At 42.8% G+C, this 258,063-nt stretch overlaps 2 protein-coding genes across 3 annotated transcripts; one reads left to right on the top strand and one right to left on the bottom strand.

Moving 5' to 3' along the window:
* Positions 1–50,840: 50,840 nt before the first annotated feature.
* LOC137341171 (monocarboxylate transporter 4-like) lies at positions 50,841–109,239 on the bottom strand. The gene is made up of 5 exons (XM_068004165.1): positions 109,140–109,239; positions 65,815–66,052; positions 61,060–61,203; positions 54,979–55,758; positions 50,841–54,223 (listed from the first exon to the last, which is right to left on the bottom strand). Exons 2-5 carry the CDS (start codon positions 66,035–66,037, stop codon positions 53,952–53,954), a joined length of 1,419 nt encoding a protein of 472 aa, XP_067860266.1. The 5' UTR covers positions 66,038–66,052; positions 109,140–109,239; the 3' UTR covers positions 50,841–53,951.
* A 5,771-nt stretch (positions 109,240–115,010) lies between these two features.
* ccdc57 (coiled-coil domain containing 57) lies at positions 115,011–256,259 on the top strand. Of its 2 annotated transcripts, none has more exons than XM_068004164.1 (20): positions 115,011–115,092; positions 127,247–127,662; positions 129,112–129,220; positions 151,193–151,294; positions 153,747–153,904; positions 159,254–159,328; positions 180,673–180,873; positions 194,541–194,699; positions 197,241–197,403; positions 200,438–200,572; positions 208,255–208,492; positions 210,151–210,333; positions 210,811–210,911; positions 214,094–214,294; positions 215,446–215,502; positions 218,883–219,111; positions 219,342–219,466; positions 219,873–220,004; positions 229,457–229,709; positions 252,467–256,259. In XM_068004164.1, exons 2-20 carry the CDS (start codon positions 127,262–127,264, stop codon positions 252,688–252,690), a joined length of 3,246 nt encoding a protein of 1,081 aa, XP_067860265.1. In that variant the 5' UTR covers positions 115,011–115,092; positions 127,247–127,261; the 3' UTR covers positions 252,691–256,259. The 2 variants fall into 2 exon arrangements, with proteins under 2 accessions (XP_067860265.1, XP_067860264.1); XM_068004163.1 differs by lacking the exon at positions 115,011–115,092 and adding an exon at positions 115,100–115,175.
* Positions 256,260–258,063: the final 1,804 nt, after the last annotated feature.

Here is a 258,063-nt window from a genome sequence, read left to right as displayed (position 1 = left end):
GATGCCGGTGATGGACTGGGGTTGACAATTGTAAACAATTTTACAACACCAAGTTATAGTCCAGCAATTTTATTTTAAATTCACAAGCTTTCGGAGGCTTCCTCCTTCGTCAGGTGAACGATGTGAAAATGAAATCCTCGAAATGAAATCGCATTTATAATTCACAGAACAATGCTTGGTGAGTACAGACAGTTTTTTCAACTGCCCGTTGCCAAGGCAATCAGTGTGCAGACAGACAGGGGTTACCTGCCAGGTCTCACAGAATATACAAATCACCAAAAAAAAACAACAAACAAAAAAAAGAGATAGAGAGGTAGAAACATAGAAAAGACAGCAACTGACCCGTTATATTAAAAACAGATAACATTTGTTCGCTGGTGGGGTAACGTGTAGCGTGACATGAACCCAAGATCCCGGTTGAGGCCGTCCTCATGGGTGCGGAACTTGGCTATCAATTTCTGCTCGACGATTTTGCGTTGTGTGTCTCGAAGGCCGCCTTGGAGTACGCTTACCCGAAGGTCGGTGGATGTATGTCCATGACTGCTGAAGTGTTCCCCGACTGGGAGGGAATCCTCCTGTTTGGCGATTGTTGCGTGGTGTCTGTTCATCCGTTGTCGCAGCGTCTGCATAGTCTCGCCAATGTACCATGCTCTGGGGCATCCTTTCCTGCAACGTATGAGGTAGACAACGTTGGCCGAGTCACAGGAGTATGAACCATGCACCTGGTGGGTGGTGTCCTCTCGTGTGATGGTGGTATCTGTGTCGATGATCTGGCATGTCTTGCAGAGGTTACCGTGGCAGGGTTGTGTGGTGTCGTGGACACTGTTCTCTTGAAAGCTAGGTAATTTGCTGCGAACGATGGTCTGTTTGAGGTTGGGTGGCTGTTTAAAGGCGAGTAGTGGAGGTGTGGGGATGGCCATAGCGAGGTGTTTGTCCTCATTGATGACATGTTGAAGGCTGCGGAGAACATGGCGTAGTTTCTCCGCTCCGGGGAAGTACTGGACGACAAAGGGTACTCTGTTGGTTGCGTCCCGTGTTAGTCTCCTGAGGAGGTCTATGCGATTTTTTGCTGTGGCCCGTCGGAACTGTCGATCGATGAGTCGAGCGTCATATCCCGTTCTTACTAGGGCGTCTTTCAGCGTCTGTAGGTGTCCATCGCGTTCCTCCTCGTCTGAGCAGACCCTGTGTATTCGCAGGGCCTGTCCATAGGGGATGGCCTCTTTGACGTGGTTAGGGTGGAAGCTGGAAAAGTGGAGCATCGTGAGGTTGTCCGTGGGCTTGCGGTAGAGTGAGGTGCTGAGGTGCCCGTCTTTGATGGAGATTCGTGTGTCCAAGAAAGAAACTGATTCTGAGGAGTAGTCCATGGTGAGCTTGATGGTGGGATGGAACTTGTGGATGTTATCGTGTAGTCTCTTTCGTGATTCCTTGCCGTGGGTCCATAGAAAGAAAATGTCGTCGATGTATCTGGTGTATAGTGTTGGAGGTCTTGTGCAGTGAAGAAGTCCTGCTCGAACTTGTGCATGAAAATGTTGGCGTATTGGGGTGCGAATTTGGTCCCCATGGCTGTTCCGTGTGTTTGGGTAAAGAACTGGTTATCGAAGGTGAAGACATTGTGATCCAGGATGAAGCGGATGAGTTGTAGGATGGCGTCCAGAGATTGGCTGTTGTTGGTGTTGAGTATTGATGCTGTCGCAGCGATGCCGTCATCGTGGGGGATACTGGTGTATAGTGCCGAGACGTCCATCGTGGTGAGAAGTGTTCCTGGTTCAACTGGTCCGTGGGTACTGAGTTTTTGTAGGAAGTCTGTAGTGTCGCGACAGAAGCTGGGGGTTCCCTGTACGATGGGTTTCAGGATGCCCTCGATGTATCCAGAGAGGTTCTCACACAGGGTTCCGTTGCCTGATACGATAGGACGTCCGGGTGTGTTGGCTTTGTGTATCTTTGGGAGGCAGTAGAAGTCTCCCACGCGGGGAGTACGTGGGATGAGAGCGCGTAGGATGTTTTGAAGGTCTGGATCGAAGGTCTTGATCAGTTTGTTGAGCTGGTGGGTGTGTTCTTTGGTCGGATCTGCGGGTAACCGTCTGTAGTGTTCCTGGTTGTCCAGTTGTCGGTATGCTTCTTTGCAATAGTCCGTTCTGTTCTGTATGACTATGGCTCCTCCTTTGTCCGCTGGTTTGATGACGATGTTGCGGTTGGTCTTGAGAGCGTTGATGGCGTTGCGTTGTGCTCGGGTGACATTCTGGACTGTCTTCTGAGTGCAGCTGATGAATCTGACATTGACGCATTTCCTGACAACTTGAGCATACATGTCCAGCTGAGGGCAGCGACCCTCCGGAGGAGTCCAGTTTGACTCTTTCCTCTTCGGTTGCTGTACCGCGGATCCCTCTGTCTGCTGTTCCGGATCGTCGATTGTCTCATTGGGTTCGCTGCTGAAATCTTGGGGTTTGTGGTAGAATTCCCGGAGCCTCATTCTCCTGATGAATTCCTCTGTGTCCGCCGCGAGACTAGTGGGGTCCATTTTGGTAGTGGGGCAGAAATTGAGCCCTCGGCTGAGAACTTCGATTTCGTCTGGTTGAAGGGTGTGGTCGGACAAATTGACAATGGACTTCCCTGTGGTTGCAACCGTGGTACCAGGGGAAGCTTGGTCGATGCTGGTGGTGATGCCGAGTTTCTCAAGCTTCCTGCTCTTGGTTTTCATGTAGGCAGCGTAGTTCCGTTGCCTCGTCTGTTTGGCGGTATAACGTAGCTGGTCTGCTGTGTCCTGAGTACAGGTTGAGAGTATGGACTCTATCTTGGTTTCGAGGTTGTGGCGTCTGCTGTAGAGTTGGTGTATGATATGGTTGCGGAGTGTGCGAGAGGTACGGCGGCAGAGTCTCTCAGCGTAATCATAGAGAACAGAACGGACTATTGCAAAGAAGCATACCGACAACTGGACAACCAGGAACACTACAGACGGTTACCCGCAGATCCGACCAAAGAACACACCCACCAGCTCAAACTGATCAAGACCTTCGATCCAGACCTTCAAAACATCCTACGCACTCTCATCCCACGTACTCCCCGCGTGGGAGACTTCTACTGCCTCCCAAAGATACACAAAGCCAACACACCCGGACGTCCTATTGTATCAGGCAACGGAACCCTGTGTGAGAACCTCTCTGGATACATCGAGGGCATCCTGAAACCCATCGTACAGGGAACCCCCAGCTTCTGTCGCGACACTACAGACTTCCTACAAAAACTCAGTACCCACGGACCAGTTGAACCAGGAACACTTCTCACCACGATGGACGTCTCGGCACTATACACGAGTATCCCCCACGATGAAGGCATCGCTGCGACAGCATCAATACTCAACACCAACAACAGCCAATCTCCGGACGCCATCCTACAACTCATCCGCTTCATCCTGGATCACAATGTCTTCACCTTCGATAACCAGTTCTTTACCCAAACACACGGAACAGCCATGGGGACCAAATTCGCACCCCAATACGCCAACATTTTCATGCACAAGTTCGAGCAGGACTTCTTCACTGCACAAGACCTCCAACCAACACTATACACCAGATACATAGACGACATTTTCTTTCTATGGACCCACGGCAAGGAATCACTAAAGAGACTACACGATAACATCAACAAGTTCCATCCCACCATCAAGCTCACCATGGACTACTCCTCAGAATCAGTTTCTTTCTTGGACACACGAATCTCCATCAAAGACGGGCACCTCAGCACCTCACTCTACCGCAAGCCCACGGACAACCTCACGATGCTCCACTTTTCCAGCTTCCACCCTAACCACGTCAGAGGCCATCCCCTATGGACAGGCCCTGCGAATACACAGGGTCTGCTCAGACGAGGAGGAACGCGATGGACACCTACAGACGCTGAAAGACGCCCTAGTAAGAACGGGATATGACGCTCGACTCATCGATCAACAGTTCCGACGGGCCACAGCAAAAAATCGCATAGACCTCCTCAGGAGACTAACACGGGAAGCAACCAACAGAGTACCCTTTGTCGTCCAGTACTTCCCCGGAGCGGAGAAACTACGCCATGTTCTCCGCAGCCTTCAACATGTCATCAATGAGGACAAACACCTCGCTATGGCCATCCCCACACCTCCACTACTCGCCTTTAAACAGCCACCCAACCTCAAACAGACCATCGTTCGCAGCAAATTACCTAGCTTTCAAGAGAACAGTGTCCACGACACCACACAACCCTGCCACGGTAACCTCTGCAAGACATGCCAGATCATCGACACAGATACCACCATCACACGAGAGGACACCACCCACCAGGTGCATGGTTCATACTCCTGTGACTCGGCCAACGTTGTCTACCTCATACGTTGCAGGAAAGGATGCCCCAGAGCATGGTACATTGGCGAGACCATGCAGACGCTGCGACAACGGATGAATGGACACCACGCAACAATCGCCAAACAGGAGGGTTCCCTCCCAGTCGGGGAACACTTCAGCAGTCATGGACATACATCCACCAACCTTCGGGTAAGCGTACTCCAAGGCGGCCTTCGAGACACACGACAACGCAAAATCGTCGAGCAGAAATTGATAGCCAAGTTCCGCACCCATGAGGACGGCCTCAACCGGGATCTTGGGTTCATGTCACGCTACACGTTACCCCACCAGCGAACAAATGTTATCTGTTTTTAATATAACAGGTCAGTTGCTGTCTTTTCTATGTTTCTACCTCTCTATCTCTTTTTTTTTTGTTTGTTGTTTTTTTTTGGTGATTTGTATATTCTGTGAGACCTGGCAGGTAACACCTGTCTGTCTGCACACTGATTGCCTTGGCAACGGGCAGTTGAAAAAACTGTCTGTACTCACCAAGCATTGTTCTGTGAATTATAAATGCGATTTCATTTCGAGGATTTCATTTTCACATCGTTCACCTGACGAAGGAGGAAGCCTCCGAAAGCTTGTGAATTTAAAATAAAATTGCTGGACTATAACTTGGTGTTGTAAAATTGTTTACAAATAACTTAAATACAGCAAGATGGAAGACTTGTAACTAATCAAAGCAAGTTACATGAACTCTTAGAAACAGTAAATGGGAATCAGCCTCTTTGCAGACTAAAATGATTTAAATCAATTCTTGATAACAGCCTCCTTTTATTTCTGTGATTTTTATATATTTCATTTAGCACTCTACTCCCTGGTTGAAGTTCACACCTTCTAATCTTCACAACTTCTTTTGCCTTTGTGCAACTCAATTAACCTAAGGTGCAGAATATATACTGTAAACAAATCTTCTAAATATACTCCTTCTCCTTGGGGGCACACAAATCTCTTCACATATCAATTTTTTTCTTAAAGTTAACTAAGCATGCAAACATTCCTAAACTATATCTTTTTACAATATTGTGGAAGCTATCAACCTGTCTTTATATCTGGTGGTTATCTCTAGTGCTTGGACCGTGGGAGTGTCAGCCAACACAGTATGGACTTGCTGTAATGCAACAGACACTGTACTATCTAGACAATAACTACCAACTACCAAATCTAATTCTAAACTAGTTAAGTGCCATAACGTACTGTTAACTTCTAACAGGACTAGACAGACTAGATGCAGGGAGGATGTTCCTGATGGCTGGGGAGTCCAGAACCAGGGGTCACAGTCTCAGGATACGGGCTATGCCACTTAGAACCGAGATGAGGAGAAATTTCTTCACTCAGAGGTGGTGAACCTGTGGAATTCTCTACCACAAAAGGCAGTGGAGGCCAAGTCATTAGATGTATTCAAGAAGGAGATTGATATATTTCTTAATGCTAAAGGGATCAAGGGATATGGGGAAAAAGCAGGAACAGGGTAGAGTTAGATGATCGGCCATGATCATTTTGAATGGCGGAGCAGGCCCGAAGGGCCGAATGGCCTACTCTTGCTCCTATTTTCTATGTTTCTATTATGTTTCTATGTTTTTAGTAAACCATCCTGAAAGCTGTAGGACAATTTGGGATATATATCTTACAAATATAATCTTGAGGCAGAAAGCATTCCTTTATCAACAGTATTCACTGAATAAAGTAAAAGGTTGCCATTTTCTGCAAAAGTGTAACATTGCTTTATTAATCGGGAAGTCCATTCGAGGCTTCTCGAGTTCATTCAAACTGGGAAATGGGAACATTTTCTTCTTTGTTGTCACATGTTCGTATTAAGTCTAGTGAATTAATGTGTCACAGTAGAACACACTGCCTGTGGGGAAATGGGATTAGGCTACAAATGGACAAGAATCAGCAGCTGTGGCCATCTCATTCTGTCCACATATAGAATATTGGCCCTGGTGGAACAAGCCTTATGATCTGACCTTTTAATTTTTTTTAAATGTGTAAAATCACAATGTTATAATCCCCACAAACAATGGCTGATTCAAAGCATAGCTTTTCCTTCAGTAAAGGAAATGCCTATAAACTGTTCACGTCGCTTACAAACCGATGCAATCCCAGAAATTGCAGCTTTAATCCCATCTTTTACTGTTAATTCAAACAGAGCTACCACTTTGAGCATTTTTCAGTAGTTCTCAACAAGTCTCCTTCAACAAATGCTCCATCCAAGAGGATGGAGAAGTATCTTGCATATGTTGGATTAGAGGACATTTGTAAAGAATTACTTTGCTGCCAAAATATTTTGTGCTGTTCTTATTTCAAACCTTTTTAAAGAAGGAAGACCTTACATTTATATTGCACCTTTCATATCTCAAAGCACTTCACAGCCAAAGAAATACTTTTGAAGTGTTGTAATGGAAATGCAGCAGCCAATTTGCACACAGCAAGGCCCTACAAACAACAATGAGATAAATAATCAGAATTTTTTTGGCAATGTTGGTTGAGGGATAAATGGTGATCAGGGCACTAGGAGAACTCCCCGGCACTTTGAGCAATTTTTTAAATTCATTCATGGGATGTGGGCGTCTCTGGCAAGGCCAGCATTTATTGCCCATCCCTAATTGCCCTTGAGAAGGTGGTGGTGAGCCGCAGATTGAACCGCTGCAGTCTGTGTGGAATACCATGGGATTTTTTATATTCACCTGAACAGGCAGGCAGGGCCTCAATTTAACATCTCATCTGAAAAGCAGCACCTCTGGCAGTGCTGCACTGCACTGAAGTGTCAGCCAAGATTATGTGATCTAATGTTTGGAGTGGGGCTTGAGCTCATGATCTTCTGACTCCGAGGCCGAGAACTAGTTCTCAAGTGGTTCCTTCTGTGAGCAAGGTAACTCAACTCAACTTAGCCAACTCAACTTTAGCTGTCAATCATTTTTTAATACTCTGCTTTATCATCCTCCCTTCTATTAACTGTCTCCAATCACTAATAGAGCACACATTTCCAAGTGTTTCAAATCTAATTTGTAACACCATTTGATTTGGTGGTATATTTCCTCTTTTTTAAGTATCCGCGTGATCTTGTTACAAAGCTCCGCTTCATATTGTAAGTGTTCTTTCACTTATGAAAATATTAGACTTAAAATTGATCCTTATGCTGAAGCGCCTGCTAGATGGTGCTCTTGCAGAAAGAGGACAAGAATAATCAAAAGATTAAAAACATTAGGGTTAATTTGAGATTTATACCTTGGAACACAAAACATTCTTTCATGAACAGTGGTCGCTGAATCAAAATGTTACCTTTCGATTCAAAGTTTAACACTGCTTTGTTGATCAGAAAGTCTATAACTTTCTCATCAGTTTTTTTTAAAGGAGTGAGTGTTACAATTTCGACTAGTCAGAGAGGTAACTGCCCGTAGATTGTGAAATACGGCTTCGGGGAATGATCTTTTACTTAAAGTTGAACAATCAAAATGTTTTTCCCTTTTCCAATATTCTTCCCTCCTTTTCTATCCTGACATTCATTCCTTCACTGGGTATGGTTCTGTAGGTGCCAATCATCTTTTAGTATTTCAGTCGTGGCCATTATTCATACAGTAGATCTGTTGTTACTTTGCTGACTGAGTCAGAGGTTTTACAAGAACAAGGGTGTTGTACCAATTTTCCTGGTAGTATTTGATGTTTGCATACTATTTACAGGTGGTATTTGTGAGGCGTTTGTAAGTAAAAAGCACATTTATATAAGTGTCATTCACTTGCCTGAAGTAAAAGCTTTCAGAATTTAATCTCCAGTTTCTTTCCGTCATTTGAAAAAAGCAAAGGAACTCTCAAATCCTCATTGGATGGGAAGACACACCCTTCAACTCCTGGTGATGCAGATTACATGCTGGGAAATTCTGCAAACTATATATGCTGAAGATGTATAAAGACATGATTGAAAGTTCTCTCATTGTTGTAACAGTATCGAGTCGGAGCCTGGGATTTTGAGACAGGCTGAGGCCCTGATGTAAAAACTTTAATAAACAGATAAAAGACAATTCAATGGATGAATTTCATCATGTTATTGAGAAATATGCCATTTTTTATTTTGTTTAAAAGCATATTTTAGATAATAGAAAGTTCAGTTATTGAGGAATAAATGGAAGAAGAATTTTTTTTCAGAAAGCATTTTGAATGATTTGTGAAGAAAAGATTATACAGTTCCAGCTAGTGGCATGATAGGTATTAGTGACAGCTCAGTATTGTCATTTAACCTTGCAACGCCCAATGGAACACCACTTTGTGGGGTGGCAGGTAATAGTTACAGGTAAGTAAAAGATAAGTGTTGACACTTTAACATTGGAATTACCATTGGAAATATTTACATAGAAGGTTTCAATGAAGCTTTTTCATAAAATTTAGATGCGAGCTTTGACGGTGAGTACTGACAGGCTATCTGATATTGAAGGACATCACCCACATATTATCTGCTGTCACACATAAGAGCTTCCAGTAGAGGTCACTATAGCAATCAGGAGTAAGTGATTTTTTTTACTTCCTCTTCCTCTAATCCAGAGGCAACATGTCCCTATCATTGATCCACCTTAGATCAGCTAACTCAGCACAGACCAGGGATTGACCCTCGGACCTTCCTGGTCTGTATGACTCAGATGAAGGCTTCTGTCTGCATTGGAGTATTTTAACTTACTTTTCCTGCATTCCTTTATGTCTCATTAGACTATACACCTGACTGTAAGGGTGAGAAGGCACATTTTTGTCAAACTCAGCCAGTGTTGCTGTTGCTGAAATTTGCCTGGAATGATTACTTTGGCCTCTAGCATCACGACCTTACCCCTCCCCCTTCCAATTGAGAGGTTGCAGGCCTCCCAACAATGTAACCAAAATTAGGAACTCACTGAGTGAGAATAGCGGGCTAGACCTTTGTTCCACCAGTTGGTGGTGGTGCTGCACATTGTCTCAAATCTTGTTTATTCCGCAGCTAATGAAGGGATTTGTGTGAGGCCCAGAAGTTTGTGAAAGCAATTTCCAATCTAACAAGGCAGCTGAACAAAAACAATAGCCTTAAGGATACAGTAGCATAGTGGTTATGTTACTGGACTAATAATCCAGAGGCCTTAACTAATAATCCAGCAGTTTGAGTTCAAATCCTGCCACGGCAGTGGAGGAATTTAAATTCTGTTAATTAAATAACACCTGAAATAAAAAGCTGGTAGCAGTAATGGTGACCATGAAACTACTGGATTGTTGTTAAAAACCCATCTGGTTCACTAATGCCCTTTAGGGAAGGAAACCTGCCGTCCTTGCCCGGCGTGTGAGTCCAGACCCACAGCGATGTGGTTGATTCTTAACTGGTCCCTGAAAAGGCCTAGCAAGCCACCCGGTTGTACAATTCCGCTTCAAAAAGTCATAAGAATAAAACCGATCGGACCACTATGCACCAGACACAACAGAGGCAAACCAAGCCCAGTTGATTCTGCAAAGTCCTCCCTCACTAACATCTGGGGACTTGTGCCAAAATTGGGAGGGCTGTCCCACAGATTAGTCAAGCAACAGCCTGACATAGCCATACTCACAGAATCATACCTTTCAGCCAGACTTCTCCATCTCCATCGCTGGGTATGTCCTGTCCCACTGGCAGGACAGACCGACCAGATGTGACGGCACAGTGGTATACAGTCAGGAAGGAGTGGCCCTGGAAGTCCTCAACATTCACTCCGGACCCCATGAAGTCTTATGGCATCAGGTCAAACATGGGCAAGGAAACCTCCTGCTGATTACCACCTACCACCCTCAGCTGCTGAATCAGTACTCCTCTATGTTGAGCACCACTTGAAGGAGGCACTGAGGGTACCAAGGGCACAGAATGTACTCTGGGTGTGGGATTTCAATATCCATCACCAAAAGTGGCTCAGTAGCACCACAGCTGGCCGAATACCTGAAGGATATAGCTGCCACACTGGGCCTGCAGGCAGGTGGTGAGAGAACAAACTCGAAGGAAAAAAAGATTTGACCTCATCGTCACCAATCGTAGATGCATCTGTCCATGACAGTAATGGTAGGAGTGACCACCGCACAGTCCTTGTGGAGACGAAGTCCTGTCTTCACACTGAGGACACGGTCCATCGTGTTGTGTGGCACTGCCACCGTGCTAAATGGGATAGATTCAGAACAGATCTAGCAGCTCAAAACTGGGCACCCATGAGGTGCAGTGGGCCATCAGCAGAAGCAGAATTGTATTCCACCACAGTCTGTAACCTCATGGCCCAGCATATCCCTCACTCTACCATTACCAACAAGCCAAAGGATCAACCCTGGTTCAATGATGAGTGTAGAAGAGCATGCCGAGAGCATGAAAATGACGTGCCAACCTGGTGAAGCTACAACACAGGGCTATAGACAGAGCTAAGCGATCCCACATCCAACGGATCAGATCAAAGCTCTGCAGTCCTGCCACATCCAGTCGTGAATGGTGGTGGACAATTAAACAACTAACGGGAGGAAGAGGCTCTGTGAACATTCCCATCCTCAATGATGGGAGAGCCCAGTATGTGAGTGCAAAATACAAGGCTGAAGCGTTTGCAACCATCTTCAGCCAGAAGTGCCGAGTGGATGATCCATCTCGGCCTTCTCCGGAGATTCCCACCATCACAGAAGCCAATCTTCAGCCAATTTGATTCACTCCATGAGATATCAAGAAACGGCTGAGTGCACTGGATACAGCAAAGGCTATGAGCCCCGACAGTGTAAACCTGTGCTCCAGAACTAACCACGCCTCTAGCCAAGCTGTTCCAGTACAGCTACAACGACAAAGTGGAAAATTGCCCAGGTATATCCTGTCCAAAAAAAGGAGGACAAATCCAATCCGGCCAATTAGCACGCCATCAGTCTACTCTCAATCATCAGCAAAGTGATGGAAAGTGTCGACGACAGTGCTGTCAAGTGCCACTTACTCACCAATAACCTGCTCACTGATGCTCACTGATGCTCCAGGCTTCATTACAGCCTTGGTCCAAACATGGACAAATGAGCTGAATTCCAGAGGTGAGGTGAGAGTGACTGCCCTTGACATCAAGGCAGCATTTGACCAAGTGTGGCACCAAGGAGCCCTAGTAAAATTGAAGTCAGTGGGAATTAGGGGGAAAACTCTCCAATGGCTGGAGTCATACCTAGCACAAAGGAAGATGGTAGTGGTTGTTAGAGGCCAATCATCTCAGTCCCAGGACATTGCTGCAGGATATCCTCAGGGCAGTGTCCTAGGCCCAAACATCTTCAGCTGTGACATCAATGACCTTCCCTCCATCATAAGGTCAGAAATGGGGATGTTCGCTGATGATTGCACAGTGTTCAGTTCATTTACAACCCCTCAGATAATGAAGCAGTCCATGCCCGCATGCAGCAAGACCTGGACAACATCCAGGCTTGGGCTGATAAGTGGCAAGTCACATTCATGCCAGACAAGTGCCAGGCAATGACCATCTCCAACAAGAGAGAGTCTAACCACCTCCCCTTGACATTCAACGGTATTACCATCACCAAGACCCCCACCATCAACATCCTGGGGGTTACCATTGACCAGAAACTTAACTGGACCAGCCATATAAATACTGTGGCTACAAGAGCAAGTCAGAGGCTGGGTATTCTGCAGCGAGTGACTCACCTCCTAACTCCTCAAAGCCTTTCCACCATCTACAAAGCACAAGTCAGGAGTGTGATGGAAAACTCTCCACTTGCCTGGATGAGTGCAGCTCCGACAACACTCAAGAAGCTCAAAAACACCCAGGACAAAGCAGCCTGCTTGATTTGCACCCCATCCACCACCCTAAACATTCACTCCCTTCACCACCGGCGCACCGTGGCTGCAGTGTGTACCATCTACAAGGTGCAGTGCAGCAACTCGCCAAGGCTTCTTCGACAGCACCTCCCAAACCCGCGACCTCTACCACCTAAAAGGACAAGGGCAGCAGGTGAATGGGAACACCAACACCTGCATGTTCCCCTCCAAGTCACACACCATCCTGACTTGGAAATATATCGCCGTTCCTTCATCATTGCTGGGTCAAAATCCTGGAACTCCCCACCTAACAACACTGGGAGTACTATCACCACACAGACTGCAGCGGTTCAAGAAGGCAGCTTTCACCACCACCTTCTCAAGGGCAATTTGGGATGGGCAATTAATGCTGGCCTTGCCAGTGATGCCTGCAGCCCATGAATGAATTTTTAAAAATATCGTCCTTAAAGCAAGATTTCTGTAAAACACAAAATCCATGATGGAAAATGTGTTCTTATTAGTCTTTGAAGAAACAGTCACTACTACTCAAGCCGCAGTGGAGTATCTTTTCATGTTACAGCACTATTAACATTTATGTTACCACACTGTGTACAGATTCTTGGCTAACACTGTTATTTTTGGGTAGTTCAGAAGGACATTGATAACCTACACTTAAAAAAAATCAATGATAATGAATTGTCTTTCAATGGAAAATCCTAATTTCTTTGTACTGCATTTTTCATTATTTCCACACCCATAGCCATTCAGAAGGTAAAAGTAGACATGTGCCAATTAAATGGTTCTTAGAAACAGTATCTAAAGACAGCAGTACAAAATACAAATTCTAATTGTGCAGATGCCACAAAATTTGGAAGGGTAGTGAACAGTGAGGAGGATAGTGATAAACTTCAACAGGATATAGACAGGCTGGTGGCATGGGCAGACACGTGACAGATGAAGTTTAATGCGGAAAATGCAAGGTGATGCATTTCGGTAGGAAGAACGAGGAGAGGCAATATAAACTAAAGGGCACAATTCTAAAAGGGGTAGAGGAACAGAGGGATCTGGGGCTATATGTGCACAAATCGTTGAAGGTGGCAGGGCAGGTTGAGAAAGCGGTTAAAAAAGCAGATGGGGTCCTGGGCTTTATAAATAGAGGCATAGAGTACAAAAGCAAGGAAGTCATGATGAACCTTTATAAGACACTGGTTCGACCACAACTGGAGTATTGTGTCCAGCTCTGGGCACCGCACTTTAGGAAGGATGTGAAGGCCTTAGAGAGGGTGCAGATGATATTTACTAGAATGATTCCAGGGATGAGGCACTTAAATTACGTGGATAGACTGGAGAAGCTGGGATTGTTCTCCTTGAAACAGAGACGGTTGAGAGGAGATTTGATAAAGGTATTCAAAATCACGAAGGGTCTAGACAGAGTAGATAGACAGAAACTGTTCCCATTGGCGGAAGGGTTAAGAACCAGAGGACACAGATTTAAGGTGATTGACAAAAGAACCAAAGGTGACATGAGGAAAAACATTTTTACACAGCAAGTGATTGGGATCTGGAATGCACTGCCCGAGGGAGTGGTGGAGGCAGATTCAATCATGGCCTTCAAAAGGGAACTGGATAAGTACCTGAAACGAAAAAATGTGCAGGGCTACGGGCATAGGGTGGGGGAGTGGGACTAGCTGGATTGCTCGTGCATAGAGCCGGTGTGGACTCGACGGGCCAAATGGCCTCCGTCCATGCTGTAACCTTTCTAAGATTGTAAGATTCTAACGTTAGATTGACGGCGTCATGGTAACAATAGACAATAGTAAATATTGTGGAATGATTGGTGGGTTCATTTTAACCTCAGCATAATTCAATTCACAACTGAAACAAAGCCCTGGATGTTGGAACAAACAAACAGACTTTAAAGTAGACCGAGCTGCTTGCAGTTTGCTTGAACTTTGTCCTTTTGAAACCTGCATTCCAAAGAGACCTATTGTAGAAGAGGGAGCTGAGGTAACTGGTGTTCATATCAACTACACTAGCACAGAAATGATGTCCTGGTTTTAAAATGAGAGGGAAATAAGCAGTGTGTGCTTTGTGTAGTGCATATACCCCCTGAATTAACCAAGGGGAGATTGGTGCCAAGAGGGAAATACTGAATACAAACTGTGTCCTGGTGAAATTTGCAGACTTGTTTTCTACAGGAAGGTATACCAATTTCTTTCTAAGTAACTTTTAATTTCACGTTAATTTAATAGGTATGCTCATTTAGTTGTAATATTAATAATGATATAGACTTGTTTCTCAGTTATAGAACGTATGGTCTATTTTATAGAGTTGCTCTTAATATAGATCAAGGGATATGGGGATCAGGTGGGAAAGTGGAGTTAAGGTCAAAGATCAGCCATGATCTTATTAAATGGCGCAGCAGGTTCGGGGGGTGAATGGCCTGATTCTGCTCCTAATTCTTATGGTCTTATATATTTATTTTTCTAAGAAATTGTACTAAAAATGTATATTGTTTGTAACAAGCAGACCAATAAAATGTTCTACATCTAAAAATATACATATTGCATTATACAAGCATGCTTATTAATGCTAAGAATTCTAAGAAATCAATTCTGATAAAGTACTGTCTATGCTCTCTTCTTGTTACATAGTTATTAGATATAAAATTAGTTCTATTTTTTAAATTATAGATTTAATTGAAATACACAAGGACATATAAATAAGGTGTGATCAATCTCTTGTCCACATATTCATGTATATTTGTGATCATCAAGGAGAGGACTATTAGAGCTGAGGAATGGATACTTCCTATTTTTTACCCAGTGTTGGCATCAAGCTCAGCTAGATGCAGAGTAAAGCTCCCTATACTCTGTATAAACCTCAGAACAGCACCCCCTGTTGCTACAGAGTGGAATTTTTCCATTTTCCACCAACCACCTTCAGGCCTATCAGAGTGATATTGACTGTTAGCACCCAATTAGGGACAGTTTTGTGCTGTGGGCCCACGCCTGCTAGCAATTGGATTGCGACTGCCCAAACTCATTTCACATGGGTCCTTTACAGCAGTAGGCAGAGTATCCCAGCAGTCTGGCTGGATTTGAACCCAGTTTCCAAAAGTGAAAGACTGCCGATTCCCCATTCTTGAATTTTAACAATAAACAGGAAAAGTTTAGAGAAATTGTAGCCATGACTTCTGCAATAAGGGCTGGTAGAAATTTACCTTCCACTTGTACTTTATGTAAAATTAGGCATGCTGCTGTTTACAGTCACTGTTGTTACTACTGGGAATCAGATACACGGTTCCAAAACAATTCAACCATTAACATATTACACCTTGTTCAATCACATATGTACTTCATTAATTTTTCCAAAATCGTTTTGAGTAACAAGTGCCAGAAATCAAACTTGAGTCAATTCTTAGCGTTTTCAAAACGCCAGTATTTTGTTTTACCAATTGATGTTTCTCAATATTTCAGAATCTTTTCCATCAATTCTTCAACTCCACTTTAATAATTTAGCTCATCATATAGTTGAATCACACCAGGAACTTCTTCAATCAAACTACCAAAAAAAATCATTGTTGACGCACACAGGGTGACTGAGCTGGCAGCTTCTGCAAAAATCACCCATTGATGCCAAAGGTCAAATCTTATGACTCCACAAGAATTCATCTGAAATGTGAAAGGAAAAATCCCATTGTTGCATCTTTTTGAAATTTAAAGAAAATCTCGCCAATTTTTTCCCTCCCCCCTTACTAGGGTACAATTGCAGGGACACTGGGTGCCTTCTGGTACCTCAGCCAAATGCTCATTATTTGCGTGTGAGCATTGGCGATGAGTCCATTATGCATTATGTGCATTATGCATTACTGCCAAGCCCAATTCTGCACTCACCCAATGTCCACATACATGCACCTCCAGCAATGCTTGCAGCCTGGCTGATCTTCCCTCTCGAGTCTCTAGGTGCTGATATCAATTGTAGCACTCCCACCACTGCCCCTGTTTAGATCAGTACAAACTGAGAACCAAACTTGGGACTTTTCTCGTCTGTATAGCTCAACTCCTCATTGGATAAACTCACTGGGCAATCGAGCGTCATAAATATGCTTAGATCAGAAACTTACTGTATATAGTCATTAAAAAAAGCTGAGCTGACGTTGTGTAGGCCAGGCCGATTCTGAAAATGACAGTGTATCAGTATATCACATCCTGTGCAGATGTTTGTGTTTACGCTTTTGTACGTAAGCAGGAAGATAAAAACAAGAAGTGGTTCTTGATTTTGGTGATAAACTTCCTTTAAATCCTTGCCCACAGGATGACTTTTTCACTGCACACACAATGATACTTTGTTTTAATTCCAAACCAGAAAGGCTCCAACAATAACACACCACATTGCCATAAGATAGAATGGAAATGAATGGGACTCTGAATCAGAGGTTTTCCCATCAATCTGATTCAGAGCTGGCTCACACGCAAATAATGCTCAGCAGTTTCACAGCCAGCTCTGAATCAGATTGATGGGAAAACCTCTGATTCAGAGTCCCATTCATTTCCATTCTATCTTATGGCAATGTGGTGTGTTATTGTTGGAGCCTTTCTGGTGGCTCAGCTGCATTGTAAATTGTATGAAAGGAGGCTTATTAGCTCTCACTTGCTACTAGTTCTCAGTTGGACTGTTCTATAGTTGTCCTCCCCTCTTCTGAATGCGTTGATTCCTTGTGATGGTGCAGTTGCACGGGTGCCAGGTTTGCTCCGTACCTCACCCAAGTGCCCAATATTCATTGGTGGGCCTCGGTGTTGATAATTGGTCAGCTATTCAACTGCAGAGGGCATCACCGTTAAGCCCAATTCTGTCCTCACCCAGTGTCCACACATGCAATTGCAGCAATGGTTGCAGCTTGTCTGATTCCCACCACCCCCCTGCCCAGCTCAGAGTTGCTGAGCCCAGTTGTAATGCTGTTCTATGGAAATGGAGTACTTTATTGGAGGGAGTTGGACAGAACCAGGGTGACGTCTGTAACCTAAACTTTATTATTTTCCTTGCTGAAGTAAACTAGAGGCAGGAGACAGCAAGGAAGACATTAGATACCTAATACAAATAGTAGATGGGATTCAATTTGGATTAATAGAATCAGTGCACATTACAGTGATTAGAACTGATGCAGTCTCCAATGTGACTGAAAAACGATCCAGCTTTTGTAGCCAGAAATTGGACTGAAATATACTGGAGTACGATAGTGTGCAGCACTGTGCTCATGGGCACTGAATCCACTTAGAGTTTCACTCAGGATTCTAGGCTAATGTTCAACTTCGGCTGGAGCAAAAAAACTGTCCATAGTAGATCGGTCGGCCGTTATACTCCCTGCCCGATTTGAAATTTGAAATCGAGCAGGGCGTATATAACGGGCAGCAGATCTGCCAAGGTCTGTTTTCCGTCCCTGCCAAAGTTGAAAATGACCTAAATTTTAATAATGTTTCATTCTGTTATAATGGGGTAAAATTTTGTGCGGGAGCACAAAATGGTGGGTAGTGGATTGACCAGCCAATTTTCCAGAGCGTGTAACGGGCGGCTGATTCGCTGCCGCCCGTTTTGTGCTCCTGCCGAAGTTGAATTTTACCCCAACAGAATCTTGCAACAATAGCACCAACACACTAAAGTAGGTTATGTTCAATATCACATATCCACCACTTGACAGGACTTCCTGAAACGGCATACATTGACCTATATAGCATTCTGTGATGTGGTTGGAGATTCGTGCTAAAGTGGTGTTTGTAGTTTTCATTAGAATTTTGTTAGAAAGTCGGTAAAACTTTCTTCCGTAAGGGTCAACCAAACTTCCTTGAAACTCTAAGCCAAACTGGAAGATCTGATTCTTGCACTTTCATTTGGATTTCCAACTGAGGGTTGAATAAACGGAGGAAGAATTTTAACTCCCGACCGGTGGACTGCACGGGCGATCTGCCCGCCCGAAACAGTGGTCCAAAGGTAGCTCATCCCCAGGATCCATCTGGGGGGACTGTTGGGCATCCCAAAGGTTGCCCGCTGGTTAAGTCGTTGGGGGGAGCTCGGAAGGGTTTTGTGAACACGGAAGGGATGGGGAGTCCAAGGTGGCAGGGGTCCAAACTTTTTTTGTGGGGCCCAGAGGAGCACTCCTGTTTCTTCAGACCACCCCCCACCCCCACAAAAATAAATTTTACACTTACCTGTGAAAACCTCGGCTTCTTGCCCACCAGGTTTTACCTGAGAGGAGCATTGGCAGACATTCTGCCCAGTAAGCTGTTAAAAGAGCTTCGGGGTCTTTTGTATATTATAGCAGCCTGGTTTACGTGTATTTGTGAGGCTCCAAACTGAATCAGAGTGTGATATTATGGCAATCCTTAAACAGGATTAGACCACTACACTCTACAGGTTTTTAATAAACCAACTTGGTGTCACTTAACCGCCACGATTCATTTTCTCTACCACGGCTTTCAATCTTTGTGGCATCCTGCGCCATGAGCTTTAGTTTCTAACACATGCTGCAAATTCCAGATTTAATACCTCTGAATCAGAGGACATGTGATTGTTTTAATCTGGGAAAATTGACCAATATGGCAACCTGAAAAAGATCCTGTGCCAAATACATGGGTTCAAGAAGTCAATAACTTGTGTGAGTTTCTTATGAAGCAGAGCTAATGTATTTTTAAAATGGTACTTTAGAGGTATTTAAAAATCCTTTAACATTAAAAGGACCTTAGATTTAGCATCAAAATAGGGAGGGGTGAAGCACTTATTTGTGTTATTAGGATGTCTATTTATTGTTCACTGCTGACTACATTGGAAACAATATTCAGTGTCAGAGCTCAAGAAAACATTGTACTAAAGAATAATTTTATCTGTTTTTAATCAACTTTTTAAAAGTATTTTATCCACCTTTCTATTTTATTTCTCTAATTTGTCTAAAGACACCCTATGTGACTCTGATGATGGTAAACTATCCCTCCTCTTCCTTCTCGACCTGTCTGCAGCCTTTGACACGGTTGACCACACCATCCTCCAACGCCTCTCCTCCATCATCCAGCTGGGTGGGACTGCCCTCGCCTGGTTCCATTCTTATCTATCCAGTCGTAGCCGAGTATCACTTGCAACGGCTTCTCTTCCCGTTCCCGCACTGTTACCTCTGGAGCCCCCCAAGGATCTATCCTTGGCCCCCTCCTATTTCTCATCTATGTGTTTCCCCTCGGCGACATCATCCGAAAACACGTCAGATTCCACGTGTATGCTGACGATACCCAGCTCTACCTCACAACCATCTTCCTCCACCCCTCCACTGTCTCTGATTTGTCACATTGCTTGTCCGACGGGATGAGCAAAAATTTCCTCCAACTAAATATTGGGAAGACCGAAGCCATTGTCTTTGGTCCCCGTCGCGAACTCCGATCCCTGGCCACCGACTCCATCCCTCTCCCTGGCCACTGTCTGAGGCTGAACCAGACTGTTCGCAACCTTGGTGACCTATTTGACCCCGAGATGAGCTTCCAACCACATATCCACTCCATCACCAAGCCCGCCTACATCAACCTCTGTAACATCGCCCATCTCCACCCCTACCTCAGCTCATCTGCCACTGAAACCCTCATCCATGACTTTGTTACCTCCAGACTGGACTATTCCAATGCTCTCCTGGCTGGCCTCCCATCTTCCATAAACTTGAGCTCATCCAAAACTCCACTGCCCGTATCCTAACTTGCACCAAGTCCCGTTCTCCCATCACCCCTGTGCTCACTGACCTACATTGGCTCCCGGTCCAGGAACGCCTCGATTTTAAAATTCTCATCCTTGTTATCAGATCCCTTCATTGCCTCGTGCCTCCCTATCTCTGTAACTGCCTCCAGCCCTACAACCCTCTGAGATCTCTGCGCTCCTCCAATTCTTGCCTCTTGCGCATGCCCGATTTTAATTGCTCCATCATTGGCGGCCATGCCTTGAGCTGCCTAGGCCCTAAGCTTTGGAATTCCCTCGCTAAACCTCTCCGCCTCTCTACATCTCTCTCCTCCTTTCAGTCGCTCCTTAAATCCTACCTCTTTGACCAAGCTTTCCGTCACCTGTCCTAATATCTCCTTATGTGGCTTGGTGTCAAATTTTGTTTGATAACACTCCTGTGAAGCACCTTAGGATGTTTTACTACGTTAAAGGCGCTATGTAAATGCAAGTTGTTGTTGTTGTTTAACATTCCTCCCTCCCCCGTTTCCAAGGCATTTGGTTCCTAAACGGGCTAATAGCTCAGTGAGTAAAGGAAGCATGTAACTAAGTCAAAGAAACTGGAAGATCCTAGGCTTAATTCTCTGTCCATGTTGAATTAGCTGGTATCAGCAGGGGTCCTCTAATTGGCCTCACTGCCCCTGGGCTGTGGAGTGAAAATCAGCTACTGTGCCTGCTCCTGTTTGTTATCAGGTGATCCTTAATAGAAAATGTGTGGGTGTCAGGTCAGGAAGAGTTCAGCTTCACTTATTTTGCTTGAAGGGTGTTGTCTAGGCTTACAGGCGATAAATGGTTACTTGAGCAGGTGACCAGAGGGAACCACACCTCAGCTGGCTGCAGTGAGTTAGTGAGCATATAGATGTCAGCCCATGAGTTGGAGGTGGGGCTGGACTTACAGCAAACAAAGTCTATTTACTCAGCAGAGGCTCACTATATGCAGGCATTACCTGTGGAATAGGAAGAAACTGGAACTGGCTGGTTTTCAGCTAAAAGTTACAGGTACAATCTACCCACAGATATATTACATTCCTTATCTATTAAATAGTAAATATTTTAGTAAAATTAAAGCCAAGGTTTGTTTGAACAAGTTTCTGTAGCACCATAAAATTAAAGAGGCAACTAAGTTTTTGGTGAATTGGTTCTGAATCCCTAAATAGTCTGTTGTCTAACTAGTTAAAATAGAGAAGCTAGCAGGGAACAATTGTTCCTCGGGACTATTTGGTAGGCACAACTAATTTGTCTGCAATTTAATGATTTTAAAAGTGTGATTGACAGTCGGTTTTGAACTGTTGGCTTGCAGTATTTTTCAAAACATCGGCATCTAATTCCATAGGAACATAGGATCAGGAGTAGGCCATTCAGCCCCTCGTGCCTGCTCTGTCATTTGATAAGATCATGGCTGATCTGTGATCTAACTCCATATACCTGCCTTTGACCCATATCCCTTAATACCTTTGGTTGCCAAAAAGCTATCTATCTCAGATTTTAATTTAGCAATTGAGCTAGTATCAATTTGCCATCTGTGTAAGAGAGTTCCAAACTTCTACCACCCTTTGTGTGTAGAAATGTTTTCTAATCTCACTCCTGAAAGGTCTGGCTCTAATTTTTAGACTGTGCCCCCTACTCCTAAAATCCCCAACCAGCGGAAAAAGTTTCTCTCTATCCACCCTGTCTGTTCCCCTTAATATCTTATAAACTTCAATCATATCTAAACTCTAGAGAATACAATCCCAATTTGTGTAATCTCGCCTCGTGACTTAAACCTTGAAGTCCGGGTATCATTCCAGTAAACCTACGCTGCACTCCCTCCAAGGCCAATATGTCCTTCCGAAGGTGCGGTGCCCAGAACTGCTCACAATACTCCAGGTGCGGTCTAACCAGGGTTTTGTATAGCTGAAGCATAACTTCTGCCCCCTTGTACTCCAGTCCTCTAGATATAAAGGCCAGCATTCCATTAGCCTTATTGATGATTTTCTGCACCTGTTCATGACACTTCAATGATCTATGAACCTGAACCCCTAAGTCCCTTTGGACATCCACTGTTTTTAACTTTTTACCATTTAGAAAGTACCCTGTTCTATCCTTTTTTGATCCAAAGTGGATGACCTCACATTTGCCTACATTGAATTCCATTTGCCACAGTTTTACCCATTCACCTAATCTATCCATATCCCTTTGTAATTTTATGTTTTCATCTACACTGCTTACAATGCCACCAATCTTTGTGTCATCGGCAAACTTAGATATGAGACTTTCTATGCCTTCATCTAAGTCGTTAATAAATATTGTGAATAATTGAGGCCCCAAGACAGATCCCTGCGGGACTCCACTAGTCACATCCTGCCAATGTGAGTACCTACCCATTATCCCTACTCTCTGTCGCCTTTCGCTCAGCCAACTTCCTAACCAAGTCCGTACTTTTCCCTCGATTCCATGGGCTTCTATCTTAGCTAACAGTCTCTTATGTGGGACATTATCAAATGCCTTCTGGAAGTCCATATAAATAACATCCATTGACATTCCCCTGTCCACTACTTTAGTCACCTCTTCAAAAAATTCAATCAGGTTTGCCAGGCACGACCTACCTTTCACAAATCCATGCTGGCTCTCTCTGATTCACAGAAAATTCTCGAGGTGTTCAGTCACCCTATTTTTTTTATTAGTTCATGGGATGTGGGCGTCGCGAGGCCGGCATTTATTGCCCATCCCTAATGCCCTTGAGAAGGTGGTGGTGAGCTGCCTTCTTGAACCGCTGCAGTCCGTGTGGTGACGGTTCTCCCACAGTGCTGTTAGGAAGGGAGTTCCAGGATTTTGACCCAGCGACAATGAAGGAACGGCGATATATTTCCAAGTCGGGTTGGTGTGTGACTTGGAGGGGAACGTGCAGGTGGTGTTGTTCCCATGTGCCTGCTGCTCTTGTCCTTCTAGGTGGTAGAGGTCGCTGGTTTGGGAGGTGCTGTCGAAGAAGCCTTGGCGAGTTGCTGCAGTGCATCCTGTGGATGGTACACACTGCAGCCACAGTGCGCCGGTGGTGAAGGGAGTGAATGTTTAGGGTGGTGGATGGGGTGCCAATCAAGCGGGCTGCTTTATCTTGGATGGTGTCGAGCTTCTTGAGTGTTGTTGGAGCTGCACTCATCCAAGCAAGTGGAGAGTATTCCATCACACTCCTGACTTGTGCCTTGTAGATGGTGGAAAGGCTTTGGGGAGTCAGGAGGTGTGTCACTCGCCGCAGAATACCCAGCCTCTGACCTGCTCTCGTAGCCACAGTATTTATATGGCTGGTCCAGTTAAGTTTCTGGTCAATGGTGACCCCCAGGTTGTTGATGGTGGGGGATTCGGCAATGGTAATGCCGTTGAATGTCAAGGGGAGGTGGTTAGACTCTCTCTTGTTGGAGATGGTCATTGCCTGGCACTTATCTGGCGCGAATGTTACTTGCCACTTATGAGCCCAAGCCTGGATGTTGTCCAGGTCTTGCTGCATGCGGGCTCGGACTGCTTCATTATTTGAGGGGTTGCGAATGGAACTGAACACTGTGCAATCATCAGCGAACATCCCCATTTCTGACCTTATGATGGAGGGAAGGTCATTGATGAAGCAGCTGAAGATGGTTGGGCCTAGGACACTGCCTTGAGGAACTCCTGCAGCAATGTCCTGGGGCTGAGATGATTGGCCTCCAACAACCACTACCATCTTCCTTTGTGCTAGGTATGACTCCAGCCACTGGAGAGTTTTCCCCCTGATTCCCATTGACTTCAATTTTACTAGGGCTCCTTGGTGCCACACTCAGTCAAATGCTGCCTTGATGTCAAGGGCAGTCACTCTCACCTCACCTCTGGAATTCAGCTCTTTTGTCCATGTTTGGACCAAGGCTGTAATGAGGTCTGGAGCCGAGTGGTCCTGGCGGAACCCAAACTGAGCTTCGGTATCCTTAATTATAGACTCCAGCGTTTTCCCCACAAAAGATGTTGGGCTAACTGGTCTATAATTCCCTGGTTTCCCTCTCTCTCCTTTCTTAAAAAGCGGAGTGACGTGCAATTTTCGAATCTAGAGGGACAGTTCCTGAATCTAGAGAACTTTGAAAGATTATAGTTAGGGCATCTGCAATGTGCTCACCTACTTCCTTTAAAACCCTGGAATAGAAACCATCTGGTCCAGGGGATTTGTTACTCTTTAGTGCTATTATTTTCTTCATTACTGTTGTTTTACTTATGTTAATTTTATTGAGTCCCTGTTCCCGATTCAATATTAGTTTTCTTGGGATTTCCGGCATGCTATCCTCTTTTTCTACTGTAAATACTGATGCAAAGTAATTGTTCAACATGTCTGCCATTTCCCCATTGTCAATAACAATATCCCCACTTTCAGTTTTTAAGGGGCCAACATTGCTCCTGACCACCCTCTTTTTCCTAATATAACTATAAAAGTTCTTTGTATTGGTTTTGATATCCCTTGCAAGTTTCTTTTCATACTCTCTTTTTGTAGCTCTTACTATCTGTTGTGACCCTTTGTTGATCATTGTATTTTTCCCATTCACCAGGATCTGTGCCATTTTTTGCCTTTTTGTATGCCCTTTCCTTACGTCTTATACTGTCCCTTACCTCTTTAGTTGTCCATGGCTGGTTTTTTTGGCAAGTAGAATTCTTGTCCCTCAGTGGTATAAACTGATTCTGTATCACGTTAAATGTTTCTTTAAACATTTCCCACTGATCATCAGTCGTTTTACCCATTAACAGATTTGCCCAGTTTACTGTGGACAGTCTCTGTCTCATCCCATTGAAGTCGGCCTTACCCACTAGAATCTTAGTAGCTGATTCACTTTTTTCCCTTTCAAACACTACATTGAACTCGATCATGTTATGATCGCTATTGGATAGATGTTCACGCACAGTTAAGCTGTTAACTAAATCTGGTTCATTACTCATTACTAAATCTAGTATGGCTTGCCCCCTTGTTGCCTCTAGGACATACTGCTGTAGAAAACTATCCCGGACACACTCAAGAAATTCACTACCTTTCTGACAGTTGCTAGTCTGCTTTTCCCAATCTATGTGAAGGTTAAAGTCCCCCATTAAGACCACTATGCTTTTGTTACACGCTTGTCTAATCTCTGCATTTATACAATCTAGCACTTCAGAGCTGCTGCCAGGGGTCCTATACACAACTCCCACTATAGTCTTAGATCCTTTCCTATTTCTCAATTGAACCCATAAGGTCTCTGTTGGCTGCTTACCCCTCATTATATCCTCCTTTATCATTGAAGTGATTTCATCTCTAATCACTAAGGCTACTCCTCCCCCTCTTCCATTTTCCCTATCTCTCCTGTAGACCTTATAACCCGGTATATTTAGTTCCCAATCCTGACCATCCTGCAGCCATGTCTCAGTAATAGCTATCATGTCATACCCTCCAATTTGAATTTGAACCTGTAGTTCATTTAATTTATTCCTTATACTCATTCCCACTAATTACTGAAAGTCTTTTTCCTAATAATGTGCATTTATACACTGTATTTGAAGTTTTAAATCATGCATAAACATCTGTTCATACCCATAGGCTCCATGCAGTCTGACAGCATTCTACCACATCTCTATTGACCCCACTTTGTCAGCCAATGAGTTGGAGGTGGGGCAGGACTTGCAGCCAAACAGTGTATTTTGCAGTAAACAAAGCAAACAGCAAAGCAAAGTTTATTTACTCAGCAAACAGAAAACCAAACAAGGTCTATTTACAGTGTATTTAAAAGGAGTCTCTCGGAACTGCAACCAACAGAACTCGCGTGCACAAATTCAATCCCAGTCACAGCAGTGCGGGCTCCAGGCGTGATTGACGGGGGAGTTCCCCAATCATCTCCATTCTGGCCGGGAATAGTGGTGTCACTACATGCCCCGGTTGTATTGTTGAGGGTTACTTGATTATTATCACTCTGACTGTAAACAAAAGCTACATTTCCTTGCCCTGATTTCTGTTCTCAGAGGCTGCTACCTCTATGCATAACCCTTCGATTCAAGACCTGCGGTCAGTAGAACTAAACAAGCACACCAACTAACTCTCTAGGATTTAAGTGCTAATGCAGACTCAGAGGTGGTCACTTGTCTCATCATATGGTCACTTGTCTCATCATGTGACCCAGCTAAGCAGTAAAGAAAATCCTCAAATGTGGCTGGTGGATTGGAATATCGTACATCTCTGGATTCGGAGCACGTGAACATAGAGACAGAAATCAGGCAATTCTTGGCCAGTGAGGTGACCAATGGCAGGTCATCCCATTTCAGGGTAGAATCATGGAATGTTACGATACAGAAGAGATTGATGTGTTCATCTTCTTCATGCTTTGAGGTTATTGTTGTCAACTGATAGTGAGCAACATTGGAAGTGGCATTGTCTGTAGTCTACAGTTGCTCTAGAACATTCTCTCCTCCTGACAGCTGAAGGAGTTTTGGTTATACAGTAACAAATATTTTTTTACAGGCAAAAGGAGGGAACAAAGTGTTAAAAAAAGCATTCTATTCAAAAGACAAATAAAAAACACACTGCACCATCGGTGAAACTTCCAATAACAAGCATCTTAACAGGGCAGCTATCAAATCATTGCCCAGAATTATTAGAACTAAAAGCTGACAAGTCCCCAGGTCCTGACGGACTTCATCCTAAGGTCTTAAAAGAAGTGGCTGCAGAGATAGTAGATGCATTGGTATTAATTTTCCAAAATTCCCTCGATTCTGGAAAGGTCCCATCAGATTGGAAAATAACGAATGTAACAAGAAGGGAGGGAGATGGAAAGCAGGAAACTACGGGCCAGTTAGCTTAACATCTGTCATAGGGAAAATGCTCGAATCTATTATTAAGGAGGTTATAGCAAGGCATTTAGAAAATCTCATGCAATCAGGCAGAGTCAACAAGTCTTTGTGAAAGGGAAATCGTGTTTGACTAATTTATTAGAGTTCTTTGAGGGAGTAACAAGCAAAGTGGATAAAGGGGATCCTGTGGATGTGGTGCACTTGGATTTCGAGAAGGCATTTGACAAGGTGCCACATCAAAGGCTACTGCACAAAATAAGAGCTCATGGTGTGGGGGGTAACATATTAGCGTGGATACAGGATTGGTTAGCTAACAGGAAACAGAGAGTAGGCATAAATGGGTCATTTTCAGGTTGGCAAGATGTAACGAGTGGAGTGCCACAGGGATCAGTGCTTGGGCCTCAACTATTTACAATCTATATCAATGACTTGGATGAAGGGACCGAATGTATGGTTGCTAAGTTTGCTGACGACACAAAGTGTAGGTAGGAAAGTAAATTGTGAAGAGGACATAAGGAGTCTGCAAAGGGATATAGATATGTTAAGTGAGTGGGCAAAAATTTGGCAGATGGAGTATAATGTGGGAAAATGTAAACTTGTCCACCTTGGCAGAATGAATAGAAAAGCAGTATATTATTTAAATAGAGAGAGATTGCAGAACTCTGAGGTGCAGAGGGATCTGGGTGTCCTAGTACATTAATCACAAAAAGTTAGTATGCAGGTACAGCAAGTGATTAGGAAGGTAAATGAAATGTTGTCATTTATTGCAAGGGGAATGGAATATAAAAGTAGAGATGTTTTGCTACAGTTGTACAGGGCATTGGTGAGACCACATCTAGAATACTGTGTGCAGTTTTGGTCTCCTTATTTAAGAAAGGACATAATTGCTTTAGAGGCAATTCAGAGAAGGTTCACTCGACTGATTTCTGGGATGAATGGGGTTATCTTATGAGAAAAGGTTGGACAAGTTGGGCCTGTATACATTAGAGTTTAGAAGAATGAGAGGTGATCTTATTGAAATATATAAGATCCTGAGGAGACTAGAAGGGGTAGATGCTGAGAGGATGTTTCCTTTTGTGGGAGAGACTAGAACTAGGGGCCACAGTTTAAAAATAAGGGGTCTCCCATTTAAGACTGAGATGAGGAGAAATCTTTTCTCTCAGAGAGTCATGAGTCTGTGGAACTCCCTTCCCCAGAGAGTGGTGGAGGCAGGGTCATTGAATATTTTTAAGGCTGAGTTAGATAGATTCCTGAAGGGAGTCAAAGGTTATAGTAGGTAGACAGGATAGTAGAGTTGAGGTCACAATCAGATCAGCAATGATCTTATCAAATGGCAGAGCAGGCTCGAGGGGCCGAATGGCATACTCCTGCTCTTAATTCATGAGTTCCTATGTATGTATGTAGACGCACATTAACAGTTGTATATTTATTCATCAAGATATAGGGCCATAATTTGCTGTAGCAGGGCATCTAACAGCATCTGCCGTTAGTTACACTTACCCTTGCACGTTTAGGTTTTAAAAATTTTTGTGTGGCAAATTGCTGAAAGTGCGAGCTGATAACATCGCAGCGAGGGAACCAGGGCATCCGGGACCTGAGTGAACAGAGCAAGCAACTGTGTATTTCCTTATCCAATTGGATTGTGAAAGTAACAGCGCAAGTACCAAATCAGGTACAGAAAGAGAAATAAAGATCGGATTAAGAGACAAAAAGGAAAAGTTAAAAAAAAGTTTACATTTTAAATGACAATTAAAACCTGAAGGAATGAGACTTCACACTTATAACAATTAATTTTCAGAGCCCAGAGAGGTTGGCAGTAATTAACACTTATCAGGTCGTTAAAAGGGTACTTAGACTGGAAAGGACAAGACTTAACTTTCTGTGGCGAGTTTAGTTCGTATCTACCGTGCAAATACAGCAACTTCACGCCATTCAATGCATGTCAATGGTGAGGCAGACGGCGAGGTGCCATTTTTGCGAAGCTAATGGTGGAGTGGTGCGACTCAGACAGCAACTTTTGGGTATTTGAATTTAAGTGTGAATCTGCCCCTCGCCTGAAGTTGCTGTACCATTTGTGCATAAATAATGACGAGCGCCATTAGCCTCACTGTTATTTTGACAGGAAAATCTGGGCAATTCTGTTGTTTTAATTGAGAAACCAAGGTGAAGAGCTCAGAATGCAGGGCACCACCAAGGTTGAAAAGAGGACAAGTAGTGATTAAGCTTAGGTTATAAAAGTCTGGAGATTTTAGGGGGAGGGAAAGACTAAGGGAGGTAAGGAATTCAATAGTTTTGAGTTCATAGGTAGGAATCAACTAGAGTAGGAATCTGCATGATGAACATAGTGGGGATGTAGGAAGATCAGAGGGCCACCAACCATAATAGTGTCAGATAAGAATTAAAGAAGAACGCAATAAAGGCAGTAACTTACCCTTTTATAATAATCTGTTCACCCAACGGTTGCCAAAAACATCCTTTGGCTTCAAAGACCAACCGTCCTGTTGGCCAGAGGCTGCAGAAGACTGCTGAGCTGAATTCGAAGTGCTAACAAAGACACTGACCTTTTGAACTGAGGTGACCTGGAGTTCAGTCACTGGTCTGAACTGGCCAGAACCGGTTTGAATTCGTTCCGCTTCTTACAGAGACAAAGGGACGGTGATGCTACCTGGGCCCTTGGAACAGAGCCAATCAGGGGATGACATCGGTCACTCCAGCAACTTTGAGCCAACCGGAGAAGACAGCATCGTTCGAAAAGACAGACTTGGGGAATAAAAACTGAAGAGTTGCTGGTTTGGTCCCAGTGTGTGTCTTTGTTTGTTTGTGAGCAAGAGAGAGAGTGTGTGTGTGTGTTTTTGTTGGTGTGTGTTTGTCTGTGAGGGAGACTCTGGGAGACTCTGGAGGCTAACCCTCGTGGAAGTGAATACCTTACGTCAGGGACGTAAAGACTGCGTCAGGGACGTGGAGACGACGTCGGGAGTAAGAGGGAGAATTGCCTGGCCAGCAGTGTCTCTCCTTTCCGGGTAATATAATATCCTTTCTATTCTGTGACCACTCTGGGAGTGTTGTCAGGAAAACCTAGTGGGTGTGCGTTTAAAGCCTAATACTCGGGGAGTATTAATAGGAAAACCCTATGGGTGTGCGTTTAAAGCCTAATACTCTGGGAGTATTACTCAGGAAACCTAGTGGGTGTGCGTTTAAATCCTAGTTTGAGTATAAACCTGTATAACCTGCTGTAAACTACATGCCTATATCTAACTAGACGTATAAGTGGTATGTACATGATCTAATAACGTTAATAAAGCGAATTGAGAATTAAGAGAGAATTGACACTTCCTCTGTGTACTAAGTCAAAACCGTTAACCGGTGACTTCCGGTCAACAGTCCAAAGGCAGCTTTGTACCCTTCGACTGAAAATATTATTACAGATTCAGATAAAGTCATCACAGGATGCCATACTGCTCCATTGGTGTTTCAATTATGATAGAGGGCATATTTGCATGTACTTCTATGCTTTAGGATAAGGTGGTGCCAGTTTGGAATTCAGTCAATGAAATGGCTGACACCTTGTAGGTCTGTACTGCAAAGGGTGGAATCTTTCAGTTAGCACTACCAGGACACAAGCAAGCACCTTTGAATGTACCTGTGAAATTATATCAGTACTTGGGCATCCTGAGGATATGATAAAGTGCTACCTAAATGCAAGTTGTACTACAATCCTTTAGAGCTTAAAAATCATAAAATGGATATTTTACAAAGTCACCAATTTGTGATAAAATACATGAGTTTTACAGACAACAAACTCTCAGGAGTTATATTATCAATTTAAACCTCATAATACATTTAGTTACCCAGCTGCAGGTGAACTAATAATGTGGTATTTGAGGACTTTGCATAATTTAAATAAAATCATATCTGTGTCAAAGCAGCCTGGTTTGAAGTGTTGTAGGGTGGTTAATGTGAGTATGCCAGCAACTTGTCATGTGGTAAATCCCAGCTCTTTGCTACGCTGTCAAGATGGGTGGCAAGCAGAGGCTGTCCTCCAATCAAAGTAAAACAGATGAAAATTATGGAATGAGTCATTTACTACTGTCTATTATAAGCTGGTTTATTTGCAGTACATTTATCTGTGCTCATGTGGTTTCATTCTTATCTATCCAGTCGTAGCCAAAGAATCACCTGCAATGGCTTCTCTTCCCGCTCCTGCACCGTTACCTCTGGAGTCCGCCAAGGATCTATCCTTGGCCTCCTCCTATTCTACATGCTGCCCCTCAGTGACATCATCCGAAAACATGATATCAGGTTCCACATGTACGCTGATGACACCCAGCTCTACCTCACCATCACCTCCCTCGACCCTGCCACTATCTCTGATGGGAGAGCATTTAGGGAGCAGCGATCATAGTATTATAAGGTTTAGAGTCACTATGGAAAAGAACATGGACCACTCTAAGTGGCTAAAAATTGATAAAGAAGAGGTACTTGAAAGGCTAGCTGTAATTAAAATCGATAAGTCACCTGGTCCGAATGGGATGCATCCTAGGTTGCTGAGGAGATACTGGCCATAATCTTGAATCAGTCCTCCTCCATGTGAATCAGTCCTGCTCCATGTTGAGCACCACTTGGAGATAGCACTGAGGGTAGCAAGGGCACAGAATGTACTCTGGGTGGGGGACTTCAATGTCCATCACCAAGAGTGGCTCGGTAGCACCACTACTGACCGAGCTGGCCGAGTCCTGAAGGACATAGCTGCCAGACTGGGCCTGCAGCAGGTGGTGAGCGAACCAACACAAGGGAAAAACCTACTTGACCTTGTCCTCACCAATCTACCTGTCGCAGATGCATCTGTCCATGACGGTATTGGTAGGAGTGACCACCGCACAGTCCTCGTGGAGACGAAGTCCCGTCTTCGCACTGAGGACACCATCCAACGTGTTGTGTGGCACTACCACCGTGCTAAATGGGATAGATTCAGAACAGGTCTAGCAGCTCAAAACTGGGCATCCATGAGGCACTGTGGGCCATCAGCAGGAGCAGAGTTGTATTCCAGCACAATCTGTAACCTCATGGCCCGGCATATTCCTCAATCTACCATTACCAACAAGCCAGGAGATCAACCCTGGTTCAATAAGGAGTGTAGAAGAGCATGCCAGGAGCAGCACCAGGCGTACCAAAAAATGAGGTGTCAACCTGGTGAAGCTACAACTCAGGGCTACATATATGCTAAACAGCGGAAGCAATTTGGTATAGACAGAGCTAAGCAATTCCACAACCAACGGATCAGATCAAAGCTCTGCAGTCCTGCTACATCCAGTCGTGAATGGTGGTGGACAATTAAACAACTAACTGGAGGAGGAGGCTCTGTAAACATCCCCATCCTCAATGATGGCAGAGTCCAGCTCGAGAGTGCAAAAGACAAGGCTGAAGCGTTTGCAACCATCTTCAGCCAGAAGTGCTGAGTGGGTGATCCATCTTGGCCTCCTCCCAATATCCCCACCATCACAGAAGCCAGTCTTCAGCCAATTCGATTCACTTCACGTGATATCAAGAAACGGCTGAGTGCACTGGATACAGCAAAGACTATGGGCCCCGACAACATCCCGGCTGTAGTGCTGAAGACTTGTGCTCCAGAACTAGCTGCGCCTCTAGCCAAAGTATTCCAGTACAGCTACAACACTGGCATCTACCCGACAACGTGGAAAATTGCCCAGGTATGTCCTGTCCACAAAAAGCAGGACAAATACAATCCGGCCAATTAACGCCCCATCAGTCTACTCTCAATCATCAGAAAAGTGATGGAAGGTGTCGTTGACAGTGCTATCAAGCAGCACTTACTCACCAATAACCTGCTCACCGATGCTCAGTTTGGGTTCCGCCAGGACCACTCGGCTCCAGACCTTATTACAGCCTTGGTCCAAACGTGGACAAAAGAGCTGAATTCCAGAGGTGAGGTGAGAGTGACTGCCCTTGACATCAAGGCAGCATTTGACTGAGTGTGGCACCAAGGAGCCCTAGTAAAATTGAAGTCAATGGGAATCAGGGGGAAAACTCTCCAGTGGCTGGAGTCATACCTAGCACAAAGGAAGATGGTAGTGGTTGTTGGAGGCCAATCATCTCAGCCCCAGGACATTGCTGCAGGAGTTCCTCAGGACAGTGTTCTAGGCCCAACCATCTTCAGCTGCTTCATCAATGACCTTCCCTCCATCATAAGGTCAGAAATGGGGATGTTTGCTGATGATTGCACAGTGTTCAGTTCCATTCGCGACCCCTCAGATAATGAAGCAGCCCATGCCCGCATGCAGCAAGACCTGGACAACATCGAGGCTTGGGCTGATAAGTGGCAAGTAACATCTGCGCCAGACAAGTGCCAGGCAATAACCATCTCCAACAAGAGAGAGTCTAACCACCTCCCCTTGACATTCAACGGCATTACCATCGCCGAATCCCCCACCATCAACATCCTGGGGGTCACCATTGACCAGAAACTTAACTGGACCAGCCATATAAATACTGTGGCTACAAGAGCAGGTCAGAGGCTGGGTATTCTGTGGTGAGTGACTCACCTCCTGACTCCCCAAAGCCTTTCCACCATCTACAAAGTACAAGTCAGGAGTGTGATGGAATACTCTCCACTTGCCTGGATGAGAGCAGTTCCAACAACACTCAAGAAGCTCGAAACCATCGAGGACAAAGCAGACGCTTGATTGGCACCCCATCCACCACCCTAAACATTCACTCCCTTCACCACCGGCGCACTGTGGCTGCAGCAACTCGCCAGGGCTTCTTCGACAGCACCTCCCAAACCCGCGACCTCTACCACCTAGAAGGACGAGAGCAGCAGGCGCATGGGAACAACACTACCTGCACGTTCCCCTCCAAGTCACACACCATCCCGACTTGGAAATATATCGCCGTTCCTTCATTGTCGCTGGGTCAAAATCCTGGAACTCCCTTCCTAACAGCACTGTGGGAGAACCGTCACCACACGGACTGCAGCGGTTCAAGAAGGCGGCTCACCACCACCTTCTCGAGGGCAATTAGGGATGGGCAATAAATGCTGGCCTCGCCAGCGACGCCCACGTCCCGTGAACGATAAAAAAAAAAATGTGATGTAGATAGACTTTCAAAAGGCGTCTGATAAAGTGCCGCACGGTAGGCTTATGATCAAGATTGTGGCCCATGGAATAAAGGGGGCAGTAGCAACATGGATACAGAATTGGCTGAGGAACAGGAAACAGAGAATTGTTGTGAATGGTTGTTTTTCGGACTGGAGGGAGGTATACAATGGTGTTCCCCAGGGGTCAGTGCTAAGACCACTGCTTTTCTTGAGATATATTAATGACTTGGTCTTGGGTGTGCAGGGCACAATTTCAAAATTTGCAGATGACACAAAACTTGGAAGGGTGGTAAACAGTGAGGAGGATGGTGATAGACTTCAAGAGGATATAGGCAGGCTGGTGGCATGGGCGGACACGTGGCAGATGAAATTTAACGCAGAAAAATGTGAAGTGATACATTTCGGTAGGAAGAACGAGGAGAAGCAATATAAACGAGAGGGCACAATTCTAAAAGAAACGAACAGAGAGATCTGGGGGTATATGTGCACAAATTGTTGAAGGTGGCAGGGCAGGTTGAGAAAGCGGTTAAAAAAGCATACGGGGTCCTAGGCTTTATAAATAGAGGCACAGAGTAGAAAAGTATGGAAGTCATGATGAACCTTTACAAAACACTGGTTCGGTCACAACTGGAGCGTTGTGTCCAGTTCTGGGAACCGCACTTCAGGAAAGATGCGAAGGCCTCAGAAAGGGTGCAGAAGAGATTTACTAGAATGATTCCAGGGATGAGGGACTTTAGTTATGTGGATAGATGGGATGGGAGAAGCTGGGGTTCTCCTTGGAACAGAGACGGTTGTGAGGAGATTTGATAGAGGTATTCAAATTCATGAAGAGTCTAGACAGAGTAGATAGAGAGAAACTGTTCCCATTGGCGGAAGGGTCAAGGACCAAAGGACATAGATTTAAGGTGATGGCAAAAGAATCAAAGGTGATATGAGGAAAAACTTTTTTACATAGCGAGTGGTTGGGATCTGGAATGCACTGAAATGAGGGGGTGGTGGAGGCAGATTCAATCATGGCCTTCAAAAGGGAACTGGATAAGTACTTGAAAGGAAAAAATTTGCAGGGCTACAGGGAAATGGCGGGGGAGTGGGACTAGGTGGATTGCTCTTGCATAGAGCCGGCATGAACTCAATGGGCTGAATGGCCTCCTTCCCTGCTGTAACCTTTCTATGATTCTATGATTTGTCACACTGCTTGTCCGACGAGCAAAAATTTCCTCCAACTAAATATTGGGAACACCGAAGCCATTGTCTTTGGTCCCTGCCACAAACTCCATTCGCTAGCCACCCACCCCAGCCCACCATCTAAGGCTGAACCAGACCATTCGCAACCTTGTCGCCCTATTTGACCCTGAGCTGAGCTTCCGACCACACATTCTCTCCATCACCAAGACTGCATACTTCTACCTCCATAACATCACCCATCTCTGTACCTGCCTCAGCTTATCTGCTGCTGAAACCCTCATGAATGTCTTTGTTAACTCTAGACTTGACTATTCCAATGCTCTCCTGGTCGGCCTCCCATCTTCCACCTTCCATAAACTTGAGCTCATCCAAAACTCTGCTGCCCGTATCCTATGTTGCACCATTCCATTCACCTATCACCCCTGTGCTCGCTGACCTACATTAGCTCCTGGTCCGGGAACGCCTCGATTTTAAGATTCTCACCTTTGTTTTCAAATCCCTCCATGGCCTCGCCCCTCCCTATTTCTGTAACTTCACCCAGCCCTACAACCGTCCAAGATCTCTACGCTCCTCCAATTCTTGCCACTTGCGCATCCCCGATTTTAATCACGCCACCATTGGCGGTTGTGCCTTCAACTGTCTAGGCCCTAAGCTCTAGAATTTCCTCCCTAAACCTCTTCGCCTCTACCTCTCTCTTCTCCTTTAAGATGCTCCTTAAAACCTACCTCTTTGACCAAGCTTTTGGTCACTTGTCCTAATATTTCCTTAAGTGGTTTGGTGTCAAATTTTGTTTGATAATCACTACTGTGAAGCGCCTTGGGATGCTTTACAATGTTAAAGGTGCTATATAAATGCAAGTTGTTGTTGGTACGGTTTAGGTAAACAAGTGCATTTAAAGATATGGGTTTTAGTATCTTACGTTCTGAGATTTCGGTGTAGAACCCCATGTTGCCACATTAACAACTGCATGGGCTCTGTATTCACGGTTAACCTTTCAGCTCCCTCGAAGCACAACCCTGCAACTGCCATGTCCTCACCCTGTTCACACAAAAACGACCAGTCTTGCTGGAGCAGCAAGAGCAGTTGTCCACACACATTGTGCAATAGCTACTGGGGAAATTTGCATCACTGAGCTTGCTGACCTACATTGGCTTCCGGCCTGCCAATGCCATGGTTTTAAAATTCACATCCTTGTGTTCAAATCCCTCCATGGCTTCGCCCCTCTCTATCTCTGTAACCTCCGCCAGCTCTACAACCCTCTGAGATTTCTGCACTCCTCCAATTCTGGCCTCTTGCACCTACCCCATTTCCCTCACTCCATCATCCTTGTCTTCAGCTGCCTAGGCCCTAAGCTCTGGCATTCACTCCCTAAACCTTTCCGCCTCTTGCTCCTCCTTTAAGTCACTCCTAAAAACCTACCTCTTTGACCAAGCTTTTGGGCATCTGTCCGAATATCTCCTTATGTGGCTTGATGTCAAATTTTGTCGGATAACGCTTCTGCGAAGCGCCTTGGGACGTTTTACTATGTTAAAGGCGCTATACAAATGCAAGTTGTTGTTGTTGTATTATTGTTGGACCATCTTAGACTATGCATTAGTATCTCCCAGTCTACAGCTAATTCTCTTGGAAGGGAAGGTGTGTGGTTCTGGAACACTCCAATGAAGGATGGGAAGAAAATAGAGAAATTACTTTTAAAAAGCTTTTACAGCATCATTGGGAAACAAAAATTACGTGACTTCGTTGAAGTGGCAATGTCAAGTTAATGGCAGCCTGGACGTAACAACCAATGATTGAGGATGTTGTAGGCTGAAACACAGTTCAGGCACTGGGATAACTACAGAAGTATAACGCCAATCCCAGGATATGTTATAGCCCAGAACATGCTCATAAGCATTTTTATAATCTGCACAGTTTCATAAGGGTTGATACTGCATATATATATATATATATACATACATATTTTTTTTATTCGTTCATGGGATGTGGGCGTCGCTGGCGAGGCCAGCATTTATTGCCCATCTCTAATTGCCCTTGAGAAGGTGGTGGTGAGCCGCCTTCTTGAACCGCTGCAGTCCGTATGGTGAAGGTTCTCCCACAGTGCTGTTAGGAAGGGAGTTCCAGGATTTTGACCCAACGATGATGGAGGAACGACGATATATTTCCAAGTCAGGATGGTGTGTGACTTGGAGGGGAACGTTCAGGTGGTGTTGTGCCTTTTGTGTCCTCGGGACGTCACAAAGTGCTTCGCAGCCAATGAGGTCTAGTCGCTGTTTTGTTGGTATGTGTGGCAGCACAGTAAAAGAGATAAATGGCTAATTAATCTGTTTCGGTGGTGTTGGTTGAGGGATGAATATTAATCAGGACACTGGGAGAGCCAAATATCCTGTTGACACTCACTGTCAACCCTCATGCATGAAGAATGTCCCTTAGGGGAAGTATTCATGGAGCCATATCCCAGAATGTGTCAGTACATTTGAAGGGAAGAAATTTATGGGATGAGGGAGTGGTGAAAATTGGGAATTTGTCTTTATATATTTTATAAATTATCCATCTTTCACACTTGTCCGATAAACCTATTAATATTCACTACTAGTGCAATGTTATCCATGAATTCACTGTTAAAATTAGTGTAGTCTAAGGAAAAGAGTGATCACTGCTGTTGTATATTCTTATTTCTACTGGTATAAGCAAATACTCACAAAATAATTTTTATTAAACTAAGGTATTCAGATGTTCACTTTACTTCCATGCATCGCCAACAACAGACCATATAAAAGAAATTAATTGATTAGGGTAATAATTAACTATAAAATTATGCAGTTTAATCTCCAGGCTGTATACTGTAAAGCGCAGATGCAAAGTTTCAGCAAGTGCATCATTTCTTCTTCATGTGATGGAATCAGTGTATTTCTAACTACAACAGTGAATAAACTGCCTGTAATTCCTTAGTATTTCAGCCAATAAATTTGCAGGTGTGGTACAACATCAATAATGACTATACTGAAACCGTATTATAACTATTACTGACTAGCAAAATATAAACTCGCCAACGGCACTGATAATGAATAAAAGAGTTGTTAACTTCAGTATCTTTGATAAAACACGATGCTGTGTCGTTATTTTTGTGTTTATCAAAGTGAAAGGTGTTAGAACTGGAAAATGAAACCGATGCAGAGTAAATCCTTCCACTCTTCACTCTGCTCCAACCACTTGCCTTAGCCCCAAGCTCGGAAGAGTACTCAGTGCATCAGTGGATTTTTCATTTCCCACACCAGTCATCAGTAAGAATACCAATTTTTAGTCCCGAAATAGGATTTCTTTTTTCCCATTTCCAATCCATGCCCACTGAGAATTGGATTGATATCACCCAAACAGGCAAAGGAGACTTTCATCCCAGCAGAATGGATTGCATTCAAACTCAGGTCCCAGAAGTAAAAGGGCCAGACTGCATTCCATTGTGCTAGACACTGCAATATTATCATGATTCCCCTATTGTGCACAGCAAGATTCAAAGCATGTGAATCCAGTTACCTAAGCAATATAAATAATAATTTCCTATATTCACACACACTTGTGGACACAATGCCATTTAAATGCTAACATTCTTTCAGGAGATGATAACTAAATGAATTTATTGAGATACTGTAGAATTCTATTCTGTGACATTAATTATAGGACTGTTATTTCAAATGAATGAAAAGTAAGTTATTTTTAGTACTGCATAACAAATCTCCAGCATCACAGACACCCAAACTTTCATTCTGACCTTTAGCAGTGACATAGTATTGGCAGCTTAGAAATTCACAGAACTATTATTAATCTGCTAAATCTATTCCAGCAATGTGGGGTTATTATCAGGCAATAGTGCCTGTACTGACAGCCATTTGGATTTGTCCTTTGTGATAATCGATAAAAATTTAATCCATAAACTAACCCTGTATGTGTAAGACTGCCAATTTAGTCCTGAAATAGGATTTCTTTTTTCCATTGCCAATCCATGCCCACTGAGAATTGGCAGTCTAACAGTGATCATTACTAAAGCTCTACTCAAGAATGTTTCGGGCAGGATTTAAATAATTGGAAAAAAAAATCACTAAACTTTGGCCCAATTCAAATGGTTTTGGACGCACTTGTATTCAAGAAAATTTTACTGTACAAACCCAAAGTCTGAGCCCCTTCTACACGTGTACGATACCATTTGGTGGGTTGGAGCTGCCAAGAGTCCCAGCTGAACAGAAGGGCCTCCTGCCAGCTGTTAGCTGCTTATACTGCTGGCATGGCATTTAAAAGAAAATAACAATTTTAGTTACAGTTAAAAATAACTTAGCGATCTAGTTTGTCCATCTTCCTTCATAGTTCCGTTAGGATCAGGTCAAATACCTAGGGGACAGTGTGTCACTGGGATCAGGAAGATGGCTCCTGGGCTGACAGCTCCTGACCGTGCTCCTTTGCCTATGTAACTTGAGTTTCCGTGTCCATCACATGCGCATTTTGGCTGACGCTCCGGACCCGAGCCAATTACTTCTATTTCCCCTTTTCTCTTCTTTTGTCTTTTTCCTTAAAACCTATCTCTTTGACTATGCTTTTGGTCACCTGTCCTAATCTCATGTGGCTCGGTGTCACATTTTGTTTGATAATCGCTCCTGTTAAGCACCTTGGGGTGTTTTACTATGTTAAAGGTGCTATATAAATGCAAGTAGTTATTGTTGTTGCCTGGTAAAGTGAGAACACGTATGTGTTACCTGGTAGTCTAATGGAGAATAAGTCCGCATTTCCTGGTAGCCACTGTGTTCCTTTGTCATCTAGTGCTAAGAGATGACACCATTTTCCTTCATGATCCAGTGAAGGGAGTTATCCCAATGTTTCCTGGTGGCCTAGTGGAGAGGAATATGTTTGTTACAAATCTGGATGTATCTATATTTTCTTTATGTTCATGGATGGAGATGAATTATGTTCCCTGGTGATCTGGTAAAGAGGGTTATATTGTGCTCGTTCTTGTCTACTGGAGAGGGATAATTCCACAGTTCCCGCTGATCTAATGGGATAGATTGGTTTCATGTTCCCTGGCTGTCAAGGGGATGTGAAGCATTCATGGTCCCTGCTGGTCTGTTGGAGGGATATGCCAGTTACTTGAGGGGCTACTGGGGGATACATCACTGTTGGTTTTTGTTTGGGGGGTGGGGATAAACCCATGTTCAATGGTGGTCTAAAAGAGGGGCTGCTTCCGTATTTGCTGTTGGAAGGGGATGAGTCTATGATCCCTGATGTTTTAGTGGAGGAAGGTGGGTCTGTTGTTTTTGTATGGGGAATACCTCCATAGTGTCTAGTGGTCTAGGGTGGCTCTCCCTCGCACTGCTTCAAGCCTTTTTTACACTTCAGATTTAGATTATCCAAATCTTATTTACAGCAACTCAAATTAATTTAAATTCTTCCAAATGCTCATTTTAGACAGAGTGGTAGAGCAGGATGTTCCATCACTCATTTGAGATTCTACCCACAACTGTTAGCTCACACAATAATCAGATACCGTATTTTTGATGGGGGCAAGGGTTTGAATATTAGGGGGCAATTTTAGAACTACTCGCCCGATGGAAACCAATGGAGTCTAGAACGAGAGGTCACAGTCTTAGGATACAGGGTATGCCATTTAGAACCAAGATGAGGAGAAATTTCTTCACTGAGGGTGGTGAACCTGTGGAATTCTCTACCACAAATGGCAGTGGAGGCCAAGTCATTAGATGTATTCAAGAAGGAGATAGACATATTTCTTAATGCAAAAGGGATCAAGGGATATGGGGAAAAAGCGGGAACAGGGTACTGAGTTAGACGATCAGCCATGATCATTTTGAATGGCGGAGCAGGCCCAAAGGGCCAAATGGCCTACTCTTGCTCCTATTTTCTATGTTTTTTCTATACCTGTTACTTATTCGCCCTGAACCAATTGGTCACAATTTTAACCTGCTGAATTGAACAGGTGGCAAGGACACCCTTTTAACATATGCATGTCGGATCCTAACGACATCAATGGGTCCCGATTCAATTTTAACTAGGCGGCCCGAGCAGGAAGCAACAGTGAGTTTCACAACAGGCTAACCCAGCGGTGAAAAGGATCCGGATCAGAGGAGGCCCAAAAGGGTAAGTGTTACTTTCCTTGTGGGGTTAGTTGGAGCAGGTGTGGGACGTCCATGCAGCCCATCCCGCCACTTACCCGCTGTCGGCAGGCAGCCTCCGGGCCGTACGATTTTCCGTCGCTTCCCACCCACTTCATGCTCGGAACAGGTGGCAAGTTGTCCGGTAGGATTTAAGTGAGGCCTGACGTTAAAATCGGTCGGGTCTCATTATGGCATGGGCAGGCAGGTGGGAAATTAACTTGTCAGTGCAGTTTCCCGCTGTAAACCTGCTAGCAGATAAAATCTAGGCCTTAAGTGTTCAAACGCGCTGAGCAAGAGAAGCTTCCAGCCACTTTCTCACAGTGAATTATAATCTTCAGGCGAAGATTTCCCTCCTGTCAGGTAAGGAGGGAAATCTGAAGGCTGAAATCACTCCAAATTGCTCACATGCAGACTTGGAAGGAGCACCTGCCCACTCTCTGAGCTGGAAAATGATTCTTGGTACTGGGAGGTAGGGGCCAGTGGTGAACCTAATAACTGGAAAAGCATTTTAAAAAAATTAAAACTGGGAGGAAAAGAAAATTCAATATGCAGCATCTCATTCATGACAGTTCTTTTATTTGCCTGAATGTGAGTTATGCTCATTCCTGCTCATGAAAACATTTGTGTAATGCACAGGGAGTGAAATGTTCTCTGTAGATCTGGATATCATTAACATTCTATGTGGCACATGTAGAACATGACGTATACGTCATAACTGGAAGGCTGAGTCCATTTTCTTGGTTAACTCGTGGTTGGGAAATTTTACTCCAGATGTAAGAACAGTAAAAGAGTCATGTCTCACATTGACAAGTCATAAAAAGCAATGTACATGTATGACTTACACACCATAGGGGGAATTTTAACAGGAATTAAAATGGAAGTGGTACGCTTAAAGCTCAATTCATGCCGCGCAGCCATTTTAACACCGCTGTTTTTCAGGCAGCTAAGCCTCCTAGTTTTATGTAAATCGGAGACCCTGATGCAATTTTAATGGTCAACTGAACGCTGCAGTTGCCTCGCTCAGTAAACCTGCCGGCCAGAAGTGGAGGCCCTGGAAGGAAAGCGTTAAGGTTTTCTTTGTGAAGGCAGGAACAGCTGCCATCCTGAGCTTCCCCCCGCCCGCCCTCCCACCACGAAACCCTCCTGAACCTACCCCTCGCGACTTACCTGGCTTCGTCCTCATATTTTACGGTTAATGGAAAATTTGTAGTAAATTACCATTTCTAGCTTACTGCATTACTTATTTTACCTTACAATTCATTGAAGGCTCCCACTGAAGATTGCCACCAGATCTGTTATCATAGAATGAAGTAAACCCATCCTGGGTTACCTACTTCAGCAGAAGACTTATGAAGAGAATATTTGGACATAGCAATGAAACTGCAGTGAGCAAGGCAGCTGAAGATGAGATGGTAGTCCTGATTTTTCAATAATTGGAAATGTGGGGCAAATCTGGTCCACACACGTGGGCCTAGCCAAACCTTCTGAACTGAGTCTCTTCCCCCTACATTGAATAGGATATAGGCACAGAAAAAGCTTGCCCAGAGAGGTTGACCTTGACTGTGGATTGGAAAATGCTTTGATACAGCAGCACTTAAAAAGCTGCAGCTCGCCCATTAACTGGGAAATTATGCTGGGGACACAAAAGTGGAGACATTGATCACAATGGCACAGCAGAGACATTTTTTTTATTCGTTCATGGGATGTGGGCGTCGCTGGCACATTTATTGCCCATCCCTAATTGCCCTTGAGAAGGTGCTGGTGTGGCGCCACCTTGAACCATGGGTAACACTATTCTGTTTGATAATACAGAATCAATTTTGAATCTACAACCTCAGGTCTATAAGGGTTGATGCACATCAACATTTTACACAAGCATTGCCCTTTTAAACACACTCTTTCACTGTGGCAAAGCTGGATGGCATGCTTTTCTTGCAGCTGGTGGTGGCATATGTGAACAGCAAACAAATGCTCAATCTTCCAGCCCAAAGCCCTTTCCTGCTGTTAAGATAATTTCTCAATGGGATCAGCATCCATGGATGCAAAAGGAAGACCCAGGCTAGGAATTTATACGCAAACAGGATTCCTGGCAAAGTTATGGCTACGGAGCATGAGCAGCTCTGAGGAAATTCCTGGCACTGGTCTCCTAGAGACATTCCCCTGCCCCCTCAAGTATTTCTTCTCCTTCCAAAAATGCAGCCACTATGGCTTCTTCTTGTCTAATAGCCATTGATGTGGATACAACGGCCCCGATATTTACAGGGAGGTGAGGAGGGAGCGGGGGAACGTGTTTGTCGGGGTGGGGTGGGGGGTAAATCCCGGGATGGTGGAGGTTCTGCCGAATTTAACTGCAGGACCGCTATCATTTTAAAATTCCGTTTGCTGGACCAGATTGACAGGAAAGCCTACGGTAGTAGGCCACAGCCGGGGACCGTTGGGGAAAGATCGCAGGTTGTGGGGGGGGGTTGGCAGATCGCAGTAGCAAGGAAAGGCCTTGATTGGCATAAGGTTTGCTTGGCCCGGGGGGGGTGGGGGGTGGGGGAGGAATTGGAGGAAAGCACTCCTGCTCCTCCTGGCTCACATGCAGTGCTGGAAAAGCAGTTAACTGCTTGATCCGGTTCCTCCCGCCTCCATTTAGCTGCCGGGTTTCCCGAGCATTAAATTAAAATCAGGCTCCCAACGGCAGGACACGGCATGAAGCATATGCGGCGAGCTGGGGTCGCGTTTCACGATTTTTAATTTTTAACCCCTCGGTGGGGGGGTTAAAACTCCCCCAATATTTCTGCAGTCACATTCCACCCGTTCATTAATAGGGTACAAATGGATGGGGGGGGGGGGCACATAGATATAAGAGTAAATGCAAGAGATTTAGGACAGAGAACAGGAGAAACTTTAACACAGAGGAATCTGAGGCTGTGGAATGCACTACTGGAGTTAGAGATTGAAGCTGAGACTCAGTCAACATTTAAGAATAGGTTAGATAGGTGGTTGAACGAAAGGGGGAATAAAGGGATCTGGGAACAGGGCAGGCACGTGAGATTAGGACTACCGCTCGTGTGGTGGATAAATACCATCACGGACTGGTTGGGCCAAATGGCTTCATAATTCTTTGTAATTATTTGATACAAGTGCACGCTGGAGCCTGCCTGATGTGGCAATGCCCCTGGTCTGGGAAGGAAGGATGAAAGCTTCACGTTGTAGTAACTTTCACTTCTACCATCTGGGCAGCTCAGACATTATCTACAGGTCATTGTGCAGCAGATGACAGTCTGTCTTGTGAAGCAGGTCTCCTCTGACACCCGAATATGTATGGATGGGTCTATGAATGCAATTCCCAGGCATAGGGATGGGTACAGGCTGAATGCCAAAAGTGTTGTTGCAGTTGGTGGCCTCTCACTTCCTTATCTGAAGCATTCAGGATAGAACCTGGCAAGGAATGCCCATCCTCAGCACTTTGTATGGTGCCATATAAATGCCTTTAGCAATCAAGAATACTAGCAGCAAAAAATGAATAGATGGCAGAATTCCCAGCAAATACAGCAAGTACATGGGGCAAAATGTAGTAAATACGTCTTAGAAACATAAAAGATTTCCGACCATCAATACATTTGCTCCTTGAAATAAATGTTCATTTATAAATGACCCCTTCACATTCCAGTAGTGGCCTCATTTTCACGTCCAAAACTGCTGGTCGGGACAACTGGCACATGTGGCCGCAGGGCCAATTTACTGACCCCTGCCCACTTTAATCTAGGCTCCATGACATCCACTGGCAGAGCATCCGAATATCATGGTTACTATGCTAAAATGTCTTGGCAGAATTTCCTTAAAGTACTGAACACCAAGACAAGGTTTTCATATATATTTTTATACAAATCTACCATGTATATGTAACTACAAAAAATAGTACTCAGAACACTTCAAACTATAGCCATACTTCAGCAAAGATATCAGAATAAGTCCATACAGACAGATAAAACAGTGAAAACCCAATAAGATCAAATCATCAGGATAGAATGAAGCTGCAGTCTAAAGCAAGCTGTGATCTTAGTGGGTTTTGAGTATAACAGTGTCAACGTCAATGTTTTTCGTACTGCTTCCAAAATAATTATTTATGGTCAAGCAAGTATTCGTAATGCCTGAACAAGGTCACAAGAATTCCTTGGTTTTTACACGCACACACACACACACACACACACACATACAGTAAATTCACAAGTTCCAGGTCTTATGATTATAAGGAGTGGTCTTAGTTCCTACATTTCATTGGCTTGAATAAATCCTGAGCCTGAGAGAAATGGTATGCACCATTAGATTTAATACAACTCTCATCCAATCAGAATCATTATGTCAGTGTTCACTACTGAATAAGAGCACGAAGACTTATTATGAAATTTAGAAAGTTTTTTCATTGTTTTTTGTGTACAGAGACAATACCATAGCTGCCCACCCCAAATTGTACTGGGTTACAGTTTTTGTTACTTTTTACATTTGTTAATAAACACACAAAGGCTCTGGGCTGGAGATATCACAGTGAAATAGTCAATCACAACCCTCTATTGTGAATACTTTTGGTCTAATTAAGACTCTGAGACACTGGCTCAAAGCTATTATGGCTCAGTCACTCTCAAGGTTTAACTATAAAGATATCAGAAATATATTTACAAGATAAACCCCCTTAGAAACTGGATCCTCCTTTAAATTTGTCAGCTGGAACATGGCAAAGAATTGCTGCCAGAAAGTGACAACAACAGTTAGGTTGGACATAATACATACAGTAATACAGATTCACTGAATTTACAGACAGATACCAAGTTTTAAATGTTTGGTTAGTTACCTCCTTACAGTTGAGGTTATAAAGATAGCTAGTATCTATGCTAACAGCAATTACTCGCACATGGTAAAACCTTGCATTATAAAAATACTCTGAATGTAATGAAATTCCAGCATTCAAACTGATTAGAAAATCCCATTCAGAAAAAATGGTCAATAAAGTGTTGCTTCAACCCCTTGAGGACAGCATTCCCATTGCAAATGTACATGTTCTTCATTGTCTCATATATGTAAATGTTAAAAAGTGGATTCCACTTTCCTACATTTGCAAACCTTACTTTAAACTGGGCATCAATACAACAATAACCCATCATAATGTGTTCACAGTTGATCTTGGATTAGCAGAATGAGTGTGATATGCTTGGTGTCACTGGGAGACTATAGGGGATAGATAAACACGTGAGAGAGAAAGGAATAGAGGGATATGCTGATAGGGTTAGATGAAGTAGGGAGGGAGGAGGCTCGTGTGGAGCATAAACGCCGGTATGGACCTCTTGGGCCAAATGGCCTGTTTCTGTGCTGTACATTCTATGTAATTTCCTCTCTTCACCATTTGTGTTTTTCTATTTATGTTTATGATTTTGCTACAAAGAGCAAACAAAGGAAATCTCCCCTCACATGCCTGAGTAGTGTTCTTCTCTCCCCCACCCCATGTTTTCTCCTTCCTATCCTGGAGGTGCTGAGTTTTCCTGGGGTACAGTTCCATGGATCCATTCTTCATGTATTGGCCCAGGCAGTAAGTGTCAAAAGGCTATTAGACTGTAAAGGGCAACATGCAGATCCAACCCTATCCTGCTCTGACATCGAAACACATGGCTTCCCAGCAATGGCCACAGGACAATGACCAGGAATGGGAAACCTGGCTGCTTTTTCTCTTCCATACCTCATGGGTGCTGGGGCTAACTGTAGCCCCTAACCACTGCCGGGCTGAGATCAGCTAACTCATGTCTGATTATTGCTAACTTGTCAAGTTATATTACTAATATCAATACTACAATATACATTTTTCTTTCTGAGAAAAAAACTGCCTGCACGATATCTTGAAATGCAATTCCTCTGATGTGGTATACTTCCATTTTCCTTATAAGGGCGATGGCGCACAAGGTATAGGGGAAGTGTTCAAACCGGAACAGACTGTGCCCCACACATCCTTTCAACCACTCAAAAATTGTAGAGAGCTTTTATTTTGAGACTAGTGATTGTAGAATCCTTTGATCCACCGAGTATAGGAACTGCAAATCTTAAAAAGTATCAACAGCCTAAGAGCTGCTGACCGGTTTACAGATTTTTCTACATAATGGTCCAGTTCTACTGTACACACACACAAAAAAATATACTAAAAGGTTACATTTTTCTAAACGCTGATCTCACTGGGGATAGGCCAGCCAGGGAGAGCTGTGGTACTTATCAGAAAACAGTAAGTTAACAGACTATTAATAAATAGATGACTTGTCAAACCTGAATATGCTAAAGCATATTCATTCTGTGACTTGCGCAGTACTCAAACCAAAATGACCAGATGTGACTAAAGATTCGAGTTTGGAGGGGGTGCAAAACGGACGGTAGTGGATCGGCCACCTGCTCTACACTCCGCCCGATTTCCCTTTCCATTGACTTTTAACAGGTGGCCAATCGCTAACACCTGTTTTGTGACCCCACTTACGTTGAATTTCACTCCCCACCCTCATATTTCTGCATTGATGCGTGTCTTCAGGTTGAATTCTTATAGGCTATGAGTTGAACTGATTGGGAGTCCACAAAACAATCATAAATCCCGGGAACACTTACCGCTTCTATTACAGCATAGCCCAAAACCAGTTTGAAATCAGATAGGATTTTTAATCCATTGTAATAGAATCCTGTAGGATTTTATTGGCAAAACATAACCATTCAGGGAGAAATTGATAAGTTCAGTTAACAGAATATTTTCACGAGGTCCACAAGAAAAGGGATGGTTATGAGTGACAGCGTGATAACAAAAACAATCACAGGCATTTCAAAACCTAGTCTTGGATATCTCCTGAATATTCGACATGTATACCTCGTATTATAACATGGTGCAGAAATGCTCTTCTAGTCCTCAAAGTGTGTAAGTGACACTCCATGAAGTAGGTTTTCAAATTACTACCCAGGCAGAAATCTGGCGTTGAAGATCACCTGCCGTTATAGAATTTGAAACCAATGGAAATAAAAATTGTCTGGTTCCTATAACGGGAGGCCAATCTGAATGCTGGTCTTACTTCCAGGGGAGGGGATAAGTTGTAAATCTAACCCCCATGCACTGATTCACAGAGATAGCAATTAAGAACTATCCAAAATCAAATCTACCTTTTTTCTATTGGTAAAAAGTTTGCACACAGTTCTCAACAAGCTCACTTTGGTAAAGGTGCACTTTAAGCAAACACAGGATATACATCAGCTAGTAATGGTTTCCACAGTGACACCATAACAGACAAGCACCATAGGTAGTGAGTGTTTGTGTTTGTTAATCATGTCTTAGTGAGATCTTTCCAAGCTTTCAATTATTGTATCCCACCACTCATTTAGTCAGGCCTACAATAAGGTTACTGATAGTGTAGTAGTTTAAAGAATTTATGTTCAATGGGGGTGAAATTCAACTTCAGCTTGAGTGCAAAATGGGTGGTAATGAAGCAGCATTGTACATTGTACATTGAAGTTAACAGAAAGGAAAATCAGGCGAGGTATTATAATGACCATCCGATTTGCTACCATCCGTTTTATGCCCTGCCAAAGTCAAAATTCACCCCAATAGAATACTTGAAATACGGAAATGGGCAGAATAGCAAAGATGTGTAGATCTGATTTATAGTCTTGAAATCTACAACTTTGAATGTCCGAAACTATCTTTTATTCAGCACACCCAAGTTCAAAGTTTTAAGCTGATCCAGACCCGTGCAGATTCTCTTTCTCGTGACATTCCATGACAGGTTTAGATTTTGTGTTTTAATTTGCACGTTTTGGTTTATCAGGAATTTGTGGAAAGGTTTGAAGGTAATTTGGAATCCTTTACGTGAACACCCTCCAATAAAGTTCTGTTTCTACAAAGAGTGAAAAGCGTTTAGATTACTTAATTTGTTACAGGAAGGGAGCAAGTGTGAAATTGAGGAGTTAAAATATGGCTTTAATATGTAAATTACACATACTTCTTCCAGATAAACTGCATAGGGGTGTTGTGATGAGCTTGTTCACCTCTCTGGTAAAGTGTATGTTATGGCTGATTAGAGGAGTTAATACCTACAAAACCTTACTTCAGATTGTTATGCTTTTATCAACTTTTGTGTCAACTCCGCTCCCCCCAACCCATTCCTAAATTCACATTTATAATAGAAATTACCTATGTAAACTTGTCACACTGTAATTAGACACTCCCACCAGTGGCAGCAAATGTGGCACCTCTGCTTTGCATTTCCCAGTTCCTGATGCTTCTTCACAAGTTAGCAGATGGTTTTGTGACAGGCCTGCAGTTTTTACTTTTACAGCTTAGTCGAACGGCTTTAACATAAATTAAATCCAAAACTTCTTTTTTAAATTCAGGAACGATAGGATTCCCCCACCCTTGCCAAAACTTTCTTCAGGTGATGCAACTGCACATAACATCTTATGGCTGGGTGAGATCAGTAGGCAGTGACTGGAGTTCCTTAGCCCCATCTTCCTCCCCCCAAAAACCAATAGTATGTAAATCACTGTAGTATTGCCTGTCCTGTTAACAGGAATCAATTTGAGAAATTAAATTTTAACACCTTTTTTAATGCCTCTTAATTTCACAATCTTAATTAAGTGAAACTAAATGTTTCATTTGGCTAAAACTACAAAATATCCCCCTCCCCCGATATAAGGACAGTCAAATAGTAATAAGCTTCCTAAAGGTTTTCTTATTACAGCTATAGTTCTTGTGTGGTTTGAGGTCCATTATAAATGGTACATTCCGGTTACATCAAACATTTTAAGATTGAGGGGTTGATTTTATCCTGGAGTAAGTTTCAGACAGGCAGGGAGAGTTCAAAATGCACCCACTGGCTTAAATCTCAGGCCTAGAGTATTTTAACCCCTGGGCCTCATTTAAATGTTGCTGGACCACTTCCCACCTGGAATAGGCATGAAGAGGGTGCAGAGCTGCTGCCAGCAGAAGATTGGGCAGCCCTTGGCCACTGCTGGCTTCTAGATAAATGGGGAGGGAAAAGGAAGGGAAGTCCAGGACAGGGGAGGTTATGACTTTCCTTATGCAACCTAGAAGAGCACAACTGCCATTCCTGTCCCAACAAAGGAACGGTTTAGACTTATCTGATGTCTTCTGACCTGCTTCTGCCTAGTGGGAAAGCTGCTGTTGCTTCTCCACTCAGGCCCCAATTAAATCCTTCAGATGTAATCAGACTTCTGCTTTGGGCTTGTGCCTCATCTGTCTGCAAAATCCTGCAGGTTAAAATGGTCGGGATCCGAGCGGGTAAGTAACCTACTTGTTTTTAACTGCCCTCAAGCCTGGTTTCCGTTGGGAGATTATAGTTAAAAATCGATCCCTGAATGTTTATTAGGAATTAATTTACACCTCCTCATATATAGAACTAATTCTTTGATCATCCCACAGCTCCAAACTGGTTAGTCAGCCACATGTGTCAGTATTGTACTTAATGCAACACATAGCATATTGCAGTATTTGTATGCTTAACAACAGTGATATTTCATTACTAATGTTAAAAGCACTTGTAAAGAATAATTTGCGGCTGTAGTTCTTGAATGCTTCGGCTCTTTTGGGCAGCAAGGAATTCATCATCACCCTTGCAATATTGTTTAGCACTAGCCTTGAAATATGCGACTGTGTTTTAGTGATTTGATGCTAATGTTCCTTTGTCAGTTTTAAAATAAAACAAGAAAAATTGTGCACAGTTTTTATTGTTTATAAAAAGAATCTTTTAAAAAGGTAAACATCGTACCAACTAAAAATATTTCCCACTTTACATTAACCTCCTTCTTTTAGGCTGGATATTGTAAAGGAACAGTGAAAAATCGATTACTAACACTGATTCTCCCCTTCCCCACTATGTCCTGGAAGCGCTGACTCATGGAAGGGCACAATTCCATGGGCACCAGCACACTCCGATATCTTGCTCAAACAACCGTTCTTCATGTATGAGCCCAGGCAATGAATGTTGTCAGGCTATGTTGAAACTATCTCACCAAGCCCAATCCAATCCTTCCAGATGTCCACACATTTTCTAGTGGGAGATGCTGGCAGATTTCATTCCCCCCTCCCTAGACCAAAAGGTTAATTTTAGTAACCCCACTGCTGCCCTCGTTGAATTAGCTAACATAGCATAATCCAGAGATCCCCACAGAGCTTCTGAGAAAGTTACAAACAATTATGTTAAAGAAGCAAGAGACAGCATGACTATACTAATAGCTGAGAGACAGCCAATGAAGTTAATACAATGTTGTTTGCTTAGAGCTGATGCTCAAAACACAGGAACAGAATTGGAGTCTGCTCAGTGTAGCAGTAATATTTGAAGAATCATAAATATAACCTTTTGTACAGCATGCACTTTTGAAACTTTTCAAAAAGTTGTTATTAACAAATGCAAGCATTTGGACAACTTGGAACATCTTAAATCAACCTTTCTTTAAGAATAAGTACTTCTAGCTTATACAATAGAATGGTGGAATAGAATGGTGGAATATGGGCACCTGCCTGCAATAATCCTAATCTTACTTTGTGGGGAAAGAGCAAGTACCTGGTTCCATTGCCGACCCTATTTTTCTAACATCAATTAATTTTGTTTGCTTTATGTACTAACACTATAAAATAAACACTTCAACCAGTATGCAAACAGATTTTACAATAAATTTAACACATTTTATCATTATGAAAAGAGACAATCCATTTGATTGAAAGAACAGAATGGAGTACCATGGATATTTTAAAACCTCACATTAAACAGCTGAAATCTATAAACAAATATTAACTCCATGGCCATTCACACTAATGTTAATCTATGGAATTTTATGTAAAACAGGTTCATTTGAATAGGTCTTTATAGTTTTTAACGCCAGAGCCCAAAAGCCTTGGTTTCTGGACCAGATTTAAAAAACGATTAATAAAATTAAAGTGTAACGTTTCACATGAACTAAGCTAATTATAGCTAAATGTCAATGGAGACTATATAGGTTCTTCTGAATTAAAATACTGAACAGGGGCTAATTAGTTTTTTTTATGTTGTGTCATATGCAGAAGACCTTCATCATCAACAAATAACAGAAGTGTCCAGCTTTATGGAAATGAAACTGGAGTTCTAAGCACAAGTTTAGGAGGTAAAAAAAAAATCTTATTTTGATGTGCAATGCATTGAAAGTAATGCAAGTCTACCCAATTCTTCTGGGCTGAAAATATGGGAAGATGTTTATCCTATAGATATTTTTAAAATACTGTGTAAACAACCCCCTTTAAAATACCTATTTGTAATTCTCAAGACCATCTCAGAGACTTCTAATCTCATCAGGGATTGGACTCTCAATCCATTTTTTTTGCTTCCTTGGCAATACACAATTCTGTTTGTAATATGGCAAATAAGTTTGCAATACACAAGCAAGCTTGTGCAAAACCTGAATAAGACTTCCCTTTATCTTGTGACCAATGAACCTGGTAGTAAGCCACCTCCTTTTTAGAGTCAACATCAACCAATTGAAAGGGATTTTTTGGGTTCAATCTATTTGATTCCATATTCAAAGATGATCCAATCACAGGGCTGGATGCTGATAAGTTGGCCATGTTGAATTGTTGCAGGCATAACCAGTGGTCTTGGTAAACAAAATGGAAGGTTTAATTAGGAGTTACGTAGAAATCATGGATACTCCAGATGGAAACGGAAATATCTATTTTTAAAAAATGCTGTCTTCTTTTCTGCTGAAAATATGATGCCATAAAAAATTGGTATGCGTGTGTGTGTGTGTGTGTGTGTGCGCGCAGGCAATTAAGCTAGCATTGCCTTTGATGACAGTAAGGTGTAGTATGTTCAATCATCAGTATGCAGTTCCACAGAATGGCGAGACACTGATTTGAGCTCCCCCTCTGCCGAGTACCCAATCTGGCAGGTCACTGTGGAGGGAAATTTTTAAAAAGGCCACTTTTTCACAGGCCTCATGAAGGATCCATTTAAAACAATTATTTAGCCAGACACTCCGAATTTGGTAAGAAAATGTGCCTTGTTCTAATACAGTATGAGAAATATCATTGGGATTAGAAAATCTGTATGTGTGGATCAGTCTCACTTCCCAGTACTGTGTCAGCTTTGAGTATTAAACTGTATGAATCATAGTAGGATCATTTTTCAGTGGCAACAGGCCAATATCAATAACCAGCAGTTTGTTAAAATTGGATTAGTTTTATATTCACTACCTTTTATGTTCACTACGTACTAGCAGTTTGGCTACCTCCTTAATTGGACACTGTTAAACTTGGACAATGGGGTTAGATCTTCAATGCAAGTATTGTTAAGATGGAGCTGTAGCTGATGCTGGTGCTGGTGCAGATCTGGTTCCTTTGAACAGATCTAACCCATGCTGGTCTGCTATTAGTGAGCATCCGCCACTCTCAAAATTGTGGAAACCATCATTTATGGCTGAAGTCATAAGCTGCAGGTGTACTGCCGTCACAAATGCGGTTGTTAACTGAGAGTACTTTGTGCATTTAACCTCCTCCCCCATTCCCTTTTATGGAATCACAATTCTGTAGATTTGATTTTTCAGAATGTTCTTAAAGCACCTCCAGATGTTCAACAGGTACCCTTACATTTAAAAAAAAAGCTGTGAAAGACACATGAATGACAAATGCAAGGCAGCAAATTAAACAAAAACAAACCACAAAAATATTCTGCACAATTAAATAAACTACTCTTACCATTATACATGGTGATTCCTCACATTTCTAAATAAATATACAAACTTGTTTCTCTCGACCTTTTGTAAACATTCTGTATCTTCCTCCCCTGAATGCTTCATACACTTGTTTCTGGTGTTGGTAAAATTTCACCATTGTTTCCTGTCTCATCTTTTAAGAATTGCTCCACCTCTATTGAATCCACCGCTTCCGTTTCATTTTGCTGCTTCCCTTCTTCCACATTTTCCTTTTTCTCTTCCACAGGTGGCTCATCTTTTTTACTTATACAGAAAAAGTTTCCAATAACCAATACCAGGGCAGACAGGACCACTTCACACCCAGCCAAATAAAAAACGTACGTGTAATTGTGTGTGTAGTCCAACAACTTCCCTGTAACAGGTAGAATATGAAAAAAAAAATCAATACATTTATCTTACACAATCCAACAGTCATGTGAATAGATAGCATCACTTCAGGCCAAAAACTTATTAATCTGTTCACAGTCAAACCAGATGTCCAGGATCAACGCTCATGTTGCCTGGACACGGTACAGCACTCCACAAAGTGTTCTAAATGAGGACCCAATATTGCCCTTCTCTCTCTGCTACAAGGCCTTCTGTAGTTAGCCAGTCACAGGAAAATCATGGTCTACTGTGTCCAAGCCTTCCTAGTGGAAGGAAGTCAGAAATGAGACCATTGAACCCTATTGTACTGTATTGTGGGGAAGCGGGGTGGGGGTGGGTGGGAGGGAAAAGGGAAGAAAAGAGATTGTAGGGACAGGGACAATTTTTGTCACCAAATGACGTATTCACTATGGTACCTAGTTATCTCTTTCGAAAATAGTTGGTACATCTGTAGTATTGAATGCCACCTGTTCTCTCCACTCATTGATTTGGTCAGTTCTATAAAAGGACTCCACTCCTGACCATGCCAGTTCTAAAGAATAGTCCCACATAAACCTTTTTTAAAATGCTGACTGCCCTGTTGTGCATTTCTGGCATTCAAGGCTTTTCTTTAATGTGTTTCTATCCAACTTTGGTTCTTACTTTTGATACTATAGGGAACATTCAAACAAGTCTGTTTCCATAAAGAGGCAAATATGTGCGTGCACAAACATGCATGCACCCACGCGCACACGCACTTACCAGCTCCTGGAGGACCAACCAAGACAGCCATGGCTTCAATCATCAACACAAGCCCAATGGCACTGGAGAACTTTTCAGTTCCAACAATCGCCATCAAGACTTCAAACTGCAGCGCTCCCACCATTCCATAGGATAGCCCAAAGAAAATGCAAAACACCGTCAGTCCAGCATAATCATGAGCAAAAGAGCCCCCTAGATCTGTAATCCCATTGAAAATCATAGCAAAGCTGAAAAGGTACACACACCGAGGCCGAACTTTTTTCATCCCAGCAAGTAGACCACAAAGAGGCCGGGCAAAAATATCAACAAAACCCAAGATAGTCAACAAGAAAGCAGCATCTGTGTCTGGTACTTTTATGTCTTTTGCATAGTTCACGATGAACACAGGAGGAACAAAGAGACCAAAGACCATGATGGAAGCTGCTATTGTGTATATCACAAAGCCTCGATTCTTAAAGACTGAGCAATCCAGCAGCTTCTTCTTTTCCTTCTCTACCTGTGTTTTCTTTGCTTGTTCTATTTTTTCTTTTTCTTTAGGGCTAGGTTCCAGGGGTCTCATCAGTGCTGCACATGCACAGCAATTCAGCAGTAGACCGCCAAGAATGAGGAAACCCCCTCGCCATCCATATATCTTAGACAGGATCTGACCTAATGGAGAGAGGCAACACAGGAACACGGGACTCCCAGCTGCAGATAAGCCATTTGCTAATGGACGTCGCTTGTCAAAGTAGCGGTTTAACATGATGAGAGATGGTTGAAAGTTCAAGGCTAGACCCAGACCTGCAGTGAAAACAAAAATGTGATTCAGTTGGTTAAGTGTTTTTTGGGGAGGGGGGGGGGGGGGAGGGGAGAGACTGTTTACAATTAAATGAAACAACATTTTAAAAACAAACACAACACAGATACATTTAAAAGCGGAATAGCAAAAGTTAACCAGTTCAAATCCTAGTTTTCATCATCCAGTTTTCTTGTCATAGTAGGGTTCTGGGAGGTGAAAGGATAGAGAAACTGGAAATTGGTTGGTTTGTTGGGGTGGTTTCATCTTCTGCACAACTAAAGTACACCTCCAGTTCAAATCAAGGAACTATGCCATCTGCAGACCAAATAGTTTTAACCTTCCATACGCGCACAATGTGGGTTAGGGACTTGACCTTGAGAGGAAAAGAATTGTTTGAAAAGGGATTGTTTTGGAAAGGTGAAGTGGCACACCACTAAAAAAAGACCAGACATGATAGGAGATAATCCTATTTGTGACAGTCCACAAGCAGCATCATGTGTGCTGTTACTGAGTCTTTGATTAACATGCTAGTGCTGTTGTTAGCTTCCAGAAGCAGGAAGAATGTCTATCCTCCATTAATTTGATAGCAACGAGCCAGAAAAGGACCAGGACATATCATCTGAGGAAGTTTATTCCAGCCATGAGACTTTACCTGGTGCATTCCCACAACTTGCTTGCGGAATTGCAAAAGTATATCCATGGGAAGGGATATATTCTAACTATGTTAAAAAAATATAAATAGTCTCTCGGAGGGGTGATGGGTGCGAGGAAGAGGAGATTGAGTGTTTCTACCAACTTCCAGTGTTTGTCACAAAAGAAGCAACATTACACATCAGTTTTATTCTGCTCTATACGCCCATAACCACCCCACATTACGTTTTTCTTACAAAGAAGCACAGTCAATATGGAAAAGCATTTGACAAACATTTTTAATGTCTCTGCAACAAAAAAAAATACACCATCAGAAATGCAAACAAAGTGATGATGACATTAAACCCTATGTTCTCACTGACTCAGTGGTTATGGGACACTGTTGATTTTTCCAGTATCATGTAGGATCCGACTGTCACCAATCTAAAATCAGAACTATAATTTTTTTTAAATAATCCTTATTTTGCAGTGAAAAAGTCCATCTGTGTCACATCCTCTCCTCTGAGATTTACAGTTGAGGTGGGGCAGTTGGAAAATTTGTAATGAGGATAACAAAATAGTGCAGCATCTCAGACTGTCTTTTTTATTTTGAAAATGGGAGAAGACATATTAGGAACAGGAGTAGGCCATTCCGCCCCTCGAGTCTGTTCCGCCATTCAATGAGATCATGGCTGATCTGTATCCTAACTCCATCCACCCACCTTGGCTCCATATCCACTAATACCCATGGCTATCAAAAAATCAATCGATTTCAGATTTAAAATAATTCATCTACTCCTTTTTGTGGGCAAGAGTTCCACACTTCTACCACCCTTTGTGTGAAGAAGTGTTTCCTAATTTCTCTCCTGAATGGCCTGGCTGTGATTTTAAGGTTATGTCCCCTTGTTCTAGACTCCCCTACCAGTGGAAAAAGTTTGCCTCTATCTACCCTATCAATTCCTTTCAAAATCCCAAAAACCTTAATCAAGTCACCCCTTAACCTTCTATATTCCAGGGAATACAAGCCTAGTTTATGTAATCTCCCCTCATAATTTAACCCTTGGAGCCCTGGTAACATTCTGGTGAATCTGCGCTGTACTCTTTCCAAAGCTAATACATCCTTTCGAAGGTTTGGTGCCCAGAACTGCACACAGTACTCTAAATGTGGTCTAACCAGGGCTTTGTATAGCTGTAGCAAAACTTCCTCCCCTTTTATATTCTAGCCCTCTAGTTATAAAGGCCACCATTCCATTAGCCTTTTTGATTATTTTTGTACCTGACTAATACATTTTCATCATCTGTGTACATGGACCCTTAAATTCCTTTGGACCTCCACTGTTCCTAGCTTTTTGCCATTTAAAAAAACTCAGATCTTCCCTTTTTTGGTCCAAAATGGATGACCTTACACTTACCTGCGTTGAAATCCATCTGCCGCAGTTTTGCCCACTCACTTAATCTATCAATGTCGCTTTGTAATTTTATGCTCCTGTCTACACTACTTACTGGGCCACCAATCTTTGGGTCATTGGCAAACTTGGATGTTTAAGTTTCATTACCTAGAACTTTTGTATATTTCCACTTTGAAAATCAGTGGCCTCCAAATAAAACATGCCTTTTCTTAACTGAAAATGTGAAGATAGACAGGTTGGGGGGAGGGGGGAGGGGGGGTGGAAGGATCAAGATATATGGTAGAGATGATTTAATTGCTACAAATCAAAATGGCTGAACAAGTTTTTTTTTGACTTGATGGCCACATATTGAGAGAACTTTGTGCTGGTTGTGTCCTCCATAACTGATGCTGGCAAAATAGAGTGCAAGTTATTTTCTTAATGGCGAGAGACTGGAAAGTACTGCAGTACAAAGGGATCTGGGGGTCCTAGTGCAAGAAAATCAAAAAGTTGGTATGCAGGTGCAGCAGGTGATCAAGAAAGCCAACGGAATGTTGGCTTTTATTGCTAGGGGGATAGAATATAAAAACAAGGAGGTATTGCTGCAGTTATATAAGGTATTGGTGAGACCGCACCTGGAATACTGCATACAGTTTTGGTCTCCATACTTAAGAAAAGACATACTTGCTCTCGAGGCAGTACAAAGAAGGTTCACTCGGTTAATCCCGGGGATGAGGGGGCGGACATATGAGGAGAGGTTGAGTAGATTGGGACTCTACTCATTGGAGTTCAGAAGAATGAGAGGCGATCTTATTGAAACATATAAGATTGTGAAGGGTCTTGATCGGGTGGATGCAGTAAGGATGTTCCCAAAGATGGGTGAAACTAGAACTAGGGGGCATAATCTTAGAATAAGGGGCTGCTCTTTCAAAACTGAGATGAGGAGAAACTTCTTCACTCAGAGGGTGGTAGGTCTGTGGAATTTGCTGCCCCAGGAAGCTGTGGAAGCTACATCATTAGATAAATTTAAAACAGAAATAGACAGTTTCCTAGAAGTAAAGGGAATTAGGGGTTATGGGGAGCGGGCAGGAAATTGGACATGAAGCTGAGTTCGGATCGGTCAATGCCCTGTGGGTGGCGGAGAGGGCCCAGGGGCTATGTGGCCGGGTCCTGCTCCGACTTCTTGTGTTCTTTAGATTTGTGGTTGGGATCAGATCAGCCATGATCTTATTGAATGGCGGAGCAGGCTCGAGGGGCCGATTGGCCTACTCCTGCTCCAATTTCTTATGTTCTTATGTTCTTATGATCATTCATTCAGTGCCTCGCACATGGGATATAATGTGCAGATATTATGACACCAATTGTGCCACAGACAGTCAAATTAGATTATGTGGTCTTATTTGCAAAAACAGAAAAAGCTTCATCAAATACGTTTCCATGAAGACAGGTCCTGAAATTACACATTAAGACACTAGGGTACGAATGCTTAATGCCTTCTTTTGAAATTCCTCTCTCCATTATTTTGGCAGAGGCAGACTTGCTAAATAATTACATTGTATTGGTATTCACAGTAGAGGGGTATTCACAGTAAAGGAAGAGGATAAAGTACCAGAGATACGAGGAAAACTAAAAATTGAGGGGAGGAACTAACTCGATTAAATATAAGTTTAAAAAATGGTAATGGAGAAAATAATGAGACTGAAGATTGACAAATCTCCAGGACCTTATGGTTTCCACACCAGGGTGTTAAAAGTAGGTGACAAAATTGCAGATGCTATAGCAACGATCTTCTAAAACTCTCTTGATTCAGGACATAGCTAGGCCATTCAGGTTGGTGTTATAGAACTTTACAGCACAGAAGGAGGCCATTCAGCCCTGTGCCCGTGCTGGCTCTCTGAAGAAGCTCTCCACCTAATCCCATTCCTCTGCTCTTGCCATGTAGCCTTTAAAATGCTTCTTTGTCAAATGTTTATCCCCATCCCTTGTAAAAGCTATTCTGAGCTCTGCTATCCCCCACTATTTCTGGTCAGGAAGCATGTCTTCACACAAAGGGTAGTGCAAATCTGGAACTCTCTTCCCCCAAAAAGCTGTTGAGGCCAACTCAATTGAAAATTTTAAAACTGAGATTGGTAGATTTTTGTTATGCAAGGGTAATGAGGGATATGGAACCAAGGCGGGTAAAAGGAGTTAAGATACAGATCAGCCATGATCTAACAATGGCAGAACAGGCTCGAGGTGCTGAATGCCCTACTCCTGTTGCTATGTTCTTATTAACCCCTTTAAAATAAGTGGATCAACACATTCATTGAAAGAGCAGAGTTTTAGATGAAGGTGTTAGATTTAAAATTATTAATTGAACTAAGAATGATAGATTTTTGCTAGCCAAGGGTATTAAGGGATATGGAGCCAAGGCGGGTAGATGGAGTTAGGATACAGATCAGCCAAGATTTTACTGAATGACGGAACAGGCCCAAGGGGTTGAATGGCCTACTCCAGTTCCTATGTTAAGCATTTGTATGTTATTGTCTCTTCATAATTTCAGGCCAATGTCTTAAGAACTTTTTTTTAATATCCCACATGTATTGAAACAAAATTCCTTGAAAATAGTGCCATTCAAAATGTAACCAAAATAAATTAAATGGCAGTGCCTTTCAAGTTGAAGGTATCAAAATCACCTGCAAAATTGCATACTGTGGTCAAGCATTATCTTACTGTGGTTAAGATAATTGCCAAAAGAACCAGGGGGGGGGGGATGAGGAGAATTTATTTATTTTTTTAAACACAGAGAGTTGTTATGATCTGGAATGCACTACTTGAAAGGGTGGTGAAAACAGATTCAATAGTAACTTTCAAAAGGGAATGGAATATATACTTGAAAAGGAAAAAAAAAATGCAGGGCTATGGGGAAAGAACAGGAGAGTGGGACTAATTGGATAGCTCTTTGAAAGGGCCAACACAGGCACGATGGGCTGAATGGCCCACTTCTGTGCTGTATGATTCTCTATGATAAGAACATGTAAACTGGGAGCAGAGCTGCAATAGATTTAAAGTCTCAGTGTAACAAAAATAAATAAAGTGGTTTTGATTCTTGTCAGTTTAGATGCCACATAATTTCATAGCAGCAGGAAAATTAGTTTCAAATACATTTCCTAAGTTTCTCTAACCATTATAGCTGTAGTAATTTGAAGCCTAACTGCCATTACAGCTCAATGATCCAGCTGGACTCCAAACAAATAAAACGTTTTTTTTCAATGAAGCAAGTTAGTTACATCAGAGATTTCTTACCAGTGATGACACCAACAGTTAAGTAGATCTGGATTATGCTGGTGCACAGTGATGCTAGTATCATACCCGCTGATGCAAATAGGCCTCCCACCATCATAACAGGACGACAGCCAAAGCGGTTTACCAGAACACTGCACAAAGGCCCTGAGGAGAAAAAAAAAGTTGGTCAGGTGATTAGTGCAGAATTAAGAACTTTAAAAAGAGTCAATTTAGTCTTTTGTAGAAGACTTTGTCACCACAGCAAAACTCAAGTCAAATCAAAGATCTGTAATCAGATATTACTGAGCTACAAACAAAGTTCTTGATTGTATGCAACATATTTAACCGTACAGTCACAATCTGCTGGGTCAGTTTGTGTGCGATTACTTTACAGGTCTTTTATTAACCTAGGTGAAGGGCAAAAGCCAATTGTGTTGGACACCACCAAGGATGAAAAGTGTAGAGGAGCACATTAGATAAATCAAGCTGTAGTATACAATGCTAAACTTGGGCTTTAAGATGCTTGTAGATAGTAAGAGAGGGGGGAGGAGTTCTGCAATTTTGAAGTTCTGAGTAGCAATAAGTTACAGTAGAAGTGTTGATAAAGTAGAGAAAGATGTGAAAGAAAGTGATTGACGGCACACAAGAAACAAAAAGGGTTGATCGCCGCTAAACAAGAATGCCAAGAGTACAAAAGTCATTAGTTTACTTTATCTGGTATCATTTTCAGTGGCTACATTACAATGCATGGAGAATTTTTTTTTGCATTTCTGCAATCTTAAGATTCAGATTTGAAGACCAAACTGTTTATAATTATTTTATTCTACTTAAATCCTACTTTGGTCTGAGTTTGTTAAAGTGATGCAAAAACCATCTCCTTCAGTGCCAGGTATTCCTTGCAGACTGCTGCATACTTGTGAAAGTTGCCACGGACATGGTATGCTTGTTGCTGGTCTCCAGCTTTCCCTTTAAGGACCGCTGGCTAGACCGCAGTAGACACGGAAAAACCGAGCAAATTTCCGCCGAATTTGGAAACGGGGACTTAACAGATGTTAGGCTTCTGATTAGCATAGTCAAGGGGCCAGTGCTTATCTCAGGCAAATGCGCTGGACACTCGGAAGCCGCCAGCTTTCAATTTGGCAGCCAGCGCACCTCTCGGGGTGGGGGAGGGACTGGGCGCCGGAAATTCATCCCCTGAACACTCATTTAGCGCCAGAAATTAGGCGAGACATGGGCCAATTTCTCCCTTAAAGACTCTGCCAATGGTAGGGAATCTCCCTTTCTTCTTCAGATTGCATCCTCCACTCATTGCTGCAGACTGAAAACTATTACTAGACATGGGGAGCAAGGTCCTTGCAGGAAACTGAAACCCCTACCACTGAAACAGATTCACAGATAGGTCCAGATAATAATATCTGGTAAAAGTGTGTGGGTTATTTCAGGTAGCCATATGACAAATACCATCACTGGCAGCCATGGAAGGAGTATAATGGGCCTTTCCTGGTCCAGAAGGTGGCTCATTGCCAAGGTGATAACAATGCAGAATACATGCCACTAACCATTGGGCAAAGCACAACTTACTGATTTGCTCATCTGGAGTCTTAGAGCCGTAAGAAACAAAATAAAGGTTGTATTTTCTAATGGATTTGACAAGATTGATATAACAAACCTACACTTAATAAGGCTGACTGGAAATCATTGCTTGGAACCCATTCATGCACCATGCTGAAAAACAAAGCTATTATAAGGGTAGTCTTTAGATCAGATGTACCCAAGACCACGAGTGGTGTTGGCATTTGGGTTTCGATTGTCAGGTTGTAATTAGAACAATGCCTCGAGGGCATGGGGTTGTCTTTCAGTCGAAGATTTTAATTTTGCACAGCATCACAGCTGCAGCAAAAGTATACAGCACCAAGTCTATTGCATACAATTGGAGATGTGGACTCCGTGCTAAGGCCTGACTTCAGGGAAGCCAATCACTACCTTACCCAAGTAGCCATTAAGCCATCAAGTAAGCCTTGAAAATAAATGTTACAGGCAATTTGATCATCAGGGCATCACAGCTGAACTCAATCTTGATCTTAATGAATGCTCCTCCCCACCACGGGAATTGGTGAATAGCCATCAGGAGCAAGAACCTTGGCCAGTTTTCTCCTCCCTATCCCAGGGAAGTGGAGGCTAATTATAACACTCCGCACAAGCCAGGGAACAAAGCTGGGGCCCTCATGATGAGCTACTCACTGAATTAACTTGTTGAGCTATGAACAGAGCTTTTGTAAAATGAAAATAAAAAAGGGACCTTGACACATTGGGGGTGATTTTAAACCCCAAGAACAGGTGGGTTGGGGGCGGGTGGGAGTTGAAAATTGTTGTTTTTTGGGTCATGACTGCAACCTGGCTTTATTTCCGGGTTTTAATATCAGCGCGGAAAAGTATAGGCTTTGTATTGGGAATGTAAAGTCCAAAAATTTTGCAGTAGTGATCCAAAAAAAACCCGACTATTTTCAACTCCCACCCGCCCCCAACCCACCCGCCCTTGGGGTTTAAAATCAGCCCATTGTGTTATTGTAAAGTTGTTTTTATAACTGCCTTATGGGTGTGCACTCTGTGGTCGCAGATGTACCTATGGAGGGGAAAGAGGAAGTTTGGTACATGTTGTTTCTCTCTGATATCATCAGTGCATCATGTGAGTGATGAATAGCAATTCAGACTGTGAGGTTAACAGGAAGAAACACTGCTATTTATAGCCATAGTACGGAGTCTTTATTTTGCACAAGCAATGGGTCATCAGACTACATTGTCCTTTTAGTTAAATGATCAGAGGCTAGTTTTCTTTGGGTGTGGTTCATACCTCATATCAAAATAACTGCTGATTATATAGTATGCGTTATATATTCGCTTACCACATGTTGCTATGACAGCTGCAGTTTTTGGTTAGCACTACCAACAGGTTGAAGGCAAGAATTAGTGTAAACTGTTGTACAGTACACTTGTTTGGGACGATTTTCAACTATGGTGCCATCAGGTGGGCGATGGGTGGGGAGACGGTTATGGCCACCCAATGGCACCATTTTCATGGTTGGGCATCATCTACATAATTATCGGCAAGCGCCGACAAGCAGGTCGTCGACCAGGGAATCTGGCGGCTCCTCTGTGGATACTAGCAAGAAGAACATGCTTAAGTGGGGGGGGGGGAAGCAACAATCCAGGGGCAGGGAGGCACAGAAGGACCAGCAGTGGGCAGGAAGATTTTTGTGAAGCCATGAGGAGTATTTATGCTCCTCCTGGCCCCACAAGAATCATTTAGAAAACTTACCCATGCTGTTTCCAGAATGGCCTCCAGTGGTCCCTTTAAGGACTGCTGGTTAGGCCTCTCCATGTCAAGTGTTAATGTGAGGCCCGTTTGCGGCGCATGCTCTGCCTATCAGTCCCTGAAAATTGTGCCAGGATTCTACAACTGGCGCAATATTGAAATAATCTCCCGCCTTTTTCAGGCAGGAACGCTGGCCGCCCACTTCAAGGCCCCGCTTGAAAATGGAATCAGGTGGGCCCCAGGCAGCCCGGGGGATTTTTGTTTTACAATTTTCATCTGTCTGCCACCCCATTTTATCAGCACGAACGGGGCAGTAGATTGGTGAAAATTTCCCCCTTTATGTCTTGATATTTAGGGGGCAAATATTTCTATTCAGAGGTGGAACAAATAAAATCAGGTGTGGATGATCACATGCCTGTAAGGGAGCCCAGCTAATTTTCCATCCATCCAATTACATTAATGGAAGGAAAATCAGCTGGATTCCCTTAAGGAAGTGTGATCCTCCCCATCAAATTTTTCTTTTTTGTGTGCCCAGGTGATCCAGTACAGCCAGGCGCAGGAACAGGAAAATCTGCCCCTTGTTTGCGTTACATACAATTCTTTATTCAATATGAAGGGACACCATTTTTTTAAATTACAGAAGAACTTGCATTTGCCAAGTGTCTTTCACATCCTCAGGACGCCTCAGAGTGATTCACAGCCAATAAATTATTTTGAAGTGCAGTCAGTGTTGTTTCGAAGGCAAGCTGCGGTCACCCATTGCCCAGGTTCACAAATGAAACATGGTCCCCGGGCTTATATTTTTAAAAATATAAGTGTGTTGATGTCCAAAACCAATTCTGTGTGATTGCTTGATTACCCTCGCTCTGACGAAGGAGCAGGGGAATAATAGAGGGAAAAAAAAAAGAATCTGTTTGGCTCCCCAATCGCTCGAGGTTAAAGGCACCATCTGCAAGACACAGATCAGAAAAGCTCCAGGTTCAATCCCTGGACTGTATTGAGTTAACTGACCTCCGGCAGAATAGTAGCGTGGGTACTACAATTGGCAGTTAGGGAAGGGAATTTTATTTATTTATTTTTTAAAACGACTGTAGTTCCTGCTCCTAATCGCTATTCAGCAGCCCCTACCCATCAACACACACCATAAGGCTCAACATGAATGATGCAAGGGGTCAGAGGGAGGCTTCTGCCGTGGAACCATTCCACAATAAGGGAATCAGCGTCTTCAGGAGGGAGAGGGGAGACAAGAAGGTTTTAAAAAAATTCTGTTTAACAATATATTTTTAAATGTAAAATCCATTATTAGGGTTCTACAATGGTTACAAATTTGTTACATTAAATCAATAAACACTAAAATCAAATGTTATTACTATAAAGTGAATGCTGTAATGTAGAGGATGAAGACAAAATTTGTTAATAAAAGACCAACTACATGATATTTTTCCTATCCAATAAATGCTTACCTGTTCCATACAACATGGCAAGCAGAATGGAAGAAATCCAAGCAGTATCACTGTACCCAACGTGGAACTCTTTAATTAATTCCTTGAAGTAAACACTAACAGCTTTAGGAAAAGCATACGAGAATCCAGTTATGACGAAACATCCAATGAGAATGGCCCAACCCCAGGCTCCATCAGGGGCTTTCACCCCTGTGGGGCCTTCATCTGCCACTACTGCTCCCATGGTTCAGGTTACAACCTGTAAAGTAAAGAGGAAGTTGCTGAGAACAGATCACTTGTTAGCAAATTTAAGATTAACATCACATGTGAAGTATTGGTCAGTAGATTAAAATTCCACTATGCCAAAATATTTGTCCACACTCGTGAAAGGATTCTATTCAAATTGTATATTTAGTTGAGAAATACTCTTGCCATGGACGTATTCTGCCAAGAACACTGGTACTGAATGGGTCCTCTGCAGACACATCAGTGAAGTTTAATGTAATTCAGAATGTATTTAAAATAGAACTTTTGAATGTTGACTGGATGAAGTTCTTTGAGTTGGATGTGTAAACTCTTAAGTGTCCTGTGGTTGTCCTAGAACAACATGTTCTACACGTAATTCAAAGTTTATAAAAGTGTTGGTCTACTCTATCACATGGAATTTCCGCAGGGGTTCTCCCGATCTCCTGCCTAACTTCGGTGAAAGATCAGAGGACCCCCGAGAGAAATTGTGTGAACAGCTAAAAGCAGCCATTTATGCTAATTCTCTGGGGGTCTGTCAAGCTCCCGACAGTTATGGGAAGAAATTCTCCCTTTCTATCTATTTATTAATGTATTAAAAATCAACTTTTTCCATTAGAAATTGCTATGTTCACATTTATAATGGAAACCGTCCATGTAAATTTGTCATGCTGTAACTACTAGTGCAAGAAAATCAAAAAGTTGGTATGCAGGTGCAGCAGGTGATCAAGAAAGCCAACGGAATGTTGGCTTTTATTGCTAGGGGGATAGAATATAAAAACAGGGAGGTATTGCTGCAGTTATATAAGGTATTGGTGAGACCGCACCTGGAATACTGCATACAGTTTTGGTCTCCATACTTAAGAAAAGACATACTTGCTCTCGAGGCAGTACAAAGAAGGTTCACTCGGTTAATCCTGGGGATGAGGGGGCGGACATATGAGGAGAGGTTGAGTAGATTGGGACTCTACTCATTGGAGTTCAGAAGAATGAGAGGCGATCTTATTGAAACATATAAGATTGTGAAGGGGCTTGATCGGGTGGATGCAGTAAGGATGTTCCCAAAGATGGGTGAAACTAGAACTAGGGGGCATAATCTTAGAATAAGGGGCTGCTCTTTCAAAACGGAGATGAGGAGAAACTTCTTCACTCAGAGGGTGGTAGGTCTGTGGAATTTGCTGCCCCAGGAAGCTGTGGAAGCTACATCATTAGATAAATTTAAAACAGAAATAGACAGAGGGCCCAGGGGCTGTGTGGCCGGGTCCTGCTCCTACTTCTTGTGTTCTTTAGATTTGTGGTTGGGATCAGATCAGCCATGATCTTATTGAATGGCGGAGCAGGCTCGAGGGGCCGATTGGCCTACTCCTGCTCCAATTTCTTATGTTCTTATGTTCTTATGTACTCTCTTGCTGCCGTAAGAATGTTATTACAGTGTGACAAGTTTACACAAACAGTTTCCATTATAAATGTGCACAAGAATTTATAATGGAAATAATATATAAAATATAAAAAGAACAGAATGTATACATTAAAATGGGGGTCGAGTAACGTGTGCACATCCTGGTCCAAATACCCCTCTCTCAATATTGTGATTGACTTAACTTTGATTACCACTCATGGCAATGCATTCCATACTCAAACTTACCCATTATGTGAAAAAATATCTTCTAACTTCTATGCTTCAGTACTGATCATGTGTTTATCTCCCCCCTTATTGCCAAATCACCAACTAGTGGAAATAATCTTTCACTATTTATTCTCAAACCCTTTTGGAATTTTGCACTTGTTTTGTGCCAAATGTCAGCTGGAAAAAAGCTCAAATCTATCTGCACCCTGTGAAAGGAGACTCATCTCAGCTAGAGATGTATACAGCTGGCAGTTCCAGGCTGCTTGTTGAGAATATAAAGCCAGCAAATCTTTTTCACATTACTCTAAGTCATTACATTTGTCTCTGGGTCAGCTGCAGGACTTTGAAAAGCTTTGCTTCATAGGACTGTTTTCATGTATAAATCAAGTTTAAGATTACACAACACTGTGCATTTCGCTGATTTTGGCCACTGGAAATCAACCTCCCATTCCAAACGCGAATACAAAAAACAGATTGCTTCACTGGTCAACCCAAAAATCAAGGATATTCTCAACTACAAAGACCCAGTGGAAGAGGCCATATATCACTAGTTTGATTTCAGATGAAAGTAAGAAAACAGTATATAGAATGAGCATGGATGAAGTTCTAGAGCTGATCTTTGGTAAGAAAACAATGGGAAATTTCAGATTTTATTCTCAAATTCAGGAGGAAACTTTTTTTTAAAACCAAATTAAAATCTGGGCATATATGTTAGTAAACACTGATTTTAAAGATCCCTAAAGATAAACAAGTCAGCTTTATTGGAGTTATGCCTTTTGCTTGTGAAGCAAAGGCTAACATTTATCATGTCCCTGGGGACCAAAGTTACAGTGTGAAAGATCAATTGGCAACAGCCATGTGTTTGATGAATATTGCTGGCTCTTAACTTGGTTGAATAGTAATGAATGTCACATATAGTTGATAGTTGAGGCCAGACTATGCCAGTTGTGGCCGACAACTCAGAAAACAAGATCAGAACAAGAGTTTTATTTAAAAAGATCGAACTGAAATTGAGAGACTCTTAGAATGATACATCACAAAAGGAGGACATTCAGCCCATCGCGCCTGTGCTGGCTCTTTGAAAGAGCTATCCAATTAGTCCCCACTCTCCCACTCTTTCCCCATAGTACTGCAAATGTTCTGTCTTCCAGTGTTTATCCAATTCACTTTTGAAAGTTACTATTGAATCTGCTTCCACCTCCCTTCCAGATAGCCCATTCCAGGTCATAACAACTCACTGTGTAAACATTGTTTTCGTCATGTCCCCTCTGGTTCTTTTACCAATTACCTTAAATCTGTCCTCTGGTTATCAATCCTTCTGCCACTGGAAACAGTTTCTCCTTATTTACTCTATCAAAACCCTTCATGATTTTGAACACCTCTATCAAATCTCCCCTTAACCTTCTCTGCTCTAAGGAAAACAACCCTAGTTTCTCTAGTCTCTTCAGGTAACTGAAGTTCCTCATCCCTGGTACCATTCTAGCAAAGCTCCTCTGCACCCTCTCGAAGCCCTTGACATCCTTGCTAAAGCGTGGTGCTGGAATTGGACAATACTCCAGCTGGGGCCTAACCAGTGTTTTATAAAGGTTTAGCATAACTCCCTAGCTTTTGTACTCTATGGGCCGGATTATAACACAGCGGTGGGTTCAGAGTGGGGGAGGGGCAAGAGCGGGCACCAAACCCAGAAGTTCTGGCGCGTCGGAATGTCAGATTTCAACGTGGCTGCCTAATTATAATTTTACTTCTGGGTTCTGCGTCTCCAATGCGCGATAGCGGACGTGATGTGCACCCACATGACGCGATCTCAACTCGACTACTTAAAGGGCCAATTCAAAAGATGGAATTTGGAGAAGTTAGGAGTTTGTGCAAAGAGACAACGGAGTTTAAACGTGGATTCTGGACGGTCAAGGACTGCGCTTCAGTTTAACGGCACATCGCTTGATGCACTGCTGGGCGCAGAGAGGAGCAGGCAGGAGATAATCTTCCCCAGCAACGGGAGGAAAAAAACCTGCTGCTGTCGTGAAGGTGTGGTTGGAGATGGCTGAGGAGGTCAGCAGCAGGAGCATTATGGCCCGTTCCTGGACCCAGTGCAGGAAAAGCTTTAAATGACCTAATCAGGTCAGGAAAGGTGAATATGGTAGCAGATTCACCTACATCCTGTGGTGTACAACAGCCCCCGTCTCATCTGTCTTATCAACCCTATTCCATCATATCACTCCTCACAGCCGCTTAAGTTTCAAAAGCACCCATCGTTCGCATTTTATGCACTTCCTCATCTCTCCATTTATTCATCCACCACTGCCACTCACCCCTATTCTTATGCAATGTGATGCATCTGCCTTATTATCACCCTCAACGAATCCACTGCATCCATCGGGAGAACACACACAGTCACTCACAGGTCTGTTCTTTTCCCCCGTTGCAGGAGAAAAGAGCACAAAACAGGAGGGAGAGGACTGGAGATGGCCTGCCAGATTGTGCAGAGATAGATGCAGAGGAGGAGATCAGTGGCATCTTTGCATCACTGACCATCAGAGATGGAGAGACTGGAACTTCACAGTTGCCTGGTGACGGAATTAAATATCTCTGGCCCACACTTCAAACAAGACTCAATCATGTTGACATGATTTCAGCAACGAGTGAAATATGATGAGTTATGCTGAGTGGCAACATTGCTACATTGCCAGCACTAATCCATATCTTCTCTCCCCCAGGACCTTCACGCGTAGAGCAGCAGTATATCGACTTTGCTGAAGACAATTCCTCACAGGACCGGATTCCTTCTGAAGGTGCAGTCACAGGACATACTACTAGGCACCAGCACAAATACTTGCACCTTGGTGGGTCCAGTTAGTTGGTTTTTCACCTGGTGAGTCACAGTTCACAAGTGAGCATGAGCAGACACAGACGGTGGCAGGGACAGCTGTGGAGAGTCCGCGTCTGGGGGCCGCACTCCTCTCCAAGCTCTGCTTAGCTGGACACAGATGCTGAACCCCGGGGGCCATCGATGAAAAGGAGAATTATAGAGGGACAGCATCAAATTTGCGAGGTACTGGCAGACGTGCCACGCACACATTCCACAATAGCAGAGAGGATGGAGGAGTCCAGCTCGAACACCTGTGGATTGATGTCACAAGCCATCGCAAGAATGTCAATGTCTGCCATGGAGAGTGGCCATCTCTGTGGAACTTCAAGCACAGCTATCAAACCAGTCCATGCAGGCAGTGACCACGACCGTGCAGACTATAGATGTCAACATATCTGCCGCCTTAAACAGAATGACAGATACCTAATCTAAGGCCCTACATGGCATCCCTGTTCTGCACCAAACTATTCTCCAGCAGAGTGGTAGGAGTGATGTGGAGCTAGATCAGGAGAGGGATGATGGCGAAAGGGGACATGGAAGTGGGACCTCCATTCAAGCACTCACACTTCTCACTCGTTGCCCCCCCTCCCCCCCTGCAGCCAGTACCCGACATGCTGCCACATCTCCCGATGGCCGAGTCTGCCCCCGCACAGGTGCAGGGGAAGCGGGCTTTGGCAGGGCCCTCACGGGCTTCAACACACCGAGGTCATAGACCAAGAACATTTCAGCAGTTAGAGCAGGGATCTGAGCAGTCTGCCTGTACCTCTGCTGAAGCCACAAGGGTTGCACCACGTAGGAGCAGTAGGCAAACTAAGAAAAATAAATTTTAATTCACCAAGGGTATGCACATGGGTGTTAGTGAAAATGTTATGTTATTAAGTTTCCTTTCGTTATTACCTCACATAAAATGTATTAATTTACATCACTTTCTTGTGTTGCTCATTCTTGCGTGCTGAGTGACAACTCAACTTTTCAGCTGCTTGGTGATGAATGTGAATACGTGAATTGATGGGACCAATTGGGAGATGTGCAATGGGTGGATAGTTGGTTAGAGGATTGCTTTGTGTGATTGGGCGGTGGGGGACGGGGTGGTGTGTGGGCAGGAAGGGGGGGTTCCAGGGGACATGATAGTTACTTCGGTCCAGTGTGAGTGACTAACTGAACCTTCGAGCTACTAGGGCATCCCGAGCGGCAGTGGGAGTGCTGGTCTGACGTTGGGTGCAGCAAAGGTTCACCAGACTGATTCCTGGGATGGCAGGATTGTCGTATGAGGGAGAGATTGAGTCGACTCGGCCTGTATTCACTCGAGTTTAGAAGAATGAGAGGGAATCTCATTGAAACATAAAATTCTGACAGGGCTAGACAGACTGGATGCAGGGAGGATGTTTCCCCTGGCTGGGGTGTCCAGAATGAGGGGCCACAGTCTTAGAATATGGGGTAGGACATTTAGGACTGAGATGAGGAGAAATTTCTTCACTCAGAGGATGGTGAACCTGTGGAATTCTCTACCACAGAAGCCTGTGGAGGCCAAGTCACTGAATATATTTAAGAAGGAGCTAGATGGATTTCTAGACACAAAAGGCATCAAGGGGTATGGGGAGAGAGTGGGAATATGGTATTGAGATAGAGGATCAGCCATGATCATATTGAATGGCGGAGCAGGCTCAAAGGGCCTACTCCTGCTCCTATTTTCTATGGGTGCCCCATCTTTATCTTCCTTGTCTTCCTCCTCCTCTTTAATCGGAATAGTCATCGGTTGATGATTGAAGAGTGCCTTCCTCGTCCTCCACCTCTAATCCTCTCTGCTGCACAATATTGTGCAGAATGCAACACACAACGATAATTCTAGACACCCTCGCTGGCAAGTACTGGAGGACACCTCCAGACTTGTGTAGGCACCTGAAGCGCATCTTCAGCATGCCTATGGCTTGCTCAATGACACATCTGGTGGTGCTATGGGTCTTGCTGTACCACTCTTGGGCTTCATTGGTGGGGTTCCTCACAGGTGTCAGCCATCAAGTTTGAAGGGAGTAGTCTTTGTCTCCCAACAGCCACCCCTTAAGTCTGGTTCCAGGTACAAAGAGGTCAGGGATGTTGGACTGCCAGAGGATGAAAGCATCATGGCAGCTCCCCAGGAATTTGGCACACACCTGCATAAACCTTTTCTTGTGGTTGCACACCAGCACATTGATGGAATGAAATCCCTTGCGGTTGATGAATACTCCTTGTTGATCTGGTGGTCCTCGGATTGCCATGTGTGTGCAATCGATGGTACCCTGCACCTGTGGGAAGCCAGCCAGAAATGCGAATCTGACTGCCCGCTCATTCTGGCTATTGTCGTTGCAGGGGAAAATGACATAAGTGGACACCCTGGCAAACAACCCATCAGTCACCTGCCTTATACATTTATATGCAGCCGACTGGGAGACCCACGATATGTTTCCGGTGGTGCCCTGGAAGGAGCCAGAGGCAAAGAAATTGAGGAGAGTGGTGACTTTCACAGTGATTGGCAATGCGTGCCCACCAGGTCCAGCAGGGAGCAACTCTTCTTGTAGGAGACTGCAAATGTCTGATGTGTCAATCTGAGCCTCAGGAAACGCTGCTCTTCAGAGGTCAAGGAAGTTGAGCCTCTGTCTATACACCCTGTTAGGTGGGTAGTGCCTCCTGCAAACTCAGCCTCTCTGTTGCTCCCCTCTCTCTGTTGTCCACCTGTAGTTCCCACCACAGCGCAATCTTGGGCCGTAGATGGTGATTATCTTCCTTGTCTGAAGTCCAATCTAAAGCAGCCCTGGCGTTACCCATTCTGATGTTCTCTGCTTGAAAACCTCCCAAGTTTCTCCAATACATGTGTCACCACAAGAACTCTCAGCAAACCGTTTACCAGACGGTTCTAAGAAAGCAGCTGTGAGCACTGAGCCTTTGTTTATGTTGGGACACCTGACCTTTAACCAGCCCCATGAAGTGCCGCTCAATCTCGCCTCCATTTTACGGCCGAGTTTCCAGAGCCCTGGGAAATCCGTGCTACAGGCATTAATTTCAAATTGCTGTCAAATCTCATGAACGGACCCTCATTAACATATTATAATGACTGACCCGCCTCTCGAGAGCGGGTTACTCAGCCACGCCCAAATTCATCTCCGTTAAAAATTGGTAGTAGGCGCGTTGGGGTCAGGTTTCCCATTTTTGCAATTTTTAAACCCCCCTCCCCCACTCATCCTGGGGCATTAAAATTACCTCCATGCCTCTATTCATAAAGCCAAAGAACCATATGCCTTTTTAACAGCCTTCTGAACTTGTCCTGCCACCTTCAAAGTCCTGTGTATGTACACCCCTAGGTCTCTCTGTATCTGCACGCCCCCCCTTAAAATTGTATCATTTAATTTATATTGCCTCTCCTCATTCTTCCTACCTAAATGAAAGTGGTGCAATGAAACAATTCTCCATGTATTTGACTAAAATGTCAAAAGACTAACTGTTAATCAGTACAAAAAGATACTTTTGTATAATAGCTTTGACACCAGAAAACAATATGGATTTAGTAGCTTCCCATGCAATAGATTGGTCAATAAACCTTTTTCTCCCTTAGTGCATTTTTAAAATCTTACATGCAATCTCTGTAACTGGGGTTGAGAAGGAGAAAAAGGAAAATGGCAAATGGGATGTGTACTCATACCATGATTTGTTCTCAGGTGCAACTTACTCTCATACTTTTGCTAGGAGGAAAGGACACTGATGATCAACCATGAATTCAGGTTAAGTTCTGTTAGTTTTCTTTCCTTATTTAAGGAAAAGAATGGCTTGCTGCTGCATAGCGTTCTCAAATCAAACACAGATGAATCATTCCCCTCTCAAGAGAGAATGTCATGGAGTTTACGATGGTTGTGGAATTGACTGTACGTCACTCCTGGCTTGAGGGAGGCACTGTGATGAAGTAGCAGTGAGGAACATATGATGGAATAATGTGATGTTATTTGTCCTGAATATAAACACTTCTTGGCATGAGGATAAGCCCCTGGATATGAGGGAATTTGGCTGGACCACTGCAAGAAACCAGCCTACATAATAACCCCCTGACCCATGGAAAAAAGCTGCACCACTTTGTACAACATTCTAATTATCTTAGTAATATGTTTTGAGGAATGATTCACCTCAAATGCAATGCACTGTGCTTTGAAGTTGTCTGACATGGCATTCTTATCCACAGCAACAAGAGGTCGGACCTATATTGGGATACAACTGGCTCCTATTCTTAGTTACTGATAACTTGCCATAAACTGCAACCTCTTGTTCTGTCAAGGGGTATTTCTGACAGCCACTCCATACAGCTTTCTGAATAGCATTAAAATTCCTGTACTGGTTATCCACACTTCAATAACTGCAACAGACTGGGACTCTGCATCTGGATATATCTTTGTTCTTGAAGCACCAATATCAGGTTACATTATATACCCAACAAAACTATGGTCTGAATAGCTAATGAATATTGGGAAATACTGAATGAAGTGATCCTGAAGTTGCATAATGTGTTCAGTGGGAAGGGTGGGGTTGTTGCATAATGCACCATAGGGAGGTCTAAGGAGTTGTGCTCAGGTGGCAACATTGTGCACATTAGGGAGTTAGGTATGCTAAGTATCAGGAGATTCCACACTGGCCTTAAGTGTTTAGCAATTATGAAATTATCAGTAAATTTGAATATCCATAAATTTGAATAATCACTACCTGGAATAAAAATTACACAGGTCATCATGGCCACTACAAAACTGCACTGTCAAATTTATTTTCTAACAAAAATACCACTTCTTCACAAATGCAGTACAATCCAGTACAACACCTATAACCAGCTATAAGTCTTATCCAACAACTTAGGTTTGACCATCAATAGGGAACCCAACCTCACTCTATCAATATAATTTTTGAATATGTTTAAGTCTTCAGCCTCATCATCCCCACAGATAAGATATGATTCATACAAGCTGCATCACTTTTATGTATTCCTTTAGACAAAAGGGCATGTGCTTGGTTGCAGTGATGCTTTGGTATATTCATATTGCAACTTTAGTATCATTGCAAAGCATTAAAGTTACAGTATAACTCCAGCACAGGGTCAAACCTGATTTAAGAAGTGCTAAGAAGGTGCACTGTACCTGATTAACACTTGTTAAATGTACCAGAGTTGCTTTAATTGTTTGGAGACTGTGGCTGCTCCCGCCCAGGCTCTTGCAATATCTAAAATTTAACAGCTGGGAGGGAAGCCCTGTGAGCGTGCTCCAGGGCGGGAGAATTCCAAGCTGAACCAGATAGTATAAATGATGTTTGCTTACATAACAGTGACTACTCTTCAGAAAATAATTAACTGGCATGACTCACTTTGGGGTACCCTGGGTGAAAGGTGCTATTGGAATGCAACTTTTCTTTTGCTGCACGGTTGGAACCAATACTGAATTTCCTACGGTAAAAAAATGCAGCCATACATCCTGGTTATACTGCAGCAAACAGGGATCGACCCAGGGACATTTCTAACAGTCGCTGCAGTTATATTGTCCACTCTCCAAACAGGGAAACTGGCCATGGGCTCCCAATGAATTGTAAACTGTTTTTAAATTTTAAATGTTTTGTCTGATATACAAATATGCCACAGCCTTACTTATTACAAACATGATTATTCCACCCATTGTCAAACGATTTTCCTAGGTGGTGAGCAGATCAAAGATCAGTGAATACCTAAGAGGGCAAAGGGAGAAATTTGGGGGGAAAAAAAAAGACACTGAAAACTGGTGGGGAACAAAAGCCTCTACACAAAGCAGGTTTTCAGACTGCTCTATCAATTTAAGCTGCAGAGAACAAAGTAATATATTTTAGTAAAGCCATCCCTGTCACCACCTTGAACTCCAGCATCGCTGTATCCAATTTCTAACTCTAGCATTGCCCTTGCTGCAGTGTTCTACAGCCTGGTCGACCTAGGCTTCACCTTGTAGAATATGGTTCTTTAAAAAGCATGACATTTCCTTCTGTGCTGGGTATTCCAAGTGTGAAATTTTTGAAGAGTCTAAGAGGGTATAGTGTGGCCCGTGAGTGCCAATCTGTCAGACACCAAAAACGTTCCTTTTCAGGAGCAGTATTATTTTGGTCACTGTATATATTTATAGGCAAATTTGTTAATGGACTCTTCCCCCACCTCTCTCTATCAAATTAAATCTTAGTGTAAGCCAGCTTTCTTCGAAAACCACTGAGAGAGAGAGAGAGAGAGAGCGCGCAAGAGGTGCAGAGATAAACTGCATGTTATTAATAACCAAATTGGGTCAATTTTTTAGTAATTGGAGTGGAACGTCTATGATGCTTATGCCACACTGGTACTTTGGAATGTAAAAATCACACTGCGCACTACTAAAATAAAATACACCCAGCCTATTAGCATAGTCCCAGCAGGAAGCTCTATTTTTTATTTTGGTAACTAGAACTGAAAAATAAAATGGGATTTATAAAACTGGTTTACACTACAAGGTGATTTTCCAAATGCGTGCTCCTAGAATGGAGCCCTGCCAACCAGCACTGTGTATCAGGAAATCTGTCCATAGTGGATAGTAGGTCATGGGGAGCACCCCCACGCCCCCCCCCCTCAAACTTGGGCTGATTTTTACACAGCTCCCACCAATGTGAGACCTCTCAAAAATCGGGCATGGCATCACATGCCCACTTAACAGTGCACCATATCCTGCTGTGGCCAATCTGGGACAAAAAAAAGACCTAGGAGGTCCTACTACAAAAAAGTGTGGCCCTCATTAAAAAAAATTAAATGAAATGTGGACCCACAACAAACTTAAGGCAAATTTTGTACATTACCAATGCTCACAGTAATTTTCAAGTTAATTGGTATCTATCAACAAATATCATTACTTTGACCAATGTATTTCAATGCTAGCACCCTTCTTATTAAAAGTTAATGCATAAACTGCATGCATATGTTTAAGTTCATTTATTATTTTAAACAAAAGTCCTTGGCTAAGTCTCTCACTGCAAGAGTCCTCCCTTGGTCAAGAAGGTAGGTAGGTAACCAGTTCCTAGGGCTTAATCTCTCTCACTCCACAGTCAGGATGTGACAAAAGTGGGATCACTTATCTGATAAATTTCCCTGCCTCCCTATGCAGTACAGGTGTCATCATGACAACCTGACCAAGACCTGGAAGTCACTGTGGAACAGACTTATGAGGGCAAAGCTCTGTCCTCACTCTCTGCATACATTACCCAATCCGAGAAGGGTGGAAGAGTTGAGTGGTTACAGGTGGGTCAGGTCATCTGCTGGTACGAACAGCTCAGTGAGGAAGTCAGCTCTTCCGTGCCAATACTTCTAGTATATAGCTTTAATAACAAACTTCATTATGGATCATCACACTAAGTCCCAGAAACAGTGATTAATTAGTACCATGTGATCAATAATAGCTGTATGGATTTTTAAATGAAAGCTGCATTGTTTTAGAGGAGATTGATAGCAATTGAACTATGTCAACTACTCTAATATTGGCTATTGAGAGCCTTCCTGGACAACCATGGTTTCAGCATCAGCAGATAACCTGATTCGTCTGTCCTCGTTTAAACAATATGCACACCAGAAATTTTCAAACTTACTGACATCCAGAATTAACAGGTGCAGTGGTGCACACGTTCACTGAGTCAGAGGGTCAGTTACAGACTTAGTCATATACTAACTGCATGGTATGTTAACATTGTCTACAACAGGTATTCAAAAACATTTTTTAAATAATTGCTTTACATGCAGCAAAGCTCATGTTAAAGAGTGATCTTCGAGATCACTGAACCAAAACTGTCTGCAGCCAAGAAGTGGTTTAATCTCAGTGAAACATCTTGAAATCTTAAAGCCAACCACAAAAATATGACAGTTTAACGACATGATCAGGAGTGTTTGAAAACACTAAATTATCTCGGTGCAGGTGTAGCTATAGTTGTTAGCTTGGTATTTTTACTAGTCCCTGTAGCTGTCTGAAAACATTGCTGCTTAATAGGATTTGAGATGCTGTCAAAATTGATTTTGGATGAGAAACGAATCTGTTGCAGAATAAGTTGGTCAGCATTTGCTACGGAACGCCAGGTTAGCACGTCAGGTCTCACCCTTAGAATCATAGAATGATACAGCACAGAAGGAGGCCATTCGGCCCATCATGCCTGTGCCGGCTCTTTGAAAGAGCTATCCAATTAGTCCCACTCCCCAGCTCTGTTAATTGTATAATTAATATTAATTTAGTGTTAATTGTATTCAGGTAGTGGGTATCAATTGGGAATTCTCTTGTATCCTTTTTATAGGAGAGCTTAGCTAGGGTGTGGTGTGCAAGGGGAATCTCTGTGAATAAAGGCTTGGAAGCTACTAAAGACCAGGCTCTAGTATTTTATCTTTCACCACATGGCCATCCAATTTTAACATGCTCTTCCCTCATAGCCCTGCAAATTTTTCCACCAAGTATTTATCCAATTCCCTTTTGAAAGTTATTACTGAATCTGCTTCCACCACCCTTTCAGACAGTGCATTCCAGATCATAACAACTCGCTGCGTAAAAAAATGTTTCCTCATGCTGCCTCTGGTTCTTTTGCCAATTACCTTAAATCTGTGTCCTCTGGTTACCGACCCTTCTGCCACTGGAAACAGTTTCACCTTATTTGCTCTATCAAAACCCTTCAAATCTCCTCTAAGCCTTCTCTGCTCTAGGGAGAACCCCAGATTCTCTAGTCTCTCCACTAAAGACTTTCATCCCTGGTACCATTCTGGTAAATCTCCTCTGCACACTCTCTAAGGCCTTGACGTTCATCCTAAAGTGTGGTGCCCAGAATTGGACACAATAGTCCAACTGGGGCCTAACCAGTATTTTATAAAAGGTTTAGCATAACTTCCTAGCTTTCTTACTCTTTGCCTCTATTTATAAAGCCAGGGATCCAGAATGCCTTTTTAACAGCCTTCTCAACTTGTCCTGTCACCTTCAAAGACTTGTGTACATACACCACCAGGTCTCCCTGTTTCTGCACCCCCCTTAAAATTGTACCATTTCGTTTATGTTGCCTCTCCTCATTCTTCCTACCAAAATGAATCACTTCACACTTCTCTGCATTAAATTTCATCTGCCATGTGTCTGCCCATTTCACCAGTCTGTCTATGTCCTTCTGCAGTCTGTTACTATTCTCCTCGCTGTTTACTACATTTGAGTTTTGGGTCATATGCGAACTTTGAAATTATGCCTTGTATACCAAGTCTAGGTCATTAATATATATATAGTAGTGGTCCCAATACTGACCCGTGGGGGACACCACTCTACACCTCCCTCCAGTCTGAAAGACAACACAGTTACCCTCTGCTTTCTGTCTCTCAGCCAATTTCATATCCATTCAGCAACTGCCCCTTTAGTCCCATGGCTCAATTTTGCTAACAAGTCTATTATGTGGTACTTTATCAAACACCTTTTGAAAGTCCATATACACAACATCAACCGTACTACCTTCATCAACTCTCTCCATTACTTCATCAAAGAACTCAATCAAGTTAGTCAAACACAATTTGCCTTTAACAAATCCGTGCTAGCTTCCATTTATTAGCCCATACTTTTCCAAATGCCAATTAATTTTGTCCCGGATTAATGTCTCTAAAAGTTTCCCCACCACCGTTAGGCTGACTGACCTGTAGTTGCCGGGTTTATCCCTCTCCCCTTTTTTGAACAGGGGTGTAACATTTGTAATCCTCCAGTCCTCTGGCACCACTCCCTTACCTGAGGAGGATTGGAAGATTGTGACCAGAGCTTCCGCAATTTCTACCCTTACTTCCTTCAACAACCTAGGATGCATCCCACCCTGACTGGGTGACTTCTACTTTGAGCGCTGCCAACTTTTTTAGTATCTCCTCTTTATCTATTTTTATCCTATCTAATTTCTCTACTACGACTCTTCTTTAGTGAAGATGGATGCAAAGTACTCATTTTGGTCCCTAATCGGCCCCACCCTTCCACTATTTATATGTTTATAAAAGATTTTTGGGTTCCCTTTTATGTTACCTGCTAATCTATTCCCATACACTCTCTTTGCCCCTCTTATTTTCTTTTTCATTTCTCCTCTGTACTTTTTGTATTCAGCTTGGTTCTCTCCTGAATTACGAACCTGACATTTATCATAAGCCTCCTTTTTCTGTTTCATTTTAACCTTTATATCTTCAGGCATCCAGGGAGCTCTAGTTTTGGATGCCTTTCCTTTCCCCATTGTGGAAATGTGTCTCGTCTGTACCCAAACTATCTCCTCTTTGAAGGCCTCCCATTGCTCAATTACTGTTTTACCTGCCAATCTTTGATTCCAATCCACCTGAGCCAGGTCCCTTTCAACTCACTGAAATTAGCCCTCCTCCAGTTGAGCATTTTCACATTTGATTTTCCCTTGTCCTTTTCCATAATTACTAATGATATTGTGATCACTGTTTCCCAAATGCTCGCCCACTGAAACATGCTCCACTTGTCCCACTTCATTCCCCAGAACTAGATCTAGTAATGCTTCCTTCCTTGTTGAGCTGGTAACATACAGATCAAGAAAGTTCTCATGTACACATTTCAGAAATTCATCCCCCTCTTTGCCCTTTACATTGTTATTTTCCCAGTCTTATTAGGATAATTGAAGTCACCCATTATCACTACTCAAGTTCTTTCATCTTTCTGCAATTTGCCTGCCAATTTGCTCCTCGATCTCCTTCCCACTATTTGGCAGCCTATAGTTTACACCCAGCAGCGTAATAGCTCCTCTATTGTTCCTTAATTCTAACCAAACAGATTCGGTCTTTGAACCCTCAAGTACATCATCCCCTTCTAGTGCTGTAACATTATCTTTGATCAATACTGCCAATAACCCCCCCCCCTTTATTTCCTTCTTTCCTGAATACATTGTAGCCAGGAATGTTAAGTGCCCATTCCTCCCCTTGTTTAAGCCAGGTCTCTATTATTGCCCCATATCATGATCCTAAGTGGCTACTTGTGCTTGCAGCTCACCAACCTTATTTACCACGTTCCACGTATTTAGGTGCATGCACTCAAAAGCCATCTTAGTCTGCCTCACATTTGCCCGCTGTCTGATCTCTTCTATTTCTGAACCACTCTTTGTCTCTCCCAGTCTTCTGCGCACCTTGCATCTCCTCTCTAATGCTTCATCCTGGTGCTCCACTCCCTGCCAAATTAGTTTAAACCCCTCCCCACAGCACTAGTTAATTTCCCTGCGAAGACATAGGTCCCAGCCCTGTTGAGGTACAACCTGTCCATTTTGTATCGGTCCCTCCAGCCCCAGAACTGGTCCCAATGCCCCAGGAATCTGAAACCCTCCCTCCTGCAGCATTTCTCCAGACGTGTGTTAACCTGTTTTATCTTACTGCTCCTATACTCACTAGCACGTGGCACTGGGAGTAAACCAGAGATTACTACCTTTGGAAGTCCTGCTCTTTAACTTCCTCCCTTTTGGTGTCAAAACTTTCCCGTCAAAAAAAGTTTTTATTTAACAAGCAATTAACAGGAACATATTTTTGGTCAACACAAACCCTTATAAGTCTTATTACACCCGTTACAGGGTATGGGGTTGAGAGGCAGCAAATGGAGCATTTCTCCAGGGATTCTAAAGGTTGATTAAATTACGGGCAACAGTGATAGGTTCCAAGTGCTGTATGAAGCTGCAACTAACATATTTAAAATGTTTAACCTTTCCATGACATTCAGAATGCAAGGCTTTTCCAGACGCTTGACATGTATCTGCATTGTCAGAGAATAACTGCGGATAGAGTGATAGCTGCACAGACTATTTGAAGATTAAATATTAGCCCATTTAAGGTCACAGTTTTGAATAGTTTGTTCCATTCAAATTTGTCACATAAGTATCAGGAACCGTGATTAATTCGGACATACAACTACACATCTTCAACATTAACTCAAGATGGTTCTGTATAGTCATGCAAAAATCATACGTATTTGACTTTTTTTTTCTCTAAATGAAAGGGTCCTTTAACACAATTTGAACATGACTAATTTAGAATATTTAAATAATCTAAGAGAGAATTAACTACAACTCATTCCTTGACCTTTGATATGAACATCAGTATCCACACTCCAGTGATTCATGCACCAACTATATTACGTGCTCAACTATCAAAGAAAGAGCCATGTAGATTGACATGTAGGCTGTTGCCATCATTTTAAGCTTAGAAATTACTTTTGGCTGCTGACATTTTTGTATGATTCTTCTGTACTCTATTTTAATACAGGCATTAAACTGTTTATTTTATAGGTTAACGCCGTGCTAAAATAGTGGATAAAGGAACGTCTTTGGGTTTATCCACTAATATTGCTGACAGTAATTGGTAGGCTAATAAATAAATGTACAGACTTCAATCCATGTTAGAAGGCCACCCGGAGTCTACCCACATAGTGTTTATACAGATGCAAATTTAAATTTATTGTTAAAGGCCCTCATTAGTTATTGTTTCTTTTCAAATTTGTACTTTTTATTATTGATGATTTTTTGGGGGCTAATTAAAGATGAAGGATGTCAGTGCTCAGAAATAGAATATTTTCCCACTTTTGTCACCCAGATATCTGAACCAAGCACTTTCAGATCAGATATCACATGGCTGGATGAGTACCGCTCCATCTACTCTGCCCAACAGCCTGCTTCAACTCCAAGTTTGCCAGTGTGAATTTTTCCATTTCCCATACTGGCCAACCTTTGACAGGCATACGACAGGAATGCTGAAGCGGAAAATCCCGTTAAATCAAGTTGTCAGTTGGTGACAACTGCAGGAGGCTTTCTGCTCTAGATGCACTGTCACATGGGACTGGCCACACAAACTCATTTCACATAGGACCTTAGTGTCAGAAGAGATCCCATTAGTTGAGGATCCAGAGATCCAGGGCCAGTGTGCTAACTCACTGCAGCACCCAATCTTCAGCTTGCGGCTACTTGAATTCTGCTACAGGTTACATTTGTGGAATATTATCACTAACTGTTTTGTTTGTGGTAATGTTTCTGAGCTGATACATTTTGTATTATGAAGGCCTTTTCACAATTTTTCCCTTTTTTTGGCACCATTCTCAGATGAGGGAGACTGGTCAATTCTGCTTAAGTCTGTCCATGGAAATGACTGAAAGTAACTTGCCTGACAATTTTCTTTCCCTCTCTGTGGAGACATTCCAACCCTTCACTTGGCTGCTCCCTCAGTAACAAAGGTGTGATCACGAAGTTGAACATAGGGAATTGTAGGTGTAAATCCATGACCTAGCAATGCATTGCACAACATGCTGCAGCTCCAACACACAACCTACACTAGGCATGGAGGCGAAACACTGCAACACAAACTGGTAGGGTTTGAACAGAGTGAAATATTTCCCATCAGGAAGGAAATATTGGAGGGCATATCATCCACCCCATTCTCATACAATTCCTGGTTGCTAGGTACAGAGCTGTTTTAGCAGAGGCCATGAGCTGAAGCACAGCACATTGCTAGGAGAGTAGATCATGAACAGAGTGGGAACATGAGAATTTGGTGAGTGTGGGAATTAGGTTTAGAGCAGAAAGGGGATGCTAAATTTTAAATAAAACAAAAAACAGACTAAAAAGTAATTATCTATAAATCAATAAAGACTAAGATATGGCAGAGCAGGTTGTGCATCTGGACTGCAGTATGTGGGAGTTTGTGGACATCAAGAATGTCCTGAGCAAACACATCTGCAGTAGATGTCTCCGCCTCAAATCTCTCCCGCTCTGAATCATTGAGCTGGAGTGAGAGTTGGAGACACGCCGACACATTAGGGAAGGGGACGAGTATCTGGACAGTTTGCGTTTGCTCCAGATCTCGGTCACACTTCATAGAGAGGTACAAGATCTGACCGGGTTTGGTGTGACCGATAGTGTACAGAGTAAGGGGAAACCAAGTGAGATAGAGATCGAGGATCCGCAGAAACTGATCCTATGCAACAGGTAAAATGTACTGGTATCTGTGAGGATAAGGATAAAGACTGTTGGAAGGACAGCCAGAATGCTGACCACGACACCCTGGAGCAGGAGGGTGTCCAAAGGGAGAAGGAGGAGGAGGAGAAGGAAGAAAAGGAGGAGGAGAAGAGTGATGTGGTAGTTCAGGGGATTCAATAATTAGGGGGACAGATAGCATCCTTTGTAAGCAGGATTGAGAGTCCCACATGGTATTCTGCCAACATGGTGCCAGGGAGAGGGACATCTCGAACCGGCTTGAATGGATATTGGAGAGGGAGGGGGAGGATCAAATCATAGTGGTCCATGTTGGGACCAACTAAATAGGAAAGAGTGGACAAGAGGTCATGTTCAGAGTGTACCAGGAGCGAGGAGCTAAATTAAAAAACAGGACCTCAAGGGTTATAATCTCTAGATTACTACCTGAGCTACGTGCAAATTGGCATAGGGATAAGCAGATTAGGGAGGTGAACACATGGCTGAAGGAGTGGTGTGGAAAAGAGGGGTTTCATTTCATGGGACACTGGCACCAATACTGGGACAGGAAAGAACTGTATCATTGTGACAGGCTCCAACTGAATTGGGCTGGGACCAGAGTCCTAGCGGAAAGGATAAGTAGGGCGGTCACAAGGACTTTAAACTAGTAAATTGGGAGGTGGGAGAGGAGGGCTCAGGTGGAAAAGGTAGTATAAATAATAATTCTAAAACAAATGAAAAGGAAGAGAATAGAGTAATAGTCAGAAATAATGCTTTAGGCACTACAGGTAAAGAGAAAACTAATAGATGTAAAGTAATTAAATCAGGAGAGAGAATTAGGAAATGTGTGAGACAAAAACATTAGAGCAGAAGGACAGGTTAGGGTGTGTGGCACAAATAAGTGTTCTTTATAGAAATACACAGAGTAGAAGGAACAAATTGAATGAATTGTAGGTGCAAATTCAACTTCGAGGGTACGATATGGTAGCCATTACTGAGACATGGCTGCAAGACGGTCAGGATTGGGAACTGAATATACCAGGTTATAAGGTCTATAGGAAGGTTAGGGAAACTGGTAGAGGGGAGGAGTAGCCTTAGTGCTTAAGGATGAAATTACTTCAATGACAAGAGAAGATATAACAAGAGGTAAGCAGGCAGTGGAGACTTTATGGATAGAATTAAGAAATAGAAAAGGAATTAAGACTTGGTAGCAGCTGTGAAGTGGCAGAATGTATAAATGCAGAGATTAGACAAGCATGTAGCAAAGGCAGAGTGGTTTTAATAGGGGATTTTAACTTTCATATTGATTGGGATAAGCAGACGAGTTCATGTCAAAAAGGTAGCGAATTCCTTTAGTGATTCAGGACAGTTTTCTGCAACAATATGTCCTAGAACCAAGAAGAGGGCAGGCCATATTAGATTTAATAATGACTAATGAGCCAGATTTAGTTAACAGCCTAACGGAGCATGAACATTTATCTAATAGCGATCATAATATGATAGAGTTCAACCTTGTGTTTGAAAGGGAGAAACCCATAACAGCTACGAAGATTCTAAATGTAGGCAAGGCCGACTTCAATGGAATGAGACAGAGCCTGTGCAAAGTAAACTGGGCAAATCTGTTAATGGGTAAATATTTTTTAGAATTATATTAGGAAAGAGAGAGTGGTCAAGGGCAACGTGGGCCCCTTCAAAACTGATAATGGTGATATTTTTTTTAAATTTGTTCATGGGATGTGGGCGTTGCTGGCGAGGCCAGCATTTATTGCCCATCCCTAATTGCCCTTGAGAAGGTGGTGGTGAGCCACCTTCTTGAACCACTGCAGTCCGTGTGGTGAAGTTTCTCCCACAGTGTTGTTAATATGTGTTCCAGGATTTTGACCCAGTGACAATGCAGGAACGGCGATATATTTCCAAGTCGGGATGGTGTGTGACTTGGAGGGGAACGCGCAGGTGGTGTTGTTCCCATGTGCCTGCTGCCCTTGTCCTTCTAGGTGGTTGAGGTCGCGGGTTTGCGAGGGGCTGTCAAAGAAGCCTTGGCAAATTGCTGCAGTGCATCCAGTGGATGGTACACACTGCAGCCACAGTGTGCTGGTGGTGAAGGGAGTGAATGTTTAGGGTGGTGGATGGGGTGCCAATCAAGCAGGCTGCTTTGTCCAGGATGGCGTCGAGCTTCTTGAGTGTTGTTGGAGCTGCGCTCATCCAGGCAAGTGGAGAGTATTCCATCACACTCTTGACTTGTGCCTTGTAGACGGTGGAAAGACTTTGGGGAGTCAGGAGGTGAGTCACACGCCGCAGAATACCCAGCCTCTGACCTGCTCTTGTAGCCACAGTATTTATATGGCTGGTCCATTAAGTTTCTGGTCAATAGTGACCCCCAGGATGTTGATGGTGGGGGATTTGGCGATGGTAATGCCTTTGAATGTCAAGGGGAGGTGATTAGACTCTCTCTTGTTGGAGATGGTCATTGCCTGGCACTTGTCTGGCACGAATATTACTTGCCACTTATCAGCCCAAGCCTGAATGTTGTCCAGGTCTTGCTGCATGCGGGCACGGACTGCTTCATTATCTGAGGGGTTGCGAATGCAACTGAACACTGCAATCGTCAGCGAATATCCCCTTTTCTGACCTTATGATGAAGGGAAGGTTATTGATGAAGCAGCTGAAGATGGTTGGGCCTAGGACACTGCCCTGAGGAACTCCTGCAGCAATATCCTGGGGTTGAGATGATTGGTCTCCAACAACCATTACCATCTTCCTTTGTGCTAGGTATGACTCCAGCCACGGGAGAGTTTTCCCCCTGATTCCCATTGACTTCAATGGGAATTGTAAGTGAAAATAAGGAAACGGTGGACATATCAGATAATTACTTTGCATCAATATTTAAAGTAGAGGAAGAAGATAGCATGTCAGACACCCCAAGGAAACTAAGTTTGAATCAAGGACGGGGACTCACCATAATTAACGTAAGCAAATGACAGTGATGAAGAAAATAATGGCACTAAAGAGTTACAAATCCCTAGTACCTGATGGTTTCCGTCCTAGGGCTTTAAAGGAAGTAGGTGAGACCATTGCCCCAACTATAATCTTTCAAAATTCTCTCGATTCAGGAACCGTTCCTTTAGATTGGAAAATTGCATGTCACTCTGCTATTTAAGAAAGGTGAGAGTGAGGGAAACCAGGGAATTATAGACCAGTTAGCCTAACATCTGTTGCTGGAAAATTACTAGAGTCTATAATTAAGGATAGAGTGGCTGAACACCTTGAACATTTTCAGTTGATTAGAGAGAGCAAGCATGGATTTGTAAAGGGTAGGTCATGCCTGACGAAACTGATCAAATTTTTTGATGAGGTGACTAAAGTAGTGGACAGGAGATATTGTTTATATGGACTTTCAGAAGGCATTTGATAAAGTCCCTCATAAGAGACAGTTAGCTAAAGTTGAAGCTCATGGAATGGAGGGAAAATGGAGACAGAGTAGGGATAATGGCAGGTACTCAAATTGGCAGGATGTGACTAGCAATGTCCCACAAGGATCTGTGTTGGAGCCTCAACTATTTACTGTATTTATTAACGACTTAGATGAATGGACAGAGAGCCACTTATCCAAGTTTGCTGGTGACACAGAGATAGGCAGCACTGTAATCAGTGAAGATGGAAGCATAAAATTAAAGAGATATATTAATAGATTAAGTGAATGGGCAAAACTGTGGCAACCGTGGATTTCAATGTAGGCAAATGTGAGGTCATCCACTTTGGACCTAAAAAGAATAGTGAAAAGCTTGAAACAGTGGAGGTCCAAAGAGACTTAAGGGTCCATGTACATAGATTATTAAAATGTCATGGACAGGTACAGAAAATAATCAAAAAAGGTTAATGGAATGCTGGCCTTTATATCTAGAGGACTAGAAGTTATGCTACAGCTATACAAAGCCCTGGTTAGTCCACACCTGGAGTTCTGACGAAAGGTCTTTGACCTGAAATGTTAACTCTGTTTCTTTGTCCACAGATGCTGCATCACTTGCTTAGCTTTTCCAGCATTTTCTGTTTTTACCTGGAGTACTGTGTTCAGTTCTGGGCACCACACCTTAGGAAGGATATATTAGCCTTGGAAGGAGTGCAGTGTAGATTTACTAGAATGATATCTGGACTCCATGTGTTAAATTACAAGGAGAGATTACACAAACCAGGGTTGTATTCCCTAGAATTTAGAAGATTAAGGGGTGATTTGATCGAAGTTTTCAAGATATTAAGGGGAACTGATAGGGTAGATAAAGAGAAACTATTTCCACTGGTTGGGGAGTCTAGGACTAGGGGACATAGCCCAAAAATTAGAGCCAGGGCTTTCAGGAGTGAAGTTAAGGTTAGGGTTAGGGTGGTAGAAGTTTGGAACTCTCTTCCGCAAACGGTGGTTGATGCTAACTCAATTGTTAATTTTAAATCTGAGATGGATAGATTTTTGTTAACCCCATAGCCCTTAATACCTTTGGTTAAGGCAGGTACATGGAATTAGGTCACAGCTCAGCCATGATCTCATTTAATGGCAGAACAGGCTCGAGGGGCTCAATGGCCTACTCCTGTTCCTGACATTAATGAAACAGTGAGCTAGGGGCTGAATGCATGGTGTTAGAGGCTGGTATTACAGTAATTTGGATTTTAACTGCTTTATGTGCTGTATGATATAACTGATATATTTGGACGGTTTTCAGGTTGACCATAATGTGAATTACGAATCACTTCACCGACTTGTGACAAGCCTAATGGGATTCAGTAATGATGGGTGGCTCAGTTATTAGTACAGACATTATACAGAATTTCTCTTCCTGATCCATTGTGTTTCTTTGGAAACTTCAAAAGAAAGAAAACTAAATGTCTTATGTTAAGAAATCACTCTGTTCATTAACTTTTTCTGATGTTCTATTTAATTTTGTGATTTGTGGTAGAATAACTGCCCCAATTTTCCCCGAACTGCAGTTTTTTTTGTTACTAATCAAATCACTGAACTGTGCAGCAGGACATTTCCTCACTATGAATATTTCCTGAATAACTTAAACCATGCACGATTTTGACAAAATACAACTAAGCTGAAATAGTTTAACTACTGAAATGTTATGAATATGTAAAACCCTAACTACGTTTTTCTTTTGGGGATGGGGGAAATCTCACTACTTTGTCACATGTGACTGGACAATTTAACAAAATTAGATATGGAACGATTTTCTCCAGTGGGTGTGATTAAATGTGAATTACCCTCAATGTAAAATAATTACATTTCAACTGTTAAGACTCTTTCAATTCTAATTTTAAAAAAATGTGTAAACAGAATATCTGCTTCCAAGTTATGGACTACACGTTTAATTTATGTTGCGAAAAAGTCACTTCCATTGACCTTAAGTGACAGCATTAAGCATTCCCAGGTTAATGATGGGTCAGGTTAGATAGAAAGCAAAGCTCTCCCTTCACTCTGTCTCTAAAAATGTATTTCAACACCAACCTCACAAGAGCATCTTCTACAGCACCAACAGGATATTTCCATTCCCTACATAACTCATCCTTATTACCTCGATGAGATTAGTGTCTAATTGTTAACACTTTTATGGCGTGGACTCATGTTCACCAGGGTCAGAGTTGGGAATGTCCAAAGCCATTTCAAATAGCTTACGACCACAATGAGGAGACGCCCGTCATATCAGTTTGGAATGGAGCTGATCACAGGTCCCAGAGGTATAAAGGTAGCATTCTAAGCCACCATGCCACCCAGTGTCCCTGCCGGCAGCAACCCAAAGTATTTTTGTGGAGCCAGGAGGAGCACCCCTGCTCTTTCTGGCTCCACAAAAACGTTAAAAATCTTGTGGCCATGTTTTGAGGGTCCTCCAGTGGTCCCTTTAACGACCACTGGTTAGGCTGCTCAAGATCTGATACAACAAAGTGGAGCTTGTTTGGTACAAGTCCCACCCAATTATACCTAAATTTTGCATCCGTGTCCTACAACCAGCGTAGGACCCAGATTGGCATAGTAAACCAGCTTCCTCCCCCCACCACCCCCCTTTCCTGATTTTCAACTTCCGGCTGCCCATTTTCAGGTGCAAAACGGACAGCCATGAGTGGAATTTCTCCCCCAACATGTCAGTGCTCCAGAACACACCATCATTGTACTGGCCACGCTGCTGATTTTGTTCAAAAACATTGAGAACACAATTCCCTTTTCCATTAAGTATTTAACATTGAAAACACAGCAAGCCGTTATCAGTAACATAAGTTATACATTCTATAGATCTATCTGTGCTCCCAGCACTTGTCACGCTCAGTTTTACAGTTGCCTCTAGCTGTAAGACTTGCACTCAGGTATTACTACAAACCTCATGAAACCGAAATGTCATGTGTTGTCTGACTGGTAACGGGCAAGTAGATGGTTGTGGTTGGAGTGCAAGGAGCTATATTAATTCAAACTTTCTTAATCCTATGAATAATTGTAAAAACAAATTCTCTAAACTGATTTCTTTACTTTTTAGACATGACTCAGAATATATTGAAAACTTAGAGCCATACTATATGTAACATTTATTTCAGATTGAACTCACTTACTGGTGCAAACCTGAATTAAAATTTAAAGATGGACAGCATATTATTAATTAGTATTACGGATTGATCAATGAACACCTAAGATGGCATTAACCAATATTTCTATCTCGACATCTGCCTTTAAATTTTGATCAACTATTAAACACACTGTGCCATATAGGAACAAGATATAAGTCTGTGTCTTCATTTCTAACATGGTGATCAGTCAAATCTCAACAAGTTATTTGTGGAGGTGCAGAATGGTGACTAGATCCTTCCCTAAATGAAAGATGGAATATCAACGATGGAGAAACCCCAAGCTGCTCTTGTGTGCCTCCCAGTGGCCCAGGTTGACAGCACCACTGGCAGAAGCTTGGAAACACAGTCAGCCAATCACCCTCACGGCTGGGAAATGATTATTGGCACAGGGTATGTAAAGGGAGGAAACAATTAGAAAATTAGTGTAAAAATATAAGTTTCCCACTTGTGTAGCACTGCATGATACAATTTGGGAAATATCAACAATTGGCAATCTAAACCGAAAAACTTAGATAGCTTAGAAAATAGTGCTGTATTGAACAATTTCACAATCACACTCCACCAGCGATGCAAATGAGCTGACCAATTGAAAGTTCTACTCAGAGATCAGGCTCTCAGTTTTTAAAATATATTTCTTGCTAATTTTCCTCCACAAGTTGTCTCCCCTCCTCTAGGTGTTGACCCCGTGGGGTGCAGACCTTGGGTGCCAGTAACTCATCCAAGTGGCCATTAATCTTGCACAACAGCATTTCCAGATATAAAAGGAAACCACAAGATGACCCTTTAAATTGAAAATGATTTAGAAAAAGTCTAATGACATGCCTTCACAACTCAATGTTGGCCAAATAAAATGATGTGGAGATGCCAGTGATGGACTGGGGTTGACAAATGTAAGGAATCTTACAACACCAGGTTATAGTCCAACTGTTTTATTTGAAAATCACAAGCTTTCTCCTTCGTCAGGTGAGTGTGGGATTCGGATTCCATGGAAGGTTGCCACATTTATAGTCAGAGAACAATACCTGGTGATTACAGATAATCTTTCCAACTGCCCGTTGTCAAAGCAATCAAAGTGTTCAGACAGAGAGATGTTACCTACAGGACCACCGAATACACAAACGGCCAGAACAAAAAAGACAGACAGAGAGAGACAGAGAGAGAGAGAGAAACATCCAAAAGGAAGAGAAAGACAGAGAATGACCCGTTGTATTAAAAACAGATAACTTTTTTTTCGCTGGTGGGGTTACGTGTCGCGTGACATGAACCCAAGATCCCGGTTGAGGCTATCCTCATGGGTGCGGAACTTGGCTATCAATTTCTGCTCGACGATTTTGCGTTGTCTTGTGTCTCGAAGGCCGCCTTGGAGAACGCTTACCCGAAGATCGGTGGCTGAATGTCCTTGACTGCTGAAGTGTTCCCCGACTGGGAGGGAACCCTCCTGTCTGGCGATTGTTGCGCGGTGTCCGTTCATCCGTTGTCGCAGTGTCTGCAAGGTCTCGCCAATGTACCATGCTCTGGGGCATCCTTTCCTGCAACGTATGTGGTAGACAACGTTGGCCGAGTCACAGGAGTATGAACCATGTACCTGGTGGGTGGTGTCCTCTCGTGTGATGGTGGTATCTGTGTCGATGATCTGGCATGTCTTGCAGAGGTTGCTGTGGCAGGGTTGTGTGGGGTCGTGGATGCTGTTCTCCTGAAAGCTGGGTAATTTGCTGCGAACAATGGTCTGTTTGAGGTTGGGTGGCTGTTTGAAGGAGAGTAGTGGAAGTGTGGGGATGGCCTTAGCGAGGTGTTCGTCGTCATCGATGACATGTTGAAGGCTGCGGAGAACACGGCGTAGTTTCTCCGCTCCGGGGAAGTACTGGACGATGAAGGGTACTCCTCAGAATCGGTTTCTTTCTTGGACACACGAATCTCCATCAAAGACGGGCACCTCAGCACCTCACTCTACCGCAAGCCCACGGACAACCTCACGATGCTCCACTTTTCCAGCTCCCACCCTAACCACGTCAAAGAGGCCATCCCCTATGGACAGGCCCTGCGAATACACAGGATCTGCTCAGACAAGGAGGAACGCGATGGACACCTACAGACGCTGAAAGACGCCCTCGTAAGAACGGGATATGATGCTCGACTCGTCGATCGACAGTTCCGACGGGTCACAGCGAAAAATCGCATAGACCTCCTCAGAAGACTAACACGGGACGCAACCAACAGAGTACCCTTCGTCGTCCAGTACTTCCCCGGAGCGGAGAAACTACGCCATGTTCTCCGCAGCCTTCAACATGTCATCGATGACGACGAACACCTCGCTAAGGCCATCCCCACAACTCCATTACTCGCCTTTAAACAGCCACCCAACCTCAAACAGACCATTGTTCGCAGCAAATTACCCCGCTTTCAGGAGAACAGCATCCACGACACCACACAAACCTGCCACGGCAACCTCTGCAAGACATGCCAGATCATCGACACAGACACCACCATCACACGAGAGGACACCACCCACCAGGTACATGGTTCATACTCCTGTGACTCGGCCAACGTTGTCTACCTCATACGTTGCAGGAAAGGATGCCCCGGAGCATGGTACATTGGCGAGACCATGCAGACACTGCGACAACGGATGAACGGACACCACGCAACAATCGCCAGACAGGAGGGTTCCCTCCCAGTCGGGGAACACTTCAGCAGTCAAGGACATTCAGCCACCGATCTTCGGGTAAGTGTTCTCCAAGGCAGCCTTCGAGACACAAGACAACGCAAAATCGTCGAGCAGAAATTGATAGCCAAGTTCCGCACCCATGAGGACGGCCTCAACCGGGATCTTGGGTTCATGTCACGCTGCACGTAACCCCACCAGCGAAAAAAAGTTATCTGTTTTTAATACAACGGGTCATTCTCTGTCTTTCTCTTCCTTTCGGATGTTTCTCTCTCTCTCTCTCTCTCTCTCTCTCTGTCTTTTGTTCTGGCCGTTTGTGTATTCGGTGGTCTGAACACTTTGATTGCCTTGACAACGGGCAGTTGGAAAGATTATCTGTAATCACCAGGTATTGTTCTGACGATAAATGCGGCAACCTTCCATGGAATCCAAATCCCACACTCACCTGACGAAGGAGAAAGCCTCCGAAAGCTTGTGATTTTCAAATAAAACAGTTGGACTATAACCTGGTGTTGTAAGATTCCTTACACAAATAAAATGAGGAATTCATTGCAATGTCCATTGCTCATTGACACTAAAGGCACAGAAACATACACACGTAAAAACTTTCACCTCTTCCCTTCCCACCGTCCAGGGCCCCAAACATTCCTTCCAGGTGAAATGGCGAATTACTTGTACTTCTTCCAACTTAATATACTGTATTCACTGCTCACAATGTGGTCTCCTCTAAAATGAGGAGACTAAGTGGAGATCGGGTGATTGCATTGCAGAAAATCTCAATTCAGCAAGTGCATCAACACCTTATGCATATTCTATTCATGCAAATAATTAGCAAGCAGTAAAAGTGTGCTCATTTTTGATTTACCCCTGTTGCTGTTACACACCTCATAGTAGCTGTTTCAAACCCAACACTGACAAAGGCCTGGGAGCAGGCCACATGCTTGCCCTGTTGATCACAGAACGCTCCATAGCATGAAGGGACCAAAAAAGGAGAGAATTTTTTTTTAAAAAGTGGGAAACATTTACATTTTAAAAATATCTGCCCACGGATTCTCCCTCTCCCTCAATATTTTGCATATTGACTCTAGGCTTTTGGGGTGCCAGGGTGCAATGCTATTTATAAGCTCCAAAAAGTATTACAATAGTTAACTATTGGTTAATGAAGGGCATTTTCCCTTCTTGCACGATGTCTCTAATAAAAAATACATTTGAGCCCCTCTGCACCCCCTGCTCAATCCTCCCCCCGTTCCTAATTCAATAAAACACAAATATGTAGTAAAACACATGGAGAAATATGCCTGTAGAATGGTTACACACTGCATTAATAATAAAGCAAATCATATCCCAAATACCACACCTAAATGAAACTGATCCAGCTTGTAGTACGCAGTTTTACTGCGTTATGGTGAGTTTTACCAGGGGGCCCCCTATTAGTCTGCCCCTGTTTACAGCATTTTCACATCGTTCACCTGACAAAGGAGGAAGCCTCCGAAAGCTTGTGAATTTAAAATAAAATTGCTGGACTATAACTTGGTGTTGTAAAATTGTTTACACCTGTTTACAGCCACAGCTCCTGCCAGGAATCAGATTCTTGCATTATATCAGTATGCTGATTTTATAGTGCACTTTGAACTTAAGAAAAAAAATCCATCCAAACAACAAAAATGCAGTATAAAATGAACAAATACATGTCAGTGTATTATCAGGAAAGTCATACAGAGAGGTGGCTTTTTGACTGGTATTAATGATCATCTATAGTATAAGAGCAGTCACTGAAGCCCTGCCAAAAAGATAAGCTTTTAATGTTACAGTAGACGTCTCTTTGAATCACCACCAATTCATATGTTAAAGATTGGAAAGAGCTACCATCTTTTTAAGTGGGAACACTCAGCACCACCTCATGCTTCCTAAGCATCTGCTAATGCCAGCCACTAGGAGGTGCCTAAGCAGGAAAGCAAAGGGAAAGAATCAGATAGTGCAGCTCAGACTACTGTTGAGCACCTCCTATGGCTGGCATTAACAGATGTATCCACCCTCTCAACTGGGGGCTGATTTCAATAATGAACACTGTCAATTCTGCTCAGTAAGTGAACAGAAGAGGATGTTAGAGCAAGCTAAAGTGACCGACCCATCAAATTTCCCACTTTCTGTGGGGAACTGCACATCCTTTATTTGGAACCAACCGCTGATGATTCTGTGACGATCAGGAACTTTATAAATGGGAATCTCAGGCACAAATCTGTGTCGTATCATTTCGTATGCAACACTTTCCACACCAACCCACTGAGCCACTTATACCTGCAATTCTAAAGTTCAGTTCAGCACCTTGAAGTTAGCCCACAATCACACAGAGAGCAGCATATTTTAGAAGTCTAATCATTTTTGTGCCAAATAAATATTTGAATGCATCTTTAGTCATCATTCAGTTTTGAATTCAGAATTGCTCAATGAATTATTTAATGAGCTGTGCTGTTAAATGTTGCAAATGGCCATTTTATCCAGCATTTATGGAAACCATGGATCAAACAGAATGTGTTTTGCAAAAGTTATGTGCTTTCCAGGATTCGACTTTACATCATTATAATGCTCATTTACAGATTATCAGAACTACCTAGGAGATGCTCAGTTCAAATAAAGAATGCAGATGACTAAAACATTTTCTTCAGCATCAGTTAATGACACTTAAGTTTTGTTTTGAACTTCAACATGAACATTTAAAATAATGCCAAAAACCTCTGAGCATCCACTTAACTTAATGTAGCCCTTGTGTGTGTAGTATATTTTTGATATTCATCTTGTTTATGTACTAAAAAGTACATAAAATTTATAAAACTCTGGTGAACGGCCTGAAGATTATTAACAGAGAGCTACGGATAATGTCAGTTTAGACAACACAGCCTCTGTGGTACTATCACAACTGTTGCTCAAAGTCTAATGATACAATCTCTAATCCAATGTGTGCTAGTTCAGAGGTCTGTGAGCAGCAAAATAAATTTAATTATTAAATTTTATTTTATGCAATTAAACGTAGTCTGAGGGCTGGTGTAACCCCACATCTCCCAAGGTCACTTATACAGATCAATAGTGCACATCTCAGCACGTCACTGGCCAAGACTAATACTACTCCACCACTACAAAAGAATGTGCTCATAGAAAAATGTAATTAGTAAAATAAAAAATATAAACATATCCAAATACCTAAAGTGCTGACGATTCTAGGTTTTATGGTATCCATGCTTTCATACAGTATGGATGCTAGGGGCTCGAATTTAGCAGGCCTGCGGGTTCCCAGCGGGTGGTCCTCCGGGAGCGTCGAAAACGCGGACGGGTAATTGTGTGCGTCCCCCACGCGATCGCGGGATAATTGGACCCATTAAGGCCTGCTTCCGGGTTCTGCGCTCCCCAGCTGCGAGCCGGCCGGCTGCGCATGCGCAGTACCGTCGACGCGATGTAGGAGCTCCAGTTAAAGGGGCAGTCTCCCAAAGCCCCTCCTGCTGCAAGCAAGAGGTCTGGGAGAATGGCTCAACCAAGGGGAAAGGCTGCGCCCCGTTTTTCAGATCTGGCACTGCAGCTGATGCTGGAGGGCGTGAGGAGGAGGAGGGAAACACTCTTCCCTGAGGATGGGCGCAAGTTCCCTGCCGCCGCAACCAGGAAGGCATGGGCAGAGGTGGCGGTGGAGGTGAGCAGCAGGGGCAACACCCCAAGGACTTGGGAGCAGTGCCGCAAGCGCTTCAATGACCTGACTAGGTCTGGCAAGGTGAGTACACCAACGCACCCTCCCACATCCCGTCCCCACCATCACGCCAAGCAGATCACAACCCCCTCCTGCACAGCCACCACTGCGCTCCATCAGCAATCATCACAGCCACTCATTCACCATCCTCGCCGTGCACGCAAGTACCCACCGTCCCTGACCCCACCCGAACACTACCACACACCCCAATCCCCATGCAATGGGATGGGCACGTGGCCCACACTTCCTCCCATCCGTTCCGCGCCACGCTCAACCCAACCACACCGATGCTCGATGCGTCTCACGATGCAATACGCACCCACTCACACATCTGTGTTGTGCCTTCACAGGAGAAGAGGAGCAAGAACAACCGCGAAAGGGCACGCACCGGAGGTGGGCCGCCGCAAGTGGTGGAGCTCACCGACGCAGAGGTGGAGGCGCTCGACCTCGCCCGCACGCGACATTGCCTGTCGGTGGCCGATGGCGAGTGTGTCGCTGCCGAAACGGCCGGTAAGGGAAAGCTGACACTCAACACCCATGATCGCGAGTGACCGTATCATCACCTGCCATCAGGCGCACTGTCAAGTTGGTCCACATGCCTCAAAGTGCCCTCTGTTCTCTTGCAGGTGCGTCTTTGGATCAAGCGAGCATGGAGGGCGATTCCTCAGAGGACATGGCGGTCTCTGAGGGTGCATCGTCACATCAGAGCCAACCATCCACCAGCGCAGAGACACGCACCTCGGTGGGTCCCCCTCGCCAACTAGTTGGGGTAGCACTTGGTGAGTCACTGCGCACGAGTGAGCATGAGCAGACCCTGGTGGCAGGGGCAGCCGCGGAGGGTCCGCGACGGAGGGAGCACTCATCTCCAGGCTCTGCTCAGCCGGACCCAGATGCTGAACCCAGGGGGCCACCAGAGAAAAGGAGAGTCGTCGAGGGCCACCAGCTAATTGCTGAGGTGCTGGCAGAGGTGCCGCGCGCATTGTCCACAATAGCGCAGGCGATGGAGGAGTCCACCTCCTGCATGTGGGCATTGGTGGCGCAGGCACAGGAGGGTACCGGCGACACAGTGTCGCGGGTAGGTGCGGGACTGTCTGCGGTGGAGGACAGGCTGGCCTCCCTCGAGCGTCACGCACAGCTCCACTTCGAGTCCTTGCAGGCCCTCACAACGTCGGTACGGATTCAGGGTGAGCAACATTCCGACGCCTCTCAAGGCGTCCCCACGTCCCACCCGTCGCCCACCTCTCAACCACCACCCGCAATGGTGCCTCCTCTCCAGGTGGCCGAGTCTGCCCCTGCCCCGGTGCAGGAGGAGCAGTCTGTGGAGGTGCCCTCACGGGCACCGAAACCCAGGGGCCGTCCGCCAAAAGCATCTACCCGGTCAAGGCAAGAAGACGAGCAACCTGCCACTACCTCTGCTGGAGCCACAGGGGTAGCACCACGTAGGGGTTCCCGGAGAAGAATTCCAAAGGCCTTATAATCACAAAGGGAATACACCAGGGTGTTTATTATTTTGTACTTTGTTTCTTAAATGATGTCACATTCCACATATTAAATAGTCTATTCTCACCACTCCTGCCACCTCTCGTCCATTCTTCCGCGGCTTGTGCAGTAGTTGCGTTCCGTGGAGGCCATCATGACGGCAAACACCTGCTGCCACCCATTGGGCACACTGCTGTGGGTGCAGGATTACTGGCAGCACTCTTCAGTGGAGGGGGCTGGTATGGCCGCTCGCATGTGCAGGTGAGGAGATGCGAGCGCCTCGCAGTGTCTGACTCTAGGAGAACCGTTGACGTATGAGTGCGTCCCTGGCCCGGCGACCATCCCGGTGAGTCGCGGCTCGGCGCATGGGTCGTCCAACATCCTCTGGCGCGTCCTCCTCCTCCGCCTCCTCCTCCTCCGCCTCCTCCTCCTCCGCCTCCTCGCCCTCGCCTTCCTCAATGTGGGTGGCGGGTGTGGATGGGGCCTCCTCCAGCGGCACCCCTCTCTGTTGGGCCATGTTGTGCAGGGCACAGCAGACAACTATGATTCGTCCCACTCTGAATGGTGTGTATTGCAGCGCTCCCCCAGAACGATCAAGGCACCTGAAGCGCATCTTGAGAAGCCCTATGGTCTGCTCAATTGTAGACCTGGTAGCAGTGTGGCTGTCATTGTACCGACGCTCCGGCTCGGTGATGGGGTTCCTCAGAGGTGTCATGAGCCACGTGTGGAGGGGATACCCCTTGTCGCCGAGGAGCCAGCCGTTGCCGGCGTTGGGTGCCTGCAGGATGGGCGGGACGGCGGACTCCCTGAGGACGAAGGCATCGTGGCAGCTGCCGGGGTATCTGGCGCACACGTGTAGGAATCTCTGGCGGTGGTCACAGATGAGCTGGGCGTTCATGGAGTGATACCCCTTCCTGTTGATGAACAGCCCTGGCTCATGCGGAGGTGCCCGTATTGCGATGTGGGTGCAGTCGATTACACCCTGCACCCGTGGGAAGCCGGCCATGGCATGGAATCCAACCGCCCTCTCCATCTGGCTGCGCTCGTCCATGGCGAAGTTGATGTAGTGGGAGGCCCTGCGGAACAACCCATCGGTGACCTGCCTTATGCACTTGTGTGCAGAGGACTGACAGACCCCGGTGATGTCCCCGGTGGCACCCTGGAAGGAACCGGATGCGAAGAAGTTGAGGGCAGTGGTGACTTTGACGGCGACAGGTAAGAAGATGCTGCTTGGTCCATCAGGGAGCAGCTCGTCGTTAAGGAGGCTGCAGATGTCGGCGACTACCTGGCGATTGACTCTGAGCCTCCGTATGCACTGCTCCTCGGAGAGGTCCATGAAGCTGAGCCTCGCTCTGTACACCCTGTGCGGAGGGTAGTGCCTCCTGCGACGCATCTCTCTCTGCGGTTGCCCTCCCTCCTGCTGTGCAGGTGGGTGTGCCACAGCACCGTGTTGGGGGGCCCCACCTCTCCGAGGCGGACGGCGTGGACTGCGAGGCTGCTGGGGCTGGTCATCCTGTTCGTCCTCCGACGATGTCAACGCACCACCCATCTGGCAGGTGTTGGTGTGAGGGGTTGTGCAGGGTAGGTGGGTGGGTCCTCGGACTGGGGCTGCGGTTTCGTGTCGGTCTGTCCTCTGGCTTGGCGGGGGTTGGTGGAGGGCAGGGGTTGCCCTATGTGACGCGGTGGCCTCCTGCGTGGGTGAGGGCGCTCCCCCGTGGAGCGCACCTTGGCACCTGGCACAGGCTGCTGGCTGCAACACGCCTGGTTTGAAGGGTCCTGTTTCCCCCAGTGTGGGAAACTGACTGCTTTGACCGTAAAATCCCACACTTCCTCTTTTGACAGCTGCTTCAGCTCATTAACTGACCACAACGAGCAAGTTAAGTGCTCTCAAGTGGAACCCCGCTGGCTTTAATTGCCTGCGGGATTCCCACCAGCGGGGCTTGCGCGCGCAGCCCCGCACGTCAGCGCGGTACCCGGAAGTGGCCGGGATTTCGTCCGAATCCGGTCACGTGATCGGAGATCGGGATTTTCGGGGCCCCCCCGCTGGAAACCCGCAGGTAACCCGACCCTAAAATCGAGCCCTAAGAGTCCAATTATTATTTACATTATTTTTTATAAATACACTAGGTGACGTAGCACATACGCAACTTGTGGTAGGCAGCAAGATCACCATTTGAGAAAATAATTCACCACACAGCGACAGTGTCCTGTAATATTCTACTGCTCACTCATTCAAAACAAACAACTGTGGTAAACAGGTGAAATGACTCCCAAGACATATCAGAATCTGATCTAGTATAGCACAAACAAATTCAATGACATTTGTCAAATACAGCTAAGTAAAGCTGATTTGGTGTAACACCATGTTACAGCTCTAATGCATTGTGCTATTAGATCAAAGAATATTTGTTCAGTGCTATACTTACCCCATGATGACCTTAAGATCTTGTCCAGCCATCAGGGAAGGCCTAGAGCAGGGGTCAAAAGGGAAAATCCAAGGACTATATTTCTTGGGTAGTTCTAAGAAATGGTAGGATTGTGATGTGTGGAGATAATATTTTAAAAAGGAAGTGCTTTTCAAACTTTAAAAGCTGATATTCACACTAGCTGTTTTTTCTATGATTGTTGACTACAAGGCTTCACTTTGACTATATTACACAATTTCCCATATAGATGTACAAATGGAAATTAATTTGCAGTGACCTTTGTCCTGCTTTGTAAGCCAAGGAATACTGTTTAATTACTGATTCATTCCAATATATCACTGTGTATATAGAGGAACAAAAGAGTACGTGTTGGGACGTGTTTGACAAAAGTAGCTGGCCACATAACCAACAATTGCAGTGGTTACACCAATCTAATAAAATTAAAAACATTGTCAAATGTTTTAATGTGCAGTCTCCTGCTTATACCATATGCTGAATTTGTTTGGGGATTTTAAATTAGATTTTTATTTTATTGGTATGAGTAAAAGGCCTGCTCAGAGACTGTAAACTGGGCTATATTAGAATTATCACGTCTATGACACCCAAAGAGGACAACGTTCTCCACAGAAGGGTGTAAAGCTTTATTCTCCACTGAATATGGAATTTAATCTAAGTGAATGAAGAGGAAACATTTTCTACTTGCTGTATGGAATTAAAGGCCCTTCACATTACTGGTAGAACTCCTAAAGTTCACTGTTACTGCTAAAGTATCCTCCATTTCCAAAATAACTTGCCAAATGAGTAGAACATAATATATATACAGAATTGTTATTTTCCATGCCATCATCCAGAACTCCTAGGTAAGTTACTGACATAAAATATGCAAGATTTACATTTCCTCGTCACACGCAGCAAAATAAATCTTAAAATTTCAGCTGGTCAAATCGAGTGATATCACTTCTAGTCAAAACATGTGGCAGTCAGCCATCCAATTTTCAAATCCAAGTACTAACAGCTTGCAACAAATATACTTTAAATGTGAGAATCCTTAAAATTGTACCTATTACGAAGAAATAGCACAGCCTCAGTTGTTTTATGGCAGTAACACATTTCAGGCTTGAGATAATGCTGCTAAAGCACTTCAGCTTTCACTCTTACAGTTTATGACATTATCTCAAGCCACTCAATGTATCAGTGCCATGTATAACATTCCAGAGTATCACACTGCCAGTTGTTGAGTTATGTTCTGTATATGCTAATATATACTAGTCCTATATTACTTCCAACTATGAAACATGGAGATTGGAGAAGGAACTGAATGATACAATCAGTGATGAGCAGTGCTTACTAGCAACTCTGGTCTGATAAACATGGGCCCACAACCCCTGATTTTCCATCCAACAAATGGGCAGAAAACCAAGGTCTGTAGGCCAGCGATTTCTCAACCAGAGTTCTCTGTGAGCGCTGCTCTTTCCTGGAAGCACCCAATCAGAGAATCAGCACTTAATCCTTCAACGATGATTTGATCATGCATTAACATGGAGTGAACTAAACATTGATAGGCAGCGAGAAGTGCCACCATCAAAAAAGTGGAGCAAGAGCTGGAAAGAAAACCTATTCAGTGAAGTAGATAATATAAACATTAAAAGTTAATATCCTGGGACTACGTGCGAGGCTATAACCTTACCTTATGGTCTGGATGAAGGCTGTAAACCATGAGTTACTTGGTTTGTGATCACGTTCGAACCCTTTAATCAAATAATACCTTATAATTTATGTAACATTTTGTTACCTCCTCTTTTCCGCTCCAAAACAAAAGTCCATGGTATTACTATAGTACCAATCTGTAATGTGACCTCACATTTATTATCATTCTTTCCTATATAACCTGTTACCTACGTCATTCTGAAACAATGCTATATTCAGGAGTTGATCTGTAAACTGTTTACAACAACTGACATTTCTATAGCACTTTTTACATACAGAAAGATGTCTCAAAGTGTTTACAGAGCAGAGGGAAAATGTGGATGCCAGAGAGAAAGGAGAAAGGTTAGGGGACAAAACCTTAAGTGAAGAGAGTTTATAGGAAGCTTTTGAAATTAGGAAAGGAGATGGCAAGGTTGTGGAGTTTAGGATGGGAATTCCAGAGGGCAGGTGCATAGTAGCTGAAAGAGCTAGCGATAATGGTGAAGTGAAGGGTGACACAGAATAAACAGAAAATTACTAATGGAGGATGCATGCTGGATGTATGGCAGGAAATCACTAAGACAGGGTGGGTCAAGGCCATGGATGGATATGAACAAGATAAGAATCTTGAAATTAATTCACTGGATAATGGGGGCAGTGGAGTTTGTCATTGGCATGGTAATTATGGGCATGGAGGACTTTATGGAGGTGAATTTGCAAACAAATTTGGGAATTTATTAACAAATTCAAGAACTATGTAATACGCTAACGTATGGAATGCTATGTATTTTTTTAAAACTCCCATAAATTCTTTGCTGTAGTGTACAAAAATCTTCACTGTCCTTGGTTAATGAGATGCATTCACACACATTAGTTTCAGAATTTTTCATGTTTTAAGACTTTGACTTCTGATGTCTCAATGGGTATATGTAACAACCATTGGGGTCCTGAGCAATATAGGTCAGGAAAGTCACAGGACTGATCCTGGGTTTATCTTCATTTAGTTGACAAGAGCTGCGCAGCCATGGCATGCTACAATTGGCTTCAGTGTCTCCAGATTCGAAGGAGAAAAATCATACCAGGTTCTCACTTCTGATTACTATATAGTAACCTCTCCTAAAAAGTACACATGTATTGGCGGTGAGGGCAGAATTGGGTTTAGCTTACTTTTCTGCCACCACTGAATACCTAATATCTGGGCTCACATGGAGTCACGGCTTCCAACAGTGTCACTATTGTAATGTAAAGGGAGCATAGGTTCCATCATGTTAAAATATTTGGTAGTACATTATGGTAACACCAATGAATATTCAATCTTAAACATATTTCACACATTTTGTTAAAACAGGTGCAATACTGGAGGGAACAGCCATACATGCCATCAGTACTTAAAGAGACTATTTTCACCTTAATAGTAAGAATCAAGAAAATGACAGAGCCAAAGACAGGGGCAGGAGACCATATGCAAGTGTTTTTTCATTGGTCTGAATGAGTTAATAAATATGCAAACTCTAAGATATTGCCACAGTGCATTAAAGGGTCTCGCACTTTTCATAGCGATACATTAAAATAATGCAACACCTGTATTAATGGAGGCTGGGGAGGAATTAAATGCAATATTTTATTACTGCACAACAGCATTGGAAGCAACAATGTGATTCTAAAATTATACAAGGATAATCCATTGCATCAGTCAGTGAAACAACAATTTGTACTTATATAGCACATGTAATGTGGAAAATGTCCCACAGTTGCAGGGGAACAGGAGCTGAGCAGGAGTTAGTAGAGGGGCCATAGGCAAGGCCACTTTTGAAATTGGAGAAGTGTAGCAAGGTGGGAGTAAGGGTTTAGGAAGAAAATCCCAGACTGCAGGGGCATGATTGCTGAAGGCTCCATCACTTTGCTGGAGTAGGAGGAGGGGTCAGAGTTGGAAAAGGCCATGCAGAAATTTATAAACGGGGATTTTGAAATCAATATTTTGCGGGGATGAGGAGCCAATGGCGCGGGAAGTTAGGTGAACAAGACAAGTACAGGATCTGGGGAGTGGAGTTTTGGATGAGTTGGAGTTTGTGTAGGGTGGGCCACAGATTTATAAGCAGCATGCTGGGAAATAAATCCCAATTTCACAGCTTGTCACATTATGCAGTACACTAGCGAGAACCTACTTCTAATCTGAAGCAACCTAATATCCATGTTTAGTGTGAACCTTGGCTCAGTGATAGCACTCTCACCTGAGTTAGAAGGTCATGCATTCAAGCCCCACTCCAGAGACTTGAGCACATAATTTAGGCTGACACTTCACTGCAGTTCTGAGGGAGTGCTATACTCAGAACTGCCGACTTTGAGAGGAGACATTAAACTGAGACCATGCCTGCCCTCTCAGGTGGGCGAATATAATCCTACAGTACTATTTGAAGAAGAGTAGGGGATTTCTCCTGGTGTCCTGGCCATCATTTATCCCTCAACCAACACCTAAAAACAGATGATCTGATCATTTATTTCATTACTAATTGTGGGACCTTACTGTGCGCAAATTGGCTTCCATGTTTCCTACATTACAACAATGAGTACACTTCAAAATTACTTAATTGGCTATAAAGCATTTTGGGGCTTCCTGAGGTGATTAGAGGTGCTATATAAATGCCAGTATTTTCTTTCTTAGTGATAATGCAAAATGGCACGGTCATTATGTTTCTATATGCGACAAGGCAGAGCACACTTTGGTGCTCCAAGATAGTAAAACATCTCTGGGTCAAGTTGGCATTAGTAAACTGCTTGCTCGTTAATACTGTTACTGTCTTGTACTATCCTGCAGACTGGGTGTCTTCTTATATTTAGGAATGATGCAAAAGGAATAAAATTCTGTCCTGTGTGTCTAGGCTTACAAGACAAGTTTGAAGACAGAAGGACAAGACCAAGGTCATACAGGATCAGGCGGTGGAGTTTTGGATGAGTTGAAGTTTGTGTAGGGTGGTCCACAGATTTATAAGCAGCATGCTGGGAAATAAATCCCAATTTCACAGTTTGTCACATTATGCAGTACACAAGTGGGAACCTACTTTTGATCTGAAGCAACCTAATATCCATGTTTAGTGTCAATCTTGGCACAGTGAAAGCACTCTCACCTCTGAGTCAGAGGGTCATGTGTTCAAGCCCCACTCCAGAGACTTGAGCACTAAATCTAGGCTGACACTTCACTGCAGTTCTGAGGGAGTGCTATACTCTCAGGTGCCGACTTTCGGATGAGACATTAAACCGAGACTCTTCCTGCCCTCTCAGGTAGGCGAATATAATCCTACAGTACTATTTGAAGAGTAGGGAATTTCTCCTGGTGTCCTGGCCATCATTTATCCCTCAACCAACACCTAACAGATGATCTGGTCATTTATTTCATTATTATTTGTGGGACCTTACTGTGCGCAATTTGGCTGCCACGTTTCCTACATTACAACAGTGACTACACTTCAATAGTACTTTGGCTATAAAGCATTCTAGGATGCCCTGAGGTCGTGAGAGGTGCTATGTAAATGGAGTATTTTCTTTCTTAATGATGACTGAAAATGGCAAGATCACTGTCTCTATACGAGACAAGGCAGAGCAGATTTTGTTACGGCAAGACAGTAAAACATCTGTGGGTCGAGTTGGCATTAGTAAACTGCTTGCTCTTTAATCCCGTTATTATCTTGCGTGTCTTCTTATATTTAGAAGTGATGCAAATGGAATAAAATTCTGTGCTGTGTGTCTACTGTTTAGGTTTGAAGACAGAAGGACAAGACCAAGGTCAAATATGCAAGTTACCCAAACTATCCTTCAACTTGTAAGACAGTGCACACGTACTCTGTTGTTACTATTGGATCAAGCCAAGTCCACAGCTGAATGGAAAGGACTATTTATACAGCTTAACCACAATGATTGTCTCAATTTTACATTGAAAATAACCTTCAGCCAATTAGACTTCACGGTACAAATGTGGCCTGACTTTTATAAATCCTCTCTTTTCTTTGGAATTGATCATGTTGTACTAGTGTAACTTTAAGTCCTATTGTTCGTGTGCTAAAACAGCACTTCAGCATGAATACCCAGTCTAGATAAATTATCTCAGAGTCGGAGAGCCATTTGGCACCGAGGGAGGGGTCGTTTCTACCTTTTAAATCAAGAAGCTTTCGAACATACATTTTACTCCGAATTCTCAGGGACCCCAATCCTTTGTGCATTAAAAAAACCCACAAACCTGTTTTCTGCAGGTCTGCCCAGGTATGTCTGAGTGCAGCAGGGTAATTTGACAACGTGCTAATCTTCAGTATAATTAGTGCTTAATATTAATATAATCTATTTTTATTTCGCCATTCCCACAAATACCCGATGGGCTGGAGTTTGTGGAATGCTGCCCTGTGTCCGGGTGACCAGGTGTAGGAGAGGGCGGGGCGGAGATGGAGAGAACGGGAAGGAAGTGGGTGTAACAAAAGCATCATGCCACTGCAGGAGGACGTGAGAGACGTGACCCGAGAATAAGGCTGCAAAGTGCTCGCCATCTCCACCAGAGTCGCTCGCAAAGATGACTCATGTAGCGGTTGAGGGAAATTTGAGCAAGAGACCGAAATTATTAACGGAAAAGGCGAGGCGAGTGATGAACACATGTTATGTGATGGCCCCCGGCTTTGTCTGGCTTCTCAACACTCAGCGTTAGTCCCACTCTAATCGCGGACACGCATTGGTCATAAATCAGCAGGGAATCGAACCTGGGATCTTTCAGATAAAATGAAACCTACCAATGGGTCGGTCAGACACACACACGTCGCATCTTGCTCTGAACAATCTACATGCCCCAAGCAATACCGTTTGTTGAAAAGCAGAAGTTAATTATTGAGTTTCTTTAATCCAATAATCAGATGGGATGGGATGGGGGGGAGGAGGAGGACTAAGCATTTAAGAGGTTTCATTATACCGGAAGAAAATACGAGATTAGATACAGAATTAACTTATTAAAGTGCCACAAAAGCAACCCTCACACACAAAACATGTGCATAACATTTATATTTAGCATCAGTATAACATGAGCAGGACACAGGACAATAGATACCTCGGAAGAACCACAAGGCAGTAATCTAACAAAATGAGTTCTGCTATTTAAAATAAAGGTGAAACAGTTTACAAATCTAATCTGAAACCTTTCATTACATTAAAGTACTCCGTGGTACAAAGGTGAGTAGTTTTACTCTTTTTTTGCTAGTTATGGGTTTTCAGTGCACCCCGTGTCATTGATACGTAAAGAATTACGTTTATGCAGAAAGAGTGGGTAAATACTTTTAAGTTTGCCGAGAAACGCTTTACAGTTCATCACAGGGGAATTCTACTGTTCGGGCATTACATCATTCTGTGTTGAAGATGATGAAATTAAATGAAAGAAAAGCTTCATGCAGTTTCTCCTCAGTGCAACTTTATTGTATTCGTCCCCATTGTGTTTCCCCAGAGTTTGCCCACTTTAATACAAGCTGATACTTGTAAGTAGTGTGTGAGGTTTTCATTAACCTCTGCCTCCGGCAGCCCATCGCCATTTGCTGTTCGCCATGTGTGTCTTCCTCTTATCGTGTTCATCCCTCAAGAAACACCCGATTTATAATTCAAAAAAGGTACAAATTGTATGTAATCATTAAAAAATTGTCTCGCCCCTGTTAAAATTTTATTTTATGAACCCACATCTTAGCCCTACACTCTCCTAAATGCGATGGTGGATCAGGCATCTGTGCCATAGTATTTCATCTGCCAATAACTGAACACGATGCTGCTCCAAGCAAATTCATTCAGACGGAATACTGTTAAAATGAGGATGGATGAAACTCCCACATCTAACCAAAAAAATGTACAAATCTGGTATTCTTAAGGCATTTATATATAAAACACATCAATTTGAAATTTTGAAGAAAACTAGAAATTAGAGGCTGATACAATGGTGATCATATTCAATAAATCCCATATTATAACTCTTAAAATTATGTTAATGTTTACACATTCATTCTCACCATATAAATTAATAGACTGTAGATCCTTACCTTACTGGAATTACTTCGTACCACTGCGATTTTATTCAGAGGGATCCAACGATGCTCTCCCACGCTCTGCTCTTATTCAGACTGGAGACTGCACGTCAGCCACTTGCCTCAGAACTGGCTCCGCTGGGTCTTAATGACCGCCACTTCACTCCTTTACTTGCAATGCTATGTATCATATCGGGTGTCCTTGCATTAATAGTATTTGTTAATAACGGACGAAGGAAGGCCTTATATTTGAGTGGATCAGCAAAAAAGAAATACTTCAGAAGGTGCCAAAAACCTAGCCCAAGTATTGCACTACAAAAACAACAACTTGCATTTATATAGCACCTTTAACATAGTAAAAGGCCCCAAGGCACTCATTGGAGCGTTATCAGACAAAAATTGACACTCAGCCAAAGAAGAAAACATTAGGAGAGATGACCACAAGCTTTGTCAAAGAGGTAAATTTTAAGGAGCGTCTTAAAGGAGGATAGAGAGGTACAGACGTGGAGAGGTTTAGGGAGGGAATTCCAGAGTTTAAGGCCTAGACGGCTGAAAGCATGGCAGCCAATGGCGAGCTGCAAGTTTGATCCAAGCCTAAATGGTGAGTATGGTAATAGACTGTATTAGAAACGGCTCAGATCTTCTTGGAACGCCATCAAAAAATATCTTTACATCCGAAATGAAACTGGGCCACAAGAGATCTAACAATGTTGAAGATTATAAATTATAATTGATATCGTCAATAATCTTGGAAGTTCATCTACATTTTCTAGCAGTTGGATATTTGTACCAATCATTAAAAGGCCAGACACTTTATTGCATTTATATAATTAGTGGAGGACACAATAACATGATTGATCACATCTGGCACCACAAACATTTTGTGCTTATCTACAGTGTAATAAAAGCTTTAATAAATATTAAACTAAAAATATAAGAAGTATATTGTGCTGGTTCGCGCTATATCACTTATAAGCCTAAAAATTACAGCCAGTGTAAAGGCTTGTACCAGCGGTAATTCAGATAAATCTGGTTGATAAAATCGGGAGTATGGCACAGCGTATGTATCCTGATCACTGAACACTGAGCCATATTGATCAAAATGCAAAGAGGTTTCTATGCACTAAGGAGTAATGCACAAGTGCAATTAAACCTGTTAATGCCAGAATAATTACAGGTTACCTTGGGAATAGAGCATCCATGAACATTCTGCACAGAAGGAATTCCCATATTATCTCTTGTTACACATTCTCTCCTTCCTCAACCAGCACCACCAAAAGCACAAATTATCTGTTCATTCATTTGCTGTTTGCGGGACATTGCTATCTCTAGGTTGGTTGCTGTGTTTGCATATATAACAGTGACTACAGTTCAAATGTAATTTATTAGTTGTAAAGTTGTTGGGACCATCCATTCATAATTTTGAACAACTCCATCAAATCAGCCCATAATCTTCTCTGTTGCAACAAAAACAGCCCCAATTATTCAAGTCTTTCTTTACACTTCTATTTCCTTATACCAGGCAGCATCCTACTGAATCTGCACTGTACTTTCTACTGCCTCAGCATCCTTCCTATAGAGAGGACCCTAAAACCACACATAGTATTCCAATTGTCACTTTACTAAGGTTTATATAGATTCACTATTATTTCTTTTATATTCTACACCTCTTGCTATAAATCCCAGTATTCCGTTAGCTTTTTTATGGCCTTATCCACTTGAGGTGGTGTCTTTAATGTCTTATGAGCCTGAACGCCCAAATCCATTTGTTTTTCCTCATCACCCGGCCTTCTCCCATTCAAAGCATAACTTTTTCTTACAAAAATGTACCACCTCACACTCACCGACAATGAATTCAATCTGCCACTTTTTTGTCCATTCCACAATCTTAATAGCCCCTTGCAGTTTCTTTTGGTCCTCAGAATTATTTACTCTGCTTCCTATTTCAGTATTGTCTACAAATTTGGACATCATTCCCTCTAGCCACACTGGAGCTGAGTGCTAAGAAGTACACCTGACAATCACTTCTGACTGTCCCTCTCTCATTGTCAGAAAACACCAGGTTTCCACTTGGCTCTTGCTTACATAGCTAACATCGCTAACATCAAGAACTCACAACATAGGGAAATCTTGGGTGCTGACCCACATCTAACCATTCAATGGCCTAATGCATCATCATACCACAAAAGAAGATGGCATTATATAGTTACAGTACATTAAAACCATTAAAAACTATATGGAACAGGACTGGAAATACTGCTTGTTAGCTAGCTTACAATTTGTTATTTTTCAGCTCCGATCAGACTAATAGCAAAGTAGCTGGATAGTTTCCAAATGACTTTAGTGTTTCTCCCTGCTTTGCCAGCCTTTCAGTGTTGCTTTATATGCTTTTTTTGCTGGATCTGAGCTTTATGTCAAGTGCCAGCTCTCCCTAACTCTTTGTCTGCATCAAATCATTTACTTTATTCCTTTTTAAAATTAACTGCCAATGATTAACATTTAGGTAACATTTTTACCAAGTGAAAAATCAATTTAGTTGATTTGTTTTTAAAAAAGTTCAATTCACTATTGTGCGTATAACTTAAATAAATAAATTCTAACATTAAAGGGAAATTCTTGGCTTGATTTCCCACTTCCTACAATTCTATCCTCTTCTCTTGAAACCGTTGAATCATGCTAGGGTACAGTTACACAGGCCCCTGGAATACTTTGCCCAAGTTAACATTCTTCATCTGTAAGTGTTGGCAGTCTATTTGATCAAAGGGAGACCTTCCAGCGAAACTCAATCATCACTCAATATCCAAACCTGGCTAATGACCAAGACCTGGGAACTCTGTCTGATTTTCCCATCCCTAGTCTAGAGACATGTAGCACTCTTACTGTCGCCCCAACTGAGATCAACTAACTTCACATCGATTGGGAACAAAACCAGGGCTCTTCTAGTCTGTATGGCTTGGGCACACACTGCCTTTTACCATGTGAGTTGGCAAAGCTATTGATTTAATTTTTTGTTATTACATACATACTATATATAACAAACTCACAAAATAAGATGTTATTGACAAAGTAGCAATACCCTTGTAATAATTCAACAATCTATTTAAAGAAGGAAAGAAAGAACTTGCATTTTTAGAATCATAGAATCACAAAGGTTACAGCATGGAAGGAGGCCATTCGGCCCATTGAGTCCGCACTGGCTCTATGCAAGAGCAATCCAGCTAGTCCTACTCCCCCGCCCTTTCCCCGTAGCCTTGCAAATTTTTTCCTTTCAAGTACTTATCCAGTTCCCTTTTGAAGGCCATGATTGAGTCTGCCTCCACCACCCCCACGGGCAGTGCATTACAGATCCTAACCACTCACTGTGTTATATAGTGCTTTTCACAATCTCAGGATGCCCCAAAGTGCTAGACAACAAATGTACCTTTGAAGTGTAGTCACGGTTGTGGTGTAAAAAATGTGGCAGCCAATTTGCGCAACGCAAGGTCCCACAAACAACAATGAGATGACTAGATAGTGTTTTTTAGCAGTGTTGGCCATGTAAACTTCCCTACTCCTCTTCGAATAGTGCCATGGGATCTTTTACATCCACCTGAGAGAGCAGATTGGGCCTGAGATGGTTTAACGTCTCATCCCAAAGACAGCACCCACAACCTTCTAAGTCAAAGGCGAGAGAGCTACCACTGAGCCAAGGCTGACACCTATTTACCCCTTTCTTTTTGTTACTTTTGTCACACAACTTATACTTTTTCTCCTCTGTAACATGCCTGCTGTTGCAAATACAAACATTTGCAAGTTCTTTCTTTCCATCTATATATTAAACATACTAAGCATTCACTCCCTTCACCACCGACGAACAGTGGCTGCAGTGTGTACCATCCACAGGATGCACTACAGCAACTCGCCAAGACTTCTTCGACAGCACCTCCCAAACCTGCGACCTCTACCAACTAGAAGGACAAGAGCAGCAGGCACATGGGAACACCACCACCTGCACATTCCCCTCCAAGTCACACACCATCCCAACTTGGAAATATATCGCCGTTCCTTCATCGTCGCTGGATCAAAATCCTGGAACTCCCTTCCTAACAACACTATGAAAGAACCTTCACCACACGGACTGCAGCGGTTCAAGGCGGCGGCTTACCACCACCTTCTCAAGGACAATTAGGGATGGGTAATAAATGCTGAACTCGCCAGCGACGCCCACATCCCATGAACAAATAAAAAAAATTATGATGTGTTATGTTTCAGACAGCGATTTTTAATCATGTTAAGTGATATAAATAGAAGATTGCAGCCAAAGGTTGCTGTGGGTGACACTCTTCTCAGTTCCAGGGCACTGTATCCTTGCTATGCTAATATTAATCTCATCCTTTCTATATTTGGTACTCTCCCTAAATTTTTCTCTTTGAAGCTGCATTCCTCACTTACTGAACGGAAGTTCTTTCTTACTAAAATCTTCCTACTCTTCTCTACAACTTTTTGTGTGTCGACTGGTGTTTCGGTTTGGTCTTTCTCGTCTGTTATAATATTGTAACATTTTTCCAGTTTAAGCTAGTTTTTACTTTGCCTGCCTAATATGTCACTACTTCCCCTTATTGCTCGCTTACTGGTTCAGTCTTGCTCCATTTCGACCTTCCCTCCTATTGTGAAACAGGAATGACGTGGTGAGATACGTGCTATCTAGATAACTAAATAGAAGGAAATACCCTATGGATGACTTTGCATTTTCCTATAGTAAAATACATTTTATTGGACTGTGACGCAACCAATCCATCCCTCCCATTTCCCTTTCCGTGACTCAACCAAACAAATTTCACAGTAAAGCTCTTCCTTTTAATACCATCTCTTTCTCGTCTCCACTAAACACGTGTGAAATGAACCGAAACCCGCATCGTTAAATATAGGTCTTCATGAAACAGGATTGTTTACATATTTATCTCAGCGAGGTTTAATGATAGATGGTTACCATAGACATTTACCAGCCCAGAGGTCGCTCATATTCACTTTTTATTTCTTTCCTGAGACTTGGCTTTACTATTGTGTGTTTAACATTTGCATTCTTGTTCACACATATACACACACACATATATATATATATATATATTCACGAAGTAAGAAATAATTTCCCAGTTCTATAGGAGATTTATTTCTCTTGTCGACCGCACCAGATGAATACAAATAAGCTGATGCTTGTTTCTCACGCATTTCTTCACTAAGATTTCAAATATTTTTGCAACGACCTCTAACTACCAAGAATAATTGGGCTCGTTGTTGGAAATCTGGACCCACAACGTGTAATTTTATTTTCATCGGCTGGTCTTTGTTTTCATTGTTGGGCTCCTCCACCATTTCTGCAGAGATTGGGATCACATGCTGGATACGTGCAGATCCGCAGCTTTCTCTGCGGTTCGTTGAAAACAGTCTGAGCATTATGGGGAGGAGATTTAACTTCACTTCTCTTCTTCCATCCCGTTGGTCATTTATTATGTTTGGGAATGTTATGCTGTAATTTTTAAAAAAACAGTACCCAGCCACCACCTCCACAATTTTAAGCGATCCCTAAAGCCCCTGGACTGATGACCAGGCATAAAAAATGTAAAAATGCATTTTCAATGAACTCCGAGGTGAAGAGGATCATTGTAGAAGATTAATAAGAACAGAAAATGGGCTGGATCTTCTCAGCACGCTGCTGTTTATTTCCAGCACGCTCTATGTTTAGTCCAAATCTCCAGTTTTCGCGCATTTTAATTTTAAAAAAAACTTGCAAAGAAAACCTAAAAAACATTACCAGCGCTACAAATCCTGATGATGTTAAAAAAAAAATGACCCGCACTGGATCGGGGTAGGAGGCACATTTCGTGCATTACTCCAGACCCGGAGGGTGTTGACTGCGACACCACAGTGCGTCCATGGCAACGGGAGGGGGGGTCAGCGGCTATTTGAACGGGCTTCAAAGTCATTTGTGGTAAGAGAGAGAGACGGACAAAAAGCAAAATAGACCTAACTATAACAACAGGGTGCGTGTGTGAGTGTGAAAGAGAGAGAGAGGTGAGTTTGGTAGAATGAGCTCCGGAGTTCTGTACCGCGGTGACTAAAGAAGTAAAACTAAATTGGTGGCATTTCAGCTGGAGTCGATGCAGCTTATGTGAGGCCTAAACTAACAAACTGGCGCCAGAGCCTCGCCTTCCTGAAAAGTTAACATTGGAAAGTTAATCTTAAAAAAAAACAAAAAGTTCTCTGACCCTCAATTTCTTTCTCTATCGCCAGACTGAAGCTTAAGGTGCAGGTTTTTTTTGTGTTTAAACATTTTATTCAGCAAAAAATCTCAAAACGGTCGTGCTGTAAAGAGGAAGATCATTGTCCTCAACGATCTTTGTTTACTCCCTTGACGGCAAATTGACAGCAATGGCTGTAGCAGTTGTCACAATGTGTAAGTGCTCATTAACATCCTGGCAGCACAAGTAAGCGGGACAGATACAGTGATTTCAGATCAGTTGAATGCTCGGTATCCCACCTGAGAGCTACCGATGTCACAGCCTGCATTAATTTTGTAAATTTAATTTGACCTATATCGCTCCCATAACTTTAACTGTCTGTTTCTACAGCTTGGTTGAATTCACAATTGTTGCACGAGGGTAGCTGGCGTAACAGTTGGCCAGTCACTTATCCTAGAGTTTTAAAATTTACCAGTTCTTTCCAAATGATCGAAATAATTTCACTCTTTCACTTTGTCTCTTTTTGACTACAAAATTAGTGCAATGTTTGTGCCCTAGGCAAAAGATTTGAAAGGATATAGACAGGAAAACGCACAGAGGATGAACATTTAATAAACTGGCTGAGAGGAGAAACAGATAAAGGACATAATAAAGATAACACACACAAATAAATGTATAGATAAATCAGCTCTCTTGATGACTGAGTTGAACCACACAGATTAGGAAGTTGCCAGGTTTGATCCAAGGTCTTTACTGAGTCAGCTAACTCTGTTAGGACATTACATTTGGCCTCAGTGCCCTAGATTAGAAAGGAGAAAATTCCTGCTGCTTATTGCAATTCAATGACCCGTGTTGAGTGAGGACAGCATTAAGTTCAGCTGTGATGCTCACCATGTGGCAAAATTGGCTGCCAGTACTCTCACATGGATAATAAGGTTCACACATGAATAACGGCCATTTAGGTGAGATACCTGAAGGAACGTGCTACCTACGGAACTGTATTCTAGCAATGAATCAACACTTTGAGGAGGGGAGAGAAGACCATTGACAAGGGGAAAAAATATATACATTATATAAAATTTAGAGATTGAAAAAGAGATGGGCACAGGAGAAAATAATAGTAAACGGAGAGCTTTGTAGTAAGGCACAATTGAACTTCCTATGTAAATAAAAACAAGCTAGCTGGGACCAGTGAAACCTGCACTATTTTAAATAATTTGGGCACTAAACAAAAAACATATTCTAATAAAATTAGAAAAGTTGTTGTTACTTAGAATGTTAGATTTTAAAAGTTTGAATTCAAAAGTTGAAATTAAAGTTTTAAATTTTTAAATGATTTTTCTTACCTTGTTGGCTTCAAGATCAGTGTTCCACTTTCAGTCTGTTTGAATGGACACAGTCCTCAACATAACAATTGGAGAGTAGCAGGAAGAACAATAGATGGAAGGAGAAGCAGCAGCATTCTGATTCCATGACAGTTGGAGACTGGACAGACAATTGAAGTTGGGTCACATCAGCAAAGGGTCAAAGTTAACAAAGATTATTTATAGGATTCCACAATTGCTCAGTTTGAACCTAGCCATACAGATCAGAAGGTCCCAGCTTCCTAGTTTTTGCAGAGTTAGCTGATCTGAGCAAGATGGTAGTAAGGGCGTCACAATTGGCTTCAGTGCCTTAGGCTAGAGAGGGGAAAATCATCCAGGATACCCCATTTGGTGAAGCTGATGAAAATGTATGACTAGGCATCAACTTCCAAGATATATTTCTTTATAATCCTGGAGTTATGATGCCACCATTAAGTTTAATGCCCTTCTATGAATGCTGTACTGCATTATTGTTTACTTTTCAGAACTAGTTGTAGTGAATTGCAGCATTCCCATTCATTAAAAAGGAAGGAAATTATTGGTGGAGCAAATTTTGTTCAAGGGATTCCTTTTAATGGAAGAAAATATTGGCTTCCGGAGAATTTTTGATTCACATTTTTATTTTGAAAATGTAATTTTTTTCACCAGCATGGAGACATTTGGATAGGGATTCCCACTCTGTTAGGTTGTCTTGGTGCTATATCCCCAATTGGAAGTGACTTTGTGTGGAGTGACTCCACAGCAAATATTACGGGTGAGACTTCAACCCAGTCTGAGAGCTGCCCTAGACCTACCAAACTTCAGAAAACTGTACTACGTGCTGAAAACCTACATTCCTAACCATTTGCATGGTTTTCTAGGGGCTGGCAGTTCTAGAGCAACTCTCAAGCTAGTTCAAAGGCCTGCACTAGTTTCAGCTTTTGTAAGATGTATTGCTTCTACATAATGTATGGTTCTGAAGATGGAAGAGACACATCTTCTGAAAGCCCAATCAACAAAAACAACAACTTGCATTTATATAGTGCCTTTAACGTAGTAAAACATCCCAAGGGGCTTCACATGAGCAATTTTCAAACAAAATTTGACACCAAGCTACATAAGGAGATAGGATAGGTGACTTGGTCAAGAGGTGGGTTTTAAGGCGTGCCTTAAAGGAGGAAAGAGAGGTTTAGGGAGGGAATTCCAGAACTTAGGGCCTAGGCAGTTGAAGGCAATGGTGGAGCAATAAAAATCAGGGATGTGCAAGAGGCAAGAATTGGAGGAGCACAGAGATCTTGGAGGGTTGTAGGGCTGGAGGAGGTTACAGAGATAGGGAGGGCCGAGGCCATGGAGTGATTTGAAAACAAGGATGAGAATTTTAAAATCGAGGCGTTCCCAGATTGGGAACCAATGGAGGTCAGCGAACACAGGAGTGATGGGAGAATGGGACTTGGTGCGAGTTAGGATATGGGCAGCAGAGTTTTAGATGAGCTCATGTTTATGGAGGATGGAAGATGGGATGCCAGCCAGGAGAGCATTGGAATAGTCAAATCTAGAGGTAACAAAGGCATGGATGAGGGTTTCAGCAGCAGATGAGCTGAGGCAGGAGTGGAGACGGGCAATATTAGGAAAGTGGAAGTAGGCTGTCTTGGTGATGGAGCGGATATGTGGTCGGAAGCTCATCTCGGGGTCATATAGGACCCCAAGGATGCAAATGGTCTGGTTCAGCCTTGGACAGTGGCTAGGGAGAGGGATGGAGTCGGTGGCTAGGAAATAAGAGTTTGTGGCGGGGACCAAAGACAATGGCTTCGGCCTTCCCAATATTTAGTTGGAGGAAATATTTGCTCATCCAGTCGGATAAGCAGTGTGACAAATCAGAGTCAGCGGAGGGGTCGAGGGAGGTGGTGGTGAGGTCGAGCTGGGTGTCGTCAGCGTACATGTGGAACCTGACGTGTTTTTGGATGATGTCGCCGAGGGACAGCATGTACATGAGAAATAGGAGGGGGTCGAGGATAGATCCTTGGGGGACTTCAGATGTAACGGTGCGGGAGTGGAAAGAAAAGCCATTGCAAGTGATTCTTTGGCTACGACTGGATAAGAATGGAACCAGGCGAGCGCAGTACCACCCAGCTGGATGACACAGAGAGGCATTGGAGGAGAATGGTGTGGTCAACTGTGTCAAAGGCTGCAGACCGGTCGAGAAGGATGAGGGATAGTTTACCACAGTCACTTAGGATGTCATTTGTGACTTTGATAAGGGCTGTTTCAGCACTGTTAAAACACAGTAGCAAGATTACACTTCCCTAAATTTAAGTTAATTTTAGATCACCATAACCATAATAAATAGAAGGAAAGCTTGTGATTTTCAAATAAAACAGTTGGACTATAACCTGTTGTAAGATTCCTTGCATTTGTCAACCCCAGTCCATCACCGGCATCTCCACATCATAATAAATAGAGCTTTCATTTAAAATTTTATTTTTGTTTCTTGACTTTTTCAGCTCATTTGGACCACTGTGCACTAATAGTCATAATACCACATATGATATGTTTAGGTCTATTGAGAGAAATAAAGGAGTCCTTCAGGCCTTGTGCTTTCCAACTTCAGAAAAAAAATCTGTGTCTTAAAAGACTTTGGTACAATTTTAAGATCAAAATATAATAAAGGAATGATTTTTAAAATAATTTTATCTGAGTTCAGACATCATTCATAAAGTAATTGAGCTTTGCTCTGGTAAATAGTGACCATGTAACTCACATGATTATTTGCATTCTTGTAAACCAGTCAGTTCACTCTGGTGAAATAAAATAATGATATATCATAAACCCTGACCAAACATGGTGGTTGTACCATAGTAAACATTAAATGAACATTACATGAGTACATGGACAATGGGCACATCTTCAACATTGCTGCTTTGCAAATGAGATATTAATGATAATGGAATTGATAAAGGCCCACAAATTTGTTATGTGTATTATGTTTTGTTGAGGCATTATTTAGGTTACATGTAGGTCATACCCCCAACTTCAGGACTTTCATTACCCCTGCTCTGGTGGGCAAAAATGAACTTGGATATTGGTTGCACTCCCAACTTCAACTTTTTTTTAAAAAAGTGCAGGGTTAATATGGTAGTTTAATATTTGTGGTCCGTGATGTGAATATATCTATGCAGGAGAGGTATGTGAAGCTTAGCATCTCAAAGAATAATCCATTCTAATGAGGGTCAGTAGAATCAAAACTTTCCAGACTATAAGTTTCTTCTTGTCGAATGGTAGTGGGGGGCCGGTATTCTTAGTGCAGATAAGACTTGGTTAACTGCGGCTTGAGAAACTTGCTCATCAATCAATAAATAGTTAGATAGTTATGTTTTAGTGTCCCTTTTCCTGTTTTACAGAGCAAACATTCATTTATGCTTTCAAGGGGAGTTGATGGCACCACCGGAATATAAAAGTACCTTTAGACTGCTGGCAGATTTATGGAAATGACTCTGTCCCATCATTAGGTGGTTTTGTAAGGTTGAGATCACATGCTGGATGCTGAAATACTCTTAATACTAAAGCTACTCAAATATCAAAAGTATCTTTATTATTGATATTAACTCTTGACCATAAGTATGATTGCCTAAAACATAATTTGAATGAAAAATATTGTTTAAACTTTGTCCTGCAGTCCCTGTTTAACCCCAGCTCTATTATTTTGTTATTTCATTTAGGAAAAAACCCAATTAATCTAACCTTTCTTCAAAAAAACGAACTTAAACTCTGCTGTAATCCTTTTTCCTTCCTCGTGGCTTCCACCATCCACTTCAGAGGCTGAAGCAACTGTTTTCCAAAATATGGGGTTTGAATAACTTAAGGCGACTATAAGTTATTTCTTTAAGCCAGAACAGTGATAACTGGTATGATTCTAGAGTGATCGGGTCAATCAGCTTATGATGTTGCCAACATATGAGAAACCTCGGTGATCTACAGAGCAGTAGTGTGACTGGACAAATAAATTTATCTATACTGTGCTAAAACTTCAAACTATTTAGACCTTGAAATTAAATAGTGCAAATATTACACTAATATATTCATGTAAACTGGCTTTGTGGACTATTTAAACTGAGGAATTCATCTGTTTATTTTATACTAATTAATACCTTTCTTAAAACACTTCCGTAACATCGCCTGTCTCCGCCCCTGCCTCAGCTCACCTGCTGTTGAAACCCTCATCCATGCCTTTGTTACCTCTAGACTTGACTATTCCAATGCTCTCCTGGCCTCCCATCTTCCACCCTCCATAAACTTGAGCTCATCCAAAACTCTGTTGCCCGTATCCTAACTCACACCAAGTCCCGTTCACCCATCACCCCTGTGCACACTGAACTAGGTTGGCTCCCGGTCGGGGAACGCCTCGATTTTAAAATTCTCATCCTTGTTTTCAAATCCCTCCATGGCCTCACCCCTCCCAACTCTGTAACCTCCTCCAGCCCTACACCACACCACCCCCCCCACCCTGAGATTTCTGCGCTCCTCCAATTCTTGCCTCTTGCACATTCTCGATTTTAATCACTTCACATTGTTGGCTGTGCATTCAGCTGCCTAGGCCCTAAGCTCTGAAATTCCCTCCCTAAGCCTCTCTACCTCTCTCTCCTTCTTTAAGACGTTCCTTAAAACCTACCTCTTTGACCAAGCTTTTGGTCACCTGTCCTAATATCTCCTTATGCGGCTTGGTGTCAAATTTTGTGTGACAATCGCTTCTGTGAAACGCCTTGTGAGTTTTACTATGTTAAAGGTGCTATATAAGTGCAGGTTGTTGTTAAAAAAGGAGACAAAGAAATTTAATGTAAATGTGTTAAGGCCATAGTATCAATCACCTAACACTATTCCACAACCTTGAAAGAGTTTTAATAAATTTATTGTGCACAACATGTCTTTCATAAACCCATGTATGGTTGAATTTATTTTCTCCTTACTAGGTATTCTTGAATATCTTCCTCCCTAATATGTTTTCCTTTTTTTTGCTCCACTTAGTAACAGCATGAGTTGGGTCATGGTATGGAAAGACAGATTGGCCATTACCCCCATGGTTTTCTCTCTCTGGGTGAAAAATGGGTAGTTCCATCAACGCACAGGAAAAGTTAACAAGATACTAAAGAATGAGGAAGGTCATTCAGCTCCTCTTAATTCATCCATCCAGAAAGACACTACAGTACCCCTGTCTAGTTTGGAATTTTAGGATTGTGTTGTTTGTAAGGGTTGTGCTTTTTGCTTTTAAGGATTGTGCTTTAAAACAAAGTGAATCTGCACAGGTTTAAAAAGAAAGGGCCACAGGCTGCAGGAATGGAATATGTGTGTTGAAGCTAGATGGGTCAGTTTATGGAACTCACAACTGATAAAATAAGAATCAATTGTCTCATCCCAGGGCCATTTGCTAGGATGGCCCCTGTTTATCTTGAGAATAGCAAGAGATGTTCTCTTTAAAACTTTGTCCCCCAAGGCGGGAAGAAGAGGTAGCTGGTTTTATTTACAGACCACTGGTGAATCACTATAAGAGAGGAAGTCAGTTTCTCAGTCCTCCCCCTGGCTGGAGAGACAAAGGGACAAAAGGTCACAGTGGACACTGAAGGTTTGAACAACAGACTGTGGCACAGCCTTGGGTCTGGAGTTAGGAGCTTAAAAAAACGCAGGTCAGTTTTTACAGTTAGAAGTATCCTGAAAGATAGGTAATGCCAGAAACAGTAAGACCGCCCACAAAAGGGATAGGGCATGTGGTTTACTTTCTTTTCCTTGTTTTTAGCAGTGAGAGAGATTAAGCCAAGTAAATGGAATTTCCTTGAACTGATACTGTGTATGTTCACTTGCTGTCTGAAATAAAGCAATTGTAAACAATTTTACAACACCAAGTTATAGTCCAACAAATTTATTTTGAATTCAAAATAAATTTGTTGGACTATAACTTGGTGTTGTAAAATTGTTTACAATTGTCAACCCCAGTCCATCACCGGCTTCTCCACATCATGAAATAAAGCAGGTTAACAGCATCTGGCCTCGTCTCACTAAGTGTTTGTGTCTGCTTTTGAAAAGATTGGAAAAGCACACGTGTGAAAGAAACATATCCAATTCTGATCAAAAGGGGTCCTTTTGCTACATTCCTGGGCTACACTATCGTACGAGAGAAAAAGTTAGATATTGGTAAATGTAATATGCTCACTTCTGGGAGTGACCAACACCATTGTATGTGAGAGACAAATCTCAGACCCTAAACTTGTAACACTCCCCATTGCTGCATCTAATTGCTTGTTAAATGATTCCTGAGTTTTCACTCCACCATTCTATCTGGAAGTGCATTCCAAGTATTAAGCACTTCTCATGTGAAGAACAACTTTCTGATATCTGTCCTTTTACCAATCTCAACCTGTGTCCACTTGTCCTATGCTCACAGTTTAATTTGAAGTATTATACTGGATTTACCTTTTTCATTCCCATAACTTACCTTTATCAGGTCACCTCTTAAACACCTGTTTTCCAGACTGAAAATCCCAAATCTCTCCAGAATTTCCTTATAACTCAGACCCCTAGTGATCAGCCTTGTGGCTCTTCTGCCTCCTGTGCTTGAATGTCCCTCTTGTCTCTTAGCAACCAGAACTGGACATAGTATTCAAGATGTGGTCTGACCAGAGCACTGCACAGTTTGATCACAACTTCCTCTGACCTATCATCTACTGTTTTGGCTATGTAGTTCAACATTTTGTTGGCTTTATTGATTGTTGCTCTGAACTGGCTGGACATTAAAAGCTTAGTAAGACTTCTAGGTTTCCTTAGCTATTTCAACACCATTCATGAAGTGCATTTGTTATTTTTCCTTCATGTGTGCAGTACTTTACATTTGTTTGCATAAAATATCATCTGCCATTGCTTTGTCCACATTTTATTTAACTCATTCTGTAATATTAAAGAAAGAACTTACATTTATATAACACCTTTCACAACCTCAGGATGTCCCAAAGTGCTTTACAACAATGAAGTACTTTTGAAGTGTAGTCACCATTACAATGTAGAGAAACGTGGCAGGCAACTGTGCACAGCAAGGTCCTGCAGACATTAACCAGATAATCTGTTTTAGTAAGGTTGGTTTAAGGGATAAATATTGATCAGGACACGTGGGAGAACTCCCTTGCTCTTCTTCGAATAGTGCCACAGGATTTCTTGTGTCTACCTGAGAGGGCTGCCCATGGTTTAACGTCTCATCCAAAAGGTGGCACCTCCAACAGTGCAACACTGTAAGTACTGTGCTGAAGTGTCAGCCTAGGTTATGTGCTCAAGTCTCTGGAGTGGCACTTGAGCACATAAGCTTCTGACTCAGGCATGAGTGCTACCACTGAGCCAAGGCTACCTCCTTTGATTCCACTACCCTTCCTAGTTTGGTATTATCTGCAAATTTGACCAATTTGTTTTGAGATTCTGAATCCAAGTCATTGATATAAATTAGAAATAATAAGTGATCCCAACAATCAACTTTGGCACAGTACTCCTCATCCCAACATGACTCCTCTAACAATGCTTGTTGTTTTCTACTCTTCGGTCAATTTCTTATCCGTTCCCAAGTTTTACCATGATTCCCTGCATATTGATCCTAACTAAAAAGACTTTCATGTGGAACTTTATCAAATGCTTTTTGGAAATCTTAAGTACATAACATTGTAGGATTTACCACTGTCTACTTGAGTTGTCACTTCCTGAAATAAATTAAGGAGGTTGATTAGGCAGGATATTTCCTATTTAAAGCCACGTTGACTGCCGTTTACTACATGGTTGTTGTTGTACAGATAGTACTCCAGTTTATTCCTGATGATCGATTCCTTTATTTTAATACATATTGAAGTAAGACTAATAGGTCTGTAGTTGCCTCTGTCTGTTTTGTCACTCATTTGCAGATGGGCACTATATTAACCTGTTTTCAGTCTGCTGGTACTTCTCCAGTGTTCAGTGACTGCTTCATAATGATAATGTGACTGCAGCATAAATGAATTATGAGAGGAATCATTCAAACTCAAACCATTAACAATAAAAACATCAAAGTAATCATCTGCTTGCACTAGCTAAAACATTTTGGAAAAACTTTAAACCTAGCACTAACAATGACCAACGAATTGCATTGTTTCTTTGTCTGACACACTCTCTTTTAGGGTTACATTGCAGATTCCAAATTGTACTGTATGTTTCAAGCTTGTGAGGACACAAAAGATATTTTAGCATCCAGAAAAGAGAACAAAGTGTATTTTTTTCTTTTTGCCCTATGGTGCCAGTTTTGACAATTTCCCTTGAATAAATAAATAGAGTATCTAATTGGATGATGGAAATGCAAACAGATCCTGCCATTGTGTGTCAGACTTGTGTCTCACACTAAAACCTGTGTCTGATGCTCAGTAGTTCTTTATCAGTTTTATTATAGTTGAGTATAGAAGGGTGCAAAGATGACTCCTGTTTCAGATTTCATATTGATAACATCGTTGGTGCTGATATTTCACTGAAAAATCTTCATGTGGGTTTTTCTCGTCATCGTGAAAAAATGGTATACCATCCCATCACTGGCAAAGTTGGTTCTGCATTTATTCTGTGGAAATTGTTAAGAATACACAGCCAGCACACTTCATTTCACCTCAAAGAAGGTGTATGAAACTGCTGAGTAGTGTTGAAACTGCTGTTTGTAGTCCACATTCCACCAGAGTTATTCTTGTTTCAAATGATGAGACTGTTATGTAGTCTTATTACTAGAAGCTAAATAAGCTATTGGATTCTCATCATGTGTAGCATATGGTGTATGTCCCTGTGTCATCAAACCTCTCACTAGTGTTGTGATGGTTAATTAATTTACTAATTATTTAATTGTGTAGCTAGCCAGCTAATGGCCTGCCGTAGAACTATACAGACATCTGTTTCAGCCATTCAGATACTGTTGAGGATGACAAAATACACACTGAAATGTGCTGCAGATTTTTAGCTCTGGCTGAGCAACTGACCAGTGTTCTGGTTGAAAAAAATTTTAGAAAGTTGTACATTTTAATTTATTTGGATCAGTACATTAATTATTTTGGTATTGTACAGTGCTTGTCCACATCCCTTCTGTGGTAAGTAGCAGGCAGTAAAAATGCCTTATAATCCTACAAAAAAATAATGAAATTTGCTTTCTTTGCACAGCTATTGAAATACTAATTTGATCTATTTGGAGTCTGTTGATTGTCATTCACTTTATTCAGAACATGATGGCACAAGACTCCGAAGGTCGGTGATAAAAAGCACTTTTATTTTTGCTCTGGAGGACCAGTGCTCAAATGGAAATCTTCAATTTCTGTGCGCTACTGTTCCCTGTTTAACCTGCTACCACCACTCCAAATACTTGTTGAAAACTGGTATACACCAAGATTCCCATTAACATGAATAGGGGAATTTGGCTGTGAACTTTCAAAAGGAGACCCAGCAGCAGTTCGCAAAACCCTCACACTAGAAAATCTCAGTCTCTGTAATAATATGGATCGTTTATATTTAGAAGCGCTGCTGCCAGTGGGATAACTGCACGTATGCTATCAGCTGTACTCTTGTAACACAAAAGTGCTTAAAGAAATATGCTTTAAAGGGTGCCCTGAATGGACTGGAAAACCTGACTGTCGCATACTTAACGTTCCTTTTGGAGGTCGCTCAAACCAATGTCATGAATAGTATCAATACCATTTACATTGAAAACTGTTTTGAGAAAATAGGCAGGGGAAACATGGCTGGCACCACTGCACTGGTTTTATTTTCTTCCCCTATTTACTTTGGCCATGGTGCAGGGTCCAAATGCAGAAAATTCAACTTTAAGAAAAACAAAGTGTATACAATAAGCACTGTGTTTAAACATATGCATTAAACCATGTCCACTATCAGCCTCATGTTTATTTTACGCTCTGGAATTCTCTCCCTAAACCTCTCTACCTCGGTATCCTGCTTCACAACACTCCTTAAAACCTACATCTGTGACCACCTGTCCTAATATCTCCTGATGTGGCTTGGTGTCAAACTTTGTTTAATATCGTTCCTGTGAAGCGCCTTGGAATATTTTACTATGTTAAAGGCGCTATATAAATGTAAGTTGTTCGCCACCAAAAAGGTAAGTTCTTTTAAATATACCTATCTGAATGTTGATCCGGGAGGTGCAGATGTATTTTTTTAATCTGTCCCTATATCTCCACTATCCAATTCTGGACTACACCCACCTATGAACAGTAGCTCCTTCCTGTGCCTCAAGCAGCACTGAAGGCATTATGTCCAATGGAGTATTTAATCATTTGAACATCTCATCCAGTAATTATCCAATCCCATTCCCAACCAGTTACTTATCAGCTCCTGAAAAAGCTGAAAACATACAGCAGGTCAATCAGCATCTACAGAGAAAAAGACAGTTTAACATTTTGGACAGTACAACTAACTGGTTTGAAGATAGTGGATGACATTTGCCTATTTCGGGAACTGCAAGGAACATTCAATGTTCAGCGTTACTGCATATTTGAGTAACCTGTTGTGTTTTATTTGTAAGGTGCAACTTCCCAGAATGCTTCAAGAAGATGATCATTTTGGTGAACTCCTTGCTCAGAAGGAGCAGGAATGGAAGGACTTGCAGATACGACACATCCAATCACTAGATACTTCACTTCGAGATTCAAAAACAGAACTCAAAGAACAACGAGAAAAATTTAACATATTGAAAGAGGACTTTATGTTCAACCTAAAAGTACTGGAGGAGCGAGACCGAGATTTGGAACGGTATGATGCCATGTTTGTTCAACTAAAGATGACGGAAAGCTGTAAACAGGCAGAGATCAGTGATCTGCAAATTCAGATTGACAAGATGCAAGAAGTTGTTGCTAAGGAGACAAAGACACGGGAAGAACTGCAGTTCCAGTACCAGCAGCAACTAAAGGCACATCAGCTGGAAATAGAGAAAATCCACAGGTACAGTCAGGGCGGGGGACATCTTAAGCAGGAAGGGTTTCTGGTTTTGTGGATAATGCCGTTATGGTGTTAGAAGTGTTATGGTTTATCGGTAATTGTAATATTGGTGAAACCCATTTTGTGTTCTTGAGGTTCCTCCCTAAACAAATCTGTCCTGATTACCTGTCGGCTTGCCTTTGAAATTAAAATGTTGTGGTTCACCACATAGTCCCATTTGAAATGGCAGAGCCACTATGCCCCTTAAGTTATCTTTGTGCCCTTCTATTTGAAGCTGCAATGCCACACAGACTTTGTCGCTTTATTATAGTGTTGCCAGCTCACATGGCAGACTTCCACGGGCCGATCAAGTCAAGCGTGAATAGATGCAACTGGCCGCCATTTTTGCTGAGCTCTGTATAGGTCAACAGCATAGCTTAATATATTCCTAGTCTGTATGGATCTTTCCCTGATCTAAGGGAAGCTCCATGAAGAGAAATTTAAAGTCACTAATGCAACTTTTAAGCAATTCTACAAGGAGGTGTGAATAGAGAACTGCAGTTATGTGATTACAGAAAGCAACAATAATACCCAGTTATTGTGTTTCTCCTTGCAATAGGATCTACATTTTGAGGAATTTTTTCCTAGCTTGACTGTGGTGGACTTTGTAATGAATGCTAGGTTTAGTTAAGTGGCAAAGTTTAACTAAGGAAAATATTAGATTTCTTGTGCTATTTTAGAAATGTATTTTTAATTTTATTTTTCTCAACAATTTTCTTCCCTGCTTTCCTTTAGTGAAGGTATTTCCTGTGGATGGGTTCCATGGGCACTTGTGGTTCTCCCATGCGTACCAAATGACTGTATTCAAGACTTTATAGGCTGTTCAACAGTGTGGGGCACCACAGAAGAGCCACACTTGTCCTCATCAGAGGTCTACACGATTGCATTTGTATTAAGGGTTGCCAAGTGTAAATGGGTTCTCTCCCTCCCTAACTTGGGAACATGAGAACCTACTAGTGCCTCAGCTGAAACCAGATAACTCGGCACAGATTGTGGCTTGAACCTGGGATCTTCATTGTGGCTCAGCTACTGGCTGGATAAACTCACTGAGCCATTGGAATGCCTTTAAATTATTTTAATTGTTTATGGCAATAAAAATTAAATACTGCATCAGAAATAAAATACAATTGGCATTTCAGCACTTTTAATTTTGGAAGCTGGATCAGAGTTCACAGTTTGCAGTGTCTCTCCTTTTTTAACCTTTTATTGTCAAAATTCAAAGTTATTTAACACAATGTGCATTATACTAGTAACCAACTTTAAAACGATTTATTTTTAAGTGTGTTTCACATTAGTTTTTAGGACTCGACCCTTGTTTTTTTTATCATGAGGAACAGGTTCTAATATTAAAAAAAAGACATTACAAAATAATTTGTACTTCTTAACTGCTGCTTTTTCTGTTTTAATATACAGTTCAAAAGACTCTAAGATTGATGGGCAGCATGAGGAGTATAAGAAACTGAAACATGAGCTCGAGCGCAAAATCCAAGAAGTGGAGGGACAACTTGCTTTACAAAAACAGGTGTGACAAGCAGCATTTACAATTAAGCCTTCTTAGACTTAGACATCTACATTGTTCCTAGAAAAATTTAATATCTGAGCAACTTCAACAATCACTAGCTTGAAAAATCGTCCTCAATATTGTGGCAGGGTTAGCTATTGTAATCGATTTATTCCATTTCATTGAATAGCAGGGAGGGTTCAATCTTTTACTGTTTTAACATTTTGCTGATGCTCTGACTATTAAAATATATGAATGAAGCTGAGCTACATGAAATATCTCAACTACTGCAAACTAATACCTGTGTATTTTTAACATAAATCAGAGTTTGTGTTTGTTTTTAGTCTGCTGACACACTAAAAACCATCGCCATGTTCAAGTCTCCAGACCAAACTATCGAGAAACCATAGGTGGAATTATTGTTTGCCCAATATGGATGCACAATCTCTTCGCTGGGAACACATTCCACTCGCCTAAGTCCAGAAAGCTTAGGTGCAGGTTAGCAGAACCAGGCTTTTGAACCTCCAAGTATGTGCAAAGATACTGCTGAATTTTAACCAGCTAAAACTGTGCAGCCCACTGACACAAGCCATGGTATGCTTCCTGCTGCTTGTCAGGAGCGCTGTATCCTTAAGGCATCGACTTGCGGAGTTATCTGGCATCGAGGGAAGAATCCAAGTCCCTGCTAACTGGTTTATCGCTCCAGGTTCCATTAGTGAGCTACATTGGATTATTAGTCATCAGTAGTGGCCTAGAATACTGCAGATCTGCCTGATTTAGGTATCAGCTGACTGCACAGAGGGTTGACTTGGTTCTGAACTTCATCCCCAAGTCTGTCATCTTGGAGTCATCTTGACCTCAAAGATAACCCACTTACCTCCTAAAACCAACAATGGAGAATAGTCATCTGGCCTACATTAGAACAGTTACTGCACTTCATAAAATAACTCATTGAATGTGAAGCACTTTCACATGTGTATCCTGAGGATGTGATAAGATGATTATATAAATTCTTTTTTCTAGTTGATCATTAAAAATCTGACAAGCATTGGTTTCTGCCCTTTGACATGGTGAGCACCACAATTGATGTGATCTATTGATGCTATCCAGTGAATTCATTATGCATGGCATAGTCTGTTATAGTAATGAGGCATGAATTTTGACTGTTTAAAGCTTCAGTTTGGAGGTGGAAGGGGTGGAAGAACTGAAAACAAGCTAAACAGTCACTGAAAATTTTGGGTGCCAAGCAAATGTGCATATCAAGAAGTCGAATAAGATGATTACTGAACTTCGAGGGTACGCCATGGCAGCCATTACTCAGACATGCCTGCAAGACGGTCAGGACTGGGAACTGAATATACCAGGTTATAAGGACTACAGGATGGATAGGGAAATTGGTAGAGGGGGAGGTGTAGCCTTAGTGTTTAAGGATGAAATTACTTCAATGATAAGAGAGGATGTAATGAGAAGTAAGCAGGTAGTGGAGACTTTATGGATAGAATTAAGAAATAGAAAAGGATTTAAGACTGTAGTGGAAATTGTGTATAGGCCCTCTGGTAGCAGCTGTGAAGTGGCAGAATGTATAAGTGCATGGATTGGACAAGCAAGTAGCAAAGGCAGTGTGGTTTTAATAGGGGATTTTAACTTTCATATTGATTGGGATAAGTAGACGAGCTCATGTCAGAAGAATAGCGAATTTCTTGAGTGTGTTCAGGACAGCTTTATGTCCTAGAACCAACAAAGGGGCAGGCCATATTAGATTTAATAGTGAGTAATGAGCCAGATTTAGTTAACAGCCTAACGGTGATTGAGTTCATCGTTGTGTTTGAAAGGGAGCAACCTGTAACAGCCTGTAACTAAGATTCTAAATTTAGGTAAAGCTGACTTGGGATGAGACCGAAACTGTCCACAGTAAACTGGGAAAATCTGTTAATGGGTAAAATGACAGAAGATCAGTAGGAGGTGTTCAAAAAAGAATTTAACATGATACAGAACCAGTTTATACCCCTAAGGGGTAAGAACACTACTTGTCAAAAAAACAGCCATGGACAACAAAAGAGGTAAAGGACAACATGAAACTAAAAGAAAAAGCATGCAAAAATGCAATAAATAGCACAGATCCTGGTGACTGGGCGAGATACTTGGTCAAGAGCAATGTGGGCCCTTTAAAAACTGATAATGGTAATATTGTAAATGAAAATAAGGAAATGGCAGACATGTTAAATAATTACTTTGTGTCAGTATTTACAGTAGAGGAAGAAGATAGCATGCTGGACACCCCAAGGAAACCAATTTTGAATTGGACAGGGACTCACCATAATTAATGTAAGCAAATTAACAGTAATGAAGAAAATAATGGCGCAAAAGAGTGACAAATCTCCAGGACCAGATAGTTTCCACCTCAGGGTTGTAAGGGAGTAGGTGCGAACATTGAAAATGCCCTAACTATAATCTTCCAAAGGAACCGTTCCTTTAGATTGGAAAATTGCACATGTCACTCTGCTATTTAAGAAAGGTGAGGGAGGGAAACCAAGGAATTATAGATCAGTTAGCCTAACACCTGTTGTCAGGGAATTACTAGAGTCTATGATTATGTAATTAAGAATAGAGTAACTGAACACCTTGAAAATTTTCAGCTGATCAAAGAGAGCCAGCATGGATTTGTAAAGGGTAGGTCATGCTTGATGAACCTGATTGAATTTTTTGAAGAGGTGACTAAAGTAGTGGACAGAGGAATGTCTATGGAAGTTGTTTAAATGGACTTCCAGAAGGCATTCGATAAAGTCCCTCATAAGAGACTGTTAGCTAAAGTTGAAGCTCATGGAATCGAGGGCAAATTATTGACCTGGTTAGGAAATTGGCTGAGCAGCAGGAAACAGAGTTGGGATAATGGACAGGTACTCAAATTGTCAGGATGTGACTAGTGGTGTCCCACAGGGATTTGTGTTGGGGCCTCAACTATTCACTGTATTTATTAATGACTTAGATGACGGGATAGATAGCCACATATCCAAGTTTGCCAATGACACAGAGATAGGCAGCATTGTAAGCAGTGTAGATGGAAGCATAACATTACAGAGAGATATTAATTGAATGGGCAAAACTGTGGCAAATGGATTTCAATGTAGGTAAGTGTGAGGTCATCCACTTTGGATCTAAAAAGGGTAGATCAGAGTACTTTCTAAATGGTGAAAAGCTTGAAACAGTGGAGGTCCAAAGAGACTTATGGGTCCATGTATATAGATCATTAAAATGTCATGGACAGGTACAGAAAATAATCAAAAAGACTAATGGAATGCTGGCCTTTATATCTAGAGGACTAGAATGCAAAGGGTGGGGGGGGGGGGAGAAGTTATGCTACAGCTATAGAAAGCCCTGCTCAGACCACACCTGCAATACTGTGTTAAGTTCTGGGCACCACATCTTAGAAAGGATATATTGGCCTTGGAGGGAGTGCAGCGTAGATTTACTGGAATGATACCTGGACTTCAAGGGCTAAATTACAAGGAAAGATTACACAAACTAGGGTTGTATTCCCTGGAATTTTCAAGATATTAAGGAGAACTGATAGGGTAGATAGAGAGAAACTATTTCCGCTGGCTGGGGAGTGTAGGACTTGGGGACATAGCCTAAAAATTAGAGCCAGGATTTTCAGGAGTGAAGTTAGGAAACACTTCTACATGGAAAGGGTGGTAGAAGTTTGGAACTCTCTTCATAGAATCTTAGAAATTTACAGCACAGAAGGAGGCCATTAGGCCCATCGTGTCTTTGCCTGCCGAAAAAGAGCTATCGAGCCTAATCCCACTTTCTAGCACTTGGTCCGTAGCCTTGTAGGTTATGGCACTTGAAGTGCACATCCAAGTACTTTTTAAATGCGATGAGGGTTTCTGCCTCTACCACCCTTTCAGGCGGTGAGTATCATCTGCAAACTTCTTAATCGTGCCCCCTACATTTAAGTCTAAATCATTGATATATACCATAAAAAGCAAGGGATCTGGTACTGAGCCCAGCAGAATCCCACTGGAAACAGCCTTCCAATCACAAAAACACTTGTCGACCATTACCCTCTGCTTCCTGCCACTGAGCCAATTTTGGATCCAACTTGCCACATTCCCTTGGATTCCATGGGCTTTTGCTTCTCTGACCACTCTGCCATGTCGGACCTTGTCAAAAACCTTGCTAAAATCCATGTAGACTACATCAAACGCGCTACCCTCATCAACCCTCCTTGTTACCTCCTCAAAAAATTCAATCAAGTTAGCCAGACATGCCCTTCCCTTAACAAATCTGTGCTGACTGTCCTTGATTAATCCGTGCCTTTCTAAATAATGATTAATACTGTCCCTCAGAATTGTTTCCAATAATTTGCCCACCACCAAGGCTAGGCTGACTGGCCTGCAATTACCCTTTTTCCCCTTTTAAACAATGGTACAATGTTAGCAGTCCTCCAATCCTCCGGCACCACACCTGTATCCGGTGAGGAACATAGGAACAGGAGTAGGCCATTCAGCCCCTCGTGCCTGCTCCGCCATTTGATAAGATCATGGCTGATCTGTGATCTAACTCCATATGCCTGCCTTTGGCCCATATCCCTTAATACTTTTGGTTGCCAAAAAGCTATCTATCTCAGATTTAAATTTAGTAATTGAGCTAGTATCAATTGCCGTTGAGGCAATTGCCGATGGTCAGAGCCTCCGCTATTTCCTCCCTTGCTTCTTTTAACAGCCTGGGATACGTTTCATCCGAACCTGACGATTTATCTACTTCAAGGATGCTAATCCTCTTAATATTTCCTCCCTCACTACGTTTATCCCACCCAATATTTTACACTCCTCCTCCTTAACTACAATGTCTGCATCGTCCTCCTCTTTTTTGAAGACAGACGCAAAGTATTCATTAAGAACCATACCCACATCATCCGCCTCCACGCATAGGTTACCTTTTTGGTCTCAATTAGACCCTATTCTTTCCTTAGTTATGTTTTTATAAAACATCTTTGGGTTTTCCTTGATTTTACTTGCCAGTATTCTTTCATGCCCTCTCTTTGTTTTCCTAATTTCCTTTTTAATTTCACCCCTGCACTTTTTGTACTCTGCTAGGCTTTCTGTAGTATTGAGCTCTCGGTATCTGACATAAGCTTCCCTTTTTTTGCCTTATTCTACCCTATATGCTCCTTGATATCCAGGGGTCTCTAGATTTGGCAGTTCCACCCTTTTTCTTTGTGGGAATATATTTGCTCTGAACCCTCACTATCTCCCCTTTGAATGCCTCCCACTGCTCTAACACTGATTTACCTTCAAATAGCTGTTTCCAGTCCACTTTTGCTAAATCACTTCTTAGCTTAGTGAAATTTGCCTTTCCCCAACTGAGAACTTTTACTCCTGTTCTATCTTTGTCCTTTATCATAACTATGCTAAATCTAACTGAATTATGATCCCACTGATACTCCTTCCACCTGCCCAGCTTCATTCCCTAAAACTAAGTCCAGAACTACCCCCTCTCTTGTTGGACTTGCTATATACTGGCTAAAAAAGTTGTCCTGAATGCATTTTAAGAATTCTGCGCCCTCTTTTCGTTTTACACTGATTGTATCCCAGTTAATATAGGGTAGTTGAAATCCCCTACTATTACTACCCTATTTTTGCACTGCTCAGAAATTTGCCTACATATTTGCTCTTCTATCTCCCTGACAGTTTGGGGGTCTACAGTACACTCCCAGTAGTGTGATTGCCCCTTTGTTGTTCTTTAGCTCAACCATTATGGCCTCATTTTATGATCCTTCTAATATATCATCCCTCCTCACAGGTGTGATTGTTTCTTTAGCCAATATTGCCACCCCCCCTCCTTTTTTATGCCCCTCTACATCTCATCTGAAACGTTGAGTTGCCATTCCTGCCCCTCTTTAAGCCATGTTTCACTAATAGCTATGATATTACTGAAATATTATGGTATGCTCTTCTGCAAATGGCAGTTGATGCTAGCTCAATTGTTAATTTTAAATCTGAGAATGGTAGATTTTTGTTAGCCACATATCCCTTAATACCTTTGGTTAAGGCGAGTATATGGAGTTAGTTCACAGATCTGCCACAATTTATTGAATGGTGGAACAGGCTCCAGGGGCTAAAAGGCCTACTCCTGTTCCTATGATTCATTGCCCTTTTTTGTCTTTATTTAAAATGACCAAATTTGCAACAGAATACCCATTTGTTTAGATTTTTGTTGTTTCTATTTTGTAGCACAACACTGTTCAAATATTGTGTCTCCAATAACTACACTGAAAATTTCAAGTAATTTACACATCAGTTTAAGAAGGTAATAAAAGAGGACAGAATGCGATTTCATCAAAAAAGAACAAACTTAAATTTATATAATGTCTTTCACGTCCTCAGGACGTCCCAAAGTGCTTTACTGGCAATTAATCACTTTTGAAGTGTAGACAAATGCAGCAACCAATTTGTGAACATCAAGGTTCCACAAACAGCAATGAGAAAATGACCAGCTAATGTATTTGATGGTGTTGGCTGGGGGATAAATGTTGGGCAGGACACGGGAAGCACTCCCCTGCTCTTCTTTGAATAGTGCCATGGAATCTTTTACATCCACCTGAACAGGCAGAAGGGATCTTGGTTTAATGTCTCATCTGAAAGGTGGCACTTGTGGCAATTCAGCATTCCCTCAGTACTGCACTGAAGTGTCAGCCTAGATTATGTGGGCCGGCAGTGGGGCTTGAACCCACAACCTTCTGACTCTGAGGTAATGGTACTGCTGCTGAACCAAACTAACAAGACTGCTTGAATAGTGGTCTTCAGCTGCGAGATCCTGAACATGGGTCTTGCACAGCTGCAACAACATCAAGATAAATTGCCAGAATTTTTAAGATTACTGGCCAAACAACGCCCATTTTTACTTGGTCTTCCTGACTTTATGGTGTCAGTAAATATGCTGTTCTGGCAGCAGCAGCATGTTATGGCATTGACTTTTTTTTATTCGTTCATGGGATGTGGGCGTCGCTGGTGAGGCCGGCATTTATTGCCCATCCTTAATTGCCCTTGAGAAGGTGGTGGTGAGCCGCCTTCTTGAACCGCTGCAGTCCGTACGGTGACGGTTCTCCCACAGTGCTGTTAGGAAGGGAGTTCCAGGATTTTGACCCAGCGACGATGAAGGAACGGCGATATATTTCCAAGTCGGGATGGTGTGTGCCTTGGAGGGGAATGTGCAGGTGGTGTTGTTCCCATGTGCCTGCTGATCTTGTCCTTCTAGGTGGTAGAGGTCGTGGGTTTGGGAGGTGCTGTCGAAGAATCCTTGGCGAGTTGCTGCAGTGCATCCTGTGGATGGTACACACTGCAGCCACAGTGCACCAGTGGTGAAGGGAGTGAATGTTTAGGGTGGTGGATGGGGTGCCAATCAAGCGGGCTGCTTTATCTTGGATAATGAAATCTCATGGCATTATCTTGCAGCATCCTGACATCATGTACACAGCTATTCTCTCTGTTGTGATGTCATGTGGTCATAGCTAAATGTCATGGCCAGACTGGGGATGGAGTTGGTGATGCCCTCACGTTTCAACTCTGCGATCTAGGATCAAATTCAGTCCAGTCTCTTTCTCCTGTGACAAATCTGAAATGAGTTTCAGCAGTCTCAATCTAGTTCCTCGTGGACATGGGCTCACGGTAGAAAATGGCCCTTGATTTGGCACTAATTGTCAATCGCAGTCAGAAGTGGGAAAAATATCATGCTGGTGAACTAGGGATGGTCTTTTGAGATTGGGGCTGAGTAGAAAGAGTTTTATCCTGCATCTAACCTGTACTTGTGTATCATTCCTATGGGGCTGGGCTATGGTAAGGTGGAGTTGGGATTCATTTCTCGTGGAGAGGAGGGGTGGACAGGGAGGGACGTTGAGTATACAAGACAAAATCTGCAAGATTCCCAGGGCAAGAGAGAGCAAAAGGCTGCAAAGTGAAGTTCCAGTTGCTGACTTGTCACCAGTTATTACTAAATACATTGTACACTGTTCTATATGTGTGGCCATGTTTGGAGTTTTGTCTGGAAGAAATTGAAGACTCTGTTATTGGATCCTTCGGTGGGTCTTCACACCTGATCTGGGAGTGCCCACAACTGACACTTGGGGCATGATTTCAGCCCGGGGGCTATAGGGGTGGAATTTCTGACTGGAAACCCGGAAGTATGGATTTTCTGCTGACAGGCCAGCCTGATTGACAGGCTAAGTGATCAGCGAAGTGTTAGATTGTGTGTGGTGGGTGGGGTGGGGGGTGTCAGTTATTGGGGGGGCTTGTTGGTCGTCGGGGATCGTGGCGGTGGGGGGAGTGTCGGGGATCGTGGCGGTGGGGGGGTGTCGGGGATCGTGGCGGTGGGGGGGTGTCGGGGATCGTGGCGGTGGGGGGGTGTCGGGGATCGTGGCGGCGGAGGGGTGTCGGGGATCGTGGCGGCGGGGGGGGGTGTCGGGGATCGTGGCAGCAGTGGGGGGGTGTCGGGGATCGTGTGGGGTCGGGGATCGTGGCGGCGGTGGGGGGGTGTCGGGGATCGTGGCGGTGGGGGGGTGTCGGGGATCGTGGCGGTGGGGGGGTGTCGGGGATCGTGGCGGCGGGGGGGTGTCGGGGATCGTGGAGGCGGGGGGGTGTCGGGGATCGTGGAGGTGGTGGGGGGGGGTGTCGGGGATCGTGGCGGCAGTGGGGGGGTGTCGGGGATCGTGTGGGGTCGGGGATCGTGGCGGCGGGGGGGTGTCGGGGATCGTGGCGGCGGGGGGGTGTCGGGGATCGTGGCGGCGGGGGGGTGTCGGGGATCGTGGCGGCGGGGGGGTGTCGGGGATCGTGGCGGCGGGGGGGGTGTCGGGGATCGTGGCGGCGGGGGGGGTGTCGGGGATCGTGGCGGCGGGGGGGTGTCGGGGATCGTGGCGGCGGGGGGGTGTCGGGGATCGTGGAGGCGGGGGGGTGTCGGGGATCGTGGAGGCGGGGGGGTGTCGGGGATCGTGGAGGCGGGGGGGTGTCGGGGATCGTGGCGGCGGGGGGGTGTCGGGGATCGTGGCGGCGGGGGGGTGTGTGTCGGGGATCGTGGCGGCGGTGGGGGGGTGTCGGGGATCGTGGCGGCGGTGGGGGGGTGTCGGGGATCGTGGCGGCGGGGGGGGGTGTCGGGGATCGTGGCGGCGGTGGGGGGGTGTCGGGGATCGTGGCGGCGGTGGGGGGTCGGGGATCGTGGTGGTGGTGGGGGGGGTGGTCGGGGATCGTGGCGGTGGGGGGGATCGTGGTGGTGGTGGGGGGGGTTGGGGATCGTGTTGGGGGAGTCGGAGATCGTGGGGTGGGAGGTGGCTGCAGGTAGGCTTGTTGGACCTAGGGGGAAGCACTCCTACGCCTCTAGGCCCATAAACTGTGCTACAAAAGCACCTGCAGTTTTGGGCCTTCTCGCCTCCTCTCATGTGGTGTGAAGGAGAAGGCCTGGGAACTGGCCCCCAGGAACTACATTCAAAAAAGCTTTGAAAATGGAGGCCTTCAGCCTCCTTAAAAGCTTTTACTGACCGACCCACCTCCTGAGAGTGGGTTGGTCACCCGCCCCTTGTCCCGTCCCCGTGAAAACCGGAAATGAGCGGGTTGGAGGCGGTTTTTAGATTTTTTGCGATTGTTACTGCCCCCCACCCCCAACCCACCCGTTTTTCCAAGTTAAAATCACGCCCTTGGTGCCTGAAAAAGAAAATGTCTATTTTCAACTTGGTCATCCCTCTCTCTGCTGAAACACAGGAATGTCTAATGGGAACACAACAAGTGAAAGAATAAAGATGTTTTTACATTACATTTCTGCATGTTATAATTTTTGACAGTAAAAGAGATCTTGCAATGGATTATTGTATGGAACAGTGGTTTGTACACATTGTTTGATATATTATTTTTTTATATACCCAAATGACAAACAGTAACTCACACTGCAAAAATTTGCTTGTGACAAAAATTTTACTTTGTAAAATCTGAAATCACATTTTTGTTAAAGTGATAAATTTGCACAGAAATACAACTGCAAACTACAACCAAAATCCACTGCATGCATTCAGTACTGCTGGGGATCTAGCAACATGGACCAATATGAGGTGTGCCTATCCTTATCACTTGGCACTATTTGGTATTGTCCCATCGCCGTCGATGTGAGTACCTGCTTGAAAAACTTAATTCAAGTCAGGTTTTTAAGAATGCTAATTGCGTTGTGGTTCCTCATGAATATGTGGTGGGTGACAATTAAATGTGGAAAATGTTTCACAGAGCAGGGCATCAACATAACTGACTTGATTATGTTAATTTTGGAGTCAGTCATGGGAAAATGTATTTTCTCTGTCCCTCACCGCCTGTCCTATGTGTGGCTTCAGAACCAAACTTGCATTTTCTGATTTAAAAAAAAATCTGCATATTTATCTGGCCTTTCTAAATAAAGTTTTCATTATCTAGAAAGTTTACTTGCTCATTTCTGCAAGTATTTGCTTTATGTTGAGCCAAATTACCGTGCATCTCCAGCATTGCAACTTTCAAAACCCTATTTCAGGGGCACCCTGCCAGAATAATAGTTATTTCACTGCTGCTATAGAAAACACTTCATCCAAAGCATTGCGCAGAGCATTGTCCCATTGAGGCCAGCCTGAATTGGGACAAACTGTTTTGTTTTTGTGCAAGAGTGGTGCATTTTGTAGTAAGGTCGCTTCAATGGAGACAGTGTTAGAGCAATTTGGAATGCAGGACAATTAATGCAGGAAATTGAGGGATGACCCTGGGAATACAGAGATAGTTCACATCACTGCCAATTGCATATTCAATAGAAGTGGAGGATACGCAATGGGTGACAGTGGAAAACATTTCCTTGATAAGTGAGCTAAAACAGTCTTCCCCATGACTGGAATTATCTGGATATTGTACTCTTATCCTTTGTAAATTCCATGGCCTAGATGTCCTGCCCTTCTTTCTTTTCATTGGAACTCGGGCAGGTGGAGACAGGAAATGGGATGAGAAGTCGTTCTGCTGAGTCCATGGCCATCTGTGCGATATCTTGCCAAAAATGATAGGTGATGCACCATACATCCATTGATATATGGGCACGTGCATTGTAATAGTATGCAAATGACAAAAATGTCATCTAATGTAATTTTTTAATTTGCACATTTAACAACATGGAGCACCGGATTACATCCGGCATTGCTGTTTGCTGTGGAGGACAATATTTAAATTTTAAAGGGCCTGAGGTCCAGGCAACTTTTGTAAAAGTTTACATTTTTAAAAATCAACTTTTAAAGGCACCACAGAGGCTGTTGGCAGCGTTCCTTTGTGACAGGCCTCTGAGGCATGTCGCAGTCATTCCCTGCATCTCCAGGTGAACTCCCAAGGGAGTTAAAATTATTCAACTGTTCCCGACTTCGGAAATTCAACTCTGGTCTGAGGCACGTGCTTGCGACAGGCAGGAATATTGCACTTCTGTTGGCGGTATGGCTGAGCAGAAGATCTGGGCTTATGTGCATATACTAAAAGTGAAACAAAGTAAAATTCCTTCTTTATGTTTGTTAAATTTTTGGGGAAAAAATCTTGCCAATTTTCTCTCTTCCTCTTCCACTCCCTTTTCCTTAAGGCATTGACTCTTTACTTGGGTATGGTTCCATGAACACCAGTTGCCCCCTGCTATCTTCCCCAGTTTTTATTATATCTGCATTTATTTTTTCTTTCTGCGTTATTTCTCCTCTCTTCCTGCCCTTCAGGTGTTTAGACCTTAGTGAGGTGCAATTCCATGCGTAAGTCGCTTTTCAGTCCCTCACCTAAGTGGCCATTATTAACATGTGAGCCTTAAATATGATAGTCATTATACTATTCAACTGCAGGGACAGCATAGCTAAACCTAATCCTATCATCTATATTCAGAGATGTTTGGCCAATGCATTTGAAATCAACTAAGCAAGCATAAACAAAAGAAAAGTCATGGGTGGGAAAAGGCCATCAAAGCTCAACCCTCGAGTATGTTAACTCTCCCACTGTGGCATCTTAATTGTATGTTGCATAATGCCAACATTTGTGCTGCTGTTGCCTTATTTAATAGATTATTTAAAATATTCATCACTCTGCAATTACTCTTTTATCATTGTTCCTTTAAGTGAGATAGTGTCACAGACCTAAACATAAAATAGTTTCATACTTGGCCATAGAGTCAAAATTTTTAGTTCTATGATAAACATAGGACTCCCACGAAAACTCTGCTTAAAGTTTGCTCTGCATAGAGACAACTTCCCCATAGCTAATCTGAGTCTATCCTCTTCTGGCAGCTATGAGATAAGTGAATAACAAGTTTTGGAACAGTGTTTATTATAGCACCTCAGTTGCACTGTTCCCTTGTTGTTTGGGCTGTGTTTTTTTGACTGTACACTGAGATATTTAAAGTTACACAGAGCTCCTTCCATGGCCCATTTTAAAGACCAAAAGATTCCAGGTTCATATGTTAATCTGTGCTGAATTAGCTGTGGCAGTTAGGGTTTACAATTAGCTTCAGGGCATGAAGGGCTCGTTGAACCGTAGGACCTTCCTGGTCTATATGGCTGAGCTATTCACTGGGAAAAAAATGACGAGCCAGGGGACAGCCTGGTATCTATCAAAAAGGATTAAAATAATGGAGGGTGACACTATCAAAAATTGCATACCTTTTTCCTTTACAGATTCTTGAAAAAACCTACAATGCAGTATTCCAACAGATTAAAAACAAATTTGAAGTATCTTATGCATCGAAAACAGCTGCATAATCAGTGCATAAAACATAATCATTGCAGCATTTGAGTTTTGTTTGTTTAAGCTGTAAAGTAAATTCAATATATTAGGTTATATCAAAAAAAAGTTAGAGGTGTTTTTTCACAGCGGAGATTCCATGAGAACCAGAGGGTTGCACTATCAAAAATTATTTCTGTCATGACCATGTTAAGTTCTCAGTTCTTATATAGGGTTACGAGGTGGAGTGGCGGACTTTCCATTCACATGTGGGAACATTGACATCCAGAACCTGGCCAAATGCACATGCCAAGAATGAGACAAGTAAGCTTCAGTATTACAGTGTGTGTTTTAAGGGACAATTTCAGACTTCCTTGAAAATTAAATTTAAGCCTTCAATTATACACTATGAATCCAGTGTAACTGACAGGACAGCACTTGCAAAGACATCTGTTGTCAGACTTCCTCCTATTTGTAAAAGCTGCATTGAGGGGAGCTGCCTTGTGAATTAAAAGGTAAATTATACAAACACTGATGAGAATGAAATGTGAACTAAAGTAAAGATAGGTAACTAATAAATGCACCAGTTTCTTTGTAGGCCCTGTGATCAGACTAGCCTTTTAATTTTTTTTAAAAGGCACCCTCTGTTTCATGGTGGAAAATTGAAGCACTAAAATTTAAGTGGCAAGGAAGTCTTAAAACACTAATACTGAAGCTTATTTATAATTCTTGGCAAGTCCCTTAGACCAAGTTTGAAGCAAAACAATGGTGATGAAATGAGCATTAAGAGCTTGGAGAAAACTTGCTCAAGATTAATGAACTTTTAATGCACCTCTATAATTTTGTGTACCTGTCTCCATATGAAAGTAAAAATACAAGTGAGATTTGTATCTACAGCAGTGTCCAGAGCTAAATCAAACTCAAACAGTTGCTACAGTAACATCCAATAGTATTTATTGCTTTCACACCCAGCAAAAACATACAGGAAGCTCTAGATTTACAGGGCAGGAAATGTGGTGTGAACTAGGACGCGGTATGTCAACTTTTATATTAATTAATTTCTTCAGAACATTTTATAACTGAGATGAATGCCTTAAAGACAGAGAATATATATTTTTTAAAAGCATGGTTTGTTCTGGAAATAAGCATATTTGATCCTAGTGGACTTCCATTTCAAATTCTTGATTAAACATGAAATATTCTAGTTTGCAAATTTTCTTGCTCATCATATTGGAGTCATGCTCTGCACACTAGCATCTCTGCAGGTTCATATTCAATGTGTTTTTCAAAAATTAGACTCATTTACGCAAGTTATTTAAAAGGACAAATGCTATCACTTTTTTTACATTCGCCCCTCTTCTAAGGGCATGCACTTCTTCCAAGAGTACGGATTGATGAGTGGCAGGTGCCTTATGGTGCCTCATTGAAGTAAGCATTATGTGAGCCTTGATGGTGAGTGTTGGCAGGCTATTTTACCACAGGGGCATCACAGCCAAGCCTGATCCGTCTTTATCAAAAGTCCACACAAGTGCACTTCCAGCAGGCGTTTGTGGATAGCAGTCAGGAGAAGGAACTCTGGCTGATTTTCCTCTTCCCTAACCCAAAGACACAGAAGCTAATGGCAGCATCTTTACCAACACCCAGCTGAGATTGGATAATTTACCACAGGCGCACCTGGGACTTTTCTGGTCTGCATGGTTATTCACTAGCCAAAATGCTGAGCCATCAGAGATGACTTGAAAGTAGTCTATTGAAATTCTGATCCAAGCAGAACATTTATTTTTTAACAATAAAAACAGAAAATGTTGGAAATACTCAGCAAATCAGTCAGCACCTGTGAGAAAGGAACAGAGTTAACGTTTCAAAAGATGGGTCGAGAGGAGCTGTAAATGGCAACATCTGAACTATTACCAGCACCTGCTGTCTGGAAAAATGGGAGCAGTGGTTATTGAAATCAATGTCGAGTCCAGAAGGTTGTAAAGTGCTTAATCGAAAGATGAGGTGCTGTTCCACGAGTGTCCGTTGAGCTTCATTGGAACAGTGTAAGAGGCCGAGGACAGAGAAGTCAGAGTGGGATTGGGACGGGGAATTAAAATGGCAAGCGACCAACAGGTCAGGTCACACTTGCGGATTGAGCAGAGGTGTTCAGCAAAGCGGTCACCCAATCTGTGTTTGGTCTGCCCAATCTGGAGGAGACCGCATTGTGAGCAGCGAATACAGTATACTAAATTGAAAGAAGTACAAGTAAATTGTCGTTTCACCTGGAAGGAGTGTTTGGGGCCCTGGACGGTGGGAAGGGAGGAGGTGAAAGATGTTGCATCTTCTGTGCTCGCATGGGAAGGTGCCGTGGGAAGGAGAGCAGGTGTTGGGGGTGATGGAAAAATGGACCAGGGTGTCGGGGAGGGAGCGGTCCCTTCGGAATGCTGAAAGGGGAGGGGAGGGGAAGATGTGTTTGGTGGTGGCATTGCGCAGGAGGTGGCGGAAATGGTGGAGGATGATATGTTGGAGGCTAGTGGGGTGGAAGGTGAGGACAAGGGGAACGTTATCATGGTTCTGGGAGGGAGGGGAAGGGGTGAGGGCAGAAGTGCGCAAATGAGATGGACACGGTCAAGGGCCCTGTCAACTACAGTGGATGGGAATACTCGGTTGAGGAAAATGGAAGACGTATCGGAAGCACCGGTGTGGAAGGTGGCATTATCGGAACAGATGCGATAGAGATTGAGAAACTGAATGAAGGGAATAGAGTCTTAGCAGGAAGCGGGGTGGGAGGAAGTGTAATCAAGGTAGCTGTGGGAGTTGGTGGGCTTATAGTAGATATTGGTTGACAGCCTATCCCCAGCAATGGAGATAGAGAAGTCGAGGAAGGGAAGAGTCTGAGATGGACCATGTGAAGGCGAGGAAAGGGTGGAAATTGGAAGCAAAGTTGATGAAATTTTCCAGTTCGGGGCGAGAGCAGGAATTGGTACCAATACAGTCATCAATGTACCAAAAAAAGAGGTGAGGGAGGGCATCTGAGTAGGACTGGAACAAAGAATGTTCCACATATCCCCCAAAAAGGCACGCATAGCTAGGACCCATGTGGGTTCCCATAGTGACACCTTTTATTTGGAGGAAATGAGTGGAGTCAAAGAACGTAAGAACAAGTTCAGCCTGGGGGAAGGGTGATGGTGGATGGGGACTGATTGGGCCTCCGTTCAAGGAAGAAAAGGAAGAAGCAAAAGGCCCGCAGGCCGTCCTGGTGGTTGGGGGTTGGGGGGGTGGGTGGTGGAGGTGCAAAGGGACTGGACGTCCATGGTGAAAAGGAGACCATTAGGGGCGGGTAATTGGAAACTGTTAAAGTGGCGGAGGGCGTCGGAAGAGTCGTGATGTAGGTCAGAAGAGACTGGACAAGGGGAGAAAAAAGAGTCGAGATAGGAAGAAATAAGTTCCATGGGGCAAGAACAGGCTGAAATGATGGGTCTACCAGGGCAGTCCTATTTGTGGATCTTGGAAAGGAGGAAGCGGGCTGTGCGGGGGACTATGAGGATGGAGGCCATGGTGGGGGGAAGATCTCTAGAGGAGATGAGGTCAGTGACGGTCTGGGAAACTATCGCTTGATGTTCAGCAGTGGGGTCATGGTCCAGGGGGAAGTAGGAGGAGGTGTCGGAGAGTTGGCGTTGAGCTCTCACAAGGTAGAGGTCTGCTCAGGGCCCCAAACACTCCTTCCAGGTGAAACAGCGATTTATTTGTGCTTCTTTCAATTTAGTATATTGTAATCGCTGCTCACAATGCAGTCTCCTCTACATTGGGGAGACCAAACGCAGATTGGGTGATCGCTTTGCTGAACACCTCCGCTCAGTCCGCAAGCATTACCCTGACCTTCCAGTTGCTTGCCGTTTTAATTCCCCGTCCCACTCCCGCTCTGACCTCTGTCCTCGGCCTCTTACACTGTTCTAATGAAGCTCGAGGAACAGCACCTCATCTTTTGCTTAGGTGCTTTACAACCTTCTGGACTCAACATTGATTTCAATAACTTTAGATCATCATCACTGCTCCCATTTTTTTCGGACAGCAGGTGCTGGTAATGGTTCTGATGTTGCCATTTACAGCTCCTCTAGACCAATCTTTTGTTTCTTTACTTGTCCCATTACCACCTTCCTTGCCTTGCACCATCGTCCCCATTATCATTTGATCACTTCTGCCCTGCACCCTATCAGAGACCTTGCCTTTTGTTCTTTCCTCCCCTCCCCCCTCCCTTTCCCTGGCTCTGTACTTGCTTAAAATCTGTTTAATCTTCAACTTCTTCCATTTCTGATGAAACGTTAACTCTGTTTCTTTCTCCACAGATGCTGCCTGACTTGCTGAGTATTTCCAGCATTTTCTGTTTTTGTTTCAGGTTTCCAGCATCCGCATCCGCAGTATTTTGCTTTTGATTTATTTTTTAACAATAGTTACCATTTTATTCAGCTATTCAAATTGTACTACATAATGTCATAGCACAAATAAAACGTTTAAGAAATAAATGTTTTACGATCAAACCAATTACAGTTCTTTGAGAAATTCCTCTATGTAAGTAAGGGTGCATTAACATTACAAATTTAGCTTTAGTGCGAAGCAGTTTCAGCTTTGTACCAATGTTAAATATGTGTAGTGTAAATTGGGTGTTAAGGCATGAACTGACTCTGAAATGAAACAGAGTGACCCTGCCTCCTCTCGGAAGTCACACATTGTTTTGGTGCACTGTCCAGTTGGGTCCTGACTCTGGACTCCGATGGCATTTACACTATAACTGCAGCGTCGATGTGAAGCAGTTTTGCTTTACACGAGCGCTGCAGTTATAGTGTAAAATACAACCATAGATAAGCCAAATTATTACTTCAGAAAAAGTACTCAAATTATTATATAATTACCCTGCAGTCTAAAGTGCACCTTGTCACTTCTTCCTGTTTGCACTGTTCCCTAGGTTACTTTGGTGGATTTGTTCTGGGAACCAATGCAATGTCTTCAAAGTTTACACAATTGTAGCCATTCTAAACCCAGCTATGCTGGTGAGGTGCAAGGTAATGATACCAGGCATCCTCACTGATGTCTTTGTTGGAAAAGCATGCATAAAAGATCAAATATCTACTTCAGTGTCAGACTAGTTGTATGACCAACCAGCCACCTACCCTCATTATTTATCTATTGATGATATGGGAGGAATGATTTTTTTCTTTACACAGTGGGAAAATAATAGAGGGATGTTTACACTGCAGAGGTCAGACCAAATTCACTCCAAACTTTCCAGTGTTATCAGGATATTTCAACTTCAAAATTTAATTTAAGATTAATGCAACATGAATAGCTGCACATGGAATATTGTAAATGTTCTATTAAAAACAGCAGCATCTTGTATAACTGCTTAATGGCTCAGGAAGTTTATTCAGTTGAATAGTTAATAGACCAGGAAGGCCCTAGGTTTGAGCTCCAGCCTTTGTTGACTTTCCTGATCTCTGCTGGACTGATGTAAATCACTATAATTAACCTCAGCATCCTTAGGTTAGAGAGTGGAAAGTAGCCAGGGTTCCTACTCCTGATCACTATACTGTGACCCCTGCTGCAAGAGCACTCCTGTAAAAACAGGATTGGGCTTGGCCGTGATGTACCACATGGTTCAATAGTTTGCTGATATTCACTGCAAAGGTTCTGGTATAAGTAATTGCCATATGAATGGGGTAAATAGTGCCCATAAATTTCACCCCAACAAGGAATCAATGGGCCGGAACTTGCTCAAAAAATAATGATGTGTGAATGCGCATGCCATTATTAATGTTCAAGTCAGCCAACAAATTCAGGGGATTAAGAGATCTTGTGAATCCCCAGGACTTGCTGGTCGATTTATGCCACTCCGCTGTTTGCTTCGCACAAACAGCGTCTCTCCCTTAGCCTCCCCGTTATTTTTCAGAACTTGCTGGATTTGCACATTAATTGCCCATTAAACTTGCCGCAGAAAGTTAAGTCTAGTAATTAATAGCGTAAGTACCCTTTTAATAATGTGATAATAGTCAATGACTGCCAATCAACCTGTCTGGCCCAGAAAGTGAACAATTTAAACTGTGGCGTCTCATTCCTTCAGATTATTGCTGTTGGAGATTTTAAAAATATCAAATTTTAAATTTAAAATTTATTTTTAATTACTTTTCATTTCTGTCTCTTTTTTTCTCTCTGTTAATCCAATTTTTCTCTCACTTTATTTCTCTTTCTGTACTTGATTTGACTCTAATTCACCCTCCTTCTCAGTCGTTCCTCTGTTTATTTCTCAATCCTTAACTCTCATTGGTTAAGGAGATAAACTGTTGGTCCTGCCATTCACTAAGCTCCCAGACGCCCCTTTGCCCTTGCCGTGCCGTTATCAGCTCGTACTTCCAGCAAGTTAGGGCGCAAAAAATGTTTGACCTGAAGGGTGCAGGAAAAAGTCTAACTAATGGTGTACGCCGTGAGATGCCCTGTACCAGCAAGCTCCGGGTGTCTTGAGCAAATGAGAGAAGGGGATAAAAATGGTTGCGAGAAAAAAATGGAAAAAATACATTGTGGGGAAAAATACAATAACTGAGAAACTTTCCAGTGGAATACTGTTCTTTATTCTTTGTTTTCCAATGAAAAGTGCAAGGAGCTCATGAAATTCTTTGTCACTAGGATTGAGACCATCATTTCAGCTGCTTCTGCAGCTTCTCTCCCTTCCCCCCTGCCCTAGCCCTGAACTCACATCTTTCTCTAGTTTCTCTCCTGTCTCCCCTCATGCCCCCTCTCCAAGCTCATCTTGACCACGAGATCCACCTCCTGCTCCCTCAACCCTATTCCCATTAAACTGCTGACTACTCAACTTCCCTTCCTGGCTCCCATGTTAGCTAATATTGTTAATGGTTCCCCCTCCTCAGGTACTGTCCCCCTTCCCTTCAAATCTGCCATCACCACCCTCCTCAAAAAAACTACCCTTGACCCCTCTGTCCTTGCAAACCTGCCCCCATCTCCAAACCTCCCTTTCCTCTCCAAAGTCCTTGAACGGATTGTCGCCTCCCAAATCCATGCCCATCTTTCCCGCAACTCCATGTTTGAATCCCTCCAATCAGGTTTCCGCCCCTGCCACAGTACTGAAACGGCCCTTTTCAAAGTCCCAAATGACATCCTGTGTGACTGTGACCATGATAAACTATCCCTCCTCATCCTTTTCGACTTGTCTGCAGCCTTTGACATGATTGAACACACCATCCTCCTCCAATGCCTCTCCTCTGTCGTCCATCTGGGTGGGACTGCGCTCACCTGGTTCCATTCTTATCTATCCAGTCGTAGCCAGCGAATCACCTGCAACGGCTTCTCTTCCTGTTCCCGCACAGTTACCTCTGGAGTCCCCCAAGGATCTATTTTTGGCCCCCTCCTACTCATCTGCATGCTGCTCCTCGGCGACATCATCAGAAAACACGCCAGATTCCACACGTATGCTGATGACACCCAGCTCTACCTCTCAACCACCTCCCTCCATCCCTCCACTGTCTCTGATTTGTCACATTGCTTGTCCGACATCCAGTACTGGATGAGCAAAAATTTCCTCCAACTAAATATTGGGAAGACCAAAGCCATTGTCTTTGGTCCCCGCTGCAAACTCCATTCCATAGCCACCGACTCTATACCTCTCCCTTGCCACTGTCATTCGCAACCGTGGCTATTTGACCCTGAGATGAGCTTCCGACACACATCCGCTCCAACACCAAAACCACCTACTTCCACCTCCGTAATATCACCCGTCTCCGCCCCTGCCTCAGCTCCTTTGCTGCTGAAACCCTCATCTATGCCTTTGTTGCTTCCAGACTGGACTATTCCAATGCTCTCCTGGCCGGCCTCCTATCTTCCACCCTCCATAAACTTGAGCTCAGCCAAAACTCTGCTGCCCGTATTCTAACTCGCACCAAGTCCCTTTCACCCATTACCCCTGTAATGTTGTAAATGGTTTCCTCTCCTCAGGTACTGTCCCCTTCCCTTCAAATCTGCCATCATCACCCTCCTCAAAAAACTCACCCTTGGCCCCTCTGTCCTTGCAAACCACTGCCCCCATCTCCAACCTCCCTTTCCTCTCCAAAGTCCTTGAATGCTCCAGTGCTTGAGTTATTGCCCCTCCATCTGTCTCTAATTCATTTTGGAGAGACTGTGGAAGAGTTGGTATCTTATCAACCTTTGCAGGTCAAGGCCTACTATGATGCTATTGCTAAGAGATTCAAATCCATCAATAAAATCTCAGTCATGTTAATGTTACATTAGAGTTAGGCACTTTGCGGGAGAAATTCAACTTTTTTGTCCATTTTCTGGGCATAAAATGAATGATAACATTAAAACCTACCTCTTTGACCAAACGTTTGGTCACCTATCTCCTTATGTGGCTCTGTGTAAAATTTTGTTTGATAACGCTCCTGTGATGCGCCTCGAGATGTTTTACTACATTAAAGGCGCTATATAAATGCAAGTTGTTAGGGATGGCAAAAGCGCCTTGCTGGGCAGTGCAGGCAGGACCAGAGCTCAGCCCACCCAGGACCACAAAAAAGATGGCAGATCTGATGCAAGTAAGACCAATGGGTAACATTTCACTTTTTCACTGGTGATACTTTACCGTTGGAAGTATCTGGAGGAACCTCTTCTCAAGGAGATTGTTGGTAGTTAATGACACTGGCACAGAGTTGTTTAGGATACCGGATTACCTCTGATTCCCAGCTCATGCTGAGTTATCTGATTTCCAGCCAGGGTGGTGGTAGGATGCTACAATTGGCCTTAGTACCTCTGGGTTAGGTTTGATAAAAATCAGCCAGGGTTCCTGCTCTAGATTGTTATTCAGTGAATTCTGCTAGAAAGTACATTTTGTGGGCATCAGATGAAAATAGGATGGGGCCTGGCAGTGATGTGTCCACAGTTGAATAGCCTGCCAACTGTCTAGGTTCACACATGAAGAATAGTCACTTGTGTGAGATACCAGTTGGCGTCTTTTGAACTGTATCTTGGTAGGTATCAGCACTTTCAGAAGAGTAGCAGAGAAAAAATAAATATTGACTGAGGCAAACAAAATTAGGGACTTTTTTTTTAAATTGAAGATTGTCATTGCACATGGGAAAGTAATATGCGTTTTTAAATCCACAGAGGATATTCAATAAAAAGTAAAGACTAGAATATGAAGTGTTTTACAGCCTTAGCCTTTAACTGTTTTTAGTAAAAGTGCTATATATTGGTGTTTCAGCATCAATTGGTATGTTTTGTTTTCTTTCAGGAGCTGTTAGCAGAGTTTGATGCCGAGATAAGACATCGAGAGCATGAGTTCACACTCCGAGCAGATGAAATGAGTAATGTGGTACTTACCAGTGAACTGAAGGTTTGTGGGAGTTTCCATTGCTGGCAGGCTTGTCACTAATTCAGTACTTGCAGGTGTCTGAGAGATAGATTATGCCCTCATAACAAGAGACAGGCTAACTCCCAAGTCTAGACTGGAAAAGCTAATGAGTAATCTATCCATTACCATACATGTTTGAAAGCTATATTAAACTCTATTACAAAGATGTACTTCAGACTATGAACACAAAGACCTAAATGTACAAAAAGAAAATTGTTTCTAGTCGCTGTACAAAAAAGTCTCCTGAAAGACTCCAGTCAAAATGTTCTACCCATTCTCCAGTGCACTCTGGATGAACTTGTCTCAATGGGAAAAATTGTGCTTTTATTAGCAATTTTAGGACAAACATCCTGTTTCATACAGTAATGATATGTAGTCATCTCTAGAAAGGTTATTCCTGCCGAAGTATCATTTGCGATGCAGTTTAGTCTTTCAAAAATACTTTTCTATTTATGATCAACATTTTTAACGATTAATGATTACAACATTCATTCACTTCATATGTCCTCAAATTAGATGATTGACACTTAAATCCACCAGCTATGTAATATGTATGTTGCATCTTATTTGTCATGAGCTGAAGTGTAATGCCAGGCAAAAACAGATTGGGGCTGATTTTAAACCCCAAGAACGGGTAGGTTGGGGGTGGGTGGGAGTTGAAAATTGTTGCTTTTTAGGTCGCGACCGCAACCCAGCTTTATTTCCAGGTTTAACGTCGATGCGGAAAAGTACAGTCTTCCCACTGGGAATGCAAAGTCCAAAAATTTTGCAGTTGCAACCCAAAAAAACAACTATTTTCAACTCCCATCCGCCCCCAACCCACCAGTTCTTGGGGTTTAAAATCACCCCCATTATCTCTCTTGTGCTGGTATCCAATCAATGTGTTGAATTTATCAATTTGACAATGGATGATTGACTGAGGAAGACCCTGGCTGATCAGGTTATCTGGTGATCTGGCGTCACATTTGTTCTGACCCCTCCTTTCTAGTGGACTGGAAAGTCAGGAAAGAGTCTTGGGGTAATGTTACATTTTTGTAGTTGTGGACTATGTATTAATGGACATGTGTTCTCATTGGTTATGGTCATGGCATAACTTTTATAACATTTAAAAATAATTTATAACAAGTCGATTGTACTCCAACAATAAATTGCTAGTATGTCACAGTTCTGGATTTTTTGACCATTTTTCCACAGAAGGATTGAAAAAAAACAAGTCCCTTTAAATATTGCGTTGTAAAGCCTAGCATGTTCCTGCAAATAAAAGAGAAAGTTAAAAAGATCTGAGATGGTAGATAGTTAAAATGCTAATGAGTTAGCTTTGACATTGTTTTCTCATTGACCGCAGATATTGAGCTATTCATTGGCTTGTCTCAGTAAATGATAAACGTGTCACATCCATTTTGTTGGCATGTCTTTGATCTCTTTCTGGGTGTGAACAGCCTGAAATAAAGAGAAACATAGACATTAACAAATACAAGCTGGCTTTTGGGAAAACTGGCAGCCAGGCATCAAAGGGCCACAATAAGGATGGAGTGCAGGAAGAAAAGTTAGATAAGAGGGACAACCCACTACAGTGTGGTAGGGTAGCATATTCATTATTTTTATATTATTACACAAAGACAAGTTGTATTGATGGAAATAAGTAAATCCAGTCATGACTGTTGTTCTGTATGTTCATCACATAGGAAATAAAGCAGCTTGATGATCCATATCTTATCTCACTAAGTGTTCACTCGGTGTACCTTTAGAAAGACTGAAGAAATACACGTGAAAGAGACGAGTATCTGATCCAGATCACAAGGAGTTGCTATTGTAACATCCCTGGGTAATGCAGACCCAAATGTGTAAAGTAGTATTAAACCAGGGTGTACTGATTCCTCTGGAACTATTTTGAAAGGTCTGAATACACATTCACATTTTTACCAGCCCTACTGTAACAGCTGGTGCTGACACAACACAAATGTATGTGCAACTCTTCCCTCTTGCCTACCTTCTCCATCCTTCTCTCCCCTCTCTTCCCTCCCCCACCCCACTCACCACCTCCACCTCCACCTCATATAAACGATACTAGTTGATGTCTGATGGCACGGCACTCAATAACAAATTTAGTTTTTAGGTCAACTGGATTTAGAATTGGAGGAGGGAGAGCGAAGAGGAGGAGGCAGAGAGAATGAGAGAAGATTGGGAGGGGAAGAAGGAGAAGAGGATGTCAACTTGTATTATTTAAAAACACTCAATTGCATTTTAGCTGGTTTGTGGATAACTAGGCCCAGACTACCATGAAAATTCTTGTGAACAATCGAGAGTGCAGATATTCGAGTTTCCACTGTATGTAATGTCTATTAAAATTCTTCAGCAAAATGTAGTTGAAGGATTTTATTATTTGCATATGTTGCTACAGTTTATACTTAAAGAATATAATTGACCACTACAGGTGAAACTTCTGTCAAAAGAGTTGGAACTCCTGAGGGAGGTGGGAGCAAAGGCTGCAGAATCACTTCAAATAGCAGAGAAAACAAACCGTCAAATGGAAAAACAGCTTCAAAGAAAAGAGTGGGAATTGAAAGATGTAGTTGCCTTAAAAGAAGTCAGGTATGTATTGTGTGAAAAAGTTCCCTTTTCATTTTTTATCAAGTCCTTTGAGTAATCCATGTAGTTTAACCTAATAGCCTAACATAATAACGTAACAAGGGTTATAAAAATATGATATATTTCAGAAAATTGGAAAAGCTTCAAGCCATTAGAAAAATTGCAGTGAAATATGACTTACAGACCATCTCTATAATCTTCTGGATTTTTTTTCATTAATGTATGACTACGATCCAGTTTTTATTATGTATTTCTGTACATGAAGCTTTTAAGAGTTATAAAGGTGTTTGGGACTGGTAGGCGTAGTGGGTAAGGCACTGGCATTTTGCCTCTAGGATCTGGGTTCAAATCCAGGCTGATGGAATGCAAGTCTCCTGTGTTTGTGTCAGGGTCCTATTTGAAATAGGTTTGGACATTTTCTATCCAGTTCCTAATGGGCATGGGCATGGCTTACAACTGTCCCTAATTTGGCTCTAATTGGCAACCTGATTCAGAGGGGTCACAGCATGACTGGTGTGAGAAATTGATGTTTTTCTGAGTTTGGAACTGAGGCACATTGTTGGGGCAGAATAGAAGGAACTTGCTGCTAACACAGGGTGCCTGAATTAGGAAGAATTCCATTCTCTAGCACCAACACCTGATGATCTTAAAAAAAAGATGGAAGTGAATGAAATTAACCAGGTGGACTGAAAATCAGTTTGGTAATAGAAAGCAGAATGTGTTGATAAATATCCCATGCTCTGTCTTGGTAAAGTGACTAGTATAGAGTGTTTAGTACAGGAGTGTGCTCTGGATTTATTGTTTACTCTATTTGTAAATGATATGGAAACAGGTGCTTTTAGTGATGTAGAGTTTGCTGATGGCACCAAGCTATGTGGCCAGATGCCCAATTGATGGCTCTCAAGGTCATATGGGCAAAGGAATGGCAGATATAATTTAATGTGGATATAAAAATAAAGCACTGCACTACTTTATACTTCTATAAAGACGCTTTTCAGTCACCTTCTTTCAGTGCTGAAAAGCCCAAGTTTCTCCAGTCTTTCCTCATAATTCCATCCTTTGACACAGGTCATCGGCCTTGTAATTCCTTTCTGTACCACGTCTAGGACTTGAATGTATTACTTGAGTCACAATGAGCAAAATTGGATACAGTACTCTATGTGTAATGACCAGAGCACTTTACAACTTCAGCATGATACCCTCCCACGTTACACTCGACTGATGCCATGTAATGCAACATTCTATTTGCTTTGTTGCTTGCTCCTTCATAGTGATTAGATGTGTTAAGTGCTGAGCCTACTAACACATCCAGATCTCCTTTAACTTCACTTTAGTCAGTTCAGCATCATTCATAGAATCAAAAAACACTGGAAACACTCAACGGGTAAGGCAGCATTTGTGGAGAGAACAGACAAGTTAACATTTTGAGTGTGGACCCTTTGTCAAAACTATTGGCAAGGGGTCTGCACCCAGAATGTTAACTTGTCCATTCTCTCCACAGAAGCTGCTTGACCTGCTGAGTGTTCTCAACCTTTTCTGTTTCTGTTTTTGTTTTAGATTTCCAGTATTTGCAGTTTTTTGCCTTTTGATCATTTGTGGAATACAAGTGTTCTGCACTTTTACTTCCATTGTGCAGTACCTTAGTCAGTTCTGCCCATTTACAGTTTTAATCTAGCTCTTTTTGTAGAACTTTGGCTGCCTCATTAGACTTGGCTGCCTCCCCCTCCTGCTAATTTGGTGTTGTCTGTGAATTTGTTCAGTTTTCATTGAGTTTATGAATCCACATCATTGACGTAAATTAGAAACAATAAGGACCTTAGCATCGAATGCTGGGACATTCCACACAGTACTTCTTTCCCTTTTCGCTCTCCTATTGGGTAACTGCTGCTTACTTCTCTTAAGCCAGTTTTATATCCATATCCAGGTTTCATCTTGAATTCCTGCTACTTTAAGCTTATGTAGTAGGTTTTAATAAGGAACTTTGTCAAAGGTTTTCTGGAGGCCCAGGTACAGAATGTCATATGGTTTCCTTTATTTCACTTAAGATGTCAAAACTGCCTCAAAAAGTCTCTTTTTTTTAAAAATTCATTCATGGGATGTGGACGTCACTGGCAAGGCCAGCATTTATTGCCCATCCCTAATTGCCCTTGAGAAGGTGAGCCGCCTTCTTGAACTGAGTAGCTTGCTAGGCCATTTCTGAGGGCAGTTAAGAATCAACCACATTGCTGTGGGTCTTCCCTAAAAGACATTAGTGAACCAGATGGGTTTTTATGACAATCTGATAGTTTCAGGGTCACCATTACTGATACTAGCTTTTTATTCCAGATTTTATTTAATTAACTGAATTTAACTTCCCCAGCTGCTGTGGCGGGATTTGAATTTATGCCTCCAGATTATTAGTCCAGTAACATAACCATTATGCTACCATTTGCCACTTGAGGTAGGTTAGGCAAGATCTTTCTCTTCTGAATTCATGGTGGCTGCTACTTACTAGACTATTATTGTACAGGTACCCTCAAGTTTGCTCCTAATAATTGATTCTATTATTTTCCCAGTTGTTGACTAATGGATACGTAATTCTCTAGGTTTGTTTTGTGACATTGACTTGTTTCTAATCTGGTGGAGCTGTCTAAGGCATTCACTGAGTCCCTCATGATGACCATCAATACTTCATAAATCCTGTTACTGCATCTCTCTCATTACCATGTCATAAATCAATCTGTGGGATTTGATTATTTGGAATCCTTTGTGCTTGCCTAGGACCTCCATCTCATTGATGTAAAGCTTACATGGATTACCTCTGATAATAAAGGGCATGCTATAGTGTCTCTTCTAGTGAATATTTCAAGGAAGTACTCTCTATATTAATTCATCCTCAATTTCAGCTCAGATATCATTCTTTAGGGTTCTCACCTCTTCCCTGACAGACCCCCTTACTAGTGAGGTACTGGAAGAATTTCTTGCTGCTATATTTAGCATCCACAGTTGTGCTTATTTCCAGGTTTCCTTTTGCCACCCTTTCAAGGTCTTTCTGAAGGTTCTTTAGGTATTTTCTCCGATCCTTTTCCCCTCCTCTTTCTCATTGAAGGCTTTGTAAACTTCCTCAACTGAGATAGTGTTAAACAATTCCTTCCAACAATTTGCTTTAAGTTCTTCCCCATTGCCTTGAATTTGGCCTGTATACCTATATCTTTATGTCAGTGCTGAATTCCAGATCATGTCAAACTTAATAATGTTGTGATCACTGTCATCCAGGAGTGCCACAATTTCCATTCTCTGCACACTATCTAAATCGCTAACTATTACCAAGTCGAGCTGAAAGCTGGTCTTGTGGTTTCCCTGATGCAATGGGTGATGAAGCAATCTTGCATTACGTTTACGAACTCAAACTAAATCACTTGGGAATTCCCACTTTATATTTAGTTGATTGAAGTCCCTCATAAGTGTCAGTTGGGACTCAGTGGTCGCACTCTCACCTCTGAGTCAGAAGGCTGTAGGTTCAAGTTCCACTCCAGAGACTTGAACACATAATCCAGGCTGACACTCCAGTGCAGTACCGAGGGAGTGCTGCACTGTTGGAGGTGCCAACTTTCGGATGAGGCGTTAAACCGAGGCCCCGTCTGTTCTCTCGGGTATCGCCCTCTACGATATGTAGATAAGCTATCAACTTCACTAAGCATTGTATAGTTAAAGAAAAAAATACACCTATATGGTGCAAATTGACTGAAGTTGAGGATTGCAATGAGAAACCTTTGAACAACGGGTTTTAGAATAACCAAAAATATACCTAATGATCAAAGATAAAGGTTGAGGGAACGATTGCATGCTCAATGTCCTTTTAATCATCTGAGAAACAATGATTTATCTTTTAATCTGAAAAAATGCGGTTAATATTGAGTTTATTAAAAACTCAGATAGTTTTTAAATGGCGCAGAGAACAAAAACCAACAAGTTGGAATCATAAAACCATAAAATATTACTGATTCTGTACATCCTCACTTCACGGCATTAATTGATGGCCCTTGGCAGCAATGCTATTCAAAATAAAAGTGTCTAAATCATTTTCACAGTGTAACAGTTTGTGAATGGTACTTTAAAATACGCTGGAGAAATCTTTTGCAGGTTGTGTGCAGACTATCACTTGCACCTTATGTCAGCAGGTAGTTTCCAGTGAACTCCATTAATAGCACTCAAAGGCACTTACTTGCGCCTAACCATACTTTGTCAGCCGAAATTGCTGTCTCAGTTCAAAGTTGGTGGTGATATATAAATATTGATTCATAGAATTAGTGAGAATGTGTTATGCCTAAAGGCAAATGTATTATTGCGTATATATGGAATATATGGTCAATTACGGACAAGAAAAGACTCACTGGTCCATCCAGCCTGTCCCACACAACTGTGAAGCCTTGTGCATCACAGTATATACATTCCCCACCCCGCCCCTCCAGATTAGCATCCCAGGCCAGTTAGGGAAAAATAATTGGAAAATTCCTCTCCATCCCCATTAGGTGGTCAAAACTAGTCCACGAGACCACTCTGGCCGTGATTAATATTATACAGTACCTACCTGCTACACGAGATGAAACAGGCCCTGCTCTCGCTTGAAGCAATTCAGCTCATGATCTGTGCTGGGTTAGCTGATTTCAGCAGGTGTACCATAATTGGCCTCAGCACCTGTACATTAGGAAAATCAGCCATTCACATTCTGCTGGAAATTCGTACGTACACATTGGGTGAGGCCAGGATTGGGTTTGATTGTGATTTCTACCCATTCCTTCTCACCAACTCTCACTGTCAAAAGTCACACAAGATTTGATGACCACTTGCGTGAGGATAGCTGGCATGCATGGAACTCGTGCCTTCAGGAGGAGAGGGAAGTAAATTAGAGAGGAAAAATAAGAAACAACATTTATTTGAAAGGAATGACACACGTTTATCTGTATTGTAATATCAGTGAGCATTAGGCTCTTGACCTGTTGCAAACAGAACTCATTTGCTGAGCATTGCCCTCTGATCTCAATTAGTGAATGACCATAAAAATTATTTTATCATTCATGACACCTTTTCACGAATCACTTATACTTTTTCAGATAGAATATGAACTGATTGTTATTGCAGTAACTTTATATTCCATCATACGGAAAAGTTCCTTTGTCCAGAACTGAAGGAGTTGTGAGTGCCCCAGCGTTAAGGTCACAAAAGCTGTGATTTTAAAGCGTTGCTATCCTTACTAAGTGGAATGGAGGCTCCTGTTTTCTTGCAAAGGTTCGAGTTGGATAGATCTCTGAGTGATCCTGTATGAAACAGGAGGTTTTGTACATTCTGAGTTTCTCTTTATCTGTCTATTAGGATAAAAGAACTAGAGGACAAAATCTATGGAATGGAAATCAACTTGATAAAAGAAGAAGAAACGTTCCAACGGAAGTAAGTAAATTGATTAAAACCGTGTATTCCCTAAGTCACGCATAAATATGCAGCATGTGAAATGCAGAACTCTTGCGTAGCAGTCCAGAAGAGATGGCTTGATAAAAGATTGCACATTTTGAAATGTCTAGCTTATTTAGAAAATGTCCACTATTCCTATAAACGTTTCAAATATTCTGGTTAAAAATACACTGCCTATAATTTTAAAATGTGGCAAGCAACTTTGAGAGGGCCAGGCTGCAGTGGAAATCTAAATTATGGTGATAGAGGAGCTCAATGTGCTTATTACAAATAATTCTCAAACATTAGTTATATTCGTTTATCGCATTTATGTAGTGACACAACTCCAGAAGTAGTTTTCATATTTGCACAGTTACCATATTACTGAGACTTTTTTCATCCCTCAATGAGTTTTTCCGGTTTGTGACAATAACAGTTTTGATTTTTTAAAATGTGTCCATTTTCTTTTTTTCTCCTCCTGCCAATTTTGTCCCCCCCTCATCCCTTTGTGCTTTCTGGGCACGATTTCGTGGACAATGGGAACCATCTGGTATCTTGCTCAAGTGTTCATTTTTAATGTGTGATCCTAGACAGTGAGTTTGAGCAGGCTGTTCGACATAGAAACGTAGAAAATAGGAGCAGGAGTAGGCCATTCGGCCCTTTGAGCCTGCTCTGCCATTCAATATTATCATGGCTGATCCTCTATCTCAATACCATATTCACGCTCTCTCCCCATACCCCTCGATGCCTTTTGGGTCTAGAAATCTATCTATCTCCTTCTTAAATATATCCAGTGACTTGGCCTCCACAGCCTTCTGTGGTAGAGAATTCCACAGGTCCACCACCCTCTGAGTGAAGAAATTTCTCCTCATCTCAGTCCTAAATGTCCTACCTCATATCCTGAGACTGTGACCCCTTGTTCTAGACCCCCCAACCAGGAGAAACATTCTCCCTGCATCCAGTCTGTCTAGTCTTGTCAGAATTTTATATGTTTCAATGAGATCCCCTCTCATTCTTCTAAACTCTAGTGAATACAGGCCTAATCGACCCAATCTCTCCTCATACAACAGTCCTGCCATCCCATGAATCAGTCTGGTGAACCTTCGCTGCACTCCCCCAATGGCAAGTATATCCTTTCTTAGGTAAGGAGACCAGAACTGCACACAATACTCCAGGTGCGGTCTCACCAAGGCCCTATATAACTGCAGTAAGACATCCTTGCGACTGTACTCAAATCCTCTTGCAATGAAGGCCAACATACCATTTGCCTTCCTAACTGCTTGCTGCACTTACATGTTTGCTTTCAGCGACTGGTGTATAAGGACACCCAACATTTGTACATCAACATTTCCCAATTTATCACCATTTAAATAATACTCTGCCTTTCTGTTTTTCCTTCCAAAGTGGATAACTTCACATTTATCCCCGTTATACTGCATCTGCCATGTATTTGCCCACTCACTCGACTTGTCTAAATCGCCTTGAAGCCTCTCTGCATCCTCCTCACAACTCACAATCCCACCTAGTTTTGTGTCATCAGCAAACTTGGAAATATTACATTGGTTCCCTCATCCAAATCATTGATATGTATTGTGAATAGCTGGGGCCCAAGCACTGATCCCACTAGTCACCGCCTGCCACCCCGAAATAGACCCATTTATTCCTACTCTCTCTTTCCTGTCTGTTAACCAATTTTCAATCCATGCCAGTATATTACCCCCATTCCAATGTGCTTTAATTTTGCACACTAACCTCTTATGTGGGACTTTATCAAAGGCCTCTGAAAATTCAAATACACCACATCCACTGGTTCTTCCTTATCTATTCTAGCAGTTACACCCTCAAAAAAACTCCAGTAGGTTTGTCAAACACGATTTCCCTTTCATAAATCCATGTTGACTTTGTCTAATCCCATTGATATTTTCTAAGTGTCCTGTTATCACATCTTTTATAATAGACTCTAGCATTTTCCCGACTACTGATGTTAGACTAGCCGGTCTGTAGTTCCCTGTTTCCTCTCTTCCCTTTTTTAAATAGTGGGGTTACATTTGCCACCTTCCAATCTGCAGGAACTGTTCCATAATCTATTGAATTTTGGAAGATGACAACCAATGCATTCACTATTTCCATGGCTACCTCTTTTAGTATTCTGGGATGTAGATTATCAGGCCCTGGGGATTTATCGGCTTTCAGTCCCATTAATTTCTCCAGCACTATTTTTTACTAATACTAATTTCCTTTAATTCCTCCTTCTCACTGGACCTGTGTTTTCCTAGCATTTCTGGGAAGTTATTTGTGTCCTCTTCTTCCGTGAAGACAGAACCAAAGTATTTGTTCAATTGCACTGCCATTTCCTTGTTCCCCATTATAAATTCTCCCATTTCTGACTAAGGGACCTATATTTGTCTTCACTAATCTTTTTCTTTTTACATATTCGTAGAAGCTTTTACAGTCTGCTTTTATGTTCCTTGCAAGTTTACTCTCAGACTCTATTTTTCCCCTCTTAATCAATCTCTTGGTCCTTTTTTGCTGAACTCTAAACTGCTCCCAATCCTCAGACTTGCTACTTTTTCTGGCAACTTTATATGACTCCTCTTTGGATCTAATAATATCCTTAATTTCTTTTGTCAGCCATGGTTGGGCCGTTTTTCCTTTTGTGTTTTTGCACCAGAAAGGAATGTATAACTGTTGCAATTCATGCATTCATTCCTTAAGTGTTAGCCATTGCCTATCCACCATCATGCCTTTTAATGAAGCTCCCCAATCTATCATAGCCAACTCACTTCTCATACCTTCATAGTTTCCTTTGTTTAGATTTAGGACCCCCGAGTTTCGGATTGGACTACTTCACTTTCCATCTTAATGAAGAATTCTATCATGTTATGGTCACTCTTCCCTAAAGGACCCTGCACAACAAGATTATTAATTAACCCCTTCTCATTGCACAATACCCAATCTTGCACAACAAGATTATTAATTAACCCCTTCTCATTGCACAATACCCAATCTAGGATAGCCTGTTCCCTAGTTGGCTCCTCAATGTACTGGTCTAAAAAACCATCTCGTATACACTCCAGGAATTCATCCTGACAGTGGCATTCATCACAGCCATGCCCTATCTTCAACCAATGTCGACACTTATGCAAAGGTCACTGGATAGCAGTCACGACCCCTGACCGGTTTTCCTCTCTATAGCCCAGAGCACTGAAGCCAGTTGTACAACCCCTCCTGCTACCTTAGCTGAGATCAGGTAACTCACGCGCGAGATCGAACTTGAGACCTTTCAGATCTACTTATTGTCTTAACTAACTGAGCTATTAGGGGAGCCCCAAATATTAATATTTTGCAGCCAACAAATTAGAAATACCTGAGCATGCTCAGCAATGTGTTAGTGGTCCAACAAATTATGCCAGGTGAATTCATACCTCAGCCAAGTTATTGATAAGGTACTCTGCAGAGGGAGGGAAGTAAAATCTGATAGTTTTATATGGAGCTACTTTATGCAGCTCCTAGTGGTTAGCACAAATCCTGCATTGGCAGAGGCCAGCAAGCAGACTGACGTGTCCCCTCTTAGCTGGTCAATACTGCTTGCATGTTTTTTTTTTATTCGTTCATGGGATGTGGGCATCGCTGGCAGGGCCAGCATTTGTTGTCCATCCCTAATTGCCCTTGAGAAGGTGGTGGTGTGCCGCCTTCTTGAACAACTGAGTGGCGTGCTAGGCCATTTCAGAGGGCGATTAAGAATCACCCACATTGCTGTGGGTCTGGAGTCACATATGGGCCAGACTGGGTAAGGACAGCAGGTTTCCTTCCCTAAAGGACATTAGTGAACCAGATGGGTTTTTACGACAATCCGGTAGTTTCATGGCCACCATTACTGATACTAGCTATTTTTATTCCAGATTTTTATTTAATTAATTGAATTAGAGACCTAAAGAGTGAATAAGATTTAAAAACACTTAACATCAACCCATGAAATATATATATTTGTTTTTACCTATGAGGTTGTGTCACTTTAGAGTTATTCAAATTTATAGAATTTTAATAAAATCATAATTCATCATATGACATTGAATTTCCTGCACATCATCCTAGAAGAAGTGGGTAAAAAACTTGCACTTATATAGTGTCTTTCAAATCCCCAGGATGTCTCAAAACATTTCACAGCCAATGCTGTTATGTCGGCAGACACAGTAGCCTATTTGTTTTTTTTTATTCGTTCATGGGATGTGGACGTCGCTGGCAAGGCCGGCATTTATTACCCATCCCTAATTGCCCTTGAGAAGATGGTGGTGAGCCGCCTTCTTGAACCGCTGTAGTCCGTGTGGTGAAGGTTCTCCCACAGTGCTGTTAGGAAGGGAGTTCCAGGATTTTGACCCAGCGACGATGAAGGAACGACGATATATTTCCAAGTCGGGATGGTGTGTGACTTGTAGGGGAAGGTGCAGGTGGTGTTGTTCCCATGTACCTGCTGCTCTTGTCCTTCTAGGTGTGCACAACAAGGTCCTGCAAATGGAGATAAATGATCAGTTAATCTGTTTTGGTGGTGGTGTTTGAGGGATCAATGTTGGCCAGGACACTGGGAGAACTCCACTGCTCCTTTTACAAATAGTGCCATGGGATCTTTTACATCCACCTGAACAGGCAGACAGGACATTGGTTTAATGTTTCACCTGAAGGATCGCACCCCTGACAATATAATCCTCCTTCAGCACTACACTGAAGTGTCAACCTTGATTATATGTTCAAATTCTGGAGTGAGGCTTTGACCCACCCCCTTCCAACTCAGAGGTGAGAGGGTACCACTGAGTCATCCTGCACTGGAAATCTAGCATTCTGTCTCAAAGAAGTAGTATTCTCAGTATGTTGGTGCTGTATGTAAAGCACAGATTCACAGCTCTCTGCAAGGTTGCTGTCATTTAATCTGTTGCTCAGTGTCTCCCCTCAAAGTGGAAAAGAAAGCCACTTACTCACAGCCACTGAGCTCAGAATGATGTTGACATTGAAGTCACAGACAGGATTGTAACTCAAGTTATCAGCTGACCCTGCTTTCCAGAAGATTGAATGGAATGAGAAAAATTGGAATGGAGAAAAATAACAAAAATAAATCCACTACTTTTGAACTGAATTCAGACTGTTGTGACTGCAATGATAACCTTGCTTTTGAGGTCTTAGAAAAAAAACTAGGTCAGGTTCTCAGTGATCCACTTTAATACGGCATTATGCAAGCAGTAATGAGTTTAGTAGCTCCCAGATTTGACATGGATTAAGGTGCTGTCTTTGTCATTTCAAGATTGTGTAGTAAACATTTTAGCAAAATAGGACAGTAGTTTTATTTAAAAATGTTTAATTTTGTGACTGTAAAACTATATTTCACAAAAGCTGAAATCACAGGAGAGAAATATACCACTTATGATAGTTAGATAAATGCTGTAGTAGTTAGTTGTCCTCCCCAACCTGTTTGTAATAATTTCAAATACTTTGTGCACTGAGCAAAGAATTGGTGGGCTCCCTGAGATTCAGTGAGTTTATCCAGTAAGTCGCTTGACCATACAAAACAGAAAGGTTCTAGGTCTAGTCCCTGTTTTGTCCTCAGTTAGTTCATCTCAGCTGGAGTAGCAACAGCAATGAGGCACAGCTAGCTTCAGTCCCCTCGAGCTAAGGAGGTGAAAATCAGCCAGGGTTTCCACTGTTGATTGCTATCCAGCAGCCCCTGATGGAAGTGCTCATGTATGGCTGTTGAGACAGGAATCCGAGGTGACCAGTACCTGTGGAACCATATTGCAAGCAAGTTAGCACCTTCAGCAGAAGAGGTAAGGGGAGAAAACTAACTACATTAAAAATCACTAAGAACTAGCGTGTGTAATTTGTATTACCAACATGGACAAAATTGGCAAGAAGAAAAAGCCAAGTGCATGTTGGTAATACAAGATTACATATGGTCGTTGTTAATGATTTTTAATGTAGTTGTCGGCCTTGACTCAGTGGTAGCACTCTCACATCTGAGTCAGAAGGTCATTGATTCAAGCCCCACTCCAGAGACTTGAACATATAATCTGGGCTGATATTTCATTGTAGTACTGAAGGAGTGCTGTACTGTTGGAGGTGACATCTTTCGGATGAGACGTTAAACTGAGGCCACTCTTGGGTAGACAGTAAAAATACCATGGCCCTTATTCTGGTGCCTTGGCCAACATTTATCCTTCATTGAATATCACTTAAAAAAAAACTGGTCGTTTATCTGTGCACAATTTGGCTGCCGCATTTCCCTACACTAAATAGAGACTACACTTCAAATGTACTTAATCGGTTGTAAAGCACTTTGGGAACGCTGAGATCATGAAAGGTATATAAAGATACAAGTTCTTTCTTTGTTTGGTTAACATAGTAACCTGTGCCACACAATGGTAGAATGTGAACTCAGTAATTTCATTCACTCGATGAGGGGTCATATTGTCTAAGGGAGGTGAAAATCTGAGCTCTCTACCGTCCAAGAGAGGTGGGGGTAGAAGAGAATTGATAAGTAAATGATCATGGCCTACTACTGCATACTTCTGCAGCTTGCTCATTAGTGCTATTTACAGAGGTTGTCTGCATTCTCCTTCGGCCAGGAAATAGTAACTAATTTTAAAGTGGCGGAAGGAAGCAGCAAATTTTTTAAAGTTTATGTAAAGTTATAGTGTAGTAACAATGTGAATGTGGTATCACAACTGTAACATGCAGCAGTGTTGTCATTCAATTATCAACCTATTCTACCATGGTAAATGTTCTGAACTTAACACTGCACTGGCTTGAAAATGTTCCAAAATGATCAAAATATCAGCTGGCTCAGTTGGTAGCACTGCCACCCTCTGAGTCAGAAGATCATAAGTTGAAGCACCACTTGAGTGCATATTCTAAACTAACCCATAAGTGCAGTACTGAGAGTGTTGCATTGTGAGAGGTGCCATTTTTCAGATGAAATGTTAAACTGTGACTCCATCGAGTCAACTTTAAAAATCACTTGTTCGCCTAATGTCCTGACCAACATTCATTCCTCAACTAACTGCCAACAGCAGATTAACCAGTCATTCATCTCATTGCTGTTTGTGGGTTGTTGCTGTACATAATATGGCTGCCAGGTGTATCTATGTAACAACAGCCAACGTAATTCATTGTATACAAAGTTCTTTAGGACATTTCTGAGAGATGTTTATCGACTGTCCGGACATATAAATATAAGTCTTTCTTTCACTCTGATCTGGTCTTAGTAACCAGGGGGTAAATTTTAACCGGGAGCTGGGAAGACGGCAGGGGGGTGGTGGGGGAGTACCTGACAGGAAATCCAGAAATATGGGTTTCCTGAACGTCCTTATGATTTTGACAGGCTGGCTGTCAATCAGATGGGAGAGCATCCAGGGAGAGGATGCCAGTAGGTAAGTCTTAGATCGGGGGGGTCGGGTATCGGGGCGGAGGGTTCGGGCATCGGGTCGGCAGTCACTGGGGGGCTCATCAGGGGCTCAGTCGTTGGGAGGTCAGACATCGGGGGGTTCAGAGATCGTGGGAGGGTGGTCGGACATGGGGAGGGGGTCGGCCGATTGTGTGTATGGGATCGTGGCAGGTAAGCTTGTTGGGCCTGGAGGAAACACTCCTGCTCCTCCTGGCTCACAAGCAGTGCTATAAAGGCACTTACCTGCTGATCGAGCCCTTCTCGCCTCCTCTTACGTGGCGTGAAGCAGAAGGCCCGGAATCCCGCCCCCCCAATGGTTATAAATGGCAAACCCCCTCGGGCACTGCATTCCAGAACCTAACCACTTGCTGTGTAAAAAAAGAAGTTTTTCTCATGTCACCTTTGGTTCTTTTGCCATTAAAATGGAGGCCCGCAGCCTCCTCAAAAGCTTTCACTGACCAACCCACCTCCTCAGAGGGGATTCGTCGCCCGCCCCTCGACCTACCTCCAGTAAAACCGGAAGTCATGGAGTCATAAAGGTTACAGCATGGAAGGAGGCCATTCAGCCTATCGAGTCCACGCCAGCTCTATGCAAGAGCAATCCAGCTAGTCCCACTCCCCCGCTCTATTCCCATAGACCTGCAAATTTTTGCCTTTCAAGTACTTATCCAGTTCCTTTTTGAAGGCAATGATTGAATCTGCCTCCACCACCCCCTCGGGCACTGCATTCCAGATCCTAACCACTCGCTGTGTAAAAAAAAAGTTTTTCTGATGTCACCTTTGGTTCTTTTGCCAATCACCTTAAAACTATGTCTTCTGATTCTTGACCCTTCTGCCAATGGGAACAGTTTCTCTCTATCGACTCTGTCTAAACCCTTCATGATTTTGAATACCTCTATCAAATCTCCTCGCAACCGTCTCTATTCCAAGGAGAACAACCCCAGCTTCTCCAGTCTATCCACATAACTAAAGTTCCTCATCCCGGGAATCATTCTAGTAAATCTCTTCTGCACCCTCTCTAAGGCCTTCACATCTTTCCTAAAGTGTGGTGACCAGAACTGAACACAATACTCCAGTTGTGGCCTAACCAGTGTTTTGTAAAGATTCATCATGACTTCCATACTTTTGTACTCTATGCCTCTATTTATAAAGCCCAAGATCCCGTATGCTTTTTTAACTGCTTTCTCAACCTGCCCTGCCACCTTCAATGATTTGTGCACATATACCCCCAGATCTCTCTGTTCCTGTACCCCTTTTAGAATTGTGCCCTCCATTAATTAATGATCTCAAAGTAAAGGATCCCTTGGGAAGCAGTGATCATAACATGATAGAATTTCACATCCAGTTTGAGAGCGAGGATCTTGGGTCTGAAACTACTGTGTTAAACTTAAATAAGGGCAATTATAAAGGAATGAGGGCAGAATTGGCTAAAGTGGACTGGGTAAACAGATTAGATGGTATGATGGTGGATAAGCAGTGGCAAACATTTAAAAAGATATTTTATGACTCACAACAAAAATATATCCCTGTGAGGAGGAAAGACTCCACAAAAAGGGTGAACCAACCATGGCTAACTAAGGAAATCAAGGATGGTATCAGGTTAAAAGAAAAAGCATACACATGGCAAAGATTACTGGTAAGCCTGAAGATTGGGAAAACTTTAAAAACCAGCAAAAGATGACTGAAAGAATAATAAAGAGGGAGAAAATAAATTGAGAGTAAACTAGCAAGAAACATAAAAACTGAGAGTAAAAGCTTCTACAAGTATATAAAAAGGAAGAGAGTAGCTAAAGTAAACATTGGACCCTTAGAGGATGAGACTGTGATGGAATACTCTCCACTTGCCTGGATGAGTGCAGCTCCAACAACACTCAAGAAGCTCGACACCATCCAAGATAAAGCAGCCCGCTTGATTGGCACCCCATCCACCACCCTAAACATTCACTCCCTTCACCACCGGCGCACTGTGGCTGCAGTGTGCACCATCCACAGGATGCACTGCAGCAACTCGCCAAGGCTTCTTCGACAGCACCTCCCAAACCCGCGACCTCTACCACCTAGAAGGACAAGGGCAGCAGGCGCATGGGAACAACACCACCTGCACGTTCCCCTCCAAGTCACACACCATCCCGACTTGGAAATATATCGCCGTTCCTTCATTGTCGCTGGGTCAAAATCCTGGAACTCCCTTCCTAACAGCACTGTGGGAGAACCGTCACCACACGGACTGCAGCGGTTCAAGAAGGCGGCTCACCACCACCTTCTCGAGGGCAATTAGGGATGGGCAATAAATGCCGGCCTTGCCAGCGACGCCCACATCCCGTGAACGAATAAAAAAAATAAATAAATAATGGAAAACAAGGAAATGGCAGAGGAATTGAACAGATATTTTGTATCTGTCTTCACAATAGAAGACATTAATAACATACCAATAATAGTAGAAAATCAAGGGGCAAAGGGGAGGGAGGAATTAAAAGCAATCACTATCACTAGAGAAAAAGTACTAGGTAAACTAATGGGTCTAAAGGCTGAAAAGTCCCCTGGACCTGATGGCTTGCATCCGAGGGTCTTAAAGGAAGTGGCTACAGAGATAGTGGATGCATTGGTTGTAATCTTCCAGAATTCACTAGATTTTGGAAAGGTCCCAGCAGATTGGAAAACCGCAAACGTAACACCCCTATTCAAGAAGGGAGTGAGACAGAAAGCAGGTAATTATAGACCAGTTAGTCTAACATCTGTCATTGGGAAAATGCTGGAATCCATTATTAAGGAAGTAGTTGCAGGACATTTGGAGATTTATAATACAATCAAGGAGAGTCAACATGGTTTTATGAAGGGGAAATCATGTCTGACAAATTTATTAGAGTTCTTTGAGGAAGTAATGGGCAGGGTGGATAAAGGGGAACCAATGGATGCAGTATATTTGGATTTCCAAAAGGCATTCGATAAGGTGCCACAAAAAAGATTACTGCACAAGATAAGAGCTCATGGTATTGGGGGTAATATACTGGCATGGATAGAGGATTGGCTAACTAACAGAAAACAAAGAGGCGGGATAAAAGGGTCATTTTCAAAATGGCAATCTGTAACTAGTGGGGTGCCACAGGGATCAGTGCTGGGGCCTCAACTATTTACAATATATATCAATGTCTTGGATGAAGGAACAGAGTGTCTTGTGGCCAAATTTGCTGATGATACAAAGATCGGTGGAAAAGCAAATTGCGATGAGGGCACAAAGTGTCTGCAAAGGGATATTGACAGGTTAAGCGAATGGGCAAAAATTTGGCAGATGGAATATAATGTGGGAAAATGTGAAGTCATCCACTTTGAGAGGAAAAATAAAAAAGCAAAGTATTATTTGAATGGAGAAATACTACAAAATGGTGCGGTACAGATGGATCTGGGTGTCCTCGTACATGAAACACAAAAAGTCAACATACAGGTGCAGCAGGTAATCCGGAAGGCAAACGGAATATTGGCCTTTATTTCTAGGGGGATGGAGTATAAAAGCAGGGAAGTCTTGCTACAACTGTACAGGGTGCTGGTGAGACACACCTGGAGTATTGCGTACAGTTCTGGTGCCCTTATTTAAGGAAGGACATACTTGCATTGGAGGCAGTTCAGAGAAGGTTCACTAGGTTGATTCCGGGTATGGAAGGGTTGTCTTATGAGGAAAGATTGAACAGGTTGGATCTATACTCATTGGAGTTTAGAAGAATGAGAGGAGATCTTTTGAAACATACAGGATTCTGAGGGGACTTGATAGGGTAGATGCTGAGAGGATGTTAACCCTCATGCGGGAATCTAAAACGAGGGGGCATAGTCTCAGAATAAGGGGTCGCCCATTTAAGACAGAAATGAGGAGGAATTTCTTCTCCCAGAGGGTCGTGAATCTTTGGAATTCTTTACCCTAAAAAGCTGTGGAGGCTGAGTCATTGAATACATTCAAGGCTGAGTTAGACAAATTTTTGATCAGCAAGGGAGTCAAAGGATATGGGGAAAAGGCAGGAAAGTGGAGTTGAGGTAAAAATCAGATCAGCCATGATCTCATTGAATGGCGGAGCAGGCTCGATGGGCCGAATGTCCTGCTCCTGCTCCTATCTCTTATGGTCTCTAGTTTGTATTGCCTCTCCTCGTTCTTCCTACTGAAATGTATCACTTCGCATTTTTCTGTGTTAAATTTCATCTGCCACGTGTCCATGCCACCAGCTTGTCTATATCCTCTTGAAGTCTATCACTATCCTCCTCACTGTTTACTACCCTTCCAAGTTTTGTGTCATCTGCAAATTTTGAACTTTTTCCCTGTACACCAAAGTCCAAGTCATTAATATATATCAAGAAAAGCAGTGGTCCCAGCACTGACGTGGGCAGGTTGGAGGCGTTTTGGGGTCGGGTTTTATTTTTTTACGATTTTTACCTTCCCTCCCACTCCCAACCCACCCGTTCGTGGAGTTAAAATTTACCCCCAGGTGTTGATTTTCTAAATAAGTTATACACCATTCACTAAATACTTCTGTAAAGTTTATTTTGATCAGATTTTAATGTCATGCAGTGATCTGGAGAAGCTTGCTGAAAATACTACCAAAGGAGGTAGTTTCAGACTTCCAACATCTGCATTATTCTGCTTTTTACAAGCGTTTTTATGTCATTAGTTTTTTTTCATGTTACAGCTACTTTGCAATAAACAAACAATGGGTAGGAGAGGTAGTACAGTAATGGTTTGAAAGCCCACGATTTCTCTTCAGATTAGCCTTCCAGATTAGCCTTCATACCAGATCACAACTGAAAATCACAACTCCGTCTCTCAGCCACATTTATTAACATTTCAAAAAACTGTCCTAACCATCAAGGCAACTTTAAGTTGATTGGTTTTTGAAGACAGGCATTTGCTTCTTTCCCACAGAAATACTGCCAGGATTTTCTGCTTCAATGTTTCTGGCTCATGCCAGCAGTGGGTATAAGGATATTCTGCATTATATAATCAGAAAATCACGGGCTGAGTTGCTGCATTTCCCGATACACGCTCCCAATATGTGCCCCCGATATATTAGGAATGTGGGAACAGAAAATCCTGGCCACTGTCTGCTGTTTTCCATTACAATGTTGCAAGAGGCACTTGGACTCTACTTTGACAGTGTCACAAATTTAAAATGATTTATGTAATACTTGTCTCGTAGGACAAAAACTCTTATCATCACAGATGTTTCCAGTAAATTTATTTACTTTTTTTTGATAACCTCCGATTCAATTTTTGTGGCTTGTCCTCTGGTGCATTCAAAAATGTGAGTTTTCTCATGTTGGCAGCTGGCACATTGATTTAGTGTAACTAATGCTGTAAGTACGTGGATGCCTATTGAGCCTAATTAAGAAAAGTACAAGTGGCACATAGAATCATATAATCATAGAAAAGTTACAGCATGGAAGGAGGCCATTCAGCCCATCGAGTCCGCACCGGACAAACATGAGAATATATTCCAGACTTCAAATTCTCTATACAGAGTCAATAATTAGAGGAGTGGATGTATTGGGATTTTTTTTTTTTCGTTCATGGGATGTGGGTGTCGCTGGCAAGGCCAGCATTTATTGCCCATCCCTAATTGTTCTTGAGAAGGTGGTGGTGAGCCGCCGCCTTGAACTGCTGCAGTCCGTAGGGAGTTCCAGGATTTTGACCCAGCGACGATGAAGGAACGGCGATAGATTTCCAAGTCGGGATGGTGAGTGACTTGGAGGGGAACGTGCAGGTGGTGTTGTTCACATGTGCCTGCTGCCCTTGTCCTTCTAGGTAGTAGAGGTCGTGGGTTAGGGAGGTTCTGTCGAAGAAGCATGGGGGGGTTGCTGCAGTGCATCCTGTGGATGGTACACACTGCAGCCATGTTGCGCCGGTGGTGAAGGGAGTGAATGTTTAGGGTGCTGGTTGGGGTGCCAATCAAATGGGCTGCTTTGTCCTGGATGGTGTCGAGCTTCTTGAGTGTGGATGGAGCTGCACACATCCAGGCAAGTGGAGAATATTCCATCACACTCCTGACTTGTGCCTTGTGGATGGTGGAAGGCTTTGGGGAGTCAGGAGGTGAGTCACTTGCCACAGAATACCCAGCCTCTGACCTGTTCTTGTAGCCACAGTATTTGTGTGGCTGGTCCAGTTAAGTTTCTGGTCAATGGTGACCCCCGTGTTGATGGTGGGGGATTTGGCGATGGTAATGCTGTTGAATGTCAAGTGTAGGTGGTTAGACTCTCTCTTGTTGGAGATGGTCATTGTCTGGTACTTGTCTGGCATGACTGTTACTTGCCACTTATCAGCGCAAGCCTGGATGTTGTCCAGGTCTTGCTGCATGCAGGCACGGACTGCTCCATTATCTGAAGGGATGCGAGTGGAACTGAATACTGTGCAATCATCAGCGAACATCCCCATTTCTGACCTTATGATGGAGGTAAGGTCATTGATGAAGCAGCTGAAGATGGTTGGGCCAAGGACACTGCCCTGAGGATCTCCTGCAGCAATGTCCTGGGGCTGAGATGATTGGCCTCCAACAACCACTACCATCTTCCTTTGTGCTAGGTATGACTCCAGCCACTGGAGAGTTTTCCCCCTGATTCCCTTGACTTCAATTTTAGGGCTCCTTGGTCCCATACTCAGTCAAATGCTGCCTTGATGTCAAGGGCAGTCACTCTCACCTCACCTCTGGAATTCAGCTCTTTTGTCCATGTTTGGACCAAGGCTGTAATGAGGTTTGGAGCCGAGTGGTCCTGGCAGAACCCAAACTGAGCATCGGTGAGCAGATTATTGATGAGTAAGTGCCATTTGATAGCACTGTCGACGACACTTTCCATCACTTTGTTGATGATTGAGAGTAGACTGATGGGGCGGTAATTGGCCGGATTGGATTTGTCCTGCTTTTTGTGGACAGGACAAACCTGGGGAGTTTTCCACATTGTCGGGTAGATGCCAGTGTTGTAGCTATACTGGAACAGTTTGGCTAGAGGCACAGCCAGTTCTGGAGCACAAGTCTTCAGCACTACAGCCGGGATGTTGTCGGGGCCCATAGCCTTTGTTGTATCCAGTGCACTCAGCCGTTTCTTGATATCACATGGAGTGAATTGAATTGGCTGAAGACTGGCTTCTGTGATGGTGGGGATATCGGGAGGAGGCCAAGTTGGATCATCCACTCAGCACTTCTGGTTGAAGATGGTTCCAAATGCTTCAGCCTTGTCTTTTGCACTCACGTGCTGTACTCTGCCATCATTGATGATGGGATGTTTTCAGAACCTCCTCCTCCATTGTTTAATTGGTTGTTTAATTGTCCACCACCATTCACGACTGGATGTGGCAGGACTGCAGAGCTTTGATCTGATCTGTTGGTTGTGGAATCGCTTAGCTCTGTCTATAGCATGTTGCTTCTGCTATTTAGCATGCATGTAGTCCTGTGTTGTAGCTTCACCAGGTTGGCACCTCATTTTTAGGTGTGCCTGGTGCTGCTCCTGGCATGCTCTTCTACACTCCTCATTGAACCAGGGTTGATCCCCTGGCTTGTTGGTAATGGTAGAGTGAGGAATATGCCGGGCCATGAGGTTACAGATTGTGATGGCCCACAGCGCCTCATGGATTCCCAGTTTTGAGCTACTAGATCTGTTCTGAATCTATTCCCATTTAGCACAGTCGTAGTGCCACAGAACACGTTGGATGGTGTACTCAGTTTTGAGATGGAACATCGTCTCCACACTGACAGTGATGGTAGGATTGACCACCGCACAGTCATGGAAGGTGCATCTGCGACAGGTAGATTGGTGAGGACGAGTTCAAGTCGGTTTTTCCCTTGTGTTGGTTGGCTCACCGCCTGCCGCAGGCCCAGTCTGGCAGTTATGTCCTTCAGGACTTGGCCAACTCAGTTAGTAGTGGTGCTGTCGAGCCACTCTTGGTGATGGACATTGAAGTCTCCCACCCAGAGTACATTCTGTGCCTTTGCTACCCTCAGTGCTTCCTCCAAGTGATGCTCAACATGGAGAAGGACTGATTCATCAGCTGAGGGAGGGTGGTAGGTGGTAATCAGCAGGAAGTTTCCTTGCCCATGTTTGACCTGATGCCATGAGATTTCATGGGGTCTGGAGTCAATGTTGAGGACTCCCAGGGCCACTCCCTCCTGACTGTATATCACTGTACTGCCACCTCTGGTGGCTCTGTCCTGCTGGTGGGACAGGACATACCCAGGGATGGTAATGGAAGAGTCTGGGACTTTGGTTGAAAGGTATGATTCTGTGTGTATGGCTATGTCAGGCTGTCGCTTGACTAGTCTGTGGGACAGCTCTCCCAATTTTGGCACAAGTCCCCAGATGTTAGTGAGGAGGACTTTGCAGGGTCAACTGAGCTTGGTTTGCCTTTGTCGTATCCGTTGCCTAGTGGTCCGATGCCAGGTTGTCCGTCCGGTTTTATTCTTCTTATGACTTTTTGTAGCGAGATTGTACAACTGAGTACACCAGAGAATCAACCATGTGGGTCTTGAGTCACACATAGGCCAGACCGGGTAAGGTCAGCAGGTTTCCTTCCCTAAAGGACATTAGTGAACCAGATGGATATTTACGACAATCGTAGTTTCATGGCCACCATTACTGTTACTAGTTTTTTTTTATTCCAGATTTTATTTAATTAATTGAATTTAAATTCCTCACCTACCAAGTTATGAACTCCAGATTATTAGTCCAGGCCTCTGGATTACTAGTCCAGTAACATAACCACTATGCTACTGTACCCGGAATGGTGAGGGGTTCATAAAGACATCTATGTTATAAATTTCGGGTCGGCTTTAGATATTCTTTTGAGTTCAGTGGCACTGGTCGCTGCTGTAAATGGATCTCTAGGCCTAGAAATTGCATTACACAGTGCCTATTCTTCAGGACACTGAAGGCCCCAAAATGGCGGGCAGGAAGCACATGCATGCTTCTGGCCAGAATTGCGGTGCCCGCTATATTGGGTAAGGACAAACGCTGGACGTCCTTTAACCGTGTCTGTAGCATAAGCAAATAAGGGGTCTAACATCTGCTTGAGGTCTCCGCTGCAAGATTGGTTTCCCCTGAGGCAGCCAGCGCAGATAAGTAAACCTACCTGAGTGTGGAGCCTCCCCTTCCCCCTGCCTCCACGACACCCACCATCACCCCCAATATCTGGAGCTCCTCAGACCTCCATTCTGGCGCAGGGATTATACCTGTGCCCTCCACACGCCCAGAAATGCAAGCTCCTGTCTTTCTGGGCCCTTGTCTCTGGCGTTCCTGAGTTAACTTTCACTGTCCAATGTCTGCATATATGATGGTGTAACTTGGGGGATGTAACAATACAGGCCCTTTATTGTACGAATTAGATAACTTGGGGGAGAATTTCCACGCAGTTCTCCTGATCTCCCGTTGTAACTTCAGTGGAAAATAGGTGAAAACCCTGGAGAAACGACGGCCTTTTCCATTTACTTAGTTTCTCTAGGGGTTCTGACAATCTCCTATTGGAGAACTCCTGAGTAAGTTCCAGGTGCATGTGTTTTGCACATGTCCTCATGTACATCCTCCAACCTTTCAGCAGGGAGGACTGATAAAACACTCTAGCAGGCTAGGTAAAATCAGTTATTTTCCAGGAAAGACGTGACTGAACAGGATAGTTTTTCCAAATTGTTTTTATTAACTTCTATTTCTCTTCCCATAACTGATAAAACAAGAAAACTTTTTCTTTCTGGTCAACCCTTAGCTGTAAAAATTTACAGACTATTTCTTAATTTTCAGCAAGCCACGGATTGCCTCTTACAGCCTTTGTTGATGATGTGGAGATGCCGGTGATGGACTGGGGTTGACAATTGTAAACAATTTTACAACACCAAGTTATAGTCCAGCAATTTTATTTTAAATTCACAAGCTTTCGGAGGCTTCCTCCTTCCTCAGGTGAACGAAATGAAATCCTCGAAATGAAATCGCATTTATAATTCACAGAACAATGCTTGGTGATTACAGACAGTTTTTTCAACTGCCCGTTGCCAAGGCAATCAGTGTGCAGACAGACAGGTGTTACCTGCAAGGTCTCAGAATATACAAATCACCAAAAAAAAAACAACAAACAAAAAAAAACAGAGATAGAGAGGTAGAAACATAGAAAAGACAGCAACTGACCCGTTATATTAAAAACAGATAACATTTGATCGCTGGTGGGGTAACGTGTAGCGTGACATGAACCCAAGATCCCGGTTGAGGCCGTCCTCATGGGTGCGGAACTTGGCTATCAATTTCTGCTCTACGATTTTGCGTTGTCGTGTGTCTCGAAGGCCGCCTTGGAGTACGCTTACCCGAAGGTCGGTGGATGAATGTCCATGACTGCTGAAGTGTTCCCCGACTGGGAGGGAACCCTCCTGTTTGGCGATTGTTGCATGGTGTCCGTTCATCCGTTATCGCAGCGTCTGCATGGTCTCGCCAATGTACCATGCTCTGGGGCATCCTTTCCTGCAACGTATGAGGTAGACAACGTTGGCCGAGTCACAGGAGTATGAACCATGCACCTGGTGGGTGGTGTCCTCTCGTGTGATGGTGGTATCTGTGTCGATGATCTGGCATGTCTTGCAGAGGTTACCGTGGCAGGGTTGTGTGGTGTCGTGCCTTTGTTGAAACTGACCGGCTTCATATGTGTTCCTTTGTCCTTTCTTCCCCTGTAGTTACAGGAAGTTAGAGAGGGGGTGTTATCCTCCATCTTGTCTCCTGAAAAAGAATTGGTCGGTAGGCCTGTCAATTAAATCAAGCTTCCCCCTCCCGAAGAGTAGATTCTCAGTAGACTTCTGTCCTACCCAATCTCAGATGTGAATGCCCATTGGCAGTCTGAAACAGGATAATGAATCACCTATTGTCCCTGGTCATTATGGTAGATAGTAAGGATAGTTGGCTGGTCAAGTTGACTACACATTTCTTTCTGCCTCCAGCTCTCTGCCTGCTAGATTTCAACACTTCATGTACACACTTTAATTTAAACACAATAACTTCAATACAACTCATTCCCAAATCCATTCCATGGCAAAATGGTCAAAAATCCTAACATACTCATTGCAGTAATCCCAGCTTCAGGCCTTTTTTATGGAGCCTTTCTTTAAGAGCAGTGGATGCATTGGTGTAGTATGGGTACATAAGAACATCTGTATTAAAGAAAGGCAATTCAGGCTATTGAGCCCACTTACACTGCCATGAACTCTCTCCAATTTGTTTGAGATCTCAAGGCAGGTAAAAAACCAGAGAACATGCTTTCAAGAAGACAAAGCTGTGTGAAATTTCTCCCTGACTCCAGAGATAACTTAGCAGGATATCTTTTTCTTTTCTGCACTAATTTTCTCCCCTTCGTTCCCCTCTTTATTGGGGTATAGTTCCATAGATGCAGATGCCTTTTGATGGTAAGTATTGTCCAGCTATTTAACTGCTGGGGAGAGGGGTGATAGTTGACTGCTCAACGTATGGTTTACTTAGAACCTATCAAGTTAGGCTATACTCCTATAGTGTATAAGAGACAGTTCATCGTTCAACGAATGAAGAGAACAGTCTATCTTCTCTGGATGTCAGTGTATCATTACAATCAATATGATTCAATCCTGAACAATTTCATTCCATCAGTGACATTTCCATAGTCCCTACAGCATGAAAGTCATGGTGTTCCACAGAATTTTTGATCATTTATGTCTCTATTGATTCTAATAACCTTCATTCCCATTTTTGAATCCCAAGCATTCATCTAGCTTCTTTAGAAATAAAATAATTGACATGGCATTGACCATTTTGATGGATGTTTATTCTATGTAATTGCTAATCTGTGTAAAAAGATTCTTGCTGTTTCTAGTCTTGCTTAAGGCTCGCACCAAGTTCCATTCACCCATCATCCCTTTGATCGCTGACCTACATTGGCTCCCAGTCCGGGAACACATCAATTTTAAAATTCTCATCCTTGTTTTCAAATCCCACCGTGGCCCCGTCCCTCCATATCTCTGTAACCTCCTGCAGCCCTACAACCCTCCGAGATCTCTGCACTCCTCCAATTCTTGTCTCTTGCGTATCCCCGATTTTAATCGCTCCACCATTGCTGGCTGTGCCTTCAGCTGCATAGGCCCTAAACCTTGGAATATCCTCCCTAAACCTCTCCGCTCTCTACCTCTCTCTCCTCCTTTAAGACGCTCCTTAAAACCCACCTCTTTGACCAAACTTTTGATCACCTGTCCTAATATCTCCTTATGTGGCTCGGTGTCAACGTTTGTTTGATAATCGCTCCTGTGAAGCACTTTGGGATGTTTTACTATTAAAGGCGCTATAACGCATGCTGTTGTAATCTTCTGCGATTACAGTATAAGTTAAATGGCCTGTTTACTTCTGAATTTTCCAAATTTTCTAAAATTTTAAAGACGTCAATTATGCTCTCTATAGCATAGACCCTGTCGTCAGCAACATGACCATTAAAGAACGTACAAATTTACAACTTTATACTACTGTGCTTTTTGCTTTTGATAGGAAAAATTAAATGTTTCAATTTTTTTTTTGAAACGACGATGAAATTGGGAATTAACACACAGATGTACAAGCATTGCCCTGAATAAGCAGAGGTTGAGGATGGGGTCAAGACAACTACATTTCCTGAAATATCAACTACTTGGGTATAAAAATAGGTAGCATAACTGGGGTCTGGCAGTACAGACGCTGGAGGATAGCACGTTGAAGTCACTATATTTCTGTTCCCGGACTGAGGTAATAACACTCTTTCTGTATTTGGCAGTGCTGCTAGTAGTCATTGAAGACAATTTGTTGTTGTGAGCTTGATCACGTGGATTATCCGAAACTATAAGACCATCTTAAAAGACCACACTCTCTCTCAATCTTCTATTCTTAAATTAAGACAGATTTTGAGTGTTTTGTTCCTTCCTTTTCCTGTCAATTTTCTCCTCTTCTCTCTCTTTTCCTTCTGTAGGAGTTGTCTTCTTCCTGGAGTACTATTCCATGGGCACCTGTTCCAGTATCTCACCCGAGTCGCCATTTTTCATTTGTGAGTCTAGTCAGTCAATGTTAACGGACTACTCAAGTGGTGGGCACGACACAGCTGAACCTAGTGCAGTCCTCACCCTCTTCTAGTAGGAATTACTGGTTTGTGATCAGGAGCTGGAATCTGGGATGATTTTCCCTCTTGTCCCTCCCCCTCGGCCCCTCCCCCCAAACCCAGAATCGCTGAAGCCATTTGTTGTCCCCATGTCGCCACCCTGCTGAGATCTGCGAACTCAGCTCAGGGATCAAATCCAGAACGTTGATGGTTTTTATGGCTCAACTAAAATCTTTTGGGTTTCCGTTCACAATTTGGACTTTAAAGTCTCAGAATCATTATGCTGCTGATCCTTTTTCAAAGCATCACTTATGGGGCATCACTTGCAAGGCACCTGCTTCGTGACATTGCTTTTAATAAATTACACTGCAAACCATTTGACATATTTTGATAGTGACGTAACGTTGGAGTGAATGGCGAAGGAGAACAAGCCATTAGCCCAACCTAGACAAAGGGCATTGATGTATTTGCTCTGAAAGTTGTTCAGAATCCATATTAAAACAAGTTTGAGGCATTCAATACGGGTTTCTAATTTGTATGAATCTACAACACAAATTACTTTCATATTCAGCATTAATTGGTGCTAATTTGACAGCCATTTTTTGGAGAAAAAAATGGTTTATAGAGGTGGTATTTTTCTGTGGTTGCTGTTGAGATGTATTATTCAAACAACATGGGAGAGTTTGAATTCCTATAGGAACTTGATATTATCACTGGACAAAATAGGAGATATTTCCAATACTAGTGGGCAAATTGTTCAAGATGAAGTAAAACTTCTGATTTTAATAACTGCTTTATTATGTTAAAAGCAAATTAAAAGGTCTAATATTTCTTTAGACATTGTGAGTTGGATCGCTTTGCTCGTGAGAGAGATGCAAAGCTTGCTACTGCAAAGGAAGCACATACAAAACAGATTAGGGAGCTGGAGAACAACATGCGTGAACTGCAAATGAGTTTGGAGACAGTCGAAATGGAGAAACGGCGAATGGAATGGAGCCATGCAGATGCCGCAAAGGAGAAAGAGGATGTAATTGAAAAGTAAGTGGCATTGTTATTCTTTTCCTTGAACTAGTCGACCTCTCATGGCATTGCACATAGGGAGTTAAGACCAAGTACAATATTCAGGTTAAGTAGGGTTGGAAGGTGGGGGAATAATTGGACCCAGCAAGGGCGGGGGGAGGGAGGGAGAGAGGGAATAGGATGAGAGGAGGAGGAGGAGGAGGAGGAGGATGATGGTGGTGACCGGAGAGAAAGGAGATGGGGAAAGGAGTGGGAAAGATGGGGAATAGAGAGAACAAAGGCAGGGAAATTATCTCAGCAGAGAAGGGCAGCTCAGATTTGCATCTGAGGGGAGGTGCAGCTGAACCTTCCATCTCACCACACCCTGAAATTTCAGTTGGGGAGGGGAGGGTTTGATGTAGGTTAAACTTTGCCTCCCCCCCCCCCCCCCCACACTAGGGTTGCCAACTCTGGTTGGACGTATTCTAGGAGGTTTCATCACTTGACCTCCTGCCTCCAACTGCTCCTTCCAGTCAAAGTCTTTTTTTCTCATCTCCAGTATTTTTAACTAATAAACAAAAGTGTTCAAAGGAAATGGGGAAAAAAAACATTTTTTTTTAATGCCCCTATAATTTTTCTCCTGGGTTGTTCACATAGATTAATCTAGGAGACTCCAGAACAATCCTGGAAGGTTGGCAACCCTACTTCACACTGCTGCGAGGGGATGGGGGTTGTGATGGGGCTAGGATCTGTAACACTGATTGGTGCTGGGGAGTATAATGGTGAAAGTCTTCTTTCATGCTAGGAGCCCAAGTTATTATCGTTGTTGATGTGTGATAGGGAATGCACATGTTTGCCACTTGGGCTGTAAGATTCTAATAATTGGTGGTGGTTTGGAAAACAAATGAATGAGTATTTTGCACGTGATTCAAATGCAAACTCAGCGGCACATCAAGTGTGAAACGTCTAGAGAGATCTTGGTTTTAACGCGTGGAGGTTGTTACAAAAGGAGCAATTTGGCTGAAGATGACGTGCTGATTTTTGAGTAGCTGAGGTAAAATGATGTGATGATGTGGAGATGCCGGTGATGGACTGGGGTGTACAAATGTAAGGAATCTTACAACACCATGTTATAGTCCAACAGTTTTATTTGAAAATCACAAGCTTTCGGAGGCTTTCTCCTTCGTCAGGTGAGTGTGGGATTCCTTGAAAGTTACCGCATATATAGTCAGAGAACAATGCTTGGTGATTACAGATAATTTTTCCAACTGCCTGTTATCAAGGCAATCAAAGGAATTGAATAGTGTTCAGACAGAGAGACATTAGATATAATACTACTGAATATACAAATGGCCAGAACCAAAGACAGAGAGAGAGAGAGAGAGAGAGAAACATCTGAAAGGAAGAGAGAGAGACCAGTTGTATTAAAAACAGATAACTTTTTTTCGCTGGTGGGGTTACGTGTAGCGTGACATGAACCCAAGATCCCGGTTGAGGCCGTCCTCATGGGTGCGGAACTTGGCTATCAATTTCTGCTCGACGATTTTGCGTTGTCGTGTGTCTCGAAGGCCGCCTTGAAGAACACTTACCCGAAGATCGGTGGCTGAATGTCCTTGACTGCTGAAGTGTACCCCGACTGGGAGGGAACCCTCCTGTCTGGCGATTGTTGCGCGGTGTCCGTTCATCCGTTGTCGCAGTGTCTGCATGGTCTCGCCAATGTACCATGCTCCGGGGCATCCTTTCCTGCAACATATGAGGTAGACAACGTTGGCCGAGTCACAGGAGTATGAACCATGTACCTGGTGGGTGGTGTCCTCTTGTGTGATGGTGGTATCTGTGTCGATGATCTGGCATGTCTTGCAGAGGTTGCCGTGGCAGGGTTGTGTGGTGTCGCGGACGCTGTTCTCCTGAAAACTGGGTAATTTGCTGTGAACGATGGTCTGTTTGAGGTTGGGTTGCTGTTTGAGGTTGGGTGGCGAAAAAAAAGTTATCTGTTTTTAATACAACTGGTCTCTCTCTTTCTCTTCCTTTCGGATGTTTCTCTCTCTGTGTCTTTGGTTCTGGCCGTTTGTATATTCAGTAGTCTTGTATCTAATGTCTCTCTGTCTGAACACTATTCAATTCCTTTGATTGCCTTGATAACGAGCAGTTGGAAAGATTATCTGTAATCACCAAGCATTGTTCTCTGACTATATATGCGGTAACTTTCAAGGAATCCCACACACACCTGACGAAGGAGAAAGCCTCCGAAAGCTTGTGATTTTCAAATAAAACTGTTGGACTATAACCTGGTGTTGTAAGATTCCTTACATTTGTAAAATGATATGGAAATGGAGAATGTTAGCAGTTCTTCTAATGGAACCAAAAGGGTGTTAAGGTGCAGAGAGGTGGCTGGAGTCTGGTGTTGCACAACAACTTACTGAAATTATTTCACTAACGCAGCTTACCTTTACCTTTTAGAGAAAGAAATACAATTTTAAATGTGACCATTACAATCTCTTCTGCTGTGTGGGACACCAGGCTCAGTGAGGGTGCAACACTCTTGATATTAAAAGCTTCTAGCACAGCACCACCTACAGACGTAACTGGTACTACAGGCAGTATCACAAGTTTGCCCATAGGGGTATGGTCAACATAAAAGTTTTCAGTCATGTACTAAATTTAATATATAACTATAATCTCCTGTTGCACATGGATAGTCAAGATCAATTTGAATTTTTCAGATAAAGCAGTGTTGGAGGATGGGGAATAATGGAACTAATGTGGGGAAGTAGAGAGAGGAAAAGGTGGAGGAAGAGAAAGCAATAGAATGGAGAGTGGGAGGCAGGGAAGGCAAGTGGGGGGAAAGGAGGGTTCGGTGGGGAGGGGAAAAAGTAGGAAGTAGGGGAAGGGACAAGAGAAGGGGACAGGAGGGGGAGGGAGGAGAGAGTGAGAAAAGAAGAGAGGAGAGGGGACAAGGAAGAGAGTGCTAAGGAAGGGGAATTCAGATCCACAGGGAACATAGGAACAGGAGTAGGACATCTAGCCCCTCGAGCCTCTTCCACCATTCAGTGAGATCATGGCTGATCTGTGACCTAACTCCATATACCCGCCATAGCCCCATATCCCTTAATACCTTTGGTTAACAAATATCTATTAATCTCAGATTTAAAATTAACAATTGAGCTAGCAACAACTGCAGTTTGCGGAAGAGAGTTCCAAACTTTGCGTGTAGAAGTGTTTCCTAATTTCACTCCTGAAAGTCCTGGCTCTAATTTTTAGGCTATGTCCCCTAGTCCTAGACTCCCCAACCAGTGGAAATAGTTTCTCTCTATCTACCCTATCAGTTCCCCTTAATATCTTGAAAAATTTCCAAATCACCCCCTAATCTTCTAAATTCCAGGGAATACATCCTTAGTTTGTGTAAAATCTCCTTGTAATTTAACCTTTGGAGTCCAGGTATCATTCTAGTAAATTTACGCTGTACTCCCTCCAAGGCCAATATATCCCTCCTGAGGTGCGGTCCCCAGAACTGAACACAGTACTCCAGGTGTGGTCTAACCAGGGCTTTGCATAGCTGTAGCATAACTTCTACCCCCTTGTATTCTAGTCCTCTAGATATAAAGGCCAGCATTCCATTAGCCTTTTTGATTATTTTCTTTACCTGTCCATGACATTTTAATGATCTATTCATGGAACCCTAAGTCTCTTGGGATCTCCATTTTTCGAGCTTTTCACCATCTAAAAAGTACTCTGATCGATCCTTTTTTGGTCCAAAGTGGATGACCTCTCATTTGCCTACATTGAAATCTACATTTGCCACAGTTTTGCCCATTCACTTAAGCTATTAATATCTGTCTGTAATTTTATGCTTCCATTTACACTGCTTACAATGCTGCCTATCTTAGTGTCATCGGCAAACTTGGATATGTGGTTCTCTATCCTGTCATCTAAGTCGTTAATAAATAGTGAATAGTTGAGGGCCCAACACAGATCCCTGAGGGACACCACTAGTCACATCCCAACCAGGTCAATAATTTGCCCTCAATTCCATGAACTTCAACTTTAGCTAACAGTCTCTTATGAGGGACTTTATCGAATGCCTTCTGGAAATCCATATAAACAACATCCATAGACATTCCCCTGTCCACTACTTCAAAACATTCAGTCAGGTCCATCAGGCATGGCCTACCCTTTACAAATCCATGTTGGCTCTCTCTGATCAACTGAAAATTTTCAAGATGTTCAGTCACTCTATCCTTAATTTATAGACTCTAGTAATTTCCCAACAACAGATGTTAGGCTAACTGGTCTTTAATTCCCTGGTTTCCCCTCTTGCCTTTTTTAAATAGTGGAGCGACATGTGTAATTTTCCAATCTAAAGGAACAGTTCCTGAATCGAGTGAACTTTGCAAGATTATAGTTAGGGCATCTGCAATGTTCTCACCTACTTCCTTTTAAACCCTGGGATGGAAACCATCTGGTCCTCGGGATTTGTCACTCTTTAGTGCCATTATTTTCTTCATTACTGTTAATTTGCTTACGTTAACTATGGTGTGACCCATCCCTGATTCAAAATTAGTTTCCTTGGGGTGTCCGGCATGCTCTTCCTCTACTGCAAATACTGACGCAAAGTAATTATTTAACATGTCCGCCATTTCCTTATTTTCATTTACAATATCACCATTATCAGTTTTTAAGGGGCCCACATTGCTCTTGACCACTCTTTTTTTTCCTAATATAATTGTAAAAGTTTCTGTGATTTTGATATCCCTTGCAAGTTTCTTTTCATACTCCCTTTTTGCGCTATTACTATCTGTTTTGTTACCCTTTGCTGTTTTTCATATCTCTCCCATTCGCCAGGATCTGTGCTATTTTTTGCATTGTTGTATGCTTTTTCTTTTAAGTTTTATGTTGCCCTTTGCCTCTTTTGAAATCCATCGCTTTTTTTGGTACATAGAACACTTATCCCTTAGGGGTATAAATTGGTTCTGTATCACGTTAAATTCTTTTTTGAACATCTCCCACTGATCTTCTGTTGTTTTACCCATCAACAGATTTACCCAGTTTACTGTGGACAGGCTCTGTCTCATGCTGTTGAAGACGGCCTTACCTAGATTTAGAATCTTACTAGCTGTTACAGGTTTCTTCCTTTCAAACACAACGTTAAACTCGATCATATCATGATCGCTATTAGATAAATGTTCATACACTGTTAGGCTGTTAACTAAATCTGGCTCATTACTAATTATTAAATCTAATATGGCCTGCCCCTTTGTTGGTTCTAGGACATATTGTTGCAGAAAGCTGTCCTGAACACACTCAAGAAATTTGCTACCTTTCTAACATGAACTCATCTGCTTATCCCAAACAATATGAAAGTTGAAATCCCCCCCTCTGCCTTTGCTACATGCTTGTCTAATCTGTGCATTTATACATTCTGCCACTTCACAGCTGCTACCAGGGGGACTATACACAACTCCCACTACAGTCTTAAATCCTTTTCCATTTATTAATTCTACCCATAAAGTCTCCACTGCCTGCTTACCTCTTGTTATATCCTTTCTCTTATCATTGAGGTGATGTCATCATTAACCACTAAGGCTACTCCTCCCTCTCTACCAGTTTCCCTATCCTTCCTAAAGACCTTGAAGTATGGTACAGCGAAGGAGAAGAAATGTAATCAGTGGAGGGTAGGGGTTGCTGTGGATGAAAATTGCAGTTGAGGAGATATGTTACCGTAAAAGGGAAAATTAAGTAGGATGGGGTAGCTTGTGAGGGGAAACTGGCAGCCAGTGGGTGGGTTGGGAGATGCATCCAGCAGGGGACAGGGGGTTGGTCAAAATTAAGGTGGACTGAAATTTCATTCGGCGTTAAGAGGAAGCTGAAATCTTGCTCATCGGGGTTGGGGTTGGTAATGTTAAATTCACAGCAGCAGCCACAGGTAGAATCTTGAGACAACTCAACATTTTTAATATAAAATATAGATATGTTTTCTGCAGTTACAGAATTTTACAGCGCAGAAGGATTTGATTTGGCCGTTCTTGTCTTTGCTGGCTCTTTGATAGAGCTATCCATTCGCTGGCCTTTCCCTCTAAGTTACCTATAATTTTCCCTTTTCAAATAATCATCCACTTCCCTTTTAAAAACTATTATGGATTTTACTTCCATCACTGTTTCTTGTAAGCATTATCTTGCTCCTTTTAAAGTTTTAGCATTGTACACAAGATCCAACAAACAGCAATTAGATGGATGATCAATTTTTGGTGCTGTTTGTTGCGAAAGTACATTAGGAGAATTCCTTGCTTTGAATGGTGACATCCATCTAAACCACCGGAACAAGCAGTTTAGCATCTTATCTGAAGGGTGCCTCAGTTTAACATCTCATCTGAAGGATGGCACCTTAGTATTGCACTGGAGTGTCAACCAAGGTTCTGTACTCAGACCCTGAAGTGGGACTTGAACCCACAATCTTATAACTCAGGTGAGAGTTCTACCAACTGAGCCAAGCTGATAATTACTCACCAGTTTGTAATTTGGGAAAGTCCATATCATCTTCTTAAGAACATAAGAATGTTTAGGAATAGGGAAAGTCTATTAGACCCATTGAGCCCATCCTAGATTGCCAAATCACAGAAAAATAGCACATAATACATGGTGTAGTCAATATGCTGTTTACCACAACTGCCAGCATAAAAACATAGAGATAACATGACAATATAAGAATACATGAGGATTGTCATGACAGCAGATGTATGCATCCGGCTGAAAATTCTGGTGGGGTTCTGCAGCAGAAGATTCACAGAATCTCTGGAGAAACAGTGTAAATGGGTGAAAACTGCTGCTTACGTTGTTTTTCTAGAGTTTCTGCCGAAGTCACGGTGAAAGAATCCTGCAGAAATTCTCCCCCATTGTGTCCCTACACCCAAAATACAGAACTAAACAATATACCAGCACTTGACTACAAGCCCTTTGAGATAAAGATTTAAAAAGACAAGTAATTACCCAAAATAAGCAAACGGATTGAATGAAAATGGGGAGACCAGTAAAAGAAATGATAGTTTAATAAGAGTCAGTGCCTAGCTGCAAATTCCCTTGTTTCCCATAAGTGTGATTTATCTGAATGCTTGATTAGAATGAGTGAAATAATAACAAAACATGAAAGATGTGATTAAAGACTTGTTGGTAGTGATTATAAAATCCAATAGAAAAGACACACAAACAAGGTCCACTGGAGACACGGGCTGAAGCATACACACTGCTTACATTTGGTATGTACTGTGGCTCCTAGGTGGGAGGGAGAAGAGTTTTGGAAATGAGAAGAAAATGAGAAAACAGACATCTGGATTTTAGTGGAAATCGTATTACATATTTTAAGTTGGCATTACTGCATGTTTCTTTTGGCATGGTAACTGTACTGCAGCCTCAGCATAAGTTCAAGTTAAGTCAAACTACTATGTGGTAACTAAAAGAACCTTATCATGTTTTGTTGACAGAAATAAACCTGCTGAACAAGTTAGACAGTTACTTTTGCCTAGTGGAAGACATTTAGGTCTACTATTCCCAAACAAAGACTAGCAAATGAGGGTAGAGCATCAATGCCTTGTAGTAGTGGCGGGGGAGGGGGAAGACAATTCCTCTCTTCCCCTTCATCACTGAGTTTTAAATCTCACCCATGTTGTTGGGAGTTACTAGGCGTCTCCTTGCAGAGAGAAGGAAAATTCAAGCAAGATTCATTACCAGAGGACTGCAAGCAAGTCACCTACCCTCCCAGCCACAGCCAGTTCTGCAGTTATGAGGACTAGGAAAAAACACAACAATTAATTTCTTTACGCCGAGTTGTTGAAGCACAGAATGCTTTGCCACAGGGAGTAGTTGAGGCAGAGACAATTGTATCTTTTAAGGGAAAACTGGATAAATATTTGAATCAGAGTAAGGTACAGGGGAGAGAGCAGGACAGCCCAATTAATTTTTAGATTTCTCTAGCAAAAAGCAGCCACAGACTTAATGAGCTGAATGGCCTCCTCTTGTGCTGTAAGCTTCCACTGTTCTATATCCCTATATCCTAAATGAAAAATACCTGCACAATGGTTGTATTCATTTTATATTACTACCTTGGCTAAGATATGCCTGAGGTGAATCTTCAGGATCACTCTGGGACAATCTGCATGTGCAACTTGTAATTCCAAAAAAAAATTTAGACTCAGTAGAACAGGATTTACAGTCTTTGATGGGAGTCCTGCGCTATATTATAACATTGCCATATGTGGCAGTCCTGACTTTAGAAGCAGAATTATAATTTAGAAGAAGTAGTTATGGTGGCACTGAGTTAAGGTGTGTTTTTTCCTATGTTGCCAGTGGTGTACCACTACCAGTTTTTTACATTGCAGCCTTGTACAGACCTTTACTTGACATCACAGAAGGTCTGCAGACAAAGAATTAAAGTTGGTGTGATGCCAGGCTATGAAATGCAGACAGCAATGTGAATAGGGCAGATTCTAGAGTACCGGCATCCAAGATAAACAGAATGCCTTTTTGAAACTTTAGATGGAGTATGCTTAACTTAGGTCCTATAAGGAACAAGGAGGATAATTTAGAGCTAATGTTAATCAGATGAAATAGTTGAAATATAGAACTAGTCACTGCCCCTTTAACCGCAGCTGTGTCCTTTAGTGTGACCTACCAAGGATTGTAATTACAATGTGGATTATATTTCCTAATACAGTAAAAGCCTGTTAATGGGTATCCTATTAATAGAAACATCAATTTAAATAGAGCAGTTCCCCAAGCATGGATTAGTTCTATATGTATTCTACAGAACTTGCTTGATGGGAATGATTTGAATAGAAAGTGCATTTTATCCTTTGCAGGCGGGTTTTTCAATACAGGGGTTCTATTGTGTAATGTATAGTTTCAGGTTCTTTCCACCAGTGTTGTTCACATCTTCACTGTGTCTGTGCAGCACTACATTTTGAATGCAGAATAGTGTTTGCATCTCCTTTTCCTGCAACTAATTTTTTAAAAATTGAATTATGCTCATTTCTTGTATGCATGACTGGCATGTGTCTGAGAAATACAATGTGCATTAATTGTACAAAATGTTTTTCTAAGTGCATCTAAATGCTGCCCAAGAGGCATTTCTTTAGTTCCTTCTTCCTCATTTCAGCAGCCTCCACATACTGCAGGAATTAGCCTACACTATCTATTGCAAAGATTGTGAGGCACACCATCCTTTTAAGACTTATCTTCTCCCTTCTCCTGAATATGTAAGCTCTTTGCTGGGTTACAGTTCTATAAATATTATCTGCCCTTTGGTACCTTGCCCAAAAGTGGCCGTTATTTATACATGAACATTCATGGTTAATGTTGGTTGGATATTTGACTTTGAGAGCCATCATAGCCAAGCCTTCTCATGTCCTCGCCTGAGATCCATTCTCATACACTTCCAGCAGGGTTGCTGGTTAGCAGTCATAAGTGGAAACTCTGGGTGATTTTTCCCCTCTCTAACCCATGAGCATGCAGACCAATTGTAAAGCCTCTACCACCATCCTGGCTGAGAACAGCTAACTCAGCACAGGCTGGGAATCAAGTCTGGTGCTTTTCCAATCTATATGGCTGAACTACTTACCGGATAAACTCACTGACCCATCGAAGCAGACTTTTAAGATGTTCTCAGCTAAGAACCATACCTGTTTGTTCCATTCTGCATTGTATAAAACCATCAGTTGGTACAGTAGTTGCTTTCCTCTGCTGACCATTGGACCGCATTACTGTTCCCACATGGTTAAAAGTTTGTTTTAGTGATTGTTTCACCATGGTTCTTGTGATTTATTTTGGTTTGTGTCCAGAATTTTCCAAGAGCAAAATTATACCAAATGCTGTAAGACTTTTCTGATGACCAATTATCAACAACTATAGCTGATGCCTGCATGACCTGTCTTCTAAACAGAATATGGCTTTGTGCTAGATCTGCTTCTGGTTCTCTGCCCACGTTGAAAGATATTAGAGGAGATTTTCCTCTTCATTGCACCTGGGGAATGCTCCGTTTCCAGGCGCAGCAAAGAGGATATGGGGATGGAAAGCCATTACGTCAGGCCTCAGCTGTCACTACGCTGCCCCAGGACTTCCAGGGGTTCCCCAATGGACTACAACTTGGCCTACACCTGGACTAGATGCAGGCCCAGCGTAAGAATGGTAAAGGGCAGCTTGGGTCACTCTTGGCCTCCCGCCTCCGTTTCCTCTATGTCAGCCCATTGGATGTCCAAATGGAGGGGTGCCTGAAGAAGCTTGGCGATAGGATGTTTGCTGGAACCCTCTGTGGACACAGAGATTCATGGAGGCACAGAGGCAAGTATAATTAGGAATTCCCCCTACCCCCAGAAGGCCTCAACGCCGGCCAGCAGAAGCTGGAAACCTCCAGCTATGATCCTGTCCGCCACTGGTTCCCAGCACAAGGCTCTGCTGGGGGTGTGCCTGTTGTGTGAATAGGCCGGGGCCTTAAAAATCATGGGCACCTCTCTTTTAATAGGTGCTGGAAGGGCCCAGACAGGAATTTCAGTCCAATTGCCTCTATCACTGGAGTGAACCATCCTCCAGGATGAATTTGCTGCACAATGTCAATGGTAAATTTGAAAAGCAAAGATGTCATCAATGCAATGGTTCATTTGGTTGAAATGTTTAAACAAAATCAAAGACTTTAGTGAATCTATAGTAGCTGCACCAGAACTCTGTGCTGAGACAATACTGGTCCCTAAACAAAGAAAAGGAACAAAAAGCCCATCCTTCCATGTGTCTCCACCTTATTTATCCAACATGATACTTTGCCCCTAAAGTCACTTAAGACCCTAGAAATGCCATCTGTAATCTACGTAGGGGGTATCATCATATCTATTTAGGCCATGGAATTTGTTGAGGTTACTCTTTAAATTTTGAGTTAGTAACCAAAAAAATTTGGAATCATTTAAAGGACCTGGTGCTGGAAATCATATTTGATCAAGTGGGTGATTTGCTGAAGAAGCTTTGAAAGGTTAAAAAAAAAGTGTTTTACTGTCACTATTTTGTTATCCCAAAGTGTCAATCAAAATCCTGGAACTGTGCCAGCTGAATAAATGTCACAAAAAGATATTCAAACTACTTTGTCTCAAATAATCTAGGCAGTCTGTCCAGGAGAGCAGCCTTCAAGCAGTTTTGTTGATCCTTACTTTCAGATAGCCTTTGGACAACCAGATCAAAAGCTCCTGGGGTTCCAATTTCAAGAAAAGTGCTACCAGTAGAGCTTCCCTTTGGCCCCACATCTGTCCTTACAGTTTTCACAAAATGCTTGTTTGTTGTTGGAGGCCATTCACAGCGGCAATATTACAAATTGACTTGAAAGAGCAGTTTGCCAGAAGGCTGCTCAGGGAGCAAAACAAACGCGTTCTCTCTATCTTTCAGGGTCTTGGTTTGCTCAGAGTTTTTGGTCTGATGGCAGCCATTTTAGTGAAACCAGATACAATATTTTTGAGATCCCTGCTGCTTAATTTCTGCTAGTAGTCTTCAAATTCTTAATATCTCTGTTACTGTGAGAATAGATTGAGTTGTAGCTCAGGACTGTGATGGTCCCAGGAACAATGATCAATGATCAAGTTAAAGCTAGTACTTCCTTCTTTGATGTCAGTTGCATCGCTGACAGATTGGGGGAGAGGGACTGGTGCTCATATGCAGGTATTTGGACTTCATGTCTCTACATGATATAAACTGGCTCAAATATTGGTTCTAAATTTAAACCTGATAAACATTTTGGCTCTAATTCAAAACTAAATTGTGCATTTTTGGATGCACAACCCCATGGTAATCTTTTACATCAACAAATGAGGATGAACTCACTTTCAAATCTTTGTTGCAGTACTCTCCTGAATGATTGAGTGGGCTTGACACCAATGACCAATATATTTTTCCTTGTGAATTAATGTGTACTTTTCAAAAAATATTCGGAGGGAGAATGTGACTGTAATACTGATAATGCTCAAAAAAAATCATGGTTTTCCAATGTTCTTCTGTTGTTTCATGCCACCTCTTAGTGCAGACCATCTCCATTAATTGTCAAGTCAAATTCTTCATCAGATCCAGCAGGCTTTTGTTTGATGGCTTGGTTATTGAACAACAGCAGGCCCCTGCTTTGATGGCCCCCATAGTCAAATAGCATGCCTACTGTCCAATCGCGCATGTGAAGAATGGCCACTTGGGTGAGGTACCAGCAGACTGTCACCACCTGTAAGATAGTATGCCAATGTGATTCACAATATTAAATACAGGATGGGGTGGGGAGGAGAGAGAGAGAGAGAATTATAGAGAGAAACAATCTAAGGGTTATAAATATGGCAATTCCTAGATGCGTTTGCATATGCTTGAGATGCAGCAAATGTATACATGTGGTGTATCCAGGATTTTATGTATGTATTATAAAGTCTTGTTCCTAGGAGTCCATACTTTTGCAGACAGTATAAGACAATCCTTCAAATTTGCTGCTTTTTGGTCACATGTCCACCTGTCTTTTTGAGATGGTGTCAAAAGTACCCAGCCACAATGGCTCAGAAGGTTAAAGCAACATAGAATGTGTTCCTGAGCCATTATGACCAGAAGGCCCCAATTTCAATTCCAGATCTGTGCAGAAGTCACTGACCACATCTGAGGTGGTATTGGGAGCACCGCAGTTATCCTCTGTGTCCCTGGGCTAGATAGGGGAAAAGTTAGATAGTGTTCCCACTCCTGGTCACTACCCGGTAATTTCTGTTGGAAAGTGTGGGTTTGTGGATGTCAGATGAGGACTGGGTCACGTGTTGTTATAATACACTCCATTGTTGTATAGCCTGAAAAGGCTCAAGAGACCAGGCTCGCACATGAAGAATGGCCACTTAATTGCTGGTGTCTTTAGAAGAGAAAATAGAAGTTTTTTTAAAAATTAGTTCCGATCCATTTATCACTGACTCCTTGAATCAGTAGCCTTTGAAACTTCATGAATGGCTTCCCACCAAATACTTTGCTTTTTACTTGATTCTGTCAAATACAACATTTGGAGCCAAGTACTCCTAAAGACATAAGATATTTTGTGAGTTTCTGGAAATTCTTTTAAAAAATACTTGACATCATTTTTGACCAAATCTGAATTATACACATCAGAGACTAAAATAAAAGTTAAAAAAGAAAAATTCTCCTCTGTTAAGAGTGTCCTCCTATGATTAGATAGTTATGCAAACTCTATACTACCCACTGAAATGTCAATTTCGGTTGGGAGCCATTGTCTGTATTTTTCCAAGTACAAAAAGGAGTTTTCTGAAACCTCTTTGTGTAGCTCTGCATTCAAAGTCGCAATTAACAGAAAACAGACTGCAACAGATGGAATAATTGTTTAGATCACTAAGAATGCTGTTGAACAACAGAACTGTCCAGTTATTAATTAAACACTGCTGTGTTATCGCAGGATGAAGTAGATAGAAAGCACACTCATTAATTCTAATGAAGTTGGGCCTGCTTCTAAGTGCACTTTATAAATGCAGATAAAACCAGGACAAAACAGTTTTCAGAAAAATGTATTAAACTACTGTTATTATTTGGAGTTGCTGCTGAATGGACACTGGCATATTTAATAATGCAGCTGTTTCAGCTCGCAGTGGCTTGAAGAGGGATCATTTACTTTATTTTGTAACAAGCCTGCAGAATTTTCGTTTTTTGTCCTCTTAATTTTCTAGGTTACGTGAGGAGCTTTCAACAGTGAAGATCGGCTGGGATGGTCACATAGCGCAGATCTCCAAGGAGACCGTTGCTAAGGACATGCAAATTAAAATGTTGCAGGACCAGGATTCAAAGCTGAGAGCTGAGTTAGCAAGACACAAGGAGGATGTGGAAAAGTAAGCTTCAGTGTAGTTCAGCTGAGAAACAGTACATCATGCTCACTTGAAAAGATGCAGATCAATCATTAACAGTTATTTTTTTGGAATAAGGCCTGGAGTTTCTTCAAACACCATGGGATTGGAATTTCTATTCAGTTAATGACTTTTTAGGATGTAAACTTAAAACTCTGATTTTTTTTTACATACATGATTGGTGGCCCAGAGCTCAAACAGTATGAGTATTTTGAGTCTCAAAACTACCACGCCAGCTCACCTGTCTTAATTGGGGAAATTTTTTTAAGAGCTCTTGATGAAGATGCAAGATTGAGTGCCTCAGGGAGGTATGGTGTTGCTTCACAGGGTCTGTGAAAACAGTTCTGCTTCATTTGCACCCTTTCTAGCAGTTATGGAGTGACACTGATGAACTGTGGGAAAATCTACAGCCAAGAAGGTCCTGCCATGAACTGGATGTGTAATCTAGAGTGGCACCACTGGGGAGAATGTGAATGTGTAGGGAGAGGGAGAAAACCAGCTCTTCAACTCTTCTTTGCTGTATTCCCACCTTAGGTACCTTTTTTAAAAAATATATATTTTATACTGTATGTAATGTACAATACTTAATACATGTATAATATTTACTAGTCAATCACCCGTGATGTTGCACACGGGGAGTTGAGATCAAGCATAGTCTTCAAGTGATGTGGGGCAAGATCATGGCGAGTAACTGCGGCAGGGCACGCAGATATACCTCAGTCCCCATTTTAAAGTCGGATGTTCTCTTATTTTAATCTACTACTATGACGTTATACTATTATTTATAGTTAAATAGTAAAACAGCAATTTGGGAAGCAAAGAGGGTAGAGTTAGTTGGAGCATTGGAGTTTCTCTGCAGTATTCTAAATTCCTGTGTCCACATTTTTAATAAAAATTGCCTATGTAAATTAGTCACTCTAATTGCAGCCTTCTATCAGTGGTAGCACTGCAGAATGGAAAAGGTTGACAGGAAGTGCACACAGGCATGAGGAAAGGGAGAAGTGAGGGGTGGAAGAGGAAGGGAAGGGAGACAAGAAAGTGGAGGGGAGAAAAGAAATGGAGAGGGAGAAAAAGTATGTCTTGCATGCTGCTGGCCTTATTATAAAACTTCCCATGCTGCTTGCCGGGTGGAACGGATGGGGGTGGGGGGGTGGTAATGTGCTAGCAATGATCAGTGGGGGAGTGGGGCAGCCACTGGCCATGTGACAGTCGGGGCTGGGAGGCAGGGACTGGCCACGCTGCTCACTGAGGGTGGGGGGGACGGGGGAGATTGACCATGCAGGTGGAAGAGGAGTGATGAAGCTCAATGGGGGGAGGGGGGTGGCCTTGCAGGTCAAAAGGGATGTGGATATTGGTTATGCTGCTTACTGCGGGGATGGGGGCTACAGAAATTCACCATGGCAGTGGAGTAAACAATTCAGGTCTTGACCATTTCCAATTCTGATCAACTGCTCTAAACTTGTTTGACTTGTGGCCAATACTTAGAACTGCCCTGTTACAGCTTCTCTTCAGCGGGTTAGCTGGGGAAGATTCAGTCAGGACAGAGGGTGATGTCATGGACACATGCATACCGTCATTCCAGGCTACGACTAGGGAGGCCAGAACAAGAACATGTCTATCATTGATCCCCCCCACCCTCTCCTTACTCTCCATGTCCTCCTCTTCTTCACCCTCCTGGTTTCCCCTCCCACTCTGCTCCCTATCCACCTACTGCAATGCCTCCATCCCCCTCATCTCACCCCACTCCCTCCTCCACATCCATCCTTCTCCCACCCATCTCTTGCTCCTCCCTTGCCTTCCATCTGCATCCTCCCTTCTCCCCCACCTGGCTCCGGTTATCCCCCAGTCTTCTAATCCTGCTTGACCTAAATACTATAGAACAACATTAGCAGCAATTATATGGCAGCTTTAATATATAAAAACATCCCAAGGAAATTCACATAAGCTTAAGGGAAATGGACGCCATGACTAAAAAGGAAAGATTAGGAGTGGTGACCAAAACCTCGGTCAAAGAGGGACCTAAAGGACGAGAGGTGGAGGCAGAAGAGTTTAGGGAGGAAATTCCAGAGTGTGGGGCCTAGACAGCTGAAAGCATGGTCACCAGTGGTGGGGCAAAGAGAGGGGAATCTGCACAAGAGGCTTGAGTCAGAGGAATGGAGAGTTTAGGGACAGGTTGTAGGGCTGAAGGATGTTACAGAGATACAGAAGGGCAAGGTCATTGACGGACTTAAACACAAGAATGAGAATTTTAAATTTAAGGCATTGGGTGGTTGGGAGCCAATGTCAATTAGCGAGGGCAGGGGTGATGGGCAAGGCGTACTTGGTACAGCTTGCAACATGTTTCAAGGAATTTCAGTTGAGCAGTTCTGATGATGTCAGATATTCGTAATTGTTAGCAGATCCCCTGAGATTGAATGACTGTTCCAGATTCAGGGCCAGCCATCAATCACAGTCTTCAAACGGTTAACGGATAATTCTTTTTCAAAAGTTATTGTTTCTCTCATACTGAAACTGTTCTGGATTTAGATATAAACAGCAACTTGTCCGAGCAGTAGAGAGGGAGCGAGGTCTGGAGCAAATGAAAGTACAGGCAGAGTTGGATTGGCAACGACACTGTGAGGAGATAGAAAGAAGTCAGTACCTAAAATCCGAAGAACTTATTCAGAGCCTGAGCCAAGCACGAGACCAGGTGAGTCACAAAATATGGAATTCAGTAGACCAATTTTTTCAGACTCGATTTCCATTTCAACATCCCATTCTGAAGTATTTGAGCCCATTCCTCCAGATTATTGTTTTTTGGATGTCTGGTTTAAGTGTCAGGGCCAATTTATACGGTTGGATGTCAATCCATAAACGTTGCAAGTAATACTATTACAAACTAAAATCAACTGGATTCGAATGAATTTGTTTTTTCAAGAATTTTCACATTTGGTTAATTCGTGATATATTTTGTTTACACAGTTATTGCTGAAATATATGTTGATAGCTTTTTGTCATGGGTGCACATACCTTGAGAGCTTTGTGTGTGTATTTAATTTTCTCACTGATTTTTCTCTTCTCCTCCTCTCCCCCCTTCCTGGTGGATAATAGACATATGGAACTCTCTAGTTCCTTGCAAAAGTAGTTATTCATATATGAGCCCTGATGGTGATTGTTGGTAGATTATTCAATGGGAAGACTTCACAGCAGGGCTTACGAGATAGCAATTAGGACTTGAACCCTGGCAAATTTTCCCCTTCACAATCCAGAGATTGTGTGTTGGCCCTACCTCTGCCCTGGTTGAGGTCAGTCAACTTTGCATATACTGGGAATTGAATCTGAGACCTTCCTATTCACAATGGCTCAACTAATCACTGAATAAACACTTTGAGCTATCAAGGGAGCAAGCAAGTATTTACAAGCCAAAAAAATTTGTCCAGGGTTCAACCTTTAGTTGTCTAGTTTGGTGTTCACTGCTGGTTGGTTTAGATTGTTTTCTCCCACGCATCGAGTGGATTATTGCAACTTGTACATCTCCCCTTTTGCACCACTCAATTTGCCTCTTTCCGCAGGGGTAAGGAAATGTGGTTATAGTAAAATCTTGAATAGGTGCTGCTGCGCAGACTGCCAGAAAAGGCCCAAGAGATGAGGCCATGTCTGACTGGCACATGATAGGTGTTTGTCCACATGTATGTCTATCAGCTCAGCAGGGGAATACACCTCTTTCCCATGAGAAAGAAATATTGTGCTAGGCTGTGTGCTGTAGAGCTTTGCCTCCAGTAAGTGGACACATCAAAAATGCGACTAATTTTGTGGGAATTGTGACCTGGTGGTTTCCTACACTGCTGTTCTGAATCATTGAACGCAGAACATACCCAAGATGCTCAAGAGAGTGCACCCTCCTGGTCACAGCCCCTCCAGTTTTCATTAGTTATGAAGGGATGGAATCTGTGGAGTTTTTTAGGGTGCAGAACAATTGATGTATGATACTGAGTTGACCATTCAGGATTCTTTTGCATATGAAGACCTCTGTACCTCTCTCTGCTCCTCCTCTGTGGTCCGGATTGCCAAGTCTCATTCCAAGACTCCTTTCGGCTTTCTGTGTTGTCTGTTGACAGGGAAACGAATATGGTGCAGGAGTTGGAGGCATGTTTGTGAGTATCTTTTAGGTTACGTTGTAGGGATGGTAAAAGATTAATTGGCATTGAAGTTTACTGATTAGTTCTTGGTCCTGGACATGGCACTTTATTGAGAGGTAGTGGAAAGAGTCATGTTGAGTGAAATGGAATTTGTCTGCGAGCTGCAGGAAAGTTGTAATTTTATCCTTGCAGAGGATTTGGCCTAATTTGGTGATATTCTCATGCCAGTTTCTGGATCCACTTGTGAGCGTTCATGCAGCAGACTGGAGAGACAGCAGACAGACATGAGTAGTTTGATCAATATAGAGGCCTCTCATCACAGTTGTTATTTGTGCTGCTGTGGATGCTTCTGGTTGCAATTTGGCTTTGTATTTGGGGGACAGGTTATGTAGACTAATTAGCAAGGGAATTTTAAGAGGTGGTTCTATAATATCAAAACAACATGAGTCTGCCAGCTTCAGTTGCAATAAATTTAACCAGTTTTCATGTGAGTTACTCAAGTGAGAGAAGTATTTCTTATGGTTGTTTTTGTGGGGAGAGGACCTTCATGATCTGTGTGGCACAGCTACTCACTATATAAATTCACAGACAAGGAAATCGACACTTCTATCCATAGCTAAAAGAGCAAGAGCTACAAACATAGCTATCGGGTAACCTTTGAATACAAGCCAAAACTTTCTGCAGCAATAAGTAGTCTGGCAGTTCTACTCATAGTTGTTTTATGCAGATTATCAGATATATCTGCTGCTTTAAAAAGTGCAAGAAAGATTAGGAGTCTTTTGTTTAAACAAGAAAAAGTACTACTTAATCCAAATTGTGAGGGAGAATGGCCATGGAAAGGGAGCTGAAGTTTTGTGGCTCACCCTATTTGAATTGTACATCTCTAGATGATTATGGTAAAAACTTTCTTACAAATTGTGAAGATACCCCTAGATTGGGACAATTAGTTTTTTTTTTCCTGCTGGTATTTTTTCCTTCCCCTGTTCATTCTAAAACATATGTAAAACCTATGACCATGCCATATAGTTAAAGGTGTTGACCTCCTAGTCTAAGTCAACAAATTTATCCAATGAGTAGCGGAGTTGTATAGACCAAGAAGGTCCCGAGGTTCAATCCTTTCTCTGTGCTGAGTTAACTGACCTCAGCCACGTGGCAGTAGGAGTACCAGATTGGCTTTTACGCTCCTGGGACAGAGAGGGTAACTTAGCCAGGATTCCCCTCCTTATTGCTATCCACTGACACCTCCTGGAAGTGTGGTTATGTAGACTTCTGGTGAGGACAGGATTGGGCTTGGCTGTGATATCCATCATGGTTTAATGGAATAAATATTGGCCACTTGGGTGAGATATTGTAGTGAGACCAGCACCTTTGGAACTGTACCCCAGTAAGGAGGTAATATCTTCAGGAGAAGATGGGAAGAGGACAAATTTGGCTTTAAAAATTGGCAACAAAAAAAAAAACATTTTTACTGTAAATCTGACCAACTGCTAAGCCTTACTGTAGTGAAGTATAGCTTCTGGGTGATGTTCTCATTCTTTAGATCTTGGCCCAGCTTCTTCCAGCAAGTTTTTGAAAGTGATTGTCTGGCCATGTGATTTTCTGTAGGTTACAGCAGAACTACAAGAAAAGGAGCGTGAACTACAGGAGGTGGAGACATTAGTTCGAACATTGACCCTAGAAAGAGACAGAGCAATAGCTGCACTGCAGAAGCATGGTGTTTTTCCAGAGCGGGATTCACAGGTGAAAATTATTTATTATTCATGTAATATAGTGACAGTGATGCTTTCCCACTGTCATCTGCTTCCTTCCCCACTCTCCTTTTTCAAAAGGGCTTTGCCTTTGATATTGAAACTACTAGAATGTTTTCTCTGAAACAGGAATCGTAGAATCATTGAATGGTTACAGCACAGAAGGAGGCCATTCGGCCCATCGTGCCTGTGCCGGCTCTTTATAAGAGCAATCCAGTTGGTCCTACTCCCCCGCTCTTTCCCTGTAGCCTTGCAAATTTTTTCCCTTCAAGTATTTATCCAATTCCTTTTTGAAAGCCAAGATTGAATCTGCCTCCACCACCCTTTCAGGCACCGCATTCCAGATCATAATAACTCGCTGCGTAAAAAAGTTTTTCCTCATGTCGCCTTTGGTTCTTTTGCCAATCACCTTAAATCTGTGTCCTCTGGTTCTTAACCCTTCCGCCAATGGAAACAGTTTCTCTTCTTTTACTTTATCAAAACCCTTCATAATTTTGAACCCTTCTATCAAATCTCCTTCTCTTTAATCTTCTCTGCTCTAAGGAGAACAACTCCAGCTTCTCCAGTCTATCCACATAAGTGAAGTCCCTCATCCCTGGAACCGTTCTAGTAAATCTTTTCTGCACCCTCTCTAAGGCCTTCACATCCTTCCTAAAGTGCGGTGCCCAGAATTGGACACAATATTCCAGGTGTGGCTGAACCAGTGTTTTATAAAGATTCAACATTACTTCCTTGCTTTTATACTCTTTACCTCTATATTTATAAAGCACAATATCCCGTATGCTTTTTTAACTGCTTTCTCAACTGCCACCTTCAAAGATTTGTGCACATATACCCCCAGCTCTCTCTGTTCCTGCACCCCTTTAGAATTGTACCCTTTAGTTTATATCGCCACTCTTCATTCTTCCTGCCAAAATGTATCACTTCAAACTTCTCTGCATTAAATTTCATCTGCAAAGTGTCCGCCCATTCCACCAGCCTGTCTGTGTCCTCTTGAAGTCAATTACTATCCTCCAAACTGTTTACTACACTTCCAAGTTTTATGTCATCTGCAAATTTTGAAATTTTGAAATTGTGCCCTGTACACCCAAGTCTAAGTCATTAATATACATTAAAAAAAGCAGTGGCCCTAGTACCGACCCCTGGGGAACACCACTGTATACCTTCTTCCAGTCTGAAAAACAACCGTTCACCACTACTCTGTTTCCTGCCCCATTAATGGGCTTCAATTTTGCTGACAAGCCTATTATGTGGCACTTTATCAAACGTCTTTTGAAAGTCCATATACACAACATCAACCCTCTTTGTTCCTCATCAAAAAACTCAATCAAGTTAGTTAAACACGATTTGCCTTTAACAAATCCGTGCTGACTTTTCTTTATTAATCCATGCTTGTCCAAGTGACTATTAATTTTGTCCCGGATTATCATTTCTAAAAGCTTCCCCGCCACCGAGATTAAACTGACTGGCCTGTAGTTGCCAGGTTTATCCTGACGCCCTTTTTTGAACAAGGGTGTCACATTTGCAATTCTCCAGTCCTATGGCACCACCCTCATATCTAAGGAGGATTGGAAGATTATGGCCAGCATCTCTGCAATTTCCACCCTTCCCTCAGCAACCTGGGATGCATCACATCCGGACCGGGTGACTAATCTACTTTAGTACAGCCAGCCTTTCTAGTATCTCCTCTTTATCAATTTTTAGCCCATCCAGTATCTCAATTACCTCCTCTTTTACTGTGACTTTAGCAGCATATTCTTCCTTGGTAAAGACAGTTGCAAAGTACTCATTTAATGCTACAGCCATGCCCTCTGCCTCCACACATAGATCTCCTTTTTGGTCCCTAATCGGCCCCACCCCCCTCTTACTACCTGTTTACTATTTATATGCCTGTAGAAGACTTTTGGATTCCCTTTTATGTTAAAGTGCCAGGCAAGACTCTCCACCATAATAAAAGCCCTGTGGGAATCAGATTGGGCTCAGCTGTGATGCCAACACTCACAGTCAAGGGTCACATGTGATTGATGACTGCTTGAACAAGTTATCAGGAAGGTTCCTGGTGCCCGTGGAACTGTAAACCACCAAGGAGTCAGTCCGTTTAGGACAGGAGAAGAGAAAATTAGTACAGAAAGAAATGTGCACAAAAAACAAGAATAATATTGTGCAGCAGTTAGTCGGGTTTTTCTACTGTTTGAAAATTAAATGCTGGAGTTTTTTTTTGCCCCTGTACTTTTAAGTACATGGAATGACTATGCCCTCTGGTGGAGAGATTTGCCTAAACTTGATTGGCATTGGAAGCAGACCCAAATTTTCCTGCATTTTATTGCCCATTCTGTGGCAGATTCATGGTGGATGGTGGAGGAAAATTGGGCAAGAAGGCTTAGTGCCTAGCCCCTGCCAGTTTAAAGAAAAATCCCCTTTTGATATTCCTGTGCCAGGATTGTGGGTGGCCCATTGCACCTGCCAAAATCCTGCCTGCTGCATGCAAATCAGATTTAAATTATATACTAATGTCCACATTCGATTTCTCTCCCCTACTGCCTGTGGCCTGCCTCAAAAAATCAAAACCTGTATAAAGAAATATTGCTGGTTGCTAGGTAGCATTAGAGAGACAGAAATATTGCCAAAGGCCTTCATATTAGGATTGTGTACTTGATCAAAAATTGCTGCTAAAGAATTCATTTTTCAGTAGCATATTTGGGGATTTTTCAATCTCCAGTTTACCAATAGCAATGCTGCAGTTAGTGGTGAGATTATTTCAGCCATAAAGCCAAGGACACAATGTTTTTTCCATTAGGGATTCCATTAAATATGTGCTTTGAAAAGGACGAACTGCAGGATGAGGAGAAGAAACTCGGGGAGGACAAATTCATCAGGCAGCATTGGGGGCATCTGCCATCTGCTTGCCCAGGATCTGGTGCACACCTACACCAGAAACTCAGCATTACCAGTGGCAGTAAAAGTCACTGCGGCACTCACTTCTATGCCATGGGTTTTTCAGGCAGCATCGGGGAGGTGTTTGCAATTTCAGCCAATCAGCTTCCACTACTTGATCAAGCCAGTAACTGTGCCTTGTTTGTAAACAATTTTACAACACCAAGTTATAGTCCAACGATTTTATTTTTAATCCCACAAGCTTTCGGGGGCTTTCCCCTTCCTCAGGCGGTGTGGAGATACACAGGTTTATTATCGTTGGACTATAACTTGGTGTTGTAAAATTGTTTACAATTGTTAACCCCAGTCCATCACCGGCATCTCCACATCATGTGCCTTGTTTGTGTGAGCTGTCCAATTCATTTCCTTTACTATTTTTACAGACTGGCTGGATTTTCACACATGCAAGATGCCATCAACAAGACTTACAAAGCCATACTTCTCCCATTTTGAGAAAGCTGTTTTCTTACCAGGAAACAGTATCATTCTCTCAATGCGCAGCTGGTGTGTAATGCAAAGCACCTCATTATGCATGTGAATGTATGCTATTCAAGCAGCTGGTGTTATTCCTTTGTTTTAAAACAGTTCTTAATCTTAGCACTATTCACAAGCCAATGGCAGGTTTCTGGATGGCTGCTTAGTGACTAAGGCTGCCCTCTGCCTCAGTACTCATGACACTAGTTTGGAACCTGGGTACCTCTTGATGCCACCGGCTTGACATTGAGTAGACCATAAAGATTCTGAAGGTACACTTCAGGTGCCCACATCGATCTGGGGCAGCACTCCAGTACAGTCCTGCTAGGTGTCTTGCATTGTTGTGGTCTCTAAATAATATTCCACTGGATGAAGGTTGCAGATAGGTCAAAGAGGATGAGGAAATATAATGTGCCACAGTCACAGAGAATATTATTCACCATTTTGATTAGGACTATTTTGGTGCTGTGGGAGGGGCAGAAAGCTGATTAGAGGGATTCAAACGAAAAATTGCAGGAGTGGTGGCAATGACACTGGGAGGTGACAACGCATTCAAGGAACTTGGAGATGAAAGGAAGGTTAGAGATGGGATGGTAGTTAGCGAGAACGGTGGTGTAAAGGGTATTGTTTTTTAAGGGGACGATGACTGTCATTTTGAAAGGGAGGCAAAGACTGCTTGAGGAGAGGGAACCATTTACATTAAATAAAACAAAGCCCACTTCAAAATCAGTCCTGTCATCATCATCGTCCCCCTTTGGCAACTATATTGACTCATTCTCTTGCTGACATGTAGCTCTCCTTCACAGCTACCAAGGCTTCCATTTAAAAAAAACATTCTGCTATTCTTTCTCTCAGGCATTTTCCCACCTTGTCCCAAATCACTCTGTACATATCCTATCTTTGATAAACATTTTAATGAAAATAAACCTGTGTATCTTCCGACTGCCTAACTACCTTGCCTCCCCTTGGTGCTTACAATTGTGCGACCTTTCAATCCTAACATATTTCTGCTCCGAAATGGCAGGAGGTTCAGAGGTGGCTGGCTAGCACTTCCGAGCAGGAGCTTTGTGAGGCTAAAGAGGCAGTTTGTTCTCTTTGCTTGTGGGCTGTGTTATCCTGTAAGAAGAAAGTAGAGTGTGAAGGCACTCTGCTTGCCATCATACATAATGCAATCCAGGTGTGAGTAAGCATTCCTTAATGGGGGTTATAATATGTGCAAGAAATGAGCAAATACATATCTGAATCTATCACTGTTTTCTTCATGTTAGACTGTGAATAAAGGAACACTTGCAGAGGAAGGAATTTCTTTTAGTCCCTTGTGGATATTTCAGAAAGAACTTGCATCCATAAAGTGTTTTTCATGTCCTCGGGACATCCCAAAGCAGTTCACAGCCAATGAACAACTTTTGAAGAGTAGTCAATGTAGGGAAACATTGTGCACATCAAGGTGCCACAAACAGCAATGAGATAAATGACTGGATCAATCTGTTTTTGCTGGTGTTGGTTGAGGGATAAATGTTGGCCAGGACACAGGGAGAACTCAGCAGCACTTCTTTGAAAAATACCATGGAATGTTATACGTTCTTCTGAGAGGGCAGATAGGGCCTCTGTTTAATGTCTCACTCAAAAGTGAAGCACTCCCTCAGTACTGTATTGAAATGTCAGCTTGGATTATGTGCTCAAGTCCTGGAGTGGGGCTTGAACACATGACTTCCTGACTCAAAGGCGAGGGTGCTACCACTGAGCCATGAATGTGAAATGTGCTCTAATGTTGCACTATTCATGTCTTTTATGCCTCCTTTTACCTTGGCTAACGTAGTGAGGTCATTGAACATCTGGTATTGAATAGCCATGCAGGGATTGCTGGAACTGCCATTCACCGCCAAGGCCAATTCGTTCCACTGAGCTTGGATCTTGGCCTTCATGGGCCTCATTCCCTCAGAGCCAAAAAGATGGATCCGGCTTGGCTAAGTTTCAGCCAACAATATCTTACCTGAAGTTTCTGTAAATTTAGGGGCGGTCAGTGCATGAAGAACCACCAGCCTCTGACATTGCAGAGATCCAAATTGTTTCAGAAACAAAATGGCTGCAATGCCCCTTTAATCTGCTACAGCCAGTTTAACAGTGTTATAGCACCAGATTTTCCATCCCTTCAAAGTTGAGCTTCCAACAGAGGCCACAAATAGCACTTGGAGCCTTACAGTATTAAAATGACGTTGACCGTGAAAAAAGGGTTCAGATCAGATAGAATTGTGTGGAATCTTCAAGAGATTGGACAGGCCAGAATCAAGGGCTTAAACTTCCACCATCCCCATCTTGATTGAGGTGCATCTGACACGGGGTGGGACATCCTCCCTCCTCGGAGAGGCTCCCCTGACGCCGGCTGTATTTCTGGCCCCGGAATCACTTATGTGTGGGAGGTGGGCTCCCTCGTCTCCATCAGGGAGGCGTGCCAGTCTAGGGAAGGAGACTTGCTGTGGCAGGCATCGGGAGCCTGTCAGAGCAGAAGGAAGAGATAGCTGCGAGCTGCCTGCAATAAAATATCACCCTGGCCCCCCTGACCCTTTACAGATATCCAACATTCAATGACTGCTGTGTTTCCCTCTGTGTTGTTAATGAACACCTGCTTACACGCCCACAGTACTGCACTGAAGCGTTAACCTAGATTGTGTAGTCAAGTTCAGAAGTGGGGCTTGATCGCATGCCCTGTGACTCAGAGGCAAGAGTATTATCAACTGAGCCAAACTGACACAAAAGGGCCAAATTGCCTTCAGTGGCCATGATGTGCAGTAAAACCCAGGTGTCTGCATGCAGCTGATAACAAGTCTGATGACAGGCACGTGTGATAAGCAGTTACATAAAGGCTTTTGTAGAGTTGTCAGTGAAGGAACATTCCTAGGTAGAGGCTAGGGATGTAAAGCGTGCCATTCTACAACCTGGGCGTTGATGATAAGCCATTCGTGCATTCTAACACTGTGTGAGAGAGAGATCATTGTAGGGAACAAACTAGCTTAGTACAGTGCATTTCTACAAGGTGTGTCTGACTCCTCTTGCCTTGCCTAACCTATGATTCTATAAAAACCTAATTTCTTCTACAAAGAAAGATAAATCCTGTCAGTCACACTTTTGGCCCTGTGGAATATCTAGGGTATGGATCTGAATAAGGGTGGCTATTCATGTAGTCACCTCAAGGATTTAAATGAATAGGCAAATGAGTAAAACATTAATTTCTAATAAGCAGGTTGTTGGAGCTTTGCTAAATAAGTATAGATATTGAAAAATGCGGGGTGGGGGGGATTAAAAAACAACTTTATGGTTGTTCCTTATCTTATTTTTAACATCTTTTGCTAACTTTTTAACTGTTCATTATTTTCAATCTCATTGAAACTGTTACAGCTGCGACCCACATTCTTCCTTTGCAAGCACACACACTCTTTCATTTCCACGTATTTCAATTTCTACACAAACTTAATTGCAGTTAACATAGCACAAAGATTCATAATAAACATGCATAGATAATGATATACAACAAAACACCTGTCTGGTATTCAATACCAGAAAGAACGTTGATCTAAATCATATCTTCACAGTGCTTTAGAGCTACGTGTTGATGGGGCTATTTCCCTAGAATGCTGTAAAAATATAGTCACCCCAAATCACTCATGAATCATCTTGTGGCTGGCTATAGAGCAATATCAGTGCAGGCCTATCAGAAGGCTTCCAGCCTGTCCTCTCACAAGAGGAAGTGCAGAGCACAGAAGAAAAAAATAAATGACAAAAAAGCATTACTCAATTACAGAATTACACAAAAGTATTACTTTGCTTCTCTATTACTGAGTCTTTTTTCTTTCAGTGTTGCGAATTCCAGTCTCTCCCTTTTTCCTCGGTCCTTTGTCTCTTTAGGTTTCATTATTTCTTCTTTTTCTCTCTCCAGTCCAGCCAGAATGACTGCAGATGGTCTGAGTGTTTATCTGTACCGTGTGTGCACTCGGCATCATTCACAACTGTTGTCAGGCTGTGCTGCACTGCATATTTAAAGGATACTTTGCAGGATACTTTTGAATTTGCTGAGATTCCTCATGAATCTCAAAGACTTGCAGCCGCTCTTTGACAGCTGTCACTTTGGCCCAATGCTCTAGTTTGCTGCTGCCTTTCACGATGTGTGCACCCGATATAATAATTTCTTTACATGGGGATTGTGACCTGTTTTTCTTTTATGGTTTATCTAATTTGAACAATTACGACCTTTTGTCTTCATCCTGACAGACTACAGTGCCTGAGAAAGGAGATCTGGATAATGCAGAATTCCCTTCAGATGCTATTCGGAAGCTCCAGCAGCAGAACTTAAACCTGCGTACAGTTATTGCCCAAATGAGGAAAGAGATGGAGATGCTTAGTGAGCAAATTCAAGCCAACCAAAGCAGGGACAAATCATTTGACGACATAGGATCACTCAAGAGTCCCAAAGAGACATCTAAGGATGTTATAATCCCATACACTCCAGGTAGCTAGCTTTTAGTTAAACCTTAAAAAGGCAATCATGCAAAGAAACTGTTCACAGCTCCCTCAAATGCTCCGTTCATAAAGCGGCGTGAAACTGAGCGGTACCGACCAGAAGGACTCAGTTTGATTCTTGGTCTGTGCTCAGTTAGATGGTCTCAACCAGACTGGTAGCAAGGGCACTAAAAATTGCCTCGAGCTCCTCTGGGCAAGAAAGGAAAAACCAGCCAATCCTCTTCACTATCTAGTGACGTTGGAAGAGGGCTGGTTTCCTGCTGCCCCAAACAGCTGGAGTAAATGGCCTATTTGGCTACTTTCCAGCTTGAGAAGTCCACATTTGAAGAATCCACAAATCATTCATGCATCCTCCTAACTAGTTAACTCTATGTGGACCAGGGATCAAACATTTTTTTTTAATATGCACAGTTCAGTTCCACAGGGATTGGTGCTGGGACCGCTGTTGTTCACAATTTACATTAGCGATTTGGACTCGGGAATTGGAAGTACAACTTCAAAATTTGCGGACAACACCAAATTGGAGAATGTAGTTAATACAAAGGAAGAATGTGTCAATATGCAAGAAGACATTAATAAACTTGCAGAATGGGCGTGTAATTGGCAAATGAATTTCAATATAGGTAAGTGTAAGGTGGTGTATTTTGATAGGAAGAATGAGAAGACCACATACTGCTTGGATAATAGTCTTAATGGAGTAGAGGAGCAAAAGGATGTCGGGGTACAGGTATACAAATCACTAAAAGTAGCGACACGGGTTAATAAGGCCATAAAAAAGGAAAACCAAGCACTGGGGTTCATTTCTAGAGGGATAGAATTGAAAAGCAGAGAAGTTATGTTAAACTTGTATAGAACCTTGGTTAGATCACACTTGGAGTATTGTGAACATTTCTTGTCTCCATATTATAAAAAGGACATAGCGGCATTGGAGAAGATGCAAAAAAGATTCACAGGGATGATACCAGAACTGAGAAGATATACTTATCTGGAAAGGTTGAACAGGCTGGGGCTCTTTTCTTTAGAAAAGACAAGGCTGAGGGGGGACCTGATAAAGGTCATTAAGATAACGAATGGGTTTAATAGGGCAGACGTCGAGAAAATGTTTCCACTTGTGGGGGAGTCCAAAACTAGAGATCATAAATATAAGGGTGGGGTGAGGGTGGGTGGGAGGGGGTTGGGGGAGTGGGGATGGGAGGGAGGGGGGTGCGGGAAGGCCTTGCATTGCATTGCTTTGGTCCACAAATTCAGCCAGTCTGGATGATGTAATTTTATTAGCTTTTCGCTATAAGTAATTCATTGTGGTTCACTTTCATAATAACTTCCTATCTCAGTCTGATTTTACTGTTCCATTTAATATAATCAAAATGGATTTGATAGCAGTTAGAGAAGAATTACGTTACACATAATAGGTTGGAAAGAGGAGTTGCCTAAAATCTCAGATTGTGTCAGCAATCGCACCCACTGACATCCTCATGTGCTAGCTCACTGTATGTTCTATCAACCAGCAGCACCTCGTCGAGGTAAATTTTCTACTTTTGCCCCTAGTGTACATCAATGTGAACAAGCTGATACAATATTCTTTTGAAAAAAAAGTGACTATGTACTTCAGATTTAAATTAGTGCAATATTGTTTCTGTACATTTCCAGAGTATGTTAAATCTTTGGAAGGCGAGGTTTATGAACTGAAACAGAAGTGCAGAAAGTTGGAAGGACAACTAGAGGACATTTCAAAAGCTTCCAGCAAGACCAAGATTCCCCTTCCAAGCCTCCCTGTTAGTGCAGACAATGCCTATCTCCAGAACCACACCCGTACTTTAAATGAAACTATAGGTGAGAATGCTATATTATGGGAAAAACTTTTTTTTAGAACATATAGAATCATAGATGATGTAATTTTTTATTTCATAAGTGACAAAGACTGTCTAACACTGGCTCACAATGTATATCCATTTTGCTACCAGTCTTATTTAGTGTATTCGTACTAATTCTTTTCAAGAAAAACCACAATTAATCCAGTACATAATAATGTTATGTGATACTCTTAATTCATTACCACAAATTGTTTCCACCATTATCGCCACTTTTACCATTATCCAAACTATTTGCCCTTTCTTCATATACTTAAAACCCTTACTTCCAAAGTAAGTGTCGATCTTTTTTTTTAAACACCTCAATTGAATTTGAATCTATGGCCTATGATCAGAACACAACTTTGACTGTGTTAAATGTGCCTTAAAAACATTGTAATGTTTCTTTCTGTACTGCAGTGTGTTTTATTCATCTATCACTTCTTTTCGATACAATTAGGTGGCCTTCGTGCTGAAAAGGTCTCAGCAGCTGCTACTGCAAAGAAGCATGAAGCCAGGATTGTGCATTTAGACTCTTTGGTAACACAGCTCACACAACAGGTAATATTCTGCAAAAAGCTGGATAATTCATATGGAATCATACAGTGAAACTATTTCTAAGCAAATGCACAGATCTCCCCATCTGCCAGACCACGGTTTTAAAATTACTGGCAACTCTGAATCACTAGCCAGGAATGAAAAGGATGCCCATTCTTGCTGATTCAGTATAACTGCTTGCTGTCGAAGCCCAATTCATTCAATTAGTTTCAGACCCCTTGCATCTTCACGAGATTGCAGGGAGGGGAAATTAGGAACAGATTTCTGCTATCAAATAGATTTTTTTAAATACTAAATAGCTGAAAGAGGAGAATACTTAATGTTAACCATACCCCTCCATAATGTTCTACTTTTAAGCACATCCAGTGAATCTCTATACAGTGCTATTTACCATTAAAGAAAAGAAAGAACTTGCATTTATACAGTACCTTTCATGACCTAAGGGTATCCCAAAGCGTTTCACAGTCAATGAAGTAAATTTGATGTGTAATCAGTGTTGTAATGTAAGGAAATGCAGCATCCAATTTGCACATGGAAAGATCCCAGAATCAGCAGTGAGAGAAATGATCAGACAATCTATTTTTAGTGATGTTGGCTGAGGAATAAATGTTGAGTGTGACACCAGGAGAACTCTTCTTCGAATACTGCCATGGGATCTTTTATGTCCACCTGAAAGAGCGGATAGGACCTTGGTGTAAAATCTCATCTGAAAGACACCACCTCTGACAGTGCAGTACTCCCTCACAGGTGCACTGGAGTGTCATCCTAGATTATGTGCATAAATCTCATGAGTGGGGCTTGAACTCACAACCTTCTGACTCAGAGACAAGAGCTACCATTAAGCCAAGGCTGACACCAGTAGATTAAGCTAACTTCACTTATATTTGAATCATTGGTTTGGAATATATGGATGTTATGATATTCCCCCTTGCTAATCAGTTAAATATTCCCGATATCACATCCTTCAAAATCATGTATATTGATCACAGGAGCTTGCTATCTACTGTGACAGGAAATTGAAGTCGCTATTATTCAGATTAACACACTCTGGAGTGAGATTGATTTTGCCTTTAAGAAATTCCCACCATTTTTCTCCCCTCTTATCCTGAAAGTGTCAACTACTTCCTGGGGTATAGTTTCAAGGGCAAGTGGCTAATATTCAGGTGGCAGACTATTCAACTGCAGGGGCATTACATCCAAGCCTGATCCTCTCCTTATTTGATGCTCATACACATGCATTTCCAGCAGAGTCGTTATAGTGATCAGGAGCAGGAACTCTGACTCCTTCCCTAACCCAAAGGACATTGAGGCCAGGTGCAGCCTGGCTGAGATAATCTAACTCAGCACAGAGATTGAATTTGAAACCTTCCTAGCCTGGAGGATGCAGCTAGTCACTGGATAAACTTTTTCAGCCAGTGTGGGAGAGCTGTATTGTGTTCTAAGACCATAACACATCTTAGAGTTGAGGTGACATTATAAAACTATTCTTGCTTTATTTTCACAGATTTTAATCTCTTTAGAGTTTGGCTTTTTCCCCAGCACCTTTTGTGTAAACAGCTCAACGAATGTTTCCATAAGCATGGAGTCCCCATGAACTGGAACCTGAGACTTAACATATTGAGCTAGTGTAGCCCAGGTTTAACAATTAAATTGATTACTGGCGAATATCTGAAATATACACTATGTCTCCTATCAATTTGGACAACAAAAATTATCACACCGTTACAGTACTTTGTACAGGCTACAGCCATCGCAACGCCCCGTCAGAATCATGCCCAATTTTGACCGCTGTCAAATTTCTACCCCTTAAGTCCAGACTACATAACACACCTTATACTCTAATCATTTGAAAAAGAATAATTGGAAACATTTGTTTTTAGATTTGTTTTAGTTTTTAGCAACATTGTAGTTCTCATTGTGTTGAACCTTCAGAACCTATCTTTCCATTGATAAGAATTTGTTTTTATAATGCTTGAGAACAATGGAATTCTGTGCTTTTTATGGGAACTTCTAGAAAGAAAGAAAAGACTTGCATTTATATAGCGCCTTTCACAACCTCAGGACATCCCAAGGCTCTTTTACAGCCAATGAAGCACTTTTGAAATGTAGTCTCTGCTATAATGTAAATCCTATACTAGGATTTCATGCCACATTTACATTTAAATGCAGCACGGAAATCGCATTTAGAGCCACTGAATTTAAAGCTAAATTGATTCCACTGAGACCCACCCAAGTCAACATATCTGCTGTAGTTTAACAGCTGGAGCTGACACATTGCCAAATAATGACATCTACTGGAGCCATACTAAAGCCACCTAATGGCATGAAGCTGACCAGTTGATTTTGTAGGTACAATGGGTATCTGGGTATACTGATTGCACACACTGGTTGCTCTGACTTCCACCAAAATGGAAGATCCACAGAATATGAATATGAATATGGATCCACAGGAACATAGGCAATGAACCATCATTTTTATTTTTACTGTTGTCAAATAATTGCTAAATTGAAAAATAACAGATAGTATGATTAATTCTCTCTTTCTTTCTCCAAAGCGCTAACTCAGTGGGGTCAATTTTTACTCTCTTCGCCTGGCATTAACTGGGCAATAACGACCTCAAAATGGGGTCAGTAGCCTTACCACCCCATTAAAATTGGCGATGCGGCCACCTGTTCACGTGACAGGCTCCAATTAATATAGAAATCTGTATTTTGTCCTTTAGATTCTGCAATTATGTTCTTTTTATATTAGACTCTGGAGCAAATGCATGGGACTCATGTGCTTACATCCCATCCAAAGGGATTTACATACCTTAGGTACAATTGCAAACTTGTGCAGAATGTTCGGTACCTGCTTACATATGGGGCACCTGTGTGCTACAATGATGGGATGACATTATGTTCTGGCATAAACTTTTACATTTCTTATTAGTATCGTGAGCGGAGCTGGGTAATATGAAATTTGTGGTTTACCATGTCTGTTGACAGTTGTTAGCTGCTCTTCAATGATGATATTATCCACTGTGCAGTGCAAGATGATCCTCACTTTCAATTGCAGACCAGATTGCAGGGGAATCCTGTAACGCTCTGATTCACATATGCCAATTTAAATGGAGGTATGAAATTGCCCTATTTTTCCTGCGCTTCTAAGTGTGAAATTTTGTGCTGTTTCTCTTTCCTCACAGGCTCGTCAGAAACAGGTTGAAATTGACCAGTTGCGATATGAATTAACCAGCCAGCAACAAAGAACCAGTACAGAACTTTTGAGACTAAATGAGCGAATTGCTGAACTGGAGTTACAGTTGGTAGAAGCACGCAGAGAGGCAGACGAATATTTTAAGGGTAATCTTCAACAAAACTTGGAAACAGTGGCTTTAGGAAATGAGGTAAGGGGGTAATTCCCAGCTCTGGGATAACCCCAAAATAAATGCGTTTAATTTTTGAGAGCATTTTCCTTCCTATGATTATGAGCTAGATCTTGCTGGAGCGGGGCATCTCGCTTCTCCTGCACCCATCAGCTCGAAATTTATTTGTGCCTTAACTTGCTGGAAATGCAAGCTGATAACAGCATGGCGAGGGCAACAGGGCATCTTGGAACTTAGTGAACGGCAGGACTAACTGTGTGTTTCCTTACTCAATGAGATTGAAGGATTGAGAAAGAAACGGAGGAACGATGGAGAAGGAGGGTATATTAGAATGGGTGAATTAGAGTCAAATTAAATACAGAAAAAGAAATAAAGGGAGGGAAAGGAAAAGTAAGAAGAAAAAAAATTAAATTTAAAATTTGACATTTTTAAAATCTCTAACAATAATTTACTATGTGCAGGAATGAGATTGAACTGTTTAAATTGTTCTCTTTCTGGGCCAGAGAGGTTGATTGGCAGTCATTAATGATTATCGTGTCGTTAAAAAGGTACTTACACTGTTAAGTTCCAGCCCTAACTTTCTGTGGCGCGTTTAATGGACAATTAATGGGCAAATCCAGTAAGTCCTTAAAAGTACCAGGGAGGTTAAGGGTGAGATGCCGTTTGTGTGAAGCTGGTAGATCAACCAGCAGGTTCTGGAGATTCACAATCGCTTAATCCCCTGAACTTTAACACGCCGTTATTTTTCAAGCAAGATTCGGCCCAATGTGTCTCAGGTCAGAAAACAAAATATTTCCCATCCAAGAGGGTAGTTAGTTCATTTATCTTTTGGGTCTGCCAAAATCAGTCCTGAAATGTCAATAAGGAAGAGATTGAGCATTTCCTGTTTCTGGAATCTCTACTTGGTACCTACTGCTGGTGTAATTTTAGAGCCACGATTTCTCTCTTGGCAAGTTGCTAATCTTGTTTAGGAGATGTACTTGCTGCAAGTCAGACGTTTCTCCCTAAGGAGCCACCCTGAACTACAGCACATCTTGTATTTGGTTTGAGAGTGCCATTGAGAAGTACCCGAGAGCAGGTTGCCTGCCACTTTTACACCTAGAAATCTATGAATGGTGTTGGAAGGATAGGGAGGAAAATAATATCATCTCAAAAGTGAATCTTCTTTGCAGGTTTCAGCTCTGAAGTTGGATTTGGTGAGTGGCCGTGCCCCAGTGGTGGTTGAACAGGTACATGGTTATTTCACAGCTATTATTTAACAAGGTATCCCATAATGAGCGGAGCCATTCCTTCACAGATTGCCCTTACAGGTTCTCATCTCTACACAGCTTCCTTCAGTAGAATAGTGTAACAGACTATTGCACATGGGGAAGAATTGCTCTGGTCGTTAAGTGTCGTGACATTGTAAATGCAGTCAAAAAGCAAGTGTTTGCAGTGTTGCTATGCATAGCCCAACTTAGAACTGCAAAAACATAACCTATGTGTGGCTAGCAGATTTGAATCTTTACCAATGCACAACAAAGCTTTCTAAATATTTGAATGTTTCAGACTGTTGAATGAAATTTTTCTTTCATATGCTTCCATAGGGCTTCATAAGTCAGATCATTCCTTAGTATAAATTATGTCAACACTGAATGCATCCAAAGCTTGACAATACCAATGCTTTATTAAAGTAAATGCCCAACCTACAGTTAGTGCATTCTTTTCTACTGAAATCAATGGTAGCAGGTACATAACAATAAATCTTCATATTTAGTGATTTCTTTGAATTTAGTTTGGGATGTAGGAATGTGGACCTCAGTGAAAGAAATCTACACCTGGATCTCATGAACCTCCTACATGCCTATTTATTTTAAGTTCTAAAGAAGTATATTTTTCCCACCACGCACCTGTTCCCATTTATGATTTATTTCATTGTTTGCTTTTAGACTTTTATCAATGGAAGATGCAAAGAAATAACAGCATTCTAAGCTAATATTTTTCAATTTTTCAGCTTGTTACATGATTTGCTTTTAAACCACATGCTACAATTCTAGGGCTTCCTATTATGTACACCTTCTTCCAGCAGTGTATAGGGTTGACATGTTTTCTCTCTTCATGCTCCACATCAAGGTTAACTTATAGAATCTACAGCACAGGAAGGAGGCCATTCAGCCCATTGTGCCTGTGAAAGAATTATCCACTTAGTCCCACTCCCCTGCTCTTTCCCCGTAGTCCCGCAATTTTTTCCTCTTCAAGCATATATCCAATTCCCTTTTAAAAGTTACTGTTCAATCTGCTTCCACCATTCTTTCAGGCAGGCATTTCAGATCATAACAGCTTGCTGCATAAATTTTTTTCCTCTCATCTTCCCCCTGGTTCTTTTGCCAATTATCTTAAATCTTTGTCCTCTGGTTATCGACCCTCCTGCCAGTGGAAACAATTTCTCCCTATCTACTCTATCAAAACCCCTCGTAATTTTGAACACCTCTATTAAATCTCCATTTAACCTTCTCTGCTCTAAAGAGAAGATTCTCAGCTTCTCTAGTCTCTCCACATAACTGAATTCCCTCATCCCTGGTACTATTCTCCTCTGCAAGTTCTCCAAGGCCTTGACATCCTTCCAAAAGTGTGGTGCCCAGAATTGGACACAATATTCCAGCTAAGGCCTAACCAGTGATTTATAATGGTTTAGCAAAACTTCCTTGCTTTCGTACTCTATTCTTCTATTTATAAAGCCATGGATCGCATATGTTTTTTTAACAGCCTTTGCAACAAAGAAATCTGAAAAGGCCTAAGTACCTTTGGTTACCATGACATGCAGCAATACACATTTCTCAGCATGCAGTCCATAATTGGTATGATGACATGCATGCAGCAGGCGGTAACATACCATACAAGTCTTTTAATGCGATAAAAGTATATAAGTATCTGAGTAAAGGAACTCATACACGTAAAGGCTGTGGGCATAAATGGACACTACCTCATCAGCATTGATGCTAAGTGATTCAAGCACTTCCTCCAAAGTGCGAGAGGAGATCATTGTAAGTGGCTAACATGCTTTGTACATTGTATCCTTTTAACTTGCCTGGCTTGATAAAACTTTTAAACTTTTTCTGGCACTGAATGGCCATGCATGGGATGTTGGAGCTGGCATTCACTGCACTGACCGCCTCCTTCCACTGCCACTGACCAGCTCTCCTTGGAGGCCTGTGTTACTTTGTAACAGGAGCTCCCTCTTTTGTCAAACCCAGAGCAGCTGCATATGAAAAGTGGTTGTGGTGGAGGGGAGGGGGGGGGGGGGGTTCTCTGCTATCCTGCTGACCTCATAAACAAAAGAATTTGCTTGAGTGCAACAAAAACAAATCAGAGGACACCTGAGCCTTTAAGCTGCTACCACAGCATGCTCTTTCCCACCCCCTCCTCCCCAACAGGCAAGCTCCCAGATGGAGGTGCTTCTAATGCCTGGAGTTCACCCACAAAACCTTTAAAGGCAATTATGATAGGGTCGGCACTCATGATGTTAGGCAGGCACCACGCATGTTCCACCATAATTCTGATCAGGATTGTACCCAATTGTAAAACCAAGGCTATAATTTCTTGTCTCTCAAGTCCATTACAGCTACCATCACTTGCCTTTGGCTTCAGCCGAGTCCTTCCTCTGTCAACATTCTTAGCCTCTCTATTTCCTCTGAGCTTAAATGAAACTCCTACATCTACATTTACCACTTAAAGCTGCTTCCAAAAAACTCAATTCTCCGAACAATTCTTAATTCTCTGTATAAAGCACATCTGTCCAAGACTACAGTGTTGCTCTGATATCTGGAGAGACTCTTTTACTGCATCGCTCACTCCTGGTCAAAATATAAGAAAAATACATGTTATTTGATGGGCAAATCCCTCTTTCGTCTCCAACCCTTCTCTCTCCATGGCAATCTTTGTTGTCTCTCTCTATTTTAATATTATGTTCTTTCCTCCTCTGAACTCTCCTCTCATTCTGAACTCCAAATACACAGTCTTGAACACTCTTTGTCCTCTGCATATTCTCAGTGTGTTTAAATCAACTCATTGCATCGCCTCCTGCTCTAACTCATTCTTTCACTGGACCTCAAACCTGTGAAATTCCTTACTTTGCGCAACTTTTTGCTCTTTCTATAATTTCAAGTCTTTTAAAACTCAAGCTCTCTACTTTGTGATTTTATCTTATTTTCTCTTTTCATACTTTGTGCCTGCACTATTTGGTTTTGACCATTCACCTTGGTTTTTAATTTAAACAAGTACCTATTGAAAATGAAGATCTGTAATGCTTTTGAGCTATATCAATGCACTTATTATTTATTAGAAACTTCCCTATTTCTTGTTCAGTATGTGATGCAAGAACTGCTAGGAAATCGAGATTTTCAGTGGGCCCTTAAAGATGACTCCCATAAGTATCTATCCTAAGGTATATAAGTCCAGTTATGTCCTTCTGCATTGGAGTAATTTAGAAGCAGAAGAGTGATCAAGTATGCCAGGAAAAATATGTCAAACCTACTCACAGGTCTTTATTGTTTTCATCCCATCAATTGCTCTATTATAGTATTTTCAGGAATAAGTTGATGATTACTCGTTTGTCTCTCTCCTATTCCAGAGTGAACTTGTCAAGGAGCTTCAGGGAGAGGTTCTCCGACTACGACAGCAACTGGTTCACTCAAGATTAGGTAACAGCCCCTCACAACAGCAAAGCTCTACTGTGTCAGTTTTACAAGCCAAACTAAAGCAGGCAGCTCGCTACATCAGTCAGCTATCCCGTGACAAACAACAATTGATTGAGATGGGGAACCGACTCCGTGCAGAACTGGTTAGATCTGGATTAGTTGGTACGTCACCAGTCACATCATTAATTGTTTATAGATTAAAATTTTGTAACCTTTAGAGTAGTAAGTAAGAAATTCAGTCAATACAGAAGAACGTTAAGCCCACAGCTCAGTTCCATTTCCAGTGATATATCATTTTCTGCTGTTCACTGCCATGTATATATTATGATCATGTTTATATTATCTCATAGATATTGTTGTATGTCATCAGTAACTATGCCTTTCTCTTGCAGTTTCTCAGCCTTGTGTTTCTGTAGCCCATTCAGTCCTACCTGCTCAGTCTCCCAGAGAACTAGCACAGGAAGCACAGAATCGTCTGTCTGCTTTGGAACACTTGCAGTACCAACTCACTACACAGGTGATGATGTTCTCAGTGTATGTAATATTTCTCAATACCTTACTGAAATAAAGTTTGTCTCCAACAATTTACCATACATTTTATCATATATCTGCTCTTTTAAAATTTTATTTTCTTCTCTTTCCATCGCCTCTTTTTATTGTAGTTTTTGGCTAACCCTTAGATTCCCCTAGCCACCCACCACTCCCATGATTACTCTGCCTATCGTGCAATGCAATTGCTACTAATAGACACAAGATTGCTGCCTGAGTAACTTTACCATGAATTTTGCCCCCTTCCTTATGGGGAAGCATCTGGATTCAGTTTGGTATTTGTATTTAGTTTAGTATTTAATTATTCACATCATCAGTTCACTGCTGTGTTTATTTATTGAATCTATATACAGTGGAGTGTTGTATGATTTCAGGAGTTGCAGTACGCACAGCTAAAACATTCCAAACAAGTTCCCATCACTGTGCAGCAGAATTCATCAGAGAGTGAAAACGGCCAAAATGCCCAGAATAGGAAAACTGGAACAAGAGAACATACCAGGAATATGGTAAGATGCTGGAGAACACTACAGAATAAGATCATCAAAGTCTTTTTGCCGATTGGGTAATTGCTTCAAAAAGTGGATTTAATACAAGATGTGGTGCAGAATGTAAATTAGTCCATATGCCCAAATTGTATCTTTTATTTAAGTGAAAATTTTTAGCCAGTCAGTTCCAGTACTAAACTGTCAGTATATATCACTGATGTGCGTTGGGAAACCTGAAATATGGATTTCTGTGATCCAGAGGAAACCTGTAGGCATTAGGGAAAGCTGCTTTGCAATGGTTTTGGTAAAAAAAATGGTGAATATAAATGCAAAGACCTGCTTATCTGCCTACCAGATGTGGAACTTAGAGGCAGCTGACACCACTGGCATTTGCAACCTGAAAGCATTTATTGGAAAGCTCTTTTGGCAGCATTTATAGTTTGACACTTCTCTTGCTTCAGCTACAATCATAACCTTTATTTACTTTTGTAAATTGTCGCATTTACAATTTTTCGAAACTTCTAAGGACTACACTGTTTCTCAGCGCAGGATTAGCATTGAATAAATCATTCAGTTTTTGTAATGAAACCTCCATTTGGCTACTGGTCCCAGGCATAGTTGTAGCAAAACTGTTTGCCTATTTGCTTGGTCCTTCACTCATGGTTAGAAGTTAGAACTGAAAAGTAACACAACAACAACTTGCATTTATATAGTGCCTTTAATGAAGAAAAACATCCCAAGTTGCTTCACAGAGGCACAAGTAAAAATGGTTGCGAGCCAAAGAAGGAAAAATTAGGAGGAGTGACCAAAAGCTTGGTCAAAAAGATAGCTCTTAAGCAGAGTCTTAAAGGAGGAGAGGGGGGTAGTGAGTCAGAGATTTAGAAAATAAATTCTAGACATGAGGCCTAGGTGGCTGAAAGCACAGCCACCAATGATTGGGCAAAGGAGGGGGATGCGTAAGAGGCTGGAGTTAGAGCAATGGAGAATAATGGGGTGAGACGGTTGTAGGGCTCGAGGAGGTTACAGGGATAAGGAGGGGTGAAGAAATGAAGAGATCCTCCTTTTCCTGTCTCAGGTAGACAGTGTCAGTTTTGCAAGGCAACTAGTGCATATCAGAAAATTGTGATTGCTCACAATTTTCTATCCATTGAATTCATGTTGTGATTGGGGGAGTGTGCGTTTATATGGAAGAGGGAACTAGATGAGCCAAATTGTCTTCCTAAACTTATCTTTGTAATGACTGAATGGTGACCTTGTAGAGTAGGGTTGCCAACTCTGGTTGGATGTATTCCTGGAGGTTTGATCATGTGATGTTTGATCATGTGACATTTTTCTGCTGTTTGCAAATGTTCTTGCATGTACCTGAGTTGAGCGTCTCACCATGGAGTAGAATACAAAATAATTTATAAATCAAAACATGCCTGGATAACCCATTTCCCGAACTGTTTTTGGGTTACTGATGAACTTTTTTCTCTACCAAGAGAGAACCTTCCACTGTTCCAAATCGTTTTACCCTCACATTATCTCTATTTTCCATCACTTCTCACTGCTGCCACCCTTTCCCATTATCCGTTATCCTGGCCCTGCCCCTCTCCCTCCCTGTCAATCAATTGCACCCATGTGACCGATTTGGTCCAATCCCCTTTTCAGGATTCTGCGCAGGTAATTTGAATTGACGAATAATTGTAATGCTGCTGGGCTGAAGGTTCATTTTTCAGCTTTGAATTCATACCCCTGTGCAGGGCCTTTCCCACCCTCCTGGTTATCGGCTAGATTTTACCATCTTTGTGGCGATATTTCCCCGGTTTTCTCCCCTTTCGACTCTGAGGCACAAAGTTCTGTTTTTTCTCCCAGGGTTGCCAGCTACAGTGCCCGGGAAGGCAGCCCTCAATTCTGGGAGATTCCCAGACAACCCAGGAGAGTTGCCAACCTTATCTTAGAGGTACGTAAGATATAGAAAAGGTAAATCTGGAACACTACTTCAAACTACCCATGATTCAAAAACATGGGACAAAGGTTCAAACTAATAATAGGCAAATTTAGGACTCACCTCGAAGTGATTCTGCACACGTAGAGCAGTCAACGCATGGAATGAAATTCCTGATAGGTTAGTTCAGGTGAAAACCCTCAAACAATTTAAGGAACAGTAGGTCTGTTTGGATGGATGAGCTATGGCCTTCCTCATCCATACCTAGTTTGTGATCTTTGAGTGATAATATCCTCCTTAGATATGGCGACGGTGCCGGAGAACTGGAGGATTGCAAATGTTACACCCCTGTTCAAAAAAGGGGAGAGGGATAAAACCGGCGATAGAACAATATGTCGAGGAACCAACCAGGGAACAGGCTATTTTAGATCTAGTATTGTGTAATGAGACAGGGTTAATTAGTAATCTAATAGTTAAGGATCCTCCTGGGAAAGAGTGATCATAATATGATAGAATTTCATATTGAGTTTGAGAGTGATGTAGTTAAGTCCGAAACAAGGGTCTTAAATTTAAACAAGGCCAATTATGGGGGCGAGTTGGCTAAGATAGATTGGGAAATTAGATTAAAAGATGTGATGGCAGATAAGCAGTGGAGAACATTTAAAGAAATAATTCATAATTCTCAACGAATATACATTCCCTTGAGGAATAAAAACTCCATGGGAAAAGTGATCCAACCGTGGCTAACTAGAAAAGTTAAAGGTAGTATTAGATTAAAAGAAGAGGCTTACAATGTTGCCAAAAAGAATAGTAAGCCTGAGGATTGGGAGGGTTTTAGAAATCAGCAAAAGATGACCAAAATATTGATAAAAAGGGAGAACATTGAATAGGAGAGTAAACTAGCAAAAAATATAAAAACAGATTGTAAGAGCTTCTACAAGTATGTAAAAAGGAAGAGATTAGCGAAAATAAACATGGGTCCCTTAGAGGCAGAGACAGGAGAAATTATATTGGGGAATAAGGAAATGGCAGAGATGTTAAACAAATATTTTGTATCTGTCTTCATAGTAGAAGACACAAAAAGTATATCGAAAAGAGTGGGGAACCAAGGGTCTAATGAGAGTGAGGAACTTAAAGTAATTAAGATTAGTAAAGAAAAAGTACTGGAGAAATTAATGGGACTAAAAGCCGACAAATTCCCTGGACCAGATGGCTTACATCCTAGGGTTTTAAAAGAGGTGGCTGCAGAGATAACGGATGCATTGGTTTTGATCTTCCAGAGTTCGAAGATCAGCCATGATCTTATTGAATGGTGGAGCAGGCTCGAGAAACGGTATGGCCTACTCCTGCTCCTATTTCTTATGTTCTTATGAATTCCCTAGATTCCAGATTGGTCCCTGTGGATTGGAGGTAGCAAATATAACATCGCTATTCAAGAAAGGAGGGAGCGAGAAAACAGGGAATTATGGGCCAGTTAGCCTGACATCAGTACTAGGGAAAATGCTAGAATCTATTATTAAGGATGCAGTAACAGGGCACTTAGAAAATCAAAATATGATTAGGCAGAGTCAACACGGTTTTATGAAAGGGGAATCATGTTTAATAAATCTATTAGAGTTTTTTGAGGGTGTAACTAGCAGGGTAAATAAGGGGGAATCAGTGGATGTAGTATATTTGGATTTTCAAAAGGCATTCGATAAGGTGCCACACAAGAGGTTGTTACACAAAATTAGGGCTCCTGGGATTGGGGGTAATGTATTAGCATGGATAGAGGATTGGTTAACGGACAGAGAACAGAGAGTAGTAATAAACGGGTCATTTTCGGGTTGGCAGGTTGTAAATATTGGGGTGCCGCAAGGATCAGTGCTTGTGCCTCAGCTGTTTACAATATATATCAATGACTTAGATGAGGGGAACGAGTTAATGTATCCAAGTTTGCTGACAATACAAAGCTAGGTGGGAAAGTAAGCTGTGAGGAGGGCACAAAGAGGATAGAGACAGGTTAAGTGAGTGGGCAGGGAGGCAGATGGAGTATAATGTGGGGAAATGTGAAATTATCCACTTTGGTAGGAAGAATAAAAAAGCAGCATATTTTTTAAAAGGTGAGAGACTAAGAAATGTTGGTAGTCAGAGGGATTTGGGTGTCCTTGTACACGAATCACAGAAAGTTAACATGCAGGTACAGCAAGCAATTAGAAGGGCAAATGGTATGTTGGCCTTTATTGCAAGGGGGTATAAGAATAAGGAGGTCTTGCTGCAATTATATAGGGCTCTGGTGAGACCACACCTGGAGTACCGTGTACAATTTTGGTCTCCTTACCTAAGGAAGAATATACTTGTCTTAGAGGCGGTGCAACGAAGGTTCACTAGTTTGATTCCTGGGATGAGGAGAGATTGAGTAGAATAGGCCTATATTCTCTGGAGTTTAGAAGAATGAGAGGTGATCTCATTGAAACATATAAAATTCTTAGAGGGCTTGGCAGGATAGATGCTGAGAGGCTGTTTGCCCTTGCTGGAGAGTCTAGAACTAGGGGTCATAGTCTCAAGATAAGGGGTCAGCCATTTAGGATAGAGATGAGGAAAAATTTCTTCACTCAGAGGGTTGTGAATCTTTGGAATTCTCTAACCCAAAAGGGCTGTGGATGCTCAGTCATTGAGTATATTTAAGACTGAGATCGATGGATATTTGGACACTAAGGCAATCAAGGGATATGTGGATAGGGCAGGAAAGTGGAGTTGAGGTAGATCAGCCATGATCTTATTGAATAGCGGAGCAGGCTCGAGGGGCCTTATGGCCTACTCCTGCTCTTATTTCTTATGTTCTTACAGGCCAGTCAGCCTAACATTGCTGGTGGGGAAACTTTTAGAGACAATAATCTGGGACAAAATTAATTGGCACTTGGAAAAGTATGGGCTAATAAATGAAAGTCAGCACGGATTTGTTAAAAGAAAATCACGTTTGACTAACTTGATTGAGTTCTTTGATGAAGTAACAGAGCGTGTTGATGAGGGTATTGCAGTTGATGTTGTGTATATGGACTTTCAAAAGGCATTTGATGAAGCACCACGTAATAGACTTGTTAGCAAAATTAAAGCCCATTAAAGGGACAATGGCAGTGTGGGTACAAAATTAACAAAGGGACAGAAAGTAGAGAGTAGTGGTGAATGGTTGTTTTTCAGACTGGAGAGAAGTATACATTGGTGTTTCCCAGGGATCAGTATTAGGACCACTGATCTTTTTGATACATGTTAATGACCTGGACTTGGGTATACAGGGTATAATTTCAAAGTTTGCAGATGACACGAAACTCAGGGACGTAGTAAACAATGTGGAAGAAAGTAACAGACTTCAGGAAGACATAGCCTGGTGAAATGGGCAGACACGTGGCAGATGAAATTTAATGCAGAGAAGTGTGAAGTGATACATTTTGGTAAGAAGAATGAGGAGAGGCAACATAAACTAAATAGTACAATTTTAAAGGGGGTGCAGCAATAGAGAGACCTGGGACCATACACAAATCTTTGAAGGTGGCAGGACATGTTGAGAAGGCTGTTAAAAAGCATATGGGATCCTGGGCTTTATTAATAGAGGCATAGAATACAAAAGCAAGGAAGTAATTGCTAGACCTTTATAAAACACTGATTAGGCCTTAGCTGGAGTATTGTGTTCAGTTCTGGGCACCACACTTTAGGAAGGATGTGAAGGCCTTATAGAGGGTGCTGAAGAGATTTACTAGAATGGTACCAGGGATGAGGGACTTCAGTTATGTGGAGAGACTGGAGAAGCTGGGGTTGCTCTGCTTATAACAGAGAAGGTTAAGGGGAGATTTAATAGAGGTGTTCAAAATCATGAACGGTTTTGACAGAGTAAACAAGGAGAAACTGTTTTCAGCAAAAGAAGAGTCGGTAACCAGAGGACAGAGATTTAAGGTGATCGGCAAAAGAGCCAGAGATGACATGAGGAAACATTTTTTTACGCAGCGAGTTGTAATGATCTGGAATGCACTGCCTGCAAGGGTGGTGGATGCTGATTCAATAGTAACTTTGAAAAGGGAATTAGACAAACACTTGAAGGGAAAACATTTACAGGGCTATGGGGAAAGAGCAGGGGAATGGGACTAATTGGATAGCTCTTTCGAAGAGCCTACACAGGCATGATGGGCTGAATGGCCTCCTCCTGTGCTGTACCTACTATGATATTATGATCGTACATGCAGTTTCACCCTTTTCTGGAATGTTGTTACCACTTTAGCCAATAGATGGCATCAAATGTCAAGTTCTTTCCAGCAGAGTTCGAAACTGCTGAAGCTCCAGGCAGTGGTTCTGGACTCTGCTTACAAAGAGCATCGGTGTCTTTTTCCAACTTTGTGCTTCCCATGGGGTGACTCACCCACTGGAAGTTTTTTCTTTAGAAGTTTGAGTCTGCCTCCACTAACCCCCTGGCAGTGCATTCCAGATCATAACCACTTGTTGCATAAAAAAGTTTTTCCTCATGTCACCTTTGGTGCTTTTGCCAATCACCTTAAATCTATGTCCTCTGGTTCTTGACTTTTCTGCCAATGGGAACAGTTTCTCTCTATATATTCTGTCTAGACCCTTCATGATTTTAAATACCACTGTCAAATCTCCTCTCAACCTTCTCTGTTCCAAGGAGAACAACCCCAGCTTCTCCAGTCTATCCACGTAACTAAAGTCCCTCATCCCTGGAATCATTCTAGTAAATCTTTTCTGCACCCTCTAAGGCCTTCACTTTCCTAAAGTGTGGTGCCCAGAACTGGACACAATACTCCAGTTGTGGTCGAACCAGTGTTTTATAAAGGTTCATCATAACTATTGTACTCTATGCCTCTATTTATAAAGCCCAGGATCCCGTATGCTTTTTTAACCGCTTTCTCAAACTGTCCTGCCACCTTCAACGATTTGTGCACATATACCCCTGTACCCCTTTTAGAATTGTGCCCTCTAGTTTATATTGCCTCTCCTCGTTCTTCCTACCGAAATGTATCACTTCGCATTTTTCTGCGTTAAATTTCATCTGCCACGTGTCCGCCCATTTCACCAGACTATCCTCTTGAAGTCTATCACTATCCTCCTCACTGTTCACTACACTTCCAAGTTTTGTGTCATCTGCAAATTTGGAAATTGTGCCCTGTACACCCAAGTCCAAGTCATTAATATATATCAAGAAAAGCAGTGGTCCTAGTACCGACCCCTGGGGAACACTACTGTACACCTCCCTCCAGTCCAAAAAACAACCGTTCCCCACTACTCTTTGCTTCCTGTTACTTCGCCAATTTTGTATACTGCTAATGCCCCCTTTATTCCATGGGCTTCAATCTTGATGACAAGTTTACTATGCGGCACTTCATCACACGCCTTTTGAAAGTCCATATACGGCACATCAACAACATTGCCCTCATCTGCCCTCTCTGTTACCTCATCAAAAAACTCTATCAAGTTAGTTAAACACGATTTTCCTTTAACAAATCCGTGCTGGCTTTCCCTAATCAATCCACGCTTGTCCAAGTGACTGCTAATTCTGTCCCGGATTATCGTTTCTAAAAGTTTCCCCACCACCGAGGTTAAACTGACTGGCCTGTAGTGCTTTACAAGGTTGTAACATTTGCAATTCTCCAGTCCTCTGGCATCACCCCTGTATCTAAGGATGTTTGGAAGATTATGGCCAGTACCTCCGCAATTTCCACCCTTACTTCCCTCAGCAACCTAGGATGCATCCCACCCAGACCGGGTGACTTATCTACTTTAAATACAGCTAGCCTTTCTTGTACCTCCTCTTTATCAATTTTTAGCCCATCCAGCATCTCAACCATATCTTCCTTTACTGAGACTCTGGCAGCAAGTTCTTCCTTGGTAAAGACAGATGCAAAGTACTCATTTAGTACCTCAGCCATCCCCTCTGCCTCCATGAGTAGATCACCTTTTGGTGCCTGATCGGCCCCACCCCTCCTCTTACTACCTATTTACTGTTTACATGCCATAGAAGACTTTTGGATTCCCTTTTATATTTGCACCAGTCTGTTCTCATAATCTCTCTTTGCCCCTCTTATTTCCCTTTTCACTTCCCCTCTGAACTTTCTATATTCAGCCTGGTTCTCACTTGTGTTATCAACCTGACATTTGTCATATGCCCTTTTTTTCTGCTTCATCTTACTGTCTATCTCTTTTGTCATCCACGGAGCTCTGGCTTTAGTTGCCCTGCCTTTCTCCCACATGGGAATGTACCTAGACTGTACCTGAACCATCTCCTCCTCAAAGGCTGCCCATTGTTCAATTACACTTTTGCCTGCCAATCTTTAATTCCAGTTTACCCCAGGTCAGATCTGTTCTCATCCCACTGAAATTGGCCCTCCTCCAATTGAGTATTTTTACTTTAGAGTGGTCCATGTCCTTTTCCATAGTTATTCTAAATCTTATGATACTATGATTGCTGTTCCCTAAATGTACTCCCACTGATGCTTGCTCCACTTGGCCCGCCTCATTCCCCAGAACCAAGTCCAACAATGCCTCCTTCCTCGTTGGGCTGAAAACGTACTGGTCAAGTAAGTTCTCCTGAACACACTTCAAAAATTCCTCCCCCTCTTTGCCCCTTATGTTATTACTATCCCAGTCTATATTAGGGTTGTTGAAATCCCCCGTTAACACAACTCTATGGCTTTTGCACCTCTCTGTAATTTCCCTGCAAATTTGCTCCTCTATCTCCTTCCCATTAGTTGGTGGCCTATAGAATACACCCAGTAGTGTAATGGCATCTCTATTGTTTCTCAACTCTAACCAAATAGATTCTGTCCTTGACTCCTCCAGGACATCCTCTCTCTCCAGTACTGCAATATTCTCCTTAATCAATACTGCCAACCCCCCACCCCCTCCTTTCTTCCCTTCCCTATCTTTCCTGAACACCTTGTATCCAGGAATATTTAGTTCCCAAATCTGCCCATTTTTGAGCCAAGTTTCCATTATCGCCACAGCATCATAATGCCATGTGGCTAATTGCACCTGCATGTTTACCACGCTTCGTGCGTTTAGACACGTGCACTGTAAACCTATCTTAGACTCTCTCTTAGTCTGATACTCTCACTTAGTCTGGTCCCATCTACTACCGTACTATTTCTTGCTCTAGTGCTATCTTTCTTTCCCAATCCTTTGTGCACCTTGCTTCTCCTTTCCAATGCTGCATTCTGGTGCCCATCCCCCTGCCAAATTAATTTAAACCCCCTCCCCACAACAGCACTAGCGAACCTCCCCGTGAGGACATTGGTCCCAGCTCCGTTGAGGTGCAACCCGTCCGGCCTGTACAGGTCCCACCTCCCCAAGAACTGGTCCCAATGCCCCAGGAATCTAAAGCCCTCCCTCTTGCACCGTCTCTCCAGCCACGCATTCATCCGCTCTATCCTCCTAATCCTATACTGGCTAGCGCGTGGCACCGGGAGTAATCCGGAGATTACTACCTTTGGGGTCCTGCTTCTTTAGGTAGGGAAAGGTGTGTTTCTCTTTCAACATTGTCCATTTTTTCTGTTTTGACTTACAGGACCCAGCTGTAGCATCAACAGGAAAAACTGTGAATGGCAAAACAAAGGAAAGTGCACTTTCACAAACTAGCCAGTCAATTCTACTTGTACCAGAACCCAGCCAATCACAGCCAATTATGAACGGTCCATCCACCCAGCCTGAACTATTAATGTCATCCTATGGAGCTGACAGTTCGATTCAAGATATCTGGCAGATGTTGGAGGGAGGGTCCAGTCCCTCCATATTTACTCCACAGGACAATACTGAACCAGGTGATGCACGGGGAATGAGGGAAAGTGCACAGGGTTACTTTAATTCATCTGCTCAATAGTGAATATGGAAAATGGTACAGGACAAAGGTTATTTAAGCAGATATTTGTGTAATTAAGGATAAATGTCAGCATAAAATGGAGTACTTGTAACATAAAGTGCTTTATCGTCTTGTGTGGTTTCCTGATATAAGTGAGCACAGCTAATTTCACTGATGCAAAATCTTGAAGCTCTGGGGTGAAATTATGTACTTTTCATGTTTTGGAAACCCACTCTCAGGGGCAGCTATTTCACATGACCGATCCAATCCGTGGCAGGAAATGCTCAAAATCAATTTCTGTCCTTGTGAGTGTCCATTGTTCTTGCTTTCTCTCTCCTCTCCTCTTCCACGCTCTTTTTTTGTGAGAGTCATTTATGTGCATGGGTATCCTCTCACTATCCCTCTGCTTATTTGTGGTTTTTGTCCCTCTACTGTTTCTGAATACTCCCTCTCCCCAAACTTCTCTTTCCCTCTCTATGTGAACTTTTCCCTCTCTCTTCCTCCTCCCCCAGTATGTCTGTGCTTCACTCTATCTCTCATGATCGCAGTACAAACACACATCCCCTCCCCCCCACCCCCCCTCTCTTTTTTCTGGAGGAAGTCTTCCTTTTCATACAAACAGAAGAAATAGGAGCAGGCGTAGGCCATATGGCCCCTCAAGCCTGCTCTGCTATTCACTAAGATCATGGTTAATCTTCGACCTCAAATCCACTTTCCAGCCTGATCCCCATATCCCTTGATTCCCCTAGAGTCCAAAAATCTATTGATCTCAATCTTGAATATACTCAACGACTGAGTATCCACAGCCCTCTGGGGTAGAGAATTCCAAAGATTCACAGTTTCTTCTCATAAGTTTCTCCTCATCTCAGTCCTAAATGGTCGACCCCTTACATTGAGACTATGCCCCCTAGTTCTAGACTCTCCAGCCAGGGGAATTAGCCTCTCAGCATCTACCCTGTCAAGTCCTCTCAGAATCTTATATGTTTCAATGAGGTCACCTTTCATTCTTCTAAACTCCAGAGAGTATAGGCCCATCTACTCAATCTCTCCTCATAAGGCAACCCTCTCATCCCAGAAATCAATCTAGTGAACCTTCGTTGCACCGCCTCTAAGGCAAGTGTATCCTTCCTTAGGTAAGGAGACCAAAACTGTACACAGTACTCCAGGTATGGTCTCACCAAAGCCCTGTACAATTACAGCAAGACTTCCTTACTCTTGTACTACAACCCCCTTGCAATTAAGGCCAACATACCATTTGCCTTCCTAATTGCTTGCTGTACCTGCATGTTAATTTTCTGTGTGCCGTGTACAAGGACACCCAAATCTCTCTGAACACCAACATTTAATAGTTTCTCACCATAGTACAATGGATGTTGTCTACATGGATTTTAGTAAGGCATTTGACAAGGTTCCCACATGGCAGACTGGTCAGAAAGGCAAAAGCCCATGGGATACAGGGAAATGTGGATCCAAAATTGGCTCAGTGACAGAAAACAAAGGGTAAAAGTCGATGGATGTCTTTGCGAATGGAAATCCATTTCCAGTGGTGTGCCACAGGGCTCAGTGTTGGGTCCCTTGTTGTTTGTGGTATATATTAATGATTTGGACTTGAATGTAGGGGGCATGATTGGCAAATTTGCAAATGACACAAAAATTGGCCGTGTAGTTGATAGTGAAGAGGATAGCTGTAGACTCCAAGAAGATATCAATGGGTTGGTGGAGTGGGTGGAAAAGTGGCAAATGGAGTTCAACCCGGAGAAATGTGAGGTAATGCACTTAGGGAGGGCAAACAGTAAAAGGGAATACACAGTAAATGGGAATATATTGAGAGGGGTAGAGGAAGTGAGAGACCTTGGAGTGCATGTGCACAGATCCCTGAAAGTGGCAGTACAGGTAGATAAGGTTGTGAAGAAGACATACAGAATGCTCCCCGTTATTAGCCGAGGTATAGAATACAAAAGCAGGGATGTAATGATGGAACTGTATAAAATGCTGGTAAGGCCACAGCTGGAATATTGTGCGCAGTTCTGGTCACCACATTACAGGAAGGACGTAATTACTCTGGAGAGAGTGCAGAGAAGATTTATAAGAATGTTGCCAGGGCTTGAAAATTGCAGCTACGAGGAGAGATTGGATAGGCTGGGGTTGTTTTTCTTGGAGCAGAGGAGGCTGAGGGGTGACTTGATTGAGGTGTACAAAATTATGAGGGGCCCAGATGGAGTAGACAGGAAGTACCTGTTTCCCCTAGCGGAGTGTTCAAGACATAGATTTAAGCTGATTGGCGGAAGGATTAGAGAGGACATGAGGAAAAACTTTTTTACCCAGAGGGTGGTAGTTGTATGGAATTTGCTGCCCGAATCGGTGGTAGAGGCAGAGACCCTCAACTCTTTTAAAACGTACTTGGATCTGGACCTGCACCTAAAGTGCTGTAAGCTGCAGGGCTACGGACCGGGTGCTGGAAGGTGGGATTAAAATGGGCACCTGGTTGTTCTTCGAGCCGGCGCGGACACGATGGGCCGAATGGCCCCCTTCTGTGCTGCATCTTTTCTATGGTTCTACGGTTCTAAAAAATATTAATTGTTCAATCTTCTACCACCCTAACTTCATTCCTGTGCTTTTCAGTTCTTTTCTTTTGTTCTTCTAAAGCCTTTTTATTGCTTCACTGAAATGATCTTTTATGTTATTTAATGGATTTCTGCTTCTCTACTAAGTAGTTTGCAGGTCATTCAATCTATTAATTTCCTCTCAGTGATTGAAGAATCTGTTGTTTCCTCCCTCACCTGCTTATTTTCTTACAACAGTTTTCAGCTTTGAATGAAGGTATACACCCAAGACAATAACCTATCTTTTCTCTTTACAGATGCTGATTGACTTGTGTATTTCAAGAAATTTGTGATTTTATTCTTCCCCCTCTCTTCCCCATGTCTGAACTTTTTCTCTCTCTCTCTGTCTAGACCCCTCTCTCCTTGTGTATCTGGATTTTACTCCCCCGCCACCCCACGAATCTGAACTTCTCTCTGTCCTTGTCTATCTGAACTCCTCTCTCTTCCTGTGTATCTGGACTTCCTTTTCTCTCCCTCTCCTTAGTGTGTCTGAATCCCTCTCTCACTACATCTTCCCTCTGTCTGAACCCCTCTCTCCCCCCCACATGTCTGAACCTCTCTCTCCCCATTTCCTGTGTGTCTCAACTTCTTTCTCTATCTGTCTCTCTTTCACCATTTCTGAAATCTCTCGCTCTGTCTAAAACTTTCTCTCATGCCCATTTTTCTATGTGTCTGAAGTTTCCTTGTACTCTTTGTCTGGACTTATCTCTCTCAGCATCTGTGTGTCTGTCTGAATTTCTCTCTTTTTCTCTCTCTCATCCCAAAATTCTCTCTGAATTTCTTTCTCTTTCTCTATTCTCTTCCCATATGTCTGATCTCTATATCTCTCCCCCCACTATATATCTAAATTATCTCTCTCTTTCCTTGTATTTCTAGATCTCTCTCTCTCTCTCTTTCTCTCTTCCCCTCTTTCCTGTGTGTCTGAGCCTCTTTCTCTCCCTCTACCCCTGTGTGTCTGAATCTTTCAAACCTCTCCCTTTGAGTATGAACGTTCTCTGTCATGCCTGTCTCTCTCCCGGCCTCCTGTGTTTCTGAAATCTGTCACTCTGTCTACACCTGTCTCTCACTCCCCACCTTTCTCTGTGTCTGAGCTTCCCTCAGTGTATGATCTTATATTCCCCTCTGTGTCTTTGAACTTCTCTCCTTTCTCTAAACTTCTCTCTCATCCTAAAACTTCTGAAATTCTTTCTCCCACTCTCAACTCTCCTCTATGTTTGATCACTGTCTCTCTCACTTGCTCTCTTTTCCCCTGCTTTGCAGCTTTTCTCCTTCTCAGCATTAGCTGAACTTCTCTCTCTTCCAGGTTGTTTTCTATGTGTTCTACTGGTGATTTAGAAAGAAGTAAGAACTTGCATTTATATTGCACCTTTAAAATCCTTGGGTTGTCTCAAAGTGCTTTGCACCCAGTGAATTACATTTGAAGTGTAGTCACTGGAGGGTAGAGACAATATCATCTGCAAGTTAGAAGAATATGTTATTTTCTTTCTGTTTTAATAATCTCCATAGGCTAGGATTGCATCTTTTGCTGTTATATAGATTATGTGGAAGTTGAATCAGAACTGGATTCGCCTGTGGTACCTTCCACGACCAAATAACCTATCAATACTCCGTGTCTAGACTCGCACAGGAGAAATATTTGCATACTAGATGATGACTGGTGCTATGGATTGTAACACAGCAAGCGTCAATACCTTCAGGGGAGTTGGGGACACAGTAATACTGATGTAATATTTCAACATATTTGTCCTTCATTTTAGCAAAGTTCAGCCATCACTGAAATTCCACCTAGTGCTTATCTGATATTTGCCTTCGCAAGTCAAACAGCAAACAATCTGTTGACATTGCTGTTAAGGTAATCAATAAAGATGTCATACCAGCTAGATATTGAATAGAATTTTTTTAAGAACATAAAGACAATGAAGCAGCAAAAAGATCACTGCGTGCCTTCCATTCGCCTACTTCTGCCATCAAAATCATTCAGCCAGCAGGAGCTGTACAGGGGGAAGGGGTTCAAGGGTGAGGAAGATTAGGAATTACCAATGTTCACCATCCATAAGAACTGTCACTCTAATAGGACTAATTAAAATATCTATATGAGTCTGGTTAAACAACTTTGATCAATATCTAGTTGTTATGTCACCTTTATGGTACATCGCTCACCTCTAACCCTAACTCAGCCCATCTGCTGCTGAAACCCTCATTCATGCCTTTGTCATCTCCAAGCTCGACTATTCCAATTCTCTCCTAGCCGACCACCATCATCAACCCTTCATAAACTTCAGCTCATCCAAACCTCTGCTGCCTGTATCCTATCCCACCCCAAGTCCCACTCACCTATCTTTCCTGTCTTCGCTGACCTACATTGGCTGGCTTCCAGTCCCCCAAAGCATCAAATTTAAAATTATCATCTTCATGTTTAAATCCTTTCATAGTCTTTTCCCTCCCTGTTTAATTCCCCCCAATTGTTTTCAACTGCATTTTAGAACAAAGCAAAGAGTAGCTACATTTTGCATAGGCTCTGTTAAAAATTTGTGGAAGAGATGGGCGTCAGCTTCCCTAATGGATGAAAGGTTTAGCCATACATATCAGGAGGTCACGAATTCTATCCCTAGTCTACCCTAGATTAGCTGATCTCGGAGCTTTTGGGTGGAGCAGTTAAAGAACTACAATTGGCCTCTGTATCCCTAAACTAGCAAGGGGAAAAACAGCCAGACTCCTGCTCCTGAACAATATCCAGTAACATTTCCTGCATAGTGCACATGTAGAGTCAGGTTTAGGCTCCGATGTGATGCCCTCCAGACTCAAAGAGCCCGAATTTAGCAGGCCTGCGGGTTCCCAGCGGGTGGTCCTCCGGGAGCGTGGTCAACACGCTCGGCGAAATTAGTGGGTTGCCCACGCGATCGTAGCAGGCAACCCACTAATAGGAATCAATTACCTGCTCCTCCGGAGTCCACGGCGCTGGCCTGCGTGTCGGTCGGGCTGCGCATGCGCAGTACGATCTGTCAGCTGGAGGCTCTCTAGTTAAAGGGGCAGTCCTCCACTGACAGATGCTGCAACCAATGGGACAAATTGCAGCATGGAGCAGCCCAGGGGGAAGGCTGCTCCCAGTTTAATGATGCCTCACCCCAGCTATCATCAGATGGGGTGAGGAGGAGGGGGAGGACACAGATCTTCCCCTCGGCGGGCGGGAGGAAGCGGCCTGCCTCTGCCACCAAGAAGGCCTGGCTCGAGGTGGCAGAGGGGGTCACCTGCGCCACCAACATATGGCCCACCTGCTTACAGTGCAGGAGGCGCTGCAATGACCGCAGTAGGTCAGCCGCAGTGAGAACACGAAGTCTTTCCCCTACACTCCGTCTGCCACAACACTGCCCCCACCCCACATCTCCTTCGGCACCGCCAACACTATTCTGTCACATCACCCTTCATACCCACTCACACCCCATCCTCATCTTACCTCCACCTACTCACCTCGCCAGTACTCACCCTGCCACTAACACGCAACCCACTCCTCATACAATCTCATTGCTCCATCCCATACTCACCCTCTCGTGCATCTCCCTCACGGCCAGCCTCACTCAACCTGCCACCACCTGTGCTGCAGCCACAGGGCATGCATCACATATGTGCAGTAGGCAGCGTAAGGCAAACGTCTCGTCAGCATGAAGGGGGTGCACAAGGGTGTCTGAGGGTTTGTCATGGGTGTTACCCATATTGAATTTCAGAGCAACAAACAGCACACATTATATTGACACCACCACTGCCATGTCTCCGCGAATCCTGTCCGTTGTGTCCAATAATGCCCGCTCCTGGGTATCACTATGAGGACCCACCACTGATGCCACCCATTGTGTTACTGCAGAGTAGGTGCAGGTGTATTTGCAGGGCTCGTCCGCGCAGACGACTGAGAGACATCGGCGGTGTAGCCGGCTGCACCCTGGAAGGATGTGGAGGAGAAGGTGTGGAGGGCAGTGGTGACTTTGCCAGCGACAGGTAAGCAGTTGGTGCTGGGGCCAGCCAGGAGGAGCTCGGCATGAAAGAGGCTGCAGATCTCCACGACTACATGTCGAGTGAATCTGCGCCTCCCTGTGCACTGCTGCTCGGAGAGGTCCGGGGAGCTGCGCCTCGGTCTGGACCCTGTGGCGAAGGTAGTGCCCTCTGCGACGAGTCTCTCTCTGCGGTAGCCCTCCCTCCTGCTGTGCAGGTGGGCGTGCAACAACACCGTGTTGGGGGGATCCACGTCCCTGCGGCGGACGGCGTGGACTGCGAGGCTGCTGGTGCTGGTCATGCTCTTCGTCCTCCGAGGGTCTCCACACACCACCCATCTGGCAGGTGTTGGTCTGAGGGGTTGTGCAGGGTAGGTGTGTGGTTCCTCGGACTGGGGCTGCGGTTTCGTGTCGGTCTGTCCTCTGGCTTGGCGGGGGGTGGTGGAGGGCAGGGGTTGCCCTATGTGACGCGGTGGCCTCCTGCGTGGGTGAGGGCTCTCCCCCGTGGAGCGCACCTTGGCACCTGCCACAGGCTGCTGGCTGCAACATGCCTGGTTGGAGGGAGACTGTTTCCCCCAGTGTGGGAAACTCACTGCCTTGAACCTAAAATCCCACACTTCCTCTTTTGACAGCTGCTTCAGCTCATTAACTGACCACAACGAGCAAGGTAAGTACTCTCAAGTGGAACCCCGCTGGCTTTAATTGCCTGCGGGATTCCCACCAGCGGGGCTTGCGCGCGCAGCCCCGCACGTCAGCGCGGTACCCTGAAGTGGCCGGGATTTCGTCGCGATCCGGTCACGTGACCGGAGATCGGGATTTTCGGGGCCACCCCGCTGGGAACCCGCCGGAAACACGCTCCTAAAATCGAGCCCAAAGTCTGCTGTCACTCACTATCAAGTCTCACAAAAGAAGACTGGCTACTCGGAGAGCTGTCAGCGCCTCTGGAGCCATGCCCCAGAATGAGTCAGTGCCTCGAGGCTGCAGGAGAAATGATTGAAAAAACACTCTGAGCTTGCTTAACAATCTAGTTGTAAAAAGGTAGTGTTGTGATAACCTTCCTTTATTTTTTGTCAAGTTGACTTCCATCAAAATTGCAGAAAATGTTTTCCAGGCCTAGTATCTCACGGGAACAAATATTAACTGAATTAAGTCATTGCCTTTCAAAAAATTAATTATGAAGTGTTTTAAGATATTTCTGAAAGACATGATAAGGTGCTAAATAAATGCAAGTCTCCTTTTTTAACAAAAAAAAAATTAGGACAAGATGGGAGTGAATTTACTTCCACAATCCCATTGCAGCAGAGAATATCAGAAAACTTGGGTGGTGAGGCCTACTGCTTTGTCAGTGCACCTACTTGGATTTCCCTCCCCCTCCCTACCAATGGGTTTTCTGGTGGCTGCTCCTTCCTGCAACAATGTGTGCAGATGGTGGTCCAGAGGTAGGACCTGGGTGCCAGGTGGATTTCCCTCCTTTCTGGCCCAATTACTGTTTTGTCCTAGGGCCGCCACTTGGAAGATGGCAGTAGGCCCTGGGAAGCGGCAGTGAAGGCCCAAGATCCCACAAAGGAGGGAGAGGGTCTTGTTATGGACCATTCAGTCGGTCCCAAACACAACTGCTGAAGGCTTTGGTCTGGCTGAAACCTTCAGTGAGAGCCTTCATTTTGATTTTTGTAGCACTTAAGCCACTTTAAGGTCCTTCGTCACCTCATCCAGTGCTTGTGCATCATCCCTACTGCAGCACTTGGTTACACTGACAGGCTCCTTCTTCATGGCGGGCATTCTACCAGAAGCCTGCCGTGCACATGCAATTAGCCCTGACCCAGAAAAATGGGTCGGGTTGGGGTGGTTACGGAGGGGCAGGTAGAAGTCCTACTCTACCGGAGCCCCAACAGGAGAATCTACCACCCCCCCCCCACAACAATATTTTGACCACTTGAAACCTTTTTCAGGTCACTTAAACAGAGACTTACTCTGACGTCACTGCCTAGGCTACTCTATGGCCAGTGGATGTGTGATAGCACCTGAATTTACTCTCTTCCTTCTTCACTGCAATTCAGCACCCTTTCTTTCACCCGACAGCATGGTTGAAATTGGTGACTGGGTGTTTTTGCTTTTTTGGCTGTTTTGAGTAGAAGAGAATTAATTTATTAACATTGTCTAGGCCAAGAGAAAAGTTGATATCTTTTAAGGATAGCTGCTGGGATTTAGTTCAAATTGTGACACAAATGTTAGTACTGTAACAGAACATCTTTCGAGGTAACATGTTGCTAAAATAACATGTGGGATGTAAGTGCATACTGAGTGTGCTGAGCAAACAATTTTGAAATTGTACTTCCGATTCCCAAATCCAAATCGTTAATGTAAATTGTGAAAAGGTAAAAAATGGCACAGATCCTGGCGAATGGGAAAGATACAAAGGTCACAAAACAGATAGTAAGAGCTACAAAAAGAGAGTATGAAAAGAAACTCGCAAGGGATATCAAAACCAATACGAAGAACATTTATAGTTATATTAGGAAAAAGAGGGTGGTCAGGAGCAGCGTTGGCCCCTTAAAAACTGAAAGTGGGGATATTGTCATTGACAATGGGGAAATGGCAGACATGTTGAACAATTACTTTGCGTCAGTATTTACAGTCGAAAAAGAGGATAGCATGCCGGAAATCCCAAGAAAACATATTGAATCGGGGAAAGGGACTCGATAAAATTAATTAACGTAAGTAAAGCAATGGTAATGAAGAAAGTAATAGCACTAAAGAGTGACAAATCCCCACGACCAGATGGTTTCCATCCAAGGATTTTAAAGGAAGTAGGTGAGCACATTGCAGATGCCCTAACTATAATCTTTCAAAGTTCTCTAGATTCATGAACTGTCCCTCCAGATTGGAAAATTGCACATGTCACTCCGCTTTTTAAGAAAGGAGAGAGAGGGAAACCAGGGAATTATAGACCAGTTAGCCTAACATCTGTTGTGGGGAAAATGCTGAAGTCTATAATTAAGCATAGGGTGACTGAACACCTCGAAAATTTTCAGTTAATCAGAGAGAGCCAGCATGGATTTGTGAAAGGTAGGTCGTGCCTGACAAACCTGATTGAATTTTTTGAAGAGGTGACTAAAGTAGTGGACAGGGGAATGTCAATGGATGTTATTTATATGGACTTCCAGAAGGCATTTGATAAGGTCCCACATAAGAGACTGTTAGCTAAGATAGAAGCCCATGGAATCGAGGGAAAAGTACGGACTTGGTTAGGAAGTTGGCTGAGCGAAAGGCGACAGAGAGTAGGGATATTGGGTAGGTACACACATTGTCAGGATGTGACTAGTGGAGTCCCGCAGGGATCTGTCTTGGGGCCTCAATTATTCACAATATTTATTAACGACTTAGATGAAGGCATAGAAAGTCTCATATCTAAGTTTGCCGATGACACAAAGATTGGTGGCATTGTAAGCAGTGTAGATGAAAACATAAAATTACAAAGGGATATTGATAGATTAGGTGAATGGGCAAAACTGTGGCAAATGGAATTCAATGTAGACAAATGTGAGGTCATCTACTTTGGATCAAAAAAGGATAGAACAGGGTACTTTCTAAATGGTAAAAAGTTAAAAACAGTGGATGTCCAAAGGGACTTAGGGGTTCAGGTTCATAGATCATTGAAGTGTCATGAACAGGTGCAGAAAATAATCAAGGCGGCAAATGGAATGCTGGCCTTTATATCTAGAGGACTAGATTACAAGGGGGCAGAAGTTATGCTGCAGCTATACAAAACCCTGGTTAGACCGCACCTGGAGTATTGTGAGCAGTTCTGGGCACCGCACCTTCGGAAGGACATATTGGCCTTGGAGGGAGTGCAGCGTAGGTTTACTAGAATGATACCCGGACTTCAAGGGTTAAGTCACGAGGAGAGATTACACAAATTGGGGTTGTATTCTCTAGAGTTTAGAAGATTAAGGGGTGATCTGATCGAAGTTTATAAGATATTAAGGGGAACAGATAGGGTGGATAGAGAGAAACTATTTCTGCTGGTTGGGGATTTTAGGAGTAGGGGGCACAGTCTTAAAAATTAGAGCCAGACCTTTCAGGAGCGAGATTAGAAAACATTTCTACACACAAAGGGTTGTAGAAGTTTGGAACTCTCTTCCGCAAACGGCAATTGATACTAGCTCAATTGCTAAATTTAAATCTGAGATAGATAGCTTTTTGGCAACCAAAGGTATTAAGGGATATGGGCCAAAGGCAGGTATACGGAGTTAGATCACAGATCAGCCATGATATTATTAAATGGCGAAGCAGGCACGAGGAGCTGAATGGCCGACTCCTGTTCCTATGTTCCTGTGTTCTTCCTGGTGTAGTAAGATTCTTTACACTTCCTATGTACAACAGTGGTCCCAGCAGCAATCCCTGTGGGACACCTTTTGCCAGTCTGAGTACGTACCCTCTATTTTCTGTTTCGTAGCCAACTTGCTATCCATTCTGCTACGGGTCCCCTGACTCCACATGCTCTCACCTTAGTTGTGAGTCTACAATGCGGTACCTTATCAAAAGCCTTTTGAAAATCCAAGTATATCTACTGGGCAATTGGACAATCCCCAATTGGACATTTGTGTGTGAGCCTAGGCAATGTCACCAGACTATTTGACTATAGAGGACATCATAGCTGAGCCTTTCCCCTGTTCCCAACATGCATAGACACACGTGCACTTTCCAGCAGCAGTCATTGCATAGCGACCAGAAGCAGGAGCCCCAGCTACCTTTTTTAGTTAAAGAGCTCAGATTGCTGGAGGAATCCAACAACCTTCCTGGCTGAGATTAGCTCAGGGTCATTTTCAAAATGGCAATCTGTAACTAGTGGGGTGCCACAGGGATCAGAGCTGGGGCCTCAACTATTTACAATATATATCAATGACTTGGATGAAGGAAATTTGCTGATGATACAAAGATAGGTGGAAAAGCAAGTTGCGATGAGGACACAAAGTGTCTGCAAAGGGATATTGACAGGTTAAGCGAATGGGCAACAATTTGGCAGATGGAATATAATGTGGGAAAATGTGAAGTCATCCACTTTGAGAGGAAAAATAAAAAAGCAAAATATTATTTGAATGGAGAAATATTGCAAAATGCTGCGGTACGGAGGGATCTGGGTGTCCTCGTACATGAAACACAAAAAGTCAACATACAGGTGCAGCAGGTAATCCGGAAGGCAAATGGAATATTGGCCTTTATTTCTAGGGGGATGAAGTATAAAAGCAGGGAAGTCATGCTACAACTGTACAGGGTGCTGGTGAGACCACATCTGGAATACTGCGTACAGTTCTGGTGCCCTTATTTAAGGAAGGACATACTTGCATTGGAGGCAGTTCAGAGAAGGTTCAGTAGGTTGATTCCGGGTATGGAAGTGTTGTCTTATGAGGAAAGATTGAACAGGTTGGGTTTATACTCATTGGAGTTTAGAAGAATGAGAGGAGACCTTATTGAAACACACAAGATTCTGAGGGGACTCGATAGGGTAGATGCTGAGAGGATGTTACCCCTCATGGGGGAATCTAAAACTAGGGGACATAGTCTCAGAATATGGGGTCGCCCATTTAAGATGGAAATGAGGAGGAATTTCTTCTCCCAGAGGGTCGTGATTCTTTGGAATTCTTTACCCCAAAAAGCTGTGGAGGCTGAGTCATTGAATACATTCAAGGCTGAGTTAGACAAATTTTTGATCAGCAAGGGAATCCAAGGATATGGGGAAAAGGCGGGAAAGTGGAGTTGAGGTAAAAATCAGATCAGCCATGATCTCATTGAATGGCGGAGCAGGCTCGAGGGGCCGAATGGCCTACTCCTGCTCCTATATCTTATGGTCTTATAGTATTGAAAGGGGCCTGAGAAATTCCTGGCCATCCATGCAACAGTTCTGCTGAATTTCAAGGAAAAGTTCTGCAACAAAATTGCAGCTTCATTCCTGGGATTGAATTAAATTTTACTTTGTTGCATATTTCAGATCAGTCACTTGTTTGGTTTAGGTCTACAGGGACTGTCATCGTGGGAATGGTTTGATTGCAAATCGCTGTCTCTGTCTGGGAATAAATGTTATCTATTTTGGGAGCTAGCTGAAATAATTTTAACACTTTAGATTGCCTGACCAACCTGGTTGAATTTTTTGAAGAAATAACTAAAGTAATGGACAGGGGATTGTCTATGGATATTGTTTAAATGGACTTCCAGAAGGCATTCGATAAAGTCCCTCATAAGAGAATGTTAGCTAAAGTTGAAGCTCGTGGAATTGAGAGCAAATTATTGATCTGGTTAGGAAATTGGCTGAGCGGCAGGACACAGAGAGTTGGGATAATGGACAGGTACTCAAATTGGCAGAATGTGACTAGTGGTGTCCCACAGGGATCTGTGTTGGGGCCTCAACTATTCACTGTATTTAATAACGACTTAGATGACGGGATGAAGAGCCACATATCCAAGTTTGCCGATGACTGCTGATAGGCAGCATTGTAATCAGTGTAGATGGAAACATAAAATTACAGAGATATTAATAGATTAAATGAATGGGCAAAACAGTGGCAACTGTGGATTTCAATGTAGGCAAGTGTGAGGTCATCCACTTTGGACCTAAAAAGGATAAATCAGAGTACTTTCTAAATGGTGAAAAGCTCAAAACAGTAGAGGCCCAAAGAGACTTAGGGGTCCATGTACATAGATTATTAAAATGTCATGGACAGGTACAGAAAATAATCAAAAAAGCTAATGGAATGCTGGCCTTTATATCTAGAGGGCTAGAATACAAGTGGGTAGAAGTTATGCTACAGTTATACAAAGCCCTGGTTAGACCACACCTGGACTACTGTGTTCAGTTCAGGGCACAACAGCGGATGCAAGATGCTAAGCGATTCGATAACCAATGGATCAGATCAAAGCTCTGCAGTCCTGCCACATCCAGTCTTGAATGATGGTGGATAATTAAACAACTAACGGGAGGAGAAGGCTCTGTAAACATCCCCATCCTCAATGATGGCGGAGTCCAGCACGTGAGTGCAAAAGACAAGGCTGAAGCGTTTGGAACCATCTGCAGCCAGAAGTGATCCATCTCGGTCTCCTCCCGATATCCCCACCATCACAGAAGCCAGTCTTCAGCCAATTCGATTCACTCCACGTGATATCAAGAAACGGCTGAGTGCACTGGATACAGCAAAGGCTATGGGGCCCCGACAACATCCCGGCTGTAGTGCTGAAGACTTGTACTCCAGAACTAGCTGCGCCTCTACCCAAGCTGTTCCAGTACAGCTACAACACTAGCATCTACCCGACAATGTGGAAAATTGCCCAGATATGTCCTGTCCACAAAAAGCAGGACAAATCAAATCCGGCCAATTACCGCCCCATCAGTCTACTCTCAATCATCAGCAAAGTGATAGAAGGTGTCCTTGACAGTGCTATCTTGCGGCACTTACTCACCAATAACCTGCTCACCGATGCTCAGTTTGGGTTCCGCCAGGACCACTCGGCTCCAGACCTCATTACAGCCTTGATCCAAACGTGGACAAAAGAGCTGAATTCCAGAGGTGAGGTGTTCCTCAGGGCAGCGTCCTAGGCCTAACTATCTTCAGCTGCTTCATCAATGACCGTCATAAGGTCAGAAATGGGGATGTTCATTGATGATTGCACAGTGTTCAGTTCTATTCGCAACCCCTCAGATAATGAAACAGTTCGAGCCCGCATGCAGCAAGACCTGGACAACATCCAGGCTTGGGCTGATAAGTGGCAAGTAGCATTCGCACCAGACAAGTGCCGGGCAATGACCATCTCCAACAAGAGAGAGTCTCCCCTTGACATTCAATGGCATTACCATCGCCGAATCCCCCACCATCAACATCCTGGGGTTCACCATTGACCAGAAACTTAACTGGACCAGCCACATAAATACTGTGGCTACAAGAGCAGGTCAGAGGCTGGGTATTCTGCAGCGAGTGACTCACCTCCTGACTCCCCAAAGCCTTTCCACCATCTACAAGGCACAAGTCAGGAGAGTGATGGAATACTGTCCACTTGCCTGGATGAGTGCAGCTCCAACAACACTCAAGATGCTCGACACCATCCAGGACAAAGCAGACCGCTTGATTGGCACCCCAAACCCGCGACCTCTACCACCTAGAAGGACAAGAGCAGCAGGCACATGGGAACAACACCACCTGCACGTTCCCCTCCAAGTCACACACCATCCCGACTTGGAAATATATCGCCGTTCCTTCATTGTCGCTGGGTCAAAATCCTGGAACTCCCTTACTAACAGCACTGTGGGAGAACCGTCACCACACGGACTGCAGCGGTTCAAGAAGGCGGCTCACCACCACCTTCTCGAGGGCAATTAGGGATGGGCAATAAATGCCGGCCTTGCCAGCGACGCCCACATCCCGTGAACGAATAATAAAAAAAAAATCCACCACCCTAAACATTCACTCCCTTCACTGTGGCTGCAGAGTGTACTATCCACAGGATGCACTACAGCACCTCCCAAACCCACGACCTCTACCACCTAGAAGGACAAGAGCAGCAAGCACATGGGAACAACAACACCTGCAAGTACCCCTCCAAGTCAGACACCATCCCGACTTGGAAATATATTGCCGTTCCTTCATCGTCGCTGGGTCAAGGGAAAACCTTCACCACACGGACTGCAGCGGTTCAAGAAGGCGGCTCACCACCACCTTCTCAAGGGCAATTAGGGATGGGCAATAAATGCTGGCCTCACCAGCGACGCCCAAATCCCATGAACGAATAAAAACAAAAGGAGGGATATATTGGTCTTGGAGGGAGTGCAGCGTAGATTTACTGGAATGATACCTGGATTCCAAGGGTTAAATTACGAGAAGAGAGTACACAAATTAGGGTTGTATTCCCTGGAATTTAGAAGATTAAGGGGTGATTTGATCTACGTTTTCAAGATATTAAGGAGAACTCTTGGAGTAGATAGAGGGAAGCTATTTCCGCTGGTTGGGGAGTCTAGGACTAGGGGACATAGCCTAAAAATTAGAGCCAGGACTTTCAGGAGTGAAGTTAGGAAACACTTCTACACGTAAAGGGTGATAGAAGTTTGGAACTCTCTTCCGCAAACGGCAGTTGATGCTGGCTCAATTGTTAATTTTAATTCTGAGATTGAAAGATTTTTGTTAACCAAAGGTGTTAAGGGATATGGGGCTAAGGTGGGTATATGTAGTTAGGTCACAGATCAGCCATGATCTCACTGAATGGCGGAATGGGCTCGAGGAGCTAAATGTTCTACTCCTGTTCCTATGTCCCTATTTACATCAGAGAACTGCTGCCTATCAGCAGACAACCTGAATGAATAAATGACTAACCAACAATGTAAGACCAGCAGAAATCAGTAGTTCAGCACATGAGGTGACCATACTCTAGACTACCCGTACTTGCACTGGGTGGATTATGCAACAAATTCCAGACAGTAAGATTGCAGTAAGAGACAGTTCTTTCACATTTGAAATACGACATTGCAAATTCAGATCAAGCAATTTTGTAACTATATGAACTCCAACTTTCTCAAAAGCTATTCCAATTCCAATTTATTTCAAATGAGCCCTTTCACTAGTATTAAATTCAGTTTAAATGAAATGCTTCAAGGCATTTCGTGTGTCCTGTCTTATGCAGATAGTATAATTTCAGCAGTGTTCTACGTATAAAAAAATGACCTTGATGACATTCAGAAACTGATTTTTGTTTTCTTGTTTTATGTCTTTTATTAAAATCCTGAACCATTTCCTTTTTAATAGCTTAAAAACAATTACCATAAATAGGAACATAGAAACAGGAGTAGGCCACTCAGCCCCTCGAACCTGCTCCGCCATTTGATAAAATCATGGCTGATCTGTGATCTAACACCATATACCTGCCTTTGGCCCATATCCCTTAATACCTTTGATTGCCAAAAAGCTATCTATCCCAGATTTAAAATTAACAATTGAGCTAACATCAATTGCCGTTTGCGGAAGAGAGTTCCAAACTTCTACCTTCCTTTGTGTGTAGAAGTGTTTTCTAATCTCACTCCTGAAAGGTCTGGCTCTAATTTTTAGACTGTGCCCCCTACTCCTAAAATCCCCAACCAGCGGAAATAGTTTCTCTCTATCCACCCTATCTGTTCCCCTTAATATCTTATAAACTTCAATCAGATCACCCCTTAACCTTCTAAACTCTAGAGAATACAACCCCAATTTGCGTAATCTCTCCTCGTACCTTAACCCTTGAAGTCCGGGCATCATTCTAGTAAACCTATGCTGCACTCCCTCCAAGGCCAATATGTCCTTCCGAAGGTGCGGTGCCCAGAACTGCTCACAGTACTCCAGGTGCGGTCTAACCAGGGTTTTGTATAACTGCAGCATATCTTCTGCCCCCTTGTACTCTAGTCCTCTAGATATAAAGGCCAGCATTCCATTTGCCGCCTTGATTATTTTCTGCACCTGTTCATGACACTTCAATGATCTATGTACCTGAACCCCTAAGTCCCTTTGGACATCCACTGTTTTTAACTTTTTACCATTTAGAAAGTACCCTGTTCTATCCTTTTTTGATCCAAAGTGGATGACCTCACATTTGCCTACATTGAATTCCATTTGCCACAGTTTTGCCCATTCACCTAATCTATCAATATCCCTTTGTAATTTTATGTTTTCATCTACACTGCTTACAATGCTACCAATCTTTGTGTCATCGGCAAACTTAGATATGAGACTTTCTATGCCTTCATCTAAGTTGTTAATAAATATTGTGAATAATTGAGGCCCCAAGACAGATCCCTGCGGGACTCCACTAGTCACATCCTGCCAATGTGAGTACCTACCCATTATCCCTACTCTCTGTCGCCTTTCTCTCAGCCAACTTCCTAACCAAGTCCGTACTTTTCCCTCGATTCCATGGGCTTCTATCTTAGCTAACAGTCTCTTATGTGGGACCTTATCAAATGCCTTCTGGAAGTCCATATAAATAACATCCATTGACATTCCCCTGTCCACTGCTTTAGTCACCTCTTCAAAAAATTCAATCAAGTTTGTCAGGCACGACCTACCTTTCACAAATCCATGCTGGCTCTCTCTGATTAACTGAAAATTTTCGAGGTGTTCAGTCACCCTATCCTTAATTATAGACTCCAGTATTTTCCCACAACAGATGTTAGGCTAACTGATCTATAATTCCCTGGTTTCCCTCTCTCTCCTTTCTTAAAAAGCAGAGTGACATGTGCAATACAATTCTGCAAGTATCTACATAGCTGGATTCCATCAACTATATGGATTTTATTTTCAATTTTTTGTAACCACAAGCACAGCAATTTAAGTTTCTGTCACAAAATTTTTACTAAATAAGATTGAATAGATATTTACTGCATATGGTATAAACATGGAAATGCTGTGCATTCTGGTAATCAGGAATAAAAAGAAAAGCTTGCTTGGATTGAGTTAGACATTTCCAGTGGACACAGTGGGCCAAAATTTGCTGAAAAAAATAACGGTGTGTGAACGACACGCACTGTTATTAATGTGCAAACCGGGCACACCGCGAAATGCCCTGCTCCAGCAAATTCGGCCCAGTGGATCGAAGAAGGAGGTCAATGTTGAACAAGGTCTTGCAGGACAGAAGGAAGCTAAATGAGAGAAAAATGTAGAATTTGATCGAAAAAGTCACATTTATGGAATGTTTGGGATAGAAAAACATGTGAAGATGGTATTTTTCTCTTCACAAAGACATCAAAACCCAAGCGAAGTCAGATTGCTGGTGATTTCATGTCTGTTTCAAACTAATCTTAATAAAAGATAATAATGCAGATGTCTATGTTTTGGAAATGAAGTTGTGGCAGCTGTGAATTTTCTGGGAACAATACTGAAAACAATACTGAAAGATTTATAAATCTGAAGGGCATGTCGTTGATGATCCAGGAATAAAGAATCATGAAAATAATGAGTTCCCCTGAGTAAATAAATAAGTTGAAAGTGCGAACTGGTAACAGGTGGTCAATTATAATATGCAGAACATGCAGGAAATATGCCAATTGTGCACAATCAAAACACCCAGAATCTGCGCTCGATTTTAACTCCCAGGTGGGAACTTGGCAAGGCGAGCACCATGCATGTCCAGGAGCGGCAGCAGGTGGGCTTGGCCAATTTTAACAGCCAGGCCTCATAAGTATGCCGTTTGCTGACTTCCCAACCGAAACGGCCGGATATTGGCAGGAAATGGCTGCTCGGCTTTTAAAATTGGTTGGGAGGAGGCTGCTGTCAGGGATCCAGGGAAACAATTCCTGGTACAAGTTAAGTGGATTGGTGGGGCTCAGCAGGGGAATCACTTCGGGGTGGGAGGGGGGGAGCCCGGGGCAGGGGAGGTCCAAGGCTTCCTTGAGGGGTGCAGAGAAGCCCTCCAGCTCTTCCTGGCCCACTAGCAATCAAATAAATTTTTTAAAACTTACCTTGCTGGCCCTCTTCTGGCGTTGGCTTCTGTTCCCGGCAGGTTTAGCCTAGCAGGGAAACCATCACTGCTCCCCCACTCAGGCCTCGGGCTGAATTAGCAGATCGGTGTCCCGTTGACGCCATTTGAAGAGCAGAGATAGAAAGGGTAGATTATTCTAATTATAAGAATCATTGTTCAATACAATCAGTACAATTATTTTACTTTGTTTATCTTATCTGCTGCAGCTCTTGAGAAAATGGAAGTCAGGATTGACGTGACCAGAGCTTGGGGGTCAATCACATGGGAATGATGACCTCCTAATGAGTTGCATTTAAATAAGATTGTCTAGATTAAGACAAATGTGATGAGAAAGGTTACAGAGAATTACAAAAGTGTTAAAGGAGGTGTGTGACCGTGCGTACTATATGCAAAACATTTAATATATTGTTAGTGAATCTCTCATAGCATTCATTACTCATGGTAAGTCAGAGGAGTTTGTGGCTGGGACTGAAGACAATGGCATCGGTCTTCCCAATGTTTAATTGGAGGAAATTTCGACTCATTCTGAAGTGGATTTTAGACAAGCAGTCCTGGATGAGGCAAAATTTCCTCTAATTAAACATTGAGAAGTCTGAAGCTATTGTCTTCGGCCCCTGCCACAAAAGGGTGGAGATCTGGTGTAACTAGGTACTATCTCAAATTCTTCCCCTGCCCCGTCCAGATGTTTTTCATCACCGAGGACCAAGAATTTCTGGGCTAGTATGTTAATGGTAATCCTAATTCTTAGACACTGTTCATCTTATATATTTAAATATTTCTGATGGAATTGTTCCCCTTTTATCAGTAATTTTCTCACCTATTGCCCTGAAGGAAGGTTTTCTTGTTAGAGGACAACTCCACCAGTGCTGTCACATTTTGGTACCTCACTCAAGCTGCCATTATTCATCTGAGAGTGTTGACAGTGTATGTCAAGCAGGCTATTAAACCAAAGCAGAGATCACAACCTAGCCTGATTCTATTCTCACCTAATGTCCATACATGTGCACTTTCAGCTGGGTTGTTGAAATATAAATCTGACCAATCTTCCTTTCCCTCAGTACTGAGGCCAATTGCGGCATGCAACTGTCACCCCAGTGAGATGAGCTAACTCAGCACAGACTGGGAATTGGCTATAATTTAGTCACTCACTGGATAAACTGAGCTATTGATAAACCTTAAATCTCCCTCTTTAAATATCCATTCTTGATTTACAATAGTGATATGATCTACATGTGGTTGGATGCCACATAAAGGCATTTTATTATCCGAGACTGCAATGATAAAACAGATTAGAGACACGTGTAGAATGGCTCTTGTTAAATTATTTTTCCTGATCAGAGAAGGCGCTTGTAACAAAGATAAGGAAGCCTTTTTTTGTTGTTGCTAGCAAGAAGGAAACAACTTTTGTTTTTGTGTTTAATTCATGACCACTTCTGTTCCAGGGATGTCCACCTTAAAGAAGTTCTGTTCTTCTCCCTGACTGGATTTCTGTTTGTCTCGTTCACTCTGTTCACCTTCGTTGCTGTCTGTTTTCCTTCTTGTGTTTGATCATTTAATCATTTCTGCCATCCACCCTATCGCAGACCTTTCCCTTTTATTCTTTCCCTGCCCCCCTTTCCCCTGGCTCTGGGCTCTGCAACTGCTTAAAAGCTGTTCATCTCTAACATCTTCCAGTTCTAATGAAAGGTCATCGACCTGAAACATTAACTCTCCACAGATGCTGCCTGACTTGCTAAGTGTTTCCAGCATTTTTTGTTTTTATTTCAGATTTTCAGCTTCCACAGTATTTTGCATTTGTTTGAATGAACTAAAGGTACTAGACTACCAGTGTGCCTGTTCCCTGGAACAGGAGCCCACCCTGTCCACTCCAAGAACTGTCCAGGCAACCCTTGTCACTGCTTGATCCAATGTCAACAACAACTTGCATTTATACAGTGCCTGTAACGTAGTAAAACATCCCAAGGCACTTCAAGGAGCGTAATCAGACAAAAATTGACAACGTTTGTGGCAGGAGCCAAAGACAATGGCTTCGGTCTTCCCAATGTTTAATTGGAGGAAATTTTACCTCATCCAGGACTCGATGTCAGACAAGCAGCCTGACAACACAGAGGCAGTGGAGGGGTCGAGGGAGGTAGTGGTGAGGTAGAGCTGGATGTGATCAAAGTACATGTGGAACCTGATGATGTGTTTTTGAATGATGTCACCAAGGGGCAGCATGTAGATGAGAAACAGGAGGGGCCCAAGGAATAGATCCTTGGGGGACTCCAGAGGTAACTGTACGGGGGCAGGAAGAGAAGCCATTGCAGGAGATTCTCTGGCTACAACTGGATAGTAAGAGTGGAACCAGGCGAGGGCAGTCCCATTCAGCTGGATAACGGAGGAGAGACATTGGACGATGGTGCTATCAACCATGTAAAAGGTTGCAGACAGGTCAAGAAGGATGAGGAGAGATAGTGCACCATGGTCACAGTCACAAAGGATGTCATTTGTTACTTTGATTAGGGACGTTTCAGTGCTGTGGTAGGGGTGGAAACCTCATTGAAGAGGTTCAAATATGGAATTTCGGAAAAGATGGGCATTGATTTAGGAGGAAACAACCCGTTCAAGGACTTTGGAGAGGAAAGGGAAGTTAGAGATGGGGACAGAAGTTTGCAAGGACAAAGGGGTCAAGGGTGGGTTTTATGAGACCTTGGCAATTTGTGAATTTGAATTCAGTTTTAAAAACCGGGAAGCAAAAAGTTGGTATCAGTAAAAAAGAAAAGTGACTATGAAGCTGTGGGATTGTTGGAAAAGCCCAATTGGTTCACTAAAGTCCTTTAGGGAAGGAAACTTGCCATCCTTACCCGGTCTGGTCTATGTGTGACTCCAGTCCCACACCGACATGGTTGATTCTTAACTGCGCTCTGAAGTGGCCTAGCAAGCCACTTAGTTGTATCATATCGCTGCAAAGAATAACAATTCAAGAAGAAGGCCCTACCTTCTCAGGACAACTAGGGATGGACAATAAACACCAGGCTTGCCATTGACACTCACATCCCAAGAATGAATAATTAAATAAAAATCCCCAAAGATTGAGAAATGATCAGGTTTCCTTATCTTTAAACAGTATCACTATACAAAAACAGTCACTTTTTTGTGATCATCAAGAATTGTGTCTCATGTAATTTAGTTACAATTGAAAGGCTTTATCTACAAAAATTGATTTTTCATATCTGTGGTATTTCCTCCTAGAGGTGCTACATATTAGGGCTAGCTCCGTGAATATAGATTAACAGCATATCTTTGAAATAGGTGTATTCAAAGAATCTCGGCTGGATTTTTACTGTAAAAAGGCGTTTTTTTAAGGGGGGAAGGGGAAGAACTTTCAAATGTTTTCCAAGATTATAATTATTACTGATGGATGTGGGGAGGGGGTGAAAAATCTGAATGCAGGAGACAAATGTGATTTTAGGGCCAAGCTCCATTGTATCATGGTTCATTGAATTTTCAGTTTTGCTTCTTTGAACACCTGGTGTTGTCATTCTTTCCTGTATAAACAATGGGCAGTGTAAGAAAACTTCTGGTCTAATTTAATAAGTTAGTAACTGTTGAGAAACACACTGTTTCACTCATACTCAAACTTTTTTAAAAGAAAGATTATTTTTCCCTAGATGACGGAAGTATAGAAAAGCTTGGGAATAACACAGGATCAATGATATCAACGCGAGACACCGTTGCCATAAAGAAAGCAGAAATGGAACCAATGTACACCATGCAAGGAGCTAAGGCTAAACTCCACAGCAAGGCAAAACCTCACAACTTTACTGATACTGGAACAAAACAGAAACATTCAACAAAAACTGCAAAGATTAGAAATTACAATATACGTGACTAAAAACTCTCCTGAAGTAAAACCTGAAGCAAATTGTACAAGTGTTACCAATGTGAATTTTTTTCACACTGACTGTCCTAAAATGGCCACTGCACAATTCCATAAAATAACCGCACACTTCGGGATTCTTACAGGTTTAATTTCACTAATGTAGCAGGAACTTTGTCAAAAGCCTTCGGAAGTCAAGAATACCATGTCAAAGGGCTTACCACAGTCCAATTGGGTTGACTCTTCCTCAAAGAAGTCGAGGAGACTGGTCATGCAGGATCTTTTCCCTTCCGAATCCATATTCACTGCTGTTTACTAGGTTATTGCTGTATAGATAATCTTGAGGTTTACTCCCGATAATCAATTTAATTATTTTACATGGAATGGAAGTAAGACTAATGAGTCTGTGATTGCCTGGGTCTGGTTTGTCACATTTTTGAATATGGGCATCACATTAGTTTGTTTTCAATCTTTTGGTACCTCTCCAGTGTCCATTGGCTCCCTCATAACGATTGTCAGTGCTTCACAAATCTCTTTCAGTACTCTGGGATAAATATAATCTGTCTGGGGATTTATTTGTTTGAGCCGAATTAGCCTGTCTAGGACTTCCATCTCACAATAAAGTCATTGATTTTACTTGGGATATCTGTTTGGACAGGGTATGTTGCTCATGTCTTCCCTTGTGAATACTTGAAATAAGTATTCACTCAGAATATTTACTGTTTTGTGCTTGTCCTCAGTTTTGAGACCATTTGCAACTTCAATGGTCTTCATTTGTCTTGATGGTTGAATGCTGTAAAGCATAAGGAATCATTATTAAAGGCTGAAATAACAAGACTAGAGATACATGTAGATTGTACGTTGCTAAATTATCTCTCCGGAACAGAAAAGGAGCTAACAGGAACAGAAATCTTGGCCATATTCATCTTTTAGCAATAATGATTTTAACAAATTGCTGATGATACGCAGTCATAAGCTATAGATGGTAGTAATTTCTACACTAGTCAAAGCATACATAAAAGCAATGACAATCATGTTAATTGTAAAACATTATAACCTATGTAAAGGTCACCTGGGGACTTAAAATTCTTAGCCTCTGACCTTTCTTGTCCCACCCCATTTTCTCCTTCAGAGTTGGTGGTTGGCGTATACCACTTGCCTCAAGAAGATGTGGCAGGACAGTCTACGCCTTAGCCTTTCAGGCTGGTGCCTTAGCACCTTAAAAGCTCTGAGGATTCTCAGGAAGTCTTTGAGATAAGCAGATCTCTATCATCCGATCAGGACAAGTTCTAGTCTATTATCCCTAAAATGGAAAGCCTCACTTTGACATAGGACTCCCAGAGGTCCAACCAACCGGTGAAACATCTCCAAAAAGTGCCAGTGCATTAAAATATCAACCTAAAGATCTCAAACTCTTCCCATGGTTGGGCTCAAACACTTTACTTATGGAACTAAAAACAAAATACTGCAGATTCTGGAAATCTGAATTAAAATCAGAAAATGCTGGAAACGCTCAGCTGGACAGGCAGCATCTGTAGAGAGGAAAGGTAGGTTAATGTTTCAGGTCGATGACTTTTCATCAGAATCCAAAGGGTTATTAACCTTACTTTCTTCTTCCACAGATGCTTCTTGATCTTTTGAGTGTTTGCAGCATTTTGAACTTTACTTATGGACCCTTTTATAGCAGGCTACTTTTTTTAATTAAAAAGAAATCATATTTTAAAATGGTCTCTTGGAATGACCGGCTATAATTGTTCCAGCACAGCAGGTGTTTTGTATCAAACCAAATTCTTTTTCCAATTGCACCTCTGCTGTTGGATGTTAAATTAATGGTGAATGTGTGAATTTTGCTTTCAAAAGGAAACTTCTGTTGTGTAATAAATGCACATTGTTACATATACCCAAGACCTTTCTCACAAAGGATACCATATAGAATAGACCATAACTTTTGACAAGGTCACACGTCAGACTGGTCAAAAAAGTAAAAGCCCATGGAATCCAAAGGAAAGTGGCAATTTGGATCCAAAATTGGCTCAGTGGCAGGAAGCAAAGGGTAATGGTCGATGAGTGTTTTTGTGACTGGAAGGCTGTTTCCAGTGGGGTTCCGCAGGGCTCAGTACTAAGTCCCTTGCTTTTTGTGGTATATATTAATGATTTAGACTTAAATGTACGGGGCATGATTAAGAAGTTTGCAGATGATACAAAAATTGGCCGTATTGTTGATATTGAGAAGGAAAGCTGTTGATTGCAGGAAGATGTCAATGGACTGGTCAGGTGGGCAGAAATGTGGCAAATGGAATTCAATCTGGAGAAATGTGAGGTTATGCATTTGGGAAGGGCAAACAAGGCAAGGGAATACACAATAAATGGGAGGATACTGAGCGGTGTAGAGGAACTGAGGGACCTTAGAGTGCATATCCACAGATCCCTGAAGATAGCAGGACAGGTAGATAAGGTGGTTAAGAAGGCATACAGGATACTTTCCTTTGTTAGCTGAGGCATAGAATATAAGAGCAGGGAGGTTATGCTAGAACTGTATAAAACACTAGTTAGGCCACAGCTTGAGTACTGGGTACAGTTCTAGTCACCACATTACAGGAAAGATGTGTTTGCGCTAGAGAGGGTACAAAGGAGATTCACAAGGATGTTGCCAGGACTGGAGAATTTTAGCTATGAGGAAAGATTGGATAGGCTGGAGTTGTTCTTTTTGGAACAAAGGAGGCTGAGGGGTGATTTAATTGAGGTGTATAAATTTATGAGCAGCTTGGATAAAATGGACAGGAAAGACCTATTTCCCTTAGCGGAGAGGTCAATAGCCAGGGGGGATAGATTTAAAGTAATTAGTAGAAGGATTAGAGGGGAGCCGAGAAAAAACAAATTTTCACTCAGAGGGTGGAAGGGGCCTGGAACTCACTACCTGAAAGGGTGGTAGAGGCAGAAACCCTCATCACATTGGATATGCACTTGAAGTGCCATAACCTACAAGGCTACGGACCAAGTGCTGGAAAGTGAGATTAGGCTGGGTAGCTCTTTTTCGACTGGCACAGACATGATGGGCCGAATTGCCTCCTTTTGTGCCATAAATTCTTCTAAGTTTCTATAACAGGAAATCCCATCTTCTGTCAAGGAATTTAATATATCAGAAAGCTTTGAACTGGTTTTCTATCCAGTACTGACATAAATCCTCTCATAGTACATATGGTGCAATCAGTGGTTTTGCACTTTTCTATAATCTCATTATCAGCTATTGAGACAACGTGCTTTGGTGCAGTCATTTTTCATACCTTCAAGTTATTTATAAACTTATTTCTGTATTGCTCCATATAGTATTAGTAATATCCCAATATCAGTTACTGCAGAATTGTATTTAAAAATAAAAGTGAAGGTTTGATGTATACACTGCATGTATCATCAGTAAGAACTCATTGGAACAGTTCCTCAGCAGAGCAGGTGGTGGAATTCAAAAACACAAGAGAAACAAATTGGTAGATTGCAAACATGCTTGTATCTTGGAAGTGGTATTTTTGTAAAATCAAAGTAAGTATTAAAAAAATTATAAACACAATTCTCCCATAAAACAAAAACTGTCTACGATAAGTTTCATCATTATTTTGCTCCAAAACAATGGACAGAAATTTAAGCAAGAGAATGTTATGAATGATATGGGAGCATATCTGCGATCTTCAGCACCACGCATCTTAACATACCTGCAGGGCTCCAATACCACAGGAATGTTATGTGCACAGTAAAACTCTGTTTGAAACTTGTTCTGCCTAAGGAGAACCTCTCTTCCCCTTCCCCTTGGGCAGATACAAGCACTCCAATTCATGAGCAATGGTTTACACATAATCTAGAAATTATTAGAGTGGTACAATTACAGAAATGTCACTTCTGAATCAAAGGTTTGTGGGTTCAAACCCCACTTCGTGTAATCTTGGCTGACACTCCAGGGCAATACTGAGGAAGTACTGCATTGAGAGAGATGCCATTCATTAGATGAGATTTTAAACCTTTCCCAGTGGTTCAGATGGGTATTAAAGATCCAATCACACTACTAGAAGAAATGCAGGGAGTTCTTCCTAGCTAACATTCCTCCCTCACCAACACCAGCAAAAAATAATATTTATTGGTCATTCATCATATTGTGTTTTGTGACATCTTGCTGTCACACTGGTAGCACAACAGTCAATGGGCCCGATTTTACCAGGGGTGCGGGTTCTCGGCGGGTAGGCCAAAACGCGCCCGGTGAAATTAGTGGGTTGCCCGCGCGATCGTAGCAGGCAACAAACTAATTGGATCCACTTACCTGCTCCTCCGGGTTCCCCGATGCTGATCTGCGCGTCGGGCGGGCTGCGCATGCGCAGTAAGATCTGTCAGCTTGAGGCGCTCTATTTAAAGGGGCAGTCCTCCACTGACAGATGCTGCCACAAACAGCAAAAATTACAGCATGGAGCAGCCCAGGGGGAAGGCTGCTCCCAGTTTAATGATGCCTCACCCCAGGTATCATTAGATGGGGTGAGGAGGAGGGGGAGGACAGAGATCTTCCCCCGGTGGGCGGGAGGAAGCGGCCCACCTCTGCCACCAAGAAGGCCTGGCTCGAGGTGGCAGAGGGGGTCACCTGCACCACCAACATATCGCCCACCTGCATACAGTGCAGGAGGCGCTCCAATGACCTCAGTAGGTCAGCCACAGTGAGAACACGTCGTCTTTCCCCTACACTCCGCCTGCCACAACACTGCCCCCAACCCACATCTCCTTCGGCACTGCCAACACTACTCTGTCACATGACCCCTCATACCCACTCAAACCTCATCCTCAACTTACCTGCACCTACTCACCTCGCGAGTACTCACCCCGCCACTACCACGCAACCCAATCCTCATATAATCTCATGGCTCTATCCCATACTCACCCTCTCGTGCATCTCTCTCACAGCCAGCCTCACTCAACCTGCCACCACCTGTGCTGCAGCCACAGGGCATGCATCACATATGTGCAGTAGGCAGCGTAAGGCAAACGTGTCATGAGCATGAAGGGGATGCACAAGGGTGTTTGAGGGATTGTCATGGTTCTTACTTCTATTGAATAAAAGAACAACTCACATCACACATTATATTGGCACCACTACTGCCATGTCTTCGCGAATCCTGTCCGGTTTGTGCAATAATGCCCGCTCCTGGGTATCCCTATGAGGACCCACCACTGATGCCACCCAGTGTGTCACTGCAGAGTGGGTGTAGGTGTATTTGCAGGGCTCTTCTGCGCAGACGACTGAGAGACATCGGGGATGTCCCCGGTTGCAGCCTGGAAGGCTGTGGAGCAGAAGTTCGGGAGGGCAGTGGTGACTTTGACAGCGACAGGTAGGAAGATGGTGCACGGGCCAGCCAG

This window comes from Heptranchias perlo, chromosome 23 (genome assembly GCF_035084215.1).
Source record: "Heptranchias perlo isolate sHepPer1 chromosome 23, sHepPer1.hap1, whole genome shotgun sequence".
Lineage (NCBI taxonomy): Eukaryota > Metazoa > Chordata > Chondrichthyes > Hexanchiformes > Hexanchidae > Heptranchias > Heptranchias perlo.
The sequence above is the reverse complement of the archived record's forward strand: the minus strand, read 5'-3'. Positions and strand labels throughout refer to the sequence as shown.

Excerpts from the sequence above, each read along its gene's own strand:
- LOC137341171 (XM_068004165.1), bottom strand. The coding sequence starts at position 66,037 with ATGGGAGCAGTAGTGGCAGATGAAGGCCCCACAGGGGTGAAAGCCCCT. Across the intron at positions 61,204-65,814 it reads TGCCATGTTGTATGGAACAG|GGCCTTTGTGCAGTGTTCTG; the intron begins GTAAGCATTTAT and ends TTTTCTCCTCAG. Across the intron at positions 55,759-61,059 it reads AACTGTTGGTGTCATCACTG|GTCTGGGTCTAGCCTTGAAC; the intron begins GTAAGAAATCTC and ends TTTTCACTGCAG.
- ccdc57 (XM_068004164.1), top strand. The coding sequence starts at position 127,262 with ATGCTTCAAGAAGATGATCATTTTGGTGAACTCCTTGCTCAGAAGGAG. Across the intron at positions 194,700-197,240 it reads CACAAGGAGGATGTGGAAAA|ATATAAACAGCAACTTGTCC; the intron begins GTAAGCTTCAGT and ends TTCTGGATTTAG. Across the intron at positions 219,112-219,341 it reads GGTTAGATCTGGATTAGTTG|TTTCTCAGCCTTGTGTTTCT; the intron begins GTACGTCACCAG and ends TTTCTCTTGCAG.